General features: G+C 51.0%; 23 protein-coding genes across 29 annotated transcripts; 14 read left to right on the top strand and 9 right to left on the bottom strand.

Annotated features, from left to right (window-relative positions):
- Positions 1 to 49,972: 49,972 nt before the first annotated feature.
- Positions 49,973 to 60,703, bottom strand: MFNG (MFNG O-fucosylpeptide 3-beta-N-acetylglucosaminyltransferase). Its single transcript, XM_065741306.1, has 8 exons — positions 60,135 to 60,703; positions 55,877 to 55,925; positions 54,325 to 54,427; positions 54,078 to 54,231; positions 53,372 to 53,457; positions 52,054 to 52,219; positions 51,320 to 51,405; positions 49,973 to 50,470 (listed from the first exon to the last, which is right to left on the bottom strand). The coding sequence occupies exons 1-8, from the start codon at positions 60,480 to 60,482 to the stop codon at positions 50,404 to 50,406; spliced, it is 1,059 nt and encodes a 352-aa protein (XP_065597378.1). The 5' UTR covers positions 60,483 to 60,703; the 3' UTR covers positions 49,973 to 50,403.
- Positions 60,704 to 63,816: 3,113 nt separating this feature from the next.
- On the bottom strand, positions 63,817 to 90,916 carry CARD10 (caspase recruitment domain family member 10). Its single transcript, XM_065740891.1, is given in 23 exon segments — positions 63,817 to 64,791; positions 65,356 to 65,471; positions 66,073 to 66,194; positions 67,837 to 67,989; positions 68,477 to 68,576; positions 68,668 to 68,737; positions 69,023 to 69,263; positions 69,597 to 69,720; positions 70,522 to 70,702; positions 70,946 to 71,066; positions 71,183 to 71,223; positions 71,430 to 71,545; positions 71,894 to 72,040; positions 72,128 to 72,322; positions 72,458 to 72,583; positions 72,673 to 72,828; positions 73,059 to 73,241; positions 74,434 to 74,759; positions 75,082 to 75,219; positions 75,353 to 75,571; positions 77,721 to 77,787; positions 77,790 to 78,005; positions 90,881 to 90,916. Coding segments are annotated over 23 exon segments (3,402 nt in total). The 3' UTR covers positions 63,817 to 64,583.
- Positions 90,917 to 91,486: 570 nt separating this feature from the next.
- On the top strand, positions 91,487 to 95,425 carry CDC42EP1 (CDC42 effector protein 1). The gene is made up of 2 exons (XM_065743008.1): positions 91,487 to 92,629; positions 93,296 to 95,425. Exons 1-2 carry the CDS (start codon positions 92,194 to 92,196, stop codon positions 94,093 to 94,095), a joined length of 1,236 nt encoding a protein of 411 aa, XP_065599080.1. The 5' UTR covers positions 91,487 to 92,193; the 3' UTR covers positions 94,096 to 95,425.
- A 1,453-nt stretch (positions 95,426 to 96,878) lies between these two features.
- On the bottom strand, positions 96,879 to 99,044 carry LGALS2 (galectin 2). The gene is made up of 4 exons (XM_065743007.1): positions 98,938 to 99,044; positions 98,419 to 98,501; positions 98,082 to 98,241; positions 96,879 to 97,096 (listed from the first exon to the last, which is right to left on the bottom strand). Exons 1-4 carry the CDS (start codon positions 98,941 to 98,943, stop codon positions 96,950 to 96,952), a joined length of 396 nt encoding a protein of 131 aa, XP_065599079.1. The 5' UTR covers positions 98,944 to 99,044; the 3' UTR covers positions 96,879 to 96,949.
- An 11,156-nt stretch (positions 99,045 to 110,200) lies between these two features.
- Positions 110,201 to 120,261, top strand: GGA1 (golgi associated, gamma adaptin ear containing, ARF binding protein 1). Its single transcript, XM_065743006.1, has 17 exons — positions 110,201 to 110,342; positions 110,411 to 110,495; positions 110,629 to 110,704; positions 111,353 to 111,451; positions 112,702 to 112,825; positions 113,319 to 113,419; positions 114,368 to 114,448; positions 114,820 to 114,957; positions 115,110 to 115,191; positions 115,574 to 115,681; positions 115,968 to 116,123; positions 116,901 to 116,965; positions 117,114 to 117,289; positions 117,413 to 117,696; positions 117,943 to 118,112; positions 118,327 to 118,437; positions 118,608 to 120,261. The coding sequence occupies exons 1-17, from the start codon at positions 110,312 to 110,314 to the stop codon at positions 118,716 to 118,718; spliced, it is 1,998 nt and encodes a 665-aa protein (XP_065599078.1). The 5' UTR covers positions 110,201 to 110,311; the 3' UTR covers positions 118,719 to 120,261.
- Positions 120,262 to 121,463: 1,202 nt separating this feature from the next.
- On the top strand, positions 121,464 to 129,691 carry SH3BP1 (SH3 domain binding protein 1). 2 transcript variants are annotated; one of them, XM_065743018.1, is made up of 18 exons: positions 121,464 to 121,827; positions 123,402 to 123,444; positions 123,688 to 123,792; positions 124,417 to 124,493; positions 124,745 to 124,856; positions 124,930 to 125,006; positions 125,443 to 125,578; positions 126,182 to 126,250; positions 126,578 to 126,668; positions 126,886 to 127,028; positions 127,103 to 127,214; positions 127,301 to 127,382; positions 127,565 to 127,645; positions 127,753 to 127,869; positions 128,023 to 128,120; positions 128,327 to 128,456; positions 128,593 to 128,705; positions 129,300 to 129,691. In XM_065743018.1, the coding sequence occupies exons 1-18, from the start codon at positions 121,766 to 121,768 to the stop codon at positions 129,578 to 129,580; spliced, it is 1,929 nt and encodes a 642-aa protein (XP_065599090.1). In that variant the 5' UTR covers positions 121,464 to 121,765; the 3' UTR covers positions 129,581 to 129,691. The 2 variants fall into 2 exon arrangements, with proteins under 2 accessions (XP_065599090.1, XP_065599091.1); XM_065743019.1 differs by lacking the exon at positions 123,402 to 123,444.
- A 530-nt stretch (positions 129,692 to 130,221) lies between these two features.
- On the top strand, positions 130,222 to 133,633 carry PDXP (pyridoxal phosphatase). Its single transcript, XM_065743022.1, has 2 exons — positions 130,222 to 130,798; positions 132,003 to 133,633. Exons 1-2 carry the CDS (start codon positions 130,222 to 130,224, stop codon positions 132,326 to 132,328), a joined length of 903 nt encoding a protein of 300 aa, XP_065599094.1. The 3' UTR covers positions 132,329 to 133,633.
- A 12,675-nt stretch (positions 133,634 to 146,308) lies between these two features.
- On the top strand, positions 146,309 to 149,491 carry LGALS1 (galectin 1). Its single transcript, XM_065743024.1, has 4 exons — positions 146,309 to 146,408; positions 147,579 to 147,661; positions 148,833 to 149,004; positions 149,323 to 149,491. The coding sequence occupies exons 1-4, from the start codon at positions 146,400 to 146,402 to the stop codon at positions 149,464 to 149,466; spliced, it is 408 nt and encodes a 135-aa protein (XP_065599096.1). The 5' UTR covers positions 146,309 to 146,399; the 3' UTR covers positions 149,467 to 149,491.
- Positions 149,492 to 151,056: 1,565 nt separating this feature from the next.
- LOC136051731 (urotensin-2 receptor-like) lies at positions 151,057 to 153,279 on the bottom strand. Its single transcript, XM_065741305.1, has one exon. It carries the CDS (start codon positions 152,141 to 152,143, stop codon positions 151,148 to 151,150), a length of 996 nt encoding a protein of 331 aa, XP_065597377.1. The 5' UTR covers positions 152,144 to 153,279; the 3' UTR covers positions 151,057 to 151,147.
- Positions 153,280 to 153,780: 501 nt separating this feature from the next.
- On the bottom strand, positions 153,781 to 160,156 carry LOC136052696 (arf-GAP with dual PH domain-containing protein 1-like). The gene is made up of 11 exons (XM_065743003.1): positions 159,586 to 160,156; positions 158,449 to 158,579; positions 158,005 to 158,096; positions 157,832 to 157,914; positions 157,474 to 157,586; positions 156,493 to 156,639; positions 156,003 to 156,086; positions 155,603 to 155,665; positions 155,243 to 155,314; positions 154,524 to 154,755; positions 153,781 to 154,436 (listed from the first exon to the last, which is right to left on the bottom strand). The coding sequence occupies exons 1-11, from the start codon at positions 159,671 to 159,673 to the stop codon at positions 154,408 to 154,410; spliced, it is 1,134 nt and encodes a 377-aa protein (XP_065599075.1). The 5' UTR covers positions 159,674 to 160,156; the 3' UTR covers positions 153,781 to 154,407.
- Positions 160,157 to 160,493: 337 nt separating this feature from the next.
- On the top strand, positions 160,494 to 164,744 carry NOL12 (nucleolar protein 12). The gene is made up of 6 exons (XM_065743002.1): positions 160,494 to 160,599; positions 160,685 to 160,790; positions 160,990 to 161,038; positions 162,056 to 162,198; positions 163,080 to 163,180; positions 163,609 to 164,744. Exons 1-6 carry the CDS (start codon positions 160,523 to 160,525, stop codon positions 163,778 to 163,780), a joined length of 648 nt encoding a protein of 215 aa, XP_065599074.1. The 5' UTR covers positions 160,494 to 160,522; the 3' UTR covers positions 163,781 to 164,744.
- A 2,358-nt stretch (positions 164,745 to 167,102) lies between these two features.
- Positions 167,103 to 172,411, top strand: LOC136051449 (TRIO and F-actin-binding protein-like). The gene is made up of 9 exons (XM_065740890.1): positions 167,103 to 167,424; positions 168,315 to 168,442; positions 168,677 to 168,773; positions 168,980 to 169,172; positions 169,388 to 169,763; positions 170,241 to 170,373; positions 170,585 to 171,571; positions 172,186 to 172,272; positions 172,367 to 172,411. Exons 1-9 carry the CDS (start codon positions 167,320 to 167,322, stop codon positions 172,409 to 172,411), a joined length of 2,151 nt encoding a protein of 716 aa, XP_065596962.1. The 5' UTR covers positions 167,103 to 167,319.
- On the top strand, positions 172,397 to 181,992 carry TRIOBP (TRIO and F-actin binding protein). 2 transcript variants are annotated; one of them, XM_065743001.1, is made up of 14 exons: positions 172,397 to 172,578; positions 174,922 to 174,978; positions 175,304 to 175,372; positions 175,736 to 175,825; positions 175,999 to 176,108; positions 176,726 to 177,278; positions 177,512 to 177,622; positions 178,891 to 179,038; positions 179,448 to 179,559; positions 179,666 to 179,825; positions 179,966 to 180,079; positions 180,325 to 180,411; positions 180,631 to 180,794; positions 181,234 to 181,992. In XM_065743001.1, exons 1-13 carry the CDS (start codon positions 172,573 to 172,575, stop codon positions 180,790 to 180,792), a joined length of 1,779 nt encoding a protein of 592 aa, XP_065599073.1. In that variant the 5' UTR covers positions 172,397 to 172,572; the 3' UTR covers positions 180,793 to 180,794; positions 181,234 to 181,992. The 2 variants fall into 2 exon arrangements, with proteins under 2 accessions (XP_065599073.1, XP_065599072.1); XM_065743000.1 differs by lacking the exon at positions 172,397 to 172,578 and adding an exon at positions 173,971 to 174,162.
- A 2,691-nt stretch (positions 181,993 to 184,683) lies between these two features.
- Positions 184,684 to 185,585, top strand: LOC136052693 (histone H5). The gene has a single exon (XM_065742998.1). The coding sequence runs from the start codon at positions 184,814 to 184,816 to the stop codon at positions 185,384 to 185,386; it is 573 nt and encodes a 190-aa protein (XP_065599070.1). The 5' UTR covers positions 184,684 to 184,813; the 3' UTR covers positions 185,387 to 185,585.
- Positions 185,586 to 186,746: 1,161 nt separating this feature from the next.
- GCAT (glycine C-acetyltransferase) lies at positions 186,747 to 190,803 on the top strand. Its single transcript, XM_065742997.1, has 9 exons — positions 186,747 to 186,950; positions 187,034 to 187,164; positions 187,349 to 187,450; positions 187,759 to 187,905; positions 188,492 to 188,646; positions 189,572 to 189,654; positions 189,947 to 190,118; positions 190,239 to 190,360; positions 190,483 to 190,803. The coding sequence occupies exons 1-9, from the start codon at positions 186,755 to 186,757 to the stop codon at positions 190,632 to 190,634; spliced, it is 1,260 nt and encodes a 419-aa protein (XP_065599069.1). The 5' UTR covers positions 186,747 to 186,754; the 3' UTR covers positions 190,635 to 190,803.
- Positions 190,804 to 192,480: 1,677 nt separating this feature from the next.
- LOC136051730 (noggin-like) lies at positions 192,481 to 193,206 on the bottom strand. Its single transcript, XM_065741304.1, has one exon. It carries the CDS (start codon positions 193,204 to 193,206, stop codon positions 192,481 to 192,483), a length of 726 nt encoding a protein of 241 aa, XP_065597376.1.
- A 2,541-nt stretch (positions 193,207 to 195,747) lies between these two features.
- GALR3 (galanin receptor 3) lies at positions 195,748 to 197,600 on the top strand. The gene is made up of 2 exons (XM_065741303.1): positions 195,748 to 196,130; positions 196,733 to 197,600. The coding sequence occupies exons 1-2, from the start codon at positions 195,751 to 195,753 to the stop codon at positions 197,598 to 197,600; spliced, it is 1,248 nt and encodes a 415-aa protein (XP_065597375.1). The 5' UTR covers positions 195,748 to 195,750.
- Positions 197,601 to 201,993: 4,393 nt separating this feature from the next.
- On the bottom strand, positions 201,994 to 207,848 carry ANKRD54 (ankyrin repeat domain 54). 4 transcript variants are annotated; one of them, XM_065742993.1, is made up of 8 exons: positions 207,623 to 207,848; positions 207,501 to 207,548; positions 206,396 to 206,494; positions 206,102 to 206,173; positions 205,678 to 205,725; positions 205,430 to 205,554; positions 204,086 to 204,193; positions 201,994 to 203,539 (listed from the first exon to the last, which is right to left on the bottom strand). In XM_065742993.1, exons 1-8 carry the CDS (start codon positions 207,825 to 207,827, stop codon positions 203,468 to 203,470), a joined length of 777 nt encoding a protein of 258 aa, XP_065599065.1. In that variant the 5' UTR covers positions 207,828 to 207,848; the 3' UTR covers positions 201,994 to 203,467. The 4 variants fall into 4 exon arrangements, with proteins under 4 accessions (XP_065599065.1, XP_065599068.1, XP_065599066.1 ...); XM_065742996.1 differs by having other exon boundaries at positions 206,396 to 206,489; positions 207,623 to 207,634; XM_065742994.1 differs by lacking the exon at positions 207,501 to 207,548.
- Positions 207,849 to 208,129: 281 nt separating this feature from the next.
- Positions 208,130 to 218,305, top strand: EIF3L (eukaryotic translation initiation factor 3 subunit L). The gene is made up of 13 exons (XM_065742992.1): positions 208,130 to 208,200; positions 208,289 to 208,337; positions 208,413 to 208,623; positions 209,710 to 209,789; positions 210,071 to 210,132; positions 211,635 to 211,704; positions 212,391 to 212,464; positions 213,255 to 213,426; positions 213,668 to 213,822; positions 214,568 to 214,738; positions 215,725 to 216,222; positions 217,243 to 217,323; positions 218,049 to 218,305. The coding sequence occupies exons 1-13, from the start codon at positions 208,168 to 208,170 to the stop codon at positions 218,085 to 218,087; spliced, it is 1,695 nt and encodes a 564-aa protein (XP_065599064.1). The 5' UTR covers positions 208,130 to 208,167; the 3' UTR covers positions 218,088 to 218,305.
- A 3,579-nt stretch (positions 218,306 to 221,884) lies between these two features.
- MICALL1 (MICAL like 1) lies at positions 221,885 to 238,822 on the top strand. 2 transcript variants are annotated; one of them, XM_065742990.1, is made up of 16 exons: positions 221,885 to 222,075; positions 227,177 to 227,225; positions 227,899 to 228,040; positions 229,177 to 229,280; positions 230,053 to 230,189; positions 232,013 to 232,581; positions 233,082 to 233,145; positions 234,222 to 234,604; positions 234,732 to 235,210; positions 235,711 to 235,845; positions 236,182 to 236,308; positions 236,488 to 236,578; positions 236,950 to 237,023; positions 237,394 to 237,508; positions 237,792 to 237,838; positions 238,106 to 238,822. In XM_065742990.1, exons 1-16 carry the CDS (start codon positions 221,930 to 221,932, stop codon positions 238,219 to 238,221), a joined length of 2,778 nt encoding a protein of 925 aa, XP_065599062.1. In that variant the 5' UTR covers positions 221,885 to 221,929; the 3' UTR covers positions 238,222 to 238,822. The 2 variants fall into 2 exon arrangements, with proteins under 2 accessions (XP_065599062.1, XP_065599061.1); XM_065742989.1 differs by having other exon boundaries at positions 229,120 to 229,280.
- Positions 238,823 to 240,465: 1,643 nt separating this feature from the next.
- Positions 240,466 to 244,014, bottom strand: CUNH22orf23 (chromosome unknown C22orf23 homolog). The gene is made up of 6 exons (XM_065741294.1): positions 243,936 to 244,014; positions 243,740 to 243,802; positions 242,663 to 242,848; positions 242,080 to 242,214; positions 241,148 to 241,248; positions 240,466 to 240,835 (listed from the first exon to the last, which is right to left on the bottom strand). Exons 1-6 carry the CDS (start codon positions 244,012 to 244,014, stop codon positions 240,731 to 240,733), a joined length of 669 nt encoding a protein of 222 aa, XP_065597366.1. The 3' UTR covers positions 240,466 to 240,730.
- Positions 244,015 to 244,109: 95 nt separating this feature from the next.
- On the top strand, positions 244,110 to 247,688 carry POLR2F (RNA polymerase II, I and III subunit F). The gene is made up of 5 exons (XM_065742988.1): positions 244,110 to 244,189; positions 244,310 to 244,379; positions 244,460 to 244,590; positions 246,164 to 246,235; positions 247,499 to 247,688. The coding sequence occupies exons 1-5, from the start codon at positions 244,170 to 244,172 to the stop codon at positions 247,587 to 247,589; spliced, it is 384 nt and encodes a 127-aa protein (XP_065599060.1). The 5' UTR covers positions 244,110 to 244,169; the 3' UTR covers positions 247,590 to 247,688.
- Positions 247,689 to 250,555: 2,867 nt separating this feature from the next.
- SOX10 (SRY-box transcription factor 10) lies at positions 250,556 to 259,704 on the bottom strand. The gene is made up of 4 exons (XM_065742987.1): positions 259,594 to 259,704; positions 258,096 to 258,524; positions 253,255 to 253,520; positions 250,556 to 253,049 (listed from the first exon to the last, which is right to left on the bottom strand). The coding sequence occupies exons 2-4, from the start codon at positions 258,503 to 258,505 to the stop codon at positions 252,340 to 252,342; spliced, it is 1,386 nt and encodes a 461-aa protein (XP_065599059.1). The 5' UTR covers positions 258,506 to 258,524; positions 259,594 to 259,704; the 3' UTR covers positions 250,556 to 252,339.
- Positions 259,705 to 273,129: the final 13,425 nt, after the last annotated feature.

The raw sequence follows: 273,129 nt of genomic DNA, 5'->3' as shown, positions 1-273,129 counted from the left end.
AAGCAAGGCAGGCCCTGGTGTTGTGTTCCCAGAGGGAATGGGGGACAGCACACTGAAAAAAAAATGCAAAGAAAGCCATAGGCAGAACAAGAAAAGGAGAAAAAAGGAGTTGGAAGGGAATAGAGTTGGTGTCATTGGTTGGCAATGGTAGCATCCATAAGAACAAGGGTTGTCTTTATTCTCCAGGGATGCTCAGGGAATAAAGACCAGGATCACCACAGAACACACCATAGCTGAGTCGTGTCAGCCATATCCCTTGGGGTTATTTCTCATCACAATCAGGATGGAGCAAAATTTTTAAATAGGACAATGGGAAGGGAAGAAAATGGGCCTTCAGTGTGTCAGTCTGGGCACAAGTCTCTGGGCTTCGTTGGGCACCAAAGACAAACCAGCATTACACCAAAAGAGCTTTAGCTCACTTTCAGAAGCTTCATTGTCCTCTGTCCTACAACCTCGAGGTGCTGTAGACTCATTTATAGCTGCTATGTTGCTATGATGGAAAGTGGGAGCCAAACCGTGGACTGAGTGGCATGACTCAGCCATGCCCATCACCAAGAAGTCTTGGCCCAGCTCTCCACTCCCTACCTGGAACCTTAACCACAAGCCTGCCCACCCTCCCTCCATGAGAGTAAGCATGAAACAGCAGCTCTGTTGGAAAAGAGGCCTGTGCTAAGATTGATTAAACGGGGACAGAGTGTGGGAGGAAAGAGAAGAATAAATTGGCAGAGAGAGCAACAGAGTGCTGGTGAGAGACGGGAAGAAAGAATGAGTGAGAAAGAGAAAAGAGAATGGAGGGTTATGTATGGATTATATTCACTGAGCCGTGCATCAAGCACAGAATGGAAGGGAAAGAAAAGAGAGGTGATATGAGCGCACGAGAAAGAGTAAGAACTGAGAAGAGGCATACAGAGAATGGCAGAAGCACAGAGCTTGAGGGAGGAGCAGCATTTCATTGGTCTTGCACAGCACCGTGTTTTGACCATCACTCATCCCCTTAGAGAGCTGCACAAGTACTGCCATGACTCCACTGGGAGCTGCCTCCTCTATGCTGAATTGTCTCAGCACGTGAGGGGCTCACCTAGACAGCTGTTTGGGACTCAAGACCAGCCTTGCCCCAGTGAGTCATGGGTTCGTGGTGTTTAGCTGCGATGAAGCAAAAGGCTAATCCTTCAGTGCTCCTCCACAATTGTCCAGAACTGTAGTTTTTCTGACCTTTCTACCTTCTCCTGTTCACTACCCTCCCATACACCAACCGACACTTAAGTGCTTATTCCAAATGACCTGCTTCATGTCTCCAGTGTTCAGTGTCACCCAGACAAAAGTACAGCTGCCAGCAGCCCAGAGCAGAGAACAGCAGAGCTGTGCCAGCCCCTGGAGACAAGAAGGGAGGAGGCTTCAGAGAAGCACCTGTGTTGTGGCTGGCAGAGATGTGACTCTGGCCATCGAATGCCCATGGCAAGGACAGCAGTGTGGGATGGTTCTGAATACCAGCTCTTGTGCGGAAGACTTCACGTAAATATCCAGCAATTCCCTCTACTTGCCTCGTGTGGTCCAGCTATGAGTCTTACTGCCCTCCCCAAGAGACTTCTGAGAAAAGATTCTCATATTTCTAAGCATATAAATTCAAAAGGGTTTGGATGCAGAAAAAGATGCAGTGCTTGAATTGGCTCAAGAACAGGTCTTGCAGCTGCCTGGGTTGGAGAACATCCTGGGGTCTGCTACAATCTGCTAAAGGATCAGCCTTCTTGAGTGCAGACATGGTCTCAGGTGAAATTACCAGATACAGCTTTTGCAGGACTGAACCCCGTCGCTGTCTTGTCTCTTGTGGATAGGCCAGAAAGGTCCTGGGGATTCATGTGCCTGGCCTCCTTCCGTCCCACAGACCACTGAATGCTTCCCATCAGATGCCAATAGGTACTGAACCTTTAGTAAGAAAGCCACAAAAAGTACAGATCAAGTGGGAACAGGGCTGATCGCCATCCTCTTTTAAACATGGGTTGAAATAATAGCAAGAATTTTCAGGTTCACAAAAAGATAGCAGCCTTAGTTTCCATGGAGAGAGGAAACAAGGACACCCTCCAGGCTCCCCTTTCCTCTCCCATTTCTTCCTTCTCCCCCACTCTTCCTCCCCTGTACAATCCAAATTGGATGCCACACTGAGGAAAGATAAACAGGCAACTAGTGAATCACTCTTATTAAGTTTGAACTGATTATTATAAAAAAAAATCGAAAGGGAGGGAGAGAGAATCAAAGCTGGGATTACAGGCTTAGCAAGCATGAGTGCATATTCAGCCTACACTGTTCTCTTTGTGGCTCTGTCACACCGGTAGACTGCTAAGAAAGTTATACCATTACTAACATGACAGCATTGTCCTACCCAGCCTGGATTAGAAATCCCAGTGGCTGCATGGAGGAGAAGAGTCCCTTGGCAGTGGCAGCCACTTGGCCTCATGATGCCTTCCACTCATAGTACGCTGGCAGGGCAAGAGAGGTATTCAATTATCAGCCATGCTCTGCCTTTTCTTAGGCTAGCTTTCTCCTTTTGTCTGATGGCTTTCTCCCTGGCCAGTGATGCTTGATAAGTCTGTCACGCAAGACGAACTCAAGATGGTCTGGGCAATTCCTGAATCAGGCAGGCTTCTCGTGGCTGCCCCCCTCCTCCTTCTCCTCAGCAGCACATGATCTTTTCCAAGTACCGACAGGATGTTCAGTCAGCAGGTGGTGAATATCTCCTGCATGAACACAGGATCTCTAGCAACTGCCTGGAAAACAGGATATCCTCCTTCCCTGCTGGGCTGGGAGCATTGGCCAGTTGTGATTCTTAAGTGCTTCTCTGGTTTGAAATCATCATCACATGATCAAGAGTGATTAACTTCACTTCTTAGGCAGGACTTCATCAATGTTTTTTAACACATTTAAGGTGTATGTTACTCTAATGCAGTTCCCAAATATCTCCACTGTTTCTGGTAGCCCCGCTATAAGACCACCAATACCGTCAAATCACCAGCCATGCTTTCATCCACTGATCATACTCCAAACAATGTCTCTGTGAACCATCACGGGGACAGTGCCATTATGGTATGTCTCTGAGCTGGCTCAGGCTGACAACAAAAGGCAGGTCATAGCAATGAAAGATGCAGAAAGAGGAAACATGACTGGGGAACATGTTCTCTCATTGCCCTGGCATCATCTCCACTGATGTGGCCACTGAGCACTTGGGAGACCAGCTTGGTAGCACTGAGAAAAAATGAAATGGATGCTACACACATTGGCTGTGTCAGCCCCTGGATCTCCAGAGGAAGGAGCAGGACTTGGAGTGGGAAAGGCAGTGAGCTGAGAGAGCTGGGTATGCAGTGCCTGGAGGGTGAGGGTCAGGACCAAGTGCAGCAGAAGGAGCTGCCTAGGACAGCTGCTCACCCAGATGGTCTCCAGTCTGCAGCCTTCAGATCTTGCCTCAGCTCCAACCCTGTGGCTGGTGCTCATGGTCTCATCTCCACACAGTCCTGTTATGAAGCCAGTAAAGGCATTGGTAGGGCTGACTCTGTACCACTGTGGGAACTGGGGCAGGCACTGTTCCCATTCACTGTACCCCAGCGTTACTTCTACCCCAATCCAGAGATCCACGGGAGTAAGCACATTTCTCATTCCCTATGCTGCCCCAGGGCTAGGCTACAACACTTTATGGCCCAATTCTTAGCCTATTTGCATTTTATATTTTATTTCTACTGCTGTTTGTTTCCAGGCATTTGGGATGCCTAATGATTTTCAAAGCACTGTTTATTTTAATCCCTCTAATTTATTAATACATTGGTTGGCCTCGAAGTGCTTGGGAAAGAAGACTAAGGAAGTTGTACCCAGTGCTTTAAATAAAGCATCTAACTGTCATATGATCACTTCAAAGCAACAACAAGCAGCTCACTTTGTTGGCTACATCATGATACAGCCTCATGGGTCCTCCAGCTCAGTGGCTGTTTTCCTTATGCATGTCACCCTGCAACACAACAAGGCTCAACAACTCCAAAGACAAAGCAAAAATAGTAGTGTTCGAAGGCAACTCCCCATGAAAAATCTGCCCCTGCTCATCCTCTCATGTGCTGTTTGAATATAAAATGTCACCATGGTGCAGGTTATACAAATCGTGCTGTCATTCACATGGATTTGCAGGCAACGTCATAGTCATAGAATCATATAATTATCTGAATTGGAAGGGACCCTAAAAGGTCATGTAGCCCAACTCCCCTACAACGAACAGGGACACCTACAGCTCGATCAGGTGCTCAGTGCCCCTACAGTCTGACCTTGGATTTCTCCAATGATGGGGCCTCACCTCCCCTACTGTAAAAAATTTCTTCCTTATAACCAGTTCTAATCTCCTATCTTTTCATTAAAAGTGCGCTTGGCCTCCACTCTCCAGTCAGCTCTCTTCAACTGAAGATACAGTTCCATGCACAGGACAAACCCTGGAAGAATTGTGACTGTGAACACTACTAATCACGTGAGTGAGAGGACTTTGAATCTCTGCTAGCCAATCTCAGTAGGAAAATGGGAACCCTAGGTGAGGGCTACTCAGCTGAAAGCCCTCAGATAACTTTTCTTATCTCCACAAAAGAGGTGAGTGCACACCACCACGAACCTGCCCTCGTCTCGATCAAGATCTGAAGGCCACGGTAACTTCTGCAGCTGCCATCTTCATAGTGTTCTTACAGCTGACGAGACCAAGTGTTCCCAAAGGTCCCACAGAGCTGAAGAATTCCTTTCTTCTCCCTTCTCACACCTCATAACAGAACTCATCACAGCACAAATTGCTTTACACATCGCTATGTCTACAACTGATAGCTGCTTGTCAGCAGTAAGTGTGTTAGCCACGGACCAACATTTGCCAGGGGACACACCACTTGCAGAAAAGTGGAAGCCCCTCTGTTCTGTGGTGGCAGGGCTTACTGCACTTGTACATCCTGTGCTGAAGGGCTAGGGTGATTCTACAAACAGCTCTGTGAATGCAGCCTGAAGCTGCTGGTTGTCATGATGAGTTAGTTGTGCTAGATGTCCTCCAGAAGCAGTGTTCTGCCTGGGAATATACAGTGCCTGCTGTTTATGGAGCTGGGGAGGGGGGGGGGGGGGTGTGAGGACACAACCTGCCTGTCTGTTAAAACAGCCAGCAGTGCAGGCACCTGCACTCACATTCTCGTTGTGCTGGTGGACAGACAGACAGAAAGTGAGGTTCCTCAAGGACAGTGATGGCATGAAAACATTCTTACCCCAGGTGCAGGAAAGACAAAAAGGGTTTTGTTGTGCTGTTTGCAGAGCCATTTCTAGAGCAGCTCCTTTTTCTGAGACACATAGCTTCTGTCACTGCCAACACATGCTGCAAAGAAGTGTGCCCCAAGCTGGCTGTGTACCCATCCAAAGGCAGGAACCTGCATGTCCAGCAGCTCAGATGCAGTGTGTCTGCAGGACAAATATACCGTTGCAGGGCAGGGTCAGATACCTTACTGGGACAGCCTTTACTTGCTTTCTCACTACAGAATAGGCCTGGAACTTCATGGATAGCTCTAGTTCTTTCCCTGACATCACTGTTGACCTCTCACTGCTCTTTGCTATGTCCCCAATAACTATATTAACATTTTTGCTTCTAAACCATAGAATCATAGAATCATTAAGTTTGGAAAAGGCCTCTAAAGTCATCTAGTTCAACTGTTCACCTAACACCAATATTACCCACTAAACCATGTCCCTAAGTACCACATCTACATGTTTCTTGGACACAAATCCTGTGCTATATTTCAAAGAACCCTTATTCTTTCCTTGCTTCATCTCCCAGATGACAAATGGGAGCTCCCGTGCCCAGTAAAAGGGCTGTCTGCCACAATGCCCACTCTCTTGCTGCTGCCTCACAGAGTGCCAGCCTGTCAGCAGAGCATCCCCCTCCCTGCCTTCCCTCTCTGACTCCTGTGTTCACACCACATTCTGCCAGAGCAGCAGGGACCACTGGGGTGGCACCAGGACTGCTCACCCTTCTTCTCCCCCTCCTTCCTTTCTTCTGCCTCCCCCTCCTCTGAGGACTCCCTGAAGGCATCTACCCACACACTGGGAGGGACACTAATGACATCCAGCCTGCCCTGTCACTGGCACACAATGCATGGCACCAGTGTTTTGAGGGCACTGTCAACCACTCCAACAGTCCTTCCTTCCCTCCCCAGAGCCCTGAAGACATCCAGCAACCACTCGTGCTGTGTAGGAAGAGGAAAGATGGCATGAACCCCAGCTCTGTGCTGTGTGCTGTGGACAGTTTGTCATCTTCACCTTGCTAAGCCAGGGTAACTCTGCCCTCGGCATGCTAGGAGAGGTGGTGCTTGCAAGCACTTAGGTGATGAAGTCCAACTAAGAGAGAGGACATCCTGCTGCCTGCAATGTCAAGAGACATCTCACTGTCAGGCTCATGTCCTTCCTTTCCATCCTTGCCTGTCCCTGCTCAGCTCCCTACTCTGGTGAGGCACCTGCTCTTTCTTCTGCCCATCTCCAGAGGGACAAAGAGCTTTCTGCTTTAGCAAATCCTCAACTCCCAGCTCTCCTGAGCTTGGAGGAGATAAAGATCCTTGAATCGGGATTTGAACTGACTCCTCAGCTTGAAGATGTCTCACTTAAGGAGAAAGTCAGAGTGAACTAACCCTGATCTCTGCTCTCAACAAAATACATCAGGTGATGAGGACTTTAGAGAGAAATAACAAGAGGGGCAGCAGACAAATCAGCTCTCATAGCTGCCATGAGAAGAGCACAACAGGCTCATGTTCTTAAGGCCAAAACCCTTCTCGCCCTCTCTGTTTGATCCCTTTGCGTCTTTTCTTCTATTGCCTCTACAATCCCTCAGCAAAAAGCACAGCCGTGGCCAACTAGCCCCAGAGAGAAGTCCAAGAAAGGCCAGACCCTTTGAGGATCCCACCTTACTTACCTAAGAGCACAGACAAGAGCCAACTAGCCCCAGGAGTCTCTCTCCACGAATGACCTACATTGAGGCCTTGGAAAAAAGAGCAGAACCTGAAAAACATATGGTGAAGCCTTCCCATGTTACTCTCCCAGCCTGTGACAAGTTGAAGCCTGAGGATTTCCTGAGCTGGATGCGGTCCCTCTGAATTTACTAAGCCTCCAAAAACATATTTTTTTTTTCTGTATTCTTCTTTAGCTTCTACTCTAACTGCACTGTAGTTGTGTATTACAGATTCATACTCAGGTGCATTTCTGATGGAAAGAAATTAGGTAGTGAAAGATCCCAGTCCTTCACATGTGGGCCTGTGTATGCGGGGGGCGGGGGGGAGGCTGCGTGCCTCCACACTCCTCTGCACAAATGAAAGTGATGGGAAAGTCAGTAGCACTTGAGTTAGACACATGGGTCCAACCAAAATGGGGAGTCCATCACTGCATTCGTTTACATTCAATGTGTCTGTACAAGACAGCTGGCGCAAACATCCCACTGTGAGAGTTTATGTGAGAAGTGACTCATAGGACACGTCCCAGGCTGTGAGCATGTGACCAGACCCCACAGGTTGTACACTGTGTGCTGTGTGGTGGCCAGCAGGACTGTCCACTGGGGAAACTTACATCTAAACCAGATGATAGCTGCTCTCCTGAGTTTCCTGGACACCAATAATGTTTTCCCTTTTCTAATCTCCCTGATGTAAATCCATTCACAATGAGTGCCTAGAGACTTTTAATTCCATCGGCATTAAACTCACTAAAACCTCTATTACCAAAAGCTTTTAGGATTTTCCCCAGAATCTACAAGTCAGGTTTGTAACATGACAGAACTCCACCTCTCTAGGGCGTCTGAGAAATTAATTTGCTCTTTCTAAATGCCAGGATCGCTGACCAGACATTCAGCGCGTTCCCATTCCTGTTGGTAAGCTCCAGTTGCTGATCTGACATGGACATTCCCAGGTGCTCAGCTGTCTTCTGAAACATCGGTTACACTGTGATATGAGCTCCCGCCTTGTAAGAGTAAAGAGGAGATGATCTGCCATAGCAAAGCAGCACCAGAGTTTCACTGATGTGAACCCATTAAGAGCAGAGATGTCTCCTGCAGTGGTCCCTCGCTGCACCCGCAGAGCAAAAGGATAGCAAATGCGTCACGGCACTGATGTTCACCAGTGCTGTAACAAGTGAGGAGGTAATGGGGTTTCATCTCTTCACAGAGCTGCACACAGCTCAGTGCTGTAAAAGCGCAAGGACTATCCAGCTACACCTCAGCAGAGAATGTGGCTGGGTGCCAGGACAAGTGGAAGGTGGTGGAGTGGGGCAGACAGCTGTGAGTCAGTGAGTGAGGTTTCTAAGTGCTATAATACTCCAGAGATAGTGAGTTTATCGCTTGGCCCTGGGGGTTCATCGGTTGGAGTAACGGAGCAGAGAGATGCAATCATCTCCTGATCCCAGAGGTCTTTTTAGGTGCTGTAATAGGGTCGTGGTGATCAAGCCATCTCTCAAGTCTTGGGGTTGCTGGCATGCAGCAGAGGTGACATCAGCATCTCTCAGCCCCCGCAGCCCTGAGCTCCTGGATTCCAGAAGTGCTGGAGATGTTGCTTCAACTCCAGAGGTTCACAGGGGCTGGGATGATGTTAGCATTTCAATACTGCCAAAGTTCCCTCTGGCAGTGCAGAAGACTTTATCCCCATGGAAAGGTGTGACAGTGACCCCAGATTTCTCATTGCTGGGATGTGTGCCTGGCTGCCCTCACTCTATCCGTATCAGCTGCAGTGGGTGTAGCTCTGAGCTATCCACCAAAAAAAATTCACAGTTCTAAGAATACAAGAGTGCTCAGGGATCCAGCCAAGAGCGGCATGCAAAGATGATCCTCAGTGTTTGTTTTCCTGGCTTTAAAACATTTCCCTGTGCAAGGAGTCACTCCACTAACACCTCGTGGGCTGCCCAGGAAGGAAACATACTAATGAGGAGCCTGCTACACATTTAGAGCTAGAAATCAAACTGTATAGGCTGAAGCCAGCCAGTGAGTGGCTTCAGCATCTTGTATCATGTGTTCATTAAAAAAATACCTCAAGAAATGAGACCATGCTCCTGGCTAGGAAACACTATAGAGCAGGAAAGAGGAAATTACTCAGCTCTTTGCACTGAAGAGTAGAGCAGATAATCATGTAAGGTTTCAAAGTTTCTATAGGCTCAGGGATTTCTCTTCTCCCTCACCCCCTAAAGAATTTGGCTGCTGGGCTTCAGCTTGGCCTAGTTCATGGAAAGGATGCAATACCTATTTATCCTGGCACTGCACTTAGAATCATAGAATTTTTAAGGTTGGAAAAAGTCTCTAAGATCTTCTAGTCCAACCATCAACCCACCTCCACCATGCCCACTGTGTCCCCACGTGCCACATCCATACAGTTCTGGAACACCTCCAGGGACCACGACTCCACCGCCTCCCTGGGCAGCCTGTCCTCTTTTGGAGAATAAATTTTCCCTAATATCTAACCTGAACATCCCCTGGTGCTTGGCTCAGGCGGGATATGAAAGCACAGGCAGTCCCCCAGTAACGTCTGGGAACTTTCCAGCTGAGATCTATGACCTCAGGCAATTTCAAGGATTGATGCAGTCGCTGAATTCTGTGCGTGCATGTTGTTTGGTTTTCAACTGAGTTTAAGTCCACAGGATGAAAACTCTGCTTTACTATTGACTTTGACAGAGGAGATAATGTGACTCCATTCTTCTCTGGCCTTTTGAATGCTCCCAAACACAAGTGATGCTTGGAAGAGTCAGGACATCAGAAGGCCCCTGCTCTTGTCCAGCAGATATTATTAAGGTAAAGTGTACACTGAGGAGTGACAATACCAGAACAGAGGTATCTTTACTGAGTCTCATGGATGTCAGCACTAGTTTTTTGGTGGAAAAAGTGGAAAAACTCAAAGCAGACAACTGAAAGACAATGGGCTCCTATCTTCATTTTCCCATTGGCCGCTAGGAATTACAGGATAATATAGGTTCTGAGGACTAAACCTGAAGGTTCAGGCTCCAAAATTGGGTTTGTCCTTTACTAAAGCCCATTCTTGTACTCTTGCTCTCTTCAAAAATATACAAAAAAGAACACTATGAACCTTGCTAAACTCCTGTTTCTGACGTTATCTCATGACATAGCTTTCCAAAGATGAACTATATGAATCACAAATCTCATGCATTTTGATTTCACTGTGCGTTCCCTCACTCTTGTGTGATCAGGGTACCCACAAGTCTCAGTGTTATTTTGTCCAACTTCTACTCCACTGCCTAAATCTTTGCCTTCTCCATCTCTTCTCTTAGGGGTGTCCACAGGCTTTCCATCAGAAATCCTGAAGCATTTGAACTCTTCAGCATCTCCTTGGAAGCAGGCTGACCCCAGTTCAGTACACCACAGATGTACTGAGAGTATCATAGCTCTTCGAGAGCACTCTCTACCCACCATCTCCATAGCCAAAGGCTATCTTGCCTGTTCAAGGATAAGAGAACACAGAGTAGAGTTCTGCAATGAGCTCCCTGGCATCCACCCATACTGGTACACTTCATTCAGGACTTTTCAGTTTGTCTCAAGGAGAGCAAGGCTGCCCTGCAATGACCATCGCTTTGAACGTGTCAGCACTGTGCTTTGATCACCAGGGAGCAGCTCATTCATTTTAATAGAGCTCTCTTTCCCCAGTGTTCCCCACAACCCTTTCTGGCCTCATCTAACTTAATGATTTTGTCTCATGTGCAAATTTTCTTACAGCGTCTTCCCACTTTTCCACATCATGAAGCAATACATTAAATCACATGGGATTTAGAAGAGAACCTGGAGGCCACATTAACCTCTTGCCATGGTGAAACTTGTCTGTTTAATCCCCTCATTCTTCCAGTCTCTTACTCACTTTTTTGATCTATGTCAATATTTTGTCTCTCACCGACTACTTAGCATCTTTAGTAGCTCTTGTACAGGATCTTTCAAAAGCCTTTTGGAAGTCTAAATACATTATATCAGTTGGTTCTCCTTTATCCACTGCTTTATTGACACATTCAAAGAGTTGTAGGAGATTAGCAAGATGCAGTTTTCCTCTGCTGAACCCGCGCTGGTTAGGCTCTATCAGACCGCAATCTTCCAGATGTCTTCAGTGTTGCTTTTTAATTATAATTCCCACCAGTTTCCCAGATACAGATGCAAAGCTTACTGATCCTTAATTCCCCAGATCATCACTGGAGCCTTTTTTTAAATATAGGTACAACATTTGGTCTTCTGCAATTCCCCGAATCAGTAGCTTTTTTTTTTTCCACAAGAGATTGCATATTTTTGTTAGCAGCTCAATCACTTAAGCTCCTTCCAAACTCTCAGATTTAACCATCTGGACTTGATAACTTATTGTTCAGGGAAGGGGGAGGGAGGTTTCGTGGGAGGTTTTTTTGTTGTTATTTTTTCAGGATTGGCTTTGTCCCAGCACCCATTATTCTGCCAGCATAGTTTCCAACAGTTCCTTATCTAAGCAGATACGGAAGGATCTCACAAACACCGTTGGTAGGGACGACCGATATAAGAGAAATCATAAGAGAATTCAGCTCCCCAGCAACATCCTAAAAATGGAGATACTGAGTCACTTTAAACACAGGAGGTGACTGGAACTGATCAGTGTGAGTTTTCTTGGATAACTTCCACCCTGTTCTGACCGACCAGACCAGTTTTGCTCATTTGTTTGGATCTCTCGCTAAATAGTGATTTCCACCTTGACCCCAGAAGATTCAGGGCAGAAGCAGAGCTAGCTTTATTATGCACAGCCCGTGGTGCAACAAAAAGAAAGCGACCTCAGTGCTGGGGGATGCATGAACCTGGGAGGAGATGAAACCCAGTGAGGATGAAAAGAAGTAAATCAGAAGGTGAGCAGAACGATGCAGAGCTGTTAGCTCCATTGATTGCCTTTCAACTGTGATTCAGCCCCAAGACATGAAATGCATTGGGAAATGCTGGGGAACTCAAATAAGTAGCTCCATTATATGTGTGTTTCTCTCTTTGTGCCAGGATGGTTCTCGATAACTGTCTCCATGCTAGCTAGCTGTAGAATGAGAGAGTTCAGCTCAGGGCACAGCCCGATGGCCCTGATGCACCACTGACTTCAAGCCATGTGACCCATTGGTCCCACAACACACAAATAGAGAGGAAGCTCACAATAAGCAAAAAGCAGCTACATGGTTGTATCCCAGATACATCACAGTGAGCATGTGCCCAGATGCAGGCACATGTTCACACATTCACCTGCAATGCCATCTGTAAAAAAAACAGCAGCAGTGAAGCTTCTGAAAGTTTTCTGTAGACTGCTCTCACCAGAAATCACTGAGAATAGCAGTAGGAAACCAGTCTACACCCTCTGTCAATCCTGGTATATCCCCCAATTAACTGATGGACCCATAGAATCATAGAATGGGTTGAGGTGAGAGGGACCTCAAAGATCATTGAGCCCTGTGATGAGCAGGGCTTCCACTCACCAGCTGAGGCTGCCCAGGGCCCCATCCAAACTGATCTTGAACGCTTCCAGGAATGGGGCATACTCAGATGCCTCACTGCATTCCCTCCTACTACTCAAAATATTGCAAAAGAGGAAGAGAAGCTCCCATAAAACCTTTCTCCTTTGTTTGCCGCTGTTCAGTTCTCAAGAAAGATATTAATGGGGCAATTGCAGAGCAAACTCAGCCTCTTGCAGCTGGCTGAATTCACTCCTTGCAGCCGCTGCCTATGTGAGGTAATGTGGCCATAAATATTTCTTAGAAGCAGCCCAAAGGCAAATCGCATGCTCACATGTATCCTAGGGAGTCTGTGGACCCCTTTGAAGCTCCACTAACTCCAACTCAAAGCAGGAGCATTCGCATCCATGCCCCTCATAGACGGGGAAGGGGAAGAAGAGGCCACCTCCCACTATCCCACACAGGCCTATGCCTGCATCCTGCCCCACACACCAAGCCTTCCCACAAGTGGAGGCAAGCAGGCAGCGTGTATCCCAATCAGCAGCTCCACCTCGCAAGGCTGGGCTCCTCTGTCACATGTGTGCACCATGGGGCTGTCCCCGTCCACCCAGCCATGTCCGAGCAGTGGGGCGATGGAGCGGGGGTGCCTGGGCTGGCCCCCCGCCTGTCATAGCCTGTACCAGGGTTCCCTTGGCTCCTGTGACACTCAAGCCATAGCAGCTCAGAGAGGCCAAGCCAAGAGGCCCACCCTCCGCCAATGAATCCCCACTCTGTTTCCACAGTGACAAGCCACAAGCTCCCTTTCTCCTCCCAAACAAACGGATGCTTGAGTGCATCACCACCTCGGCCCTGGCACACAGCACCTGGTCATTACAGATTCTCCTCCAGCTTCCAGCCCCACACGATGGTCAGCACGCAGCCAGACCAGCAAGGAGCCCACAGGCTGCATATCTCTGTCCCCACAGCATCCCTCTCTGCAGTCCTAAAAGCAGCCCGCCCCACTTAATGGTAGAGGAAACCAAGACATAGCACGGTTACCTCAGTGGGCAGCAAGGCACTGCTCAACAGCCCTTCAGGAGAGCCAGGCCACCAGGCAGAGGACACGCTTGTTGCTCTAGGGTCTCCCTGAATGTAGTGTGGGGCTAGGAGAGGTGGAGTTAGAGAGCTGGTGTTCAGCCCCACTGCTCAGCTCTCCTCGAGGCACCAAGGAGGTGAGAGCTGTTGACACTCCTGAAAGGAGAGGAGAGGTTCCTGAGGTGAGATGAAGCTTGCTCCCTGCTTAAACTGCAGTTCAAATCCCTTTCAAATCAGCTCGCCGGACAGGACAGACTGAACCAGGCTGGCTGCAACATGTAATTAATTGCATCTGTCAAGTTTGTCAGCGCACACATGGTCTAGAACACGTGCAAGATGTGGAAGGACAAACAACTCTGGAGCCAGCATCAAGCTAAAGCGGTGCAGACAGATAACACCCACTGCAACATAAACCTTGCCAGCAGAGAGTTAAGCCAACATTGTTTTCTAAACAAATCTGAACCGGTGGAGTGAGTTCATATTGGATCAGCATTTTCCACCATGTAGCCGCAGCAGTTTTGACCCGACACCAAGCTCCCTAGAGCTGGATTTATTGTCTGTCCACCCTGAGTCCCTGCCAAAGTCATGCCCTGAGAGGGCTGAGGAATTTAACCAATGCCAGAAAGGCTCCATCCAGGAGGAGCTTGCGTTCTGTAAACTCCCCAATAACAACACCAAACGTGACCGTGCGGTCACACTCCCTGCCATTCCCCAGCCATGAGTGACACATCAGTAGCACCATGGTCCCTCCATCACCTGCAACACATGGGCACTCATGCACGCTCAGGCTGGCGGGTGTGAATCACAGGGGAAAAGATCGCTTGGCGGTGTTGTCAGCTGGCAGCAACATCCAGGAGCACCAGCCCTGCAGAGCTCCTGTGTGGTGTGCTCCAAGGGAGGGAAGCATGCTGCTGAAGAAAGGACAGGCAGCACAGAGGTATCCCAAAATAGGAACAGCCAGAGAGGAGTGGTTGGGGAGGTGATGGGGTGGTCAAAAAGAAGGTGCCAGTAATGGGCATCTGTGGGAAACAGTGCAGCCCCAATATCTGACTCAAAAAAAATGAGGAGCATCTGTGCCAAACCTGAAATCACAGCCTGCTAGGTATGAACCCCCAAACCTCCCCTCCCAAAGCTGCTCACAGGGCCTGCCCGAACATGGGGAAAAACAGCTGCTCCTCACTCCATTCCCTTCCTCACGCTACAGCACAAAAATAGAGCATGGAAGTAGCACAGCTGATCATCCTGTCTTCCCCAGTGGGAAAGGGCACTTGAAGGCGCTGCAGGCAGTAGGGGCCTGGGTTTTGCACCCCAAATTGTGTCACATTTGGCATAGGGCCCCTCTGTTATCTGTGCGTGGCAAGTGCTATTCCTGGCTTATGAAACACATGGGCTCAAGTAGGAAAACCTCCCTTGCTGCCGGACAGGAGCTCCAGGGATTAGCAGATAAGTAGGGACAAAAACCATTCAAAAACAGTACCAAGCTGAGCCAGGTACTAGAGGAGGGATTGGGTAGGCAACTGGAGGCTAGCACTCTCCTCAATTAATGGGTTTGCCCAAAATACCAGCGAGATGAAGCAGGAGGGTTAAACCTTGCCTGCCCCACAGCCAGCGGTCTGATGCCCACTCCTGCTTTGCCGCAGGATGCAGCCCTGAGGGGACCCAGGCTGTGCTAGGTCAGAGCAGCTGCCTCTCCTCCACCTCTCTGCAGCGTCATTCCAGCTGCCCCTTCTCCCCACAAACCAGGAACGGGGAGGAAAACTGACACAGGGAGGGTAGCGGGCAGGTGTGTGCAAAGGCAGAATGGCAAAGGAGGGGACCGCGCAGAGTGACCCCACTGCATTCCCTCCTACCACGCCGCAAGCCTGCCCACCCCATAGAAAGGGGCTGGAGGGGAGAAGCCCCACACTGCTGGGGTTTTGGGATGGATGGAGAAGCCCCCACCTTTCCCCTCCCTCGCACCTCTGGGGAAGAAGAAGGAGGGAGATGTGGGCGGCCGTGCCAGGGCTCGCTTACCTCGCGGTGTCGGGGAGATACGGTTGCATGGGGGGGTAAATCCACAGCTCGGCTCTCTCAGCTTTGGCAAGGGCCTCTTTGCAGTCACATCCAGGAGTGGCCTGTGGGTAGGTGCTCCAGCTCACCGCTCAATCGAAGCTGCCATGGATTCATTGTGAGAGACTTTGCTTTCTGTGAGGAGCGGAGAAAAGGGAGGAAAAAAAAAAAAAAAACACCAGCTTAAGACTTGGAGGCTAGATTCACTTCTTTCTTAGGTTTCCAATGGCAACTGAATATACCACAGATGAAGATCCAGTGTGTGTGTGTGTGTGTGTGTGCGCGCGTGAATGTGCGTGTGTGGGAGGGACGGAGTGATGCACAGCTGCTGAGTCCACAGGCAGCGTGGGGTGCGAGCGAGCCGGGGCGGATCAGCATCGCTGGAACAGGCAGCTGGACACGGGCAGCCGAGCAGACAGACGGACAGATGGAAAGGGATTTGAAAGATGGAGAGAGGGCAGCCTGCATCCTCAAGAGCCAAGCTGTCCCATGGGTACAAATAGGAGACAACATCTGGGTGCAAGGCAAAGCACCTGGGTGATGATCAGACACACAGCCTCTCTCCCCTGTGTGCTCCACCATGGTCAGCCTGCTGCACACACACTTGTGTCACACTTCTCACACACTATCTCGTCACCTTGCACAGACCCCCAACAACTCAGTCCCTTTGGAGGGAGAGGTGCTGGCTTCCCCTCCCGTGTGTCCTGCACTGGGGTTGCACAGCCACGTTGCATGCCTATGTGATATTTCAGACAACCACATCAGCTGCACCCAGCCTGTACCACTGCTCAGGAGCACGCAGCAAAGGCGTTTCTGTACGGCCCAGTGAACACTGACCCTTGCACAAACGCATGCTGAATACCTGCACATATCTACCCTACACAAACACCTGACTGCTTACTCATGATTTTCAGTGCACATGAATACATCACTGATAGACCCACCTCTTTATCTACCAGCAGAAACAGCGCCAAACGCACACACACACGTATTTATATCAGTGCGAGCAGTACACCAGTATATCAGCATGCATACATCAATAAGAAAACAATAGAACATAAAACACCCCGACACATTTAGGAATATAAGTCAAGCAAGCACCACTGGCTGCACCTCGCACACAAATATACTGTGCTTACAAATTGCCTGCAGCACACAAACCGATAGCATCAGACACTGTTACCTACCTAACTCAGCCCACACAGTGGCATACCATCCTTCTGGATCCTAACCGCTAGCCCCAGCATCATCAAACACCAGCCATATTCTGTCACATGGAAAGCACAAATACTCGTCAACATCCAGCACAGGCAGGCAAACACAAACTACACATGAAACGCAGACAGCCAGCATTACTCACCTTCCCCCCCCCAAAAAAAAAAAAAAAATACGACATCCTTGAAAGTTAGGAAGCTAGAAATCACTGTGGAGAGCACTTAAGCATTCTGTGTATCTGCACATGTGCACACCAATGGCACATTGACTCTGTCCTTATCTCCCAGCTCTTCATTATTTGCACTTTCTTCAGTTCTACCCATTTGTTCCATCATCTCTCACCAAAGCCCACATAGCTGTGTGCTGGCATGGGCTGCAGCTCCTGGGGACAAAGCCACTGGAGCAGAAGCCGTGCAACAGCATCCATGCCCATCCTTCCTCTCTTTCTCCGTGCTACTGATGTGCATAGAATGCATGCAGAAGACTGCAAGATCCCGCCAGCCCAGAGTGCTCTGAAATTGGGTGATAGTGCCATTAGGGGACAGAAGTGCAAAACCTCAGCATGGTGAAAGAGTATGTGAACCCCTATGGGATGGAAAGACCTGGTCTGCTCCCTCAGGACCTCCTGCAACCAGAAGCAGGTCATTCTAGGGTGCTATCTACTCACACACATGCTCTCCAGCTTCCACAACCTTTCACAAAGCATCTCCCAGCCTACTTGCCACCACATATAAATGCACCTTCTCCACCATTACTCATTACTCTCCACTGCACGAATCCACACACCTCATACCTCCCTCCAGAGCCTTCCCACCTTCCCGTCCACACACCACACACGCCTTCATGCAGCAGCATTTAAAAATGACAGGGAAATCCCTAGCACCACCTCAACCCATCCAACTGCTCCCTCTTGCCCTCTCAGGTTGGATGTTAGGAGGAAGAATTTCTTCTTCTAAAGAGCAGTGCTGCAGTGGCACAGGCTGCCCAGGGAGGTGCTGGGGTCACCGTCCCTGGAGGTGTACCAGAACCGTGTGGATGAGGCACTGAGAACATGGTCAGTGGGCATGGTGTGGTTGGGCTAACAGTTGGATTGGGTGATTTTAGAAGTCTTTTCCAACCTTAATGTTTCTGTAATTCCATGATTCTACCACCACTACTATTCACTTTTCAAAAGTGCTTGCAAAGGAGTACAAATTTTCTGTCCGTCATCTCAACTTGGTCCATGCTCCCGGGCAATTCAGCCTGCCAGCAATGAAGTTTCCTCTCCGTTGTGCTCAGCTATACCTGCACGCCTCTGCCCACAAACATCAATTGTGCATTACAGGAAATGAATAATGCAGGCTGAAAGGGGACAAGCGAGAGCTTGTTGGGCCTCAGCAAGGCACATGTACAGAGAGGAGCAGAAAGGAGGTTGCTTCATTTTATCAAAGCTAACAGATGCTGCTGAACCTGGAAAAGCCACAACAGCCTTAAGTGCTACTTGGGTTAAAGCGCTGTCATGAGGGCAATTTAAAGAGGGCTCTGGACTCTGGGTTTCTAATATGAGCTGAGAGGTGACACAAAGGCATCATGTGTTGGTAGGCAAGGAGGATCTTCATTGCTAAGATACTTAGCACCGAGCTAAGCAGCCAAAGAGAGCTGTCAGTTGAAAGGGAAACAAGCATCCTAAACTGACCTCCAAACCATCTGCTCCTGTGCTTTGGGGGCATGGAAGAAGCATCACAACTGGCTAAACAAACAGCAGAGAGAGAGAGCAAGGCGAACAGGAGCAAGAAGTATGTGTATGTGTGTTTGCATATGTATGGCATTCATCTCGTTCATTTCCGAGGATGTGTTTTGCTACGGTCTGATTTTGGGTGGTTCTGTGTGGAGCCAAGAGTTGGGCTCAATAATCCTTATGGGTTCCTTCCAACTTGGGAGGTACCATGATTCTGTGATCTGCACATGCAGCAAGCACAAAGCACAAAGACCGGAAAGCTGCAGAAATGTGCATCTGTCAGTGTGACCATGAGTGAGCCTATACACATGGGACAATGTTGGAAGAGGACAACAGGTACACCCTGGTGCCATGTGTACACATGGGTATGCATGATTCATGGGGGACAACGTGTACTCTGAGCGTTTATGCCCGTGTGTGTGGGATTGTTTCCTATGGGCAGCATCTATGTGCTCACCAATGTGTTCCTGCACATCCACAGCCTGAACATCCCTGTGGATGCAATGCTATGAGTACACTCAAAGTGCATGTGCTGCGTTCCCTCCAGGTACATTCACGTTCCTGGGGAAGGCATGCCTCTCCGGGTGGAAGAGCCCATCTATCTCCTGCACTGCCTCTCCTCGGGGGCTCTGCTTCTCCTCTCTTGCTTTCCCTCTGTTCCCCTCCCTCAGTGGCAGCAGTCTGCCCTGGGAACTGACTCCATCACAGCAACATGCAGCAAGGGAATCCCCTTCCTTGGAGTTCCCTAGTATCTTCCCATATCAAGTGCCAGAAGAAGAAAACCTCGCTCAGCAATCTGAGCTGAACCTATTCCTTTCATTGTCCTTGTGACCCCTTGCTGGCCCTCAAGATCTCCATCACAAACCTCCACCCAAACTCTGAACTTCCACTGCAAACCAGACTTGAGGTTCACATTCAATCCTAGGCCATGCAGAGCTGATATAGCCCAAGTAGGACAGCTCAAGGTAACAGAGTTAGGAGACAGCAGAACAGTATCAGAGAGTATAAACAGACTCCTGACTGACTTTCAGTTCCCCAGCCAGCATCACCCACAACTGGGTTTGATGGATACCGAGTAACCTGGCTGGGATCTAAAGCAAGGAAACTGCCCACTGAAGAACCTCCTGGATCACTGGTCCTTTAATAAGAAGCCCGAAAGCCATTTCTTTATTCCCTTAACCAGTTCTTCAGATCACTATCTTCCTCCCAAGTACCCTACCCTGAGCTCTGTATATTTCTCCCAGAGCTGTTCTAAATTACTCCCCAAATTGAACTGCAAGCAGGCAGCCTCCATTTCTGGCTTTAACTTTGCCTTGTGTCCCAGTCTGCTCCTGTTCCCTCTGGAGAAATAAACTATCACACAGGAACCAGATGTGATAAACCAACCACCTTCCCCAGCAGTTTCATGGGCCCACAGCAAACTGCGATTCCATCCAGACCCAGGATCTCACATTAGTCCCAAAAAAGAAATCTAACACTTAAGCTCCATCTCTTTTGCCTTCACTGAAATCCACAATCTATTATAATCCAAACTTTACCCAACCCTATATGCTGAAATCCTCTACACTCAATGTTGCCTCCTTTAATTTATTCCAAGGTTTCCCTGAAGAGGGACCCAGCTTTTCACTTGGTCGTTCACCAGCAAGGCACCAAACTTCTCTGTGGCAAACCCTTTCCCCAACATTTACCCGACACCATACAGGCTGGGAGAGTCCATCTATTGGATCCTCCAGATTTAGAGGGCAGTTCTTAGGGAATCAGGCCAGGATCTTCTAATTATTTGGGGTTTTGCTATTTTTTTTCCCAAGAGAGGATCCCTATGTTCAGCTAAGGCAGTTCGGGTGACCTTTTCACTGCTGGAAATCACTACTAGGATTAAAAAAAAAACACTTTGTCTTAATATTCAAGTGACCATCAAAAGCAGTCCCTGCAGCCAGCCGGGGCTCCCCATGTGCAGAAACATCAGCATCTCTGCTCCTGTCTCAGACTGAAGCTCTTCCCTCACCTCAAGGTCGCTATCCCCAGCCCTGCCCCTTTCTCTTTCCTCCTCATCTTCTCTTGCTTTCCCCATGAGCAGCTCCTGCCCTGCAGCATCCCCGCCTGAAGGTCCCTGCTGAGCACGCAGAGCAAGCCCCTGATTACCATTCAAGATGGATACTCATTAGGCAGAAATGCCCCTCCAGGAGATCCATTAACAGTCCGTAAGGTTAACTTAATCCAGCCAGTCTTGTGTGGTCTCTGCCCAAATTCCCAATTGCATTAACAATCCTGAGTCTTAATTAGCATGTGAGGCAGAGGTGGCATTATTAATGGAGATAATACTGAGCGTTAAGAATAAACAGGACAGACTGGCTCTCCCCCACCATGCATGCAAATCCTCTTCTGTGCAGGAACTGCATGAGTATCCCCCACGGGCAGCACACATGGGCTGGGGTGTTTTCAACCAACAAAGAGCCCAAGGACACACAGCCAGGATGGCAGAGGACAGCGGAGAGAAAATGGGGTCTTCTCTCCCAGAGGGACCCATCAGCTGCTGGAGAGAATAATGGCAAGGGGAGTGCTTGATTCACATCGTTGTGTGTATGCACATAGGATAATGTGAGGGGCATTGCCCTTGAATGGAATGTGCAAGGAGAGTGTCTTCCTAGTAGTGAAGTTACTAGAGTGCAGCTGATGGGACTGCAGTACCTGGCTGTAAATGGGGAAAGTGTTCCTCACAAGACTTCATTTTGGGCAGCGTGGTACAGGTGGCAAAGTCCATACACTCTTTCACCCTAAGCAGAGCCATTTGTTTCCTAAAGAGGAGATGCCTCACCTAAGAGGAAGGCATGTCAGGGGCCACAAACATTTTGGGGCTGCATGTTGCAGTGTGGAGCTTTGCAAGGAGAGGTTATGCATAGTGTGTCTGCCCTTCTACAAACGCACCAGCATGATGCTCTCTTCTAGAGCTGGCTGCCACAAAAACATAAAACAAAAGGGAGAAAAAGCCAAGCAAAAGAAGAGCATCCATTTTGGCCATAGCTTGCAGGAATTGAATGCCCGCAGGGCAACCATACATTGAGCATGATGCAGTGTCTGCATGCTGTGACCCTACAGCACCCACCAAGCAGCAAAGAACAGTGCTGCAGTCTCAGGCTGCTCAGGTCCAAGAACAGCATCCATCCAGCTGCCTCCACCCACCCAGAGGCACAGTGGGTGGCAGGCAACAACTGAGACCCCGAGCAGAGCCTAGCTCACCCAGTTCCCAGCACAGCAAGCTCTGGCTCCCTCAGGCCCACCAGCCAGCCCCTGCCAAATCCATTTGTCCAATCTTGTGCTTTCTACTAATCCTGTTGAGCCATCCTTTAAGTTGCTCTCAGGCAAAGATAAAAAATGCAGTTCATGCCTTAAGATGCTTCCCCCGACCTTGCTCAATTCAAGATAAAGGGCTTTGATTTAAAAAATTACGGTGGGAGTCTGTCATTTATCCATCCCATGGATTAAAGGAAGGCAAACCAGAGGCATGAGGTGCAGCTGGTGTTAAGTGAGGAGACACAGAAGGAAAGAAAGTTTACATCAGCATGGAGGAACAGGCAAAAGAATGGGAAGAACGGAAAATTAAAAGAGTAGACAGAAAAATACCTCCTCCCTCATCATCTCTACGGTTGATTACTAACGTAAGAGCCTTACATACACCTGGTCTGTTGCAACATGTCTCTCCACTTTCTTTCATCTACTCAGAAAAGTACTTTTCTTCTATAGCAGATGTCCAAATGGCTATGGAAATGTACCTTCTTCCTCTTCGCCCTGCAAAGTCATTAGGTTATTTCACTCTCTCACAGACTCTATAGGGACCTTTTTTTTCCTATAATGAGCCCATTTCCTCCCTCAGAACTTATTTTGTTTGAAGAATGCTCACAAAATGACTGGTGTTCCATTTGCATGCATCTTTTCCCCATTAGCTGGCTGAGGGTCTTGTCTAACCAGTAAATACAAGAAAATATCAGCAAGGGTTTTGTCACTAAATTTCTCAGTCTGCCTTAGAAAACTCTAGTCCTCATCTGGGATTTCACCCTTGGGCATCTCTTTCAAATGGATGAAGTTCTTCCTGTGCTGTGCTTGGGTCTAAGATCCTTCTCATACCTAGACCATGCTTTTTTATTCTCCTCCCACTCTGCTCCACTGCTCATCACACCACTATGTCCAACCCATATTTTCCCAAGAAACTCGTATCTACAAACTAAGCCACCATAAATCATTCCTTTGCTCCCTGCTGACTGGGACAAAGTCCCAACCAGATCTCCATCACCTCTGGTCTCTCAGTTCCCTCACCTGCTCCACTTTGATTAATCCCAACTCCTGCTTGTACTGAACACTACTGCATATTCCCAGAGAAGCTATTCCTACATCCCAAGGTCCACTTTAACTTTCCCTTTCCATTTTTTTCTTTATTGTTTTCAAGCCTCCATAGTGCCCTGCCCTGTCTTGTCTCAATGGTCTAGGGAACCTTCAGATGATTCAAATTCCTTTTCCAGCTTCTTATCCTCTTCTTACACCTTGTCCTTCAGCTGACCCAGAAGCCTTCACTTGTGTGGGACCTGCGATGCCTTATCCCCATGACATCATAACAAAACTCTGCTAGCAATGCCCCACGGCTTTCTGCCACTACAGAGTTGCTCTGCTGTGGCCAAGGGATAAGCAGAAAGAAGAAAGGTGAAGGAGTACTGGAAAAGAGATGATAGAGATTGCAGTATGAGAGAAGTGTATAAAACCCACATGGGAAGGGTAAAGGGACAGTCGAATATCTCTTCCCATCTAAGAAACAAGGGTCATGAAATTAAGTCAGAAATTAACAGATTCAAGACAAACAAAAGGAGTTGATTCATAGCATGCTGCATTTTTTAAACTTCCAAACTTCCCGCTGTAAGTTTTTGTGGACATTAAAACTCTGTTTCAAAAAATAGTTGGAAAACTCCATAGAGTAATAATATCTATACAGATATAAGAGGTGTACAGCCTTCTAAGGCAAGATCCCTGAGCCTGCATCATTGGGTCCTGAAAGGGAGTTCAGAGAAAGTGTTCCTATGCAGTTGTCCTGTCCTTAGGGTTTTGCTTCTGGGAATCCTTTCTTAGCCGGTCCAATATCCCCAACAGAAATATTGGACTGGAAGGATCTCTGGCCTGACTCAGCAAGGTCCTTCCCACATCTCTGTGGCTTTCGGATGTCTTGAGCAAATAGGAGCTGTGAGTATCATTTTGGGACATTCTTATTGGAAATGGATGCACAAGAGAGCAAACAACAGACATCATTCCAATAAGAGATTTTTCCCCTTTCCCCTAGAAGCTGGAAGCAGATCTGAAGTCGTAATCTCAACCAGTAGGGATTATTGCAGGGGTTAACATTTGTTCTTGGGTGCTAGTCCCCTCAGTGAATTGTTTCAAACTGTGCAAGACCAAATTTCCTTTCCCTGTTGATAAACACTGAGTCCTTTCAGCAGACCATCTGTAACAGGGCCAACAACCCCTTGAATTCCCTTCCATTTTCCTGACCTGTCTATCACACAATTCACAGCAGCCTCTCCACACTAATCCTTTTATTATGATCTGACTCAATTTTCCTGGCCTGTGACTGCAATGGGGAAAAAAAAGGAGGGGTGTTAATCCTTCTGACCTTGTTGTCCCAATTTTGGGCCATCTGTGGCTAGGGAGTCAGAAGAGAGAAGAATGATCCTCCCCACCCCACTGTCCCCATGCCAAATCATCTTTGTCCAGAAAGAGGGATTCACTCACTGTGAAAAGTTTAGCTTGTGTTCTCCTAGAGGCTGTTGTGAAAAATACCCTTTTCACCCCAGACACTTCCTACAAGATTGCTTCCTAGGCAATCTCTCCATCCAGAATGGATGGGAAGAAGAAGCCAATAGTGTTCTCCTCCTTCATCAGATTCTGTTCACACTCTCCAACCATACCACCTCTCTGCTCCCTCAACAACAGCATCTGCGGGTTCTCCACAACAGTGAGACAGGGAACCAATAAAAGGGGAATGGCAATCAAATCTCTCTCAATTTTTCCTGGCAATCCTACGTATGAAAAAGTGGCCTTTCAGGTCATTCCTCCTTCATCAGTGGCTGAGTCTGTCTTGCTCCCCTCTATCCCTTTTCACCACCATATAATTCCTTGATGTAAGCAGTTGTAATCCCTAAACCTGCCAGATTATTTCATAGTTGATTGGAGCACTCACACCAGGAAGCTTGAACCTGTCCTCCAGGCATTTGCCCCTTTGCTCAGACTTTACCTCTGCCCATCCTTTGCCACCTCTAATAATCTTTTCCTTTTCTTGATGTTTAGAGTCCTCAAATACTTGTAAACTGATATCATGAAATCATTTAGCCAAGCTCTACCTCTAGCTCTACCTATTTAGTTCTTTCAATATCTCTTTATAAGACTCTCCCATCCTTTTATCATTTTGTTGGTTTCTACTGAATTCACTCCAACTGATCACCCTCCTTCAGCTATAGTCTGAATGCCAGGTTTTCCAGACTGGTCTGAATAAAGCCTTGGAAATAATATGAATTAGACCTGCCTTGTGCTTCGAGGCTCAATGTTTCTGAATGTACTTGAGAACACAGGTGTCTGTGTACACAAGAGGATAGGACTGACAAAGCCTAGCAGAGAGAAATGCTTTTCTCCATGTTTACAAACACGCATGTTCTTAAGCATACACCAATGTTCCCAGAGGAAGGAGCTCATGGAGTCCTCATAGGAACCTAAAAATTCACAGGGAGCTCTGACCCATCTGATTTACAGACTGAGATCATGAGTCACAGCAAGAGTGAAGACAAACATATACCACATGCCTTAAGGCAACTGGTAGCCTGTACATCATCCCAGGACACAGTCTACATGTCTGTCATGCCTCCAAAGGTGAATAGCATGTAACTAAAACCACTCAGAACCAATGTGGGTGTTGGGAAACTAAGAAGAGAAGGGATTTCCCCACAAGCCTGTTGTAGCAGATCTACAATACCATGACCCTCTCCCCACGTCATTCTAAAGATTACCCTTCCTCACATAAGTATCAGCTCCATCTCTCTGCTATCAGAATAACTGACATCCACAGGAGTCAAGACCAGCCATAGCTTCTTGCAAATAGTACTTCCCCTACAGCTTACCAAGACCAGATAGGTATTAACTTCGTGTGTGGATGTCTCTGCACAGAGACAAACATGGATTCCTGACCACAGACACTTCATCTCACCTCTGAGAACTTCACATGGGACCATCAGCCCCACAAAGCATAGCCTGAACCTAAACTCTTAGGCAAAATGCTGAAAGACTGGAAATAACACTCCTGGGCTGAGGGCAGATGGGAAGTGAAGGCCCCAGAACACTCTTAGGTCCATGCAGAACAATGGATGATGGGCCTCACCTTCCATGGTAGATCAGATTATGCTCCAGGGTTTTGATCCTATGCCTGTCCCTGTGAAATGTGGTGTCATGCTATAAAGCACTATGTTACCTCTCTGTTTACCCAAACCAGGTCTGCCTGGGAACTTCAAAGTCTCCTTGCAATCAGCAACAACTTTCTCACAAATCCTTAGGATCATTCACCTCCACTTGGCTCCTAATGACTTGGTCCCAACCCTTTTGTAAAGAACATTCTCTACACTGCTGCTGGAAAGGAAGGTCCCAGTTGGAGTTTGTGGCAAAGAGCTTCTGGAGAGACCACTGTTAATGCCACTGAAAGCGACAACTGCCCTCCTCTCCTTCTGGACCTCAGCTGGTCAGCTGGAACTGGGTTTCCTCTTGGCTTGGAAGTATTGAGTAAATGAGGTCATTTCTCCTCAGCAACACAAAATCATTTGGTCAGTCCTATTCACAAGCAAGCAGTTCATCTCAGGCAATGGTCAAGTACCTCCATGCTCCCAGGGGACACAAAGCCTCCTGTCATCACTATTTTCTAAAAGAGGAGCTAATGGGACAGCAGTGAGGCACAAAGCTGCCCCACTGGATGGAGAGCACAGGAAAGCCAGGACACAGACACAGCTCCAATAACACAAGGCAGTAACTGCTGCCAGACAATAGAATTATTCAAATCATTAATGCTGGAAAAGACCACTAAGCTCATCCAGTCCAGTTGTCAGCCCATCACCATCTTGTGACTTAAACAACAACAGCAGACCCACAACGGCAGTCCTATAGCACTGCCACCTCCCAGCAGCCAATCTGGACAATCCTATGGGCATAACCCATAGTGATACGCAGCTCCTCCCATACCCACCCACAGCTCTCACTGCTCGGGACAGCTCTGCTCCTCTCTGAAGGAAAAAATAGAAGCACTTCTGCTCCCAGACAATTTTTCTGCACTGAGCTGCTCCTGTTCTGCCCTGGTCCCCAGGTATGACTGGGTACACTTCCTCTGCCTTCATGAGCATGAGGACAGAGATGTTCCCATATCTCCTGTACTAATATAAGGAACAGCTTTGTCAGAGGCCACGCTTACTGAGGACGGAAGGAAAAAAAAAATACCACACAATATTTGGGCTAAGGGAGAGAGCAACCAGGTCTCTCTTTCCCAGCAGTTGTGCTGATATTTTGTGACACGGCTGCTGACAGCATCAGGAGGCTGCAGCGGGCCCTGATGTGACCACAAGCTTTTTTCCCAGGTGGGCAGCGCGCTCCGCCACTTGCAAGCAGGGTCAGACGAGGCAGCTGCACCCTGCCTGGAGCATCATCTGCCTTCTGACATGACCCAGGTAGGAATAACCAGCACAGCCACATCGCCCTCCCTCCTTCCTGCCTGCGGTTCTACCTTTCTGATTTTAACCGCAGGCTTCCCCATGGCCTAAAAAGCCCCACCTAACACCCCTGTGCTGTATGCTCCCTCCCATCCCTCCAAGCAGCTCCCACTGCACGATGTTGCTTTGCACCAGCTCACACAACACAATCCCAAATGCCCATATCTCCTGGAGCTGGACGAAGAGAGGGAAAGGCCATGCATCCGCAGCTGCTGTCTTGGTTTCGGATGGGGAGAGATGGAGGAATCTCCCTGCGTCCCATTTTGGGTTTTATGCCCTGAAAGGCAACCTCCATTGCAGGGGGAAATAACAAGACAAGGAGGCTGGTGGGTGGGGAAAGGGCTGGGGAAATCAGTGGGGTCATAGCAACTGCTTCTCACCCCCGGCACCGCAGCAGAAGCCCTCCAGTCCCTGCAGTTCCCTCACCACTGCTGGTACAGAGGGGGGATGTGGGAGGGGGGGCTGAATTTAAATATATTAATAATGCATGCTCTATGCAAATGATGGTTGCTTGGAATATTATTGCATTAGCAATGGAGCTGGGCTGCATTTCCCCAGACCAAGCAGTGATGGGGTGCGTGGAGACAGGGCAGAGGCAGGAGGATGGGGGTCACCCCAATATCCTCACAGTACCTCTTCACCCCCTCCACCCGGCACCCCTACATCACATACTCCCACATCCTCCCACCTCCTGATGCATGACAAATACCTTGGCTCACAGCAGGCAATGCAGCCTTCCCTCTCCCCAGGCCCCCTCCAGGGCCACGGACCCCCGATACATACACATTCACTCATCTTCATTACACCCATCCTCCAATCTCAGCAGCCCTCTCCCAGCTCCCCAGCTTCACCTTAGAGCTCCCTACCTCCAGGGTGGGCAGAACAGTTGTGTTTTCCAGCCTTTAGGGTTAAAAGGAGGATAGGGGGGCAACCCCAGAGCCTGGCCCACACACATGCACCCACTCTAAGTGCACACACCGGTCCCCAGCATCAGCAGGCACCTGCATGAGGGTGCAAACAGACCACAGCTGCAAGATGCATGCACAATCAGCACCCGAGTGAAGCTCTTTGCTCCCCACCACTACAGGCACCTCCTTCTTTGGCCACTCGCACGGATGTTTGCAAGCACAGTGCTTGTTCACAGCCCATTCCCCACCACCTCTGACCTCATGCACACATGCACACATGTGTGCTGGCATGCATGCACACAGGGCCAGAGGGGAGCCACCCTGGCACACGTACAGGAGGGCATTACGCAGAGCAGCTCCCGAGTACACTGCCTGCTGCAGCATTAGCAGATTTATGCAGCCTTTCCCCAACCAGATCCAAGCTACGGAATGAGAACGGCAGTAGCTGTGTACTCCTGCCCATCCTGGGATGAGGATAGGATGCGTCTGTTCATCTTTCTCCCCCACTCCCATCCCTCCTCCTTCCCCGTCCTCTTGCTCCCATTCATTCATTCAGCATCTCCTCCCCCCATCCCATGCCCCAAAGCAGGAGGATATGGATGCATAAAAATGTGGGCATGCTTTCCCTGCTGGAATAAATGGGCATGCAGACACCCTACAAGCAATGCCTGTGTACATCCGCATGCATCCCATTTCCTGTCCTGGGCCCCTACCTAAATAGCCAGATCCTACCACCACCACAAGCACACACACACACACACACACACACACACTTGCCAGACACCACGCAATGACTTTCGTGCAGCTAGCAGCCTCCCAGCAGAGCAGTGTCAGAGCAGAGCCCAGATTTACTCACTCCCGTGCATTCAAACTAGGCAAACACACACAGACATGGACACAGCCCGGGCTGCAAAGGCTCCCTGGCAAAGTTTGGGATGGGTCTGCCTTCTTCTCCTCACTGTAATGTTAGCAATGTACATATGTGTCTGTGTATCTACAGCAATACGGATACCAAGGGGGTATACACATAAAACTATAGATATATTTACACATATGTTCATATGGAGGGGTATATACCTATAGATATGGGCGTATATGCCTATAAGATATATAGGTATACCTACAGATATATGTGTATATATCTATTAGATGTATACCTTAATACAGAGAGATGAAGACACGGACACACACACATACATACATACAAATTATGCATGGATCCTCTCCTCTTGTGGGTTCTGAACCAAAGCAGAGCATACAACCCAGCTTGCGGGCAGAGCCCTGGATCTACTCGGCATCCCGATCCCCGGCACATACACACCCATACACACAGATGGTGATGGGGAGCACCTCTCTCCCTACCGCCACTGATGGGTGATGCTGTGATGGGGAGCACCTCTCCTCCAGCTTCGCTCCCTCCCATCTCCCCGTATGGGCATTTTTTTCCCCACTCCCTCCCTATCTCCCTCACACTCACCCCGGCTCAGAGGCACCCACCCGCGGGTGAAGAGCGGGAAAAGGGCGATCCCTCCATCCTGCCCCTCTCTGCTCCCCCTCCGAGCTCAGCCGCGTCTCCGAGCGGGCGACATCGAGCCGTACGCACCGAGTGTGTCACACGCACACGCACACACACATACCTGCTCCTGGAGGGCCGATCCCACGCGTGACATGCCCCGTGGAGGGGCGACCCGCAGCCTCTCCGCTCTGTCCCCCGCCCCGTGTCACCCCTCCCGGCTGCTCTGTCCCCTAAGCAGCGCTCCCCGCCGCGCACAGGAGCAGCCCGGGCAGGGAGCGCACAGCCGGGGGGGGGTTTGCTGCCTTCTCCGCATCCGCATCACCGGTGGAAGAAGGCATTTAAACGGCGAGAGATGGCTGCGCCGCTGGCCGGGTTGCTGGGGCACTGCTCGCGCCGGCTGCCAGCGGCGGAGCTGCCTCTGCCATGGATGGAGCCGGCACCGAGCTCTGCTCGCCCGGTGCGGGAGGAGCGGGGGGGGGCCCGGAGGGATGGGGCAGGCACGGCGCCGGCCCACGCGTGACAGCGGCAGAGGCTGGAGGGAATGCACACGAGCGCACACAAGAGCAGCAGCAGCACGGCTGCTCGGGATCTTGTCACCGACGTGAAAACACAATGGTTTCTAAGAAGGACACACACGTTCAGAAGCAACAGCTACATGCAACAGCCCTGCAGATGGATGCACGCTACATGTATGGGTGCCCTGCAGATATGTGGCATGGGCAGATGGGAAAGCTGTGGGAAGCTTCACCTCAGTGTGTGCCCCTGCGGTATTTTGTGCATCAGCACATACAGATGCAACAGGAGTTGGGGGAAAGCCCTCACCCCAACACGTACACAAACACAGGGAGATCTCCCCACACCTGCTCAGATCAGCATCTCCTCGGACATACCCCATTCATGCTCCAGCTTCCTGGAAGACCCACGTGCACATCTGCCACCGTGGATGGAGATCTTGCCTACAGACAGAAAGAAGCACATGTGTGCATCAGGTGCTGGGGAGCTGGCCACAGCTCATCCCCCAAACACACAGGGTGATATCTCTTTGAAACCACCGAAGAAATCACCTGTCCCATTCATAGAAAGCATACGTGACAGCTGGACATCAGATACATAGACCATGCTCCACATCTCATGCTCAGCTGTGGAGGGATGCTCTGTCTTGCCCAGGCATATATAGCCATGTAACAGCTGCGAAGAAACTTAGGAACACAGGCTGTGGGATGAGAACTGCTTCCCTGGGCTGTGTAATCCAGTTTCCAGATACTCCAGGCAGCCACATATCACAGCCTTGCTGAGAAATGTCTCAAGGTCCATCCTGGTGCTGGGAAGTACTTTGCCCCCTGCTCAGAGGCAGCTCTGATGTCAGGATCCTGCTCCAACACTTGCGTTCCCCATGGCCAGCTCACACCCACATGTTCCTATGCCAGCTGAGTATGTCCCTCATGCTGGAGATTGAAACAACAAATGCAAATGCTCTGAAAACTTCACAAATGCTGCTGAGCAGACACTGTTTGCACCCCTTCTTCACAACCACACTCACAACAGCTGGATTAAGACATTCTCCTCAGCACCAAAACAAATGTGCTTGCAACATCTTCCGTAAGAACAGGCACCCAGTTCTGCCTGATTCTTTCACTGCAAGATCTACGGAGAAATTATTCCATCATGCACACCCCATTGCAAGCTCTACTAATATTAAATATGTGATATTGTGATTTTCAGCTGCATCCAAAGAGTCATAGCTGTGGACCTACTCCTTGTTCAAATACACACACAATCTATCTCACATCTGTAAACCTTTATGTGAGGTGAGCTCCTCTGACATCCCATACATTTTTCTCACTGCTGGAAGATAAATAACCCGTCACACATCTAATCCCAGCAAGAATGGAACTGTCCCAAATCTCCTCAGTGCATTCAGTACCCTCAGGGACAGGACAATAAACACACAAAATCAGCCCCAGCCTCACACCTAAGATGGCACCAAGAAACACTTTGGTCCATTAGATGCACACATATAAGGGCACCATCCATGTGGAAAATGATGCTTTTGGTATTCTCTTTTCCCCAAAATCCATAAGCCCAAATCAGAAAACACACACAAGCTTCTCAGAGAAAAGAAGAGGTTTGGAATTAGATGGTCTTTAGGAGTCCTTTCCAAACATTTTGGGTTGTCCTTTGTGAAGCCAGGAGATGGAGTCAGTGGTCCTTATGGGTCCCTTCCAGCATGGGATATTCTATGGTTCTATGAACCCAAGCCATTCAAGGAGACACAAGAGGTGAGCAACTTTGAGAACACTTATGGGCACTCCCTAAACCATCAGATGTCTGTTCCCACTGGATTAAATACCAAAGCTACTCATTCCACTGGGAATGAGAAAGGCTATAAACTCCAGTTTTCATCCCTTGGTCATCTGGGGGAGTTATGATTGTAGATTATTTTCCTCCAAGCTCATTTAAAGCTAAAAACTGGAGGAATTTAGTCTTGCTTCCATTATTTTTACCCCCTCTAAGAAACACAATCTAATCTTGAAGGTCACTGAAGTGGAAGAAATGGTTTCCAACACCAGGTTTTTCTTCTGGTGGAATTACTCCACAACTATCAGGTTGTTTGGGATGGGTCCCCCTAGGCTTTGCTGATGGGACAAGATCCTTATGTTTCTGGAGCCCTAGGAGACATCAGACTGTCCTAACTTACACTGACACAGACTCAGGAGCAGTTCTTCAATCAGACAAATTGAACAGAGCCAAGAGACACACAGAAGTAAGCAGCACATCCTCGGTTATGTGGGGCACTTGGGTACTCTATAAGATGCCAAACCATGCCCTCAGTGTTCATTTGCCCCATGACAGATGATCAGGTATAGGGTAGAGAAACTCATCCCCCATGTTTATTTTGCAGAGGCTCCGTCCTTGTCAGAAGCCCCGAAAAGACTCTGTTGTTTATTACTTCACAAGAAAGAAAAAAAAAGAACCATACCACGAAAAAAAAAAGAAAAAAAAAAACAACCAGAAGTACGTCACAGATACTGTAGTGGAAGTCAGCTGCAAATGTGTTCTGCTCTGTGCCCAGCTCTACAGAAGAATAATCACCTTCTCATTCTTTCATGCTGATGTCGCTGAGACCACCACCCTCCATCCTCTCTGCCTCCCTAACAGGGATGGAAACAGTCCTGCAAATTGCCCTTTACACATTTAACTGAAGTTTTAACCTTCTGCTGCAGGCTGGGTTTAGCAGAGCTCACACTCAGCATCCCCCACCACCGGGTCCTTGAGCCAGGCAGCATGGGTGCATGCCAAGCACCATCAGTGAAGGATCATGGAGCCCATCTCCCTCTTTGCCTCCTCCCCATCCGTCCATCTGTGCCCCCTGTGGGATCCCACCGCTGGGAAAGAGGTCCCCAGGAGGAGGCTGAGCTCAGCCCTCGCTGCAGTCCCAATCTCTGCCCTGATCTATACTGCGGTGAGCAGTGACAGATTGATTTTACAGCTCTGCTTGGAGCCGGCCGCTGGCCCTGGGCTGTGGATGAATCAGCTTTCTCTGGGCCTTGGCTTTTATTTCATTATTTCCCTGCAACTTCTCTCACAGGCAGGAAAAAGAGAGAGCAAGAGAGAGAAGCACCGTGCTGGCAGATTTCCTTCCCTGCTCATGGGACCGCGGGAGCAGGGAGAGAAGGGATTTTTTCCCAGAGACTGACAGCTGTCAGCAGCGAAGACGGAAGGCTCTTTCTGCACGGGTGGCTGCACACAGCATTCGTGGGAGATGGCGAGCACAGAGAGAGCACTGCATCACACAGACAATTCCTGCACTGCTGCACTGGAGCCTTCTCCTTTGCCATATGGAGCACGGAGCATTTTTCATTATGTTTGGAAATAATATCCCATGAGAGCTTTGGGCATTACCACGCTCAGAGAATCTAAGGTGGGAGTGCTGCCAGGTTCTGCCCTAGGCTGCACACCACTGTCTCCATCATGCTGAGAGGTCTCCAAGCGTGCCACAGTTAGCAGACTCTGCCAGGATGAGACACAGAATTGGCTGCCTTCTCTGCCCTAGCTGTGGAAGCACCACAATTGCCCAGGTGGAGCCAGGTTCTGTCCCAGCTCCATTGGTTGCTGTGACATGAAGAAGGGCAAAGATGAACTCAATCAAGGTGGGATCAGTGAATCCCGCTGTTAAACTATTAGAAACATTTCTTCTCAGAAAGAGAAGAAGGCTGCCCAGGGAGGTGGCAGAGTCACCATCCCTGGAGGTGTTCCAGAACCATGTGGATGTGGCAATGAGGGACATGGTCAGTGGGCATGGTGGTCATGGGCTGGCAGTTGGACCAGGTGATCTTAGCAGTCTTTTCCATCCTTTACGATTCTATGATTCTATGAAATCAAAGGGAAGAAAGGTATTTGGTTTTCCAGCCCTGGTCTGGAACCACAATGGGGCAGTTTAAAAGCCCTTAAGAACTCCTTCAGCAGACACCAGTTTGGAGAAACTGTTCTCCACAAGGAAAAGGAAGGACCTACCCAAAGTGCAATGAACGTGTTCCATTCCACATGCTCCAAAACATTAAGAATGAATGGGAGCAAATCTGTGCTTTATCAGACTTGCTGTTGAAAAATCCCTTTGTCAGAGACGAAGGGGAAGTCTTGCAGTCTTCTGTCTGTGCTGGCACCTGCCCTGCAAAAGGTGGAATAGACAAGGGAATCCACCACCAGTTTTTTCTGCTCCAGCCTACTTCCACACCTCCCAAGAGGGGCTTCATGTACCGTGGGTGGTACATGCATCGCAATGACTCCCAGACTCATTGGAGGGGTTTTTGCTGCCTTATCATAGAGATTTCCTGATGGATGAATGGCCTGGGGAAGGAGGGTGTCTCAGAGGAGGAACGCTACAGTCATTGAAGATGGACAGCTAAGATGTTATGTCAATGGCTTCTGCAGCCTCAGCTGCATCCTTCTTCTCTCCACTTGACCCTGAGTGAGGATCAAAGAGTAGCCCTGTAGATGTTCAGACTGGCTCAAACTGACAGAAGGAAAAGGCCTTTCCATCTCTAAGGATCAAGAGGTGGGAGGGGAAGGGGAGGGGACAGAAGATGGGAAAAGCAAGAGATGGGTTTCCCAGAGGTCTGTCCCAGCAAGAGGGAGGGAGGCAATAAAGTCTATCTCATCTACTCTGAGTAAGCCTTTAATCTCTTGGGTTTTAATCTCTTACATCAAGAAGGAGACACAACATTAAGACAAGAAGAAATTGCAATTGGAAGGGAGATCGGGATGGTTAAGGAGACATAAAGGTCTTTTGTTTCTAGGTCTTGTTACTTTCCTCTATGCCTCTCCCTCTTTTCCTTTTTTCTCTCTGCTTACAGTGATAATATAAATAGTGACCTGACAGACACAGGAAGACGCTGGGGGCTCATTAAGAAAGGGAAGTTAGTGGTACAGGGGTGACCCATGGCAACTATCTTTGGGCATAGAGGCACAAAGCCCTGTACCATACATGTGACTCTTTCAGAGTCTAACAGCAAACATTGCCCCTAAAGTCTGTCCTTGTCCCAGCCACGCTATCCCAAAGAATCTGTCCCACCCCCCACCTGCAGAGGAGAGGTGGATTATAGGAGGACCAGGGTGGAATTGGTGGCACCAACTGCCTCATCCTTGTCTCAGCTTCCCCATCTGTCCAATCCCGTGGATAATAATCCTCACCTCAGAGGGTGATTGTGAGAGGTTAATGAATTAATGTTTGCAAAAGCTTCAGATAAAAGGCTAAGGATTATTACTGTCATTCTGCATGGAAACTGCTCCCAATGAGCATTTCCCACCTCCTCCCCCTGCGAGCCCGGGGGATAGTCTGACACAGATCCAGCCACACAGGATCTCCCCCAGAGATGGGATTACAGGGAAAGCAACAGAGAGGTCTGCAGGAGAGACAGCATTAAGGGAAAGAAAAATTGGGGACACTCCATCAGCCAGCAGCCCACGCCTGGCTATGGGCTGAGAGCCTCTCCACTCATCCTCTGATCATTGGTGACAGATCTATCCCACTCCCACCAAAATTCCCACATCTGACCACAGCAAGCCCTTCTTCATGCCCTCATAGGTATTGACTGATGTGAGTCTATTGCACAAGGTACTTTTGCTTGAAGTGAAGCTTAATTCTGAAAAGAAACTTCTGTGCCGCTGGCTTGGGGCAAGAGAAGAAACAAACCCAGACAATCACTACATTCACATGCATAGGCAAAGGCTATCTGGGAGCAGATTTCAATGCCTTAAATCTTGTGCACAGTATTTTCCAGGCTGGAGTCAGGAAATAATTCAAAGCTGGAGTCTTAACATTATTATATGTCTCTCGCTCATACACAAGCATAACCTCAAGAGAGAAGAGCCCTCCCTAACTTGCCTACTATAAATACACTGAACCACTTAAAATGGCTACATTAAAAGAGAGCTGGTAATTTGATAGTGGTCTCCATTTAATTAGATTAGGCTCTTATTGAACTCAAGGACTACAAGCAGCTGATCCTGCTTTCTCTTTCAGCACTACCCTCTCAGCTTCCACACTGACATGACCACCATCAACCCTCTCTCCATGCTTGGTCTTCAAGGGATGCTGAAAGGGGAAATCGTGGGGACCAAGAGCTGTGGTAAGGCAGAGCATTTAAATTCATGCCCCTATCCCTTCACTGAGGCACCTGCAAAGCTTTGGGGCCTACCTTGGCATTGGAATTGGGTTTAGGTTGCAGGACAACCCTTCGTCTGAGCCAGCAGCTCCTATTCACATGTCAAGCAATGTTCTTCTTGGTTTTCTTAGCCATGTTCCTTTACAGCTCTCCATAAACAGTGTGTTTATGTCTGGAGAAAATGTGAATGTGAACATAGCAATGACTATGAAGGTCACAAGGAGAAAGAGTCACCAGTTTTTGTCTGAATACCTTTACACAACTGCATGTGAATGTACATTTCATGATGAGGAGGAGGGGATGATTGAGGTAAGGACAAATCATGCGGTCACTGACAGCTTGAGATGAAATCCCATTGCCGTCCCATTCCTGGGTGTTCAGATCACCAACCCTAGCATGGATCATGTCTGTGTCACACAGTGGAGAACTCCAAATTCTCAGGTAGAGCTGCTCTATCCATACACTGCCCTGCCTGGGTCACAAAGCTGTTCTGTCAAAGCAGGGGTAAAATGCAGCCTCCACACAACAATGTGTGGGCACTTGCACTTGCACTTGAGTTAGGCAAACAGCTTACAGCACAGTTAGTCTCCCCTGCAAGCAAGAACGAGGGACCAGAGGACAGCACTACCTTGGTATTGTCCTCAGGAGACTAAAGCAGTAAACAAAACACAAACATAGCCGGAAGCTTTCTAAAATTACCTTGTTTTCCCGATTGCTCACTTGGAGAGAAATAAGTGACCCGTCTGTAGGTTACTGGGGCTAGCTGGCAGAGTTTATAGCATTGCTGATAGGAAAACAGAAGGACACCTGGAAGGGAGAGGTGTTCCGGTCTTGAAGACAGACTTGGAATGGATGGACTTGAGATGGACAAGGGACCATGCCATGCCCCCACCCCCAGCTACCCAACCCCCCCCCGCAATGCAGTGAGACAGCCAGTGTGTTATGCAGGAGTCCCAGTCTGCTTTCCCTGCGGTCTGATCCAGTTCTCACTCGAATCCAGGCTAATTGTGGCACCACTGTTAAGCTGAAAAGTTAAGCTGACACCTCTCCCACCCAGATCCTTCAATCCCTGCTCAGTGACCTTCATTCTGTCCCTATTTCTGCAAAAGTTGCCCCCTTCACAAAGCACCGTCCAACCCCCTGACCTGTTCCTCTCCATCAACAATGGAGGAAGTTGGCTTTAATGACAGACAATTTTCTATTCAATATGTTCTTAATTAATATTAAAATCTATGTCAGGTTGGGGTTTTTGTTGTTGTTGGTTTTTTTAAATCCTCTCTCTCTTTGTTATTTATTCGTTTCGATTTTTTATTTTACCTCATTAATGTAGCAGTGATTTAGATGCAGTTTCCTCTCTCTGCTGCACTTAATGAGTCGTCAGCTTTATTCACTCTCACCCGCGTCCTCATGGGAGCACGCTTTGATTTTCTAGTGGGTGCATGAAAACACAGATTAAAGCAATTAGACAGAAATAATCTTAGGGAAAGGGGAGAGAGATCCAGAGCGCCTAATTATACCATTTTAATCAAGACACAATTATGCAGAGACTTTTATAGATTATAAATTAACCAAACTCCAAAGGCAGAAAAAAATATCATTTTAAATATGGTTCATTATGCTTGTTGTTTCTGCCTTATGATCTCCCCCAAACTGGACTTCAAGTTTCATTTAGAAGAAGTTCTGGATAGGGTTTGGCAGAAATGGAAGAGAGAGAGACTTGGGAGAGCTGGTTCTGCTAGGACCTGGGAATCACAGCCATACTTCTCACTCATCTCACCAGACTTTGACCACTGAGCCAAGGAGGTGCATCTTCCAGGTGTGACAGAAGACCTCCAGCTGCCTGCATGGTCAGAGAAGGAGTCTCTATCCAGAGATGCAGGTTTTGTTTGCACTGACAGGCTACGCCAAGTTGCCAGTGAAGGACTGTGGGTACTGTAGTCTAAGAAGCAATTTTTCAAGCTACAAACATCCCAATTAAAAACACAGTGAGTGGGCAAACAGAAAACATCAGATTGGATGTTTGTTTTTTTTTCTTATGAACCCTGGAGGAACTTAAGCCAGCTGCTCCAGATTTATTGCAGCAAAACCGCCAGGTGCTCAGGCTCTCTGAGCACGGAGGAAGGTGCTCAGCTCTGTCACCTCTGCAGAGGAGACAGGAGAGCCCCCAGCCCCAAGATCTCCAGGGAATACTGGTTTCTCATGTAGCTGTCACAATGCTTTATGATGAGGAAGATGTCTAGACCTTGCATGGAAATGAGCAGGACAGTCCCACTGATGGACACCACTAAGATATCTAGGGAAGGGGACAGCACTAGCAGTAGACCTAAGGGATTGATGGGCACACAACTGTCCAGCTGTTAAGCCTCAGGCTGAGCACCCCTTTCAAGTAGTAAAAGGATGCTGCCTTCCCTCTGCTGCCCTGTACCTGAGTCACTTTGCACCCAAGGTCTCAAAGAGAAAAATCCGAGGCTATACAAATACCTGCATCCATGTGGTGGGACTGCAGAGAACCGATGGAACAGATGTGGAAGTTCCTGGGACACCTCCCCTTTGCAGCCTCCTCACCCATTTCCTCCTTCCCTTTCCTGCAGTGAGGACAGCAGGGCCGCAGCACACCGTCCCTTCCTCTCTCCCCCCATCCTCCTCTTGATTCCCTTTTCATCCTACACCCAGGGCACAGCCCGACGGGTCTCTGAGGTGACCCCATTCCTGGACCAAAGGCTGGGTCTGGTGGGCGAGCAGCAGTACCGGAGTGCCCTCTGCTGGTCCCATTTCTGGACTGGTTGGACTGTCCAAGCCTTGCGCACCCCCAGCCTCGCAAACAGACACCTTTGGGTTTCATCTTGCTCCCACCAAGCCATCTCATGTTGGGCACTGCTCCAGCAGCACTACAAGCTCAGAAATGAGCAGTGTGCCATCCAGTGAGGGGTGTCTGCATGGCCCCAGAGGAGCCAGCGTGGCGAGAAAGAAGGGATAGAAGGATGAGAAACCAGCGCTTGGCTCAGCACATGTGGGTGGGTGGGCGTGAGGTGCATGCGTTGCTCTCGCCGAGCGTTGCTGCGGAGATGCGTCAGGGACTCCCAGGGGCTTTCTGGCTGCATTCCCAATTCTGTGGGAGGTAAAGTGCTTTTCTCGCTCCTTTGCTCCCAGAGGCAAGACAGTCAGAGGCGTAGTGTGTGGGGCTCAGGAGGAGCACACTCTTTCCCTGGAGGCTTGGTGCCATTCGGATGGCTGAGCCTGTGATGGGAGAAGGGTTTCTGGCCATTTCACATGAATCTCCACAGGGCTGTGGCAAAGCATCCTGGCTGCTGACCTGCTCCATTGTGCATGCCTTCATTCTTCATCCTTAATTTTCTTCCCGAGCTCACACAGAGATCTTCCCATGCTTTGACAACCCCGATCTGCCACCACGAAGCCAGCAGGGAAGGCTAGGATACTTTTGCCCAGAGCCAGGACAGTCAAATTCAGACCTGCCAGCAGACTCCCTGGTTTTGCTAAAAACTCTTAAGACTGTGCACACAGAGTGGAGGTCAAAGTGCCCCTAGATCTACGCTGATTTATACCAGCTGAAAATCTGGTGCACTATCTCTCAGCTCCAGAGCTACAGAGGTGACCTTCTATTGCTCTCAGTAAAGAAGGAGAGAGATTATAGTCCAAGGAGTTCAGGTCTCTCTGTGAAGCCGGTCACTTTGTACTGTGGTGTTTAAGTCATTCAAGCAGGATAACACTGACCTGACAGAAAAACCGTGAGCTAATTAGCAGCGCTCTCTTCAAATTCCTTCCAAGTTCAAATGCTGCAGAAATGCTGAATACCAGATCTGGTTACTGATAAATTGTTAGTTGAAAAGGGGTAATGGAAACTGGATTACCCAGAGAGCTGATTTGGGTTAGAGACTGTGCTGAGAATCTGAGGGACAAAACAGGGAGAGATGCAGCGTAATGCTGGACATGCAAAAAATTCTGCATGAGACTAACACACAGTGTTGCCACCATTTCCAGGACTGTTTGTGGTCTTGAAATGTCATGCATGGCAGCTGTCTGCTAGGGAAAGAACTGGGATATATCATATACAACCAAGTCTTCCTTGGCATAAGCTAAACTAAAGCAGAAACTAAACTGATGACATCAAAAGTGAAGTAAAAACTGGGCTGTCCTTTCCCTCAGCTTATCAATGAACACTGCTGAGAGCACTATCCTCTAACTCCCTCCCATAGTTATCTAAATGTTGAGCTCCAGACAATGTGGAGCCATCCTCTGCTGCTATTAGCCTAAAGTGATGGAAGAGTCACAGGCCAGAAAAAGCTTTGTCTGGTCTAAATGTAAATGTCACTTTACAGAGGACAACTCCAGCCTAACAGAAAACCCATCACCTCTTCCAAATAGTTTGTGAGCTCTCCTGAATGTCATGGTATAGTTTAGAGATCAAGGTGGAACACAACTGCTATTCTTCCAGACGTGCCTACTCAGTCTCCAGCTGCTGTGGTCCACTTAGCTGTGGATAGATCTGTCACTGCCACATGAGCTCCAGTTTTAGAAGGCTACAAAACAAGTGCAAGACAGTCAGTAACTCCTTTTCTCTTCATTACTCAAATCCAGATACCTGAGGTGCTGGCATGGATCCCATCCCCCATGCTACCCTGGCTAAATCCCAACCACAGTGGTGTCAGGCTGGGAGTTCCCTAAGCTCCTGTAAATTAAAATGGCTTTCTGCAACTGAAACTGATATCCCACCTTCCCAAACTGGATCACTTCCAAGTAGCGCAGAAGATTTCAGAAGGTTTATTACTCATTAGGTATGAGATCCTACCAAATAAGCTGGTGTACACTACTGGCATCCTGCAGCAGAGCACTGAGAACCTGCATCAGGGAGATCTCAGAGAAATGACAGTTTGCAAAGCTTCCAAGTAGAAGCCTCTTTGGACTCTAAGGACAAGAGCAGAGAGATGAAAATCTGCACTGGATTACTGAAACAAGCCCTGACTACAGCTCTCTGTAAGCTTCCTCTTTCCCTTCAGGTCTCTGTGTACATCTGTCCCGTCTTCATGCTGGTAGGAACAGACTGAGGTGGAAACAAAACCCGAAGTTCTTCTGAGAGATGAGAACTAAAAGTTGACTATACAAAAGAAAAGGGAAGGAAGGAATACAGAGGGAAGGGAAAAGCACAGATGCCAGGAAAGAGAACACAGGGCAGGAAGAGAAGGGGGAAGTCTGAGTGGGAGAAGGGGAGGGATCTGGAGGGATTGCCTGATGTCAAATCTGATAGAAAAGAGGATTTGTCTGCAAAAAATAACCCAGATCTAAGCCACAGTTTCAGAGCAGCTGTGTACAGAGCTGTAGCATTCTGTATTTGTTCCTAAATGAGCAAAAAAAAGGGTTGATGTAGGTTGCAAGGCAAGGCAGGCCTGTGACACACCAGGAGGCTGCCTATCAGCCTGCACCAAAATGAAGAAAAGGCAAAAAAGGAGGGAAGGCAAGACAAATCAAGGTAGATGTAGGCAAGGTAAGGTAGGGGAAGGCAAGAAAATGTAGGGAAAGGCAGTGAAAGGCAAGGCAAGTAGGCGAAGGCAGGAGCATGTCGGACCCGTCCCTCTCCAGGGTGCTGACCACAGCTTCCGCCTCCCAACCCCTCTTCTCTTCCTGCTCTCCCTCCCCGCACAGAGGGCAAGGGCCATTCCAGGGATTTCAAGCAGTTACCAAGGCACTGTGGTCCTAGAGTGAACCGAACAGAGGGGAAAATAACGCACTATCAAAGGGATGCAAAAGATAGCTTTCCTATTCCTTGCTCTGGCCAATAATTTCAAGGCAATACTGTCGTAAGGCAAGACTAGTTGACTATTAGTGAAATGCAAAAATCAGCCGTCCTCTGAGCCTCTCTGCAGGGTGGACTTCACTCTTCCTCAGGCTAGAGGTTAAGTTCTCAGTACCTCTATCCTCTGTTGTCCTGGATGTCTGAGTGCACACTGAAACCACTGTTGCTGGGTTTCAGACTCTCCACATCCATACTGTAAGAGCAGAGAATGAAATGGGAGGATGGACTTGGCTGTCTCTCCTGCATGTGACCTATCCAGACTGTATGACCAGGAACTTTTGTCACACAACTGCAGTGTATTGGGACACATTTGTCACCAGGCAGCTTGCAGTGAGAAGGCTTCTTTCAATGTCTGTATGGGTTACAATCTGAAAAGTGGCCTTAAAACCAGTCCACCTGCAGGATGGACAGATGCTCTGCACCCACAGTGGATGAAGTCCCTTCTATGAACCACCAGGTCGTTCTGCAAGATGGAAAGCCTAGAAAGGATCTGGTCTTCTCTGCCCTCAATCCTGCACTTACCTCTGCCTCCTTCCAAGCATGGCCTGGCCTCACCAGGTTTATTTTGTGACAGAAAATTGCAAATCGACTACCCCACAGAGGAGAAAGCAGTGCCTTAAAGCCTGACAGTGTTGCTTCATCTGGAAATCAATATTGGCACAAAAGAAATCTGTTTCCAAGATCAACCTGTTACCTCTGCTTAGTTATCAGCAGTTTTCCAATCAGATACTAATAGTCTGTTCCAGAAGAGCATGATTTACTAGTTGGTTGGAAAAAAAAAAAAAAAAAAAAAAGAAACATTTGTCAGAAGGGTTGTAAGGTAGCTGGCCCTGCTGCAGGAACAGATAACCTCCCGAGAGCTTGATAACACCACCTCCTTAAACCTCTGAGATTCTAAAATGTGACTAAATCAGAGAGCAAGCTTTCCAGCCACACAGACCATTGTGTTACCAAATTAATGGCTACATAAATACTTCTTGCCAACACTACATTTCTGGCAAAATGCCCTTTGGGGATGCAGATGCAAGGCATCAGCTGGGCCCAATTTCTCCTGTCCTCAGAGCAGATCAGGGAGCTTCCATCCATCTTGGTCCACATCTCATGGGGATGTGCTACACACCAGCAACCCAGCTCCATTTAGGGAGACAATTAAAGCAAGGAAAATACACCAGGAAGAGTCAGATGAGAGTGATACAGTCCCAGGTCAGCAAGGATGAACTACTTGACTTGTGGCATCTCCCCCAGTTTAGGCCTCATTGGCTGTGCTGTGCCCAACAGCTGGCTGAGTAGTCATCCTTCTTTTGTAGACCAGCAGCACATACCTATGCTGGAACATTATTTTCCATTTCTAGGAAATTGGATTAAGGGTCAGAGAATACCAATTGTTATTTACCTTTGATTGAAACCACCCCTCCTCCCTTCTGAGCTGGAGAGGCCAGTGTTGCTGTTATTTACTCTGCTGCCAAAACTGGAGTTCAATGCCTGCCCTGAAGCACTCAATAAAAGCCAATGCAGGGAGAGAGGGGCTACGGCAAGCAAGTGGTGGGGTCTGTGTGGGTGAAAGGGGTGTGATTATCCAGGTCACTAAGTTCAGTTCGCTTATTTTGCAGTCAGGTCTTAGCTCAGCATGAACCAGGGCCAGGGGTGCTGCAGGTGCCTACCTTGCTGGCTCATGGTGTCATCGGGGATCTAAGCAGGGTGATGGGAAGCAAGCTCTGTTGTCTCCATGCCTGTCCTTTCCCCTCACCACACCTACTGTCAATCAGCTTCCCTTTTGCTTTACCTCCTTCTCTACCTCTCTCTAGCCTTCACCTTCACTCTCCACTCCCATGAGATCTTCCTCACCTCTCCGCTGCCTTTTCCTCCCCTCCTTCCCACTCTCTCCCCCCACCCTTATTTCTCATTCGCTTCCTTCCCCCTTCTTCCCTCTCCCCCCACCCTTCAAGCCACCGTTCCAGGACAATAGAGCAGATGGCAGGCTGTTTGTTTTATGTGTCCCATTGGAAAACCAGCTCAGCTGTTGAATCTGTCACTTTTTCTAAATACAGACACCATCCAAAACTAGCTCGATGCTGGGGAAAAGGAGGGGGTTATGGAGGAGTCCTGTTCCCCTGACCATCTACAATGAGACCTTGTTGGTCTGCACCCTATATCAGGACTTCAGGAAACTGGCTTCTTCAAGAGCTCAGAGTGGAGATTTCTGCCCCATACTTGAAGAAATATCATCACAAGCAAAGAGAGCTTGGCCAGTCTCTGCAGTCAGCCTCGCTCCAGCAAAAGCTGATGGTAATGTGGGAATGTTGGGACAGAGAGGAAGGGCCAGTCTTTCCAGTGCATCTATCCTGCTCACTGTGCCATTCTGCTGTTTCTCTGAGTACCCATGAGAGCTGAGTTGCACTGGGATCTCCTCAGGCAGAAGACATGCAGCACAAACTAGATTTTGACTCTCTTTTCCAAGTTCTACATCTCTTCATATGCCACTGAGAAGCCGTAGGTGAGCATGTGGATTGGGAGAGATGTAGTTCTTGCCTATTTCTTTCCAGGTTTCCCTCTTTTTGTTGAACATCTAACCCTCAAAGGATCAATCCTCAGGCCAGCATTCATCAGTTGCCAACGCAGCCATGAAGAGAACACAGATTTTGTTCTTTTTCTTTCTCTTATCCACAGTACTTTTTTAACCCCTCACTTCTCCATCCTCGTCCCAGCTCCTTCATGGTATTTGTGGGTGGGGAGGTATATTTTTCCCTGATTCCTGCTACACCCTGTCCCAAACATAATCTTTTTTCCCCTACTGTGGTATGGCAGCACTGTCTCACTGGTTTTGTAAGCCTTCTCCACCATGCCTCTATTTGTAAGGCCTTGGAGTAGGTGACCATTTTTCTCTCAGTCCATCACTGCTTGGCCTTGACTCATGTCTGGGGCTGTAAGATGTTCTGCCAGTGCAAACGCCAGATGTTTCATGGCACATCATTCTCCACCTGATGCACTGTAGCCAAAGGCACCAGCTACAGTTTCTCTCTTTGTCTCATTTTCTGCCTCATTTATAAGTATGGAAGGAGGAAAGCTGAGATTCAGCATAGCAGCATTTCTCCCCATTCAATTGCCCTGTTTAGTTCCACTTCTTTTTCTCACATTGCTAAAATCAGCTGTCTTCTTCTCAAGCAGTGGCTGGAGGGTCGGGGCCATCAAATCCATGCACAAAGTGCTCTGTTTAATTTGTTCTTAAAGTTTTCTATGAATCAGATGCAGCTCCCAGTGAAACCAAAGGAGGTTTAACCAAGGAGCAGTCAGATACAACATCTGAAAAGGCTCCTTAGCCTTGCAAAATCCTGCAAGGCAATTTGAACATGAGAGATAGGCAAGCAGCCCATTCTAGAGGTCTGTAATTAATCACACACATTTCAAATAGGGAGACAGATGAGCTCCCAGCCTTCTTGGAGTCCAAGATGGATAAAGCAGGAGAGACAAAAAACTCATGCTACCAAGGAATAGCCTTAAAGGGGTAATGCCAGTTGAGTGACAGCAGCTCAGCCCTCCATTCCTTTAACATCCCAGGTAATTGGGTAGAAAATCTATAGGAAAACTCCTGCAGTAGTTGGTGAAAACAGAAATGGGTATTTGTATTTGTCACAGCTCTTGGCTTTGCTTACATCTATGGCAACATTCATATCCTCTTCAGCAAAGCCATAAGCCCAGATTGAGACACTTAGTGTGAGATCCTGTCTCTGGAACCTACTGAGAGCAGGGGCCAAAACTGCACACACTGTGTGGTTTGTTGCCTCTAATTTAAAGCTGTGACAGACACACTGTCCTTCAGCTTTGAATTCTATGATTTAATTGCACATGGAGCCCGCTGTTTACCAGGGACAATTAGAAGAAGAATGTGTGGTAGATGACAGACATGAAAGTGTGTCACTATGGATACAGAAACAGGCAATCAAGCATTTTTTTTGTTTGTTTTTGTGTGAAAATCTAGACCCAGCTACCTCACCCAAACAAGAGCATAGGGCATAGGAGTCAAAAAAAAAAAAAAAAAAAGCATGAGGAGCCCTGGTGGCTGGTGGTGCAAAAGGGCAAGCCTGTTGTTTTGTGGCATTATTCAGGGACTGGAGACAAAAGAAAGAAGTGAAAAGTGCCACTGAAATCACTGCTGGACTGGCTGAAGAGCCTGCATGTAAGCATGGGCAGACAAAGACTCAAAAGTAAGAGGATACATCTTCTGAAAGGAATTTAGTATAAATGGAACAACAGCTTCTCATAAGCAAGCAGATAAACAAACAAGCTAAATAAACAAGAAGAAGAAAATGAAGAGGGTTGGGGCCAGCCGATCTCACCTCTTCCAAGTCCTACTGCTTGATGGTTCTTCTCCTTCCAATCTCTTCTTCCCATTTCTCACCCTCTGGTTTCTGTTTAATACACCGTTTAGTCTTTGGAAGGCTGCATCTTTAGCAAGAGGCTTGGGGAAGGAGCTGTGGCTGCAGCCTTGGTAAGCTCAGTAGATCCCACTGGTCCATTGAAACCTGTTTTCTTTCAGCAGCAGAGCTGTTAAGAGGAATTGGCACCAGAAAAGCATTATCTAGCATTACTATTCTTCTCTCTCTCCTTCAAGCCTTTAGCAACAATTGCAGTTTCCCACCTATTTCAACTAACTCCTCTTTTCTCCCTGAAGAAAGGATAGTCATTAGCATTTTTTTTGCCCTGTCAAATTGGGGTTTTCTTGTAAAAATTCTTTGCAGCTCAGGGAAAAGCATAAAAAAAGTTATTGTTAACATGAAAGCTCCACTTAATACTTTACATTTCAAATACTGTAACTGGCTTTTTCCCCTCCTTCCCCTTTCTCTGAATCTTCAGTACACAGCTTAAACATCATTAATAGTATTCGTTGCTATGGTGCTGGGCAGCTGAGGCCTCTGTACTTGAAATCCAGAGCTACACTTAATGTTGTACAACAGCAGGGTCATGCCAACACCTTTAGCTTTGACCTCATTTTTCCCAGTAAAAGAAAAAGGCCATGTCTTCATCCCTTTTAGTTCTTGGGATAGATTTTTTTTTCCAACTGCAATGAGGAATAGGAACATGAGAGAGGGGAAAGAAAAACACAACATTTTAATAGACCCAGTGGAACCCTGTAAAAAAACTTTGACTGTTACAATCTGCTACATCAGAGGAGAGAAGGCAAACATTAAAAAAAAAAAAAGAAAAGATCAGCCCATGAAAAGTTTCACATGAGATTGTTTCTCATTTTCTCAAGCAGCTAAACATTTTAATAAACTAGGAAAATGAGACTGTAAAACCACAACATCTGACAGCAAGCCCCAGGGGCAGGAACCATTCCTGAAACTAATTTTAACTCAGGTTTTAACACTGATCAGATTTCAAGAGGAGAATGTCCCCTTAAGCTGTTTCTCTGTTCTTGGAGAAGCCTGGTTTCTTATGTTGACTCTGAAAAGCAATTTTCTTCCCAGTGCATTGCTGTCACGGGCACATCAAGACCTTTCTGTCATACATTTCTCTACAACCCAAGAGATGCCCTGCCCAGACATCTCATTTCTTCTCTGTTTCCTTATGTGAGAAGATGTTTTCTACAGAAGTGGCACTGCTCTAGTATCAAAGCCTCATCTTAAATGGTCCCCACTCAGCCATGCAAGGACCCAAACCATTGAACAGCTATACTGAAAGCACTGGGCCAATTCAGACCAGCTGAGGCCAGGATCCAACAAGTGCTTCCAGTTTCTTTGCAGGGAAGTGAGTCTGATGTACCAGCCTCATCATCTCAGGCACACAAATCACATTGTGTTTTGGCTGACACTGGGACATCTACAGATAGGACTGGCACTTTCACTGCAAGACTCAATTAACAATGTAGCTGGGAGGTGAATGAGAATTAGAAAAAAATATACCCCAGTAGTGTAGATTCATAGAATCACAGAATGGTTGGGTTGGAAGGGACCTCAGATCCCACCCAGTCCCACCCCGTGCCGTGGGCAGGGCTGACACCCAGCAGCTCAGCCTGCCCAGGGCCCCATCCAACCTGGCCTTGAACCTTCAGGGATGCAGCACCACAGCTCTCTGGGAACCCCATGCCAGTGCCTTGCTACTCTGAGTAACAAATTTCCACCTAACATCTAACCTAAATATTCCCTCTCTTAGCTTAAAGCCGTTCCCCCTTGTCTTACCACTCTTAGATCATGAAAAAAGTTGGTCTCTCTCCTATATATCAGCTCCCTTTATTTCTTCTCGTGGAAGCATTTTTCATCTTCTGGTTAAGTTCAAACAAAGCCACTTGCCCTTTGGGCAGGAGTTTTTTATGCTGCACCAATTGTCTGATAACCTGGGTTGTCTCTATTTCGAGCTACATGTCTCACATGGCTTCATGAGATGAGCGCTTTGCACTTCTCCCGGAATGGTCATCGGCATTACGCAGTTCCTGCCACTGCTCAGCATGAATTTCCAGTTCAAAGATATGTTGTGCGAGAGAAGAAAGCGGGGTTCTTGGCTGCTTCACAAGCTGCCTAAAGCTCACAAGAACGACCAGGCTGGAAAGCAGCTCCACAGGCCCCCTCTTTCTTCTTCATTGGTAATTAAAGTGCTCGTTCATTTCTAGATCCCTCTTTGATGAGGTAGAAGGTCTTTCTGATGCCTTTTCTTTAAGCCTTGTGTATGCTGTGCGGGAGATGCTAGTTTCTGGGGGTGATGAGGGATGGAGAAATGGGGTGACCGATTTCCAGCATGGTAGAGGCATGGCAATAGTCTGCCTTGGCTCTGCCAGCCCACCAGCAGCAGGCTTAGTCAGATCAGCAGCATCAAAGCCAAGAAGCTCTTTGGAGAAAGGGCACGTGTCCTTTCAACCAGAGATTACAAGAATCTCTCTCAGATTTCAGCAGTCTGTTTTGAAACACTCTTTAAAGAGAAATACCTGACTGTGGTGCTGCCTGCCATGTAAAACAGCCCCTCTATCTTCCAGCTTTCCCTGCATCACTCTCCCCCAGCCACTTATTCATGTGTACAAGGACAAAATGGTGACAAAGTTCATTCCCCGTTGAGTGAAACTGTCCAGCTTTCATGGCAAGATCTGCTCTGAGAAAAGGGCTCTCCGTAAGCATGCCAGAAAGCCTGTAACCTATTTGGGCTGACTGCTACTCCCTGTTGTATTTAGCAGGGACAGAGGGAAGGCAGAAAGCTGCTCTTAGCATCTGGAAGAAAGAAATGCAGAGATAGAAAGCTCTTTGCCCTGCTGTTTCCATTTCTTCATGACTTAATTTTTTTGGTCAGGGCACAGAGAAGATTATAAAGCTGTAACCTCTAATCCGCTCCTGAGCGCTCCTTCTCCATCTCTTCCTTTCTCCACTCTTTCAGCCAGTTCTAATCCTTTATGTCTCCCCTCTCACAGGTAGGAGCTGGAGTCTAATCTCAGACGACAGGTTGATAATTAGAGCAAAAGATTATCCTGACCCCGTATCAAGAAGGTAAAAAGAGAGGAATAATGCAGAGCCACACAAGTTCAAGCCTTCAGTGTTCAGGGCAAGAAACAACCTCATCTCCCTCTCTCCTCCTGTCTTCCCCATTTCATACTCTCTCCCTTATCCCAGCCAAGGAGTGATTCTTGATTTCTTACATTTCCTGCCCACCTCCCCTCTGATGGCCAAGAGCTATGTTTTTTCAGCATTCATTCAGCACAGAAATTATCATATTTTCCATTTCTGAAGGGAGAGCAGAATCAGAGTTTAACAAAGCAAAGACTCAGCCAATGGGCTCCAGCTGGGAACAGTGGGAAATGGAGAAAGCCCAGGCACACACACACAGAAAGAAGCCTCAGAGAGGCTGAAGCCAAGGCACACTTCCAGTGATCCTCAGTCTGGCACTGGGTACCCTGATCCAGTGCCCTTCTAATTCAATACAGTAAAACCACAGCAAGGAGCAGCGGGTCCCACCTCCACTCACATGCCCAGCAGTCACCACCCAGTCCTTAATTTGTTCCGGAAAGCATGCTGCTCCCATCTCTTGTAAGCATCCCAGCACAGATGGGAAGCCCATCCATGTGTCCAGCTCACATTATCCATCTTAGGTACAGATCTCTCTTGTCCTGTACCACTGGTTGTCAACAAGGACCAAAAAGCCCCAAGACCACCACAGCTAAGGGGAAGCTGAGAGCACCAAGCTTCTTCAGTGCCCCATCCCATACATGCAGAAGGTGAAGCGATGTCACCAGGACCCACTGTAGCTTGGCCATCACCAGCCAACAGCCTGCAGGCACCAGGGGGTGTCAGGATAGAGGTGGCAGTGGAGAGATCGAAACCTGTTGAGGAAAGAGTGAAGAAAGGTCATGTGGAAGTTTTTACTGCAGAACAAAGTGGGGAATGGAAGGCTTCTCCCTCGTGTCACATCCCACATCAGATATTCACCCGGCATTACAGTGCTCTGGGACTGGCTGCTCGTCTTACAAGGTCTTGATTCAGTAAAGTTGAGCAGCCAAGCCTTCCTCCAACACCTGAATCCTGCTCTGGACCATGGAGCCCAACTCATGGCTCACCCTGATCACATTCAGTGAGATGGGCACTGCATCAGACCCTGCTACTCTGCTCTGTAAATGCCCTTTTAATTGCATGGCTGCTTCCCACCCCTGCTATCTCCAACCAGAAGCTTCCTACCCATGTTCTGCAAATAACAACTTTAGGTTTGTTCACTCAAAGCAGAGCAAGTAAATCAAAGAGCACTTTTGTTTGCAGTCATCCTGAAGCAAACCTTAATCTTTTCTCCCTTCAATTTTCTCAGCAAAATAAAGAAAGTAAAATAAAGCAGAATTTCCTCTCCTGAGTTTAGAAGAACATTTCAGTTCCTGTCCCAGAGGTAAAAGGTTAGCTTGATCCTTTTCAGTGTGAAATGAATGGCAAAACTTTTGTCTCAGTAACCGTTCAAATAAAATGTTATAATACTTCTTTTCTTTCCTTTCACCCAAAATGGTTTTCAAAATGTGTGTTTGCAAACATCTTCATGTTGGTGTGTCCCTCAACCAATAAGCCCTGTGACTGCATGGCTTTTGTCCCTCATTCTAGACCTCCTGCCCCCCATTTGACTGCCTGCCCTTGCCACCCTGCTGTCCTACAGCTCAAACCTCAGCAGTGCACTGAGCACCCATGCCCCATACCTTGAGGGATCTTCCTGGGGTGAGAAGGGACCATTGAGTTTGATAATGTTAAGCTTGTTCTCAAAGACACCATAGCTGAGTGTGACCTGCAAAGACAGGCAGGGAGAAAGGAGCAAGGAGGGTAAAGTGATGTGTTCAGGAACCTGCTTTGAGTGACACAAGCTCCCATTCTTGCTCCATCTCTGGTGGCTTGGCCTCTGCCTTCCAATTCTCCTTTCCTCCTTCCCATTAGGGAATACTGTAAATGCCTCCTCCCTGGAAGCATCCAAGACCAGGCTGCATGGGGCTTTAAGCAACCTGATCTATAGGAAAGTGTTGAACTGGATGATCTTAAAGGTCCCTTCCAACCCAAACCATTCTATGATTCTATGGTCTTCCACGTGAGTCACCTACACCACTTGTTATCTCCCCATGCAAGGGGGGCATGGAGCAAAACCCTTTCACAACCAGTCAGCATTTCTCCTCATCCTAATACCATGAACCCCTAAGGTCTGCCCCCTTCCTCCCCTCACTCCCTCTAAAAATGCTACCCACCACCAATCCACTGCAATTGGCAGTTAAGCTGCAGGCAACATCTGCTCCTTATTGTAAGGAAGCATTTGTTGGCAAAATCTTTTCAAAAGTGCAGAGAACTGTTTAAATTCACATCACTGTCACCAACTGGGCAATGTACCCCCCCTTTTCCACCTCCCCTTCCTCTGAAACATGTTTCCTTTTTTGTCTCCCCTGCTCACCTGCTGCCTCAGATGAGAGGTGGGAATGAGCTGCAGATTCTCCAGGTGAGAGTGGAAGAGCATGTTGGGCAGCAGCTGCACACCAACTTTGCACTCAATGATGTAACCTATGGTGCAGTCATCTGGCAGACGGATGAGCTCAGAGGTGCTCAAGAAGTTCTTGCCACTAGAAGAGAGCAGGGATGCATGAGTTATGTAAAGGGGCAGAGGGAATATAAGAAACCACTCAAAAACAGAGTAAACCTTGGAACAAGACAAGAAATCCCCGAGTCCTACTGCAAAGATGTGGGAGTGTTTGCTCATCAACCATTTCCAACCACACTGTCCCACCAATTACTCAATGCTATCCCTGATATACACAATCACAGAATAATTTAATAATTATGGTCTTTTCCATAATGTTAGAAAAAAAAAAAAAAGACCATTAAGATCATCCAGTCCAGCCATCAGCCCATCACCACCATGCCCACTAAACTGTGTCCCATGTCATCATCACAACCATAGACATAGGTTGATGGTTGGATTGGATGATCTTATTGGTCTTTCCAACCTTAACAATTCTATGATTCTGTAATTCTATCTGCGTCACTTGAATTTTACCCTGGGTAACAGATCATTATCCTTTCTGGATCTTGCACAGAGAATGTATCAGGGTCTTCATTTAAATCAGTAAAAATAGGACCATGACCCACATGGGGTGGACCAGCTCTGTCTTTCTGGGTATGCGAAGATTTGGTTAAGGGTGGCACAGATGGTTCCTGTTGATGTTTGCACATACCGACAAGATAACCTACGGCATCCTGGAAAACATTATCATGTAGACTGGGCCAACACATGCCCCTGGGATCTACTGCTGTTCCCTATGCATCAAGCTGAGGAGATGACCCTGGACACTGTAAGCAGCTGAAGAGAGTTTAAGGTGGGAATGGGAAATTAGATCGGAAGGCAGAGCAGGTTGGAAAGAGGCAGAGCTCGATCTGAGCGCTTACAGAAAGAGCCAGGAGAAACTGAAAGAAAAGGGAAGGAGGGTGGGGGATAACCAAAAGCTAGAAGGAGTTGGGGAGGAATGTGTCATTGTGCGATAATGTTTGCTGATGCGCCTGCTCCTGTCTCTCTTTAATCAGGTGGGAGATCCACCCACTGCATCCTCCCTCCAGTCCCACATGCTTGCAGAATTGAAGTGTGTGGCTCTCTGCACCCTTCCAAACATCCCTGCAAACATCACATGCACAAATCCAGATTTGACACTGGCAGAAGTTATTGTGTGTCCGTGTTCCTAATCCCAAAGACTCACATACCCTGTGGCTGCAAAGCTTACCTGGCCCAAGGCATCATCTTCCTTGCCAGATTGCGACTGATGCAGAACCCAGCTCCTCCTGTGGCAAACCAGAAGCGCACAGATTTCTGGAGAGAAACAGCAGAGCAAATCAATGGCAGAGGCTCAGATGACACCACACTCCCTGAGCTGGGAATGCTACAAACATAGCTTTGACAGAGAGATAAACAGCCCTATTGTCATTCCCCAGCTGCTGCCCAGAGCAAGCACCTGTTGGCAACACAGTCCCAATTTTGATCTCCTCATATGACTGGGAAGTCAGGATGAGCAAAGGCTGCTAACATAGCACTCTCAACCAAAGGGAAAATGAGTCAGGAGGGGTGAGGAAACCACAGGCCAAATCGCAGCATGTGTGCTAAGGAAGGTTAACTGGAAACCAAGGCTGAGCTGTGCCAGCTGGCTCGTTTGAAGCAGCCAAGCTCCTGCAGTGGAAAGCAGGCTGCACAAGGCAGGCTGATCTCCCTGCAGACGGGTACCCAAAGGCACAGCAGAACCGCTGGACATCACCTTCCTTCCTCAAGTGAAATTGGATTGAGTCAACACATACTGCCACATTCAGACAAGACCACTGAGATTTCAGCTGGTGTCTCTTGCTCTTGGAACTTTTCTCTCATCAAAGTAGAGCTACAGTCAATGGGTCAGAGCATCAAAACCAATCCCTAGCTGTCCCATCCTGCCATGGCTGTACCGTACGATTGCTAGACAGAGTTTCAGAGGCCCGAATGGGTCGGTTCAGGCTGGGTTTCCCTAGGTAGACATCCTTCATTGCAGAGCAGGAAGACAGGAGCTTCAGGAGGGCCTCAGGGTTCAGATAGTTGTCATCATCCAAGTGGCAGAACCAGCTGGAGGGAGATGGGAGGAAAAATATAAGAGGTTTGCAGTAAGGAGGTGCCAGCAGCTCCGAGAAGTTTGCTTTCACAGCAGCTCCAACTCACCTCTGGCCACTGGCCAGGAACGCATCAAACTCTGCAGCCATCTTGCAGGAGAGGGCTGAGTGGCTGTGCTCGGTAGAGCAGTTGGTGAACACCACATGGTCACCTGTAGGCAGAGAAAAGTCTGGGGCTTAGGGCTGGCCCACATAGACATGGGGAAGATTTCTGGGCAGAAGGGAAGGAATTTGCTCACAGCCAGTGTCCCCGAGTCCAAGCCTACAGTGATATGGGTTTCATCTCCTGCTCACTCAACAGTTCCCCTCATCAACCTCAAGACATTCACTCCCCACAACCCTTCTCAGAAAACTGTTCCTTGATTTTATTTTTGCTTCTCTTCTTTGCACATATAGATATCTGTTAATATGTATCCTGATATACATGAGCTCATATATATAATCAATATATAAAGGGGCTTATAAGAAAGACAAAGACTCACTAGAACTCGTAATCATAGAATTACAGAATCATTTGCGTTGGAAGGGGCTCTTAAAGGCCATCTGGTCCAACTCCTCTGCAATGAACAGAGATGCCTACAGCTCAATTAGGTTGCTCAGAGCCCCTCCAGTATGACCTTGAATGTCTGGAGGGATGGAGCATCCATCACTTCTCTGGGCAACCTGTTCCAGTGCCTCATTGCCCTTATTGTAAAAAAACTCCTTTCTTATATCCAATCTGAATATCCCCTCTTATTTTGAAGCCATTTCTCTTTGTTCTATCCTAACAGACCTTGCCAAAGACTGTATCCCATTCTTTCTTACTGCCCCCCTTTAGACACTGAAAGGCTGCTATCAGGTATCTAAAAGAAGAGATGTTTGGTCTCTAAATGATGAGATGAGGAACAATGGCTTTAAACTTAAAGAGGGCAAATTAAACTGTATGTAAGAAACAAATTTTTCACAGTGAAAGTGATGATATGCTGGAACAAGAGAACTTGTGGATATCAGAAGTGCTCAAAGTTGGGTCAGATGGGACTTGGAACAACCTGATCTAGTGAAAGATGCCCCTGCCCATGGCAGAGGGATTAGACTAGATTATCTTAAGGTTCCCTTACAGCCTGAACGACTATATGATTCTTATATCTAGACTTCACCCCACTAGGTTCGCCCCCATCTGAGCACCCTGATCCATAGATGTCCCTGTTCATTGCAGTGGAGTTGGACTAGATGACCTTTTAGGGTCACTTCCAACTCAAATGATTCTACAATTCTATGATTCTGAGCAAATGGTGAAGTGGCGACAAGAGTTTAGTCATCAGCTCAGCACTCTGCTTTCCCAAAATTACCATACTGCACCTTGCAGATACCAGAATTCCTACTACCACATCTCTACAGCCCCCACTAAGAGACAAAGCCCACAGAAAACAAAGCATCCTGCCCAAGGCTAGATCTCCCATCAACTACAACCAGAAAGGGTATAGGATACAGGGAAGAGTTTTCTCTCAGGATGCCTGCACAGCATGGCTACTGCCTGGAGCCAGCCATCATGCCTGCCCCCCTCCAAAAACCATGTTAGTTCAGAGTGAAGGCAGAGGTGGTGATATAGGGGAGGTGGTTACCCATTCTCCTCTTCAGGGCATCATCTTCTTCATCTGTGAAGACATACGTCTGGGGAGATAAGAAAAGGATGTTACCGTCAGGCGTGGTGCTGGCGCTCCTATTGCATTCCAGGCACTAGGCAGCAGAGGGGAGGAGGGACAGTGGCTACTCCAGTCCTCTCCTTTCCCACTAAAGCCTCTCCAAATCCTCACAGACAGTGCATGGAGACTCCATGACACTCCACCACCACCATTGCCCCCCATGCCCTCTCATTGCTTCATGGTGCTTCCTTCCCGTGGCCTGGATAGGCTTGGGGAGCTCACTTTGATCTTGGACTGTCTCAGGGGCTGATCACTGAGCCAGGGGCTGCCATGAGCAGAATCAGATTTCCTTTGTCATCCATCACTCACAGCCAGCACCATCCCTGCTTGCACTGCTTTGTTTTCTCCTGAAGTTTCAGAAAGAGGAACAAGAGGGCCTGCAAAACTGAGAGAGAGGGTGAAGGAGGTCTGGTTTAGGTGACAGCTGGAGAAAAATGGAAGCACGGTGGCCAAGCAGTGCTCAGGCTGAAAGGAGAACATCTGTTTGTGTGTTAAGTGTGCTCAGCCCCCTGCCACTTCCCTGCCTCCTCCTTCTCTTCCTCCACCCCCAGGCTCTCTAATCCCCCTCTGTGCCATTATGTAGCACATCTCCCCCTCTCTGGGTCTGGGCAGGGATCACAGCTCGGGAAGAAAAGCTTTCCTCAAGCAGAAAATAAGCTTTCATGAAATCAAAAAGGAGGTGCAAGCCTTAAACAGTCTCTCCACCAGCTGCCTACAGGCTGGTTAAACATTGCACCTGGGCAGGGACAAAAGGGGCAAGGCAGATGGACAGCAGCTCCTATGAGCTGTCACTGCTCTGATGAGATGTCCTTGTTTCTACACCACCCCCCATTCACTGAGTGTTCGGATTGAGGGATGTGCCCTGCATCAGCAGTGTGTGGAAAGAGAAATCATCTGAGCACACAAGGGAGGTGAAGAAGGGCCCTTGGTGAATGCCCAGTTGAGCAGAGATGGCAGGATGGACAATCTCAAACATGCAAGCTGTGGTGACTCGGCGAATTCCTCTCATGTTTCACAGCTGATTGCAAAAACTGACTGTGCATACAGTCCTACCGTGCCCCAGTAAGATAAACCCTCTTAATTTAAACCACTTTCAAGGTGGTCATGGGACTGGAAGCAATTAGCAAAGTCTCAGGTGAAGGAGTTCTGAGTCAGGTGACCGTATCTTAATGTTCAGACACAGCAGGAATTCCCAGAGGCATGGGACTTCCCTTGCCAGTGCATTCAAAGGCAGAAATTTCCACTACAACAAACGTTTCATCTTAAGAAAACAATTCTGAAAGCAATGAAACTTTGTCATGTTCAAAAAAACCCAGAAATGTTTCTAGAAATTACTTACTTACAGTTACAAAACCAACCAGAAATCATGTGCCTAATGAAATTCATATCTCATCACCTTAAAATGGAAATCTGTCTTCTTTCTATTAATGGAAATATCCTGAAGCACCCACTTTCCCGTAGATGCAAAGGGGAATGTTTACTTGCGGGCACCTGGCATACTCCTGAAGGAACCCAAGGTGTATGGCCACCTTCTCTGGCTGATGGACTAGTGGGCTCATGGAGCTGAAGTTCCACCACAGCTTCCCATTAGCCTTCTGCAACTAATATCCTCCAACAGCATTTCTCTTGCCAGGGGTAGAAGGAAATCACACCAGGAGCAGGCAGGAAGATATCCTTCAGTTCTGGAGCAGAGAAGTGGGAAAAGATGTTTGATGGGAGCCAGTAGTGCTAAGGAACCACTTGTGTCAATGGGTTGACCTGGAAGCTCTCCATGAACTTAAGTGCCTATGTGATGGATTAACATTGTATTTTGAGGCTTCTTTAGCTCATATTGGGAAAGTAGCCCAAGCAAGAAAAATGAGAAAAAAGGAATAAATATGTGGAACCTGACAGTCCAGGACCACATTAAGCTCCCAAGCTCCCAGAGTATTCCTTTCCAAGGAAAAAAAACAGCCTCCAAAATGCAAACACGCCAATAAGGTTAATGGTGCAGCTGGGCAGGAAACTGTTCCCCTGCCCAGGAAAGAGATTCAGGGTCTACAGTGTGTTCACAACACTGAAAGCATGAAAAACATTTCAGGGTGGGTCATTCCAAGTTTTCCATCAGTTGGAAGCTTGGGTTGCTGAAAGGAGGGAAGGGTGCTGGAATTTGTTTGTATTACTGAATAAAATGCTGTTTCAAACCAGAAAAAGGTTTTGTTTTTTTCTATTCAAAGACTTTTCCTTGATACAATCTCCACCTCAGGTTCAAGAGGAAAGATTGCTGTGGGTTACTTCTCAAGAGAAAGAGCATGGTCCAGCTAATAGCAGAGCATCCAACCTGTACTTCCCTCTCCCCATCTCCCAACAACTGAACATCTGTTTAGACAGTGCAGTTTCAGGGGAAATCTCTCCCTCTCTCTCTGTGTCCTTCAATAGAATCTAACAAAGAGAACTTTTAATTTGGCTCCTGAACAATCTCTCTTAATTTTAGAAGATCACAGCTGGCCCTGTCTCCTGTTGAAGTCATCTAAGCCTGGCCTTTGTGGTCCAGGTTACCTCTTCAGGGAGGGTACCATGAAGGGAACAAGCTCTGAAGCCAGACTTGGCATCAGGAGCATGGCCAGCTGACAAAATTTCCACATTGGCTATATTTTTTGTGTTGACTTTCATGTATTTCTCTTTGCCTCCTCATCCCTCCCCTGCCCTCAAGGCCATTTAGTATAAAAAGCAGAAGAAAAACATGGAAAAATGAGCAGGGATGGGGGAAGGAAAGTGCTGAGCTTGTAACAAAATTTGATAACAATGAAAAAAACACTTTTAAAATGACTGACCCTCCCATTTGACCCCTTCTTCCTATTCTACAAATGAAGTTTTCCTATGGGTGGGCAGCAGGGGCCTCTTCCCATATTGGAACATCTCTTGTCTGCCAAAAAGAGATGGTCTAGTGAATGTGGGGAGATGCTGTCTGAATCCTGTTCTAGAATCATTAAGGTTGGAAAAGACCCCTAAAATAACCTAGTCCAGCCATCAGCCCATCCCTACCATGCCCACTGACCATGTCCTCAGAGTCATATCCACACAGTTGTAGAATACCTCCAGAGATGGTGATCCCGCCACCTCCCTGGGCAGCCTGTGCCACTGCAGCACTGCTCTTTTGGAGAAGTTTTTCCTGATGTTCATTCTGAACCTCTCCCTCCCCCTCCCTCCCCAAGTGCAATATAAGGCCATCACCTCTCATCCTATCATCTGCAGGACAGTCAGACATCTATTAATTACACAAGCATGGAAAGTTGAGCTGCTCTGTGCAAACTCACTCCAAAAATTCAGTTGGAAGTGTTTAATGGGCCCATGGAGCTGTTTGATTTCTCCAAAGATCTGTTGGGCTGAGAGGAGAAGTGCATGTAGAGGAGGAAACAGGGTCTCTCAGATGCTTAGGACAGTCACAGAGACAGGAGAGGAAGTGTGCCCAAAATAGGACATGATTTTCTGTAACTACCACAGCAGCACCAGAGAGTGGAAAACCGCTCTTACCCAGAAAACCCTGCACTGCTTCAAGCGCTCTCCTACCCAAAAACTCCACCCCCGCCTCCCCTCCCTACATAGGCCTGAAGTTATCTTGCTGCATGCAACTCATAGTAGGAGGAGGTATGAAAGCACCATTTCAGACAGGTTGTGGAAGGTCTGTTCTGCCCATCTGGGGTGTCCAGAGCAGTCTGTGGTATTAGCAGTTAGATATAACAAAAGAAAATCCTCTCCATCTCAAGCCAAAGGAGTTGGGGTTAGGTTAGGCAATGGTGAGACTTGAAAAGAGCACCCATAAAATCATGGAATACCTCAAGGTGAACTGGACCCATCAGGATTGAGTCCAGCTCCTCACTCCACAGAGCACCTCCCAGAAGTCAGATCCTATGTCCCAGCCTGCATGGGAAGAGCCCACTTCAGCCACTCTGACCATTATAATTAAGCATCAGTGGAAGCTCTTCGGCCTCTCTGACCACCCTCCACATGAATCAGCTATCAGTGCAACATTTCACAGGGTAGTGTCCACCTTTTAGTGTGATCAGAGATAAGAATTAGAGAAAACGAGGCATAGAGAAGAAACACAGTGCCCAGTGTCCCCTTATGACGGCTTTGTCCCTCCCCACAGACTCCCTTTGCCATGTACACTCTCGGTAACCCAAATCCACATGCTTACCTGTTCTCTTGTCCGGGATATCCATGTGTCCAGGAGCAGCTCCATCCTGCTCTGGTGAAATCTCTTGGTGGTCTTCACAGCTATGAAAACATCCCTAAGGGTCAGGCTCCCTTCAGTCTTGTATTCATCCAGAGAATGGACTTGCTGGTCCCTCTGTCCAGTGCCACCACCTCCGTTGCCATCCTCTGGGCTCTCATGAGTTTGTTGCTCTAAGTTCTCCAGCATCTGCACTCTAAGCTCCGCGATCACTGTGGTTTCCTGAGCCCCACGGTGCCGTACAGAGAGGAGAGCCACACCAACCAGGAAGACTGCAGCTCCTGAGAGACCCCGTATGAGCCGACGGCCCATGGCTCCCAGATAGCCCTGGCAAGGACAGCTTCAGCCAGTCCTTGTCTTCATGTGAATCCCTCTGCTCCTCTTGTAGCCTTTAGTAGGGTGAGATGAGCTGAGAGCAAGGTATGAGTAGGACGTGGCCAAGGACTTGCATAGATGAAGACTAGCAAGATAAAGCAACAGATGAAGCTACGGGAATTTCCACAAACCAGGGGTGCTGATCATCCAGCAAGACAGGGACACACGTGACCGGTGGGTGGCTGGCACAGGCTGTCAAAGGGACAGCGAGCATTCCTGCTCCTGGTCGTGAGGATGAGAGTCCTGGGATGGAGGCAGAAGGGTCAGGAGAGGAGATCAGAGCCATCGGTGGGGGTATCCGGACAAAGACATCAGTTCTGCAGAAGACAGCAGCCAGCGTATTCAAGCCATAGGCTCCGGGGCGGACACATGGGGCTGGAAAAAGGGCTGTGAGAAGGGTCTTTCTGCCCGTCCACCTGCTCTCTCTGTGCGGCTGGGTCCCTGCCAGCCCCCGGTCCCGCCTCCGGGCATGGGGCGGAGCGCCAGCCCCAGGGTGAGGAAGAGGATGGAGGGGGGAGGATGAGAGGGGGCAGCCCCCAGGCTGAAAGCGGATTGGCTTCATCTGCTGCGCCGGGTCCCCTGGCTGGGAGCACTCCTAGGTGACAAGCAGCTGATGGGGGAGGACAAACCTGTTGCTTGAGTGGTTGTCTCCTTCCCCCGTGAAAGCCCAGCCCCTGCTGTATGGGAGGGCATAAACCCTGCACAGCATTTCGCCTTTACAAGGGCAGAGGGAACGGATGCCGATTCAGGTCAACAGGATTTCACTAGTATTTGACCCCCACGTCTGACATCCATCTCCCCAAACCACAATGCCAGCCTACCCACTCTTGAAAGCCCCTTTCCCACTGCCACCCCAGCATATTTGGGGTCAGCAGCATGGACTGCCCCGTACCACTTCTGGGTCAGCCATATGTAGGCCACTCAAGCAAGCATCTGAGGGGTACAGAGAGGTGACCAGCACAGGATGGGGCTGGAGCCCACCCCCACCCCAGGCTCGGTGGAGGAGCAAGCATGGGGACATCAGGATGACAGCGCTCCACATAAAATTCAGAGCACGTCCCTAGGGAGCTGCAAGCTGTGGGCATCAAGTCTGAACACAGCAACAAAAGTTATAATAAAAGGGAATAAAAGTGGGGAGCAGGGTGAGGAATGGCTCCCCGGATGTGCCATGTGAAAAAGACTCTCTCCCTTGCACATCTGATTCTGGGTGGTTATAATAAAAGGAGGTTAGGTCAGGGTCCCTCTGTTGCACACTCCAGCGTGTGGCTGGAGCATGGGGAAGACCTCAATGCAGAACTAAATCCCTTTTTTTTTTAACTCCCTGATTTGAGGTGGGGGGTGAGTTCCCTTTCATGCCTTACTTTCCTGCAGGGACGTAAAGTTGGCAATACTAATCCACTGCCACCAGACTAATGGGATTGCCCCCATGGCTCCAAGCATCCTGCAGCACTTCCCATCCCTAGACCAGGAGAGAAAGGGAGACATAGGTGGAGGTTCCACAAAAGAGCCCAGTGGGGGCTGCCAGGATGACCAAAACCCATCTTGTGTAAAGGATGGTGCTGAGCAGAGGAGCAGGTTCTAGCCAACCAAGTGCAAACTCAAACATGCCCGAAGCTAGAGGTGACCCCAGGCTGCCTCAGCTCTGCTTGAGATAGCATGGGGAAGGGCTAGTGGCCTCCTGCAGTTACACACATGCCACTTGGCCCCTGTCCTCCCTGGAGGGAATAAATTTGCTCTCGTTTGACTTTACAAGGGTTTCATGCAAGGCTGGCACAGCTGGTAATTGATGCCCAGGGCTGCTAATTGCATTCTGCCCATTACCTAACCCGTGACTCATTCCTCTGAGCACACAGCTGCACCCCCAGGGACACAAATGAGGTGGGTTGGGGTGTGCAGAGCAGGGGAATATTATGTTTGTCTCAGAGCCCTCTGCCCCTTTTCTCAACCATGTCCAGGACTAGTTGTATCTGGATTCTGAAAGCCTCGGGGGAGACAAGATGGATAAAAGGAGGGTCTGGAGAAGGCTGGGAGCAGCAACCTGCCTGCCACACAACTTTGCTTTGCCTCAGTTTCCCTCCCAGTGAAAACATAGATGGCCCAGGGAGGTGTGTAGAGAAATCTGTTTTGCTGGGCGGGTACCAGATCTTCAAAGCTGGGGGTATTGCTCTTAATCACCCCAGTCATGAGGCTGATGATAGCTTCAATGCCAGAGGGCAGGAGATGTCAAGTTTTGAATCAGTGCCTCACAAGCAGAATTTTCCCTGGGTACTCAACCTTTATTTTTATCCCTGCAAAGCTGCAGGCTCCAACCTCCTTCTCCTGCAAATTCAGCGTGCTTTGGGACTGTCTTCTCATCTGTTCAACAAGAGCCCCGCTTTGTTCACCTGCAGGGCATCCGCCTTCCCAGGGCTAACTGTGCTGGGATGCCTGGGCAGGTCCCCTGGAGGGGACAGCACAGAGGAGCTCTCGTCTGGAACCCCATTACACCAATCCCTTCCCTAGCTGCACTGCTCTAGGGCAGATCTGGGACTTTGCTCTACATTTAAGTGACTGCAGGTTAAAGTCTTTTTCTTTCCTCCCCCCCTTCACTCTTGTCCTCATAAAAGACACAGGCAACTGTTTTAGAGCCTGAAATAACACCTCACAGGGGACCCATGAAGATCAGCAAGTTAATCTTTACTTGGAGTTTCAGAAGTGCATAGCAGTATCAGTTCACTAATCATAGGGGCGAGGAGGACATGGAGAACTAGAATCTCTAGTGCTGGGGTCTCAGTGGTTCCCTCACTGACCCCAGCTCAGTGCCCGGTCTTCTGCTCCTTGGAGATTCCCACAGCCACAGCCCCCATTTTCCTTTTGTGTGTCTCAGGAAAGACCATCTATCCATCAAACACCTGTCCTTGTACACCAGGAAGACGAGGTGATTGGCTTTTCATGTCATGATAACCAGGATATGGAGAAATGTGAAGCTCTAGGAACCTCAGCCAGAAACCAAGTAACCTTCTCAACAAGTAAGCTGGGTATTAGGAAAGATTTCTTTTCCTTAAGAAGGGTTGGGCACTGGATCAGTCTGTACAGGGAAGTGGTGGAATCACCATTTCTGGAGGTGTTCAAGTAACGTAGTCTTGATACTTAGGGACATGGTTTAGTGGGGAATATTGGTGGTAGGTGGATGGATGGACTAGATGATCTTTTCCAACCTTGGTGATTCTAAGATTCTCCTTGGCTGAACTAGAGCACCTTCAGCACTGGGGAGAGGGAAGCAGCTGAAAAATGGGGGACAAGAAGAAACATGAGAAAGCCTGGTCTTTGGCATGTTAAACCTATCTCCACTCCCTGTCTGTCCCTCTTGCTACCCTACAACAGCAATGCTTTCTTCTACCCCTACAGGGCTGGGAAGATGCGTATCAAAAGAGCACTCCCCACACAACACCCAACCCTTCCCATTAACACACAAGTCTGCAGCCAGCCTCCCATTCCCATTATGAATGGTATTTAATTCTCCTTTACACACGGGTTGCTAATAAAAGGGCCAATTAATAATTTACAAGCAATAAAGAGTACAGCTCCCATAAAACGAGGGTTGGTTGCAAACTTAGTGTCAGTCTGGCTGCAGCAGGGTGTTTGCAGACAAACTGTGTTTCCTGCTCCATGGGGCAGGAGCTGAGGTAGAGAAGGGGAAATAGAGGTGATGAGAGAAAGGTTTTAATGCACTAAATGTGTGCATGTGTGAGATATGCTCCTGCTCAACCTTGTCTCACATGTTTTCATTGTGTTCCTGATCTCACCATGCACCAAAGCACGAGGCTCAAAGTGATGGGGAACAGTCCATGAGATGTCCAGAAAGAAGGTGGAAGACTTCTCTCCAATCAAACATGGAACGCTCAGCCTGGTGGGTCAGCATGTGTTACATCCCCAACTCTTCATGGTCTCAAGTGGACCTTAAACACTACCTGGTCCCATTGCTGCCAGCATCCGCTTGGAGAGAGAGGACATGCTACCTGAAGGACAGCTCCTGGAGAAGGCTCTGTACCTCCTGGTTCAGTCATCACCATCCTCAACCCACAGCGGGCGGTTTTGCTCCTGGAAGATGCAGCCCCGCACCACCTTGGGCAGTTCCTCTGCGTGGCTCCAGGCATGGGGCTCCACACGGGCCCAGGAGCAGGGCAGGGCATGGAGAGCCCGCTCAGCACCACGGCATGCCTTCAGCACCTCTGCATCCCGCTGGCCTGGCTGCCCCAGCAAGCTCCTGGCAAACACAGGAGCAAGTGTCATCTTCACACAGATAGATGGAGTTGCAAAACACCAACATTGCCCCAAGAAAGAACCTTCTCATGTGCACACAGTGATTATTTTTTGCCCTTCTTTTCCCTCGTAACAACCAAAATCAACATGCATGCATCTATTGCTGCCACCCTCTCTGCTTCTGAACATAGGTAAGGGGGTCTATAAGAAAGAACTGGACAGATTCTTTAGCAAGGTTTGTTGTGATAGGACAAGGAGAGACGGTTTCAAACTAAAAGGGACATTCAGACTGAATGTAAAGTTTTTATGGTAAAGGTAGTGAAGCACAGGAAGAAGTTGCCCGGAGGTGTGGATGCCCCATCCCTGGAGACAGCCAAGGTCAGGCTGGAGGGGCTGTCAGCACCTAGATATCAAGACACTGATATCTAGCAGTAGGTGTCCTTGCTCATTGCACAGGAGTTGGATAGAAGATATTTAAGGGTCCCTTCCAATTCAAACAATGCTATGATTCTACGGTTCTCCACCCTCCTGCAATGCTCTCCATCCATTCCACACAATCTTATTTTACCTGAGTCCCCTGACGTTCTTCTCAGTGACCTCAACGTGGATAACAATGGGGTATATCTCATGTCTAATTAGATCCCTCACACTCTGAACTCCCAGCTCCAGCAGGCAGTGTTTATTCTGGAAGGAAATTGAATAGATTTACTGATTTAAGTGGAGAAGAAATAGCTCCAGCCCCTGACAGATGCATTAAATCAAACCCCATACTGTGAAATATCATTGCTTTTCCAATAGTAATTCCATTAAACGTGGGATTTACAGACAAGGCCAAGATGGAGGGAGAGAATTACAGAGCAGGGTCACCCACTCCATCACAGCCAGCCCAGCCCAAGAATACACCAGATGTCTCACTCAGCCTCAGTCTGCCTTCACATCCCTTTCCTTCTCATTGTCACCAACATCCCCACATTTCTTCATTTGACCTCAACAGAGCTGTTGTTGCTTTCTTTAAAATGAGGAACTTGAAAGCAGGGAGTTTGCTTCTGCATATGGCATTTCCCGCTCTCTTCCCTACCAGTTCCCATTTCTCTCACAAGGGCTTGAAAGGGACTCAAGGAAAAGCCCACAAAAGCCCACAGTCACTGCTTCCCAGACCCACAACACCTCAACCCTCCAAATCACACAGCCCTAAAGCAGACATCTGCCTTCCCTTGTCCCACCCTTTCTTTCCACCTCAACAGGACACCCCATTCCAGCCTTCTCTCCCCAAACCACTCAGCACCTTCTCCATTGCCTCCCGGATCATGCAGACTCGACTGTTCTCCCTTTGCTCCTGGGGGGCACTTCTGGACACAGAGGTCTCCTGCACGTGGGCACCACTGGGATTCCCTTCTGTCAACTTCTCTGCAAAGGAGGAGGGAAAGGAAAGATGAAGAGGGAAACAACATCCCCATCTCCCTCTTATACATTCTACCTCAGATCCTGCATGCTGGCTGTGGTGCTGATGCTCATTGAGTTCAGTGTTTATGGATTCTGGTGAGCAAGTCTAATTACACAGCATTATACATTGGCATGGATCTCCTGCTGCTTTCTGCTTACAGAACAAGCAAGATATCACAGCTGAAGACCTTGCAAGGCAAGAGCAACTCTTGTGTTGTGGTACAGCAGCAACCAAAGCCATCTCCCACACCCAATCTCCCCTTCCACACTGCTCCAGCCCCCTTCTTGATGAAATGTAGCAGAAAATGAATGATTTTATTTTGCCAGGTAATATTTCTGCAAGGCTGGCAAGCTGCATGGCTCACAGGTGACTGGAGAAGCAGGGAGAGCACACATCTTGCTGCAGAGATTGAGAGGAAGATGGGGAGCAAGCTGAACCTCCTGTTGGTAGCAACTCAAACCTCCTCCCCCTGCTCAGAGGTGAAAAGACAGCACCCCATCCAATGCCATGCGGCAGAGCAGCAGAAAGGTGATGCTGAGACAGGGAACTGGGGGCAGAGCTGGTGGGGCAGCAGGGTCTGACATGGTCACTGCACACCAGATGCCCTCAGTAATTCCAGCAGAATACAAGACAACTCACACAGAGATCACAAGTGGGAGTAGGAAGCTCAGAATCCAAGCAAGGCTGAAGCAGGCACCCCAGCCGCAGTAAACAGCTTTGAAGCACATCCCCATGCAATGTGAGGGGGACCCTGCAGAGGGCTCAGTAGGACAGGATATATGGTCAAGTCATTCATCTAAGAAGCCCAGTGGCCAAATTTTTGCAGAGCCGTCTTTTTCACCACCCCCTAAAAGTATACCAACTCGTTTTTCAGTCCTGCAGCTGACAAAGCATGAACTCTAAACACGGGAAAGGCGATGGGAAGAGGAGAATGAAGGAGGGAGGAAGAAGGATTTGTCTGCTGTGAAAACACTGTATGGGAGCCCTTTCCCTACAGCCCATACAGTGATGTGGCAATCTCAGGTTTCTGGTGGAAGGATGTCATTCCCAGGGAGGAAGGGAAGGAGTGAAGTCAACCTACAGATCCCATCTCAGGAAAGGGTGTCAGCCCTGGAAAAAGCCACCAGGGCAGCAAGGCAATGCCACCATCACCCACTCAAGGAAACAAGAGGATCTCCATGTCTCAGAAGACCAGAATGGAGGGTTGGCCTCCCTGAAGGTCAAAGGGATAGGATCCAGTTAAGAACAGGAGCCTGCCTTGCACTCAGCCCAAAAAATGGGTCAGTGTGTGTCATCTGGGAAGGCTGAAATACCCCCCCACAATTAGCTGCTGAAGAAACACCTCATGTTCTCTCCATGAATCCCATGAGTACACATCTCCTACTTCAGGACTTATTCCTTGAATTGGGCTCTCCAAGGTCTCCACAGAAATGACCTCCTTGAGCACCACCTTGGCTTCCTACCTCATGGTTAGAAAGTGACAGGAGGTAAAAAAGCGAAAACAACCCCTTTTACTTAGAAGCAGGCAACTTCCATACTGTGCGTCACTTAGCCATGGGATCCTAAAACAACTTTTGGATGTGCCTGCCACTCTTTGCTGCTGACCTGCTGGGCACATGTGGAAGTCCAGGCGAGAGGTGGGCAAGTCCAGCAGGTTCCTGATGAGCCGCGGTGCGATGCAGCTGGGTGACAGCACCACAGGACGGGGTGTCTTGACCACCACAGGGTGCACCAGGCTGTAAGGCTTCAGGCTCCTGTCTGGGTCGGAAGGACAGGAAGAAAGAAGAGAAAGCCAAAGGTGAAAATTTGGAAGAGCAAGCTGCCACCATCCCACAGACTATTCAGTTCTCCCTGCACTATCCTCTTATCCTCACTGATGGAGGCACGTACCAACCGTCCTACATCCCATGAAAGACCCTCCCCTGGACATATCACTGCTTTGGATGTGGCAACCCCCTTTCCATTTCCTGGGCTTCACTGCAATTGCACACCAGTAGTGGCCTAGTGACCACAGTGACCTCGTCTCTCTCCATAAAACCTTAGATGACCCCAAGAACTACAGAAACATTGGAAAGCCCCAGAAAGCCCAGGAGCAGGAGCTTTAAAATGGCTTCCCAAGCTCTCATTAGAAGGGCGGTAAGAGGGACCCTGGTCAGGGAGACTGAAGCATCTCATTTGCTGATGTCCTTTCACAGGGGCTGGCTGGATCCCTGGGGGTGATGGGGCAGCACAGCTAACAGCACACCTGAGCAGGGGTCCAGCCACAGCTGCTGACAAGGATGTTCTGGGCTCTTCTGCTGTTTGGGTTTCACCAGGCGCAGTTGGTCCAAGGCCCGTTTCTTTAGCTGAGGAGAAAGGGAGGGCAATAAGGTTGAGAGCACTGACCGTTACAGAAGCATGTTACAAAAGCTCTCCTTGCTTGCTTCTCTGGTTTACATTATTTCTGTGTCCTCTCTGCTGCCCAGGTCCGTGGACCTTCTCCTGGATCTTCAAAAGCTGGTGCGCCCTGAAAAGACAGTAGTGTTGAACTTGAGCAATTCTAGAGACCTCAGGGGCCACAGTTGGCTGCTCTTTCCCAAACCCCACAGGCATATCAACACACTCACTCACTCAACCCCCCTGTCTGTCAAGGGCACCCAAGCACTGGTCCCCAGCCCAAGGCTTAAGGCTTAGAAATCCCCCACTATCAAGAGGCCAGCACACATGCTTCTGAATTCCTCATGAATGCTCACCACAAAGAAATGGAGCAAGCACTCCACATACATCCCTGCTTTCCTCCTTCCTCTGTTACCTGCTGTAGTTGGGCACTGTCCCTTTGTCCAAGTCCCGCATGGTCAAGGGATCGACGCGGGAACAGTACCACTCCAGCCGCCCCCTGTACATGGTGTCTGTGACGTGCAGGATCTCCCGACATTTGACACAGAGTGCATAAGGGTCTGATGGCTCCAGGAGGGAAAGGTTGGTACGGATGTAGAATGAGTCTCCAGAAAACTTCTTCCCTTCTTCCAGGGCTTCCCGCAGAGGCTGGTACCCTGGAGCAAGGGATACAGATCACTACAGGTGGGGACACAGTAGACAACCATCACCAACTAGACAGCCAAGTCTCCACAACAGCTCCGATGTGTGGGGATGCAGAGGCAAATAGACAAAAAGTCTGTACCCCCATCCTGTAACTCAGAGTATGCACGTCACACCAGACAGGCAAATAACCAGAGCTATGGCCAAACCCAGTATCACACCTGGTGGCCTAGGACCAAAGAAGAGAAGAGAGAATAGCTGAGACTTACCTCTAGGGCTGGGCAAAAGGTCTGCAAAGGGAAGCAAAGATCTCAGGCTGGAAGGAAATCCAGCTGACAGGCCCTTACCTTGCAGGTCCATCTGGAAGACAAGGCTGGAGGGCTCATCCCAGTGCAGCAGGCTCAGGTAGGCAACCTCACGTGTGCAGTTCTCCAGGGAAAGCACCTCTTCCTTCAGTGATGGGACCCGCAGCTAGCACAGAACAGATGCTATTAGATCTAAGATCTAGAAGTGCAGGCTCCCTCTCAGCTCCTCACCCATCAGGGTTAACCAAGAGATGGCATAGGGCCAGGGCAAGCTCTGCCTGAGGACAAGCATCCTCATCTGCCTCTGATTCTCTCCTCAGCCTCTGAAAATGCTGCTGTCAGCCACCCTCCGGTTTTGAATGCTGGGTTGCTATGAAAGCAAACACATGTGCACAAACACGTGTGGGAGCAGAGGCGGGGAAGCTGGGCTATTTTCAGCTACAGGTGGGATATCAATTCAAGCACTGTGGTTGTATTTAAAGTGGTGTCGCTCTTGCCAAAACAAATGCCCTTCGCTTTTTCCAGGAGCTCTCTTCAGAGCAGTTATTCTCTGAGAGGGTCATGAAAGCCTGTGAAATCTCTCTCCAGAATTGATTGTTTTGCAACAGACATGTGCAGGATGCAAACTGCTCTGCAATACTCCAAGGTGACAGGCAGCTCCAGGGACACACAGCCATATCGCTGCCATAATCCACGTGGCTCCTTTTTGTTTTTTCCCCTCCTGCAGCTGAAGGAAGCTTTTCAGCAAGTCTCAGCATCATCACATACACTGGTATGTTTGGGTGCAGAGGCCCCTATGTCTGTTCAAGCTGCATAAAGCTCTAGGCAAAGAGCAGAACTGGAAAACAAGAGAGATGGAGGAGAGCTTCAAGCTATCCAGAAGCCATTTTGCACTGGGGCTCATCCCATGCTCCCTTCATTCCAGGCTCTCTGTACATTTCCAGCATGATCCCATTCCCAGACACACCTCAATGAGCCGGCATCCTTCCCTGAGTCCTGTGCTCTCAACCTGTGAGCCCGGCTTGACCCACTGGACATAAATCCCCGTCCTGTTCCCTCCAAGGATGGAGATGTCCTCACCCAGCCTCTTCTCATGGGGTGACAAGCTGCTGGGGTGACCCACGCTCGTGAGCTGCACCACCAGTGACCTGGCAAGGAGAAACACCAGCAACTGAAGTTTGCTGCCTTTTCTAAGGACTAGATTCCCATGCCTCATGATCTGTCACCAGGGCAGGTGCAGAGAGTTTGTGAATCCCCACACAGTCCTCTATTGCACCAGACCCAATACATTTCTCTCTTGCTATCAGGGAAGGACTTGCGGGACAAACAGCCTCCCAGGCACGGTTCCTCAGCACCATGATACATCCCCTCAAGCAGCAGGTCATGGTTACCTCCTGGAGATCTCCTGGTGGCTGGTAAGCATGGACAAGCAGGTCTCTGACTTAACCCTGGTGTAGGTGCTGCTGGAAGAGGAAGAGAAGGCCCCAGGTGGGATGCTAACAAATCCACTGCCTAGGAAAGAGAGCAAGAGGGAGAGAGGACACATCACCTATTGGAATACTGTTTTGTCCCTAACCCCACCACTTCTCCCTCACTATACCCTTTGGGGAAGGCCCCCACCCTGGTACCTGTTGTATCTTCCATGCTACTAAAGGAGCCGCAGGACAAGCTGTAAAGAAAACACAATGGTGAGAAGAGAGGTAGCAGCTATTCTAAAACCTGTTTGCATCCCATTCTCAACCCCATCCCCACAGCTTTCCACCAACTCTAACACAGAAGTTCTCACCCTCAGCTCCCACTCCAGGTTCCCCATAGCCAACCTGCTCACTTCAGCCCTCACAAACCCCTAGATGAGACCCCAACCCAAGCAGTCACCTTTTGTAGGGCTTGCACCTATCTTCCCGCTGCCGCCGGAGGATGGAGCCAATGCAAGGAGGGAAGGGGAAGGTAGAGAGGCGGTTGATGTCCTTCTCGCTGTCAGGAGTCCCCTCCTTGGGCAGAGTAAGAAAGAGATGCTGCTTACACCAGCACCTCTCCTTCCTTTGGGCTAGGTTGCTCTTGGGGTACCTTTTCTTCAGAGATCACCCTCCCAACACCCAGGGGCATCCTGCATTCCCAAGGGGACAGCAGAGATGGAGACACATGGCACTGTGTCCCCATCTTTTTGCAACGTACACCTCCCAGGGTGTGATTACAGAGCTTTCTGAGGAAAATAACAATCCTACATGGGGATGTTGATTTCTGGGTTGCCAGACATGGCACTGAAGGACATGGTTAGTGGGCATGGTGGTGATGGGTTGATGGTTGGAGGTGCCAGATCCTCATGGTGCGGTACTTACCATGCTCTGAATGGCAGAGTGCCCCGGGAAGACTATGGCAGAAACACCCAGTGGGTCTGTGAGGCTGCTAGAAAGGTCAGAAGGCTTGTCCACGAGGCTCCATGTGCTGCTGAGGTTCGAGCAGAGGGAGTAGGAAGAGCTGCACATCTGGGAAAAAAGGGACCCGTTGTTTCACTGCATTCCCCCTAAGATTAACTGTGTCCTCAGCTTGCCTTTCTCTCCAGCCCTGCTCACCTTGCCCAGGCTGCGGTTGCCCCGGCACCGCTGCAGCTGTGCCTCCAGCGTGCTGTTCAGTCCTTCCACCCTGCTCAGCTTGCTCAGGAGCTCATCCCTCTCCTCCTCCAGGGCCCGCACACGCTTGCGGTACTGATCCTTTTCAATCAGGCTCTGAGAGTATTGCAGCTGCACCCCATCTCGGCTCTGAATAGCCTGCAAGGAGCCAGGCTGAGGGTGAGAAGGACTGGGCTACAAAACCCACTTCCCGCTTAGACTCACTGGGGAAGGAGAGGCACCCAGAGCAAAGCCAAAAGGTCTGATCCTGCTGGCAGACAGAGAGTAATTCACCTGGTCCCGCTCCTTCTCAATCTCCTCCAGCTGCAGCAGCACCGTGTTCATGCGGTGCTTGTAGAGATCGCAGTCCTTCTGCAGCGTTCGGTATTTCAGCTGCAGGTCTTCCACCTCCCGTAGGTACTGGTAACAGTAAGCAGTGAACATTAGCCACTGTCAGAAGTGACTGCTGTGGCTGCACACGAGGAAGAGGGTGGTGATGGATGCTTTACCTTATCCCTCAGCTCCTCAGCCCACTGCAGCTCACTCTGCAGGGAGTTGAGTTTCTGGCAGAGGTCCTGCCTGTCATCTTGGGCTTCCTTCCAGTCATGCTCCAGGATGTCCAGCAGGATCTGCTCAGAGCCTGGCACGGGGACATCACCTGGAGTCTAAGTGAGAGAAAAGTGCCTTCACCACACTGCCAGCACCTCCAGACCAGTTCAGCCAAGCAGATGAGCAACAGGCAGACTTGAACAACTGCCATCATTATCACTGGAGCTTGGATGCCATCAAAACCCACCCAGACATGGCCCTGGGCACCCCACTGTGGGTGTCCCTGCTTGGACCAGATGGATGCAAAGCCCTCTGCCAATCCAAAAAATTCTGTCCCATGGGGTACCTGCAGCATGCCCTGCAACTCCTGCAGCGATGCCGTCAGCCGCTGATTCTCAGCCCACAGTTCAGACACAGCATCAGGGTGTCCCCGCTCCTCTGCCTCCCTCTGGGGCACAACAGATGCTTGCTTCTTCAGCAGGCTGCACTCTTCCTCCAGGCTGGTGACTTTGCACTTCAACTGGTCGACCTGTGAGCCAGAGAGAACAAGTAGCTTGACACACGTGCCTTGGAACTTATGCCACAGTGGGAGAATGGAAGCTGGGCAGAAAAAGGGCCTGGAGGCAAGGAAAGCAAGATGGGCGACCACATGAGGGAGAATTCTTCAGCTAGGGTAAGATTAGCACACGGTACACAAAAGCTTTTCCCTGCGGAAGAGGAGAGGAAGGTGCACATGCATCAAATTTTTGCATAAGCACTTTCGATCTCTGGGTCCTGTCTTTGTGCAACAATTTTCTTGATACCTTGGGGCATCCACTGTGCAACTGGCCTTGACACTGCATGAACCAGAGCCCTCAGGTGTGCTGTCAGGGCTGGTAGCTGGGAGTCTCCTCGAGGGCTTCCCAGCACCTGGAGCAGCTGAGATATGCATTCACTGCAGAGCATCCTAGTTTCCATGGGGTTTCTCCACCCCATTGTTAGGATCGTAGAATCATTAAAGCTGGAAAAGACCACTGAGTCCAACCATCACCCTATCTCCACCATGCTCACTTAACCATGTCCCTCAGTGCCATACCCACACGGTCCTGAAACACCTCCAGGGATGGTGACTCCACCACCTGCCTGGGCAGCCTGTTCCAATACCTCATCCACAAGCAATTCATTTGTCTGCTCAGAGGAGGCCTGGGAGAACCAGCATAGGCAGGAACAACAGATAAAAGGTAGGTGAGGATTCTGGCGGAGCAGAATGAGACTGGGAATGAGAACAACATGGCTGCACAAAAAACCAAAGCAGCAGGGGAATGCCAGAAGGCACCTCCTGGCACTGGGTTATTAAGAGGTTCCAGGTATTTTGGTTCTTGCCCAGACAGGAAAAGGGTGCATGTTTGCTGGAGTTGAGAGCTTGGCAGCTGGAGTGCAATGTCATGAATTCTTTCAGGTATGCAGCATGAGTCTCCAAAACGTCAGCAGAAGACGAGGAGGCGGTGGGGAGTGCCAGGGAAGGGGATGACTCTTGGCCAAAGTACTGCTACAGGCAGCAAGTCCAACTCCCCTGCTATGAATAGGGACACCTACAGTGAGATCAGGTTGCCCAAAGTCCCTCCAGCCTGACCATGAATGCCTCCAAAGACATGGGCAAGCTAAATGCCCCCCTGAGCCATACCACCCCACTGCTCGGGGACCCCCCTGCCACTCTGACAAGCCATCTCCCAACACCCTACCATCAGTTGCAGGTCACGGCTCCGCAGCACGGCCATGTTCTTTTCCTCACAAAGCTGTGCATAGCGCATGGCCATCATGTAGTTCTCATCCTTCAGCCTCAGCAGTTCCACACTGTTGGAGTCCCACTCCTCCCGCAGCCGCTGGCAACGCTCCTGTACCTTCAGGAGCTCCTGCAGCCGCTGCTCTAACCGAGCTTGCTCCTGCTCCAGGGTCTGGTTCTTTGCCTGGAGCTGGTGTTCCTTCAGCAGATGCTCTTTCCGCTGAGACCTCATCTTCTTCACCTCCACCAGCAAGAACTGCATTAGCCCCTCAGGGCCTTCTTCATCTAGAGGAGACGAAAAAGAATAAGGTACTGGCTGCTGAAATGGGTAACACCCAAAAAGTACCCATCACAGGGTGTCACAGCCTCCTGAAGGTGTGCAGCCTGGGTTAGTGGCACCACGGACCATTACACACTCGCATTTGGTCCCCTCGGTCCATTACACGCATGCATTCAGTCCCCACCCTACCAGATCCAGAGCACACAACTGTCAAGGTTCCTTGCACACAGGTAGCATGAACCATGGATTTATGCATTCATGCACTCATGCACGTATTTCTGGCCCTTCCCATGCAGCAGTTGAAGGGAAGATGAGCACTGCCCCTACCCAGGATCATGGAGCAGCGCTGGGCCGGTTCTCTCCCTGTCAGTCGTGTGTAGTGCTCTGGGTAGTAAAACTCCAAGGACTCCAGGAAGGCTTCATAGCCTCGCTTCCCACGGCGCCGAAGGATGTCCATCAGGTAACCTGAAAGAACAGATAAGGAGTTAGGGAGATACCAAAAAGCATCTCCACCAATTCTACTTCCCTCTGTGAAACAGTTGGGTTGGAGAAGGGAATGGAGTGGGAGCACTGCCTGCGAGTCTGTGCTTTCTCCCACCTGTCTGGTTGCTTTTGCAAGGGAATCGGCATGAATTCAGCACCTCCTCCTCATCCTGCTCGTCTATCACACGACACTGGCGCAGGTATGGGGTGAGCTTTGCAGGGTTCAAGGAACGGGTCAGCTGGTGCCGTGCACTCTCTATCTTCTCCCAAAGGGCATCTTCTTCCTCTTCCTGCTCCGAGAGGCTGCAGGCTTGGAGAGAGACATTCTCCAGGGCTGGAAAGATAAAAAGACTGAGGAGAAATAGGTAATCAAAGAACAAAATACACGGGAGGACAAATCAAGGTGCAATTCTGCAAATAGTTTGATCATTAACCAGGACTCAGATACTTCAGGAATTATTTTACAAAAACTATGTCCAGTGGGATCATAGTGGGCTCAACTACTGCATGTCTTAGACATGCAGGAGGCAGTGGAGCATAAGAAATTCAGGAACATAAACTATAAGACTGGGGAAGGTATCATCTTCACCCTATAGTGTTCTTAAATCATAGCATCATAAAGGTTCAAAAAGACCTCTAAGATCACCATTAGCCCATCCTCACTATCCATGTCCCTCAGTGCCATGTGCACATGGTTTTCGAGTACCTGCAGGGACAGTGACTCACCACCTCCCTGGGCAGCCTGTGCCACTGCAGCACTGCTCTTTCTGAGAATGAATTGTTCCTAATATCCAATCTCAATCCCCCAGACCACCACACGTCTTCCCCATTCCCTTATTCCTGAGAACGGAATACTCCAGAGTTGGAGTATTAAGGCTTGAGATATGTTTCTCATACTGGGTTGAGAGGGGTGAGTTTTTCTGGGGATCCATTTGCCTTGTGCATGTCCCCAAGTGACAGCAACCAAATTGAAGTTCTCAAGAGCAGCGTTCAATGGAGCAGCTTGGTTGCAGGTAGTGAAGCCAGAGAGGAACGTCAAAAGTGTATCTTCCACACATCTTCTGCACATGGGTGTGCAGTGTTTAATACTTAGCAACAAGACAAAGCAACAAGGCAATCATTCAAGCCAACCAAAGCAAGAAGGACCTCCTGAAGTCAATGGGCCAAAGCCTCTTACAGCAGTGGTGAATGCACTCCAGAGATGGAGCAATGGAGCAGGTGTCCATAGGGAGCTCTCCTCTCACTTGGGTATCAACCCCACCAGTGCATCTATTTTCAGCTGAGAAACAAAGCCCACAACACCAGCTGACACCAATCCTTTTATAGCTGGCAAGGTACAGTCAACTCTTCCCCAGAGAGTGCCATCACCTCCTGCTCTGATGCTGGCACCGAGGGCAGCTTTCCTACCCCAGCCCACCAGCATCCCCAGCAGCAGTCATGGAATCATAGAATATCCCCAGTGGTAAAGGACTTATAAGGATCATCAAGCCCAACTCATGCAGTGCAGAGGTTCATGTTGCATGAAGGAAGAGGTAAGAAATCCTCCCACCCTTTTTTTCTTTTTTTTTTTTCTCTAGTGTTGGGAATGGTATCGCACTATTTCAGATGGCCAACCAGCACAGCAAGGAGGGCAGCTGAGAGAGGTGTGCTGAAGTTAATCCTCCAAGCAGAACTACAGAAGGCTCAGGGTCTACTGGATGGAGGATAACAGGATGAGGGGACTGTCAAACCCACAAAAGACACTGAAGTGTCTGATTCCCAGCACCAAAAGGCTTAGGAGCGTAACTGCTGCTACAGATCTGGATCATCCTGCTGTCAAGGAGGTTGAACAAAGAAATTAATCTGCATTTCTTGCAGGAACAGGCTCCATCCCACAGGGAGATGAGTATGTGAGAGGATGCAACATAAGCCGTGCTTGTTCTGAGCCTTACTCCTCGGGCTCCAAATCAAAGTTTACGTCTTCAAGTCCAAGTTTCACTCCGCTAAACCCAAGGCTGCTGTGCGAGAAGCTTCTCGGCAGGCAGGGCCGGGCGGAGGGCTCCTCCTGGGATCGGGGTGGGGAGCCTAAGGCAGTCGGAAACCCATAGAGGGGAAGAGGAACAAACCCAGCACCACCGCCGCCCAGGCATAAATCTGCGCTCGGGGCCAAAATCCACTCTCGGAAGCAAAATCCAATGTTGGGGCCAAAATCCACGCTCGGGACCAAAATCCACGCTCGGGGCTAAAATCCACGCTGGGGTACAAAGGCAGTAAGTCGAGGGGACGCGCTCCGAGGGCTGTGGGGGGACCACCCTTACCTGCCATCCCGCTCCGATCTCCGCGCCCGGCTCCGCCGCGCCCGCCCCGGCAGGTGTGTCTGCAGCTCTCTCCCCACCCCGCTGCACCTTTCCCCCCTCCCTTCCTCCCTCCTTCCCTTCCTCCCTCCTCCGCACCCCCCGGCAATGCGAAGCCCAGCCCCGTGCCCTCCCCTCCCCAGCACTCACCGGCGGGGCGGGGGCAGCCTCCCCTCGGCCGCTGCTCACCTGGAGGAGCCGGGGAAGGGCTTTGCTCTCTGACCGTGGACCGTCTCTGTCTTCCAGCTGCAGCCCCGGACTTGAGCTGGTCTCCGGAAGGATGTGGTTCACCAGCAGCTTCTCTTCTGCAATACGGCTGCTTTCAGATCCCCGCAGACTGGGGTTGACTGGGGTACCCGGTGTGGCCTCCTTTGGTATGAAGGGGGCTCTTCTGTTGGACGAGCTCCAGAAATTGTAGCCTGAACTGCCCAGATTCTATATGAAAGGGGGATTCAAGCAAAGTGAGAAAATGGGAGTGGCTGGGAAAAGCCCGATAGAGGTCAAGACTTGGTCCCCAGTCCTAAGCGATGTGTGCAGGTGGAGCTGGATGCAGAGGCACCCCTGGGCAGTATGACAGAGCTCTGACCCACCGCAGAGTTCCTCAGCTGGGAAGCTTTTCTCCAGGCCAGCCCCAGCAGGCACAGCCACCCCAGGAATGGGGCTGGAGCACCCCACTGGGCACACAGTGGGCAGCTCTCACCACTGCTGTTTGCCTTTGCTCAAACCTGCCCCATGCCACCAGGACAAGGAGGAGTATAGGAGAGGTGGAAAGCAATGAAGCCAGAGTGTAGAACAAGCCCTATGGATGAACCTAGCCTCCTGCCCTAAAGGAGCTGTAGATTTCCCCCTGGACCAAAATCATAGAACTATAGAATTGTTTGGGTTGGTAGGGACCCTTAAAGGCCATCTGGTCCAACTCCCCCCTCAATGAACAGGAACACTCACAGCTCAATCAGGTGCTCAGAGCCCCCTCCAGCCTGACCTTGAATGTCTACAGGGACAGGGCATCTACCACTTGCACGACCCAAACCTCTCTGTTTCTCCTACAGGGGCTGGTGGAGGCGTCTCCGCTGGTTCCCACTGTGTTATTTTCAGAGTTGAGCACAACGCCGTCTGAGACAAGCTTTGAGACTTGCTCCCAACATTTTCCTCTGCACATCACACGGGCTTCACCGCCTTCGGTGTTACACACCCATTGAGCAAACACCAGGCACATGCAGGGCTTTTGGCAAACACCGCCTCCTCTTGCATGGCATCCATCCCACCTGCTGACACCCCAGGTGTATGAATTCGCTGCTGACTCATCCATTCTCCCTGTGAAGGGTCCCCCTCCTTTGCACTGCCCCCTCCCTATGGATGCGAGACCACCAGCCAGGTCTCCAGGCAGGATATGGCCCCAACTCCAGACCTTACCTCCAGCCAGAGGCGTCCAGTTGCAAATGAGTGATCAAAAACAAGTAGGAGCAAGGCTGCCTGCAGGGAAGGGTTCTGACTCAAGCCCTGTCAATTTGTGCCTGCTAGTTATTCTCTTGCAAACACCCCAGGTCTCTCTCCCTCTCTAGAGAAAAGATTTCCTGAGCAGGATATTATGTGGTGATAGAAGATAAGATCTTCACCATTACAATAAAAGCCCCGAACAGCTTTGGTTTTTCTCATTCACCCAGAAAGAAGCAAACTTAAGGAAGGCTCTCCTCCACCCACCCTGACCCCATAGGCAATGCTTTGTGACTCAGAGCACACGGAAATCAGACAGAGCACTTCCCACAAACATTATCTGTCACGTTGAGTCTCAGAGCTGGGCAGGAACCCTGGGAGCCGCAGACCACCACAAAGGCCAACAGAGAGCTCCTGAGAGGAAGGAGATGTCCTATCCCATGCTTTGGCCATGGAATGGAGTCACAGTGGTGAGGATCTTGCCCTTTGGAGGAAAGCTGTGCCAGGCACCCCCGTTTCAATCATGGAATCAGAATATCGCAAATTGGAAGGAACCCATAGGGACCATCAGGTCCAACAGAACAACCCAAAAATCAGGCCAGTTTGTCCCAGTGTCGCCACACCACGCACACTCACAGCTAGGTGTCATGTTTCCATGCTGGCTCTATCAGTAGTGCCAACTTCTGTGCTGATACAGTTGACTTCACGCCAAGAATGCCATTGTGCGCTCTGTTGGGTTGGAGGTTTCGTGTTTTATTTTGTTTTGTTGTGTTTCAAATCCTGACCAAAATAGTTGCATGGTAAGACTTTCCAAACACCGCTGGCTCACACAGGAAACCTATGACAGGCCAGCAAACAGTGAGGCATGCAGTGTTTCCACCGAGAGAGGAAGGGCTTAGCACACATGGCCCAAAAAACTATGGGTCTTCTGTGAGGTCTTGTGGTGCAGATCTGACCACTGGGGCACACTCAGAGGCAAACAACCCAGGCGTGCATGAACAAACGATGCAGTATTTGCCCCCTCCTGGAAACAGCTTTAAAGAAGCCTGAGGTGGGGAAGGAATTAATTATATTTCCAACTGTGTGGCTACAACGCTGCTAACGTAAAGCTCAGCAGACAGTAAGCTTGGACGCTTGGTGAAAGCCTGCCTATGTTCAAGAAACCACAGTAATCTACTAACGTGTCCTGAAACTTCCTACATAACATGAGCTAATCACAACTTCTTCAAGAAAATACTTGTTTCCATAGAATCATAGAATGGCTTAGGTTGGGGGGAACCTTAAAGATCACCCAGTTCCAGCCCCCTGCTATGGACAGAGTTTCCAGCCACTAGACCAGGCCCATCAAACCATGTCATTTTTCTTACAGCCCAGTGATTTGTGAAGATTAACACCTTCCAATGAATTTTCAGGAGGGAAGTTTGCTGAGGTTCCAGCTAGTCTCCACGGTCAAGTTCAGAGAGCTTGAAACCACCCCCCTGAACCTTCCCTTCCCATACTGGCAGCACAACACCACTCTGTGTCACAAAACCTCTCAACAGTTTTGTTCCTTTGTGGAACAAATGCTCAGAGGATGTTGTGAAACAGAATTCTCAACTCCAGCGTGGTCTGATCACTGTCTCACACCAGGTTAACCAACAGACACCAAAAATAGAAGACACTTTTCTTTTTCCTACTATCACTCATGGAGCTCAGTGCTTATACTAACAGCCTGTGCAAAGGCTCTGACTGCTCGTCTCCCCAGTGATTCTCAGGGTAACAACAGGACAGCAGTGTTTTCCTCTCTTCATGGTGGTGCAGATGTTTGCAGAAAAGGGGAACAAGGCCTTCATGGCAGGAAGGAAACACACACATGTGTGTGGAGATAGGAAAACAAGAGAATGTTTCCTTCAGAATTCCTCCCACTCACGCATACACCCATTGCCTGGAGCTAAAAGAGGCAGAAGCATGTGGGAGCTCCTTAGTTAGCTGCTGGAAACACACCGCCATCTTCATCAGGGCATCCAGGTGTGTGGGGTGGCAAGTGAGAGCTGAATTAGAGCAGGCTCATGAGATCCAGTCACTAAAGTGGACTTCCTCGCTCCAAAGCTGCCCAGCTGCCCCATGGCCAAGGGCCTCCAGGACAGCAGGCTGGGACTCCTCACACTCTCCTCACACTCCTCTCCAACCTCAGCCCTACTTCCAGTTGCTTTATTCTGGCTATGAGAGAAAGAACTCCAACCCAACTGCATTTTAACTTTAGCACACTGCAGCTCACCAAATCTATCCAGTTTCCCTCGGTGCTTTCCTTGCACACTGTGGTTGCAGCCACCAGAGGTCAATGTGACCACATCAACCTCAGCCAGCTGGTGGGTACTGCATGAAGCCCTTTGAACTCTAGGATAACAAACAAGTATTGTTTTCCACCTGTGGGGGAATAGCTGGGGTAAATTTTTACATTAGCAAACATGCACAGCCCCAGCACTATCCTGAAAAATGGGGCTAGAGAATGACATCACTCCCAGCTAGCATCCTGAAAACACTGTGCATTGAGACCCTGACACTTCTCCGTGGTCCTCAGAACCCCGCAGATGCTTCAGCCACTCCAGGCACATCTCCTACTGCTGGCTTTGGTGGCACTCAGGTGATTTATACCAACCTCAACCTTGCCCTGTTAGCAGTAGATGGAAATGGGCTGTCTGTCCTTCCTGACCGTCACTGCTCCTCCCTGGGGCACAAGGTCTGTCACAGGGAATGAGGTCTGCCACAAATACTGGCTGGCTGAATTAAATGAGTAGCTGATCTGCAGCCAGAGGGCAGATGGGCCAAAAGGGCAGGGTCATCAATCTCTATTAGGAGTCAGACAGGGAAGATGGCACTGTGCAGAACAGAGATCAATATGTCTAGATAGCTCCGTAGTATTCATCTGCACTCCTGCACATACCAGTTATCTTCCCTCCACACCACCTATGTCCTCCCCTAGACCTCAGTCAGTGCTGGAGAGGCTCTTTCCATCTCTGTATTTCAACCCATTTCCCAAAAGATGAGCCAGCTGCCCAGACTGACCATGCTTCCACCATCTCACATGAGCTCAAGCTTAGGATGGGAATGAAGACAAACCAGAATACAAATCATGTCTTTTCTTGGCAGGGCAGCTGAAGTCAATGGCACCAAGCTGGTGCTTTGAATGCATGGGTTGCCAATGTATATGAGAAAGCATGTTGGATTTTCTCCCTGCAGTTCCTTAAAGCTTCAGCAGAAACTGACAGAGGAGAGATCCCTTTGTTTGGGTAACAAACCCCAGCATGGTGGTTTCCAGCCCCAGGAATACCTGACTGCCCTAGGCAGAATAAAGTGCAAGAGACAGGCATGCAGAGATGTAAGAATTACAGAATCATAGGATGACTTAGGTTGGAAGAGACCTTAAATTTCATCTAGTTCCAACCAGACAACCACCTAGTTGCTGGGATTTCTGTATGGTAGGACCGGGACAGAACTTTTCCCTCATGGCTGAAGGGCAATCTTGTCCAGGATGCAGGGTGAAAAAGTACTGAGCTCCAGCTAAAGGGAGCCAAGTCACTCTAGAGATGGAAAAGAGCAGCAGTGCCACCCATATCTGTAACACTGCTGCAGAGCCATAGGGTGGCACCACCCCACCACCGTCCTAGCCCTGGGAAAGTATGTGGCTGGGGAAGTGCCAGGGACAAGCCCAAAAGCTTTGGGTCAGCATGACCTCGTTTTGGAACCCTTACAAAGGCCATGGGGAGCTGTGCCCAATTCCTGCCACGCAGATCAGATCTTCTGGGGCTCCTTGCTCCTTTCTGCTGAGGCCCTTCCCAAGTCTCTCCACCCTGGAAATTCTGGACCCACACCTACTCCTGTCCTTTAAAGGTGCCATAACTCCTCTCTGCTCCCATTGGTGTTACCTGTTGGGATGTGCTCTGCAGTGGTGGAGAGCTGAGGTGTATCTGCACAGCCCACCCCTCAACCCACATTTGGTACTGCTAATGGCTCCCAAGGGGAGCCAAAGCTGGCAAAACTGGAGCAGACCTGACCAAAGCCAGAGTGGCTGAGTGCTGGAGGTAAAGGAGCGAGCACACCTGGGACACATACCACTGGGGCCACCACATACAACCTGCAGGATGTGCCCCTAGGTGACATGGGAGGTTCTGCAGTCTGAGTGCTGGAGCCATCCCAGTTAAATGCGGTGTTATATGAACACTTTCCCTACTCATTCCTCCACACCTGGCGCTCCCAAAGCCAACATATATACATGGGATGCAGTTAAGAGCCATGCCTCACTTCCTAGGGAGCCAGCTCCAGCTTACCCCCTTGATCCAACCTCAGCAACTCCAGCCTCTGTGGAGCAGGAGCAGATGCCCACACACCCTGGGGTAGGGTTAGGGTTAGCCAAGACTTCCTGCAGGGATGAAATCCCCAGCGCTCGCTGGAGCCTGCCCAAAAGCAAGGCAATTTTCAAGCCCTTTCCCTTTCTTGGGGGTCTGAGAGTCACATAAACAGGAAAAGCCTGGCTCTCTCCCTCCTCCTCTCCAGCATGATGCAAGCACTGGGTGGCTGGCCCCCATGGGAGGAGCTGCCACCGGCCCCTGACCTCCAGGCTCTGCATTTCCTGCAGCAGCTAAGAAGGGAGGCAAGGCCCCTTCTTCGAGATGAGGGGGTTGCTGCAGGCCAGCCTAGGGAAGTAGAGGTCATGGTGGTCCTCCTCCAGCAGCCTGAGGGATGCAGAGATGCCAGATGCCCTAACAGAGGTCGGAGCATCCCTGAGACCCATCAGAGGAGAGCATGGCTGAAATGACAGGGTGAGCATAGCTCTCCGGCCCCAGCCTTGCAAACCCTTCTTTATCTCCTGGCACTTATTTCTGAAAGCTCTGTGGTATTCCCTCCTAAAACCAAAGGCATCCACGCCAGGCTGGGAGGGTGTGCGCACAAGAGCAGAGCACAGCAGAGCCCAGAGCAATTAACCCTCGGCAGATGCAGCTCTCTGGATGGCAGCAATAACCCAGCATTGCTGAACAAGAGACAGATCCCCCATCCCCAGACCCCTATCCATGCTCTCCCACCAGGCTCCATGCCAGCCCTGGCAGAGGTGATGTGTGGTGCCCACTCCTTACTGCCCGGACAGGGGCACAGAATGGCATCCCCAGCTCGAGTCTTTGTGCATGCCTCAGAGCTGATTTCCACTCTGCCCTGGAATGCGCCCGGCAGCAGCATGTGGGAAAGTGGAGTCAGCAGAGACCTTGGATGTGTCAGCTCCCATCTGAGTAAACAAGAGGAGCCCTGGCAAGCATTCAGCCCCAAGCATCCAAGACCTTGGGAAGGGGTATGGAGATATAGAGGTGCTTCTTTCGCCTTCTTACTCAACTCCTGTAAACCTCTCCTAACTCCTGTAAACACCTCCTAACCCAGCTCAAGTGCTCGCCCTGCCTCCTCTTACCCTGCATATGGAAAAGTGTTGGCCAGGGAGAGGCAGCTTCAGCACAGGGTGATCAGGTCAAACACTGACAAGGAGGACAAAGAGGGTCTGGTATGGAAGGGTTGGTTATCCAACCTGCAACATATACTCATCCATGTCCCTTGGCCACCAACACGCTGGGATGCCAAATTTGTCCTGCACCATCCCCACAGGTTTCATAGGGCCAAGTACAAGGGAAGTGTTGCCCCACTGCCAGCTCCCACCTCTAGTCGAGTGGCCACCATCACATCCATCACCTACTCCCTAAGGTGTACCTACACGAGACCATTCCTGGTATAGGGCATGAGGTGCAGCAGGGCAAATGGACAGGCTGGAGAAGGCAGCCCACATCCAGCCAGCTCTCCTGGCATTGTCCCCAACTCTCTCCTTGGGGCGGCCAAGGCTGGGCCTCCTCCTGGCCGGGAGCCCACGTCCCCTATCGCTGCTGGCCAGGCGCTGACGCCAAGAGAATGAGCCATTGTTTCCCAGCCCCGCAGCCTCTTCCTGTCCCCATAGGGCCCAGAGACAAACAAAAGCAGAGACAGACTCTTTGGGGAGGAGGCCGGGCCTGTTCCCCTCCTCCAGATCCCGCAGCAGCCCCGCAGGCAGCAGACAGACAGACGGATGCCCGCCTTGGGGGAATGGGCAGGGACACCCCTATTTTTAGCTGCCTCTGCACCCCACCCCCTTCCTTCCGTGGCCAAAAATATGCAAGCTGGATGGACAGGCAAAATCATTAGGATTAAAGAGTTGTCCAGGCCCCATTTCCACCCACTCCCCTATCTTCCCTTGGAGCGGGGCAGGTTCTTCTTCTATGGTAATCCTCTCAACCCATGGATGACTTCTCTCTCCATCCCCATCCTTCCTTCCCTACATCCCCACTAAGCTGCCTTCTTTCCATACATCATGCCCTTCCTCATCCCCAGGCCTTGCACCCAATCATCTCCATGGACATGCCAACCCTGGGGACTTGTTCCCTTCTCTTGTGACCCCCAGCTCCCCTTCTCCTTCATTCCTTTGAAATCCCACTGACGTGCTCCCCCTCCTCATCCAGCCAAAGGACAACACTAGGGAAGGGCACACAGGCCCACAAAAGCCCCTCTATGCAGAGAGCTGCTTCTTTCTGCAGGGAGAAAAGATAATGTCTGAGCCCACCCCCAAGTCCCTCCTACACCTCCATAGGTTTTGTGAAAAGGAACTGGAGAATCAGGTGGTGGGAGATGTAATATCCATATTTATACAGATATTTGCATTGCCTTTCCCAGTGCACGGAATCACAGAGGTGTTTCCAGGCTACAGGCAGCTGTTTTAGGATTGCTTTTGCTTTATGCAACACCCCCAATCCCTCTTTCTGCCATGTCCCAAAGCACCCCTTCCTCTCCGACTGTGCCAGAGTTTGTATCTCCATCTTCCACCTGCAACACCCCCACATGTACGAGCATGAGAGGAGAAGACTGTGGGCAAACAGAGGGAGGAGGATAATGTTTGGGACTGGAGGAGATAGGCAGAGGGCAGGGAGGCAGCAAGCCTAAGAATTTGTCCCTTCTCCTGGGCTTTGGTAAACCCCAAGACTTAACATTCCAGGATCAGCTCCCCGGTAAAAACCCTCTGCAAACCCAACAACAGTATGCAGTCGACCCTATTCCATCGGTTTCCCCCTTCACGAATGAATTGGACAGTGTTCAATCAGCCCTTTTCCTGTCAGCACCATTCTGGTGTCTGCTTTCCAACCCTGGTACAGCACAAGGATCCTTCTCCCAGGCACCATCACCAGGTTGAGGGACCACCGTCCCAATAGGAAAACCATGGGGTAATGGCAACGTGATGCCCACAGAGCTGGTGTCAGAGCAGGGACGCAACAGGTAGATGCTAATGGGATTAGTATCTAGAATCCACACTGGATTCGTCCATCACCCACCCTGGGATGTGCTACCATCCCAGCCTGCACATCGCAACACTGGGGTGAGGGAACCTGGACCCATAGCGGGATGCACATCCTCCTGGCCTCCCATTGCTTCAGGGGCTGCCAGCAGCACCTCCCAGACCGTGCAGTATGCACCCTTGTGGTTGCTGTGAAAAGAATGGAAACATCTGGAAGTCGCCCACAAACGAGCAGCACTCCCAGTTAATGAGGAAATATGAGCCTGGGAGCCTGGGCAGCAACAGGATATGGGCTGCTGGTGTGTAGAGCAGGAGCCCCTTCTCGCCTGCTCTCCCCTCCACAGTCCTGGAGGGATCACAATCCTGGGGCTCAGGATGAGGGAATAGGCAACTAGAGCTCAGTGCCTCACCCCCAGGCTGGAGTGTTCATACTACCTTCCCCCAAAGCAAAATGGAAGGAACATCTTAAGGTCCTGAGAAAGGTCCTCCACTGCCTCCTCCACAACACCAGGACACCTCATGTCCCCCCATCCCGCACTCCCTGCCTGTCACACCAGCAACACTTCAGCCCCGAGAGAAGAGCACCAAGAGGAGGGGGTCAATTTGCACAGCCTCAACTTTGATGTTGCAGAAATCAAAGCAAACATCACCAGCACCCAGGGAAGCTGCAGGGCCACCTGTCTGCTCAGTGATAAGCCCGATAGCTGGTCTCTCTCCACCATGGCTAGACTGGTAGCACTGCCTGGGGTGTTGCAGAGGGATGAAAGGTGGAGGTGACTCAGGGTAAATGAGGCAGCTGGGTGTCTGAGGCAATGGGGCTGGGAGGGGTCCAGCCATTAGCTATTGCCCAGGGCACCCATGGATTCTGCAGTGGCTCTGCAAGACCTTCCAGACCCACCACATCTCTTGCAGGGATGGTTAGGGGCAGATGTACAGCAGGAGAGGCTGGGAAGCAGGTTTATACAGATTTATTTTCCAGGCAGCTCAATAGACAAGGAGATTAGGGAGAAAACATCCCAAGCCAGGGTATAGTGGAGCTATTCACATCACATTGTGCCCAACGGCTGGGATGAGGGCTGAATCCTGGAGTCAGCACAAACCCTAAAGGTCTCCAACATACTTCAATTCATCCCCAAAGGGACAGCTGGGCTGGCATAGACACAAGACATAGACACAAAACCACAAGGTTCATGGAGCAGGAGAGGGGATTTCCAGCTGCTTTCATGGAAACAGAGCATGGCCCGGTGCACAGAGATGCTCTGAGCACAGGCAAGGAAGAGAAGGAGAAGGAAGAGGAGGAGGGGGCAACCCACAAAGAGCTGAGCATGGCCCCTGCCCCATCTGGAAGAGATTTGTTCTGCATTCCCCAGCGGAGTCAGCCTCTGCTCCCTGACGCAGCCCCCACTGCAGGGCACTGGGACAGGGCTGGGAGCAGAGATGCCCTGGGATATTACAGAGGGAGAAGAGCTGAAGAAAGTGCCTTTCCCTGCTTCTCCCACCTTCCTCTGGGTGGGACATTTGGGAAGAGGTGCCCACTACAGCTCAGGCAAATAGGGAGGAAGTAGGTCATGGGTTCTCCTTTCCCCGCAGTTGGCATAGCTCAGTCCCCGTCATACCTGAGCTCCCATCACCCGCTAAGCCGTGGGCCCTCTAGAAATACACCAAAAATTGGCATTCTGGGGGTATGTCAAGCCTTGTACTCATAATCAACATCACACGGCCCTCATGGTAAGCAGAAATTACAACCATTCCACTTCATAGGGGCGAAGCCTGAGGCTGAGAGGCTGATGCTGTGTCAAAACCCTACAGCTGCCTCTAAGCAATGAGCTGCTCTGTGTGCAGCCCCTGGGAAGTGGCATGGAGCCTATCTCCAGCAAAGAGTTTCCTCTTATTATCTCAAGCAGCACACACACTGCAGACAAACTTTGGGTTATTCACTGGGAAGGATAATCCTCAAGAAGCAAGAGTGTCAGCAGAGGTCCAAGCCAAAGAAGTCTTTCCACCATTAGGAGACCATATGTCTCCTCCCTCCAGAAGCAGAGCTGGAGCTGAGCTGTGTGGCCAAGAGCACAGTGTCCATCTTTCCCAGGGCCACTTGAGCCAAGCAAGAGGCCAGGCTCCACTTCAACATCTCTGCAGACATTTTGTCGTTCCTTAAGCTTCACCCCAACAAGTCCCAACTTGCTTTTGCCAGTGGAGCCACCTCCCTTCTCCACGGGCTGGGAGCAGTGCTGCTGTCTGGCCACACATCTCATGAGAGCCACTGAGCCTCATCTCTAGGCCATGCAGTCACCAAGGACATGAGCAACACTATGTCCACCAGCGTTGAACCCCTTGGTGGCACTGTGGTAGGGTCTTCTGCCCCATGACCATCACGGGACAAAGCAATGAAGTGTGATGCCAGAGGGATGCAGTGTCTCATAGGTGGGCAGAAACTCATGCCACCTCCTCAAATATACCTTGTGCCACTTCCTCACATGGTGGCACCAACATAACATTTGTCCTGACCCAGTAATACTTGTCCTGACCTTGTAATGCTTGTCCTGAGCCCATGACACCAATCTGACCCCCAGGGTCAGCTTACACGGAGGCTCTTACCATGCCAGTGCTCACTCCAACACTGGAGGTCCCAGTGTGACTGGATACATGCAGACTTGGGGTCTCTCTTCCCATTCAGCAGCTCTGTATCATGGGCACTGGGGAATTCCCATCCAACACGGCCTGGAATGACCCCCTGTTATCACAAGAGCTTTCACACACCTCAAGCAAACTCCTTTTCTTTGCCAACCCTCTCCAAGCAGCTCAGCAGAGGCCTGGGCTTTCCCCTTCCCCCAGATTCATCAGAGCAAGCAGGAGGCAGCCAATGCGAAAGGAAAGGAAATGGCACTGGGGAAGCAGGGCGGGGGGGGGGGTTGGGGGGAGTGGAGGGAAGGCAGAGAAGTTCCTGAAGTTTTCTGTCCTGGATAGTTGGAATAAATCTCATTTTCTCCGGTCTCTGTGCTGGGACGAGGATTGGTTCAGTGGTGCCGCAGCCCGCCCCCTCCTTCCCGCGTCCCCTCCCCGCCAGCTTCGCTCCCTCGCTCCCGTGGCACCGGGGCGTCAGGCACCCAAAGAGCAGTCTGGGGAGCCAAGCTTGGGGGTACAGGCGTGGGAAAAGGGGGGCACACTTCCCCTTCTCCTTCCCCACTGGAACGCAGCGCTGGTTGCCCTCACAATCAACTTGGAGGGACGCACGGAGAGCGTCTCCCAACTTTTTCGGCCGGAGGACGGAGACAAAAAAAGAGTGGCCAAAAAAAGAGGTATTAGTATACTAATTTTGGTATGGATGCAAGGAGAGCTGGGGGGTGTTTCGGAGGAAAAGGGAAGGGGGTTGTAAGAGGGGGAGTGAGGAGGTGGGAGAAGCAGGAGGGGTAGCAAAGCAATGGGGACAGGGAGGATATATGGAAAAAGAAAGGGAGAAGGCAGGAATGCAACGGGAAATGGGGAGGAGAGGAAGGAAGGGAAAGGGGGAGCAAAGAAAGGGGAGCGGGGAAATGAAGGGGACCCAAGGATGGGGGAAAGCAGCAGAGCCCCTCCTGTTGCTATCACTCTCACGCTGTGAAGCTTCAATTTAGGAGTTTGAGAGCACAAGAGGGAGTGGGGAGGGGATGGCTGGAAACGTCCCGGAGCACCAGCTTGAAAAAACACCCTTGTTATAGGCAGAGATATAAATATATACACAGCAGCAGGCAGCACAGGAGCTGGAATCAAGATCATTCACCCACTGCCAGGCACCGCTCCAGGACTGTGGGAGAGCCCCAGCCCATTGCCTCCCTGCCTGCATGGATCCCAAAACCCCATTTCTTCCAGTTTTCCCCGTCCCAGAACAAAGTGAGCGGCTGGCGGAGCCTCTACCTCTCCTTCTCCTCCTCCTTTGAGGAGAGGGAGTTTTCGGCACTCAGGAAGGCTGGGAAAGGCTTCCCGGCCGCCCACAGCCATTTCCACCCTCATCCCCCTTGTTGAGACCACCCCAAACTTCTTCTCTCTCTCTTTGGAGCTTGTCCCCTTGGGGTGTGTGCAAAGGGAGGAGGAGGGGGGGAGGGGAGAAGAGGGCTGCTTTCAGCAGCTCTAGCCAACGAGACATCTGGATTATTTTCCCCCCCTTGCTGGTTTCCGCTCTTCCCAGCGAGCGGAGCAGCTCTGGCCATCCGTGGCGGGTGGAAAACCAGTGGAAACCAGCCGAGCTCAGAGGGGACACAGGGAGGGAGGAGGAGGAGGAGGCTCCCAGCCATCGAGGCAAGGGGGCTTCCCGCAGTAGGGAGCCAGGGAGAGGGAGGTGGACACACAGGCAGTCAGACAGCCAGACAGGGTTCCCATTGCCCAGTGGAAGAAAGGAGAGCACAGGTCAGCCTTTGCCCTGAGAATCATGAGTTCTGCTTGGACAGAGGGCAGAGACGTAGCGGAGAGCTGAGTGTCTCCACAGGGGGGTCTGCAGACCTGGGAGACGTGTTCTTCCCCTGCTCTTGGCTCTTGTGCCTTGTGCCAGAGGAACATGTCCCCTTACCGTCTTCCCACTCTGAGCTTGCCATGTGTCTCCCATTCTCGCACAGCCACAAGAGCCATGGGGCTAAGGGTAGGCAGGAAGCAATGCTGTCTGGTGTCCCCATGGGTGCCATCAACGGAGGTAGCCAATGGTGGCAGCCTCCACGGGGGGGAGGTGTGTTTTCCCTTCCCAGGTATTAACCCCTGTCAGATAAGAGGGGCCCTGGGTGAGCAAACAAGGCCAAGGCAAGGCAAAAACACGTGTTGTGCCAGGAGAGCAGCCCAGTGCACAGGGCTCACTGGCACTTGCTCCAAGGTGACTTGGGGACACAGCCCAGAGGCAGAGGGTATTGCAGGGGGAGATTGATGGAAACATGCAACAATGGGGTTTGGGCAAGCGGAGGTGTGTGGGGCTTGTGCATTTCCCCTCAGCAGCCTGACCACCACACACTGCTGAGGCCACACAGATCCCAGCATCCTCCTTGATGTCCTGTTCCCCCAGAGGCCACGCAACCTCGTGGTCATTGCCCCAGCACTGCAGCCTGCAGCACCGCCTGCCTCCCCCTGTGATCAGCTGCTCCACTCTGCATTCATGCCCCAGCAAAGCACCTGGGGATCCAGCCAGGGGAGGACAAACAAACCAATACACAAATATTGCATTTTTTCCTCTCCGTTCCTCCTCCTCCCTGAGAACTGTGCCGTACCTCAGACCTCACCCTCTCCTGAAGGGTTTGTCTGAGTAGCGAGAAGCAGGGAGAGGTTTCTCACCCCATGGGGCAGGGCATGAGGAAGAAATCCTCAGCCAGGATTGCAGCGGGCAGAGGGAAGGGCCACATTCTTGGGGATGCTTCCCCAGGGACATTCTGCCCCACTGCTCCCAGGGGAAAAGCCAGTGAGACTGGGGAAATCCTCTCCAAGAGTTTCACCTTCCCTCTTGTCTTCTTTAGGGAACCAAGACACTCTCCTTGCTGCCCTGCAGCTCCTGGCACCCACCTGTGTACCAGCAGAAGACACCAGATCAGCTTCCAGCAGCATCTGGGGTGACTACAGACCCCCCCTGGAAACACCAGTGTGCCACCACTGCCATCACCACCAGGCTAAAAAGTTCCTTGAAAGTACTCATCCTGCCAAGGCCACCGACTGCTGGGACATCCCCACGCTAGATGACTCCATGAGCATAACATAGGGCAGGGACAGGCGCAGGCAGCATTGCCACCAGATCAAAGCCAAGGCAAGGCGAGTCGCTCCCCCTGGTGATGGGGATGTGACAGGCCATCCCGGCACTGGAAACTGGTTTTCGGCTCTTTGAAAGGTGTTGGAACAAGGAGGTGCAAGATGAGCCTGGGGAAGCTGCCAGTGCTCAGCTGGGTGTCAGGCTCCCATGGCAAGCGGCGGCTGAAGTCGGAGCTGACACCGGACATGATCAGCCCACCGCTGGGAGACTTTCGGCACACCATGCACGTGGGGCGCGGCGGGGACGTCTTTGGGGACACCTCTTTCCTCAGCAACCATGGTGGGGCTGAGCCAGCCAAAGCCAACAACTTCTTTGCCCGCACGCTGCGGCACGTCCGACGGGCACCGCAGAGGAGACGTGGCAGCGGGAGCCAGGCAGGGGCATCGCCTGAACCTCCGGCCATCTCACCCATCATCAAGAATGCTGTGTCTCTGCCCCAGCTCAATGAGGCAGTGTATGACAGCGATGGTGGTTTGACCAGCAAGTACTCCTTCAAGAGTGCCTCCAACAGACTCTCCAAAGCACACCAGACCTACGGTAAGTGCAGCGTGGGGGTGGTGGATGGTGCACAGACACCCTTATGTCCCAGTGTGGTAATGCCCATGCCACAGTATGGCCATCTCTACCTCTGTACTGAAGCCCCCAGCAGCTCTCAGCTGCACCAATCCCTCCATCCCCATGTGTCCCTCAAGAGTCTTCATCCCTCCCTTCCCTGCTGTTCCCTCATCCCATCCCGCTGGCCAGCATTCAGGAAGGCCCCATTTGTGTGGGCTGTGGGATGGGTGGATGGGGCAGCTGGTGGGCTCTTCTCTGGTCTCACAGCACTGGGCTGTGACTCAGCTTTTCTCCAGGGGCTGAGGCAGAAAGTTTCAGGAGGGTCTGCGGGCCTGTGGCAACCGGGGGACATGGCTGGGCTCAGAAGGAAAAGCAAGCTGAGGCAATGCTGCCATCTCCTGGTCCCACCCGCCCAGCTCCATTCCCATCGGCCTTTTACCATGCCTGGTGCCCTCCAGGAGACCACAGCCCTGAGCTACAATAGTGCGATGCCACTGGGCCCAGTAAGGGATGTAACCTGGCCTGTCCTTCAGGAGCCAGTGCCACTGACCTGTGCTGGCATCAGCATCCTTTGTCCCATGGCCATGTAGACTTTGTCCCACTATGGCACCCTGTCTGTGCTCACCAGCCATCGCTTCCGCTTTGCAGGGCTGGAATCAGGATTTTGCACCATCCCTCGTGTCCCTCGTCTGGAAAAGGCCCAGGAGAGCACCTGCCCTGGGGAAGATGAGCTGGCACGCTCAGACTCCCTGCTCTCCTTTCGCCTGGACCTGGGGCCCTCTCTCATGAGCGAGCTCCTCCAGGTGATGAGCTTCTCTGAAACCAACGGGAACGAGGCAGCAGAGGATGGCCAAGACCCACTTGGCAGTTGTGTGCTCCCACACAGTGAGGGGACCAAGGATGGAGTCCCTCCAGGACCAGACACATCCCACAGAGAGCTGAAGGCAAAACCCAGCTTCTGGGACCACTCTGGGCAGGCTGGCTCACTGCTGGGACTGTCCATCCGTGCCAATGGAGAGGCACATGCCATTGAGCAGCCCAGAGAGAACCCAGCATGGGCTTCAGGGCCGGGGGCAGTGACCGGAGGGACATTATGGCAGGGGCACTGGAACGACTGCTCCATTGAGGCAGGAGAGTTTGAGCGGGCAGCCCAAGTCCTAGCTCGCCATTATGGGGGGACAAGTACCCCACGCAGCTCAGAGAAAGGCGAGGGTGCCAAGCAAGGCTGGACACGGGCAGCCTGGGAGAGCCCCAGCAGCGACTCATGGCGGCCGCAAGTGACAGCAGCCAAACGGTCCCCAGAGGACACCTGGGACCAAGGAGAGGAGGAGGACGAGGAGGATGAGCTTCCCAGCCTGCAGGAGGGGTACACTGGCACCCGGGGGGGTCGCAGCAATTCCTTTGAGTATGCCGATGAGGAGGAGGAAGACGATGAAGTCAAGGTGTGAAAGGCCATCCCACCATCACAGCCCCACTTCCAAAGAAATCAGTGCTGTGGTCATCACCCTCCTCATTATCCCCCACCTCTGGTGGCAGACCCGGCAGGCAACTTCCTGGCCTTCACCTTAGGGCAGCAGAGTAAAAGGTGGGCAGGAGGGGGCCTCATCTCCCGCAGGGCCCCCAGGTCTGGCAGGATGCTGCAGGGATGGGTGAGGGCTGTGCATTTCACTGTGCCATGCTACAGCCCTTCTCCTTTCCTATTAGATGCCAAACGGACATTCCCGTGTGCCAAAGAAACCCCCAAACCCCTTCCCACCCCAACCCTCATCCCAACACAAGCAAACAATTTGCTCAGGAAAGGAAGCAATGGTTGACAGACAGGGATCAGAGAGGGTCCATAGACACTGATCTTGATTCCTGATGCAAAGCCCTGCCCTGAGAAGGCAGTGGTGGCCATGGAGGTGGCAGTGCCTGCACCAGGCACCCAGCCAACATTCCTCTTGGAGGACCTTCCCCTTGCCTCCCACTGCTGGACATCACTGAGGAAGTTTCCTTGTAGCAGGGAGGGGAGAAACTTTGTGGTTTCCTGGAGGTGAGACAGTCTTGGTACCAAATACCACCCTAAAAACTCTCTTTCCCTTCAACCCATCTCAGAACAAGGAGACTCCCTCTCTGCAGCCTTTATTCCTCACCCTCTACCCGTCCCCTACACACACACCCCTCTTTGCAGAGTGCCTTGTCCCAGAGATAGGCATGGAGGATGTTCAATGCCCTTTGCTGAGCATCCCTGGGTGATGCAGCCACGCTGGGACGAACAGCCTCCACGCTGCCCAGCACAGAAGCGCCTTTGTGCCGTGGCATGGAGCCGAGATGTTCGGGGACTGAGGTCACCAGAGGGACCCTCACAGCACCCTCCTTGTTCTCTGGGACAGACGGGGGTGTGCAGCAGGGGGAGATGCCATTGGGCTGTGCTCCTACGTGGCTCACCCGCCGCCCAGTCCTTTCGCAGAATAAAGAGGCTCCAGCGTGCGCGTGCTGTACGTGGGAGCCAGGCAATCATTGCAGGCAGGTTAAGGGCAAGCCCTCCTCCCTCAGCCCCCCCAAGAAGCAGCAACATGATCCCAGCTCCAACCAGCAGCACTTAGCAGAGCCACGCAGGGTCAGCACCCACCCCGTGCCAGGGAGATGGCTCTCAGAACGAGATTCCCCTGCTCTCTGCTTTTCAGACTACGGCACAAGCTCCAGACCAAAGACCTACATCTGTGGAACAGCCTTTCTGCCTCCACTCTGTACCCCGTGCACTTATTATTGTCCTTATTAAAGCAGTTTTGATACTAACTTCTCTGGTGCATCCCTCCCTCAGTTGCAGAAACCTTATCATCTTCCATCACCACTTTGGTCCCAGCTGCTCTGATCCCTGTGGGATTTCCCAGCACCTCTCCTATGAGCTGGGCTCGTTCAGCCTGGAGAAGAGAAGGCCACAGGGAAACCTCACAGAAGCCTTCCAGTACTCGAAGGGAGCTTATAAGCAGGAGGGGGACTGACTTTGTTCACAGCGTGATAGTGATAGGACAAGGGGGAATGCTTTTAAAGTAAAATAGGGAGGATTTAGATTAGATGTTAGGAGGAAAATTTGTTACTCGGAGGGTGGTGAGGCAGCAGCACAGCTGCCCAGAGAAGCTGTGTATGCCCCATCTCTGGAGGTTCAAGGCCAGGGTGGATGGGACCCTGGGCAGCCTGAGCTGCTGGGTGGCAGCCCTGCCCGTGGCAGTGAGGAGGAACTGGATGATCTTTAAGGCCCCTTCCAACTCAAGCCATTCTGTGATTCTATGATTCATCTCATCTGAATTTTTCTGTTGTACATAAACATCACTTACACGTTGACCAGTGAGGGCATTTCCTCACATTCAGCCTTCCCCTGCCCTTCCTCCCAGCACTGTTGGAGGCACTGCAATCTCTCTGCTTCCTCATTTTCTGCATATTTCATTCTCCTTCCCCAGGGATTCTGGGAACAGGATTGACCCAGCACACTCCAGGCCTGCCTTCCTGCCTTCCCTCCTTGCAACTGGCAAGATACTTTTTAATTAGATCAGTGGCATCAGATAATCAAGCACTAATGGCCTGCAGTCCCACGTGAGAGACACAGGGTGGGAGCTGCTCTCCCCTGCCTCACTTTCCCTCCAAGCAAGGTCCAGCAATGGCAATGTCTGAGTAATGGGTAACCCACCTGGAATGCACCAGCAGATAAGTGAGGTGAGATAAGAGGGAAAGCCACAGACAACCCCTTATCACTGCAGGAATGCCAGTATGGTTACACACCTGTGTTCCCATCCCCACTTCACCTGGCACTATACCAACAGGAGGACACACAGCTCTTCCTTCCACCTACCAAAGCAAGTAGCCAAGAGGAAACAGCAAACCCATGCCCTGAGGTTCCCAAACCTGATGTTTAATTATGTGCTTTTGTGGCACCAAATGCCACATTTCTGGCGTCAGTTCTTTTGTTCCACTCCCTCCCTCCCGAAAATGTGGGCGCAAGAAGAAATGGTGCATTGTGGAGAGGCTAAACAAGCATTCCCTGAGCAATCAAATCCTATCTTCCTCTTCCTTCTCCTCCTCCTCCCAAACCCCACCTCCAGTGTTCTTTGCCCTATACACTATCTGCTCAACCACACATCCTGGTCTGAACCAGAAAAGCACCTGGCCTTATCTAGGAGCTATTTCCTTTCCTGTTAGTGGACAAAGCTTGGTGTCTGCCAGCATCTCACATATAGCCACAGAGCCAGGGACCTCACAGAAGCCAGAGCAGCTGGAGCAAGCAGTCCCAGCTGGGTTTTTATTGAGGCTAGGAAGCGGAACTCATCACTCCATCTTGAAGGAGGTGACCTTGAATCCCCCACGAATGTTCAAGTAGCTGATCTTGTCATAGCCATGCCGGTTGGGGAACTCCACTTCATGTCCATCTGGTAGTTTCACCAGGAATTTGTCTCCCAGGAATTCAACAACGAGCTGTGAGAAGAAAGGGGAGGGAAGGCAAGAACTGGAGAGAAGAAGGACAGAAGAGCATCCACCCCAAATGCACGATGCTACACACAAGGGTCAGACCTGGCCTAGAGGCTGTGCTGGGGGAGCTGCAGGAAATGAGCAGTTGGTAGTGAGGGTCTGAGCTGGTGATCAGACTCTGACCTGGGGACAGGATCTCTCCCGGGGCTGTTTCAGCTATTCAGGTTGTAAACTTGGAGCAGATAAACCTAAGTGCTGCCCCTGCTGAATATACCATATGGCTTAGAATGAACTTGATGCTTTATTGCCCTCATTGCATCCTGGAAAAAGGAGTGTTAGCCATAAACATGCTCAAACAGACAGACAGGAACTCATCACTGATCATCACAAATGAAAGGGATTTCTCCCCAAAGCTGTCACCTCTCCACTGCTTCCCCAACATCCAGCCATGACTGAGGAAAGAAAACAGCTCTCCACAGCCATAGGAAGGGGTCTACTCCTAAATACAGCCCTAGTAACATCTTGGGACGTTGGACAGTGAGACAGCATCCCCAGCAGGAGGAGAGGAAGGACAATTTGTGGATCCAAAAAGTAGTGAGGACAGAAAAGCATTTTGGGACCAGAGAAGATAGGGCACCACATTGCTCCCAGTCCAGATTTGGCTTAAAACCTGTGTTTGCATAGGAGGCGATTAGAAAGAGATATAAGGTACAGAGCAGCAAGATCCTGCTTCCTGGAGACTTCCTTTACTTTCACACACGTCCCTGGGCTGAAAGCAGTTGTAAAGCCTGAAAGGGAAGGCTCACACGAAGTCTTGCTGCTGATTTGAAGGAGTGGAAATAGCAATCAGGACCAAAAAGCCAGAGGATGAGGGAACAGCAAAGCAAGAGAGAGGCACCGGGCAGGCAAGTGGGGGATGTGAGGTACAGCAACCTCCTAACCACGGCTTCTCCCACCACCCCACAACCCCATGCCAGCACAGATCCCTCACCTTGACAGTGGAGCCCTTGTGGAAAATGAAATGCTTGTCGCGATGCTCCTGCTGCCAGTTGTCAGAGCACAAGGAGTTGCAGACGATGACGGACTCATTGAAGCGAGGGTTGAAGTGAAATGCCAGATCCGAGGACTTGCAGCCAAGATTGATGGCAAAGCTGGGGATGAGCAGGAGGAAGGTCAGCTGCACGAGCAGGACAAGGGTCTTGGAAGAGCTAAGATCCAACGCACAGCCCTGGCTCCAAAGCCTCCATCAGCAGTGAAGATGTTTGACACCTCCTGCTCATGAACTCACCTTCAGTCCCGGTGAGTTGAGGTGGTTTCTTTGCACTTACCCTTCAGCGTCCTCAGATATATGGCCTTTGATCTTCATGACACCCCCAGCCTTCAAATCCAGGTTGAACATTTCAAACATTCCCTGAGGTAGAGACAAAAAAAAAAAAAAAAAAAAAAAAAAAGGGCCTGTGGATTTCCATGTGCCATTCCTTCCCTGCAGCCACACTGCTTGGAGAAGGTGTCCCAGCCAGTAGAATATCTAGTGCTCTCAGGAGAGGTTCCTCTCATGGCCTATATCTATGGGCTTCTCAGAAAGGGGAGGAGTGGGCTAAGCAGAGGCAGCGTGAGACAAAGAGTGAGAATGACAGAAGATGAGAACAAAGGTACGAAGAGGATTCAGGCAGAGTAGTCCAGTGTCTCCCACTCCCCATTTGGTGGACAGCACCACTCACAGCCCAAGAAATGCAAGGAGTGAGAGCAGAGGTGGATGTGCCTTTCCCCACTCCTCATTCAGCCTCGCTGAATGCATGCCAGCATGACCACCCTGGTCAACAGCAGGCAGGAGCAGCAGCCCTTACAGCCATCTTCCTTGGAGGGCAGTCAGCAGGCAGGGAGCCACCAGCAGCTCAGCTCAGAAATGCTTCATATAGATGACCTCATGTCCCTTCACTTCCCTGTGGATTATATATTAACCTATTAAGAAGACTTTGAGTCATGCACATACTTTTTCTCTATGGACCAGCCTCCTTGTTGAATTCCCTACGGAGGCACCAGAGCACTTGGCCCTTAGTGGTGCTACTCCAGACACCACGTAGGACAAGCAGCAGCTCCCTAGCTTGCCATGGAGGTGTGACCACTGCATTCATTCCTATTCTTAGTGTAACAGCTCAGCCAAAAAAAAAATGGCTTCCCAGCTCCGTTCTTTCTTGTGGCTCTAGACTGAGCTCCAGTTCATGGATTGCACCAGCAATACATGGAAGCTCTCAGCAGTCTCTCATTTGAGTTTCACTGAATCCTAAACCTTTGAGATTCAGGAGCCAAGCACGGCAGGTTTGATAGCCCCATGCTTTACAACCCTGAGAAACAGAAATGGGAGCATCACTCCCCTGGTTATCTATGCCAGAGGTGAGCTACAAGTCAGTAGACAGTGCCTCAGATTTGGTAGAAGTAGCTGGTGCTGTACTCCCAGAACCCAGAACTTGGTGGGAAAGCAAGAGGGAAGCTCAGGAAAGCAGCAGTCCCTCAATCCCCCTGGAGAGCCCCATCCCTGCAGGGAGCAGCTGGGAGGCAGTTCGTGCCCTTCCCCAAAGGCTCCTGACGTGAGAAGAGATAGAGGCTGATAAGCACTCCTTCCCTGGAGGTACTTCCTATTTATCTGTGACCAGTGGGTCATAAAGCCCAGCAGGCTCTGGCAATTTATTTACTGTTGAGGTCACTGAAGTTGCTGGTGAAACTCCCCAGGGCTGAACTTTGGTCTGGCAGGAGCAGGTACTGTGGGTGGTTGTGTGCAGACAGTAGTTTCCAGCATTAGGGCTGTTTGCCATCACGCTGCTGTGCTTCCCACATACACACGTGATTCACATTGCCTTCATTGTGCCCACTGATCCCCCTGGCAGAGGGTGAGGCTGCCCACAGGGGACAGCAGCACGTGTCCCAGGGACAGGGAAAACCACTTGTGCACAGAGTTGTGTGCGGAGCTGCGGATGTGAGAATCTATACAAGCAGGAAAGAGGAGAGGGGCTGTGAGATTTCCTCGAGATAACATTAACCCCCCTCCTGCAAGCACTCGGCAGGGGCGTTCACCCCTTTTCCACTTGCCACTGGGAACAATAGTGGGAAACCCGGCAGCAATTCTGCCAGCGCTGGCGACTTCCTTCATCTGCAAGCTCTGCGTGGTCAGGAGCCAGCTCTCTGCAGATGGTCTGGATCATGCAGGGGGGTGTGCTCCCCACGTAGGAAGGGTCAGGCACCTACAGAACCCAAGAAAGGCTGAAATCCTCCGGTGCAAACAGGAGGTAATGACTGGGATGACTGGAGGGAGAAAGAGGCAGGTTGGTTATTTCCCTCAAAGACACCACAAAGCTGAAAGCCTAGGGGAAATAGGGGTGTAAATGGGAATGTAAATCCCCAAAAGAGAGGAAATCTGGCTATGGGGCATCTGCAAAGGAGGCAGAGGTGCTGTGCAGTGAGCAAAACATAAAGACTGGGTGTGGAAGCTAGCGGTCACCAGTGCAAGGGACCAAGGGGCCCTCCACCTCTAAAGAGATTGTCCTGCAATAGGGTTACAACCTGGCGGTCCATCCCATGTCTCACCCTGGCGGGAGGGCAGCTCGCAAACACTGGTGTGGGATGGCAGTGTAAACACTACTGGAACTGGAGAAGGCCTTGGCATGTTCCTGAAGAGCAACACGTTCCTAAAAGGTAAGGTTTGGGGTTACACTCCTCCTGGCCTTCTCTCTAGTCCTGGGGAGACCTCAAGCCAAAAGGAGCACCCATGGGTGCTCAAAGCCCTTCAGGTGACCTCTGACACTAACACCTATTGCCACCACCACTACCACACAGCAGCCACACTGTATGCCAGAATCAGCTCTTCCCTCCCCAGTGAGCTGCCAGGATCTGCACCCAAGGCACCAAGGAGTCTGTGCTGCAAACCAGGATCGGTGCCCATTCAAAGCAGAGGAGCTGGAGAGAGCACGCATTCCTTCCCGGAGCAGCAGCTGCTCACTCTGCTATTATTTCCTACTGCTTCATATAATTTGTACTCCACAGCAAGCTATTGTCCCTTTCCACTGGCTATTTATTTCCTCGAATAGCCTCTGGGGAAGGATTTCAGGGAGAGAGTAAGGAAAAAAGAAAAACCCTACACAATAAATATCAAGCAGTGACCTGATTTAAACCATGTTCTCTGACCTCATTCAGGCTGCAGGAACATTTCCTCTCTCTAGTCCTCACTGAGGCTCATTTCTGCCTCAGTTTCCCCCTTTAATGAAGCCTCCTGCCTTAGAGAGCTGTGGGGTGGATTTCAAGAAGCTAAACCCTGGATGTTTGCCTCTACCTCCCCAAGTCACATACACATACGCACACACACACAAAAACAGATAATTTTGAAAGGGCCATCCTATAACGGGGGTTTTGCTTTGCCTCTCATCAGATAATGCCACAACCCTCACCCAACCTATCCCTAAGCTCTGTCAGCCAGCCAGCCTCCTAACGGAGGAGGACGGTGAGAACAAAACATACTTACCTCACCAAGCACTGAGGTAAGCAGAAGACTGGATAAGCAGGTCTGTGGATCTGGAGGGTGTGTACAGGAGATGCAGAAGGCAAGACAATGATGAGTACAAGGAAACTGGTGCCTATGAGCACTAACCTGCTTCCTAACTGGATGGGTCCCCTACAGAAGGACTCAAATTCTCAACATTTAGATCCACTAAAATAAGAAGGAACAGAGGACTGGAAGACAAGGCGAAAAAGCCCTGTCACCCTACATACCCCAGCTCCCTGTGTGTGCAACTTCTTGAGCTCCTCTGGCTCCCCATAGATGTGCACCTGGAAATTTGAGATTAGAGAACACCAACATCTGGTAGGAGCTTTACCAGCATCACCTCCCTTCAGCTGTAGGATGCAATTTCTCTTCCTAAGTTTGTGGGAAATGCAGAGTTGGAAGGACATAGGTAGCTAAAGAGCTAAAATTTGGCAAAAAAAAAAAACACAAAAACACCAAAACACTCAGAGCTAGAGCTACAGAATAACACAATCATAGAATCATTAACAGTTGGAAAGGCTACTGAGATCATCTAGTCCAACCATCAGCCCATCCCCACCATGCCAACTGACAATGTCCCTCAGTGCCACATACACAGTGCTCCGGAACATCTCCAGGTGACCCCACCACCTCCCTGTGCAGCCTGTGCCACTGCAGCATCACTATGTCTGAGAAGAAATCTTTCCTAATATCCAACCTGAACCTCCCCTGGTGCAACTTGAGGCCATCACCTCTCATTCTATTACTGTTAAGTGGGAAAAGAGACTGACCTCTCCCTTGCCACAACCTCCTTTCAGGTGGTTGTAGAGAGTGATAAAATCTCCCCTGACCCTCCTCCTCTCTGGATTAAACAATTCTAATATAGGAGGGAAAAGGGAAACCAGCACCAGAACAGTGGAGCAGATCAAGAGCAGAAGGAAGGGCTGTAGCTTCAGACTCCATCTCCTTCTCTATCATGTTCAGAAAGGTGTCACAGTGACTGACATCTCTCACCTCCATGGGTAGTTCAAATGCTCTCTGATGGATGGTTTCTACCCCCAGGGCCAAGTTACATCCTTCTGCCTTTCAAGGGGACATCTCCCTTGGGAAGAAATGAAGTCTGAGGCAACATTTTTGTGCAGTATGAATGTGGAAGGGGAGAGGAGGAAGGAGGTTCATGGAAGCTGGCTCATAACACCAGACACCAACCCAAGCAACCAGATGAGTCATGTCCTATGGGTCCTCAGCTTGCCCAAGGGGCAGGAGAGCTGGCAGACTGTAAGGGAAGGAGGTCATAGGATTGATTACATGCCACCCAGTTCCGTTTCCAGCCTTCATTTCTCTAATTCTTTCCTTCATGGGGCACGTCAGGAATGCTGGTTGTGGGAAAGGCTTTCAAAAACACGCCTGGAGATAAAAATGCATTTATGTAAAAAAACTTTCCATCATAATGGCAAAGGAGATGTGTAGAAAGCTCATGGTTTTCTCCCCTCTCACATTTTTTGGGATCTCCCTGCTTTGCTGGGTGAGCTATTAGCTAAACAGGTGAAGTCCCTTCCACAGAGCTCTCTACAGAGAATCAGCTTCGTGAGGTCTTGTGCTCCATGAGCATCTGTGCCAAAAGATTATGATCCCAAAGGGCTTTCATTGAGTGAGGAAAATGGAAGGCTCCTCATCTTGCATGTGGGAAAACTGAGGCATGGACACACAAGATTACACCCTGAAACAGCTCTTCTTATTTGGATTCTCACTCCCATGAACAGATTTTCTGAAATTAAAAATCAGTTTTGCCAACTTGTCCTAGAAGTGGAAGAGAAGCCAGGCTCACCTGGCTAATGTAACTCATGTATTGGGAGATGCTGATGTCTCATTGCACCATCTACTATCAGTAAAGTTGAGTGCCTCTGACAAAACTTAGCCCTTGGGTGGTTCCAATTAAATCCAAAAACCAGAGGTATTCAAAATGAATGGTTTCCTTCCAACAATGGGAACAAGGGGACTTCCAAGACGCCCCGAGCCCAGCTTCCCTGAATTCAAGGGGATCATTTCCAACAGCAGAGACAGCATGAGGCCAGCTGGCTGGAACCTGAATAAGCAGAAGAGAAAAGCAGAATTGCGCCATACACAAAACGTTCATGGGAACCTCCTTCCATCAAGCTCAGAACCACCAGGATCCAGCACCACACCACAGCCAGGGCGTGCAGTGGGAGTGCAGGCAGGGTCTCCATGCCCAGTGCCATAAAACAAGGCTGCTGGTGCTGCACAGCTCGCTCCCAGCACCTTTCTCACGGGTTCCAGCACTGCGCCGAGGCGGGTTGGACAACTCTGAGGATTTGCAGGAATCCTTCAGACAAGCAGAATCTGTCTGAGTCACACGCACAGGGAGTGATGCCAAGGGTGGCTGGAAAAAAAAAAAAGAGAGGGGGGGGGAGGAAGAGAGAGAAAGAAATGCTAAGGGAGCAATAGCAAGTTATGAAAAGCCACAAGAATTAACAGCTCATGGGCTGGAAAGAAGGAAAGAAAAACATCTCTCTCTCATGCTCACATTGCTAAACCCTCACACCTCTCATACGTGCCAGGATGCAGCAAGCCACCTAACCCTGTCAGCTTCAGGAGGGTCTGGAGGGGCTCTGGATCCAAGGCTGTGGCTGAGGTCTGCAGAGGAAGGAGCTGTCAAGTCAAAACTATCTGCTGCCGCTGCTCTGAAATTAGCCTGAATGCATTCCCTTTGATGGTCCTGCAAAATGAAGCAGTAAAAACCAAACCAGATGGAAATGGAAACGAAAATCTCTAAAAAAAGGGAAGCAAAATCCCAAAATGAGTGACTCAGTGCGGGAAATGGGCTTCTAAAGAGAGAACTGTAAGCATCTAAAGGAGACCTAAGAAAAACCCAGGCCCACAGAACTGGCGCTCCCCATTCCTGTCCTCCCTGCTATCAGAGCAAAGGACACCAGAACTGCACAAATAGATGGACCTCCAGAGTAAGCCACAGGGAAAAAAGCTGAGACAGACCTGCAAGCACTGCAGAAACTCCACGGAGCAGTGCAGAGGTTCCACTCACACAGGCACAAGGAGAAAAACTACAGCCACAGCCTTGCTTAGAGCTCCCAAAGCTCTCAAAACCAGCAGCCGACCTGCAGGATCAGGGAGTGCTTATGCAGTACCACAGGGAGGGGATCAGCAGCAGCTGGGACACCCCATCTCCCCTTCCAAGGCTATACTGGGCACTGAGGGACATGTTCAGCTGATCAGTCCCATACAGGATGCCGTCCCTTCTCTTGATGCTCCCATGAGCCTTTATTCCCACTTCTGACCCCTCTCATGCAGCTGCCAAGACAGTCAGTAGTTTATAAAAGCCCTCACTTGGCCACAGAGGATGTTTATTTTGTGTTCTCAGTGGTCATGCTGTGCTGTTTGCTCTCCGGCTCCCTTCCCCCCAACCCGTGTCTCCTTCTACCACTTATTTTCCCCATCACTGCCAGCAGAGCCAGGCCAGGCACTGGTTGCATATCTCTGGGATGCTCTGTGCTGCTCCCCTCCACAGACCCCCTGACTTGAAGCAGACACTGCCCTAATTGCAGCCCAATTCCTGGACAGAGATTGCTTGTTCCCAAGACAGGGGAAGGAGGATCACAAGCAAAACTTTTAAGACCCAACTTACACCACACAAACTTTATCATATGGAGAATCAAACACACTGCCACTCAGCATGCAACAAACACAACTGTCAAGCCAGGGAATTTGATTAGAACAATGAGAGGAATGGTGGCTGCAGCTGCGACACAAGCTCCCACCACCACTCAAATAGCTTATCTCTGCTGTCAAGATGGGACATGCACCAGTGTCTGCTGCACAACAGCAGGGAGAAGCTAGTGGAGACCTGCTCTCTGGTCCTGACCATGCATGTAGCACCGCTTACAACACCATCCCTGAGGAGCATCTCTATTACTCACTCCGTCTCATTAGGAAAGGGGTGTGAATCTTTCCTCAATGACTCTAATGGAAACACAGCTCCCCAAGGAGCCAGCTCAGGGTGAACTGGAGAGAGCCCAGTGCCCACCAGCAAATGGGGACGGGTGGGATCACCAGAGTTAAGAGGCGTTTGAGCCCAAAGATGAGTCCAAAGACAAGGGATGGACCAAACACAGGCTGCTGTGAACTGGTTACTTACTGGATTCACTCCTGTTTTCCAGGGGTTTGGGGTTCAATATCAGGAAAAGATTCCTCATTGTGGGGTTGGAACAAGCTCTGCAGGGCAGTGGTCATGGCCTCAAGCTTGCCAGAGCTAAAGAAGAGCCTGGTCAATGCTCTCAAATATAGAGTCTGATTTTTGAGTGGACCTGTGTGGCTCCAGGAGTTGGACTTGATGATCCTTATGGGTCCCTTCCAACTCAGGGTATTCCATCATTCTATGGTCTTTGCATCCTCAGCACTGTGCTGCCTCCGCACCTCTCCCACCCCACAAGCCAGAAGGTCAAGCATGGCCAGCAGCCCACAGCATGGGGTTTGGGACACTGAGTCATGCTGCGTGCTCAGCCCTACCCAGCTGACAGAACCTTTCCCAGTTTCAGCCTAACACACGCTCACACCCTACCCACTCACCTTCAACCTGTTTTGTGACATTTTCCCTCTTCAGAGAGGAAAAGTGGAAATGGGAGAAGGATGAGCGGGTAAACAAAGGCTCCAGCTGCCTCCAGCAGCTGCTGCAGGGGACTGCACTTCAAAAGTGAGATCCAGGTTTACAGGACTGAGCTGTTTCACCCCTGGCACCGAGAGTGAGGAGCAGGGCACAGCTCTCAACCACAGAGTTAAATGCTTGGTGACACAGTGAGTCTACTGGGAACAGTCTCCAGCCCACACTGTCTCTATGTTGTGCCTGGGGACAAAATGTGCCACACCGTGCCAGAGCACACAAAAGGCCAGGATGACCCTTGAAAAATACACACACAACTCTATACTTCCACCTAGGTTTCAGTTCCCTTTTTATTCCCAGCCCCACACTTGCTGTTCCATGGCACTGGATCCACAGCAAGCAGGGAAGGATGAGAGGCCAGGTTGGAGGCAAAGCCACTGCTCCTGCCATTTCGCAGTCCAGATTTGAGCCAGCACTGAAGTCTCCTAGGGAACCTGAGGCAGTTGCAGCCAAACCAAGATCGCTGGCAACATGGGATTTCCAATCCCAGGCCAAAAAGTGTCTATTCAGCTCACTCAGCTGCCAAGCACGAGCTGAAAACACGTGCACAAGACACCAGAGCAACCTGCAGCGGGAATGCCTCCTCCCCATGCTGCATCGGGAGGAGAGACTGCGGAAGGCTGCATCTCTGAGCTCCCCAGGCTGCTGCAGAACTACACATCCCCAGCAAACACTTTGTTAAGTCACGCACTTCATCATCACCGCAATGCAGGGATGTGTTTGTCAGCTGGGTTCAGGGATTTGCTGCATTTGGGCTCCCCAATCCGCTCCTGGATTCCTCACATCATGTCACTGGTGTCTGCTCAAACCATGCTTGGCTGCCTGATCAAAATACCTTAGCAATAGGATTTTTCTTCTTCTCCCTCCTGCTGTTCTTTAAAGTCAAACTGCACCTCTGCAAAATCCAGGCTCTGAAGGCATTTTTTCCCAATACTTGTGTTTTGTAACTACATCTCTTCAATCCACTACAGATAAGACAGCAAGTCGGGGCTGGAGTGAGAACAGGTGAATCTGCTCACCTCCTTGAGTGCCTCTCTCAACACCTGAATCCCAAGTGCACTTAATCAGTAGAGCATCTTTTCCAGTTAGGAACTGTTCAGAGAATGACTTCATCAAAGCTCCCCCTGGTGGTCCTTAGGCCCTTCCAGGCTCTTCTCGCTCTGTCTTGGCACATCCTTCTCTCCCCGTGTTGGTTTTGGCTCACCCAGGTGCATAATACATCAGCCCCCAGGCCACAGCCAGGATTTGAGCTTCTATCCCTACTCCTAACAACAGCAGGAGTTTACCTACTGCTACCCCCCACACTAACAACAGGGGAATCAGAGGCATTGAACACGGATGTGCATTTCCTTGAGTCTGACTCCAAGCAGAGATCTTCCAAGTAGGTTTTCAATTTCATTCTCCAGCATTCTGTTTCCTCATTCTCCTGCAGTTGTCTTTGATCAACGGAGACAGGCCTTCCTGCAGCAAAAAGGGAAACGCTGAAAGAAATGAAAGGGAATGGTCCGGGCGATGACTGCATACCACATTCCCTTGCATATGCAAGGGAAGAAGAGACTTCCTATTAGACGAAAAGAGCACAAACCTGCTCTCCCTCTGGAGAAGTACGCAACTCTTTACTTGGCTCTCTAATTGCAACACTCCACTGGGAAAGGTGCTTGGAAGTATTGCAAAAGGAAGATGAGCAAAGGTCATGTGTAGCAGGGCTGCACATCCAGAGGATTGTGTAAGAGGTGCATGGTTCGAGGCGATGTCAGGAGAGGAGCTGCCAGCCTTGTTTCAAGGGCAAGTAGCCAAAAGCACAGGAACTGCCCACTGCAGTCAGCTGGAGTGAGGAAATCAGAAAAGGGAACAAAAGACCACAATATTGTCAGGAAAGTGAAAGGTCTCTGGCAGAAAGCCTTGCCTCGGAAAGAGGAATGTGGCAGGGGAAGGGGAACACCACTGGCCAGAGCCAACAGGAAGCACACCATGCCTCTAACTCCTGCACACGAGCACATCTGCAAACACTGCACGGTTCACCAAGATGCATTGGAGAGAGACCAAACAAATACGGGAGCAGAGTGAGGGTGACGGAGCGGTACTGTCTGGATGCAGCCAGCCAGCTGGGGAGGCCTACCTGCCTGGAAAAACCCTCACCCAGCACACCCAGACATTCCTGCAGCCCTCCCCGGCGTTGTTTGTGCCATGATTCACCACGAACGCAGCTTCAAGCCATGGCTGAGCAGCAGCAGAAGCCAATCTCCTGCCTGCTGCTGCCCTCTGTGGGACAGCACAGCTCCCAGCCCACGCTGCTGACTCTGGCACGCAAACTACCCGGGCCTCCGGCTCATGCGTAATCACTTTCCTCTGCAACTGGCTACAAGCTAATTATAGTTCCAGTATTTTCCTTCTGGATCAGAATTAATTACAATACGGAGCGTCTCGCTCCATTAAGCTTTAAATCTTGTTTGGGATTCCAGCTGTCAGTAAAAATAAGTTGAGGAAGGTTTTCCTCAGAAGGCACTAAGCTTGCTTATGGGGAATTCTGAAATTCTTTTTCACAGAATGGTTGGGTTGGAAGGGATCTCAATGATCACCCAGTCCCACCCCGTGCCATGAGCAGGGCTGTCACCCAGCAGCTCAGCTGCCCAGGGCCCCATGCAACCCGGCCTTGAACCTCTAGGGATAGGGCACCCACAGCTCTCTGGGCAGCTGTGCCACTGCTCCACCACCCTCTCAGTAAAAAACATCCCCCTGACATCTCACATAAGTTGCACACAGAGCAGATGTAACCAAAGGGGAAGGAGCCCGACATGTTTCTAAGAAATAAAGGCCTGAAATGCTGCAGCTAACATCAGTGCCACGGATGAGTTCGTTTGCCATTGTTTGCAGCCATTCAAAAAGAGGTGCAGCTGCTTTATGCTCGCTAAAAACTGGGTGATGCCAAACCGAGAAAAATAAACATTTCAAGACTTAAACTTGAGCAAAAAGACTGAAACGCCAGACTGAAAAAAATACTGCTCCAGTCGCTTTCTGGGTCAGGGAGCAGAGACACGCACCTTCGGCATAGATCACACGTGACCTAGAATAGCAGTGCTGAGGTCCTGGGCTCCTGCAAACGACTCCAAGATTCTCAGAAAAACTGAAGAGGCAGCAGTAACAGGCGGGAGTGACTCATAGGACTGAAATAACTCACATAAAATCGTGCCTGAACACAGCAAAGGATGTGGCAATTTGCTATGAAAGGCCCTGAAAATAAATAAATAAATAAAGATAAAAACATTACGTTGAGGCAGCAGGAGGTAGTTTTTAATGGCCAGAAAGTTTCCCCCTAACACAATGGCCGCCCATATGGAAAAGCCATCAGGGTGACAGCGGGCAGCTCCAAGTGGGATTTGCTCTGTGATGCACGGTGCTCCCTCTGAGACCGCAGCAGGGCACAGCCTTTATGAAAGGCGCATCGTTTGCAGTAAGAGCCACAAAGAGAAAGGACAGAGGTGTTTGCTGTTCCCGGAGGCGTTGACTTCACCCTCCAGCTTCAATCCACCAAGAAGGAAAAGGACAGAAGATTAACAGCTATTTTAACGCGACTGCGCCAAAGACGCAAGAACAGGTTTGCAATCGTTCCAACGCCGTTCAAACACCGAGCTCCACGTAGCAGCTGCCGCCGCCATTTTAAAGACATAGTCACCTCTCCCCTCGGCGCAGGTGGGCACGCACTGCGCATGCGCTGGAGCTGGCAGGCTCGTGTCCTTTTAAAGGACACGCAGCTCTCCCACGAGGCGGAAGTCGTCTGCGCTCCTACCGGAAGTGGCTTCGCTTGACAGCAAAAGGGCTACTTCCGGTACGATGGTTGGCTTCCGGCTTCATTCATTTTGCTCTCTATGCCCTCTTCCTGGAGCGGGGTGGCGCTCTGCACTTCCGACTTCCGGCGCTCTATGGTGCAGCCGGCGGTGCGGCGGCGCTCTAGAGGCTTCTGAGCGCTCTCGATGGGCCGGTGGCGGCCCCGCTGAGGAGCGGCGGGGGCCCCGCCATGGAGGCTGAGACGCTGGAAGCGCGCATCAGTGAGTGCTGGTGGGGGCGGGGGTTGGGGGGGGCCGCCTCGCTCATAGTGCCCTTCTGTCGCCCGCAGACAAGGCCACCAACCCGCTGAACAAGGAGCTGGACTGGGATGGTATCAATGCGTTCTGCGAGCAGCTCAATAAGGAGCTGGAGGGGTGAGTGGGCCTCAGGCCTCCAGATCTGATGCTTTGTCGGTGACTTCAGCTTGTGACGTGCTCTCCTGCGCCATATAGCAGCGCTGGTGCGGGGCCTTTCAGCAATCACCATGCAGCTTTCCTCTCCCTCCAGCCCTCCACTCGCCACAAGGCTCCTTGCCCACAAGATCCAGTCCCCGCAGGAATGGGAGGCCATCCAGGCCCTCACGGTAAGGCAGCACGTGTTGGAGGGCTGTAGGAGTGTCCCACTAAGAGCTCATGGTGCTCTGGGAAAGCCCTGACACGCAGGGTGGGAGAGAGGTGGCTGTGGCAGCACCCCATGAAGGGTGGCAAGTGGGGAAGACCCCCCTCCTTAGGGAGGAGCATGGGAATCGTTGGGAAGTTTTTTGTTTCTCTTACCATGTTGTGGATCTGTGAACTGTGGGGTTTGTGAGCTCTCTGCCACAGGATGGCTCTACTGTGCTAAGGGTGTCTCCTTCCATGGTGCTCAGAGGGCTGGAGACAGGCTGAGGGAGCTGGGTTTCTTCAACCTGGAGAAGAGAATGCTCCAGGGAGACCTCATTGTGGCCTTCCAATACTTGGTGGGAGCTCGTAAGCAAGAGGGGGACTGACTTTTTTCATGATCTAATCGTGATAGAACAATGATGAATGACTTTAAACTAAAAAAAAAAATGGGAAGTTTAGTTTAGATAATAAGTGGAAAATCTTCATTTGGAGGGTGGTGAGGCAGTGGGACAGGTTGTCCAAGGTACCTGTGGATGCATCATACCTGTGGTGCTGTAAGGAGAGCCCCAGGCTCTGTGCCTGGTGAGGGGAAGCCAAATGTTGACCCAGCTCACAGGCTCATCCTCTCTCAGGTGTTGGAGTCCTGCATGAAGAGCTGCGGCAAGCGCTTCCACGATGAGGTGGGCAAGTTCCGTTTCCTCAACGAGCTCATCAAGGTGGTGTCACCAAAGGTGGGTCCCAGGGGATCCTCTTGGAGGTGATCATGGTGGAAGGAGGGATTTGGGATAAAGTGGCGGTGGATCAGAGCGGCCAGAGATCTTCTGGGATGTGGAGAAAACAGGACAATGCTGAGAAGAAATTTAATCCATGTTCCTGTTGAGTTTTCCAGTGGGAAGCTTTCACCCTCTGCTCCAGGCTGACTCTTTTTGCAGGAAGCTGAGAGCCAGCTAGACCTGGTGCAACCAGCACTTGTGAGGCTTCTGAGCCTATCTGTGTGCCTGGAGTCACCTTCACTGCATTTCTTCGGGCCTTTTCTGTGCTCAGGAGCCTCGCTCAGCTTTGAAACTGTGATTCTGCCTCTCTAGGGTATCTCAGCCTGTTTGAGACACTGAGGGCAAGCTCAGGCCTGGGCAGCACTCTGGCAAGTCCATCTGAAGGACCAGGTCCTTACCTGCTCCTCTGCTGATGCTGCTGTTTCTGCAGCAACACACATGGGGCATGCTGCTCCATTCAGCCAGGGCAGTCAGCTCACGATGCCAGCAAGGATGGAGTTAAGGGAACACAGACTAAATATAACTAAGGAGAACCGGAGGCTGTCAGTCACTGCTTGTGATCTGTGCTGATGAATATCTGAATATCCAGGGACTGTAACAGTAGCATTCTGCAGTCGTCTTGCTGGGGTGATCTGGAGGATGTCATCTGCTTTAGGCCACTGGCGGTACATTCACTGGTTTTACTACCAGCACCCAGCAGACCCATGTCATAAGGGTGAAGGGTGAATGCACAGTCCTGGGAAAGCTGCATCCAGCAGTGAGGTGTTTATGGCTTGCCAGCTTACTGTAAAGAGTGTCAGGCACTCTGTGATGCAGAGTGCAGTTGAGGGAGCGCTGTGCCCTGCCCTAGGAACTGTCACCCACAGCATTTCACTTCCCAGTCCTGCTGTTTGAAGGGCTGCCTTTCCCAGCAGCTTCTGATAGCAGTATGCTTTCCTTCGCAAAGTGATGAAGACTCTCCTGAGCAGTTCCACCAATCCCTGGATGTTGCCAAGGGGCTGTTGGCTCAGCATTTCTCCCACCTCCTGTAGTGGAAACCAAGCACAGGACATGTTGCAAGGGCCTCGTGAGCTTTCCTGCTTGCTTCCTCTTTCCTCCTCTTTGTGCCGTTGGGAACTGTCTCACTTCTAGGGGAGGAGAGGAGGGAAACAGGCCAGGCTTGCAACAGCTCAGGTCAGCTTCAAGTCACTTCTTCTCTCTGTCTGTAGTATCTTGGCAGCCGGACATCAGAAAAAGTGAAGTCAAAGATCCTGGAGCTGATGTACAGCTGGACATTGGGGCTGCCTCATGAGGTGAAGATCTTGGAGGCCTATCAGATGTTGAAGAAACAAGGTGAGAGGCAGTAGACTGAAAGGGGGAGGTGGATAGAAGGTTTAATTTTATTCTTTACTCATCCAGGCAATATCTAAAACAGGCTTTGCCTGCCCTGTGCTCAGACCCAGGCATCCATAGATCTGCCAGGCTCCATAGAAAGGGCTGGTGATGGGTGCTTTGGGGATCCGAGGTGGGCAGAGGTAGTTGCTGGAGGTGTGAAGTGCTTGATGGGTTGGAGAATATTGCTTGTTCCCTACAGGAGGTGGTGCACTGGAATGGATTGGTGCTGAAAGGATACAAGTGCTTTGGTAGTACGGAGACAGGACAGTGTCAAAGGGGGGCAGTGCTTGCATAACAACACAGTTTAAGAGATGGCAGGGATGGCAGGAGCAGACCCTAATCCCCTTCATTCCAGCTAGGCTTGATGAGCTCTTATAGAATTGAGCTAGATGGTAATGTGAGTCCCCTAGGGTGCAAGGCCTTCTGACATCTCTGTTGGTCTCAACTGCAGGTATTGTGAAATGTGACCCAAAACTGCCCGATGATGCTCCTTTTCCACCACCTCCTCCTCGGCCCAAAAACATCATTTTTGATGATGAAGAGAAATCAAAGGTAAGAGGTCTATGCAAGTAAAGAGCAGAGGGCGACATCTTCTCTGCTCTGAGGTCTCTGTACTCCAGAGTTGAAGATCCAGAAAGAATCAAGGCGCCTGCTCTGCACACTGCAGAAAATGCATCAAAGGAATGGGCCTACTGCAAAATCATGACATAGGAAACAGCTTAAGGTGGAGCATGTGGGTCTGTTTGACCTTTGGAGCTTTTAACTGTGGGATGGTGCAATGGGTGACGTGCTGACATTAGCCCAGCAGGTTCTGAGAGGTTTGCTTTGCTCTTTCCAGGCTCCAGAGTAATCTGGCAGTAAGGTTTAAGTAAATCCCAGCCTCAGATGCTGTTGTTAACTTTTCCCCACTCGCACCACTGCAGTCTGCTTATTGCCCAGCTACTTGTATCTTTCTGAATTCATCCTGTATTGCCTTTCCATCAGTCACAACACCGTTCAAACAAACCTCTGACATGTTTAAGCAAGTATTAGGCTTCTCTGTGTCTTTCATCAGTAGAGATGTGATGTCAGTTTGCTGCAGGTTACGTATTCTGTTTCTGTGGGTCACAAATGGGGAATTGTAGATGTCTTGAAGGATTGTTCACTGCCTATGGAGTGGGAGAGAATATGGTTGGTCTCCTTTGCCAATTACTCTTGCAAAAGGAGTGTGTGAGGAGATAGGAGACCATCACAATCCTGTGGCATCTATCTGTCGCAGTGTTCATGTAGCTGTGCTCTCCATTGTGCATAACAGGCAGTCAGGGTCAGGCTTTGAATGCAGGGGACTTCTGCAGAAAGACCTCTCTTACACAACCAGACCCACAGTGGGGAAACAAAGACAAGTTGTACTTCTCTCCCTGGTCTCTGATGGGCAGGGCATCTCCACCAGCTCTAGTACTGCAAGAGCAGTGCCAGCTGCCACCCCTCAGCTTGGGCTCAGCTGTTCCTTGTCTCTTGCAGATACTGGCTCGTCTCCTGAAAAGTTCCCATCCTGAGGACCTTCGGGCTGCCAACAAGCTCATCAAGGAGATGGTTCAGGAGGTATGCCAAGGATAAAAGGGGCAGGGAGCCATGGCCTAGGTGGCAGTGCTTGGTACCAAGGGGGCAGTGGGTCACTTATTCAGCAGCAGCACCAAAGAGTCCTTTGTATGACTTGTGCCATCCTTTGGTTACTTTGGAGAAATGACTTTGGGTGGAGCTACTGTAGCACAAGATCTGTGGTGGTTCTGGCTCTGTCTGGCAAGTGCTGGTGCAGAAATAACCTGGGGTTTTCCCACTGGAGTGGAATCTCTTCTTGGGGGCAGAATTGCTGTGACTAAGTGAGGGAGTTAGTGTGTTGGCTGGCCCAGCCTTCCTTCCTCCTCAGATTGCTGACAAGCAAAGACATCTTTCCCCGTGCTTTTCCCCTCCAGGACCAGAAACGCATGGAAAAGATCTCCAAGAGAGTGAATGCCATTGAGGAAGTGAACAACAATGTGAAGCTGCTGACAGAAATGGTGACAAACTACAGCAAGGGGGAAACAACAGAGAGCAATGAGGACCTGATGAAGGTGAGGAGAAACTATCCCAGTGTCCTCCCTGGGTTTAGCAGAGACAAATGACTGTTGTTTTTTTTTTTTCTTTTTCTCCTGTGTTCCTCCTGTCTATTTGTACATTATCTGAACATCCTGCTGCTCATCTCAGTGCCCCTTTTCTCCCCCAGGAGCTGTATCAGCGCTGTGAGCGCATGAGACCCATGCTTTTCCGGCTTGCCAGTGACACAGAAGACAACGATGAAGCTTTGGGTAAGCAGACCTGGCCTTTCTCCTTCTGTCTGCTTCTCACTCCATCCTTTTAGGCAGCCCAAGCACCATCTGTTAGAAGCCTGCCGTGCTTGGAGTGGCTGCTCTCTGTGGGATGGTTATTCTAAAGGTCGGCACTAGATGGGGGCAGATGACTGCAGTCAGCAGCGTTCATTCACTTTGCTGTAGAAAGAAAGTTTATGTTTGTCTTACTGGAGCTGTCGATGTATTTTGATGCAGTTTGCAGCAACAGAGGCAGAAGTGCTGCCTGTAGTGGGCTACCATCAGCCCCTTGGGCCTTGCTTTGAAGGAATAGACTGAGATGGGTATAAAAGTCACTTTCTTTCTTTACTGTTTTAAATCTTACCAACCTCTTCCATTTCAGCGGAGATCCTGCAAGCCAATGACAACCTGACACAGGTGATCAATCTCTACAAGCAGCTTGTATGGGGAGAAGAGGTCAACGGGGAGATGGTGGCTGGTCCCCTTCGAGGTGAGGAGATTTGGAGAGATCAAGCACAGAGGCCCTACTGCTGATTTCTTCTGGTGTAAGAAAAGATTGAGACAAGTGGAACCAGGGATACCTGCAGGATGTCAGAGATGGGCTGATGAGATAAGGGAATGGCTTGTGGAAATGTCTGTTGCATGAAAGGAGGGAAGTGGAATAGAGAACAAATGAGGATTTCATTCACCCTGGTGTGAGGAAGGATGAGAACTGCATCTCAGCACTGAGACAGAAACTGTATCCCAATCCTTCTTACTTCATGTTTACTTTGCAGGCAGCACCTCCGCGCTTCTGGATCTGTCAGGACTGGAGCTCCCAGCAGCAGGGCCTTCCTACCCAGCCTTGCCCACTCTTTCAGGTGGCTCAGCAGCCCCTGTGCCTGACCAAGCTGGCTCTGTTTCCCTGCTGGATGATGAACTCATGTCCTTAGGTGAGAAGACCAGAGCAAAAGCTTCCCATTACATCCTTCATCATGAAGAGCGTGAGTGGTGGTTCTTGTGGCAGGAGCATGAATGAGGGAGAGCTCTGGGAGCGGTGAATCATGAAAAACCAAGACATCACCCTCAACTTTAGAGCAAGGGAAAAGGCAGGAAAAGCCCTGGCTTGATTCTGAACTTTAATCCCATAGTGTTTTTCTGACAAGCCAGAGAACCTACAGGGGATGTACCTTCTGATTTGCTCTGGATAAACTGACCTGTCAGGTAAATCAAGACTGACAGGACATCCATCAGCAGGTGGCATCACAAGGGCAGATCACCTCCAGCTCTTCATGTGACATCAACTGCAAAGTGTAAACACATTAACAATATACACACAGGGATTTCTAGAGCTGTTCAAATGCAAGTTGCAAGTCTTGTGAGGTGCCAGTCCTAGAAAGCTTTAGAGTTCTATTTTTCCCAGCAAAGTGTCCTCTCCTAGGATAGGTGCTTTGAGTACAAGTGTGAAGTAGATGAAGCAGGTGAAAATGAGATCTGTTGCAATGGAAACAAAACTCAGAGTGAGGAACTCTGAGCAGAAAAAAAACATCCTCCCTGCTCCTTCCTGTGTAAGGATGGAGGCCTGAGATGGGGGATCATGTTGGTAACTCTGCCCTACTGTTTGTGTCCTTCCTGACCAGAGGCATCTGTTACACATGCTTCATTCAGGCCCTTTAAGTGTCCTTACCCGCTTGGCAGGTTGGCTCCATTTTTGCTTTTACTCCTGGCAGGCCTGAACGATCCAGCACCACATCCTGCCCAGGCTGGTGACAGCAGTGGCTGGAACAGCTTCCAGGTAATATGCTGAGAGCCAGATAAGCTGGTGGGGTGGGTGGTGGAAGGAACAAAAGGAGTGGGTGTAAGGAAGTGTCTCAGCTCTGATTGTTGGTGTTGATAAGGAACCCTGCTGGGTTGGGGGCTTCTCCTGTGCACTCTTTCTGCAGTCATCAGATAGCAATGAGCTCAACATCGCCCCTGTTGTGGCAGCAGCACCAGTCAAAGCAGATGCAGGCACATCCTCCCCCAAACCTACTTTCACAAGTGGCCTGGATGACTTGGACCTCCTGGGCAAGACTCTGCTGCAACAGTCTCTGCCTCCAGAGTCCCAACAAGTGCGATGGTAAGTAGGATCAGAGCAGTCTTACATCTCTGCCCATCCTTTCCATTTCTGAAGTGCTGGACATAGACATTTCAGAGTCTTGTGACGCTCCTTGCTCTCTTCTTTCCCTCTCTAAATCTACAGGGAGAAGCAGCAGCCACCTCCCCGGCTGACTCTGAGGGATCTTCAGAACCGGAGCAGCTCTGGCACCACAGCTCAAAACTCCAGTATTCTGCCTGTGCTCCAGAGCGTTTCCCCTAACCCCCCACTGCCCCTGAACTCAGAGCTGCCTGCCCCTGCTGCACTTCCAAAAGTTGCCACCACGCCACCAGGAAGCACTTCAGTCCCACCACAGCCTCCTGCCTCCACGCTGCCCCCAGAGATCTCACTGGCCAACATCACTGTGCCTCTGGAGTCAATCAAACCCAGTGAGCTGGGATGAAAGCATGGGAAGGGGGAAATGAGCTGATTGGAATCTCACCACACAAACTTGGGGGGGGGGGGTGGAAATACCGGACAGGGTACAAAGAGAGTGCACAAATTGAAGAATGTGAGAGAGCTTGCCTGTTGGATTTCAGGGAGGTTGTATCTCTTGCTTGTGTGGAGTGTGGCTGATAGGAAGGATTGCCAGTTCCTTTCTGGCTGACTACCGCCTGTCCCTGCCTTTCCCACAGGCAGCATCCTTCCTGTGACGGTGTATGATCAGCATGGCTTTCGCATCCTCTTCCACTTTGCTAAGGATGCCCTTCCTGAGAGGCCTGATGTGCTGGTGGTGGTGATTTCTATGCTTAGCACGGCCCCGCAGCCCATCCGTAACATTCTTTTTCAGTCTGCTGTCCCCAAGGTAAGGCAGCTACCAGGGCTTGGTTCTGCAGACAGTTCCTGTGACATTCTCCCTTTGCAGGAGAAGTAGGGTGGGTGGGGGGGAAGAGCTCTGTGGGGCAGGACCCAACACAGTATTGCTTTTTGATGGGAAAGTGGAAGCTGCCCATATATCTGACATTGAGGGACACTGCAGCTACAGGCAGTGATGTGGGATGCTCTTTTTTTCTCCCTAGGTGATGAAGGTGAAATTACAGCCGCCCTCAGGCACAGAGCTGCCTGCGTTCAACCCTATTGTCCATCCCAGTGCCATCACACAAGTCCTGCTGCTTGCTAACCCACAGAAGGTAACAGCACCATCCCTTGGTGCCTAAGTGAAACCCTGATCCCCTCTGCCTGAAACAGACTGAACTTTCCATATTGCCTGTGCTCTGTGCAGCTTTCTAGAGGCCTGAATGCTTTGTCCTTTGTGTTTTCCTTCCCTCCTGACTGCTTCTCTTTTCTCCCCTACCTCTAGGAAAAAGTGAGGCTACAATACAAGCTGACCTTCACCATGGGAGAGCAAACTTACAATGAAATGGGGGATGTGGACCAGTTTCCCCCACCGGAGTCCTGGGGCAACCTCTAGGGCCGCACGTTGTAGGCACTACACTTGGAAGCCAGCCCTGTGGGGCTGGGGCAGCCTGAGGAGATGGGGAGGGTGGGTGGGGGGCTGCTGCTCATGCTCAATTCTCCAATCGGCCGGGCGAGTGCCAGAGGGAGCGTGCCTCCAGGATGAGAGCAGACACCAGGAGATGTTCATCCCACAAGAGTAGGAGTGCAGCCAGGCTTCTTGGGGGTGAACAGTTGCCTTCCCTGCTCTTCCAAAGGCACCCCTCCCTCTCTAGTTTGTTCAGCATCTCTTCTAACACTGCTTTCCCCCTCTAGCTGCAGTGGGAAGCAAGGATGGGGAGCTTTTAACAGCCTCAGCCTGAGGCAAAGCCTAGCAAAGGAAGATCTCTTCCCTTATCTGTCCCCTCTTCCCCAACCCTTCAGCTGCTTCGTGCTCTGCATTGTTCTCTCATGTTAGCAGCTGCTGAGCTGTGGGGGCATCCTTCCTTACCCCAATCTTGGAGCTGGGCCGTAATGGTTCCCTGTGTGATGGGATGACCCTAGAACTGAAGCAGGACTTAGGTGTCTCCCCAGCACCAGAGAGCAGGCAGCAATTTTTGCTTTGGGGAGCCGGGGAGATCTTCCCGTACCCCCCTCTTTCCAACTGCAGGCAGAGCTGTTGCTGAGAGGTGGGCTCTGGGAAGGGCTCGCTCTGTGCTTCCCCATCTGCTTTAGTTCTGTCTCCTTGGCTTCTGAGCACTGAACTCCTATAAGGAGGAAGCGCACATCTTCCCACAATGCTTTACTGCAGCAAGCATTTGGGACTGCGGCTGGAACATCACCTGTTTGTCCTTGCCCCTCGCAGGGCTGATACAATTCAAAAGGGGCCTTCAAGGGGCTGAATCCTTTCTCCTTGCGGCTGGGGAGGTGAGAGGTTGGGAGTTGGGCTCAGAGCATCGCCAGGGGGCACCACGAAGCTCTGCACTGCGGGGACGGGGGTACAGCCGTGCCTTGCTCCCCTTTGCCCAGAGGGGGCTGGATTCAGCCCCCTGATCACTGTGACATTAGAGTGAGGATCTGCAAGTGTGGAGGAGACCAGGGGGTGGTATGTCTTAGGCAGTCCATGTTGTGATGGGACTTGTGACCATAGGAGCTGCTTCCTGTCGCTAAGCTAGTTTGAGCTGGGTCTTAGGGGCAAACTCTGCGTTAGCTTTCCAGAGGTAGAAGGCAACCTGCACGTGATGGACATGAGTGAGGTGCTTTGTGTTTTCTGCTTAGGGGCAGTGAAGGTGGGAACTGTGTGCAGAAGTGTGGCAGAGGAGAGGGGGAAGCAAGGTCTTTATGCTGAGGTTCTGCTGTGTCTTACTTCCCTTTCTGGTCTCTTTTCAGGGTTTTGTATAGGTTGGGGTTTTTGTTTTGTTGTTTTTTTTTTTCTTTGCAGATCTTGTTTGGTTCTTGAACAGACTTGTATATATTTTCAGTGCAAATTCTGTAAATGGAAGAAAACAAACAAAAAAAATTACAAACGCCCGGCGCGACAAATCTGCTGTATTTATGGGAAATAAAGAACTCTTTCCTGATGCTGTGCCTTCTGAGTGCATTTTCCCCTGACTGCACTGAGAAGTTGTTGGCCCTGACTGGGGCAGTTGTCAGCTGCCATCCTGCCATAGCTCCTGTTGGGCCTCGCTCCTCTGATCTCATTGATAAATGAGCACGGGGAGTGAATGGTGGGAGTCCCCCAGCTGCTCTCAATTCCTGTTTGAGAGCAGGCCCCATCAACGCTGCGAGCTGTGCTCTGCTTCCTTCTCTCTGGGGCAAGCAGTGGGCAGGGCCCCGTGCCCCCCCAGCTCACGGGGAGCTGCTCCCAAGCTGCAGGGCTGCTTGCAGGCTGGTGGCTTTGCAGCAACGCTTCCTCTTCCCTGAGGCTGCTGATCGGAAGCAGCTCTATTAGGGCGGTTTTGGTGCAGAGCTGGGGGTTGGTTGCTGGGAGTCAGGCGTGGGTAGCCACTCGGTTGAAGGTTTAGAACAAAATGATGCTCAGGCAATGCTTCCTTGCTTGGTTGTCATCCCCCTCTTAGAATCACAGAATCATTAAAGTTGGAAAAAATCTCTTAGATCATCTAGTCCAACCGTCCACCTACCACTACTGCCCACTAAGCCAAGTGCCTTGGGAACAGAGGATCCAGCATCGCTTCTCCTGCACCCTCCAGCAAGGAAGATCAGAGCCCAGCAGCCCCAGTCTTTGGGGCACAGCTACAGTGACCACTTCCCATCTCTGCTCAGATGCCGGTTCCACGTAGCTCAGCCTCTGCTTTTAGTGCCAGAAGAGGAAAGTCCCAGCTGCAGGTAGCTAGAGATAAGGCAAGCTCTGCATCATGCAGAGTGGGAGCAAAGTCGGTGGGGGAATACTTTTAGCAAAAAAATGGTCGCACTGTTGTGGCTTAAGCTGAGTGCAGCTCTGCAGATTGAGTGACACTAAGGATGGAAACGTGAAGCTTGTGGTCACCATGCAAGGGCAGCAGGGGAAGGGGGAAGGGATGACATCTGCAGAGAGGTGCCAAAGAGGTGCTAGGATGACCAGGGTGTGTATGACCCCAAAGTGCCCCCCCACACACACCACAGCTGGTGGTAAATACAGCAAGGTGGGTGAGAAACAGAACACGGACCTCCCACTCGGGCTCGGCAGCAGTGTGTGCCTGTCCTGCCTTGTTATGTGTTTGCTGCAATAATATTTCCCCTTTAAGGCTGGGCTTAAGTTATTTATACTTCGTGGGGTGGTGACAGGAACACAGTGAAGAGCAGAGCCCTGAACCGCACTTACCTGATCCGCAGCCAGGAAGAAAGCTCAGAAAAAGAGAGGGACCGTGAGAGAGAGCCCAAGGGAGGGGAAGAGAAAGCAGGCAGGGCATCCCCGGGGAGGGACAGGGGAGGGAACAGACCTGCAAACAGAGAAAGAGGGAACCAGGGAAGAAGGAAGGAGCAAAGAGGGAGAGGTGCTCGGGGAACGGCAGCTCTGCAGAGCAGAAGGGCCGTGGGCATCCCATGTGAAGAGTCACCGAGGGGTGCTGAGCTTCATCTCTCAAGATGATGAAGAGGCAGTTCAATCGGATGCGGCAGCAATTGTCCCATCCCAACGCCACGAGCCGGTAAGGACCTCCCTAATTCCAGGGTCGGTGAGCTGGGAGGGAGCAGGACATGGGGCCTGGGGCTTGAGCACCAGGCTGGATTGGACAGCCTGGTGGCCAGGGAAGAGGGAAAATGTGGGAGATGGACTTAAAGCATCTTCAGCTTAAGCTGAGAGGCTGGGGGTACCAGTTCCCCAGTGGTGCAGGGTAGTGGGACAGCACCTTGGTGCTACTCACCAGGGATGTGCTCTCCAGCCTGGCTGCCTGTGGAGGCTGGCTTCCCCAGGACATGAGGGCAGTGTGCCGGGTCTCCCCAGCCACACGCACTGGGCTGTGCAGTGCCCAAGAGGAGCTGGGACTCGCTCTCTCCATTGAGATGGGTGCCTGGTGGCCAGCAGTGTGGACACCCTCTGGGAGAACCAGTGGAGGACTTCCAGCTTCAAATGTATTTCTACAGCCCAGTCTCACTTCCACCCAGGTCTGGGCCCTCCCTTCCCAGCCCCCTCACTCTGTTTCCTGCAGCCACCTCTGCACAGAACACACAGCCCTGGGAGGCTGATGGAGACCAGGTCCATCAGGGACCTTCAGCCACAACAGCAGAGCTGCAACCTGTTGCCCTTCTTGTATTTGCCAGTCCAAACTAAATTTACTCTCCCACCTCTCTACCCTGGAGGAGAGCTTTTCCATCTCCGTGCTGAATGTGCCTCCATTTCGCTCAAGGCTGGGTGTGCAGGAGGTCCTAAACAGCTCAAACAGCTCGTGCAGCCCCAGAGAGCAATTCACACACCGCAGAGCCTCTCCTCCACGGGGCCACGATCTCATGTGACTTTGGCTGCCTTCAAGACAACCGCCCCCGTTTCCTGCAGCTCGTCCCATGTCAGTTCTTGCAGGAGCTGAAAACAGAAACATGAAGTGGCTGGGCAGGGGGATAAAGCAGCGGCAGAGGAGGTTCCAGGGAGTAGCAAAGACATGGGTCCACTAAGCAAAGTTTCCCCTTTGAGAGGAGTCACAGAGTTTTGGTGGCCCTGGGCGTTGGGTTTTAAACTGGGTTTTGCTCAGTATTTGCTGCAAACCAGAAGCTTCCTTTGCAAGATTTGCTCAGACTACTTGCTTGCAAAACCAACCAGAAAGCTGCCTTTATTTACACCCTGCTGGGGGCTGGTGTCGGGCCTGACCACAGAGTTATCATTGCTCCAGCCCTGATAGCACCTCAACTTCCAGCCATCTGCCCAGCAAATGCAGATGCCCACAGGGCTCCAGCAAGAGCTGCTTTGGATTGACCCTCAGGGAAGAGGCAGTCAGGGGAGAAAGCTTTGCCCCCAAACTTGTCACCAGAGCAGTGGCCCTGTCCCATTGGGATATTCTGAACTGGGTGCTTTGAGCTGGAAGCCTAGTCTGATGAGGGGACACCTGACAGGGAGACACCCAAAGCTCAGTCTGCTGGTGCTCTCCTGGTCTTGCTCTACCTGCAGCCCCAGGTAGGGACGGTCCAGGCCATAACCAGCATCTCCTACTGGGATCTCAAAGAGAGGAGGGTGAGAAGCAGGAAGAAGACCACCCGTTTCTTCTCATGGCTTGTTCTTCTCCCTCCTCAGAGCCCAAGAAGCAACTGAGTTCCTGACAGAAGATCTGCTGCAGGTGAGGCGAGTGCCAGCTTGCACCCGCACAACATGCCCCATCCCTACCTGCAATCCTCCCCACTGGCACCTCCTTGTCACGGGGCTGGGACACTCCCACTTTCTGGAAGGCAGCTCCAGGGCCAATGCAGCGGCTTCGGCACAGCACTGGCAGATCCTGCACGTCTGTGTCAGCAAGCACTGCTCCAACATGCCCCCCCTGCCACAAAGAAGGGCTCACCAGTGCCACCTTTCCACCCCCCAGATTGAGCAGAGGATCGAGCCAGCCAAGCGAGCGGCTCACAGCGTGTCCAAGCGGCTCCAGGCCTGTCTGCAGGGGCACTACGGCACTGAAATGGACAAGAGAGTGGTGAGTGTCCCCTGGACACCTTCTCAGCCATCACAAACCTGGGGCCAAAGTGCTTCTTGAGTCCTAGACAACATCTTTGCAAAGCCCTAACCCTTTCCTGAACTCCTGTGGCGAGGAGCAGCACAGTGCAGCTGGGCACGGGTACACCACTGGTTCCTCTTCCTTGGTTTGAATCTGCCATCTCCTTCCCAGGTGGTGCTCACCAGTTCCTGTCTGGAAAGCAAGTCCTGTGCATTCCCCAGCCCTCCCCATGATATTGCAGACCCTTTCTTCTCCTAGCTTGGCTTAATTATTCTTGAAGTTAGATTCCACCATACACTTGAAGCCATGGCAGGGCTGAGCTTAGTAGCATCCTCCATCAGTCCCACAGTCCTCCGCTGATTTGGAGAAGGCTGGAGAACTTTTAACCAGTTATTTTAGCCAACTGCATCCTGGCTTTGGCCAAAGGGACATCCAGAGAATTGTTCCTCTGGCCTCAGGGCCAATAGGGAGCTGGACCAGAAGGAGATATGGGGAACCAGTGCAGGTTTAGGAGGCCGGCTGTCCCTTGTCCATGGTGGTATGTCTCAGCGAGGGAGCACATCAGCTCATCATCTCTTTTCCCAAACCTATGGCTCTGTGCAGAAGAAGCTACCCTTGATGTCTCTGTCTGCAACGATGGCTGAGAGCTTCAAGGAACTGGACACAGAGTCCAGCCTTGGGTAAGTGCCAGTGGGAGAAAGTCAACAAAAACCTGGCTGAGCTGCTGCCTGGGCTCTGAGGCTTCCACTTCCAAGCCAAGCTGTCAAACCCTGTCCTGAGAGTGGGGATGAGGGGACAGCCTCCAAGCACAGAAGCGGGACAGGGGCTAGCTCTGGGTCCCCACGAGTACCAGGTATGGTAAGGGATGTTGGGTTGGAAGCTGCTGGCGTGGCTCCAGCCTGTGGTCGTTTCACCCCTCTCCCCTTTTCAGGAGAGCCCTGGAGATGGGCTGCTGCATACAGAGTTTGCTGGCCAAGATCCTGGCTGAGTTTGAGATCGCTGTAGAGCGTGACATCCTGCAGCCACTCAACAAGCTCAGCGAGGTAGCCATGGCCAACCCTCAGCTCCAGTTCAATCTCCAAACCTTTGCCACTCACCCTGGCCCCTCTCTTCCAGGAGGAGCTTCCCATCATCCTGAAGCGCAAGAAAACCCTCCAGAAGCTGATTTCTGACTGGAATGCTATCAAGAGCCGGTATGGAGCACAGTGCGGCCACGAGAGGCCAAGTGGTTTGGGGAAGAGGGACAGACAACTGCCCTCTGCTAATATGAGGAGTGAAGCTTCCAGGGACAGGAGTGAAGCCAGAGAGGCAGTAATTTGTCTCCAACACCCTTCTCCACATTCATAGCATCACAGAATCATAGAGCCATTAAGGTTGGAAAAGATCACTAGGATCATCTAGTCCAACCACGAAGCCATCCCCACCATACCCACTGATTGTGTCCACATCCACAAGGTTCTTGAACACCTCCAGGGAAAGTGACTCCACCACTTCCCTGGGCAGCCTGTGCCACTGCAGCACCACTCTGAGGAATTATCTTTTGCTAATTTCACTGTTTTTTCTTAATATTCCACCCTGTGTGCCCACTGATGAGGCTGTGGGCATTGTTTCTTCCCTTCCACCTCAAAGGCTGAACCAAGCTGCCAAGAGTTCCAGTAACAGCGCTGGAGCTGGAGCTGGCCCAGGAGCATCTTCTGCTGCCAACAAACTGGAGATCCTGAAGGAAGAGGAGGAGGAGGTGAAGAGGAAGGTGGAACAATGCAAGGTGAGAACATCATTCACTCTCCTGCTTGGGGCAGCTCCAGGGCTGGAGACCTGCTCTTCTCCATCAGCTCCACCCAAGGTGACACCCACACCGAGAGCAAGTCAGCTAGCACAGCCTACAAACAGCATACAGCTCCCTTGCAGTGAGGAAATTGGGAAATGCCCCAAGCCTGACGATGAACAACAGTAAAGGATTTGAAGCATAAGCTGTTGCAGAGAGGAGGCTCTAGAGGTGCAGCAGGGAGATCATGGGGTGGTCCCAGGCTGAGACCCAGCTGAACCAGGGTCTGCGCTGGCTGACAGGGGACTGACTCCCATCATCTTTCTAGACCTCCATGTTGTTTGTCTTTGAGAGCCCTGTGCCTTGTTTGTCAGAGCCTACAATAGCTGGGAGGCCCTCTTCTGAAGTTCTAGGGCCTGGTGGTAGGGCACATCACTGCTATGGCCTAAACACAAGAGACAGGGGTGAGGAAGGGTCCCCACTAGGCCCCAGGCTGCCCTCCCATTCCCTTCCATGAATAAGGGGCTTTTTGAATGGATCCACTCTCCCTCGGGTGCCAGGAAGGAGGGAGAAGGATGCTCTTCTTGGTGTCTTCTTTCCCAGGATGAGTACATGGCTGACCTCTACCACTTCTCCACCAAAGAGGACAGCTATGCCAGCTACTTCATCAGAGTAAGTTCTCTTCTTAGCATGTGAATTGTCTCCTGGGGTACGTCCAGCTTTGTCTCCATTTGCAACAAGCCAGAGCAGAGAGCCCCATGCACTAGGAGATGCCTCCAAATAGAGCAGTTGTCTCAGTTCACCCCCTCTCTAATTTGTCTTCCATGTACCACTATAGACACGGTCCCACAGATCCAGGGGACTTCCCTTGCAGTTCCTCCTGCAGCATCTTTGCTTTCCTTGGTGCTCTCTTCTTATGAGTGCAGTGTCCTGGGGATGGGTCTCTGGAGAGGACACAGTGCCAAGCTGAGCGCTGGCTGTTTGTCCCCTGTCTGGCAGCTGCTGGAAATCCAAGCCCAATACCACCGGCAGTCCCTGGAATCTCTGGACTCGGCTCTGGCAGAGCTGAAGGAGAGCCACAGCCAGAAAGGTACCCAACCACTTGCAAGACAGCATAGGGATGGCTGTATGCACAGCCAGCAAGGCTTTGAAAGGCAGCTTCTTTTCCCCGTACCTGCTGCTGCCTCTCAACATGGGCTGGTGGGCACTGCCTCCACCAAGCTAACCCCAGCTTTGGAGTGAGATGCCACCACAGTTGAATGCCACTGGGACCCCAGTCCCTAAAAACATTTTCCTGTCTCTCCCAGAGCCCTCCTTCACCACAGAAACGCCAGTGCTAGGGTACTACGGTGTGCCCCTGCAGACACATCTCAAGAGCTTGGGCCGAGAGATTGCTGTGCCTATCGAGGCCTGTGTCATGATGCTGCTGGCCTCAGGCATGAAGGAGGAGGTAGGCAGCCCTCACCATCCTACACCCCCTAAAAACATTCCACAGCACCCTGCATCCCTTCACTCCATCCCCAGGGACTCTTCCGGCTGGCAGCAGGAGCCTCAGTGCTGAGGAAGCTGAAGAGCAGCTTGGCCAGCGGCTCTAATGCGCTGGAAGAGTTTTACTCAGACCCCCATGCTGTGGCCGGTGGGTGCTGCTGACATGGGGCAGGGATATAGGGGCAGGTCTGCTCTGCTGTCCCCCCGCCTCCATCACCTCCCACTCCCCATCAGGTGCATTGAAATCCTACCTGCGGGAGCTGCCTGAGCCTCTGATGACCTTCAAGCTCTACAATGAATGGATCAAAGTGGCCAGGTGGGTCAGGGCTTGCAAGCCCAACAGCCCCACAGCTGTTTGGCCTCTCGCTTCGGGGCTGTGAGTAGTGGAGAAGATCCAGCAGTGCCCATCATGAGCATCATCAGCCCTTCTACCTCATAGACCAAGTCCATCTTTGTCCTGCAAAGTGGTCTGAGCTCTCTTTCTTCTCTCTCCTGCAGCTTAAAGGATGCTGACGACCGTGTACAGAGCCTGACAGACACCTGCAGCCGCCTGCCCCAATACAGCTACAACAATTTGAGGTGTTTCTGTGGGGTGGGGCTCCTTGGATCCCATACATTTACCAGGGGCAGCCATTCCCTTACTGAAGGTGCACTCATTGCCTCCTTGTCCTCCTTTTACCCTGCAGGTATCTGATCAAGTTTTTAGCCAAGCTGGCAGAACACCAACACGTGAATAAAATGACTCCAAGCAACATTGCTATCGTGCTGGGCCCCAACCTGCTGTGGCCAGAGCAGAGCACAGGGTGAGGTCTGACTGGGTTGCAGGTTTTCTGGAGAGACTGAGGTCTTTGGTTGGACAGTCCCTCTTTTGGGGGCTTTACCCCTCAAGAATTAACATAAAATTAGTTAATTCCCACAAGTCCTTCCCTGATGGCTCCCTCACCTCTGCCTCTCAGAGATCCTGTGCAACTGGACTTGGCCTCAGTCTCCTCCATCCAGGTGGTGGGCGTTGTGGAAGCCCTCATCCAGAATGCAGACATACTCTTCCCTGGAGGTAGGCCTTCGCTCTGTCTTTCCATCTCTGGGGACCATAGCTGAGGGTGAAGGAAACACAGGAAAAGCACCACAAATAGCAGCAGAATGGATGAAGAGAATCCCAGGCTGCCACAGTTCCCTGCTGTGGAGTCTCCTGGGGCACAGGAGATGCTCTTTGTCTAGCATGCATGCAGCAAACCCTTCTTGGCCTTTCTCCACACACAGAGATAGATTTCAACGTCTCAGGGATGTTCACGCTGCCTGCGGACGTCATACTCAATGAGGCCGCCCCAGTAAATGAGCTGCCCCCCAAATCCCCCCCAGCCTGCTCCCCATCTCCCCTGGATGAAGAGGCGTAAGTCTGGCAGGAGCACAGGGCTCCTGACCTCCATCCCACCCCACCCCACAGGCTGCAAGGCCAGGATCACTGTGCCCTGTGGTGCTGGCTCTAACCATCATCTGAACAACTCAATTGTCCCCTTCTCTTCCAGCTCAAATGACTCCGAGTTGAGCCCCCAGCCGCTTACCCCAGTGATGACCAAGCCACCCCCTGAAGCTGCAGTGCTGCCAGCTCCAACACCAGCCAGTGACACCACCCGCAAAGGTTAGGACATGGAGGCACAATGCCTGGGAGGTGCCTACAGGGCAGACACCTCCACCTTCTCCAGTTTATCCTTAAAAGTTCTGCATGAATGTGCAGAAGTATTTTCTTTACGGTGAGGGTGATGGAGCACTGGCACAGGCTGCACAGGGGGGTTGTACAGTCTCCTTCTCTGGAGATATTCAAGACCCACCTGGATGCCTACCTGTGTGACCTGGTGTAGGGAGCCTGCTTTGGCAGGGGAGTTGGACTCAATGATTTCTAGAGGTCCCTTCCAATCCCTATGATTCTACGATTCTGTGATTCTTATCTCACTGTGTCCCACAAGATGGAGTAAGAGGGCCACCACATGGGAGAAGAAGGGTGTCAATCCATCCCCTTGTTTTTTGTTCTCCATCCCCAGCCAAGGCGGGACTCTGGGTTGGGAAGCACTCTGTTCAAAGCACATGTCTCACTGCTAATTGAAAAGGGTGGGAAAAGACCCAAAAAAAGTGTGATATGTTGTCAGACCTCCACAGGGCTCCACTGTTAGGTAGGCAAGGTGTGCCTTGTCCCACACCTGAGACCCACACCATGACCCCTCTGCTCTCTCTCCAGCCAAGCGCCCGGCTCCGTCCCGACCCGCAGGGCCACCACCCGTAGCCCAAGCCCGGAGCACAGTTCCCGAGCACACAGCCAGCCCCAAGGCCCGGCCACGACGGCTGGGCGCTCCCTCCATCCCTCCACCGCTGCCCCCACAGCCTGCTCCACGTCACAGCCGTGAATCCCTCACATCCCCGGGGCCAAACACTGCCAACGCTCCGGACTGCACCGCACGTGAGGGTCCGGCAGAAGCACAGACCCCCATGGCTGCATCAACAGCAGTGGAGAACGACTGAGCCAAGCGCGAGGCTGCCCTCAGCTCCCGCTCCTTCTCCATCCGCCGCCATCAGCCTTCCTCCAGGGCCCCCATCCCTGCCGGTCCCCCCTCGCCCCCCAGGCTTTCATCCTCCGCATGGGAGGGAAGGGAAGGACGCTGTGGTATTTCGGCTGCGGGTGAGAAATGCTTCAGCGGGCCGAGCCGTGTCCTGGCGCGGCACAGCAGGGCTGCAGGTGGGCGCGCAGCCGCCATTTTGCCCTAACGTCGCCCGGGAACGTGTGCGGCCGGTTCCCTTGGGAAAGGATTTTGTTTTCTAAAATATACGCATGCCCGCGCACGCACGTGGACACGTCCGTAGCTGTACGTCAAACTACGCCGGCCGCGAGACGCGAGCAGCCGGGCTGCGGCGGCTGCTCCAGAGCGGCGCCCTTGGCCAATCAGCCAGCGCGCCCAGCTCCGTCCCGCCTCCTCGCCTCCATTCTAGGCAGCCGATAGGACGGCGTGGCTGTCGCTTCTCCCGCCGCTCCACCGCGCAGGCGATAGGTCAGCGCCGCCGTCACTCTTCCCCCTCCCCGCCTCCCATTGGCGGAACAGCGCCGGGGGGCGGCACCGACCGGCGTCGGGGCGGGGCGCGGCGCGGCGGCGGCCGTTGTCGGCGGCATGGCGAGCTGCCGGCGGCTGAGCGGCGCGGCGCTGCGGGAGGTGCTGGGCTCGGCGCAGGGGCTGCTCTTCGACTGCGACGGTGTGCTGTGGGCGGGGGAGTCCGCCGTGCCCGGCGCCCCGGAGCTGCTGGAGCGGCTGCAGCGCAGCGGCAAGGCCGCGCTCTTCGTCAGCAACAACAGCCGGCGCTCGGTGGCCGAGCTGGAGCTGCGCTTCAGCCGCTTGGGCTTCCGCGGCGTCCGCGCCGAGCACGTCTTCAGCTCCGCTCTCTGCTCCGCTCTGTTCCTCCGCCAGCGCCTGCTCAGCGGAGGGGCGGGAGGCGGCGGCGCGATGGGCCGCGTCTTCGTGCTGGGCGGAGAGGGGCTGCGGGGCGAGGTGCGGGACGCCGGGCTGCGGCTGGTGGGAGAGGGCGAGCAGGGAGACGTGCAGGTGCACGCCGTGCTGGTGGGCTACGACGACCAGTTCACCTTCGCCAAGCTGGCCCAGGCTTGCGCCTACCTGCGCGACCCACGCTGCTTGCTGGTCGCCACCGACCCCGATCCGTGGCACCCGCTGAGCGACGGGCAGCGCACCCCTGGTGAGCCCCTGCACCGTCCCGTGGTGGCGAGGGGCTTCTGAGGGGCTGGGGTTGTGTCCTCTGCAGGAGAGGAGCTCGGGGTGGACGTCGTGCGGTGACCTGAAAGGTGGTTGAGGTGAGGTGAGGTGGGGGGGTCGGCTTTATCTGCCAGGGAATGGCCTCAGGTTGCACCGGGGGAGGTTGAGGTTGGCTATGAGGGGAGATTTATTTGCTGAAAGAGTGATGCTGCAGTGGCACAGGCTGCCCAGAGAGGTGGTGGGGTCACCGTCCCTGGAGGTGCTCCAGAACCACGTGGATGTGGCACTGAAGGACGTGGTCAGTGGGCATGGGCTGATGGTTGGACCAGGTGATCCTAGTGGTCCTTTCCAACCCTAATAATTCTGTGACTGGTGCTGAGCTACCCAGCTCATGGCTGTGGTGTGGTGGGATTGGCTATTGGCTTGGCTATCAGAAAGTTGGACAAGATTCCCTTAGCAACAGGGCTGGTGGAATTGCTGTCATGCTTTTCTGGGCTTATTAGTTGACAGCTGACTAAATATAAGGCAGCAGCGTGCCCAGGTGGACAAGAAGACCAATATCATCCAGATTTATACCAGTAATAGTGCAGCCGGCAGGAGCAAGGAGGTGACCATCCCTCTGTGCCCAGTGCTATGCTCAGTTCTGGGCCCCTCACTACAGAAAAGACATGGAGGCCCTGGAGCGTGTCCAGAGAAGGGCAGCGGAGCTGTGAGGGGTCTGCAGCACAAATCTGATGGGGAGCAGCTGAGGGAACTGGTGTTCTTTGGTATGGAAAAGAAGAGGTTCACAGGAGACCTCATAGTTCTCTACAAAGACCAGAAAGGAGGTTGTGGTGAGGTGAGAGTCGGCCTCTTCTCCCAGGTAATAGTGATAGGACAAGAGGGAATGCCCTCAAGAAGCACCAGGGGAGGTTCAGGTTGGATATGAGGAAAATTTCTTCTCATAAAGAGCAGTGCTGCAGTGGCACAGGCTGCACAGGGAGGTGATGGAGTCACTGCCCCTGGAGGTGCTCAAGAACCCCAGGTGGTTGCCACACTGAGGAATGTGGTCACGGGACATGGTGGGGATGGCCTGGTGGCTGGACTAGGTGATCTTAGAGGTCTTTGCAGCCTTAATGATTCTATGACAGGACTCTCACTTGAGCTGCCTGCAGCTACACCTTTTTCTTCTTCTTCCCCCCTCACAGGGACTGGCAGTCTCACAGCTGCAGTGGAAACAGCTTCGGGTCGCAAGGCATTGGTGGTGGGGAAGCCCAACACCTACATGTTTGATTGCATCGTGGAGCGTTTCGGTGTCGACCCGTCCCGTACCCTCATGGTGGGAGACCGTCTGGAGACAGATATCCTCTTTGGCAAGAACTGCGGCCTCTCCACCATCCTCACGCTGACGGGTGTGTCCCGCCTGGAAGAGGCACTGGCCTACATGGCCAGTGACAGTGCTGCTGCCAAGGATATGGTGCCCAATTACTACGTGGACAGCATTGCAGACTTGATACCAGGCTTGGATGAGTAGTGGTCTTTATGTGCAAGGGTGGAGGGGTCAGGTTCCTCATCCCAGATCAGTGTCCATTTTCTCTCTCACCACCCTTTTCCCTCACTTCCTGGTTTCACATTCCAGTACACTTCTCTGGGGACAGGAGGAGAGGGGGGCAGGGTTCAAGTTGTTTCCTTTCTGCTCAGAGCCACCCATGACAAACGGAGTCCTTTTCTCCCTCATGTGCCAGTACCAGCATCTCTGGGAGAGAGCTGGGGGCCTCGAGGGTGACATGGAGGTCAGAGCAGTGTTTCGGTGTGTGGCCTCTCCTGCTGCAGGGGTTAGGGAACAGTTGTCTTACTGTTTTTCTCTTAGACAACCAGTGGCGGCCTTTTACTGCTGTCCCTTTGCTCTGTAACTCTTGATGTCTGAGCTGCATCCCTGCAGTCCTTATGGTAATCCCCTCCTCACGAGGGGAGTGGCTGGGGTTATCACCCACCCGTTCTCCATCAGTGCCAGGATGTGTGGAAGAAGCATTCTGAAGTGGTGAATGAAAGCATCTCTGCCTCCCATGAGCGAATGAGAGCATCACCTCATCTCTTGTCTTCTCTCTGCTGTTCCTTAGAAGTGTTTCCCTACCACCCCCTGCCCTAACTTGCTCAAAAGCTATGCCAGTGTTTGTTGGAAAAGACTGCAGAAAGGTAAGAGAGGCTGTCCTTGTCCCTTTTTTTGTGCCAAACAACTCAAACAAGCTGTGACTGCACGTGGTCTGTGGTTGTACCTTGTTTCCAAGTACCTTTTCTGAAGGGGCTTGTGAGAGAGGGCTCCTAAACCACAGAAGCACAGCAGGAGTGAACTTTATGACTCCCCTGCTTCCCCTCTTCAGTGGATTTTGCCATGGTGTGGTGAGAGAAAAGGGCTGATGGGGGTCCCTGCTCCAGCTGCTGAGGTGTGGGGGTACAGTGTTGCTCTTGTTACTGCTGTGAATGTTGCAGCCCTCAAAACCATTCCTTGCTGCTTGGTCTTTCTATGTTTTGTTGGTTTTTTTTTTAATTTATTTATTATACTAACTTATTTATTGTTAAAATATTGTATTATTTGTATAAATTATGCTTACTGTTTGCGCCGAGGGGACGGGACAGTTTCTTTGGGCCTCCCTTACTGTCCATGTCCTATGTTGATGTTCTTACACTCACCGTGTTTCTGGATATAATAAAGCGTGAGCATAGGCTGGAAATGGCCTCCTTTCTTCTTCTGCATTCCTACCAAGATGAGAATGGCTTGGCTGTCTCTGAGCCCTTGAAGATCTCATCTGATGAGGGCATGGAAGACCTCACTCATAAGTAAGTTTGTTTAACCTCACTCATAAGGTGAAGTTTGTTTTGACCTCACTCATAAGTAAGTTACTGCTGATGCAGCAAAACTGGATGCAACTTAGTGGGATAATTCCTTGTCCTCAGTGTCTTTTTTCCTCCCCCCACAAATCTTAGGGAACAATCCTCCAAAAATAAAAGAACATCCAAAGAGTTCTCTGAAGCCTCCCTGTCATCTTAGTTGGACCCCTTTGTATGTGTTTGTCTCTCCCTTTTGTGTCTCCCGTCTCCAATTAGATGTCCAGAGGAATGGTACTTAACAAGCTCCTGATCAGTGCTTATATCCCCAACCAAAGCAAGACCCCATGTGCTTGCCAGCTCTGCTTGCTTAGACAGCCACCCAAGACAAGGGCTGCCTTTAGCCACTAGGCTGTTCTTGCCTGAATGGGGCTGAGGGCTGCAATATAGGGATCCATCAGACCTGCCAGACTGGTTTTCTTTGGCTTCCTTCTGCTACTATCACTCCTGTGCATAATGAAAGTGAGCATGAGTGGATCCTATTAGAAAGCAGATGCCCTCCCAGATCCTAGCAGATGTCCTAGAGGGATGGTGAGCTCTCCATCCAAGCCCTTCATATGTCCATTCACCTTGAGCTAAAACCTCTGATGCTAAGGGATCTTTAGGTGTGCTATTGAAACTGATATAAACGATGACTTTTTGCTTGGGTAGATTCATCTCTTGGTGTCTAATGAAACTGCACAGTTGCCACAGATAACATGTCTATGAAGCTGTGGAAACGTGTTGGAGGATGGGGTGGATGGAAGCTTGTTTTGGTGTTCTATAGAAAACATTTAATTCCTCTCCTTCAGAAAACTGCACCATCCTTTCCTGCTGTGTAGTGAGGACAAGAGCGCAGTGAGGCATGTGGCAGCTGTTTGTTACCCGTGGAGCCCCAAATTCCTTGTGTAATTGTGGTAACTGTGACAACTGCAGGCTGGTGATGCTGGCAGCAAGCTGCAAAGCATTGCCTGCTCTGGGTAAGTCCAAAGGAGAGGCCTGCATCCGTTTGTCTGAGCATAATGATTTGAAGGCAGGCCTCCAAGGAGGAGAATCCACAGCCTCTGGGCAGCGTGTGCTGCTGCTCCACCACCCTCACAGTGAATAACGTTTCCTGATGTTGAGAGGGAGCCTTCCGTGTTCCAATTTGTGCCCGTTGCCTCTTGTCCTGGCACTGGGCATCACTGGAAACTATTACCCTTTCTTGCTCCAAGGGCACATTGCTGACTCATTTTTAGCTTGGTGTCTGCCAGGACCCTCCGCTCCTTTTCTGCCAAGCTGCTTTCCATGCTTGCCCATGAGCAGGACTTCTCATTTCCACTTGTTAATGATGCTTGTCATCCCATTTCCCCAGCCTCTGTAGGTCCCTCTGGATGGCAGCACAACCCTCCTGTGTGTGAGCTGCTCCTCCCTGTTCTGTGTCAGCTGCAAATTTGTTGAGCATGTGCTCTGCCCCATCATCTTGATCATTCATGTTGTTATAAACTGGACTGGGCCCAGTACTGATCCCTGGGGCGCAGCACTGGTTACTTCTAGTAACTAGTGGACTTCTTGCCACTGATCACCACTCTCTAGACTCATCCATTCAACTAGTTTTTGACCCACCTCACTATCTCCTCATCCAACCTGTACACTTCAACTCCTCCTCCATGAGGATCTTACAGGAGACAATGTCAACGGCCACACTGATGTTTAGAAAGACAATATCCATGCTCTCCCACCACCTACCAAGCCGCTTATTTTATCATACAAGTATATCCACAGTAGAAAGACAACAAATCAGTCTAAAGATACTAATCAGTGACAGATGCCTTTAATATGAGGAACTAATAATCACAGGCTGGGATGTTGTTAGTGTTCAGCCACATGAGATGGTAAGAGAAAGAGAAGGATCTGGAAGGTGTTGGGACTGGCAGGATAGAGAAGATTTGTTGCATGGGAAAGTTCCTTTGGAGCCAAGACAGGCTCATGATCCCAGGAGCTCGCTCGATACTTGCCCAACCTGCAGTGAGAGTGCCCCTTTGCCAAGGCAGGCACCTCGGCACCACCCTGTACCACAGCAGCCGTCACGGGGAGGAGGAGGAGGTGGTGGCAAGAGGCAGCAGCCTGTTTCTGCCTGCCCTGGGGAGGCAGCCAGAATCTGCTCTTCCTCCAGCACTGCGGTGGGGTGCCTCCTCTGCTGTGTGCTTTGCCACTCCTTACACAAGGTGTGGTCCCCTCCTCTCCATCCTTCTCAGGTACCCCCTTACCATCTGCATGCCATCTGTTCCTTCCCTAGTGGTTCTGACCAAAGCAAGCTTGCCAAGCAGCCCAAGACTTGCATGGCTGTTGTTAGGCTTTGCCTTGGAACTGTGAACAAATAAATGTGTGCTCATGGTAGACAGGCTATTTTGGTTCTCCAGACAATCCCTGCAAGACGCTGAGCAGCTGAACCAGTTGAGAGCAATTAAAAGCCACTAATAACCCTGCCAGCTCAGAGAGTTCTATCAGACTTAGTTTCAGCGAACCACTGCAGCCAAGCACTGGCAGCTCTGCAAGGCTTGAGGATGGAGACAAGGGAGGTGATGCAGAACATAGACCCAGATCACTTGCTGATCCTGCCTTAACATCCTTTGGCCTAATGCATTGAGGCTGCTGATTCAGCTGACTGTGAGCGGAGCCCAGGATTAGTATGAAGCAATGCCAGGCCTTGGTGGTACACAGTTTCAGAGGTGGATGTATGAGGCACTGTGCTCCCATCTGTAACCAGGGAATGATGTGTCTGCACAGCCTGGGTCACCTGGACACTGTCATGTCTCATGGGATAGGTTGGCCGTACACCTCCAGCAGAGAACTCAGGCTGTGTTTTGGCTCACTGCCTTGTAATCCACCACAGGAAATCTCATGAGCTGCATTCCCTCAGCAGTTTCAGGGGTGAGAGGCCTTGCATCATGGAGCACTGCCACACTGACTCCCATTTGGCCACAGGTTAGCCCTCAAGCCAGCATTGCTGGAAACCTTGCTGCTGGTGCAAGGTTTTGAGCTGCCTTCTACTCTACTGTTACTTCTACCTGTATGGACAGCCTGATGTTACTTGGAAGATGGTCAGGAGAACTCTCCAAAAGTAGTCTTTCACACTCCCAAAGCCACTTGCTGCTCTCTGGTGTCAAAGGATCATAGAATGGCTTAGATTGAAGGGGAACTTAAAGCCCACCCAGTCCCACCTTGCGCCGTGGGCAAGGCTGCCAACCCACCAGCTCAGGCTGCCCAACCTGGCCTTGAACCTCCAGGGATGGGGTACCCACAACTTCTCTGGGCAGGCTGTCCCAGTTCCTCACAGCCTTCTGAGTGAAAGATTTCCTCCTAATGCCTAACCTAAATCTCCACTCTTATAGTTGTCTTTCTCCTTTCTATTGCAGCTATTGGCAACAGCTGCCTGTTGGTTCCTTGTACAAACGGGGTCTGATCCGTGAACCCCTGCCACTATCCACTCCACCAGGTACCAGTTCATATCTTTTAAGATACCCAGAGGCCTCAGTTTTGGGAATGCATTTAGATAGAAAGGAGCTGTGCCCCTTGAAACTGTTTCTCATCATGTTCTTCCTGCTTTCCCCCCCCAGCCCCATTCGGCAGCAGCTCACTCACCCACATTTCCAGCTTGGGGCTGCTGGCAGCCAAGAAGCACAGGGCCGCATCCCAGGGAGCAAACAGTGTGCGATGCAGCTGCCAGCCCTGCGGTACGGCTCCAAGTCACGGCTGTGCTTTGTGTGCACTTAATCAGCTTCATCTGGGTCGGCCTGCAGCAGTTGGCATCATCTGTCATGCCTCTCCTCACTCTGTGCAGGACCATGCCGCCCCTCTGTGCAAGCTGAAGTCACCACTTGCCCACCCATCGTCCTTTCTTCCAGGTAACGTGATAAAATGAGAGGGAATGGCCTCATGTTGCACCAGGAGGTTCAGGTTAGGTATTAGGGAAAATTTGTTCTCTGAAAGAGTGGTGCTGTGCTGGCACAGGCTGCACAGGGAGGTGGGGGAGTCCCTGGAGGTGTTCCAGAACCATGTGGATGTGGCACTGAGGACATGGTCAGTGGGTTGGTTGGCTGCTGGACTAGGTGATTTTAGAGGTCTTTTCCAACTTTAATGATTCTATGATCTTGGTTTCACTCTGAGGGATATTCTCCAGTCCAGGGCTCTTTACATTCTCCCACCGCACTGTATATGTGGCCAGAGCTCTGGTTTCCCAGAGTGGAAACTATGACTCGGTGAGGAGCTGATCAACATCCAGGACAAGTCCTCGAGAGCATTCCATCTGGCAGCTTCAGTTTAAAGAAGGCATTTTGAGGCTGGCCTGACCCCAGCCACTGCAGCCCTGGGTCTCCCCTTGCTCAGTTTACCAGGGGCTTATTAAGCTGGAGGAAGCCCTAAACCGGGGAACAAGGTTTCAGCACTGATCTTCTCCAGGGGTGAATGACACTGCATTCATCCTTTGTTTCTGTGTCCTGAGGCATGGATCTTGCTGTCTTCTCAGTGTTACCCCTCCCTCTTTGAGCAGATAAAAACCTTTCTGCATTGCTAGCAGCCTTATTAGCAGGGTACCCCACCTTCTGTCCTTTATCCCAAATCTTTCTTACGCCCAAGAGAATGAGAAGCACTGGGAGCAGACCACCAGAGGCTGTGGTTCCTCCAGCATCCCACTGCCCCAGGGGTTTGATAGCTCCAAAGCCCCCCAACCCAGCCCCACTGCTAGTTGAGCAAACCCACGGTAGTACAGATCTTGACCTTGCTCTGACCACAACACACACAAGGAGCAAGCAACTGATTCTCCCCAAAAGGCAATGTTTCCCCAGATCAAGAAAGCCCGGTGCCAAGCCTTTTCCTCTTGTCCCCTTGCTCCTTTGCTGCTCCCTTATGTAATCCTGGAGCTGTAGTTAATGCTACAACCTCTCCCATGCCCCCAAGAGAGGGGGTTGGGACCCCAAGGGTGACCAAATAAAGCACTGCATGGGGAGGAGGCCCATTTCTGCTCTCTACTGGTTTCCCTACCCTTTACCCCAAAAGAACAGGCAAAGGGAAACAACTGCCTTTGTTTCTGTGCTGAGAATGGCATTTCTCCCTGCATCTTGTCAGGGGCACGCAAAGTCTCCAAGGGCCTCGGGAGCCGCGGCACAAAGCACACGTCCGTGCTGACATTGCTATTGTTGAGAAGAGTTTGCTGGCAGCACTGGGGCTATTTCTCCCCACATATTTCTCTCCAGGAAAGTCACGGCCAGTGCTGGCTTGCTCACAGACCTCCCTTCCCATTGCTCTTGTTCTGAACACACACCAACCCGGCTCTTGCCAAGAGGTGTGTTGAAGTTTGGCACTTTCTGGACTACTCCAAATGCCTCTAGGAGACAGAGAACAGCAGCTTTCCACCAAAGTCAAGCTCAGAAGACATGGCCTTCTCATGGGGCTGGAAGCAGGAGCCCAGTGGAGAGTTTGCACCACTCCAGCTCCACTCTTGCACCCACAATGCTCCTTGCAGGGCAGGAAGAGCATTATAGTACGGCTTAAACCCAGCACATTGCATGGTTGCTGAGGCCAGGAGGAGAACCTCCCTGCTTTACACAGCTTGGTTTGGTGGGAATGGAAATATCACATCCTGGTTGTCACCTGCTCTGGAGTAAGTGCCCAAGCCTGGAGGCTTTACCTCTCAGATGTCAGGGTGTTTTGAAGATAATCTACCCTACACAAGAAAATTCCTAGACTGTAGGATTTGAGACTCGCATGCACATGCAAATCTTGATGGCCACAGGGAAGCGAGCATGTAGCTCCATATTTCATAGGCATCAAAATGGATTATTACAAGAGGGTGTGGAGTAAGTGCTTCTGTGAAGGTGATCCTTCTCCCACAACTGGCCAAGCTCTCCAACCTGCATTGGCACAGATAAAAGTGCATGCCCCGTGGCCTCATTGTCTATGGGCCATATAGGGCTCATCCAAAACCACTGATGTGCTCAAAGAATCGTTAGGTTTGAAAAATACCACTAAGATCACCTAGTCCGATCGTCAGCCAATCCCCACCATCCCCACCATGCACACTATGTCCCCCAGAGCCACATCCACACAGTTCTTAAAAGGAGGGAGAAGTCAGCACAGCCCCACCACTGCAGTGCCATGTGTCCCTGGAGAGCACCACCAGCTCCACGGGGAGCCATGGTCCCCTTTGCGGGGTGGGAGCATCACAGGATAATGCACCCCAGCATTTCCCACTGCCTCCAATCCATGATAACATCGGAGCACAGCACTTTCCCTCCCCAAGCAGCACATCTCTTCTGCCTGCCAAGCCTTGGGGAAGGGAGGCTGCCCAGCTCTTTTGAAACATTCTCCCATTTCAGCAGCTCATCCCGATGGAGAACAGGCAGCTTAGGAATAGGAGGGCAATTGTTCCAACCGCCTGTAGGGTAGCAGGCAGCTGCTGTTCAACAGGACTCAGGACAGCCCTACAGAATGAGGCACAAAATGAGGGATGACAGCTGGGACTTCTGAGGGAGTGTCAGTGGGTCAAGAGGCATGCCCGCTTCGGTGTGCTTTGGGGTTTCATCATCCCATAGGCAAAGCCAATTCAAGGGAACCCCTTACTTCGGGATCACTGCTTTGTACACATGTCATGGCTGAGTTTCGGTCCCATGGGTGTTGCAGGAGGAATGTGCCTGTATTCCACAAGCACGCTGCTCCCCAGTCCTGGCTCCTGGAAGAGCTGAAACCAGTGCCTGGGCTGCCTCGACATGTTCCAGCACAGCACCTATTTGCAATCTGCATATTAAACACAGCAAACAAACCTCTGCCCAGCGTGTCTCAAAAGTCACTCCTGACAGACAGCAACACCAGACAGGTAATGTGCCTCAGCAGGTAGTTTAGGCTTGAAATAGAGTCAATAAATTGCAGATTTCTTAGCTACAGTGAGGATGCTGATTGTGGGTATTGCAGCAGTGTTACTGCATCCAGTTATTAGCCTGCAGCTCTCCAACACATCTGCACCTGTACACCTGTGCAGTTGCATTTTCTTTCTCTTGCACTCCCAGTACTAACAATTAGTCCAGGAATATTCCCCACTTAAAGCGCAGGGTCTTATTCTCTTTCTCTCCAGCACTGGGCTGATGCTTCAGGCCTAATGGAAATCATTAGCCAAGGTCCAGCCAAGTAGTGGCAATGCTTTTCCTCTCGTCAGCATCTGCTGAACTTGGAGCTCTGCTTTCAAAACATGCCAGTTCTGAAAGGTCAGCATGGAAACCTCTTCTGCAGCGTCTGCACAGCAGAGTGAAGCTGCACCCCAACACTACTACTTTCTTCTTTCTTTCTGTTTATTCAGAAGTATTTACTTAAGGAAAAGTGGAAATTGATCACGCCATTCAGAATTTTATTTCTTGGTTTGTTTGTTTGTTTGTTTGTTTTTCCAAAAGAAGAAATATTATCAGCTTCAAACTTCATGTCAGAGTTGGACACTGCGAGTTGTGCCACTGTGAGCAACATAGAATCACAGAATCACAAAATGATTGGGGTTGGAAGGGACCTCAAAGCCCACCTAGTCTCACCCCATGCCATGGGCAGAGCTGCTATCCACCAGCCCAGGCTGCCCAGGGCCTCATCCAACCTGGCCTTGAGCGTCTCCAAGGATAAGGCACCCACAGCTTCTCTGGGCTGCCTGTGCCAGTGTATATCTCTCTGTCAAAACTAACAACATCCCTTTCTAAGGCGTCAGGTCTCCATTCCTTGGGTTGATTTGCCTTTGCTTGCTACCCTGTGCCAGGTGCCCCTAAACCAAAATGCAATGGCCTGAAATCTCTCGAATAAATCATCTGCCATGGTGTTCACGTCTGAGTTAATCAAAGGCTTGGATTTTTTTTATTCTTTATTTTTACTGTACCATCAATATTTCTATCATCATTGGTGGCTTATCACTGTCATTGCATGCTAGGCAACGACAAAAAAAAGGCACTCAAATGGCATGAGCCAGCCATCTCCATGGACTGGCACAGCTGCTGCCCATACATGGCCCAGCACCTGACTGCAATGTTGTGCCCATCCTGCAGCTCCACAGATGTCACCAGGAAACCAGGTGCAACAAACAGGCAGTGTCTGGATGGGGTTTATACCCTGGAGGTGAGATGAAGCTTGATGTGAGCAGCCAAAGTGGAGGTGGAGGTGGGGAGCCCCAATCTGGGGAACACCCCAGCAGCACTTTGAGGTGTGTCCAACACATCCCAGTGTCATTAGCATGAGCAGGAGTCATCCACGCTTCCCCAAGCTGTAATTTTAGGCTCTCCCAGATAAGTTACAGTGCCTAGATATTCTTTGATAACATTTGCAGGGTTATCTTCACCACTGGGGAACATATTTCCATACTGAGACCAAGCAGAGATCCTGGAGTCAGCAGGAGCAGGAGCTTAAGAAGCAGCTCTTAATCCAGGAAATTGGATGTGGTTGGAAACATTCCATCAGGAAAGCTTGGGAGATCCTGCTGCGGCTCATTCCTGATTTGAGGCTCAGAGACTGCAAGATAATAAATCCAAGTTTAGTGCACCTAATCCTGAATTAAAGAAAAACCACAGCCCACGTAACACAAAGTGGCTAAACAGGTACAAAGATGCTCTCCCAGTCGAAAGATGTGGAAATCACAGAGGGAGTAATTGCTGCCTAAACAGGCCCTTGCCAGCTGAGGAGTGAGGTGGACTTTGTTCACGTAGCACATGGGCTTTTCAGCCAAGCCCTTCTTCAGTCTTTCAAGGTCAAGGCTCAAGATGCCCTCAGACAAGTGCCTGACCAAGACTTTTCTTTGGTAGCTGCTAAAAGACTTTGTTTAAAGCCATCCAATAGCTTAACAACTTTCTATTTCTTCAAGAAAAGGGTAGATGTTACACTGAGTGACATAGTCTACAGCAATCACAGGCATAGGCTGATGGTTAGACTAGATGGATATTTATTGTTTTTTTCAACCATAAAGACTCTATGGTTTTACAATTCAACACAATGCCCAACAGGTCAACCCTTGACTTGGAGCAGCTGGACTCCAGCCCTCAGCACTCAGGATCCATCCAGTTATGCTGATCCATAGCAATGCCTATCAGCAAGACCAGAAGGCAGTACCTAAATTAAAGCTAGTTGCAGTGATGAAATTCACCTTTTGCAATCATGTTTCCATCTTCACCCCAAGCTGAATTGCAGCATCCATGTTGGAAAGGGTGGGGATGTCCATGAGAGGAGCTGGGAGCTCAAGAAATTGTATGGACAGATCAGCATGGGTGCTTTTGGCATTAGAGGAGTGCAGGCTGAAAGCTGAGGCTCTGGAGAGAGAGCTAAAATGAAAACTATGGGCAGACCTAGCAACAGATGGGGGGTCTGATTCCTCCTACAGGAATGATGGGTCACAGCCAGAATCATGGGTTGATCTCAAGCCCCAGAGGCAGTAGCAATTGTTTGAGGGTTGTCTGGGATTTCTCACCAAACAAGGTCAATTTGCAGTTTCCAAAGAGGTGGGGACTAGTGAGAGGGTAGCGAGCCTTCTCAGGAGCCAAGCTGTCTCTGAATCATGAAACCACAGATGCCTTAGGCCAGGACCTGAGTGGGATGCCTAATCCCTAGCATAGGACACGCTTGGCAGGGTCTCTCTTTGTTGTGATTTCTGGCCTCATGCTCATTTGTAAAAGCAAATTTGGTCTGCCCTTGCCACAGTAGCCCACCTCCCCTTCTCCTTGCCCCATCCTGCTTAGGGCACAAGATCACAGTTTCGTGAAAGCAGGTACAGTTGCAGATGCCACCTACCTCACCCTCATAGCCAAGGCTCAGGTGCTACTGAATTAACATCCCACAGGATGTGGAGGGTCACAAAGATGGTGAAGGGCCTGGAGGATCTCCCCTATGAAGAAAGGCTAAGTGAACTGGGTCTCTTTAGCCTTGAGAAAAGAAGACTGAGAGGGGACCTGATCCAGGTTTATAAATATCTGAGGTGTGGGGAACAAAGTGATGAGGCCAGACTCTTTTCAGCAGTGTGTGGAGACAGGACAAGGGGAAACAGACAGAAGCTGCAGCACAGGAGGTTCCACACGAATGTGCGCAAGAACTTCTTTACAGTGAGGGTGACGGAGCACTGGCACAGGCTGCACAGGGGGGTTGTGGAGTCTTCTTCTCTGGAGATATTCAAGACCCGCCTGGACGCCTACCTGTGCAACCTGGTGTAGGGAACCTGCTCTGGCAGGGGGGTTGGACTCAATGATCTCTTGAGGTCCCTTCCAACCCCTATGATTCTATGATTCTATGAGACACTGCTCCTTTCTCCTTACCTGCAGCTCTCTGGCTAAATAGCTTGTCATGGCCAAGGGCACTGTTTGCAGCAACAGCATAAGGTCATCTCTCTCCCTTTGGCTTGAATAAAGAACACCTTTCCTGGCTAGAAGGTTGAAGGAGAAGAGATTTATCCCATTGATGAGTTCTCACACAGCAGGATGAGCCTGTGACATCAAGATCCACTGTGACTTATTCTTGTCTTCCTCATCTCCATTGAATGTGCTGATAATCAGCCAGGACATCTCTTTGTTGGCTGACCAGCCAAACACTGATAAGAAATGAGGTGATGGGAGGTGAGGATTATCAAATCTAACTGTCCTGGCTCTGTCCTTCTCAACCCTCAGTGGCCCTTCCCATGCCAATCCTGTCCTGAAAATAACAGGCCAATACCTCTGCATCATCAGTGCGGTGAAGTGGGCAGGAGTGCTGCCAGGAATATGTGAACAGGGATCTTCTTTCCTCGAATTCACCCTTGCTTCATAAAGACTCTGATCCTCAACATCTAGGTTTTGGCATCTCTCCATAGAGGCTTCAACCCAGTGGCAGGAAGGGATACACAGCATTGTACCAATGCTGGTAGCTCATGGCTCACAGGTAATGGGACATCTCACTATTCCCTTGCCTCCAAGAGTGGATACCCTGTTGTGCCAATGTGTGAGGCATTTTTATTCTAGACTCCTGGAGAGCAAGTGGAGAGCCCTGGACATCCACTAGACAAGCATGGGCCACCAAAGGGAGACTCAGTTCTAAAGGTTGAATTTCCTTGATGTGAATGCCCTTCCAACATCTCCCCTGGGCTCTGGGATGGTATTTCCTCTCTTGTTGCCAGCTATTTTCTATGAGCTAGTCTCTAATCTTCCCAGCAGCTTTTGGAGGAACATCCTTGGGCATGCATGACTCCTGGAGCTAGTGGCCACCAAGGCTGGGTTACAGTGCACGGCTTCCAGAATTACTGCAGGAGACACAGAACCTCCCCTTCACTTTTTAAACATCCTCCCACATTAGCAAATATCTAGAAATTCCCCTTCACGGTCCACCATTTCATGCAAAGGAACAATCCCTCCTCTTCCAGCCACTTGTGTCACAGGGTGCTCAGCAACCTGCCCAAAGGCTGGAACAATTCCAGGCCCTCTCCTGAGCTCCAGAAGGTGACTCTCAGAAGGTGATAGTAGGCTCTCCCTACTATCTTTGCTGGCATTGATGGGACCAACTAGAAGTGCCCAACAAGCCTCTGGAGTTCTCCATGACTGGAATAAGAGAGGTGGAGTCTGTCACATCCTCAGCCCCAAAGAGATGGAGAACCAGAGGGCCACATAGAAAGGGAAGAGGAAAGCATTTCAGCGTGTTTCTGTTTTTGCCTCTGTTTCTTCCTCTTGAGGAAATCAAAGAGCATCTTGTGATTTAGAGACAAATATGCAAGACAAGGAAAGACTGAAGCCACAGGCTTGGCCTGCTGCCTGAATTTTTTCCCTCTTCTTTCAGCATAATTACAGTTGAGCCATGTAGTAATTGGGTAACTTTTTCCAAAAGGATCCTTTCACCCAGAGTGAATCACGCTTGCCACAAAGGGAACACAAAGTGGAGGCAGCTTAAAGACCTATAGATCCCATAGTTTATTATGACACAGCATTTTACTCCCATCTCCTTGTTCCTCGGCCCCTCAGATGTGCCTGGAGTAGGTGCAAGAGCCTGACACTGAGCTTTCTAGAATGACTCCTCCCCATTTTTTTCAAGAGGACTCCTCCAGGCTTACTGTCCCCTAAAGTCAAGAGGAACAGCATGGTTTTGAGGGATTCTACGAGTTCTGTAGAAGAGCAGCTGCTTTCCCTTCTTTGGCTCCTGTACCTACAAGAGCTGGTGGCAAGGTCTTGGTCAGAAGCTGGACAGCTCTAGAGGACCACAAGGCTTGTCAGTATGGCTAAGTCTCCCCCAAATCCAACATTAGTCTTCTACAGCTGGACTACAGAGAGTTCCTCAGGCACTGTATACCCTCATCGATATTCTGGTTCCTAGTTCAGCAGAGCTGAAGAGCCCAGCCCTCAGACACTTTCTGCCAAGCCTTCATCCATCCGACCATTTTCCATGTGGGATGAAAGGTTTGGATAGTAAAATGCTCATTGTGAAACTATTTTCCATTGACTTCGTGGCCACACACAGCTGGATCTCCTCCCGGAGTGGCCGGCAGCCTGCTTGGAAGGGCTGGGATTAGCATCCTAGAGAGGGGCCTGGATGAGGGAGGGAGGGAGGAGGCACATCCTCCCTTCCCCCAGACCAGCTCCTCCCACCTTATTCTCGATCTTATTGGCGGCTGGGGCTGGGGAAGGGCTGGCACTACTCAGCTCTCCATTTATTTAAAGGCAAGGGTGGGGTCCTGTAGTTACTTGCCTGGGACTTTTGCACCTTGGAAGAGAGGAGCACCAGCCTGCACAGCCAGCATCATGTCTTGTGTAAGTAGAGAAAAGGATGGGGAAGACAGAGCCCAGGAGAAGGGCTATGGGGAAGATGTTGGCTTGGTTGTAGGGTGCTTGCCCTACTCTCTACCTGCTCATCAGTCCCTGCATTGGAGGCTCTGCTAGAGCTGGATGCCTGCTGCTGGGAAAGGCAGGATCTCTGCTGCACCTATTACAGAGGGATGGATGCTGTTGCTTGTTCTGGCAGAAGGTTTTTTCCCTGCAGAATCCCTCTGGGGATATATGTGGGGGGTCCTTGCTAAATTGGTTCCTGAGCTGGGGTAACCTGTTTTGCAGAGGTTCTGCTCCAGGGAGGCAACTGTAGTGGTACTTATTGCTTTTTGAGAGTCTCTTTTTCTGGTCTGCCCTATTGCTTGCTTCCTGGCTGCAGTTTTCATGAGTCACTCAATCGTTATTTCTTGTATGAAAATGCACTCCTCTTAAGCGCCCTTCTGTAAGTACTAAGGACTGTTGGAGGGATGCTTGTACCAGGGAAGTGTTTGCATTTTGATTTCTTGCATTAGTCTGAGAGGGAATAATAAGGGAGTGCCCCAAGTGCAAATGAAACTTAAGCAGAAGAAAAAATTCTCAGTGTTCTTGTGGTCTGGCCCCTGGCATGACTGGGAAATGAGAACACATGGATATGAGTAGCAGGATACTTTTTTCTGTTTAATAAAATGTAGAAAGATGCATGCAAAATTCTTGAGCGTTAAGTCTTCAGAAAACAAGCCCTTGGACACTAGGGACTAGAATATCTGTTCCTGGACCCAAGCAAGGCTTGAGGTCCAAATCCAAACTGGGAGAACAGAGTAGAGGTTCCATCCCTGCACAGTCAGGTTTCCTGGGATGAAATGAGACCCATATAGTACCTGGGTGTGTTTAGGACAGAATGGGTGTGATGGGAGCCTGCAGGTACTCCCATTGTGCTGCCATGAAATATAGATGTGTTGATGAAAACAGCAAAGAGGAAGGTTGGGAAATCAGGCACGTGGTTGGTCTGATTGGAGTGACTTCTCTGGGGTGCCCCATCTGCCTCGCCCTGGGGAAAGGGAGTGTCCCTGTTTCTCCAGTGATCCAAGGCAAAGCACTATACTGAGGCAGTAAGGATAACTGCCAAAGCAAGTGAGCCAGCAGGTACTGAGCTAACATCTCTGCCTTTATGATCAGCAGGGACCAGTGTGCACCAACTTGGGTCTCAAGCCTGGCCAGCGCCTCACTGTCAAGGGAGTGATTGCACCAAATGCCAAGAGGTAAGCTGTGCTGTGCCTCCCAGCTGTGGCCAAAGCACCATGCTGGGTTGGCTTCTGCTAGTGGGGACAGGAGGAGTCCCCTCCCTTGGGTGGGAGACGAGCAGCTATGGAAAGGGTTAACAACACCAACAGTATTTCTTGGTGAGTCATTGCCTAATGCACATTGCAGACATGCTCTACTGCCAAGGGGCTAAGCCAGAGCAGATGTGAAGCTCCGGCTGCACGCACTGGCAGCAACCACATCCTCCTTAGAATAGAGTAAAGGAAATGGAAGCTCAATCTATACTGAGATGTGGCTTGAGATCATCCCAAAAGCCACATCCTCTCCTCTGCATGAAGGTTGTCCAGGAGCACCATTTCTGTACCTTGCTGTCTTGGGCAGAAGACTACAGCTCAAATGGCAGAGGACACCTTGGGTGTTCTGGTGTCATGGATGCACTGAGCCACAGACCCATGATGAAGCCAACTGGAAAAACTGCAGGTGCCACTGGTGGTGATAAAGTGTTCAACCAGTAGAGATTCCTCTCATATGTTGGTGGGGAAGGGACAAAGTGGTGAGTGGACAGGTGCACCAAAAGTGCTCCTAGCTCTGCAGGGATCAGTGGCTGGGGCCCTCAGGGAAGTTTCTGCAGTAGTCCCCAATCCTCATGCAGCTCTGCTATTGGCAGGACCCCTTGTTGGGTAAGGTGGAGCCTGGAGCTGCTGTACCAGCACTAGTGGTGTTCCAGGAAACATGTCCCAGCTCTTCCCAGTGCCTTTGAAGTTTGATACTGTTGGCATGAAGCCTGCTGGGCTTTCTCTTGCTGAATAATATTTCTCCTCACTTCTCATCTCAATAAGAGGCCTGGAGGCAAGGTGGACAGCAAGCTGGGAAGTTGTTTCCTCCCACTGCCATTGCAAGATGCTTTGGGATAGCTAATGAGATGGTAATTACTGCAGCTGCATGCAGGGTGGGGAGAACCAGTGGCTGTTAGGCAGGGTGCAGCATCAGCTAACTGTTTAGGGCTGGAAGGAATGCTTTGACAAGCAACTCCTAGGGAGCTCGCTTGGGTGCAGAGTAACTCCATGTTCAGGACTGCACACTGAACCTTGGCACCTTCAGCTGGGCTTGATGGAACAGACCTAGATAAACTGCAGCACACAACATGGTGGTTGTCTCTCTTCTTTACAGCTTTGTGATGAATCTGGGCAAGGACTCCACCCACCTGGGTCTTCACTTTAACCCCCGCTTTGATGCTCATGGTGATGTGAACCTCATTGTGTGCAACTCAAAGAAACTGGAAGAGTGGGGTGCAGAGCAAAGGGAGACTGTCTTCCCTTTCCAGAAGGGAGCCCCAATAGAGGTAAGGCCTGGGATATATTCTCTATGTACTGTACTCCGGGCTGTCTGTACAGGAGTTGTCTGGCTCCTCCTGCTTGGCCAGTGCTGCCATCCAGATCTCTGAGCAGTGGTGAAGGGTGGGAATCAAATGTGCAAGCTCTGCCTAGCTCTGAGGGATCTTACAATTGAACTGAGCAAGGAGTAGGCATCACTTGGGAGACCAGAAGGACACTCCTGCTGCTGAAGAGCAAGTTATGTTGCTGAGTGTGTTCACTCTGCAGAATGGGGCTTGAGGGTATGTTGGCAGAAGTTTTCTCTGACTTGTCCATTTGTTTTGCAGATCACTTTCAGCATCAACCCAAGCGATGTGACTGTCCACCTGCCAGGTCACCAGTTCTCATTCCCCAACCGGCTTGGTCTTTCTGTCTTTGACTACTTTGATACACATGGAGACTTCACGCTCCGGTCCATCAGCTGGGAGTAACTCCTCACATCTGTTTCAATTAAAATCAATAAATGTGTCTTCGTCTACTTGGTCTCAAGAATTAACCTTTCTTGTGTCTAACCCTGTAGGTTTGTGGTAGCTGGGGAAATTGGGGTTGTAATAACTTACTTTGCTGGAGTGTGAGATGTGAGTGAGAGTGACTAAAGACAGCATTGGTCTTCAAAGTTGTGCTAGGAAAGGGGGAACTATGTGGTAGTAAGAGCCTGGGAAGGCAGAAGGTAAAAAAGCCCAGGAGGAGTTGGAACAGGAAACAGGGTTATGGCCAGATACCATTGTAGGGGTGAGAAGTGGAAAGGTACACCTGGCAAAGCTGTTGGCTCTTCCAATCTAGTGCTACCTTAGCAGCAATGACTAACACTGCAGGGCAGGCTGTGCCTTGAAAGATGAGCACCATCTCTGGGAGCTCGCTTTCATGCTGGACCACAAGCAATGTGAAGGACCAACATTTTGATGTCCTGCAAGGGCACCCTGTAGGCCTGGCCAGACTGATTTCTTCCGTCAGGCAGAACAGCTGGTGCATGGGAGCTTGTTCCTAAGGCAGCAGCAGCATCTCCTTTTTCCATAATTCATGAAGATCTGCCAGTGCTGTTGTCTCAGGGATCTGTGCAGAGTGAGGCTCAGCTGCTAGGAACTGTGGGCTGGAGAAGAGAAAAGAGACAAGTTGGAGACGAGGGCACAAGATCAGCTTTTGGGATGGGTGGCAGGAACAGGTTGAGGCTCATAAGCTAGGTCTTTTGAATTCTTCTGTTTGAAGCCAGTCTGCTCTGTATAATCACATTGTATTCTTCAGGGCCACATCTGTAACAGTAAAAGCAGCATCTAATATTGCCACCCTGTGCACAGTCGCTGCATGGACACTTTTTTCCATGAAGTGATATGGATGAGGTCGTCTTGTCTGGGAATAAGAAAGTTTAGCCGTATGGAAGCTGTGCTGGGATAGATGGACTCGAGGCGTGAGACCTGGCTCAGTTTATGTAAGTGATGTTGTCATAACCTGGGGTGCATTCAGTAGGACAGAGGGCTGGGGATTTCCTTGACCACAGGAGGGACACAGTGCTGCTGATAGGCCCTTTCATGAGCTTATATGAAGGGCAACAATGCCTTCAAAATGCACTTGGGAGTCATTTTTTCAGAAAGATTCTGATTTTGGTGAGAGTGAGGGGAGGAAAATTGAATGAAATCATCACCACAAGCCAGGGGATGAATCTTATTCAGGTCTCCCACTAGCGTGGCTGTTTCTTCAAGTGACTCACTGCTCCCGTGATATTTGTGAGTCACTGTTGTCTGGGCTTTGTTACAGCTCTGTCCGTTGCCAGAGAGGAGGTGAGGATGGTTGGGCTCCTTGGAGACATAATTAAGGCATACAGAAGCCGACTGCACCCTTTCACCTTGTCTCTGGCCTTGCATAAGGTGAGGGCTGGAGGACTCCTTGCACCTGCCAGAATTAGGATCCCTGAGACAAGCATCCTTGAGCCGTCTCACAAAAGGCAAGGCTGATGACAAGGACGGAACACACTACAAGACAGCACAGAAGACAACACGCTTTTATTTCATGACTCAACCCTCACAAAAGTCTGGGAGATATCCCCCACTCACGACCCAGGGCTCTCCTTGTTATCCCCCTTGGGCCCCAACATTTTCCCCCAAAGCCAGGAAGGTGCTATGGCCTCCCGCTGCGTTTGGGATGCCGGCGGTAGCTACTGGCCAGCAGGGTGTAGAGAAAGGGATTGACACAGCTGTTGCCATAGGCCAGGCAAGTGACACCAAAGTTGAGGTAGGCCTGGGCGGTGGGACCCATACCAATGCCATCACGCTGGTACAGCCCGGCCAGCTGCCAGCACCAGAAGGGGAGGAAGCAGGCCCAGTAAGCCACCACAATGGCGGAGATCCTGGAGGAGAGACGCTGGGAGGGAGCCCGGCCGGCCACTGGCAGCTCCGGTTGCCAGGTGGAAGAGTGGTACACCCGGGCCAGGAGGGTGTAGACAATGATCAGCACCACACCGGGCACCAGGATACTGGTGGCAAAGAGCACCGTCAAGTAGAGCCGGAAGGCTGCTGGCGTCCACGTGGGGATGCAGATGCGCTTGTTGGGACCGTCTCCCTCCCGCAATTGGGTCATTGCCATCATGGGGGCTGTAAGCAGGAAGGCAAGGAGCCACAGGATGGCACTGGCTGGCTTGTGGTAAGCGCTGCCAGCCCGCCTGGCCTGCAGTGGCCTGGTCACTGCCCAGTACCTCTCCAGGCTCATGGCAGTCAGGAGGAAAATGCTGGCATGCATGGTGAGGAGGTCCAAGCTGAATAGAAGCCTGCAGCCCACGTCTCCGAAGAACCAGTCATGGGTGAAGTAGGTGCAGACCACAAAGGGGATGGTGGAGAGGTACAGGAGGTCAGCCAGAGCGAGGTTGATCACGTACACCCCCAAGGAGCCTGCCGAGCGGCCTGCCACCTTGCCAGAGGCCACCACCACCGTGTAGATGTTCCCAGCCATCCCAATGAGGCACATGAGGAGCAGCACTGTGCCCAGTGGCCCTGTCACTGGGCTGTCCCCTCCTAGAACACTGCTGATGTCGTCCTCACCGCTGCTTTCCTCTGAAAAGCTGCCACCCTCACGGTCCTCTCCAGGCGTTACACTGACGAGCGAAGAGTTGCAAGGCATCTTTGGGGATGGGGTGGAAGAGAAGCCAGGCCACTACAGACCCACTTCTTCCTCCTGCCTTCCCTGCTTGCTGTAGGGAACACAGCTAGTACAAATACAAGAACAGCCAAGGAAGGGATTAATGTCAAGGACTCAGCAAACGTAAGTCTCCAGAGAAGTCTGTTCCTCACCTCCAGCCATCCAGTCTATTTTGCCGATCTTGATCATCACAAGTGCCTTTCCTCAGGCTGAAAAAGGGACACCTCTTCCCCTTCAAGACTGGTAGCTGCAAAGAAACCTCTGCCAGACAAGTGGAAATGTCTGTGTTCTTCACCAGCTCCTCACTTGCTGCTTCTCCTGTGTTTGCTGGCCAGAAAACCAGCAGACCCTGTGGACAAGTAGATTTCTCCTTCTCTCTAGTCTCTGTGCTCTCTCCGCTTCGCTGCTGGGTAAGTGTCCCCCCAGCCCACCCCTGGAGAGCTGCCTTGCCCACTGCATAGGAATGCATCTGACTCACAGCTTCACACACAGGTGTGAATAGTCCCAATTTGTATTCAGCTCCTCCTAGCTGAGGAGCCAAGGGGGGGCTCCTATTTTAGAAGACTCATTCCTTCTTCTCCATTGCCTTCCTCCTCCTCGCTCCTCCTTTTTCTTTACTCTCTTTCTTTTCCCCATCCCCCCTTGCTCTGTTTTCCTCCTTTGAGAGAAGATATAATGAAAGATAAGACTCTCCGGTCTGGCAGGAGGGAAAAAACAATTGTGGCTTTAGGAGGGAAACAAGGGTCAGCCCTAAAAACTGGAAAAAAAAACCGATGCTGGCCCTTAACTAAGCTCAGGCAAGAGGGCCTGCCCCACACTCATGTCTAAAGACCTCTTGAGGTGCAGTCAATGTGTTTAGTCCCCAGTCTTGCAATCAAAGACCCCCACAGACTACCAAAGATCTCCCATTCCTATGGCCTGGCACTCTCCCACCCTTGTCATTAATCACCATCAAGCTCCTAAAGATCAAAGAGCTACATATTTCAGACCCACTCCTTCCTTCCTCTCCCCAAAGACCACCCTCCTCCTCCTTCAAAATTTCCTTCGCCCGCCACGCAACAGAGCAGGAAGCAGAAGCGTGCTGGGCAGCACTGCCTTCTACTGGAGTATCACAGTATGACACCTGTGCTACAAAGCTCTGCGCCAAGCACTGCCCAAATCTGAACCTCATGTCTCAGAGAGCAGATATAAGATTTCCCTTCTACTCTACTGCATAAAAGTACATGCATATTACACATACATATGTAATGTACATGCAAGTGCCAGGACTTTGACATACAGAGAATAGGGGAGTATCTACTCATGTATTCCTAACTTCAGACATCAACCCCTAGACACTATTAGGCCCAACAGAGAGCCTGAAGTCTGCAGAAGACATGCTATCGACTGCTCTCTGCAGGAACCAGCCTCTCTGCATTGGTTTGACTACAGAGACTGAAATCTGACAGCTGAACTTCAGTAACACAAATGTCCCACAGTTATCTTCTCCAGGGCAGTATTCCATCTCTCACCACGTTTTTGTTATGGGCACACACACGCTGTCCATTTACATATATGTACATAACTGCTTCTGAACCCTGTCTCTGAACCAACATCTGTTTGTTCCAGATGATCTCCATACAAACAAGGTCTGAAGCTTTCAAGCCCATATACATGGAAAGAAACACATCTGACACATGACTGTTAGATTAAATCTTTTAAGTGACCTTTTTCAACTGTAGCTCCAGCTGATCAAATAACCAGATGTCTCAAATCTCTGTCACCAGCAGAGAAGCCACTTCTTGTAATGAAACAGTCTCTTCTAGACCAGCAGCCTCTACAGTCGACTGGGCTTTAGCTCCAGCAAGGCAGCTGTTTTCTTGTGTCAGGTTAAGCCTTGTGCATTCTTGCATAAGGCTGCCTGCAGTTTCCTGCAAATGTGATGCTAAGTCCCACGTCCATCACAGCAAGTGCTAAGTTTTTGAGGCCCTATCAACAGGCAAGGCCTGTCAACATCCAGCCAGATCACAGCAATTTACCACTGACAGTTTGCACTGAGGATTCAGTCTCACAAAGTCTTGGACTTGAAGCAGCTTAAATGAGCCCCAGCACAAGGGAGATTGTCCTTGAAGGGAGGAAAAAAAGTGCTTCCAAGAGTAGACTGCAAGAGCACTGTGTTTCTCTGACATCAATCTTCTCTCCTCTCCTGACAGCCCATCCAACAGGACCAGGTAGAGTCGAGTTACAGGAGGCTCCTGCCCAGCTTCTTATGATTTAAACTTGAAGTAGGCTTCAACTGTAGTGAAGAAAAAAGGCAGAGCATTAGGGCAATACTCTGCAGCAGAGCAGCAGGAGGAGAAGGAAACATCATCCAGCCACTTACTCGCATATTCCTGTGGTGTCATGGCCTGGTTGATGACACCTGTGAAAGCTGTGATCCAGTCCAGCTGGTCAGCCTCTGTCTCACAGGTGAAGAGGTATTCTCGGTCAGGTGTGACAATGGTGATGCCATAGGGCCAAGAGAAGTTACCTTGTGTCCCTGAAGGCAATCCCTTGTGGACGCTATAGCCATTCTCTCTGCTGCCCACAAATACCTCACCCTTAGCAAATGCATCCTGCACATCAGAGGGAAGGAGAGAGATTATCTGTACCCAGGAAGAAGCGGCTACTAATAGCAGTGCTCCTACTGGCAGCAGGAGAAAGGGTGAGGAGCAGAGATGTAGCAGCAAAAAGGCCTGAAGGTGGTCAGAGGATTCAGAACCAGGAGGCTATGCTCAAAGACAGTGACTGAAAGGAAGACTTAAGAGTGCAGACCTTGAGAGGTATGAGAGAGGAAAAGCTGCATCTGCCACTCCACTGACACCCACCTTCCACGGCATCCCCCTCACCACCACGACCTTTACACCTCAGCCCTCCCTGTTCCCATTGTTTGCAGGCAGGAAGCAAACAAAGAAAGTACAGGATGAACAAAGTGGGATGGAAAGGGGAAGACCCAGAGTCTCCCTTTCAACAAAGCAAAGCAAAGAAGCAAGACTGTTTGCACTCTGACCCTGCCCTCAGCACTGTTGCCTATAGCTGCCAGAGGTCAGACCTCCTCCTCACCAAAGGGTCCTTGAAGTACATGAGCCTGCGGTGATCCAGTGTGAACCAACGCTTCTTAAAAGCCTCCCTCTGCTGTGAAGGGAAAAGGCGACATACGTAAGGTGACAGTGCCCTCTGCCGTGAGCAGTGCGAACGGATGCCCACAGTTCATCCAACTGCGTGAATCAAGCCCCTGCCTTAGCAGCCTCCTCTTCCCCTCTAAGCTGCAAGTGGGGATCAGAAAGAGATTCGTCAGACCCGGTGTAGTGCCAAAAGAATAGGGGGGGATCGGGAAGCTTGGAGACAAAAACAATGGAGTAGGGAAAATCAATGTCTCTATGGCAGACCCCTGCTAGTTTTTTTCACCCACGAGCAGCTCACCTTGGGACCTGTCTTCTCCATGTACCCTTCCTTCAGGAAGTTTCTTGTCAGCCGGCTTTTAATCTGACAAAAAGGTAAGAGTAATATTCACTAAGCCATGTTTCTTTGCTGTTCACTTTCAAACCCATGACCTTCCTTCTGTTTGACCAAATTCAGCTCCCTTTTAAATCCATGTTTGTAGAACTGCCTTAGCCAGGAGTCACTTCGGTCTCGAGCATGCCCAGCAATAGAAGAGATAAGCTGTTCTTGGGCTCCTGTATGCACACTTTCTCATTTCTCTATCTAAACACTGCAATTTCCACTTCTGTGCCTGGGGATCTAATAATAACTAACGGGCTCTTTTATCAGAGTAACTGAGCATCAGCAGGAGACTCAGTACGGCACTCCAGTGCTGCCTTACCTCATTATCGCTGGCTATGGGAAATGCTACCTTCAGATAATGGAACTGCACAGACCGAATGGCGTTGAACCAGTCCACTACCTCCTGAAAATAAAACAGGACAGAAGAAAGCTTAGGGAGAATGACAGCGAGCCACTCAAATTCATCCAGCTGCACTCAACGCTATGTCAGCTGCAAAAACAGCCAGCTTTCCCTTCTCCAGACCCTACAGCATCACCCCCTCCCAACACACACGGTGCAGGCAGTACATCTGCACACCTTCTGCGGGAGCTTTTCCCACATAAATTACCTCAGCCAGTGCTCCTGCTCTGCTCCCTGCAGCAAAGCTCTCTCACAGATATACAGAGAATTAGAATTCTCAACCTGTTTACCTACAGCAGTTCCCATACACGCACACACCATCCAACTGAACTCATTCCTCAGACTTCTCAGTACCAGTAAATTCTCCAAGCAGTGCAATCACTTTGCAGTATGATGCTAAACAAGATACCTTTCCACTTTTATGGTAGACAAATATATTCCGAGTCTTGTTGTCTTTGAGATAGGTGATCTGCAAGCCATTGGGGTTCCCAATCTTCTCTGGCTGGAATGCAGCATTGATGACATCTATTTTGACATTGATTTTGGGTTCTTTGGCCTGAGAATAGAATGGCATTGGTCATGCATGAGCTATCCTACTGGGAAAATGATCTCAGCTACTAACTTAGTAGATTAAAGCACGGTCAGAAGGTCTTAAAAAGGTATTAATGGCCCCTTCCCATCAAAACTATTGTAGTACACACTCCCTTCACTATGTGGCATGCTCATGCCCAAACAAAGGCTCAGCCCCTCCAATCTGAATTTGAGCTGTGCCTACTCTGCAACAACCAGTGAGATGCTGAAAGTGCATCTGACTTTACCGCTGACCTGGTCTAAAGGCTAACTGGCCCCAAAAGAAAAGACTTTACACCTACCCCTCCCTACCCTAAACCATTCCCTCACTTGTGGCAGTATCCTAGCATTTTTCCCATTCATTTCAGGGAAACAAACTAGCAGAAAAGCCCTACTTAAAAGAAAGCAATGGGTTTTTGGCATCTTAGTTCATAATAAGGTGATGTTGATTCCAAGGACAGCACAGGATTGCATAGCCAGCCAAATGGTCTGGAATGAAGTGAAAGAACAACCCTTCAATCAGCAGTGAGATTGTAGGACCGTATCTCAGTCCTGCACTCTGAGGTTCACCAGTGAGACAAGAAAGGAGTCTCATGGAAGTGCCATTGCTTCCCTGCCATCAGCAAGGAAACTGCTGGAGAGGGAAGAACGTGGAGAAGAACGAAGGGAAGATATGGGGAAAATGCCAGTAGTTGGAACTGAATCTCTCTTCTATGATGTGTTTCTCTGTTACCATCTCTGGCCTGGGTAAGTAAGGAAATCTCACAGAAATACAAGAGTCTCCATGACCCCACAGCCCTGAGTTGACCACCATACTCACATCCTGCTTGGTGAAATACTTCAGACATCCCTCTCTCTCAGACAACAGGAACTTGCGGGGTTGGAACTGCCCACTGTCTCGACCACGCTTCCAGAGGATGCCTTCCTTCACCCCTAGGAGCAGAAAGGTCAGTTTGAAGAACATCCCCCCAGGAGGCATCCACCAGCAACTCACAGCAGTGCCAAACTACATTTCCCACCGTTTTAAACACCTCCAATACCATGCTCTGTACTTAATCAGGCAAGTACTCGGGTGTAGTCTTGGGATTTGCAGCACTGATCAGCTTTCTCCTCACGGTGCTTAAAAGCTTCCAGTAAAGGCAACAGGCAGCAATTCTGAAGTTGTGCCCTGCTCTTACCATCTGTATATGGCAGCTGTTTTCCCGGCTCAGTGAACTCTTTCCGTTCGTATTTGGCCCGAATCCACTGTTCTCTCAGCACTCTGCAAGAAGAGGTGACAGGTAGCTTAGAAACAAATTACAGCAATCCAGAACTGCCCTCCCCCACTTTTCATTTGTATGCAGCAACTTACTGGCAGTCATTGTAGGTTGGCTGGTAATAGTAAATAGGGATGTGAGCTTCATACATGGCTTTAGTCACAGCATTCCCATGCTTGGCCAGAAACTGCAGTTAGAAAGAGAGTTAGTGCTATCTCTTTGATGTAGACTCACGTTGTGTCTGGATGGAGCTGGCAAGTGAGAAATTAGTAACCATGAGCAATAAAGACCCTGAACCTTGGCAAGATATGATGCAAGAGATCTGTGCCAGTCATAAAGTAATAAGACACAAAGAAGCACACAAGGCAGGCACATCCTCCCATTCCCAGCAATTTAAGAGGAACTATCCCCACTTGTGCACATGTAGCAAAGTGACTCTAAACAGAGGACACTGAACTCCAACTTCACGAGGCCAAAAGAAGAGTTGGTGTACAACTGAGACCCAATCCCCCGACATTCTGGTGGGACAAAGTTCTCACCTGCACCTGAGCATCATCCCAGTGGTCCATCTTCAGGGATTTGACTTTGCTGATGCTAGGGATGTTGCGGTGAATTCCTGAGCAGCTAAGGCATATAAAGACACCCAAGGTAGAGGATGCCCAGTCAGGATCTGAGGGCATAAAAAAGGGGTATGACTAGAAGTGGTAAATTCCTCAGGGAGATATGCCTCAACCGAGAATACATTACTGAGAAATGGAGATCTTGGTAGCCATGGTTTCACCTGAGCTGACTAATTAACCAAGCGTACAGAAGGCAGCCTGGAAAAGCATAACTAACACTGCCGCATTCCTCCTGCTTCAACTGCTTTATCTGAATCTCTATTAACTTGAGCCTTAGAAAACTCCAAAGTGCTCTGCAAAATCCCTTTGGGTAAAGAATCATCAGAGACTCCAGGAGCTGTTTCATGCAACACAGAAAGCCACAGAGCTTTTTAGCTCAGGAAGTGAAAAGCAACTCTAAAATCAGAATTCTCAGGGGAAATTTGAAGAAGGCAAAGTGCTATTAATTAGACAAATTAATTTGTCTTGGGTGGTACGACCCACACATTCCTTTTGGAAGGAATGCAACGGGCATTTTTAGCAGTGCTGGCAGTACTCAAACTGTTACCCTTTGGAGAGGATAAGCTCTTCGGTATAAGAAACCTCCCAGGTGCCCATGGCAGGCTGTCATTTCAGAGCTGAGTCACAGACAAGACAATGCCCCTCTGAATCATGCCTTCTTTCTGGAGCAGCTAGGCTTCCACTGGGAACTTTCCCCGTTGGGTCCTGACTGGGCATGACCTTGATTTGCATCTGTGATCCAGCGCTACTGCAACCCACAGCACTGGAGCTTTGGCGCTGCCATGTCCCTATCCTTTTTTCACCAACACTGTGGCAGCATCTCATTCCTCTTCCCTCACTATCTCAACTCTGGGGACCATCTGCAGCCTGGACAGATTAAACCATCTAACCCAACAGCTGCTTGGCTTTGCACAGGTTACAACAACCATCCCCCAGCCTTGCTCCTTCCCTTGCTTGCATGCCTGAAGGCACTAAGCTGGCCACAATGGCACTAGAGACCAAACCCAGTCCTTTCTTCTGAGCCATCCTCAGAAGATCCAGCCCTCAGGGACTCACCCGGCTTCCCGCAGTCTGCACACACTGAGTTTTCTGCTCTTCTCCATACCTCTCTCAGGGCCTTCATGCTCTTATCACCTCCAGCCATGGTGTCAAATTGCAACCCCTTTGAGCAAGGCAGGTGCCCACGTCTTCTGCACCTGCAGTGCACTCTAAGGGAGAAGGAGCCACCAGAAGGCCTCGCGGGAACGAGATGGAAAGGCAGGAGAAGCCCTGAGATTAATGGAATGAATATGCAGGCCTAATGGTGCACCTGAACCAGCAGGGAACAGGCTGGGGCAAAGAGGCCGGAGGCCGAAGTGCACCCAGGCTGGGAGAGGAGAGGAGGAGGAGGCAGCCGAACCCATGGGCGTGGAGGGAAGTGCAGCAATTAACCACAGAACTGGTTTTTCCGCATTTCTGCTAGGGAGAGGACTGGCCAGGAAAAGAAAACCAGTAGCCGGAGAGCTGATAAAGGCAAAGTGGCCTGGGATGAGGCGGCAGCACCTGTCACACTCTGCAGGCTGGCTCTGCAGACGCTGCCCTTCGCAATACTTGTGGAGCTTCCACTGAAGTTACGTTTGCTGCCACGCAAGCGTTAAAGCGAGGACGGCAGGTCAGGAGTTCAAGAGTTCAGCCAAAACCAATCCGCTCAGACTGCAGCGGGATCGCTCCCCACCGCAGCTCCTCCCGCATCCTGGATCCAGCCTCAGAGCCGAGACCTCTCTTAACGCATACAACCCCCCCCCCGGGATAAGAAGTACAACACGAAACAAAGACGCACGAACTAGAAATAACGTTTTTAATAGCGACGCGCTGAAGCACAAAATGGCGGCCCAGGGGACGTCCCTCACAGCGCCACACACACCGCGCAGGCGCCGGAAGGGGCGGGGCCTTCTGGGACCGGAAGGGGTGGGGATTAGCCGGAAGTTGGAGAAGGTGGCGGCGTGGGGTAGCTATGGGCCGCAAGAAGAAGAAGGGATCGGGGGGTGCGGCATCGCGGTTGGTGGTGACTTTCGATGAGGAGAGGCGAAGGTGAGGCCGGTGCTAGGGTGGCATAAGTGAATGGGGGGGATGGGGTCGCTGGAAGCTGAGGGTTTGCTGTGTTCCCGGTGCGCAGGGAGTACCTGACTGGTTTCCATAAGCGGAAGGTGGAGCGGAGGAAGGTGGCCCTGGAGGAGATCAAGAGGAAGCTGAAAGAGGAGCAGAGGAAGATGAAAGAGGAGGTATAGCTCCTCCTGAGGATGAGAGGCCCCCTTGCCATGTCGAGGCTGTGGGGTAGGCATGTAGCAGCTGCTTGCTTGGGCCCTCATGCTTCCTTTCATTTGCTTAGGGTTGAAACGGGACCTCGTGGGTGGAGGGGTTGGGCTGGGATAGGCACTTGGAACAGCAGGCGTGCTGTAGTGATCTGTTTCTCTTCTCCAGAGGCACAAGGAGTACCTGAAGATGCTGCGTGAGAGGGAGGAAGCTCTTGGTGAGTGCTCTGTGCCCATAGGACTTGGGCACCCTTGCAGCAGGATGGTGTCAGAGGAGTTAACTGCCTTTGAGAGGCACCAAACTGAACAGACCCTGTGACTGGGGAGACATAGCTGTAGTAGTGGTCCTTTCCCAAAGGAATGTTTCCTCACTCCTCTTGTGTCCCCCTAAGAAGTTGGGCAACAGCTTGTGTCCCTAGTGGGGAAGCAAACTGGGTAGATTGGAGTGGACAGGAGGGAGCGTGCAGGAAGGTATCTCCAAGGTACTGACGAATTGGCTGGTAGAGGGAGCATACACTTCACGCCTTAACTCTGCACGCAAAGAACATGATGTTGTAGGAAACATAGAATCATCAATGATTTTTGCTTTCCTTATATACCTCCAGGGACGGTGAGTCTACCACCTCCCTGGGCAGCCTGTTCTAATGCATCAACACACTACCGGCAAAGAAATTTTACATAATATCTAACTGGAGCTGGTGCAACTTGAGGCCACTGCCTATCATTGCCTATCACTGTTATCTGGTGAAGAGGCTGTTCCCCACTTTGCCACACACTCTTTTCAGGCAGTTGTAGAAAGCAGTAAGGTCTCCCCTGAGCCTTCTATTCTCCTGACTGAACAATCTTAGCTCCCTCTGCTGCTCCCTGTAAGACTTGTGTTCCAGGCCCCCTCACAGCTATGTTGTTTTCTGGACGTGCTCCTGAGCAGCAATGTCTTTCTAGTAGTGAGGAGCACTGAACTGAACACAGCACTTGAGGTGTGACCTCACCAGAACTGAATGCAGACAGTCAGTAACCTCCCTGCTCCTGCTGACTGCACTATTTCTGATACAAGCCAAGATGTCATTGATCTTGGCCAGCTGAGCACACTGCTGTCTCGTTTTCAGTTGGGCACTGACCAGCCCTTCCAGATCCTTTTCTTCTATGCAGTTTTCCAGCCACTCTGTGGGCACCTAGTGTTGCATGGTGGTGTTGTGAGCCTTCTTTGTGAAAAGCTGGTGTTTTTGTCTTTCCAGATGAGTTTGATGAACTGGAACACCTGGTGACATCGCGGACAGAGTCAGTGAACATTGACCACCCAAACCATATTGTAACAGTCACAACCATCAGTGACCTGGACCTCTCGGGTGCACGCCAGCTGGGATTGACCACCTCTGAGGTGCAGCCTCTTTTAATGTTCTCAGGGCTAGTTAGATTGGCACTCCCTGAATATGTGCAGCTGGCTAGCAGCAAGGATAAAGGGGAAAACTCTGAATTTTCACATTTCTCCACAAGTTGTGTTGTGCTACTAAAGAGGAAGGAATGTTATCCTTGAACACGTTTCTTCCAAGCTGCCTGGGAATTGTTTGCTAACTGACCTTGTGTTAGTGGAAGGTGCCTTGGAGCTGAATACAGAGAACTTAGTATTGTAAAACCTGTTACAACACAGGTGATGAGAATTTAAGCTTTACTGTGTGGGTGGTCTCCTGTGTTTTTCTGTGACATGTCCACGAACAGTTACTGCTAGGCTGAGGAGGGATTCTGCTCTCTGTGAATCTGTGCTTGGGCCACAAATACAGAAATCTTGTTGCGCTTGTGGTTGCTTCTCTTAAGACAGATTTCCACTGAGATCTCATTTCATAAAGGCTTTATGGCACTGACTGATGTGATCCTTTTGATCTTTGTGAGTTGTGGGTGGATTTGAACTCCTTGGGGAAGTGCTGCATTAAGCAGTTACCTTTTTACAGTTTTAAGGACATCTTCTAATTGAAAATCGGGTTAAGAAGATTTTAATAGTAATTTAAGGGAAAAGCTAAAGCTTCTAATTCAGAACAATCTTACTGGTCACAGCTAGGAAGTTGTTGGATCTTGGGATTGATGTAGCACTTCTGCTGTTGTCCCTTTCTGAATAGCTGCAATTACAAAACCTTGAGATTTGAACAAGGCTTGATCTGTGAGTGAGTTTCACAAATGGTGATGAAACTGAGAAGGTAGCAAAAACACTGGAATCGTGAGACTGCTTGTTTTAATGTGTTTATAAAGATGTTTTTTTTTTTTAAGGGAAAAAGTGGTAGTTCAGAAGAAGAGAAGGGGCAAGAGGTGGTGAACAAGCCTGCAAGAACAATGCCTAAGAAGTCTAGAAACCCCTTTCTATCTGAAAAGTACGTATAAATTATTTTAACAACTTGCTGCTGGGCAGTGTGAGCTCATCAGGAGGATCTTTCATTCCCAGAGCAGTGGTATGATTGCAGGGAAGGGATGCTGTGCTGCTTTGGTGCTGGTGGATAGGAACCAGCAGAGGGCACTGGCAGATTGGAAGCCTGCCTGGGTCTGTGTCTTTCGCACTGATCTCGAAATGGCAGTACGAGGTGGGTGTGGTGCAGGTCAGGCTTTGCCCTGAACTGTTTGCTTAGTCCTTCTCCTTCTGCCCTGTCAGGATGGTGCCCAGCACAGTGGAGTTTCCCTGGGACATGCAGTTACTCTGTCCATTCCTGTTGGGCTGCACAGGGCTGTACTCCTGCTTTAGTGGTGTGACCTTGCTCCAGTACGCTTTGGTCCCCAAACATTTCTCTCTTCTTTTCCTGCCCAGGATTTCTTCTCTTACTGCTACGCTGCACATGCACAGCCGGAAAAAGAAGAAAGGAAAGCGACCCCAACGTGGGCAAGGTTCAAGTAAGAAAATCCAGAAACCCAGCATGAGGCGAACCACTAAGACTCAGCGACGGAGACTGACGGGCAAAATGGGCCGTGACCAAGACTGAAGGAGATCCTGGTGCTCAGAGCAGCTGCTGCTCGTGGTGTCCCCTTCACAATGAGCAAGGACCTTGTTTACTTGTCTCTCTGAGCCCAGTTCAGCTTCACTCATCTCCTGTGTGTTGGCCACGAGCACTTGACACGGCATTTTTTTTACAGTGACCTCCAACTAAGTACCTCGGTGCCATAAACTCACTAAAAATCTTCTGTTGGAGGTCAGATTCTCTGTATGACATAGTCTTTACTTGGCTTTGTCAAAGGAGGGAATCTAAAGCTGAGTGCAATGGAGACACTGACAGAGTAACTTATGAGACTGGGAAGAGCTCTGCTTCCACTTGTGAACCAATGCCTTGCTGTTTCTATTATGCACTAAATTCTTTTTCCAGAAAGATATGATGTCATCTTGTCCTATGTTTCTTCAGTGCCACAGCTGAATGCAGAGGATACTTTTTTTTTTTTTTGGTATCCCAGATGAAATTTAGTAAGTTTCTTCTATGAAGTCTTTTAGTTAAGAGAAATACATGTGACTTATCTGAAGTATAAGAGCAACTATGTTAATACTAGTACCAGCTGGAAAGAGGCTTAATGGTTCCTGTTGCTGGAAAAAAAAAAAATCTTTAAAATCTACTGTTGCTCAGGAAAGGGAATAGCTAGGAGTCATTTTTGTGGTAATGCAGAACCCGCCAGAGCAGGAATGGCTCATTCCATTGTCTGCTGAATGCGCCGATGTTAATTCTGATAGCTCAGAGGAGTATGAAATCCTTTAATGCCCTTGCTGCTTGTGTGTGGCCTTCTCTGGGATGGGAGTGGCAGAGGCTGTGCATTACCTGAGGGTGACTGTCTTCTGCTTGGAAACCTTAGTATGTGTATTTTACCATGGATGTCTTCAAGAGAAGGGAAAAAAAAATCACCATGCATCTGCATGGCTGGGGATAAAGAGTGCTTCTGGCAAAGCAAAGTGAATCTTTAGAGGAGGGGTAGCACACTGACTTCTGTCATGGAGCATCTGTAGGAGGCTGTGGCCATCCTGCCTCTGCCAGGTTCTCACCAGCACCTGGACGGGGGATCTTCCCTTGTGTGTGTGCTGGCAAAGAAATGACAAAGGGGAAAAAGCCTTAGTGGCCAAAACCCACAGTATAAAATTGGAAGTGTGGCACTGGGTGAGTAAGCAAATTGCCTGTTCTAGAAATAGGAGGGGAAAAGAGTAACCACTGTCAGTATTTGTAGAGGAAAATCCCCAATGATAATGGGCAGCAGCACCCTCACCTTGGCATGTTAGGTGTTTCAGAGATACATAAACAGAACTTGCAGGCAAAGCTGACAGTCTGATGGCACGCCTGGATCCTAACTGTCAGGGTTGTACAGCAGCTTTTCCCCTTGGTTCACTGTGCCTTGCAGGGTGACTAGAGGCAGAATGAGACTTGCACTTTGCCCCCCAGGAGTTTGCCCTGAAGCTGGAATGGCCGCCGTTTGCAGTCCATGTTTGTTGCACTGAAAAATGCTGAAACTGAGTGTGAGCTTTGGGTTGGGTTTATAGGTAGCCTGGAATGGCAGTGGGACAGTGTTGAAATACCTCATTATAATCCTGATGGGATGTTAAGAGTGGCCTCAGCAACACTGAAGTGTTTGTTGTTTTGCTGCCAGGCGATTTAGAAGAATTACTAACCCCTAATAACTTCTGAGCTGTTCTTAAGCTGCAGCTGAAATCTTAAAAAGCCTTCCTTCCATGCTCAGGGGATGAAAAAAAAAAAAAGTGGAAAAAAACAGAACCATTAAATCCTATATGGAGTTAACCACAAGTATTGTTTGCTGTGCTATTGATTTTTCTGTCTGATTGATTCAAGCTTGGTTTTGTAATGTGAGTTAGTGACTGATCCCTTGCCTGCTGCCTTTGTTATGCACAGGGCTGGAACTGGGCTACTCCAGGATATTCTGGGTGAAGGATACCAGCTTGCGCACACAAGTTAGTGTGTGAAGCAGCTGCCAGGCACATCCAACATGTGGTTTAAAGTCTCGCTGTGCAAGTCATTGTGTCGTTTGCTGCTTCCCCCTCCTTTTCAAGACAGTTTTCAGTGTTATTGCTGCTTTTTTCCCTCTGGCTGCTCACAAATGAGATCCAGCTGTTGGTGAGGAAGCTGCTTCTGAATACATTCTACCTGCAAAAAAGAAAAGTGTGGCTGCTGCACTGAAAAGTGATCACCATGACCATGATGTGTCCCAGGGTCACCTAGCTGTGCCCAGTGCCCGCTGTCAGCTACAGCCTTGTCCCTACAGATCGGGCACCTGAGTGGTGTTGGTGCTTCTAGCTGACACAGAAGGGACGTGAAGCTCCAATATGATGCGACTGTGCATGATGATTTTCACTGGCTAGACTGTGATTCTGTACACATGCATGCACGAAAATGCAATTGGGATTACACAGGATCAAAACCAGACAGGGAGGTTGGATGGTTAGTCATGGAGAAGCTGGAGCTCAAAAGATGAAGCTGCAGTGTGTCCGAGGCGTGCTGTGTGTTGCTCCTATGGAGTGCACCAAGCTCAAGGCTGCGTGCAGTGTGGTCTTACTGCTGGTCCAAGAAAGGAACCGGGGGGAAACGACGCTGGATGAGGGACAAGAGGTTCTGAGAACTAAAGGAGCTAACAAGCAGGGAACCCTAGTGTTTGCAGATCCGTCCTGCCGATGTTAACCAATTTCTGGGGCAGAAGGCCCAGGCTCGTTAGCTGTCAAGGGATGGAGATGAGGGGAAAAAGCAGCGGCCCCGCTCGGGTCGATCGCCCGACCGTTGCCACCGCCACGTGTGTGCCCGCGCACGTGCCCGCGGGCGCGCCTCCAGACAGCCACTCACAGGGCAGTATTCAAATCTGTGCCCGGTCGAGGCCAATCAGGAGGCAGTGGGCGGGGCTTCACTGCCCGCAATTCCCACGGGGAGCTCCATTCAAAGGGGAACTCGGCGGGGAGAGCGGTGCTGGGAGTCGTAGGGAAGTGGAGGTACTGGGTTTACTGGGATGCACTGGGAGCGGTAGCTATGGCTGCATGTGCGGTGGAGGCTGTGGAGAACTCTGCGGGCCTCGAGAGTACTCCGGGATGCTGGGAGAAACAGTTTGCGCATCGGGCAGTTGGATGCTCTGGGTTCCTACCACGTGTGGCTATCAGTGGGCAGGGCTGGGCAGCGAGGTTGGGCTCTTTCTCTCTGCATAGCTTGCAGGTGAGTGCCTGGGCCCAGATCTGAAGTGAGTCAAGAAAACGCGTCCTCCCCAAGTTGCTCGCATCAGAAGCTACGGGAGGGTGCAGAGCTGTTCCCCCATTCTTAAAAAAAAAGGCTTCTGCTGGGGCATACCCTTTTATTCTGTGTAACTATGTGGGTCATACTGATGGCCTTGTATCTGGATGCCCTTCGATTCCAGCAAGTTTTAGTTCGAGAGTAACAGTTGTGCTTCCACAGGAGCCTGGGGATGGGGAGTTGAAAATTCAGCCTTTTGCTGCTGTTCCTTTCTCCTGGCTGCTCCCTGTAGTCCAGCAACCAGAACATCTCCACCCCTATGGAGGATGCCAGGTTCGGTGCCCTGTGCCAAATTTGAAGCCAACATATTTGCGAGCAGTCTGTGCCAACACTGCTTCCATGCTGCAGGGGTTCACCCGCATGCTGCCCAGGTGAGCTCCTCCATCCCACCTGCAGGCAGTGAATGCTGAATTAAGTGCGGCTTTGTTCACCCCTGAGACTTTGTAGAGATGGAAATCCCTAGCACAAAGGCTCAGGAGGGGGGGGGGGGGGTGAGGGTCTGTCATTTAACTGTGCTTGGAGCAGAGATGGAGTCACCTTGTCAGGAAAGGGCTGGACATAGGATGGGCTCTGTAGATGCTGGGAGGGGAAGCAGAGATGGAGTAATGCAGATACACATAAGTAAATAGCAACGGGGAGGGAAGGGGGAATGGCAGAGTAGGGACCCATCCTGGATTTCACCTCTGTTTGAGGCCTGTTGGTCCCTTCCAACTCAAACAATTCTATGATTCTTACCTAAAAACTGGTCCTGGCAGAACTCCCTGGGGCTGCAGTGAGCTGTTCTTGGAGGGAAAGGTGGAAGGACGTACATCTCGTGCGATGCAGGGCTCAGTCTGACCCCACCTCCAGTATGAGCCTCTTGGCTGCAGAGCGCTGCATCCCTCCAGGCATCAGCCGGTTTCATGTTCACAGAGGGTTTCGTGTCATTCGCTGTCCTCTTGGAGCTGGAGGCAGGGGATCATGAAATAGTAATGAGCCTCCCGCCCTCCTCCTTACCCTCTCCCCCTGGCCCCGGGCCCTCTAAGATTACTGCAGCTCTTTGCGATCTGCTTAGAGCTGTCTCTGGGTGGATCTAGCCGTGGGTGAGATGCCAGAGGGAGGGCAGGCAAGCCCCCTACCACTGATCCTAAACCCTGCAGGTAACGGGCCTGGGGGAGATGCTGGAGGGCGGCTGCAAGCAGAGATTCCCCAAGCCCTCATCCTCATGCACTTTCATATCCGGCATGGTGATGGCACGGCTGCATCCCCCCCTTCCTCGCAGGAGCATGACGCAGAGGTGGCGGGGCACAGCACCAACGGAGACCCAGGTGGGCCCTGGGACGCCGTCCGCATCGTAGCACCACAGTGTGAGGTGTACGTCTGCGTGGGCCGGGCAGACGGTGCAGACTGGTGAGTGGTAGTGACTGATGGAGGGGGAAGATGGGAAAATTGGGTGCGATATCACCGATGCACTGAGGGGCACAGTGGGCATGGTGGTGATGAGTTAATGGTTGGACTGGGTGACCTTAGTGGTCTTTTCCAACCTTGATGATTCTGTATTCAGCCTGGGTTTCTCGTGACTGCTCCCTGTCCCCAGGCTCTGCAGCCATGCTGACCGCTGTCTGTCCTCTCCTTGCTCCACAGCTGGCATCAGAGCCGGGCACAGCCCCCCCTCAGCCCCAGCACTGTGGGCCAGCATGGAGAAACCAGCACCGAGCCTCACAGCCACACTGAAGGCAGGGTGAGATGGGCACTTCTCTTGTTTTGGACGGTTTCAGTCCCTTTGTTCCCTCAGAGCTACTTCTGCTGGGCATACTCAGAAGCTCCCAAGATGCTGGGAGGGGGGCATCAGCTGGGACCCTTTACTCTTCACACATGCTCTTTGCCTTACTTCCAGTTCAGTAGCTCACAGCCCCATTGCAAAGCCCTGCCCTATTTGTCTCTCAGGGCTGGGAGATGACCAGGCAGTTGGATACCACTTTGGGATCGGGCAAGCAGGACACAATGACCTACAGGGGCCACAAGAATGATGCACAGCTGCAGGTGGACAGAGCCAGGTGGGGTCAGCCCCTTCCCTCTGGATCCTGGGTGAGGACAGAGGCTCCAAGCTTTAGGAAAGAAGTCTGTGTGCCAAAAGCAGGTACATGTGGTTTGCTCCCACGTGGGATCCTCTTGATGTGCTGACCATAAAACATGGGGCTGCTGTCTCCCCGCATGCTTCAGCTGTGCTCCCACCCCACCTTAGAATCTGGGTTTTCCCTCTGCCCTCCTGGACTATTTCTAACCCTGAAACCCTGCTTTGCCATGGGCAGAGCAGCACTGCACACCGCTTACTTAACAACCTTCCCATTGCAGAGCGTGCTCCTGCCAGCCAGAAGCCCAAGGAAGGCTGGGCAAAGCACCGCATGGAGAGCGGCTATTTCTCCTTGGAGCTCCGAAAACCTGATCCTCCCTGGGCTCCCTCCGCACAGCGTCCTGGCCGCAGCTCCTCTCCAGGTCCAGGCAGCAACAGGCACTTGGCATCTTCCTCCCGGGCTGGGGAGCCCCGTGGGCACCCCAGTGGTGGGGGCACGGAGGTGAAGCGTGTGCTGGAGAGGCAGGAGTACACAGTGCTGGCAGACCTGCCCAAAGCCAAGCGCCTCGGCCGTGGGGATGCTGCTGACCGCTGTGGTTCCCGCACACTCAGCCCCGGCCGAGTGGAGGTGGAGAGGATATTTGGCTGTGAGCGCAGGTGAGGAGCGAAAGAGCTCTGCAGTGGGTTGTCCCCGTGAATCACTTCATGGTTTGGGGAGATAAGGGCTGGGGGTTACAGCTCTGCTTCGGAGCTCCCACCCTATTTCTCCCAGCCATGTCCTGGGTGCTGCAGGACACTCTGTAAAGCTGGAAAACGGGGAAAGGAGAGAGAATCCTAGCAGGATTAGGGATGCTGAGAAGTCCTCAGTACTAAGTGAGTCTTTGGCTGGAGAAGCACAAGTGACTCTGATGTTGGCAGCTTACTGGTGTCACAGGGCAAGTGAGAGTGTATCGGGACCAGGCAGTGGATCAGATGGGGAGGAGCAAATGGAGAGGACCCAAAGAAATGGTGTAAAGAAGATGTGGATGAGGAAGTCACAGCAACAGGGTGAAGACTTCAACATCTGGGGCTGGCAGAGATGTAGGGCTGGAGTGGGGCTCGGGCAGCAGCCAGACAGGCTGTGTGTGCCTGCAGGAAATCGGAGACGTTGGAAGCTTTCCAGGCACTGGAAGAGGGCCGTGTGGAGCGTCTGGATGGCAAGACCCCAGTGCCACCCAGCAAAGGCAGAGTCATTCGGAGGCAGTCCAGTCCCAGCCTGCCCAGGGAGGTGAGTCCTGGTTGCTTCCTCTTGCCACATTTTCCTCTATTCTTGGGTCCTAGGGGCTTCTCCTGAGTAGAAGCTGGTCCTATGCGTAGGGGTGCAGGTTCTGCAACACCTTTTGTAACCCAACCAACCTGTCTCCCAGTTCTCATCCCACCTTACCTCCCTCCTTGCTATCACTTGTGTTCCCTTTGCTCTCTGCCCTGTGTGTCCCCAGGGCCAGCGGCTTTCCTGGCACCCTGAGCCACGCAGCAGAGACTCTAAAGAGCCTCGGCGCTCCCCCAGCCCAGCTCGGCACCCGGAGAGGACTGCGATCCCCCTGCGCCCCACGTGCCCTTCTCCACGGGCAGAGAGAGACTGGAGAAAGCCCAGGGAGACCACAAGCCCCACTCAGAGGCTGGAGAGGGGAGGCAGCAGGCCGCGATCCCCCAGCCCACGCTCCCCCAGCCCTGCTTCTAGGGTAGAATGGAGGGCAGGGGGAGCTCAGAGCCCTCCCCAGCACACAGAGAAGGACTGGAGGAACAGAGCAGAGAGGAGCCAAGTTGTCAGGCACGCTGCAAACGTGGGAAAAGCCATGGAGAGAAAAAGCTGGGGGAACACCCTGCACCCCCCAAGCCTCGGGAAGAGGTTGGATGGAGGCAAGCTAGGGGGAGCCAGGCCACCACGCCCCATGAGTCCTACAGGACGGACAGATGGCACATGGAAAAGCCAGAAGGAGACCTCCCAGCCTGGCCTTGCAAGGGGGGCAGAGAGACAATTGGGGGACCTGTCTGGGAAGCAGCTGGAATGCAGCTGGAGGACTCTCCGGGACAAACTGCAGCCTCCCCATGCTGGGAAGAGTACAGACAATGAGTGGAAAGGCCGAGGGAAGCCCTTGCGTCCCATGAGCCCAACACGGCCACCAGAGCAAGACTGGAAGGGCCGAGGGGATGTCTGCCAGGCTCAGAAGGCAGAAAAGGACTGGAGGGTGCAGGATAAGCCACCGTGCCATGTGGACTTGATGCAGCAGCTGGAAAGGGACTACAGGAGCCCCGCTAGATATGCAGATGCCTGGCCACGGCCAGATGACAGCTGGAGGAGGCCTGAGAGCCCAGCACAGCAATTGGAGGATGACTGGAAGGGTGCTGTGCACAGCCACGACTCAAACAATCCAGAGAAGCCATTGGAAAGTGATTGGGGGAACAAGAAATTCCTCATTTATCATGTGAGTATAGAATCACACCGTCATTAAGATTGGAAAAGACCTCTAATATCACCTAGTCCAGCTGCCTCCCTACTATAACTACTTATAACTATAACCATGTCCTTCAGTGCCACATCCATGTGGTTCTTCAACACCTCCAGGGATGGTGACTCCACCACCTCCCTGGGCAGCCTGTGCCACTGCAGCACTGCACTTTTGGAGAAGGTATTTTTCCTTATATCTAATCTGAACCTCCCCTGGTGCAAGTTGAGGCCGTTCCCTCTCATCTTATTGCTATTATCTGGGAGAAGAGGCTCTCTCCCACCTCGCCGCAACAGCCCTTCTGGTCTTTGTAAGGAATGATGAGGTCTGCTGTGAGCCTCCTCTTCTCCAGCCTGAACAACCCCATCTGCTCCCCATCAGACTTGTGCTGCAGACCCCTCACGGCTCTGCTGCCCTTCTCTGGACACACTGCAGTACCTCGGTGTCTTTCTAGTAGCAAGGAGAGTAGGTCTGGGGGAGGAGAAAAGGAAACAGGAGTTGGAGATTGGGAGACATGAGGAGGAGATGGACGTTGGTGGCTGGGCAGGTGAGGAGAGGGGCTCAGGCCGAGCTCACCCCTTCTCTCCCCACAGTCGCAGCTGGCTGGGAGCTCCATCACACCGCAGAGCCCCTCGGGAAGCCGGTCCCCGCACGGGAGCACCGGCGAGAAACGCGCTAAGGTAAGAGCCGCCCCGCCGGCTCCATTGGCTGCGGGAAAGGGGCGGCCGGGCCGGCGGCCACCCGCTGCCATTGGGCCGGGCCGGGCCCTCCCAGGAAGTTTGGGGTGGGAAGAGAAGGAAAAAAAGAAAAAAAGTTTGAAGGAAATTGGAAAAAAAAAAAAAAAAAAAAGCTGGGAAAAAAGCTCGGGGCGGGCGGCGGAGCGAGCGGGCATGGGCATGGTGGGGCAGCGAGAACCGCCCGGCCGCTGAAGCCGCCCCGCCGCCCTGGCTGCCCGCAGCCGGCCCCGCCGCGCCCCCGCCATGACGGTGAGTGCGGAGCGGGGCCCCGCGGCGCCCCGCTTTCCTCCCCGGGCTGCCGGCCGCTCCTCCCGGCCCCGCCTTGGCTCTCCGAGCGGGGGTCCCCCGTTGGGGTGTGGGCGGCACTGGGGTGGTGCGGGGCCGGCGTGGCGCTGCCTGTCCTCGTGGGGTGGGGTGGAGGTGGCGGGCTCGCGGCCTTCCCCGTGCAGTGGGGCGCTGGGTGGGGGGGGGGGGGGTTGGAGTTGTGCTGTGGCTTTGAGGTGCTTTCCTAGCCAAGCCAGGCTGCTTCTGGGGAAGAAATGGGCTTTTAGGGCGGCCGGGAATCTCTTTGTGGTGGGGGGGAGGCGGCCCTGGGTGAGGTCACCCTGCAGCAGGTGACCTCCAGAGTTCCCTGCTACCACTGCTGTCTGGTGGTGTGAAGTGTCGCTCTGTGGCCCGAGGAGCTCTGTGAACCGTAGCCTGGAGGGATCCCTGCTGTCCTCTCTGCCTGGAGCTCTTGCTCTGTTGCCTTCTGTCCTCCATTTCTTCACCCCGCGCTCTCTCTGTACCACCCAGGAGTCATTCTTCCACTCCCACCCCATCCCTTCTCCTTCTTTGGTGTTTACATTCTTTAGATACTTGTAGGCTGTTATCTCAGCCCTTGTATCCCTGTGGCAGCCCAAGCAGGCAAGCCAGCTCCCTACACCAGGCATCATCCTTGCGTGGTGCTGGACTCCCCCGGGGCCTCGTGCTGCATCCTCACATCTCCGCTGTTTGGAGCCTGCCCCGGATCTCCGGACTGCTCTGCTTTCCTGCCCGCTTCCTCCTCCTCCTGCCCTGACCTTTTCCTCTGACGGGGGATTCAGCTCAAAACCTCGCTCTGTTCTCTGCCCATATCCCAAGCTCTTCTCTCCAGAGTACAAAGCTGAAATTAGCGGTAGAGAGGCGGAGGAAAAAGCAGCTTTAAGCACTTTGTGTGGCAACTGGTGTCTTGTCCAGCAGAAACACTGTGGTCAGTGGCAGAGCTGTGCCTATGAGGAAGAAGGCAGGGGAGAAAAGGTATTCATGTGGTATTCATGTGCCTTAGAGGGGGGCTTTAATGGACCTGGTGCTGTGCCCATGACAGTAATAGCGCAGTGTCCCTGCCCCTCCTGCCCCACACACGTGTATGCTGGGAGAGAAGGTCACGCCAAGTGTTTCGCCTCCTTTCCTTCCCTCCTGCCGCTCCCAGCCTGGAGCCAGTGCTGAAGTCACTGGATTGGAAAGGATAACGGCACAAAGGGTGGAGCTGTTGCCACGGGGAAGAAATTAATTTTCAAAGAACTTTTGCAGGGCGATGGGGGTGTCCAGGTCTGGGGGAGTGGACGAGGGGATGCACGTGGTCCCCAGCCACTCACCACCTCTGCTCCCCATGCCTAATTTACAAAGCTGAGTGGTGGGCTGAGTTGTTTGCCAGCTCGGGAGGAGCTAGAGCAGCAGAACTGGGAGGAGGAGCAGCTCCAGCCTGCTTGGCTGAGGGCAAAGTTGGGGAGAGCAGTTGCTCTGAGTCAGCTCTTCGGCACAGCACTTCTGGAAGGAGCTGAACTGGTTGGGATGCCGGACAAGTGGCGTGAGGTTAGGAGCAGGCAAAGTGGGAGGGGAGGGACCTCTTTTTAGAAGGGAGTGAGCTGGAGGAAACCCTGCTTGTCCCCTATAACCATGGCCCGAGGATGGGCTCTGTATAAGGTGCAAAGCCCCCAGCATTATGGAGAGTATTTGTTCTCCAGCTCTGGTTGTAATTCCATTTTGATCTCCAGCCTCGGGCAAAGCATTGACATGCTGTGTGTTTTCACAGCTGTTAAATTGCCTCCTGCGCCTTTGTGGTGTAGGGCTGGTTCATAGGGAGCTGCTCGTGGCTTTAATGGGTGAGTGGCAGGGAAGGTGCTGTGGGAGGTACCCCTGGGGCACAGATGCTTGGGCTGGGACAACGTGTGCCTGGTTCCCTGTGCCCTTCTCCAAAGCATGGTCTGGCCTGTGGCAGAGCTGTGTTCCCTTCCACACAGTCTCCTCACCCCTCTCTCTCTCTCCTATCTCTGAATAAATATCTCTAAGGCACCTTGTAGAAACCTCCCTGCTGCATATTTTCGTTTTTTTTTTCTTTACTCTTTCCTTATCTCCTGTTTTCTCTTACAGGAATGATTTCTAAATGTGGTTCTCCTCCGCCACTGGGTCCTAAACTAAACCCCCATGTATTTCCTCAAAGCAATGCGGGGCTGTTCTTGTTTCTTATTCCCCCCATGGGATCCCTGTTTCCAACCCCCCCTGCAACGTGCAGAGAGACCTTTTGTGGGTTCCAGCACACACTAACCCTCTGCTTTGTTCTTTCCTCTCCAGCCAGATCTCCTCAATTTCAAGAAGGGATGGATGTCCATCCTGGACAAACCAGGAGAGGTAAGCCCTGCCCAGAGCCTACCTCTTGCCCCAGTACTGTTGGTCGAGTTCCTTGTGTGAGCAGTGATTTTTCCCTTCCCCTCTTGTTGTGCTTGCTCCTGCTGCAGGGAACTTGTGCTCAAGGGACCCATTGTTATAATGGGTGCACTCTGAGCTCATACTTATTACGGGGACTTGGAAGGGACCTGGAAAAGGGGGCAGAGCCTGGAAATCAAGAGGTCACAGGGCAGCACATTCCACCTTGTTCCTGTGCTTCCCTCAGTAACTGTCTATCCATTTCCCTCCTGTCTTTTCCCCTCCCTCCCCATAACCCATCTGCTGGCAGTGGAAGAAACATTGGTTCGTGCTGACCGACTCGAGCCTGAGATATTACCGGGACTCGAACGCTGAGGAGGTAAGCACGGGCAGCATCTCCTCACCCCTCTGTTCTTTCCTGCCCTTGTCCTTGTAGTGACAGGGAGAGGAACATGACCATTGGCACGGGTACCTCATGTCTACATAAGGGAATGTGTCCCATTCCGGTGAAGGTCTTGCGTCTCCTCAAGACCTTGTTCTGACTCATTGTTCTCTATCTGAAGAGCCCCTGGAGGCTGTCATGGTTTGAAGTGAAGAGAAAGGCTGACGTGGGGGCAGCTGGGCTGCCCTGTTGCTCTGCCACTCTTCTTCCTCCCGTGCTTTGGTTAGGGTGCAGACAGGTGGCAGGGGCTTTTTATGAGCTGGGCTTTGCTTACACCCTAGAGGGTGGCTGTGCTTTCAGGCCGATGACCTCGATGGTGAAATCGATCTCCGCTCCTGCACAGATGTGACAGAATTTGCAGTGCAGCGCAACTATGGCTTCCAGATACACGTGAGTGACTGGAGGGCAGTGCTGAGGGATGCTGGGTGGATGGCTGCTCTCTCCTCACCCGCGTCCCTGACAAAGGATGGCATGGTGTCATGCCCAGCACCCGAAGGCTCAGAGTGCAGCCGGCTGCCCCTCTGCTGAGTGGTAATAGAGCTCGCGTCCCGTTTCCATTGCAGACAAAGGATGCCATCTTCACACTGTCAGCCATGACGTCAGGCATCCGGCGCAACTGGATTGAGGCTTTGAGGAAGAATGTGCGCCCTGTTAGTGCTCCAGATGTCACCAAGTAAGAGCTGTCTGCTGCTGGGTCTCCTTGCTGTCCCCTTCTTTAGGGGAACAGGCTGAGAAGGTCCTGGGGAGGGGGGGGAGCGTGGCTGTGATGTTGAGAGTGATGGGCATGCAGGAGGTCGTGTTCTCCGGGTTCACAGCATCCTGGCAGGCTCCTGTCTGCCAGCAAGATATTTAATTGAATGGAATCATAGAACCTGTCAAATTTGGAAAAGGCCACTGAGATCACCTAGTCCAACAATTGACTCATCACCAGCATGCCCAGTACACAATTTCCCTCAGTGCCACATCTACCGTTTTCTAGAAAACCAGTAGTTCCCTGCCTGAAGAAGCCTGCCCTGAAACCCATTTTTTCTAGCTTTGTTTTGCTGCTGGAGCCTGATGTGGCTGAGACTCAGAGTGAATCCTCCCCACCCCCTGGGGAAAGCCTGTTTACCCATGCACGCAGACAGAGCTGCCAAATGATGTGATGCAACTGCTCTGCTCTGACACAAGGTTTTTCACAAGGCTGAGTTGAGCAAAAGCTGAGCCGTGCGTTTAACCAGCAATGCAAGGTTGCTGTTTGTCTGTCCTTTTGCAGTGCCTGTCCTTCATGTGTCATTGCTCTGGTTTCAGGCTGTCTGACTGCAACAAGGAAAACAAGATCCGCAACTGCGTCCCACCAAAGAGCTCACTGCGGGTGGACGAGCAGCAGCAGCCAAGTTCTGAGGGAAGCACCAAAGGCAGCACCTGGAAAGCAGATGGGCCACGCCATGCCTTTGACTACGTAGAACTGTCCCCCTTGCAGCAGGATCCCCAAAATCAGGGGTCCCCACCGAGGACAAGAGGGAGCTTGAGGGTGTCAGAGCGAGTGCCCAAGCATGAGGATCTGGAGCGGGATTTGGCAGTGCGTTCGGAGGAGAGGCGCAAGTGGTTCGAGAGCCCCGATGGCAGGGTCTCTAACAGTGATGGCCCAGGGGGGAACTTGTCCCGCAAGGTGGGGGAGCCAGACTTGCCCTCTGCCCCACTTTCGGAGGAGCAGCGGGTTCGGCTGAATGAGGAGATAGAGAAGAAGTGGCTGGAGCTGGAGCGCTTGCCCTTGAAGGACTCGCGGCGAGTGCCCTTGACAACACTGCTGAACCAGGGCAAGGGGAACCACGGAGATACCAATGAGGCACTGAAAAAGGAGGTGAGAGCATCTTGGAAAGTGGCTTTCTGGTGGCCTCTTAGCGTGATCACTGCAGCTTTTGTGCCTTCCTGGTGGTTTGGCAGAAGAGTAAGGCCACCAGTGTTGGTGGCATCACTTGCGTGGAGCTGAGTTTCCTGGCTGCCTCCTGCCTTGAGCTGTTCCCAAGTTAACATACTCATCACCTCCCAGCCCTGGGAAAGAGGCTGAGCATCTCTCTTCTCTCCCTGGCCCAGGTCCAGTCGCTGCGGGCGCAGTTGGAGTCCTGCCGGGCCCGAAATGAGAGCCTTCGGGAAGCTGCCAAGTCCCAGGGAGACAGCCACGTGCCCCGGGGGTACATTTCTCAGGTGAGCAGGATGGGTGAGCCCCGGGCTGGGAAATGCCAGAGTCTGGACTCATTGCCAAGTAGGTATCGCTAATCGTTGGGTTGCCATGGTGGCTTTAAATAGGCTTGGTTGTGATCAATGTTAATTACATAAAGGCTAGTGTGTGTATTAATAAGGCTGGTGTTGGCAGGAGGCAGTGGTGCGAGCATGCTGTCAGGCATTCATGATCTGTCATAGCTGAGGGAAGGGAATTTGGATTCCTGGTGAGCTTCTGTTGCAATGGGCTTGCTGCACCCAGCCCAAATACAGAAAACCACAAGTCACGTGGAGCCAGTTCACCGGTACTCTACAGTGTCAGTTGTCACTTTGAGCTCGCAGGCTTCCGTGTGGTCAAAAGGAAACAAAAAGGAGTGGGGAGAAATGGCATCTTGTCTTCCTGAGGCTGAACTTCACCTTTCCCAAAAGGTCTCATTCTCTCTCCATTTGCCTTAGTAGCAGGGGAAGGAAGTGGAGAAAAAGTTGAGGGGACTCAGTGGCTTAAGAATAATGTTTTGGTGTTATATGATGGCAGGCAAATCTTCCCTAAGGACCTTGGAGCATAAGTCCAGGATGGAAATATCTTGCTTTGCTGTAACACAGCTTATCTGCAGCACTGGGCATTGAAAGAGCCAGCCACCAGGAAAAAAAAAAATAAAGCATGAGCTGTGTGAGAAGATTGCTTGCAGTCAGGCTTTGAGGAGGGAGGTGTCCGTAACAGCACCCAGCCAAGGGGATGGTGTCACTTTTCTGAAGAGAAGGCTCGGTTTCCACCGATTCTGAGGATGCTTCTTTATTTAAAAGGCAAATAGCAGGATGTGGTTCCAGCAGTACAGCCTGGTGAAAGGGTCTGGATCAGCTGCCCTATGGCATCTCTTGATGGCTGAGTTGTAATAGAAGTAAGAGGAGTTTTTTTCCTTGCCAAAACACTGAAGATTCACAAGATTTGTGAGCCAAACACTTGTGTTTCCTGATAAAAGTACCAGGAGAAAAAAAAATCTCACTTGTCTCTGAATGGCTATGGACTAGTGAGGGGTTTGCAAAGTCAGGCATCGTCCTAACAAGGTGCCTGTTCTGTGACTGCTGCCCTGTCCCAGTGCCCAACCAACTTCAATGAAGAGCCTTTTCCTAACCCCAACCTGAACCTTTCCCTGATATCCCACCTGGCTGTCCCCTGACACAGCTCCGTGTTGTAATGCGTCTGCCACTTTCACATCCCTCACCCTTCCCTCCTGCTGTCCTTTCCCCGACAGGAGGCCTGTGAGCGCAGCCTGGCTGAGATGGAGTCATCACACCAGCAGGTGATGGAGGAGCTGCAGAGACACCACCAGCGGGAGATGGAGCGGCTGCGGCAGGAGAAGGAGCGGCTCCTTGCAGAGGAGGCTGCAGCAACAGCAGCAGGTAGGAGCAGAAGGCAAGATGTGTCAACGCTCCCTTCCACCTTTCCCAAATGTCTCTGACTTCTGCCAGAAACCTGTCACCTTCCTGTCCCAGAGGTCGTGTAACTTGAGTCCCACTGCTGAGCCTGCTGTTTGGTCTTGGAGGAAGCTTGGCTCTCCTCCAACCTGTTCTGCAAGGTCTGGTCAGGCTGGGATGGCATTTAGTAATCTCCTTGGCAGCACTCGGTGCTTTGGGATAATCCTGGAAGGTGGGAGTCCTCCAAAGGGCAAAATGGAAGGAGGAGGAAGTGCATAGAGGGATCTTTGAGCCTGAGGCACCAAAAGCTCAGTCAGCTGCCTGACTGGGTTTCTCCAGATGTACCTAAGCTGGCACAGCTTGATCCCATGTCTCCCATTGTGTCTTTGTGCAGCCATTGAAGCACTGAAGAAGGCCCACCGGGAGGAGATGAACAAGGAGCTGGGCAGGACACGAAGCTTTCAGCAGTGTGGCTCTGTCTCAGATGCCCTCCAGAAGCAGCACCAGTAAGAAGTCTCCTGCTTCCCTTGCTCAGTGCTTTGGGCAGAGCCTATCGGTGGCACAGGACAGCGATGCTGGCAGGGCAGCAACAACCTTGTGCCTCTCTGGCAGGTTGGATGTAGACTCGCTGAAGCGGGAGTTGCAGGTGCTGTCAGAGCAGTACTCCCAGAAGTGTCTGGAAATCGGGCAGCTCACAGAGAAGGCAGAGGAGCGGGAACAGACACTGCAGCGCTGCCAGCAAGAGGGGAAGCAGCTCCTCCGGAAGAACCAGGCAAGAGAGGGGCTTTCCTGCCCATAGGGACCGTGGAGCATCCTCATTCCATTGTGGCATGGCCTCCATCTAATATGTTACTGGGGCCAGGACAGCAAGAGAGCCTCTTGCCCATGCCGTATCTGTCTTTTTGCCTGCAGGAGCTGCAGATCCGCCTGTCAGATGAGATTGGGAAGCTGCGAAACTTCATCACCTCACGGTGCTCTGGGGACCGGTCTCCGCAAAACAATGAGCGCAGCTCCTGCGAGCTGGAGGTACGGGGTGCATGGGCTATCCCCAGCAGTTTGGGCTCAGTGGAGGGGATGAGGAGCCACACAAGGCAGCAGGGCTGTGCAGGAAGGAGGTGCGCAAGCTTCCCCTGCGGAGGCACCATGCATCACTTCCTGCTTCCTTCCTCCTCTACCACTGCTCTTGCGCCAGGAGGGCAGCTGCAACCCAGGCTGTGGCTCTCTGCTTCCCCCTGCCTTCAGTCACCACCTGCTGTTCTCCCCTGAGCCAGGTGCTGCTGCGTGTGAAGGAGAATGAGCTTCAGTACCTGAAGAAGGAGGTACAGTGCCTCCGGGAGGAGCTGCAGATGATGCAAAAGGTCTGTGTTTTCCTGGGTCAGCAGGCTAGGGCTGGGCACTCAATCTCTCTCGCAGTAGTATAGAGGGCCCTTGTATGCTCCTGTGAAACTGTTGCCCAGTTTGGGCTTGAGATTCAGGCTTTGGGATGTGTCCTCACCCACAGGCCTTTCTCCCACTGGCCTCACCTTGACACCTGAATACAAGCATGAGGGTGGCTAACTCTTCTCTCTCCCTGGCAGGACAAGAGATTTGCCTCAGGGAAATACCAGGATGTCTATGCAGAGCTGAATCACATTAAGGTGCGCTCAGAGCGAGAGATTGAGCAGCTGAAGGAGCATCTGCGCCTGGCCATGGCAGCCCTGCAGGAGAAGGAATCACTGTGCAACAGCATCAGTAATTAATGGTGAGCACTAAGGGGCTGTAGTGTTCCCTTCAGGCTCGAGTGGCTGAGATCCACTGACATTTGACAGAGGAATGGAGGCAAGGCAGCTTCTTCCAGATCCTTTAAGTGATCAGTGTGGCTATGGCTTGACCCAGCCATCTTCCCACGGGCACTTGCAGAGGCAAGCATGGGGATGAAGCAGTGTGGAGCCAGCATGCATGTTCTGGTGTCCAGAGCAAGCCTTCTTGCTTGAACACTGTGCCCATCAGGTTTGGGTTCACACTGCTCTACCAGTACTCCCTGGTGGGCAGTGACCGGTCTCGGGATGCCTGGTGGGCAGTGACCGGTCTCAGAGCAGGCATGCCAAGCATGCCACTATCTCCTAGAGTGGCAGAAGGGACAGTATTTCTGTGCTGGGTGCAATCTTTCCAAACCTGTTGTTTTTTTTCTCTCTTTGTAGGTCTACTCTTCATTTGTTTATCTGTTCTTGTTTTTTATTTGCTCTGTTCCTCACTTGTGGGGAGGGGGACGTTGGATGCCATTTGTTGTCGCCTTGGCAAGACATCTCCTTCCCCAGCCAGCTCCTCACTCCCCTCCCAAAGCTTTTGGTGAAGCCTTTCCAAAACCTTTTGGCCTTTGTATCTGAGCACGTTATTTGGAATGGCTCCTTACATGCACCTTCTTCAGGATTTTATATGTGAAAATTATATTTTATAGAAGAATTTTTGTTTTTCCTTGAGAAGAAGAGGAAAAGAACGGGGGGGAATCTTCTACGTCACCAGCATTTTCTAACCAGAGAAAGAGAATATACTGCCCACTTCCTCAGTCCCACCGCTCCTAACCATGTATCCGCTTTTGACACTCCCGTTCCCTCTCTTCCAACTGTCTCTGGGGCCCCATGGGGACATACAGGGACATGCAATATCACCACTGCCCCAGGGCCCTGTGGAGGAGACACCCAAGCCATAGGAGGGAGCCGGCTGCTGCAGCTGCACTCGTCTGCAACTTTGAAAGAGGAGACCTTGGCATGAGGCTGTGTGATGGAGCTCTCAGTGACTGTCCTCTGGGTCTGCCTTGGCAGAGTCTCAGCTCCTGGAGCTTCCCTGCCTGCCCTCCCTTGGGCCAGGGAGAGCCCAGCATTTTAGTGGCAGAGGAGCTGCTGCTCTGCCACACCCTTCAACTCTTAACTTAATAAAATCTTCCCCTTTTGCTGAGAAAATTGTGTTTGCTGAGGGCAAGGCTCAGTACAGGGCTGAGCGCAATTTCTGCAGCTTCCTGCCTTGTTTTGGAGCTGCCAGCTCTTTTGTGACCATCAGAAGCAAGGGGGAGGATCAGAGCGATGTCAAATGCTTTTCCCCAGTTCTGTTTTGGGGTAAAAAACACACTTTGCTCTTTCTAAGGGGTGCCTATAAGGGGAAACACTCAGACACAGCTCCTGGCTGCTTTCTCCAGGCGAAGCCAGCACAAAATCCTGTAAATCCAATTGCAGGCTTGCATCATACCTGAACTGACACGTTGAAGATGGGATGAGTCTTGGACATTCCCTCAGATGGAATGGCAAAGCTTCCCCCTTCCAGGGGGTGGCAGCCTTGAAGGTGGGAAGGTGTAGGGACTATGTTAGGGAAGAAGTGAGGTTTAGGGCATGGTGTTCCATGCATGTTTTTTAAGGGGGAAATAAAACATACTTTTGTGTCAACAGTGACTTTTATTAAAGTTATGGGCTTGCAACCTCTGGGAGTGGCCAGCCAGCCCCTTCCCCAAGCACTCTCTATATTTGTTTGGGTTTGATGGTGGTGGTTTTTTTGTTGGTTTTTTTTTTTCCTTCCTGACCAGGGACTGCTGCCCCTTGATAAAGGGTTTGCACTGATGTGTGGCTGCTGTCAATCAGCCCCTTCCCCTGTGCCACTTGCAGTGGGGTGATAGCAGCCCCACGGCTGCCCCGTAGCGATATCGCGTGGCCCCAGGGCCACAGGCGGGAGAGAAGGCAGCCAAAATGTCTGCCTGTTTTGAGCCTCTTTGGGAAGTAAAAGCGGGTTAATGGATGGATTTGCTGGCTTTCTGTGATGGACTGCAGCACGTCCACGGCGTGTGCTTTGACCATTTAAGATGAAGCCCTGAGGTGGACGTGCAGGAATCTCGAAGGGTTTTGTGGGATGGTGCGTGGGGAGAGAGGAGGAGGATGAAGTCATTGGGATTAGTGGGAGATTGCTCTGCCAGGCTCCTTCCTGCGAGGTTTGTTGCAGGGAGATGTTTCCCAATCTTTAAAGTCGATTTAATGCCAGAAACGTGCAGTGTCGGTGTCTGCAGCCTCTCCATCACACCTCCAGCCCCAGAGCCCCTCTTGCGCATAAGTGACACACCAGTGCAAGTTGGCAGGGATGCTCTGCACCACCGAGGGTGACGCAGGGATGCTGGTGAGGTTTCGCCCATGGGAGACCGTATTTTAACTCACTGAAAATTAGACACCAAGTGTGGATGAAGGGGTCCCCCACGTACAGGGGATCAGCAGCATCCCACCAGCTGCAGGAGATGCCCAGGTGAAGGGCTCCGATAAGACGCCCAATTTTCAGCTGCCTTTAGCAAGGTGAAGCCTGGTCACTGCTCTGCCCTGATAAACATTGCTGCTATTTTTCGGAGGCTGCAGTGAGCTGGTGGGGAAGGAGCAGAGCTCGGAGATGCTCTTTGCACCCGCCCCTCCCCTTCTGTTTTCCCTCTTTGGCAGTTAAAAGCTTGGACGCAAGTAAAACCAGATGGAATCTTATCTGCCTGCGCCCGGGTGCCTACGTGCTTGCAGCCAGCAACGGCGCTGCAATTCCCGCGCAGCAAATTCAGGATGCTTCACCCAGTTAAGGTGTCACACAGAGGCCATGGTTCCCTACAGCATCCCCTTTCCCTTTCCCCGTGTCCCTGGCTAGCAGCACAAAAGCATTCGGTGACGCCAGTGTTGCAGAAGGGTGCTCAGCATGCGTTGGATGTGCTGAGATGTTTGAAGCTGCCGTGTTTTACTCCCAGTGCTGCACGTCCATGGGGGCACACAAATGTTTTTTTTTAAAGGCAGAAGGAGCAAAATGTGATGTAAATGCTCCAGGAAGACAATGGTCACAGCCACATTTAATCTCCTGCTGGCAGCTGTGGGCTTACACAGCTGGGAGGCATGTCCCAAAGCCTTCGGTGGGGAGCAAAAGGGACAGAGTATTTGGACCATGAGGTACAGCTGCCAAATCTATTTTTGAGCCTTTTTGCAGGAAAACAGTGCACCACCAGCCCCTCATAGATCACCACCCTGGTAGCTGGGAACCACCACAAGCCCCAGGCTGATACCATAGCTGCTCAGGGCAGAGGGAAGGGAGAAAGCCCCGGTGTGTCTCCAATGTCCCCTCTCCTTATCCCCAGTGTTCCTCCCCATGTCCCTCCTTGTCTCCACCCAGTGTCCCCTAACACTCTTCTGAGTGTCCTTGCCATGTCCCCCTGCTACTTCCCTGTCTCTAGCATGAGCTCGTCCTTGCCTTGCACATCACCTCGTTGTCTCCTGATATCCATCCCAGCACCTATCCTTGTCCTATCCAGTGTTAGTCCAAAACACTCCTTCTCATCCCCATCACCTGTTGTCTCTCCCTGTCCCCTGCTGTCTAACCCAATGTCCATCCCTGTCCCCACCATGTCCCTCCTTGTTCCCTGCTGTCTAAACCTCAGTGTCCATTGCATTCCCATGCTGTCTCAACCTATCCCCACCACATCCCTTCCTGTCCCTTAGCGCCCAACCTCAGTGTCCACCTCTTTCCCCATCACATCCTTTCTTGTCCCAACCTCGTCCCTCCCCGCCTGCCAGGAGCATGTCACCGCGGGGCGGGGCGGAGGTGACACGGGGACAGGCAGTCCTCCCCATGGTCCGTGCCACACCCTTAAATGTGTGGTGGTGGCACTCGCGGCCGCAGACGCAGCGGCGGTGGCAGCAGGAGCAGCCCCACATCTGCCGTAGCTGGTGGCTCCTTTTTTAGCTCCCTAAGCCCAGTGCCCCACCACGGGGTGAAGCGCTGGCCATGACGGAGAGCCTGGTCCTATCCCCAGCCCCAGCCAAGCCCAAGCGGGCGAAGGCATCGCGGCGCTCAGCATCGCACCCCACCTACTCGGAGATGATCACAGCAGCCATCCGTGCGGAAAAGAGCAGAGGCGGCTCCTCACGGCAGTCCATCCAAAAGTACGTGAAGAGCCACTACAAGGTGGGCCAGAACGCTGACCTGCAGATCAAGCTCTCCATCCGGCGGCTCCTGGCTGCCGGCGTCCTCAAACAGACCAAAGGGGTCGGGGCATCCGGATCCTTCCGTCTGGCCAAGGGCGACAAGGCCAAGAGGTCCCCAAAGAAGAAGAAGAGGGCTGCCAAGAGGTCCACATCGCCCAAGAAGGCAGCGAGGACCAGGAAGGCCAGGTCACCGGCCAAAAAGCCCAAAGCTGCCACCAGGAAGGCCAGGAAGAAGTCACCGACCAGCCCCAAGAAGGCCAAGAAGCCAAAGACTTTTAAGACCAAGTCACGGAAGACCTCCAAGACCATGAAGGTGAAGCGGTCAAAACCCAGAGCCAAGCCCGGCGCCCGGAAATCGCCCAAGAAGAAGTGAGCAGCCTGGGGGCTTTGCCCACGCTCTCCCCGTTGGTTTCTGTAAATAGCTTTTGCCTTTATTTTTGTCTCTGTCTCTTGCAAATTTTATAAGGATCTATTCCTAACAGCTAAAACGAGGCAATGAATGAAAGAAAAAAAAAAAAAAGAAAAAAATAGGAACTTCTTCCATATGGAAGTGTTCCCATTTATAAAAGCTACTTCTCTGAGTGTTTATTTCATCTTGCCGCAGGTCTGGAGGGTCGCAGTGGGTGGGTGGAAGACTTTGGGGGGAGGCAGGAGGGCTGTGTGAGCCAGGAGGAGGAGGGAGGACTCCTCCTTGTCCGGGACCGAGGCACAGCCTGCCAGCCCATTGCGTGAGGGTTGGAGATAACAGTGCGGCCGGGCGGTGGGGCGGACCATTGGGGTGGGGATGAACATTGCTGCCACCAAGAGCTTGGCACAGTTCCAGGGCCACACAGGCCCCACAGCATCCCAACCCACAGGTCTGGCTGAGAGCCCATGGGATGGGATGGCCCTACTGCTCTGCCCCCCATTCTTGGACATCACCCTTAGGTATGCTATGCCTAAATTCCCTAGGCCCAGGGTCTTCACCTTCCAGGCTCTTCCTTCCATTCCATTGGTCTGATGATCCTAAATGACGCATGTAGTTGCTGCCTAAACCCCTGAGGCACAGGGAATCCCAGTACAGTACCCTGTAGTTCAGAGTACTGAAATCCTTGGCCTGGAGGGATGTAATCCCTTTGGGCTCTTGTTCCTAAGCTCTTTAGACCAGAGGCTCCCAGAGATAGGCATGTCACCTGGGATGAGGACCTCAGTTCCCTCGGTTGGGAATGCTCTTTTTCTTCTTGAGCCCATTATGTCCCTTGGTTCCAAAATCCCTTAGGCTCTATCACATAGCCCCCTGGGCTGCTTGTTCCTAAATCCCTTTGTTTCCTAAAGCATACTGACAGTCTTCAACTGAATTTGGACTTGATGAATCCCAGCTCAACCTGCTTTGGAGTGCTAAAACCCCTTTGGGCAGAGCCTCTTTCCTTTTCAAAGACCTCAACACCTCCCAAAGGAGGTCCCCCGCCCCTTTCAGCCGCAGGTATCCAACCTTTCCTCGCCTCTAGGACCCAAACGCCAAGGCCAAGAAGCAACACCTCCCAAAGGAGACAGGTATCCCCCGCATGCTTCAGCTCAGCGCCGCCCTTGCTGGGTCCTAGCGCCGCCAAGTCGACTCTTACCGCAGCACCGCCGGCTCCTAGGGCCCACCGCAGAAGCATTGCCCCTTTAAGGGAGGCGCTGCGAAGATGGGCGTGGCCGCTGCGCGCCCCCTCATTGGCCAGCGGGGCACCGCCCCCTGGCGCGGCGTGGCGGTGCGGCGATGTGGTGCGGGGTGGCGGTACGCGCGGTGCGCGGTGTTGGGGGTTCCCGGGCCGCGTCGGGGGCTGCGGCAGCGCAGCTCCGGCGGTGGCTGGAGGGAGAGCTAGAGGGGATCCGCGGTGCCGGCACCTGGAAGAGCGAGAGGGTCATCGCCTCCCGCCAGGGCCCGCACCTCCGGCTGGCGGGCGGAGGAGCTGGTGCGTGCGGGGCGGTGGGGGGAGGCCCTTGGGTGTACGCCTTTGTTCGACGCTTGTCCGTCGGTGTCTGTGTTTGCCCGCAGGGATCCTCAACTTCTGCGCCAACAACTACTTGGGACTCTCTAGCCACCCGCAGGTGATCCGCGCCGCCGTGCAGGCCCTGGAGGAGTTCGGTGCTGGACTTAGCTCTGTTCGTTTCATCTGTGGCACGCAGGTATTGGACACCTCTTGGCTTTAAAGCCGTTTGCCGTGCTTTTACAGACGTGTTTCTGAGCACAGTTAGCTTCTCCCACACACACCTTTCCTGGATAATAGGTGGCTATTTTCTGCTGTCAGCAGCAGGCAAGCAGAAACTTGCTGAGCTCAAGCAGTGACGCTCGTTTCTGTCCTCTCTTTAGAGCATACACAAGGACCTGGAGGAGAAGATCGCACGCTTCCACCAGCGGGAGGATGCCATTCTCTATGCCAGCTGCTTCGATGCCAATGCTGGCATCTTCGAGGTTTGAAGCACTTTGGTTGTGCTGCACGAGAAGGAGGGGAGTGTTTTTGCTGATGAAACTGCCCTCAGTAAACCACAGGGGGACATAGGGAGGGAAGTGGAATATTTTGCAGCAGCAGCTGCAGTCAAAGGCAGCTTTGTCCTCTGCACCAGCGGTGCAGGGCTGCTACCCACCAGCTCAGTCTGCCCAGAACTCCATCCAACCTGGCCTTGAATGCCTAATTGGATTGGGCACCCACAGCTTTTCTGGGCAACTGTGCCAGTGTCTCTTCACCCTCAAAGCTGATCTGATCTGTTTGGCCTGAGCAGGCTCTGCTGACCCCAGAGGATGCAGTGCTGTCAGATGAGCTGAACCACGCCTCCATCATCGATGGGATCCGTCTCTGTAAGGCCAACAAATACCGCTACAAGCATATGGACATGCGTGACTTGGAGGCCAAGCTGCAGGACGCACAGGTACCAGCACTGTGCTCCACCCCATGGTGCAGCTGGGTGGTAACCAGCTCTGAAGGATGCACTCAGCCCTTTCCCATCAGCAAGGTTGGAAAAGACCTCTAAAATCACCCAGTCTAACCACCAGCCCATCCCTACCATTGACCGTGTCCTCAGTGCCACATCCACACGGTTCTGGAGTGCTTCCAGGGATGGTGACTCCACCACCTCCCTGGGCAGCCTGTGCCACTGCAGCATCATCCTTTCTGAGAAGAAATTTTTCCTCATATCCAACCTGAACCTCCACTGGTGCAACTTGAAGCTGTTATCTCTCATCCTATCACTGTTACCTGGGAGAAGAGGCTGACCCCCACTTCTCTACAACCTCCTTTCAGGTCGTTGTAAAGAGCAAGAGAGTCATAGATTTGTGGAGGTGTCCTTTTTTTGGTGGTCGGCAGTCTGGGAAAGAGCTGGCCTCTACAACTAACATCTTGCTTGTATCTCTGTCTTAGTTTGTTATACCCATACTGTACAGCAGGTGGGGCAAGGGCTGTATCTCAACCACCGGACCCAAGATGATGTCCTTGTAGCACGTGGTTCTCTCCCACAGAAACACCGCCTACGGCTGGTGGCCACCGATGGTGCCTTCTCCATGGATGGTGACATTGCACCCCTGCAAGAAATCTGCCAGCTGGCCCAGAAGTATGATGCCTTAGTCTTCATCGACGAGTGCCATGCCACAGGCTTCCTCGGTCCCAATGGCCGGTAAGGAGCTGCTTCACCCTTCACCACTGTCAGAGACTCACTTGGGGCTTTTCTGGTGTCACCTTGCACAGCTGTGAGTGTGCAATATCTAGAGGAATAGAGAAGGGCTATCAAGTGCTTCATGAGTTATGACCTCATGTCCTTGATGCTGTTGTCAAGAGAACCAGTAGGGAAGCAGAATGCCATACCCTGATTTGTCATTTTGGGGTAGAGGATGCAAAGCAGGAGGGCGTATTATACAGACCCTGTTGGTTCCACCAGTGTAGACCTTGATGTGGGCATTGTGGAGCTGTGTGTGAGTGTAGCACAATGCATTGGCAACGTGGGCAGCCAAGCTCAAAGAATGTTGGCTACACCAACTTTGTAACTGTTACTCCTGGTATATTCAAGATGTGGCACTTGTGAGGCACATGCAAGTCCTGCAGTCAAGAATCACGGTAGAGCTAGTGCTCTATTGAGAGTATTCATAGAATCATTAAGGTTGGAAAGATCACTAGGATCATCAACCACCAACCCAGCCCCACCATGCCCAGTGGCACACAGTTCTGGAACACTTCCAGGGACAGTGACCCCACCACCTCCCTGGGCAGCCTGTGCCACTGCAGCACCGCTCTTTCAGAGGATAATTTTTTTCCTAAATTTCAACCTGGACCTCCACTAGTGCAACTTGAGGCCATTACCTCTCATCCTAAATCATTTGTGGGAACTTTGAGCCCTCTTCCATCTGGAAAAGATGATGAAAAATCCAACCTTAGACTCTCTGCAGGAGAAAGGAAAGGCAGCACTTGGGCTGAAAGAGCACAGTGAGGTATTTCTCCTTTAGCAGAAGGGGGGATACCAGATACCTGTCTTCCCTTTGAGGAAGAGAGCAGCATCACAGATACATGCTGGCATGACTGATGATGTGACGTTCCCTTTTCTGCAGAGGTACTGATGAACTTCTGGGAGTGATGGACAAGGTTACCATCATCAACTCTACCCTGGGAAAAGCTCTTGGAGGAGCTGCAGGTGAAGGCATTTCCTTGTCTGAGGCCTTTCATAAAAAAAACTCCAGTGCATCCTCTTCTTTTCCTACTTGTGGCGTGAGGCCACAGGGCCAAGGGAGGTCCTGCTGAGTTCTTGACTTCATGATGGAGTTGCCCTTGAGGTCAAGGCAGACGGTCTTGGTAGAAGACATCAGTGGTGATTTTTATTTTTTGGCCTGATCTGTGATAAAATCTCTTCTGTCGGGAACAAGTTGCCCACTCTGAACAGGTCACCTTGGGTGTGCCTTGCCCATTTCCCTTTCCTCTCCCTGCAGGCGGGTACACGACGGGCCCCAAGCCCCTCATCGATCTGCTCCGCCAGCGCTCCCGCCCCTACCTCTTCTCCAACAGCCTGCCCCCCGCCGTGGTGGGCTGTGCCTCCAAGGCTCTGGACCTGCTCATGGAGAGTAACGCCATTGCACGATCCATGGCTGCCAAGACCCAGCGGTGAGGGGCCATGCTTCCACTCACCTCCTCCTCACGTGCCCATGCGCGTGTCGGAGGGGAGATTTAGAATCACACCTTGTGTGGCCTGGGTTTTACCCATCCCTTTGTTCTCCTCACCAGGTTCAGGAGCAAGATGACTGCAGCTGGCTTCACTATCTCAGGGAAGGACCACCCCATCTGCCCCGTCATGCTGGGGGATGCTCGACTGGCTGCAGTGATGGCTGAGGACATGCTGAGCAGAGGTGAGTGGGGCAGGTGCCCTGCATGGCAATGGAAGCAGGGAGCCAGAAGCCTTTCTGTCACCTATTATTGCCTCAGCCTTTCCTCCTGGCTAGCTCCAGCTCTCCACACTTTTTCTCTCCAGGCATTTATGTCATTGGCTTCAGCTACCCTGTGGTCCCCAAGGGCAAAGCCCGCATCCGGGTCCAAATCTCAGCCGTGCATAGTGATGAGGACATCGACCGCTGTGTGGAAGCCTTCATCGAGGTGGGACGGAAACATGGAGCACTGCCTTGAGGGGCTGCCAGACTCATCCCCTAATGCCCTTCTGCCCACCACCAAGACAAGTGCCTGTGCCTGGGAGATCAACACAGGACCCTGAGGCATCACAGCCTGTGGGAAGCTCTGACTGTTGCACTGTGCTGGCAGCATCACCTGTAGCATTAAAGATCTTCCTGCAGTGCAATGGGTAGTTGTATGGCTCTTGCATTCTCATCCATGAGTTGCTGCCACTTTCTGTCCTCTTGTGCCGTTAGATGTCTTCTCTGTAGGCTCCTCAGGGCACTGAAGTGCTCCTCTCCCCTTATGCAGGTGGAAATGTGATGCTGCTGGTCTGCCTGAGGTCATCTGGTTCCTCAGTGGCTGTCCTGCAGATCCCCAAATGTGACTCCATGGTAATTCCCCACCAGGGCAGGTGTATTTCTCAGGTTATGCATCAGCCCTTTGCTACTGATGCCACCAGCAGCCAACTTGGGAGAGGGCAGAAGCTTTGTTGCATGGTGCTGAGGGCCAGCTCTAATGATCTGCCCATTGCCCTCACCATAGAACCCTTTGAATTGGAAGGGATCCTTAAAGACCATTTGGTTCAACTCCCTACAACAAACAGGGACACCTACAGCTCAGTCAGGTGCTCAGAGCTCAGGGCTCCCACCCTGAGAGCTGCCTCTGACCCTCAAGGGTTTACATCTGAGGCCAGAAGCAGAGCAGGTGACAGAAACCTGTAATTCCTTTCCATCCTGCGCAGTTTTCATGCAGCTGACTGACAGCTCTGGATTTGTTCTTCCGAGCTGTGATGGAGTGCTGGTGATTTAGCACTCAGTGTAGGCACATGTGCCTCCTGAGTGTCTCAGGATGGTTTTATTTGAATCAAGATGTGTGTCCTTTTGTCCCCATGCTGACCTGAGCATGATGCTGGATGTAACCGTGTCTGACCCAAACCAGAGCAATGGTTGCACGGCTGAAAGAGGCTGGAATGGAGACCAGGGTCTAGCTGCAGAACAAGCTGCAGCGAGCTAGGCACTGTGCCCATGCAGAAGTGGGAGATGAGCTCCTGTTTTTAAACGTGACAGCACTGGGAGCTCAAGGCAATGTTTGCCTGGCCTCTCACTGCCTCAAGGCCAGGCTCTGCGGCAGGCTGCGGGCTGCACGGCTCCAGGAAGCGCAGCGTAAGGAAGGCACATGGGTCAGGCTGGAAATGAATAGCACCGCTGCCACCGACCCCAGGGGGCGCGGTAGTGCTTTGTTCACAGGCAAACCCTCCAGCTTGTATTTCTTCAAGGCGTGGGACTAGTTTGTGGCTCTTAGAGCAGAAAGCGGAGGACTTTTTTTCTCAGTGGGATGCAGAGGCAAGTGCTGCCTTTCCAGGCTGTGTTTCCTAGGATGACCCATCCCACACAGATCCAACCCTGTCTTGGGCTGCCACCCTGTGCGCTATCAATACGGGGTAGGTGTGGGACCCCCATCGCTCCTGTTGTGCCTTAAGACACCTGACCACCCCCTCCCGTTCTCAGATGCACTTGGGCGCTTCCAGCCCAGCTCACGTCTCCACCCACCCGCAATGTGCCACCACAGCCCAGTCCCAAGCCTGCCCCTCTTCCAGCCCACCACAATGGCCACCTTGAGGTTCAACCCACCTTTTCCACGGCTTTGCTGCACCTCAGCTCTGCTCCCACCGCCCTCAGAGTGGTCACAGGCATGGGCCGATGGCTGGACTCGATGGTCTTAGTGGTCTTTTCAACCTGAACGATTCTGTGATTCTCAGATCTGCATCGCCCCATCTTGGACCAAACCCAGCTGGGATTCGCTTCCCCACAAACACCCATAAGAGACCCGCTTGGCTTCCAGCCTTTTATTTCCCACCCCATCAGTGGCAGGAGCACTTGCAGGCCACTACCACGGGGTAGGGGATCTGCCGCCAGGCGCAGTGCGGGGAGCCAGGGGTCTGGGCGGCCCAGCAGTGCCAAGCCAGCAGCTTGAGGTGGGCGAGCTGGGCTGGGCGGCAGGCCATGCCAGGGGGCCACGAGCAGGTGGGACGACCGGTCCCGCAGGTGGTGTGCCGCACCCAGCGGGGCCAGAAGACGGGCCCAAGGTCCACCCAGGTGGAGGTGAGGCGACACGATGCCCGCTCCACCAGCCACCGCCGCAGGGGCCGTGCCATGTCGGTGGGCAGCTCCGGGGGCAGCTCCATCCCCTCAGCCTCCTTCCACAGCTTGCGGCGGTACCGCCCGCTGCCCTCTGCCAGCTCCCGGCTCATGCTCTCCAGATCCTCCTTGGCGCTGTGGTTGCGGCCTAGCGGCTCCTCGGGTGACATCCAGAAGGGGTCGAAGGCTGGGCCCAGCAACCGGCGCAGCCGGCCAGGCCGCAGGTGGCGGGGTTTGGGAGCGTAGCGGTAGTCCTCGGGGGAGATTGAGAGGCTGTAGAGCCGCACCGGGGCCGAGGGACGGCTGCGCAGCAAGTGGGCAGTAGGATCAGAGGTGCCCGACGGCGGTGGCAGTGGGTCCCGGTGGTCTTCCATTGATGGCGGCAGGCCAGCGGCACGCAGTGGCAGCAGGCAGAGGAATAGCAGGAGGCGGCAGCGGGGCCCCTGCATGGCGAGCGGTGCTGTGGGATGTGGCAGACAGCCACGTCCTCCGGGTTATCACTGCTACCCAGCATGGCCTTCCCCTTTTCCTTGGTTGTCGTCTGCCCGCCCGCCCGCCCGCCTACGTGGGGATGCTATAATCCCTGCTGACACGCATGGCCTCCCACCAGGCTGAGGTGTGAGATGGGGCAACAAGACCCCACTTCTGCCTCTTTTTTCCCCCCACATACCTCCACCTGTGAGAAAACAGCCTGCCATGTAGAGGAAGAATCCAACGCCTCCTTCTCCTCCTCCCCATCCTTCACCATGGCTGTGCTTGAAGAGGCACTCAGGACCTCCACAGCGAAGGGAAGCTGGCGGCTTTTGGGTCTTGCTGAGAAAGGACCACCAAACCACACTCATTCCAAGCACAGGGACATGTCCTATCCCAGCAGGGCAGCTGGGAAGGGGTGGGAGGGCTGTGTGGGCTACAGTTGTTTTTTGTGGGCTGCGTGGCTGTTTCTTGTCTCATCAGCCAGAGCACACGCTGTCCCAGGTGGTGATAACAAAGCTGGACGTCTGGAGGTGCCCTCGATGGACAGCCTGTCCTTCCTCTCCAGGGAGGGAAATGCTGGTGGGAGGTCAGACCTGTGCTAGACAAAGAACAAAACCTTCTTCACCCTCCATCCCTAGGTCTGAGATTTGACCTGCTCTGTGCTACAGCACTTTTTGCCATGCTGCTAGCAATTAATAACAACTAAAAATAGCAACAATTTGCTCATTCCCCACTGGGTTTAGACAGACATCCCAAGGATGAGGGTAGGGGTCTGGCAAGCTGGGACATCCACGTTCCCGGGAAATGTTGGGAAACGCATCCCAGACACATAGAGGTGGCAGATCTGTGGGATCCTGCCCACTTTCATCCTCCCATTCTCACTGTCCCCTCCTTGGTGGAAGCAGCTGAACCCACAGGAAGGCTGGGAAGAGAGGAGTTAATTCCAAACCCAACCTCAGGGAGAGGGGAAAAAAAATACAGAGAGAGATCAATGGATCAGCAACTAAAGCAGAGGGAGGGAAAAGGAGCAGAGAGTGAGAGAGAATGTGCGAGGAGCTCCAGAGGGAGACAGCTGAGTGCGGGAGTGAGAAGAGGGAGAAGGGGGACAGGGGATGCAGCACAACGTCAGACATAGCTGACAGTGTTGCTCGAAGAAACTGTCAGTGTCCCACATCCTGCTGATGAAGGTCTGCCTCCTCCTCACTGCTGCTGCCCAGGCTTTTCTGGAGGTCTCCCCGTTGCAAGCGGAGAAGCTACAGGCCTTTCCTCACAAAGGTGAGTGCCAGCTTCCCAAGCCTCGAGATGAGCCCAGAGCTGCCCCACAGCCTACGTGCAAGGGGTGTGCCCAGAGGGAGACTGCAGACTTCTGCTTGTGCAAGAAGGTCCCACAGAGCTAGGACAGTGGAGCTGGGTGCTCACCAGTGAGGCAGAGGGGGGGACAGAGGCAGGGTTGAGCTTTCAGTGCTGTATAGAATGTGCTGGGAAGAAGTGGCATAAGCAGAGACGGAGGAGTGTGGGGTGCAAGAGACTGTGTGACTTAAAAAGAGTTAATTGCATGTCAACTGTTGCTAGATAACAGTGTCTTTCTGTCTTGACTTCTGCACAGCGAAGGACAATTTGTTCTAATGATAGAACAATAAGGCGAAAGCTCGTTAGGAGATAGGGTGTTTGTGCTCCTTGTCTGCGTGTGGTGGTACTCAGTGCTGGAGGAAGTTTGGCAGCAAATCACAGCACCTTGCTCCTTGAGTTTTTTTGGGATAAATCACTCCTTTGTGCTGACTATTATGCTGTGTTTTGGGCAGCTCTGAGGTCTGCCCCCCCCACCCTCTCCCACATCACAGGGAGAGATGCAGAGCTGTGCAAAGAGCAGAGATCAATTAGAGAATGTGAGTGAGTACTGATAGCAGCCAGGGACAAGATAGGACCCAGCAGCCAAATTCCCCTTGCCTGCACCATCCATAGGGTCAACAAAGCCCCAAATCCACAGACCAAACACATGCCACCTGCTTTTCTCAGGGACCCTTTGAACTCTGAATCGAAAATACATTAAATATGATACAGGACATTGCAGATTGTTTTCTCTGCTGCCCACACAGCCAATTTAGCCACCACCATCCAGCCCATTACCTCCTATCAGCATCAGGATAACTGTTCTTAGTCAGAAGTCCTCTGTGTAGAACAGCTGCTGCAAGAGGTGCCAGGAGCAGTCACCTGTGGGGTAGAGATGGCATGCTTGTGAACATGGCATGGTGCTTCTGCTGTAAAGTTCCTGCTGCTGGAGATGTCTCATCCCCGTGTTCAGGGTGTCCATCCCTCTCAAACCCCCTTTTCCTGTGATCTTGCAGCCCTGGCTAAGCCCAGTAGAGCATCTGCTGGGATGAAGACTTGAAATCCTGAGGTTTTGCAGCATATTGCATGTAGGAGGAATGTAGAGGAGGCCAAGTGGTGGAGCAGGGGATTTTCCAGTGGGCTGGCTGGTCAGCAGACACTGGTGGGACATGAATCCAGGCTCTCTCTACATGCAGGGTCCCACTATTGAATGGGGAGAGATGCCAGGGAGCTGGAATACCTCCTCTGACAGCCTGGAGCTGCGAGCTGCAGGGATCATCGTGCCTGTCATCTTCTCCCTCATCTTTCTTCTGGGCACTGTGGGAAATGGACTGGTGCTGGCTGTGCTGCTGCGGAACGGACAAGTGAAGTACAACACCACCAACCTCTTCATCCTCAACCTGGCCATGGCTGACCTGTGTTTCATCATCTGCTGTGTCCCCTTCCAAGCCACTATTTACACCTTGGATGGGTGGCTCTTTGGGGCCTTTGCTTGCAAAGCTGTGCATTTCCTGATCTACCTCACCATGTATGCCAGCAGCTTCACCCTGGCTACAGTCTCCATTGACAGGCAAGTGTCCCCTCTATGTTGAGTCCCTCAGCTCAGGGACAAAGTATTTGCCACCCTTGTGCTAAGAGGTAAGAGAAAGTTGTCTCTACCCTACTGGGTGTCCTGTAAAGAGCAGGTAGGATCACCCCAGTGGCAGGACCAGCAGATCCATCTTCCTACTGTTACTCCACACCTCCCATACCTTCTCCCAACTCCCAGCCAAGGTCTTGGCCTAGTTACCCTGTGCTTTCTCTTCCTTACTTGGGCCTAAGGATTGCAGGCACGCATTCAGCCTTGTGTCCAGCCAAGAATGCCAAAGCCCCAGGGAGGCAATGCACCAGAGGAGAAACAGGTAGCTCTCTGTGTCCTATTCTGACCCTCTTCCCTAACTCAATAGGCACACTGCTTGCCCTTCCTGAGCTAGAAGAGCAATGCAGACAGTGGAGATCCCAGATCTCATGTTGAGGTGACCCCATTCTCACTGTAGTCCTCCTTCCCAAGTGGTGAGGAAGGGGAAGGATAGGTGGCTGCATGGGAACAGTTATACAGATGGCAGCTTCGTGGGGCAGGAGGGCAATGAGACATCTCACCCCCACTGTGTTTGCTCTCCCCCTCCCCACCAGGTACCTGGCCATTCGCTATCCACTGAAGTCCCGGGATCTCCGCACTACTCAGAATGCAGGAGTGGCCATCGTCGTGATCTGGTTGTTGTCACTACTCTTTGCAGGACCTTACCTCAGTTACTACCAGATTGTCCATTACCATGAGGTGCCCATCTGCGTCCCCGTCTGGGAGGATCAACGAAGAAAGATTCTGGACATCCTCACATTTGTAGTTGGATACCTCTTACCCGTGACTGTAGTGAGCCTGGCATACGCCAGGACCATCAAGTTCCTGTGGACCTCTGTAGACCCCATAGAGAGGATCTCAGAGTCCCGGAAGGCCAAGCGTAAGGTCACCAAGATGATTGTGGCTGTGGCCATCCTGTTCTGCCTCTGCTGGCTTCCGCACCATCTGGTCATCCTATGTTTCTGGTTTGGCCACTTCCCCTTCAACCAAGCCACTTATGCCTGCCGCCTGGCTTCCCACTGCCTTTCGTATGCCAACTCCTGCCTCAACCCTATCGTTTATGCTCTTGTCTCCAAGCATTTCCGAAAGCGTTTCAAGCAGGTCTTCACCTGCCTCTTCTTCCAGAGCAAGAACAGGAAGAGGAGAATTGGAAATAAAGTCCATATGGTCACTGTGGGCAAAGGTTTCACTAACAGCACTGGAGGCATCTATGGAGGCAGCACTGAGCTGACTCAGGTCCCAAAGGAGAATGCTAGGAAGAGGGACCCTGAAGTTGCCAGCCATGACAGGGCATGGACTCACGAGCTACAAGAAGTTCAGAAGGAGCTACTGGAGGAGGAAAGCTTGGTAACAGCTGGCCATCCCCTAGCCAAGACCCCTCCAAGAAGTCCTCGAGAGTGTCTGGCTGTTGATTTCAAATGAACAAATGCATACAGTCCACCATACTAATGCAGAGCAGAGGGATGTGTTAACGTCATGCCATTTCTCATGGTCTGGGGGCAGTCCAAGTCCACCTCCCCTTCTCTGGCTCCTGCATCCAGATCAGAGAGGGGCATTGCACTTTACCACACTGAACCTGTGCAGCAGCTTGGTTGTGCAACCTCTGCAGCACCCACTGGTCGTACATCAATGATACCACCGTGCCACGGCAGGTGAAGAACTGAACGGCCTGTGTGCTGACATGTCTGTGTTGCCCTCCCTGTGCACCCATGGCTTCTCTGTACCCAATGGGGAAAGGACTATCAATCCAGTCTCTTCCCTCGGCCCTGCCCTTCCAGAAGTACTCCTCCTAAAGCTCTGCCCTACTTGCAAGCAGATCCTGCAAGACAACTGTCCACTTCCTTGTGACCCTTGTAGTTCTGAAATATTTCCTCGTGGTTATTCTCAGTTCTTCCTAAGCAACTAATCTTTCTCCCACTGCTTTGTTCCATCTGATTAATCTCTGCTTAATTTCCATTTGCCTTTTACAAATTCCTGAAGGACCACTGCCTCCTCTTGGTTCTTTGTGCAGAGTTTCATCCCTTTCTCCAGGGGCTGTTGCTCTCTGAGCGGTGTTGTAACTCAGCAGTATTAGTCCTGTCTGTGTGTTTTACTGACTTGGCAAGATATTCTTTCCCATGAAATGAAAACTGTAGTTGCACCCGTGTGTGCTTGGCTCAGTCTTAAATCTTCAGTGTTCCTTTCTATGTGGTGAAGTAATATTCCAGGAGGGTGCAAAACTACCACCACTCAGCAGGTTGGAACACCTTCCACTGCATTCAGCACTGCAGGACTGCTGTGTGGGACTGATGTATGGTATGGCAGTGTGTCTTCCCAGTCCTGACCCTGGGAAGAATGGGAATTGCTTTGGGGATGGGAGGTCAAGAGATCATGTTCACTGGAGAGTACTGGAATTTCTCCATTTCTTGACCTGAATAAATCCCAGCAATTTCCTTGCCTGATTAGTTTGATGTGCGCTGAATGCAAACTGCCAGTGCAGTGTGGACTGCTGGAGGCTGTACGAGCTGGTGGGAGTCCTTCGTGGAGACAGAAAGCAGTGGTGAGATGGGAGGGCAGAGGGGCAAGGAGCAAAAGGGAGGACTAGCGGGCACGCAGCAAGTGTGTGCATGGAGATAACCCTCTCAGCAAAGCCCTAAGGGAGGGGATGTGAGGACCAAATGCTGTGGCAGACTGTAGGCTGTGGGAAATCTGCAGTGAGCGCACTGCTCACTTCATAGCTAATTCATACAGAGGGAGTAATGCTGGGAGCCCCAGCTGGCAGAGAGGAGCCATTTACTGCCAGCTGCCTGAGCCAAATGCTACATCACTGAAGGCAGCACAGTCCAGTCAGCACTGCCCTGAGCTGCAGACACACTGTCCTTCCTTGCCCTCGTGCACACGGGGTCCTTTGATAAGCAGCTGGAAGCTGCAGTGTTAGGTGAAGAGCTGCAAGTCCCACACTTGTCCTTAGACACTCGCAGAGCTGTGGGTGCAATATGGTAGGGATGGAGGGATGTGCAACAAGGGGAATGCAGCTTTGCAGAGCCCTGCTGTGCACAAGCCACGCAGCAGAACTACAAGTCTTCCTTATCCCCCTCCTTTTGCCATTCCCTACTTCAGCTTGCACGAATCTCCCCTTATTGCTTGCCCTGCATCCTTACCCTCGTCATATTCCCAGGTGACGTGGCACTTCAGTGTTTGCTGACGTTGTTGTACAGCTCAGCAGCAAGGACACCCCTCTCCCCATGCTGGAGCCAACTCGATTGCTGCACTAGGGATTGTTTTTCCTTTCATACTCAAGCACTTGATGTTGTTTTCTGCACCTTGAACCTCCCACGCCTCTCATTGTGCTGGAATATCTGCATTGTTTCTAGAACTGTGGCTGCATTACACAGCCCAAAGCATTGGAGAGAGAAGGGGACAGAGGTCAGGAGCACTGATATGCTGACCCTGCTCCCTTCTAATTAAGGGTGAAGCCTAAATAACATGGGATGAAGAGGACGGGGGAAACCTGGGGAGAAGGTGCGTTTAGCACAGCAAACCTCTGCAAGCTCTGGCTCCCATTCATTTGTTCTGTCTGGGCCCAAGAGCCTGCATTTTTGGGGAGCCTGCGAGCAGGAGGCCTGATAGCCAAGAAGGAATTCCAGTCTGCCCAGTAACAACACACAAAGCTCCAACTGGTCCAACAGCTTAAAGGCAGAGGCAAAGAAAAGGTGTTATGTCCTTGATATAAAGCTGTCACTAATTAAGGGCAAAGGAGCTCAAATGCTGTTCTCAGCACAGCCTCCCCTCCAGACTGATTAGCAATCAGCACTTTCTGCTCCCAGCTTTTCAACTTAATTAATGATTACTTGTTGTTGCTCAGACTGATGAACTTGGCTTTAAATTTGTGGGGGCTGCCACACCTGGGATGTGCTGAGTGTAGGGCAGCAGCAGGGACAGGAGCAGGGAGGGCAGATCCAATGGAAGAAAGGAAAGGATGGTTGAAGAGCCCCTGGGTGAGGTGCTATGTCACATATCTCCTTTATCAACTTCCTTATCAAAACTGCTGACTCTCCCACCTTGTCATCTAGTGACACTGAGCTGCCTGGGGCTACTCTCCCACGCTGCCCCAGTACAGTGTACAAAGAAGGCATCTTACTGCCAGTACCTTTCTGTGATGGAGGAGATGAAATCCATCTCATCGAATGAGCGGAGGAAGCAGATGAAAGGCTGGAAGGTTTGCAGGGATGCTTCATGGGGCTTCCTCAACAGTGCAGAGGATAATTACTGTGATGGATTTGGAGTCTGCTAGAAAGGCAAAACTGATGGAAGTAATGGAGTTCAGATGCTGGCTCAATACCCTGGAGCCTAATTATCTCAACTGCTGAAGACTGAAAGGCAACAGATTCTTGGTGCTTGTGTATGCCGCAGTACACTTTGCATTCGCCAGCATGGGTGAGCAGCTGCTGCAGAGAAAGGCCTTTTGCTTAACAACATCCATGATGTTGTTGTACCAGGAGGTTTATACACAGCTATTGCTTCTGATGTGAGCCCTCATGTGCTTGGAAGAGCCAGATCCTTCTCCTGGCTGGTTTTGTCAGTGTCTTACAGCACGAGCACTCTGTGCAAGGCTGCAGGGCTGGCAAGGTCACTGCTGGGCTCAGTGGCTGCGGGTTCAGCGTGTCACTGCAGAGCTATGCTGTGAATGAAGAGGGAAATGGAATGTGTGTGGAGGACAGGCAGTGGGGAGCAAGACCTTGGGTCAAGTCCTGTCTGCCAGAGAATGCTGGCACCGTGGCCCAGAGAAGGACCTAAAATCCAGTGTAAGGCAATGGAAAGGGGGAGGCTGGACCAAGTGCAGTGCCAATGTAAATAGCAGAGGGAAGACAGTGGTGGTGTCTGCATTGTTACTGCAACAGATGCCTCTGGAATACACTGAAAGCAAGGGAAATACTGCTGCCTGCAGCACCCCCATCTTTCTACTCCAGGCATGCAGTCAAGAGCAGTCATGAAAAACTCTGGCACCAGGCAAAACAAAGAGTTGAGGACAACAATGCCCTGAGCACTCAAGCTAAAAGCTTAGCTCTGAATCTCAGCTAAGAGTGTCCCTGGTTGCAAGGAAAGCTTCCAAGCTGCACCTAGTTTGCAGACATCATCAGCAGCCAAGGCAACTGCAATGATAAGAGCACCCCAGCCGCCTGCTCCTTGGCACCTTAATGGTCTCCTCAGCAACAAGGCTGTTGACTGGAAAAACGTTGTCTGCCAAGTGTTATGTGGACACCAAGCTGAGGCTGACGCAGTGAATGACAGAACAGGACAGGCTAGACACAGAGGTCACCTGCTCCTCACCCAGGGGCTGCATTAGAAAGCCCCCTGTCCAGTTGTCAAGGGGCTGAGGTGCTGGGAAGTAACAGCTCTTCACAGTGCAGCCACTTTTCTGGGCACAGGGCAAGGCATGGGAGCAACCACCTTCTCCCCACCAGCTCCATACATACACAGGAGCACAGACCAGGCAAGGCTGCCTTCCCTCTTTGCAGAGCACGCCACCTCCCAGCTAGATGTAATCTCCTGAGATCCTCTTTCCCTCTGTTTGTACAGTATCACAGCAACTAACTAGAATTTAAGTTTGGATTTCCTGGCTGTGGGAGCCCAGATCAGAAGGTTAGTCAGCAGCTGTGTACCTTGGTCTGCAAACAGACTGATGTTTGAATTCAAACAGTTTTGTGTTGTTGCTTCCAATTTCAGTACTGCAATGGGGAGTAGCAGCTACTGAACCCGATGCTGTGCCCAGGGCCTGGAACCTCGTTGGTAATGAGGAATGAGCTGCTCTGAAAAGACAGAGCTGGACAGGGAGTTCAAAAAAGGCTGACAGGATTTTATTCAAGTTTGAAATACAAAAAAGGTCAGATTGTCTCCCACCCCCTCACTATCCTTCCCATCCAGTACATCATCACAAAGTACCAGCATTCACAGTGACAGCCCCAGCAGGCAGCTTCCAGCTCCCCCAGAACAACATGCATTCTGATATCTCAGCTTTGAATAAGGAGGCCCAGCTAGCCTCCTCCTGGGTAAGAGGCCAGATATCAGAGAACACATCTCTGAAGGATGATCCAAGCAGTGGCTGTTAATACAGTTAAGCTGAATCCTGAAGAACTGACACTCCAAAGCAGCGATTCCTAAGCTGTGGGGTGCGTATCACTTCCAGTACATCGTATCATTTAGGTGGGAACTGCAGCACGTTTTCTTGTCGCCATGCTTCAAAACAAAACTACTACGTCTTTGTTACTAAACACAGCAGGGCAAAGAGAGCAGCAGCAAGGGCGATTCCCGGCATCCTTCATAGCTGCATCGCCCCGGACTCCCAGCAGAGGTCGTTACTCATTCCTCAGGCTGAACTACAGATAAAGGAGCAGCGCTTCTCCACCAGCAAGAAACACAGGATGGGCAGCAGTCAGTCCTGCGTTTGGTGCTGCTAAGGCAGCCACAAATCCACTTCTACCCCAGCCCAACGATGTGTGGGCACCTCCTATTGCTACCGGACCTCTGGCCTGAAACAGCCAGTGGGAAGAAACAGAAACGCCACTTAGGATGACCTTGGTGGTGGTGGTTTTTTTTCCAAATAAAATGTAGATGTGTCCCTAAAACTGCACTAGGATTAAGTCATTCCCTAACCCTTAGGGTTGCATCAGGGTAGCTCTGACCAGATGCCTACCTGGGTCTTCTTCACAAGTGTTTCACTCTATGATTTAAGCACTGACTTTCAGCTGTGTTTCAAAAACCAGGCCCAGAGGAACCTGTTAGTCTGATCAAAAGCATTGTATCCCATACCTAACTGGCCAGATACTCCGGGGAAGTTTAGGATTAAGTCTCAGTGCATGCTTCTTAAAGCAGTATGTTTGCTCAGCTGCTACCACACAGAATTAAGTATGTATTATTCCTATAGCACAAAGCCTTCTGTTGTCCAAGACACCCACTTCCCACCCCCCATGCAGTTTAGTACTGCAGTGGTGGCAAAAGATGCGTTCCAAGCAGATAGATCTGCAATGCTGGCAATCATCCGTGGCATTAGCCACCACCTACACTGAACTGGAGTGCTAAGGAGAAGGCAGAATACCTCTGCTCTGGAAGGGGTACCCTATTCAGTGCCAGCCTATTTTATGTTTTTTTTTCCCCAAAAAGTCTCAGCTGCAGCACTCTCTTGTCCAAATCCTACCGCCTCCTTGTGGCGGCACCGCTCAGGGCCTGCAATGTTTGTTCAGTGATCTGGGATGTAGGCCTTCTTCTCTAAGGCTTCTCCTTCTGGATCAGAGAGATGACTTGGAAGCCTGTTACCTCTTCTCCATCTGCATCTGCAGGCTGAGCGATGTGAAGCTGGCCAGGAGGTCTGTAACCTCGTCCACCTGTCAGAAGAATGCAGTTGGCCATCAGGCACAGGAATGCAGCTGTCCAGCACCACAGAAGAAACTCCCCGTGCAGCAAAGACCACTCTTCTACCAGGACCACACAAGCTCAGTGTTACGCTACAACTCCTCCTGGTTCCACCATCATGCTCAAAAAAGTCCTAATCTAAGGCAAAATGAGCTTTTCCCCCTTCCTCAGGAGGCTGAAGCTCAAACTCTACCTCAGGCAATACAGCCAGCCCTTAACAGAAGTGTGTTGACGCATTATCCAGAACAATGCCTACTTCTGCTGCCTTCTGACCTTATAATGATTGTGCCCTCTGTCGATTCAATCTTCAACTTTCTCTGCTGAGCTGCTAGGCATAGTAACACTTTCTGCATTTCTAATCGCAAACAAAGCAGTCATTATCCACCCTGGCTACTTCACCCAGCAACAACACATCCATAAGCACGTCTTCAGTGTCACCCTTTTTATGTAGCTGAATTCTCCTGAACACAGAAGTCACATCAGAAACAGGTAACTCACGGTAGCTCAGCACTACCTACCTGCTCCTTCGTGCTGGTCCTCTGTAGTTTAGAGCAGAGGTCATCCAGCTGTTCCTTTTGCTCATGCCTTCCCAGACGGTCCAGGTATTCCCGCAACATCTGGATAATCTGAAGCCAACAGGCGTAAGAGGAAACATCAGACAGCAGCATCAGCCTGGGATGCTTTTAGGGAGAATAGCTAAACTGACAAGCACTGCCTTGATGCAGAAGCACGTGGCAGAGTACGTGATCCATAGAAAAGAGCACATGTAAAGCAACTGGAGAACACTAAAGCATTTATCAGAGGCTAGGGAGTCACCAGAGGTGACAGCCAGAGGCAGACCAATTAGGATCCCTTTGAATGGATTTAGAACTGAAAAGAGACAAGCGCAGCTAAAAAAGTACGAAGTTTAGGCTTGCCAAGAAAGCACCAAGCTTTTCTTCATGTCCAGCTGTCTTCTCTCACTGTGAAAAGCAGTGACTTCCCCCTCCTGCAGGATCTGCTTGTGCACAAAGAATGAAAGTCCTTCTGGCTGTTCTACGGCTCCTGAAGCAAAACCCACACCTCATGTACCTGAGACAGCACTGTGACTACTTTCCTCTCCTCTGCTTGGGAACTGTTGAATCACAGCCTGAACCACTGATTGATCACCTGGGGCGAGCACTGAGTCAGCTGCAGGAGCACAGGTGAAGGCAATGCACTGTGTGACCAGAAGGGGTGGAGTCTGGCTCCACCTCTCCCAGACCCCATTTAAGGGCTGACTGCCGTTAGGGAGGATCTCTTGTTGGAGATCCCTCCTGTGTGGAGCTCTAGGTGAGCCTCAACCTTTGGTGACAGGTGAGTCCTTCCTAATTTTTTATACGCCTTTATACCATCTGGATAATCCATCCAAAAATATACTGTCCATCTTCATAATATTGTTTGGGTACTATTCATTCAGGGTATTCACCCTACAACCCCACATAGGAGAGCAGTGCAGACTGCACTAAGAATGTACCCCACAAAATAGAGCCCCTGCTGAAATACACATACCACAGCTACAACTCCATGTTGTGGTCCCTCTCCTGCCACAAGGCATCTGTTTTATATAGCTGCTGAAGAAATAGAGTGTGCCACGCAGATGGAGAAGTAAAACATCAAACGCTTGGCCTACCACAGCCAAGAGAGGACATACAAAAAATTCAGAGCATAGTTGGAGAAATGAATGTTTCTGAAAACAGAAGGAAAAAGACAAACTTTCCCTGGATAAGCTAAAAGCCTCAACATGTATTTAAAACAACTGCTAAATGATCCTTGACTGAAAGGGTACAGGAGACTGTCAGCAGCTGTAGAGTCTTACCAGAACGTGGGTCTGCTTCTTTTACCTGTTTCACTTCAAGGCGTACGGCCTCCAGGCTGTGGGAGATTCCTTCCTGTAAGATGTTTAGCTTTGACTTAGCGAGGTGCAGTGGCGTTCTGCCAGCTCGATCCAAGGCATCGACTCTGGCCCCTGCAAATGCATGAGGAAGGGCAGAAAAGGGAGGTTTGTCTTAAAGACTTAGTGTTCCCAGGGAATACGGGCAGGGGCAGGGCAGGAAAGGGACATACAGTAATTGTTATATGGAAATGTTACCTCCGCGCAGCAGCATGGTGATGACAGGAACGTGGTTCGTGCAGGCAGCTGGGGAGGGAAAACACAGGACACACAACTCAGAGGTACTAGTGAACAACTAAGGAGCTTCTGCTCGAGTATGGAGCTTGCCACCTCCCAAAATACTTTTTTTTTGCCATAGGAAAGGGGAACAGCCCCATTCTTAAGCATAATAACACGCTCAAGCCTGGGTACTTTTGCTAGAACACATTTCACACTCCTCAGGGCTGGCAAGGAAATGGGTTTTCTCTAACTCTGACCCTTAAGTCTTCCTGAGAGATGAGTGAATAAAATCCTAAGTCCTTTATGCTGGGGATGCACAGGGAAAAGGAAGATGCACAGGAAATACAGAATGCAGCAGTCACTCCATTTCTCTGCATGCAAAGCCCATCTGACTGACACTTACCCAAGTGTAAGGGAGTGTTTCCCAGCCCATCTCTCTGATTTGGGTCAGCCCCGTGATCCAGAAGCAGTTGCACTGGAAGCAATAACACAGAGCCATGTTAACCCCTTCCCTCTGCACCACTGACAGCACCTTACTGGTGTAAGAAGCTGCGTTTGGCAGCACATCTCTGTGCCACAGGTCCATGTGACAGCCAGTACACACAGCTCACACAGTGAGGAAATGAAAAGTAAAGAACATCTTCTGAAATCTCTGCTATGGACAAACTGGATGACCGAAGCTCCCCTTCCCACTCACCAATGTGATCATTGCCATTGCAGGAGGCAAAGTGCAGGGCTGTCCGGCCTTTGTCATCCGCAGCACAGGGGTCAGCTCCATCCTCCAGCAGTTGCTGCACTGACAGTGCCAAGGAGGAAAAGGATGTAGGTAAGTTGAAAGGACACCTGATCAGAAAGGGGTGATGTTACTGGCTCTTCTGCAGGTAAATGTGGACTCTGCCCATGGTCAGAGCTCACCAATGACTGCATCTGTCAGTTCACAAAACAAGGTGCACTATGGAGCTGGAGGGTACAGCATGACAAACAACCCCCCTCCACCCCACCCTGACAGGTCAGGGTTTTCACAAGTCAGATCAGTTTCCAATTGTTCAAAGCATGGCCTGGTGAACAGTTAGGCTAGCAAAAGTGAGGGAACAGAAGAGACAAAGGAGGAGCAATGATGGGGGGCAAACAATGTATGCCAGTATTGCTGCTGAATGCTGAGTACCAAAACACAAATAATCTACAGTACAGAGAAGTAAAGAGAGTCACAGAGAGGCCATGAATCGCTGTGAAAGGCAGACATGAGGCTGGCACGGGCTCTGATCTATGTCACACCATGTCATTCGTCACACCATGTCATTCATCACACAGGGTATGGCTTAGAATCGTAGAATTGCAGAATATCCTGACTTGGAAGGGATCCAGAAGGATCACAGAGTTCAATTCCTGGCTCCACTCAAGACCAACCAAAAATCAGACTATATGTCTGAGATTAGACAGGCTTGGAGCATCACAGATTTCCCATCTTGCCACAGGACTACTTTCCTGCTGCTGATGAGTGGGGAAAAGTCACATACCAAAAAGCTAGAATAATAGCAGATCATTAATTTACCCTGAGGCAGTTGGATGACCAGCACTATGAACCCGATGCAGAGAAAAAAAAACAATATTACAATCAGCCTCGTTCTGCTCAGAGAACAGAACAAAAGGCTTGAGAAATTTAACTTGCAGATCTGCAGCATCTAAAGCACTATTTCTGCAAACTGCCTGCACCTTCCTCCTCTTTGATCTCTGCCGAAGTAAAGGGCTTTGACAAAGTGCCCTTCCAGGGCAGCCCCGTGTCAGGTTGCCAGAAGCCTCACCTGTGTCCAGGTCATTGCCATTGGCAGCCTCGCGTAGCCTCTTTAGAGCTGTGAAGGAAAGAAAGCCGTTACTGGGACGCACGGGGGAGGAAGGGGAGGAAGGGAAGGCCGTTCCCACTCACTGTGGCTCTCCTTGCCCGTAGGCCCCAGTCGGCGGTGGAGGCGGGCAGCCCTGCGCAGGCGGCGGGCCGGGATCTTGCCGGCGGGCTCCTCCCGCTGCCACAGGACGTGCAGGTAACCGAGGGGCCCTCCCGCCGCTCCTCCCAACCCCGGCTCCGACTCCGTTCCCGCAGCGGCCTCAGCCGCGGCCCCACCACTGCCCTCCATTCCCCCACGGGCCGGAGCGGGCCTCGCAGGGTGCGAGGAGAGGGGCGGGAAGGGTCGTCGCCCTAGCGATGGTTCGCTCGACCAATCAGAGCCGCCTCAGCTCAGCAGATGCAACCAATGGGATGGAAAGGAGGCGAAAAAAGAGGAAGTGCAGAAGGGTGAGATGACGGGCAGGCAGTCTCTCCAATCAGAGAGAGGAGCCCCGAAGACAGGCAGTTATTTCAACCAATAGAAAGGCTTAACGGCGCTAATTCCGATGTAGCCTTTTCCGGCCGGCCGCCCGGAGCATGCTGCTTGGTCCCGCCCTCTCTTCTTGTCTGCGCAGGGGCCGCTTCGCGCCATGGCCTACCCGGGGGAGGACTACGACAACGATGTGCGGGCGGGTGTGGGGTGCTGGGGTGGGGTCTGCGGGTCGAGTTCGGGCTCGTCGCGGTTAACTTCGCCGCCTCGTCTCTCCGCAGGCCGCCTACGACCCGTACGCTTACTCCAACGACTATGACATGCATACGGGTGAGTGCACGCCTGGGCCTCCTGCGGGGTGGGGTCTGAAGGCCTCGCGCCTACACTGTGCCTCTCTCCCCTCAGGAGACCCGAAGCAGGACCTGGCCTACGAGCGGCAGTACGAGCAGCAGACCTACCAGGTGATCCCCGAGGTGATCAAGAACTTCATTCAGTATTTCCACAAGACCGTGTCCGACCTCATTGACCAGAAGGTGTACGAGCTCCAGGCCAGCCGTGTCTCCAGCGATGTCATTGACCAGAAGGTGTATGAGATCCAGGACATCTATGAGAACAGGTGCAGGGCTGCTCTCACAGGGAGGGGGATCGCTGCTTAGAATCTGATGAAAATACTCCTGGACCATAAAAGGCAGCACTGGTATTCTTGTTCCAAACCACAAACTTCTTTAAAATAGTCTGAGGCATCAATTGATCACTGAGAAAAAGAAAAAAAAGCTATATTTCTGGGCTACTAGTCTAACATAAATCAGTGTGGATTGTGACCTACTTGAAAGAAAATACTGGACTTGTATATTGGCAGCAAAAAGTGACCTCCACAGTGGCAGTTTGAATATATCTTATTTAGATGCTATAGTGATGGGCACGCTTTAGTGTGAAATATTGATGGTAGATGGACAGTCTGTTGAACTGCATGATCTTAGAGGTCTTTTCCAACATTAGTGATTCTGTGATCTCTGCAAAGAGTCCTGCTCTTGTAGTTACCTTATTGTTAAGAGAATGTGAGTGTTAACATATGCAACCATTCCGTGCTTAAAGGCCTGTAGCCCCCAATACGAGAGAAATGTGGAGTTGTTGGAGAGGGTCTCCTCTGAAGAAAGGATGTGGAAGCTGGGCTTGTTCAGCTTGGAGAAGAGAAGGCTGTGGGGGAACCTCATTACAGCCTTCTAGTACTTGAGAGGAGCTTGTAAACAGGTGGAAAATCAACTTTTAACATGGATAGATAGTGGTAGGATAAGGAGGAACAGTTTTAAACCAAAAGTGGGAAGATTTAGATTAGCTGTTGGGAATTTTTCACTGAGAGGTTAGTAAGGCACTGAAACAGGCAGCCCATAGAGGTTCTGGATGCCCCCCAGTCCCTAGGAGTGTTTGAGGTCAGGCCAGATAGGGCCCAGGGGAACTTGGTCCACTAACTGATTTAGTGTCTGCCAACCCTGCTGCAGACTAGATTTAAGGTTCCTTCCAACCCAAGCCATTCTGTGATCAATTTTTGAACTCCTTTGTTTGCTTTTCTCATCCTTTGCTTCAACATCATTGCTAGTAAAAGGAGACAGTGTTCTATCAAGTCCAGTTCCTCTATTGATGTCTAACTTCAGTTCTCTGATACTAAGAAACACTTTTTCATACCACACATCTTTTCTTTCAGCTGGACAAAGCTGACAGAAAGGTTTTTCAAGAACACCCCATGGCCAGAGGCAGAGGCCATTGCCCCACAGGTTGGAAATGGTAAGCATTTTTTTCCCCTCTTGTTTCCTGATGAGAGAATGAAGGAATGCAATCATTTTTGATATATTAGTGAGCTGGTGAATGGTTTTTATGATTATTAGTCACTCATCGTTGTTTATGTGGCAGCTCCTTCTGTAGATGCCTGTCAGAAAGTCATATGAGTGAAGCATCCTCTTGTACTTGTCTGTGTAGCCATGGTGATAGGAGCACCACCATTGCCTCAGAGATCTATTGCCTGAGCCTTGTGGTTTGCTGATGTCCAGTTCTCTAATCTTTTCCAGATGCGGTTTTCCTCATCCTATACAAGGAGCTGTATTATAGGCATATCTATGCCAAAGTCAGTGTGAGTATTTGCACTGTTTCTTTTGGTTGTTTTGGTTATGCTCGGTTTCTCTGACAAGCTGCCACTGCAGTGTCAGTGGTTCTGTAATTTTTGCAAGACAGTATTGAATAGGCATACAAGGTACCAGTCAAGTTACTATTAGGGACGTTTAAAATTCTTGCCTTTTGTCAGCTTAGTAAAGATTTGCTGATTTCTGAAAAGCAAGACTTGTCAGTCTTCCTGAGTTGTCTCCCCTGCTTTGTTTATGGGTGGTGAGTAATTACATTGTGATTACATATATATATATATATATGTAAAAAAAAAAAAAAAAAAAAAAAAAGTAGAACAGGAAAATGCAACAAAAGCTGTTTTAGTAATTTTTTTTTCTTAACCCACAAGTTCTGTTTTGTTTCCAGTTCTCCAGTTATTTTTTCTTGGCTGTTTATTTGTTCTTCAGATTATTAGGTGTGTGAGGGGGTGTCACAAGAGGAGTCTGCATTGTTTGCATTTGAAAGACCATGAGGGGTCAGAATGCTTTATGGAGAGGGAAGCACAAGCACCACAAAGGATACAGGAGAAGAAAACAGAAGGAACAATGGTCTATAAAAAAAAAAATCCCACAGTTCTTTCCCTTAAAAAGGCTAATTTGAAGTCAGTAGGAAAATCAAAGTCCTTGTTGACTGTAAAAATGAACCAGGACAGGTGTGTGACTTACAGGATGAATGAGTAATAATTGCACTTCTGGCTTGGACCAGAGGGTGGAGAAATGTGTTAATGCAGAAGTCTTTTTGAAGTTCCCAAATCAAAGGCTTACTACAACAGGTGAGACTGGTTGCTTGAATTGTTTTGCAGGAGGTTCCCAAGCTGCCCATGGGGTGTCTACAGTCGAAACAAGATAATTCTAGGAAGATTGACTCCCTCCTGTGGTTACTGGTCTTCCAAAGCATTTAAAGCTAATTCTTTATGCAGAATGTGATGAAGCACTGGCATAGGCTGCCTACAGAAGCTGTGGTGCCCCATTCTTGGAGATGCTCAAGGCCAGGTCGGATGGAGCCCTGAGCAGCCTGGGCTGGTGACTGGCAGTCCTGCCCACAGCAAGGTTCTTTAAGGCCCCTTTCAAGCTATTCTGTGATTCTATTATATGATTGTCTAGAGGCAGCACCGTTGTCAGGCCTTTTGTGAGGGGAGGAGGACAAGAAGCTGCGGAAGTTAATAGGCAGTTCTTAAGTCTGGACAGCAGAGAGAGTAGGAAAAGGAAACTTAAAGCATTCTATTCACATGAGACTTCATCGCTCAGTTGTACTAGAAGCTGGCTGAACTTGAGAAAGCAGCCTTCTACTGGACAATAGTGAGACAATTTCATGCTTTCTGGGTGGTGTTAGTGGTTAGTGAATGACTGAATATCGGCTCTGACATCACCCAAACAGACCTATTGCTGTGACTATTGACTGTCCTTCATATGCCTATAAACTTGGTCTTGCTGTGCTTCAGACTAAATGGGCTGTACTGTCTTCTCATTGCAGGGGGGCCCCACTCTGGAGCAGAGATTTGAATCCTACTACAACTACTGCAATCTTTTCAACTACATCCTTAGTGAGTTGCTGCAATTGATTTTTGGTTTGTGAATTTTGGAAAAGAGTGAATGCAGAGGATAAAGACTGAGGAAGGGAGAGAAACTGAAATGTATTTATTTATAGATCACATGCAGATAAGTGGTTTTTAAGTTTTCCATATGTTTAAGTTTATAGAATGAAGAGCACTTCGCATCCACGCATTTGAAAACCACAAAAAGCTCAAATAGTTCACAGTACTTTCTGAAAAGCTCTAAAAAACCCTTACCTTTCTATCTTGCTGAGAATTTTCACTTATAGCTTCATTTTGCTTTCTGATAGAAGTTAGGAACTTAAAAGCAGCTGTGAAACACTGTCATTACTGTTCTTGACTCCACCTGGGACAAATTAAAATGTTTGTGACTCTCTGTCAATCTTGCAGAGAGAAGAGTGGTTGGAATAGACCCCTACAATTTTTGTGCAGCTTCCAAGAATCACTGCTGTTGAGTAGTCATGTTTTAGAGATCATCTCAGTGCACACTCATATTGTTTAAAAATAAAGATACCTGAGGTAGATAGAGCTATGTATTGACTTCTTGCTGGAAGCTTCATTCATCTGCTGCTGCATTTTCCAATTTGCAAAGATTCTGGTTTTCTTGACTTTTTGTTCCTCCAATTCTGCCTCTGAAGGAATTAAGCCTCTCATCTGTTACTCATGCTCTCCTACAGATGCTGATGGCCCTGCTCCTTTGGAACTGCCCAACCAGTGGCTCTGGGACATCATTGATGAATTTATATACCAGGTATGTGACTCTTAAGACTCGGGTATTTTTGGGTAGCCTTGTTTGCTATTGAATGTTCAGTCTTCATGAGGCTCATACATTTGCAAATCAGAAAACTTAGGTGAGTGCTGTTATTTGTGGGTCACGAAGTAGTTGTATATGTATATTTTAAGTTACTGAAGGTTGTGTGGAGTTGAGGAGTCTTGGACTGATCCTGATAAAACTTAGGTGAGTGCTGTTATTTTGTGGGTCACAAAGTAGTTGTATATGTATATTTTAAGTTACTGAAGGTTGTGTGGAATTGAGGAGTCTTGGACTGATCCTGATATTTCTGTTTCAGTTGTTGCTTAGCATTGTTTTGGTTTGGTTTGTTTTTTAAACTCAGCTTCATTTCTACCTGGTTTGTACAAGGCAGCTGACTGAAATGTGTTATAATTGCAAATACTATATTATACAAGCTTTCTTGTCTTCAGTGGTTTGACTTTAGTTTTGTATTTCTTAGTAAATGACTTGGTTGTTCTCCTTGTTACTTCTTTAGACATCAAATGAGTATTTAGTTGCCTGCCCTAATTGGTTCACTTGGTTCTGTCTTCTGGCCTTTTCTCTCAGATTGCCTCTACCAAATATTCTCTAGGTACTTTAATAGTGGGACAGTTTACCATTTTAATTGCCAGGTGATCTCAAATTAACCTCTTTTTTCCATGTGACTTGGAGCTTGTTGTACTGCATTTGTGTGATCAACAAGTCTAATGCACTTAGAAGAGCATCTCCAGACTGTCCCCTCACCATCAAATCTGCTCTTTCCCCACAGTTCCAGTCTTTCAGCCAGTACCGTTGCAAGACAGCCAAGAAATCTGAAGAGGAAATTGATTTTCTTCGTTCCAACCCCAAGATCTGGAACGTGCACAGTGTCCTTAATGTGTTGCATTCTCTGGTGGACAAATCCAACATCAACCGACAGCTAGAGGTCTATACAAGTGGAGGTGAGGTAGCTGGGTCAGGTTGGTTTCTGTGCTGCCTTGCTTTGATTTGACCAAACTCGTAGTTTTGTTTGGGAGCTGAATTAAACCCTTGGTGATTGGGTGGGTTAACTGGGAAGAGGTTCTGTAAACCTTATGTGGAAGATGCTGATGGATGTTGGAGGTCTTGCTCCTTTTGCCTATAAAGAAGGAAGAGCTTGCTGCTTTGGAGGACAGCGTCATGGCTTGCTGTTTTTCTTCGTAGGTGATCCTGAAAGCGTGGCTGGTGAGTATGGTCGCCACTCCCTCTACAAGATGCTGGGCTATTTCAGTCTGGTTGGGCTGCTGCGCCTGCACTCTCTGCTGGGGGATTACTACCAAGCTATCAAGGTTCTGGAGAACATTGAGCTCAACAAGAAGGTAATAAGATACATTGTAAACATCCCACTGTCATTTTGGAAATGCTTTTGTGCAGATAAGCTCCTGAAAGATTGCCTTAATGAATAGAACAGCTGAGGAGCTGATTGTAGCTGTTGCAGTTGTCAGGATTTTGTTTATAGAATCAGCTGGAAGAAGTGTCTGGTTCCACTGTTGTGTATGCTGAACGCAGCTGGAGCTTTGGCACTAAGTCAAGCCATATGATAATGACTGTTACTGTTGCTGTTGCAGCACATATGCCCAGTTCTATAGGAGGTTTGTTTACTGTGTTATGCAAGGCACAAGGGGAATATTATTTGGACTGTAAATGAAAGCACAGTATTAACAAGATCCATAACTCCCACCTTGTCCTGTGGCTCATCTTTGACTGTTCTCACTGAACACTCCTACCTTGCATGTGTTTGCCCTAGATGCAGATGTGAAAACAGTAGTTAAAAAAAAGTCCAGCTGCAACATGGTCTTGGCCCAAGGCTTGGAGTGAAGTGGTGAGAATGGGAGATGAACAAAGCAATGTTATGCACAGTGCAAGAGTCCTCTTGCAGAAGGCTGAAACTGGGAAACATAGGAGGCAGAATGATCTGCTTATTAGAGCAGTGAGGAAGCTACTGCAGAGATGGGTGTGAAGGAATGTATCCTGTGATATGTGAGAATGGACTAAAGGCCGAGTTGTCCAGGCCAAAGGTGATTGCCTCCCCTCTAAAACTATCTGTTGCTCCATCCTTCTCAGAGCATGTACTCTCGGGTGCCTGAGTGCCAGGTGACCACTTACTACTACGTGGGCTTTGCATACCTCATGATGCGGCGTTACCAGGATGCAATCCGAGTCTTTGCCAACATCCTCCTCTACATCCAGAGGACTAAGAGCATGTTTCAGAGGACAACCTACAAGTATGAGATGGTGAGAAATAGAATAGGTATAGGCTTCCCAAAAGAAAAGGCTGCTGCCCCTTTCCTGTCCATTCTCTGTCACCTAATAACCTGTGTCTAATAGTCTGACCTTACATTCCTGGACTTGTGCTAAGTAAGGGATCCTTTGGCCTCCTTTAATATTTTCTCTTGTCTGTGTTACTGATTCCTTTAGTTGCTCACCATGCAGTTGCCCCTGCTCCACTTACATTTTCCCCTTGGGCATTGTTGCTAACGGGTATCAGCTGCTAATGATGCTCTTGCCAAAGGTTCTTACATCTCAGTCCCAGTCCTATCTCTGTGTACTTCCATTATCAGATACATTTCCATTATCATACAGTCATTCACAGATTATTTAAACTCATTATGGGTAAAACAAAACTGCTGTCTTTTTCCACCTAAGCTGCCTCTGATGCTTGCTTTGTTTTTTATCTGTCGCTGCTACTGTCTCATCATCTTTGTGATTCATTTTGAATTCACTTACATAACCAAATCGTGCAGTTCTTAATTCCATGACACTTGAAAAATTTAGTGTTAAGTTTTAGCTATGCAGCTGTTTAAGACCAAACTCAGGAGAATCTTCCTTCTCAGTTTTTTCTGCATTGGCCTCCATGATAAGTCTTCTGCCAGTCTGTCTTCCTTCCCTATGCCCATTCCTCTGTGTTTTTTTGGACTGAAACAATCCAAATCAATCCAATCAAACCCATTTCTGGCTATCCAGGTTCTGTATGGCTCTGGATACATTCAGTCCTCTATGCTTCCTTCTATCGTTTCCTCTTTTGTCATTGATGGTAGCCCTGATAGCATCCATCTGTTTTGCCCTGAAGTGCTTTTGCTTTTCACTGTCCCCCTTGAGCATTAGGACCTTCAGTTCTCAGGGTGAAGGGCCCATCTCTGAAAAATGCAGCTCTCAGCTCTTTCCTGCACCATAAGACCTGAGCACATGGACAAGCTAACAGGCTCTCGTTTCTGTCCCAGATTAACAAGCAGAACGAGCAGATGCACGCACTCCTTGCCATCGCCCTCACCATGTACCCCATGCGCATCGATGAGAGCATCCACCTGCAGCTGCGAGAGAAATACGGGGATAAGATGCTGCGCATGCAGAAGGGTGATGCTCAGGTCTATGAGGAGCTCTTCAGTTATGCTTGCCCCAAGTTCCTCTCCCCTGTAGTGCCCAACTATGATAACGTGCACCCCAACTATCACAAGGAGCCTTTCCTGCAACAACTCAAAGTCTTTGCTGATGAGGTTCAGCAGCAGGCTCAGCTGTCCACTATCCGTAGCTTCCTGAAGCTCTATACTACCATGCCTGTGGCCAAGCTTGCCGGCTTCTTGGACCTCACAGAACAGGAGTTTCGCATCCAGCTGCTGGTCTTCAAGCACAAGATGAAGAACCTGGTATGGACCAGTGGCATATCTGCCCTGGATGGGGAGTTCCAGTCTGCCTCTGAAGTTGACTTCTATATTGACAAGGTTGGTGTCCATTCCTTGCTAACTAGAAAACTCCTTCACCACAGAAATTCTGGAAGAGGCAGCACCGGGTTTCACTCCAGTCTGTGGGAAATATTCCTGTGCCATGTGAAGGATTTCTCTGCTTACAGTGAAGCTGTAGCCTTGCTTAATAGAAGTGCCAGTGGATGAACAGTGATAGGATACCGCAGGCAGCTTTGGCAGTCATTTCAGCTGAGGAAAAAAAGTCCCTAGATGTTGTCCCCAGGACAAAGGGTATAGTTTGTCAGTGTCCTTGGGAAATGGTAGCTGAGTGACACAGTGCTGTCGGTGTTAGGTGGGATTGTCAGTTTTGTAGGTATCCCCTACATCTCTCCTTTATTTGACAGGGGAGGAATGTTGGTCTGTCACGTTACAGCTGTGTTCTTGACAGCACTACTTAGCCCTGTCTGCTGTAGATGATATCTAAATGCAAGACATGGTCCTGTCACCAACCTGCCCTTGGAGCTCAACAGAGTGGGAAGTATTTAAGACTTCATTTGTCAAAGAAGTCTGCAGTAGCTGTTAGGTTTCTTGCTGCCTGACAAATAAGGGGAGCAGATTGCTCCTTGCTCCTGCCCTCAGTGCAGAACTGTACCTGCAAGGTCTTATTTGTGCTTTGTCTTCTTTGTGAACCTGAACCAAACTGACTTGCACTGCAGCCTAGCTCTCCTAGTAGATCGCACCACTCTTAGCTGCTGGCAGAGGGAAGCAGAGCATAAATTAGTGTTGGCACTATCAAACTGCTGCAAAGAAAGCTGAAAATAGGCATAAGGCAAGAATGTGGGAAATGAATATGGTGTGAGTTTGGGACCTGTCACAGGTAAACGGAGGCAGCCCACAGAAAACTGAGTACTCGCTGTGGGTCTAGTACAGGTCAGGTATGTGTGCAGTGATGAACTAGGGCTGGAGTTAAGCCACTTCCATTGCTCCTACTGTTGGGCAGTGTTTGCTGTCCCCTGGTAGCATAGTCATTTTCCTGACCTTGTGCTCTTCCTTCCCCAGGACATGATCCACATTGCAGACACAAAGGTTGCTCGACGCTACGGGGACTTCTTTATCCGCCAGATCCACAAGTTTGAAGAGGTGAGGCATGGGCAGGATGACTGTGTAGTTCTGTAGGAAAAGTGGCTGGGAGAAAGCATACTTGTGTGTGACAGGTGGACCGTGCCTTGCTGGGGCAGTCCTCAGCTTTGCACGGCACTGGGCAAGGGCAGGTGGTCTGAGCAGCAGCTGCTCACTTATAAGGGATGTTTTTTTGTGTGTGTGAGAAGTGTTCATCCAGTTGAAACTCACTGTAGAACAAGAGGAGGGTTTTAATTTCTAAAGTTGCTGATTCCCTTGTCCTTAGATAACTGGCAATTCTCAGTAATGCAACAAAATCACATCTGTACGCCCATAACCAAGGGTCTAGGAAGCAACCTCAGATTTCTGGAGCATGGATCAGTATTGTGCTCAGACAGGAGGTGACATGCTGCCACTGCTCTCCCAGCAGATGCTGCTGTGGGCTGGAAGCTTTGGCAGCAAAGTCCTGAAACAAGGGGATGGCTGAAGGTTTCCCTGTTAGTGTACCATTGCTAGAACTTAGCAACTTCTCCCTAGATCTTCCACTGTCCTTCTGTAGAGGAGGAGGGAGTTTGACCAATTCCTGTTCTACTTGACACTCTGTCTGCACCTGCAGACAGTGACAGCATTTTTGTCAGTGGGTTGCAGAGAAGGGAGCAGAGATACTGGATTAAGACTGCTGAAGGGAACAGTAGTGTATGCCTATCAGCATGTTTCCTGACTTTTTTGCTTTCTTCTAATTCCAGCTGAACCGAACCTTGAAGAAGATGGGCCAGAGACCCTAAAAATTCTGTGGTGCAGCAATCAGCCTGAGCACAGGAGTGGGTGGGAGAGATTATTCTCCTTGCTGTGAGGGAGGGAAGCTCAGGGTTCTGGCATTTCTGGAATCTCCTGTGGCTCAAAAGGTTTTTGTACTTTAAATAAGCAGACTCATTTGGCTCAAACCATTCTGTGAAGAACAAGACATCTAATAAAGGAGTGGAATTTTCCTGGTGAGCATTCAGATACTGATATGCTTTTTTTTCCCCTTCTTTGTATAAGAACATAACTGCATCACAAGATAAAGGCAGCTGCTGTTGGCTTGTGCTGTTACTGGCTAATGCTGTTGTAGGTAGCTGGGGAGTAGTCCTACATACTGTGTAAGGCACGGCGTGCAGCAAACAGGGAAGGCTGTGGAAATGGTTAACAGAGAAAATGAGCTGTTCCACAGCATTTCCACAGGATATGGAAAGAGTTGCAAGCTAATATTACTCCTTTCAGCTGTTGCTCCACACTGAGTAAACCTGAGTGGTAGTTGCTTTTCTAGAAGGTTGTGTTTTTGCCTTCTCATCTCTCTCTTTCCTTTCTTTTTAGCTGTTAAGAAATAGAAATGTTCCCAAATGAATCCAGGTGTTTTTAAAGGAAGGGGGAGGTTATTTTTAAGCATTCAACTAACATTAACTTCAGTCATATGATAAGATGCCCTTGCTGGGGGCTGTTTTATTTCAGCCCAAGTTATGCCCAATAATGTAATGGAGTTGTTTCTCTGGAAAATCCCTGAGGGCATTTGATTTTTTTTTTTAAAACCTTTTAAATGCTTTGAACCTCAGCACTAGTTTTTACAGCTCTCCAGCCACCTTGGATTCTTCCAGGCAAAGCTGCAGGGCCTTGGAAGAGAAAGAGCAGTTGAAAACTTGTCCTATAAATGAGAATCAAAGACCTACAAATTTTGGGGAGGAGAAAAGGTTGCTAAGAATGAATTCTATCTCCTCAGCTCTCCACACCCTCTCCTCTCTCATTTTGCAGACTGTCTTTAAATAGTTTGGGTTTGAGTGGAAGCAGCAGGTGCAAGAGGAAAAAACTGGGTGTGTAACAGCAAAGCTACACAATGTGTGCTTCATCTGCTTTTTTTGTACCCCTTCCTTTCATTCATTTCCACTGAGAGAAAGGTCTTGGCGGTCCAGCTTGGTTTCATATGTGATTCTGTTTAGAAGTCAGGAGTAATTATCCTTTGTTGGATTATATGCTGTGTGTGCATGAGGGTCAAGTTTTTGCTGTCCTTTATACTACTGAAAAGTAAGTTGCATTTCCCATCAAAACTTGATAAGCAGGCAGGCTACAGGCAACATGGAGTTTAAGTAAGTGACTCCAGTTGGTCTCTATCTGCTGCTGCTAGTATTTGCAGACCTACTGCCCACAGTTTTCAAGGCTTTGAGGCAACCAAATCTGTAAAGAAATGGAAGAACTGAGATGCTGCTGCATTGCAGCAAACCACGGAGCTGAGTGTTATTCAAGAGAATCTGGTCCCTTATTTTTAGGGCTGGCACTTCTGTCTCGGTATATTTACCAACAGCAGCACAGTGACTAAAGCTGTCAACAGCAACTCCTCTTTTGCTTTCATATTATCCAACACCTCAGTCTTTGTATGTGTGCTAAGATAGATGTGCTATACAGCAGAGCAACCTCTGACAAGGCAGTATCTGTGATCAAAGTCTTGTTCATAGCATAGCAAGTGAATCCAGTGTGTTCCTGGGATTTGGTCCATTTTTAACCCGTGATTGATGTTTTTGGATGACAGGCATTCACCGACATGTGTACCAACTTAAACCTTCCAGTGTTTACAGGCTGTTTTCAGATACGTGGACATGCTGCTGCGTTTATGTCTGTCAGAGTGGCTTCCTGAGGATGTACAGAGACCATCCGCTGCCTGGTGCAGCTGGGCTGAGTGGAGCGCGCCTTGTGAGGGACTGCTGAAACTTAACTGACCGGGACTGGCTCTTGTGGAACGAAGCCAGGAAGAGCTGCAGCTCTCTCACAGAGTGGAAAGACGGGCTCAGTGAGATGTGGTGCCTGGCACCACTTGAAACTAGAGGAACGCGGGGCGTTGAGCAGCATCCACAAAGCTTTGCTGCTGGAGATGCACTGTGCTCAGTGGCTTTGTGACACCTCAAGTCTTGCCTGCTGCAGCGTGATGCTGATAACAAATATTGCTCTTGTGAGGTAGTTTGGGTCAAAATGATTTTAAGAGAGAAACAAAGCACAGGGCTGTCTGTCTCAGGGGAGATTCAGTTTGGATATTGGGAAAAACTCTGAAAGAGTGTGATGTGTTGCAACAGGCTGCCCAGGGAAGTGGTGGAGCCTCCATCCCTGGAGATGTTCAGGAACCATGTGGATGTGGCACTGAAGGACATGGTCAGTGGGCAATACTGGTTGTAGTTGGATGGCTGGACTAGATGCTTTTAGAGGTCTTTTCCAACCTTAATGATTCTATGATTCTGCTTTGTGTCTCTGAACTGCAATTGTGAAGGGAGTGAGCGTGATTCTGTAATTAAGTAAACATCTCTGAGTCGGTGCTCCCTTAGGATACAGCAGGAAGATGCTGTCAGGCAGGGCTGGAGGAGGCTCAGCAGACAGCTCTGTTGTTAAAAAAAAAAAAAAAAACTATGGCAATACTTCCTTTCTTTTTTCTCTACAAGGTATAGTAGTTATTCATGTTACAGCTATTCTCGGACACACAGGCTGTACCCTAGAGAATATACTTTTTGCCTTTTACAGCTCCAGGGCCATGGGGTGACAGAAAGAAATGGAACGAGGAAGGAAGAGAGCATGGAGGGTGCCAAGCCTGAGAGCTGGCAGGAGAATGGGATCACAGAATCGTAGAATGCCTAGAGTTGGAGGGGACTTAAAAGATCATCTAGTTCCAATCTCATGCCAGGGCTGCCACCCAGTAGCTCAGGCTGCCCAGGGCCCCACCCAGCCTGGCCTTGAACACCTCCAGGTATGGGGCACCTCAGATTCTCTGGGCAGCCTGTGCCAATGCGTCACTGCCCTCTGAGTAAAAAAGTTCTTCCTAACAATTAACCTTGATCTCCCCTCTTTTAGTTTTAAAGCCATTCCCCTTTGTCCTATCACTACCTGACCACATACAAGTAGGAGGGGGACCAACTTTTTAAGCTCCCTTTGAGTACTGGAAGGTGATAATGAGATCTCCCTGAAGCCTTCTCTTCAAGCAGAACAAGCCCAGCTCTCTCAGCCTGTTTGCATAGGAGAGCCCAGCCCTCTGATCTTCGTAGCCCTCCTCTGGACTCGCTCCACCAGCTCACCATCTTTCCTGTGCTGGGGTCCCAGGCCTGGATGCAGTACTCCAGTTGGAATATTATGCCCATTTAAAAATGTGCAAAGGAAGGGACTCCTGAGCAATAAGCTCAATATGTGAGCACATGTGAGATGGATCAGGCTTGCTCAGAGGCAGCTAAAGGCTTCCTTGGCCTAAGTGGAAATGAAAAAACCTTCAGCAAAACAAATAAGGGGGAAGAAAGCACGCTCTTTGTGAGATCCTCTGACAATCCATCTCCCTGTCAAGGGTTCCTGAGATCATATCGCACTCTTCCTCCCCTCCTTCCAGCGCTTCCTGCGAAGTATCCAAAACCCTTGTCTTCAAAGCTCTCCTCTGGCCCCGTGCCTACCCCTGGGACACCTATGTCCCACGTCTCCTCCGCGGCGAGGCCCGCTCGCTCTCAGGCCCGGCTCCCCCCACGTCGCAGGCGGGGCCGTGCCGCCTCTTTCCCTCCCTCCCTCCCTCCGCTGCCGCCCCGCCGTGGGCCCGCAGCGGCAGGGCAGCCGGGCGGCAGGCGGAGCGGCCGCCCCCATGTCGGGCCCGCGGGGCGCCCTGCAAGCCTGGTGCCGGCAGCAGTGCGAGGGCTATCGCGGCGTGGAGATCCGCGACCTCAGCTCCTCCTTCCGCGACGGCCTGGCCTTCTGCGCCATCCTCCACCGGCACCGGCCCGACCTGCTGTGAGTACGGCGGCGGGGCAGGCCGCGAAGCACCGGCCTCGCGTGGAAGCCGGAGCCGGGAGGCGGCGGGGCTGGAGGGCGAGGGGCGGTCGGGCCCTTTGTGGCCCCCTCGGTCCGCTCCGAGCTGACCCTGCAGGGCGGTCCCCTCTCCGTGGGGTTGCTCAGCCGGTGACAGCTGTCGTGGAGGCTCTGTAGCCCGGCGGGCCGGCTGTGTGCTGGGCTGCATCAGCATAGCGGTGACCAGCAGGGTTGTCCGGCTCTGCTCTGCCCCACCTGGAGTGTTGTGCCCAGTCCTGAGCCCTCCGGTGCAGGAAGGATAGGGAGGTGTTGAGGCGGGTCAAGAGGAGGCCACGAGGATGCTTAGAGGGCTGGAGCTCCTCTTCCGTGAAGGCAGGCTGGGGGAGCTGGGCTTGTTCAGCTTGGATTGTGGCCTTCCGATGTTTAAAGGGAGAATGGAAACAGGAGGAAGACCGACTTTCTACACAGGTAGAGAGTGATAGGATGAGGAGAAATGGTTTTAAACTACAGGAGAGATTCAGATGACATATCAGGGAGAAGTTTTTCACTGAGGATGGTGAGGTGCTGGCACAGGCTGACCAGGGAAACTGTGGGTTGCCCTATCCCTGGAGGCACTCAAGGCCAGTTAGCGTGGGGTCCTGTACAACCTCATCTAGTGCTTGATCTAGCAGTTGGCAGTTCTGCCTATGCCATGATATTTGAAGCTAGGTAATCTTTAAGATCCCTTCCAGCCTTAAGCCATTCTATGAGATTGGCATCCCTATCCAAGTGACCAGCCTGCTTCTCTCTGTGCCGAAGGCAGCTAGCCTGAAACACACTGAGTCCCTGGCCATGCAGTTTCATGAGGTTGCTTCCAGCCTCTTTTCTGTCTGAGCCACAATAAAAGCTGGAGGTGGTGAATGCAAGCAGGGTTGTGGAGCCCTGCTGGGCTCCCCCAGCAAACAACTTGTAGTTTGGTTACTTCTGTCCATTCACCTCCCTTTTCCGAGTGGCTGTGAGAGGAGAGGGAACAGGAATTTAACCAGGCAGTTTGGTGGTTGCTCCAGGGCACAGTGTCATGCTGGAGAAATGGCTGAGCTGCTGGAAGGAATCTGCCCTGACCTGCCACACCGTAGCCCTGCATGCCCCAGCACTGCTGGGGATCCACCTCAAATCCTTGGTTACCCTTGCAGCACAGTTTGGCTTCACCCCACCTTTCCATGTCCCTGTCTTGCATGTGTGCACGTACACCTCACCTGTCAGCAAAGCTTTCCTGGGTGCTGCGTCCCGGGTCACGTTCTGCTCCTAGGCTCTTTGAGGCTGCCCGAATTGGCCAAATACTTTGTTCTGAGCTGGTCCTGAGGAGACGTTTTTGTCACAACAGCAATGACAGTGACAAAGTCAGTCTCTAGCAGGCAGTGATGCCCCTGTGGAGCTGCAGTGCCCATGTTCTTTGAAGCAGAAGCTGCACCAGGTAGGCTAGAAACTAGACTTGCCATCTGACGTGTTTCAGGTGGCCACCACAAATATTTCAGTGTGGTATTCGGGCACCACCAAGAGCCGAGCAGTCCGGTGGTTTTGCATCATTCTGGGTATTTAGGAAGCTGTGTCCCTCTCTGACTTGGCTGCTATAGAGGAGGAGGCAAATTAAGGGCCACGATGACAACGGTTCCTGTGTTTATTTTTTAGTGAGTGGCACAGCAGCTAAGAACTGAAAAGCAGAGGCTCAGCAAAAACTCGCAGTGGAGGACACTAAAACCACCTGATTGTTTCCTGTTAACCATATTTACCATCCCATTAAGCAGCAGCCGCTGCTCTTGTCAGTGGGCTTAAATTGGCTCCTGGCAGATGTCCTAACTAAATACTTCACAGTTCTTCTGCACGAGCCATGTTGTAAAGGCAAAGCCCAGGGCCTTACAAGGACATGGCATGTTGTGGAAGGATTTTCAGTGTGGTCATGGGCGGCATCATTTTATCCAATTCCAGTTCCTTCAGCCTGCCCTGATTTGGAAGTGGGAGGATGGGATCAGAGTCAGAAAATCTCCTGATGGTGGAGTAGACCTAACAGCCCTCCTTTCCTTCTGAAGTGCTTTCAGACAACTGAGTGGGACCTGCTAACACATTTCTGACCTCGCACAATTCTCCTTTGAGAGGGGGCTCTCCTGGCCCTTGCAAGACCACGTTATTCCTGTGAGCCCAAAGCTAAGGCCTGTCAGCATTCAGCTGTCCCCTCCTTTCCTGATGACTTCCCACTCAGCCCCAGATCGGAAGCATGAGCACATCCTCTGCTGTACCTGTGTGATGCTGCTGCTCTGGCAGCAGGTCCCTTAGGGCTTGCTTTTGGTGCCTGTCTGTCTGTTCTGGTTGCCTCCTGATGGACAGAGGATCTCTGAGCATTGGAAGCGATGCTGTGAGGAAGAGAAAGGAGAGGTGATACAAATGAGTGAGGCTTGATTCTACTGCCTCTCTCTCCCTGTCTGTGAAATGGGAGCAGCAGAGGCACTCCTTTGGCAAACCTGCTCCCTTAGACATGACCCAGGAAACCTAGGTTCAGTCTGTGCTGACCGCAGTCTTGGGGCGAGACACTTAATCTCTTCTTTTCCCTTGTCAGCTAAGCTGGAAGTGTCCAGTCCAACCTGAGAGTGAACTGCAGGGATTAGCGAGTTTGTTTACTTAGCACTCCAGAAATCTAAAGCATGAAATTAATCTTTGCAAGGCATTTGCTGTGGCAGAGTGAAGCAAAAAGCATCGTTTAGCGTGAGCTGTGCAGCCTTCCTGGAGCTCACGAAAGCCAGACGAACGAGAGAGCTTGTGAGTACTTGAGGGAGAGATGGAGGCTTGGAGCAAATAGGAGAGCCATGTGCTGAGAACATGGCTGTGTACCCCAGCGCCTGCGGGTTTGGTTATGGGCAGCATCACAAATCCCATTTGTTCCCTCCCGTGTACCTCCTGCTTTTCCCTGACAAGATCCGGAAAGCTGAAGGCCTCATTATGTGGTGTGGCCATTTGAGAACTTGTGATTTGTTTTTAAGGAATCCAGGAATTGGCTTTGGTTTTAGCAGAGCGGTGCACCCTTCCCCCTTCTGTGGGTCTGCTGTGCTGCCTGGCAGCTGCCCTAAACCCCAGTGTGCTTAATGGCTCTGCGTGTATCTAATTAGGTAAAAGCTCGGGATGTTATTTGCATGGAAATATTCCTCCAGGAGATGCTGTGACGTTTGCTGATGGTTGTCAGCTGGGGTAGCCAGAGTCCCTCCTGCTCTTCCATCTGGTGCCTCAGACTGGGTTTGGTGGGAGAGGAGCTGGTGTAGGGCTCTGATCAGGGCAAAGAAATAACGTGAGCTAGAAGAGGTGGTGGAGAGGAACTGAGTGAGTTGTGATCCCCAAGACCTCCCACTGGGGGATTCAGTAAAAGTTGAGAGTCTTCACTCCTGCATTAGTGCGAAAAGCACGTTGTATTCCCTCACTGCTCAGCCCCTGCCCCATTGCCTCTGGAGCTTCATGTCCTTTCCATTGCCATCCATGTTCCCAGGTGGATTTGGTTTTCTAAAGTGGCTTTGGTTTGCTGGGCTGACAGTGAAAATCACCAGCCCAGCCCAGGCCACCAAGAAGCCTTTGAGCTGTACCACTCCTATATCCTGAAAGCAGCAGCATTTGACACGAGGGTCAGTAATGTTCTGAGGGCCACTGATATATGACTTTGCTGTCGTCACTTCTCCTGCATTTCCAAGCTGGTATTTTCGTTTATAAAAAAAATAATAATAAATATAGCATGGTTAAAGGAGTTCTCTAGGCAGAAAAGACTTGGAAAAACCATCTCCCAATGGAAGCTGGCTATAAATACAAAAAAGGCACTACTGTTCACATGAGAGTGAGGACTGCTGCTGAAAGCTTCCCTCACTAGCATGTAGAGGGGAAAGCTGTGGTGATTTGAATAGAGTGACTATATTTGCATGTGCTTTCGGGAAAGTGCTTTGGTGCTTGACACAGAGCTGGAGATCCAGCCTACCTTTGTGTTCATATCTCACTCACTCATGGTGCAGTTTCATGTATCTCTGAGGAAGTGGTACCAGCAGCCTCTTGCTTTTGAACGGAGGAAGTGTAATTTTATGGTGTTGCAGGCAGCTGGGAAAATCTTTTTGAGCACATCAGAGACTTCCTCAGCAGCCCTGGGAAGAGCACAGCTCTGAGAAGGGGCCGGCTACTGGGCATCAGAGGAAAAGGCAGTGAAATCCCAGCAGGGATGGAGGCCTGAGCTCTTGAGTGGCTCTCAGCAGGCACACAGCTGAGGATTCACTGTCTCACCCAGTTTCTTTTTGGGCAGTGGGATGGGAGCTCTCACCCCTCTGAGCTGAGCTGTACAATCCCTCAAGAAGCACTGTGCCTTCCTATGTCTGTCTCAGGCTTTGGCACCTTTCTTAGGGCCTTTGGCTTGGTTTCACGTGACCCTGATCCATTCTGGGCCGTCTCCTCCATGTGAATCTCATGCTGCATTGCTGCGTAAGGTTTTCTTGCAGCAAAGCTGAGCTCTGTGACAGGAAGGGGCTATATTCAGTGTAGCATGATGCTTTTTTCACGCGATACCCACACAAATGTGCAGAAGGCATAAATAACTCCTTCCTGTATTTCTTCCCCTCTACAGAAAGCCTGCAGACCATTTTATTCCCCCCTCCTCTGATACAGCCTGGCCCTTCTGGCAAGGGCAGCTGCTTTATCCCTGGGGTCAGGCTGATTTGATGTCCAGAATGGGATCCATGGGGACAGGTGAAGGGCCACAATGGGAACTGTTCAGGTTCCTCTCCGTGCCCTGATATTTCTGCTGCCTGCAACCATGAGGGCAGTACTGAGAGTTGGAACGGCGTTTCAGTTTCCTGGCCACCACCCATCTGGGACTTGCTTTCTTTTTTTAATTGCAGTTTCCCTTTGGTTTCTTTTTCCCTCTGAAATCCAAAGTCTTCTTTACTGAGGCTTTGTTTCTCTGGGCTCTTATGTGTTGAGTTGTTCTAATGCCTGAGAAAGGTTTTCTGTCCCAAGAATGTTTCTGCAGTGGTGTTGGGGCACTATTCCTCGATGACTCTTGTCACTTATTTGTGCTTTCTCATTTCAGAGACTTTGATTCTCTCTCCAAGGATAATGTCTACGAAAATAACCGCTTGGTAAGTCCCTGTTACGCCACACACGTACCATGTGAGGTCATGTACCATGGGAGAACTAAGGGACAGTGGTAAGAGGATGAGAAAAATGCATTTGAAAGCCACAGGCAGGAGCTTCTTTGGAGATGTCTGAAACATCAGCATATAGCCTGTACAGAAGAGAAGGTGAAACGGTTACCCAGTAGTAACCAAGATGACATAGCAAGGGAAGATTAATATGATGCAACTCTTTTCTTCCTTTGCTCCTTCCTTTCAAATGGTCATGTATGTAATTGCAGAAGTTATGTGCTTCTTGTCACAGGGTCACTGCCCTTGGCCCTTCCCAGCACTGGCCAGCACCAGGCTCTTCCTTGAGGGCACTGGTGAAAAACAACTTCTTTCCAGAGCTTTGTGCCCCTCCCTGTCTCAGAGCAGTAGCTGAATGACAGGACCACTTGGGTGGGAGCTGCAGGGGCACAGGCAGCTTAAATGACTTCAAGGAATGGGCAGCTGCAGCAGTTTCTTTGCTTCTTGTGCCTTCTTTCCAGTCAAGCAGCATGCCTGGGGACCTGTGTCTGGGATGCCATGGCTTTCTGCTGCATCTTGCCCAAGGCCCTCTGAACTTGATTTATAGGTTATTTAGCAGAGAGCGTATTTTTTTTCCTCTCCTTAGCATCTCTTTCTCTTGTTTCTGCAGGCCTTTGAATTGGCAGAGCGAGAGCTGGGCATTCCAGCTCTGCTGGATCCCAATGATATGGTCTCCATGAAAGTCCCAGATTGCCTCAGCATCATGACTTACGTGTCTCAGTATTACAACCATTTCAACAACCCCAACCAAGGTGAGCACCTTTCCCTTGTCACGAGCTTCCAGTTTGACCCTGCTCGGCTAGAGGAAAACCAGAGGCACCATGTGCTGACAAAAGCCTTATGCAATCCCTCCATTCAGTAAATATGTCAGATCTTCCTGTTCTTATCCCTAAGCTTGCTTTCCTGTTCATGGGGTGCATCTGTAAATTGGCTTTTATGGGAAGAAGGGCTGAAACCTGGGAAGGAATCCTGCATCGGGGTTTTGGAATTCAGCGTTTGTGGGATCTTGCAGCCACATTGAGAGGAGGATGTTTAAAGGCTTGTGGGCGTGGAGGTAGTGAACCTGCGTCCCCTCCTTCCTGTGGGAAATAGGAATTGTGTGTGTTGTGTGGGGAAGGGGAGAGGGGCAGATAGTACCTGCCTCTTCTGGATCTCGCTGGTGAGGAGAGCCTGGCTCAGGGAGTGGGGTAGGGCTAAGTTTCACAAGAGGTAGGCAATGATTTAACAGCTCACGCTGCAGGAAAAGGAATGCCGTTTCTTCTCCCTCCATGCTGCATTCCTGCCACTTGGGCTGGGTTGCTCCTGGAGGGCATCAGACCCTTTCACGATCTGCTTTAACTCACTAAAATGGGAGACAGACAAGCTGCCTATCACAACTGCTTTTAATCACGTTGGTAAGCGTAAAGGGAGTGAAGCACAGGGGGAGGGGAACCAGGGTGGGGTGTCTTAAATCAGCTCATCTGTCTTTGCAACTGCAACCTCAGCTGAGTGCTGCACTGAGACAGCTTTTTCAGGGCATCCTTCCAGGGTGGAGACCAGGTCTTCTCTGCTCTCTAGCTACAGTGCTGTCAGCCACGGCATCAGATAGATCTCTTCCACATGCATGGATGTGAACGCTTCTCAAGGGATGCTGGCCTCCCAGACAGGGACTGCCTTTAGGAACTGTTATAAGTGCCAGCGCTGGCAGGCAAGGGATCTTTCACAGGCTTTGTGGCTGACTCATTGTTAGATTGTGTTTGTCTCTATCCCTTGAAATAGGCACTGAAGTGACAGGAGTGGCAAGTCCTGTGTCACAAGGCTGATTTTTTTTTTCCTCCCTTCCCCCACGGACCGTGGCATGAGTCACCACCCTCAGCAGTGCCTGATCCTCCTTGCCTTCTGTCCCCAGCCCGAGTCCCTCCGCCTATGAAGCGCCCAGCTGCTGCTGCCTCACCACCTCTGCTGGCCCACAAGAAGCCTGTGGCTGCGGTTGAGAGTTCCCCAGCACCACAGGTACCTGATTTCTTGCTTCAAAGTTAGCCTGAGGCAGTGGTCCTCCCTGCACAGCAAGTGGGGAGAAGGGAGAGAGCCTATTATGGTGTGATGGATTGGGGGTCTAGCTGTGTGTTTTAGGGTAGGAGGGATGTTTGGGATGGATACATGCAGAGGTTAGCTGTGTGTTTTGGGATGTTTAGGGATTTGGCGCCTTGGGGGACTCTGCTGAGGGAGTGCTTTCTCTTTAGAGATCTGTGGACTGGAATTTGTCTGTGGCTGCAAGAGGTTGGCGGGGAATGAGGAACTGGGTTTGAACACCTAGTGCACAGACACCTTCCTTCCTATGGAATGGTAAAGCTGTAGATGAGGAAGGAGCAAGAATGTGGGATTAGGTGAGCAGAAAATATGTTTTCTGCTTTCTTGGCTCTTTATTTCATGGTTTGGCAGGTATTTGGAGTGGTGTAGTTTTACCAAAGCATGAGGTGATCCTCCTTGCACGTCTCTGCTGCCTGGGATTTAGACAAGTCCCTTGCACTGCCCTTCAACTCTTCCCCTAGATGGGGGCAAAGCACGTCTTGGAGAGTATTGGGGTGCTTCCTTCTAATCTGGGAAGAGGCAGCCTGCCTGTACCTGGACTTGGGTTGTGTCTATTGCTGGCCCCTGCAGTCAGCTCTGGGCCACGCCATGCCCAGCAGTGGGCGTTGCAGGGGCAGCAGCTGCTGTGGAGGAGTCATGGACTGGAGAGCAGCTCATGGCCCCCACGTTGAGCTCTCCATGTGTCCCATCTCAGGACAATGCCCCCTTGGAGGCGTCGGAGCCATCTCAGCGCACCACGCTCAGCAGTACCTGTGCAGCCTGCCAGCAGCACGTCCACCTGGTGCAGCGCTACCTGGCCGAGGGCAGGCTCTACCACCGCCAGTGCTTCAGGTACGTGGAGGCCAATCTCGGTGGGATGGCTCTCCTTGGCAAGCTGGAGGTCTTTTGCACACTGGACTCCATCTTCGTGCGTCCTTGGGCGATGGGGAGCCTCAAGGCAGGGCTTGTTGAGTGATGGTACCCAGAGTAGTGCTAAAGAGGGTGCATTTGCCTGGCAGCCCTCCCAAATCTCTGGTTTAACCCCTTGTTTACACACTTGTGCTCCCTGCCTCCCCTTCTCCCTGCCTCCCCCACTCTTTCTATCTAGGCTGTCCTGGAAATCCCGGCCCTTTGTGCTTCTCCCACCCCACTAAATCAGGATGTTCTGCCTCTTTACTACCTTCCTACCGAGTAACACCCCCACGATAATGAGGTCCAAGACAGGACATCAGCCCTGCAAATCTCCTTGCTCCTACACTCCACAGCCTCAACTGGATATACAGGCTCCTCCAGTGCTTGGGGTGGTGCTGAGCTCTCAAGGGAGCGTGTGGATAGCTGCAGACTGTTGCCAAATGATGGATCAGACGTCAGCAGCTCTGTGGTTACTCCCTGGGTGCAGGTCCTTACCTGCAGCACCTGTGAAGTCATTTCACTTCGCTTTCCCTGCTCTGTTGGTGGAGGGGATCTTGGATGGAGCTATCTCCTGTGGGCCCCAGGACAAGAGCCTGTAAGTGGGCTTGCATCTGAGGACAGAAAAGCTGAGACACTTGAAAGGTTCAGTGTCTGTCTTGGTGCAGCTCATGGCCCTTCAGTTCGAACAGTGAGGTCCTTGAAATTTTACCCTATGCACTTTTTCTCCCTGTACTTTCCTTGCCTTTTTTGTCTTTCTCAGCTGATTTATGGGCACTGTTTACTCAGGAATTTTCTGTGGCAACACATTCTGTGGGTGGACAGAGATAAAATCAAAACAAACCCCTTTCTCCCCTTGTCTGAACTTGTTACCTCTTCACTTCATCATACCCCTTCTCCCTGCTCCCATGTCCTTGTGTTTCTTCAAAGGAAGTAGCATTCAAGTGGTCACCCAGAGCAGAATTCCTCACCCAAATTATGATTGCAGTGTAGGGCAGGCAGGTGCTGTGAGTGCCTAGCATTCAGACAAGAAGAAACAGGCTTGGTTTTCGTGGAAGTGCTTGATCAGCCCCTTGCCTTTGGCTCTTTTTATGTGTATGTGATCCTCCTTCCTTCCCAGGTGGGAAAGAGCTGAGCTGTTTGCCAGTGCCATGTATTATGACTGCACCTGTAGGGCTTCATTAGGGAGGATTCAAAGGCTCAGTGGGGGAAGAGTGGGTGATCCAAGATGTGGCAGGCAGCGAAGGATGGGGAAGCTGTTAGCCCAGTTTCAACAGGCAAGGCAGAGTGAGTGTAAGAACAGCCGCTCTGCATCATTCCCTGGTCCTTCAGCCAAATACCTTCACCCTTACAAGGGTGAGCATCAGACTGTTTTTGGGATGTTTGTTGCTTCTCCTCACTACTCTTCTAGCCTCCAGCTAAGAAATTTCCTGAGTCAAAAATGATACAATTTTATTTAGTACTCATTTGTTTTCTGATATTGTTTTTCCTCACAAACAGTTGGCAGCTCTCTGTGCTGAAGGAGGAACCCAAATGTGTGCAGTATTTGAACTGTGAGCTCAATGTGGGTTCATACACTGACGATTTTTTCTGTTCCTCTCCTTTCCTGCCTGGCTTCCTCAAGATTATACAGAGACGGAAACTAACCTCACAGCCCTGCAAGGATCTCTTAAGTGCCAGTCCAGCCTTTCTTCTTGGCCCCATTTTCTTCCTGGAGGTCAGAATGACGTCCCTTATCTCACAGGGCTCTTTCTTCTTGTTGGCAGGTGCAAGGAGTGCTCCAGCACCCTGCTCCCAGGGTCGTACAAACCTGGCTCTGAGGCAGGGACTTTTGTCTGCACGCAGCATCGTGGTAAATTTTCTATGAGTGGAAAGATGGACAGGAGGCCCAGCCTGGACCGACAGTCACCAGAGCTAAGAACTGACGGTGGGGCCAGTAGTGTCAGTGACGAAGCACTCCCCGCAGGAGCAGAGGTGGGGAAGGACAACAGCAGCATTGTGGAGAACATGGCAGAGGCCCAGATGCCTGCAGAGGTGCCAACCAGCCCAGAGGAGAAGGACAGCACACCAAGTAGAGCAGAGACAGCCATACCCCACGTGGGAAGCGGAGCACCTATCTCCCAAATTCCCGCCAGGCCTCCTCTTCCCAGCAAACCCTCAGTGCCCAGCCAGGACAAAGCCAGCTCACTGGATGGACAGCACAGACACACTCGGCCCACCCCAGCCCCAAGGAGGTCCACGGATACCCTCTCCCCTCCAGCCTCACACCCCGTGCCCCGACCCAGGTCGACCATCCAGGGCGAGGCCAGTGATGGTGGGCCTGGTATGGTGAACGGTGAGAGAACTTGCTGGTTACTGTCCACGTCCACAGCAGTCAGCAGCAGGTTGGATGAGTTTTGTTCCTTCTCTGCAGCCTGATGCCCTTCTACTCCAATTAAATCTTGGGCTCAGACACCAAGCCTTCATCTGGCTCTGTCTCCATAGCAGAGAGAGCAGCACTAAGATTCATGCCACCCTGCCCTATTGTAGTTCTCTGAAGCTTTCCAGAGGGCACGGTCAACTTGGAGTGAAGGTGGCAGTGTTGGGGCAGTGTGCAGGATTGGAGACAGAGGGACTCATGAGTTCTCCAGCTGCAGCTCGAGGATGGGGTGGGAAGAAAAAGGCAAGGGTGGTAATTGGGAGAGGCTGGTGGCAATGACTATGGGAGAAAGGCCACGGGGTTTTCAGAGAGTGGGAACACACATTCTCCCACAGATAAGAGGTGCTTTGTATTGATTTAACCTCTTTCTATATCTCCTTTTGGTGTTGTGACAGTCTGACCCTGTGTCTTTCTAGGTAGGGTACCTGAACCCAGTCCCCCTGTCCCAAAACCCCGAGGGAGACCCTGCTCCTCTGATCGGTACGTCCTTCTGTTCACAGATCACCTGGAAAGCCCATAGCAAGGTGGGGCTGTGGGGGGGCTCAGCTGTGGTCTCCTCTCCCACTTCCATCACCATCTGCTCATGGGAGAGTGTAGATTATGCTCAGATCTCCTCCCTGGCTGCTGCCAGCCCAGCTCAGTCAGGCTGACAGTGCTCTTATCTCCAAGGTCCCTGTCCTTTAGAGTTTGTAAAGAGCATGGGGGCTTCAGGAAGGCAGAAGGGTATTTCTGTGCTTCCTTCTGCACTGGGCCTGCTTGTGCATATTGAGAAGGGGACACTTGTCTGCCTCCTGAAGGGTTTGTCCAGGAAAAGATCCAATGCAAGGACACTGAGGATGCTTAGCTGCCTTTAGTAGCTTTTGCACCTACGGTGCTCTTATCCAGGAGCCTGCAGGTACTGATGTTCGTTCATTCGTGTCTGCATAACTCTGGACAAAGATTTCACAAGTGTGCTGCATTCACAGTGACTAAAGAGCAGCTGTGTGTGGCAAATGATGGTCACTTTCCCAGTGAGCAGTGATTTGCTGAGCTGTGGGATATGGCACCCAAAGGAGCAGCAACGCTTCCAGCTGCAGCGGTTGGCAGAGAGGGGTCTGTCCCTTGGACACATGGGCTACAAGGTGACCAGGGGCGTTCTGAAGCATGGAAAATTGACCTGCAGAAGGCAGATGTCTGATCTCAGCTCCTGCTTCCTCCACAGTACGGAGAGAGGAGTTGGGTGAAGGAACTGTGTTGCCTTACTGCGTAAACTTAGCCTTTATCTTACTGCTGCTTAGCAGATGGAGAATGTGATACTCAGAAACCGAGGTGCTCCACCCCGTGGATGAGTCAAGCAGGCTGTGTCCCTCAGGACCTTAGGTTTTGCCCTCAGCTCACTGCAGAAAAGGAGCCACTTTGTGACTAGAGCTGCTCCAGATGAGAAAGCTGCTTTAGTATGGGAGACATCTGCTCCCCCTGTCTGTTCCCCTGTGGCTGTGTCCCTCTGGTGTGCCTCACCCTCCTTGTCTATCTCACCTCCCTGCCCCCTCTTGCTATCTTTTTATCTGTTCTTCCAGTGCTGGAGCTGCTTCAAGAGCCAAGGACCCACCGTGGATGGCCTTAGTGCAAGCAGAGCCCAAGAAGAAGCCTGCTCCTCCTCCCCCAGGGAGTGGCCATGAGACCCCAAGCAGGACTTCAGGGGAGGAGGATGGGGAGGAGGTGGGGAAACCCGGGAATGAGGAAAGCAGGTCTGATGCTACAGAGCCCAAATCATACAATCCCTTTGAAGAGGAGGATGATGAGGAAAAGGAGAGCACTGCTGCCCAGAAGAGCACACCTGAGCAGGAGCAGAGTGAGAGTGCTGCCAAGCCTCTGCACCCCTGGTATGGCATCACTCCCACTAGTAGTCCCAAGGTGAAGAAGCGGCCAGCTCCACGAGCCCCCAATGCTTCCCCACTAGGTGAGCTCCCCCCTACCCTTTATTCTTCTTTCTCACTGGTTCCCTTTGCATACACCCTGCTGCTAGTATATGGACCCATTCTCTTCTGGTTGCCCCTCTTTCCCTGAGCTCTCTCTTTGCTTTGCAGCCCACCACCCAGTCTCCAGGCTGTCGCACTCCGAGCCATCATCTTCCACCCCATCTCCAGCTCTCAGCCTTGAGAGCATCAACTCTGAGAGTTCGGCCAAGGTGCTGGGTGACACCGACGAGGCCTCTGTGCCCAAAAGCTCCTCTGAGCCCACCGTCCACACGCCGACAGCCACCAAGACCTCTCACACTGACACTCCGCTCACCAGCGTCTCTTCCAGCGAAAGCCCTGCTGCCCCAGCCAGCCTCTCCACCAACTCCTCCTCCTCCTCCTCCAGCGAATTGGCCAGCTTCAGTGGGGAGGTGCAGAACAGCACCCCACATGCCAGCAGGAGTGTCTCTACTGGAAGCTTAAAGACCAGCCCCAGCCGGCTGCCCCCCAAGCCTCCTGCTGGGGCTAGCCCTACACCCATTCTCTTGGCTTCAGAAGGGGGTACTGGGGGCCCTAAGCCCTGCTCCTCACCCAAGCCACAGCTGAAGGTGAGGTGATGATCTTTTTCTCATCAAGATTGGGGGCCTTTTCTTTCCTATCTGTCATTCAGTCAGAATGGGGGTTTAATCCAGGCTTTCCCCTTACACAGGTTTGGTATGCGGCCTCCTGAAAGCAAAGCTCGTGCACATGTTAAGTGGTTGTGCTCATACTCTGCCTGCCCTGCCTGCTAGAGAGGAGGCAGGATGTCATGTGGTCAGAGCAGATGGGAAGGGAATAGTCAAAGTAGATACTGGTTAATATCTTACTAACTAGCTTTTTAGTGAGTAATGCTTGTTACTGGGAAACTGGGGACCTGATGCCAAATGTCAGGACAGCCATTTATCAACCCTTGGCTAGAGTGCAAGTGGAGATCAGTGCCGTGTTCCTCCTCTGGGAAGGTGTGGTGTAGGACAGACTCTAGGGCTGCCTGTCCTCTTGGTCTCAGCTGTTGGGATCATTACCCTTTCCTGGCTCCTCATCTGTATCTTGCTTTCTCTTCCTGCTCCAGTCCTCCTGCAAAGAGAACCCCTTCAACAGAAAGCCATCACCTGTTGCCTCTCCCTCCGCAAAGAAACCTCCCAAAGGTTCCAAACCAGTGCGTCCTCCTGCGCCAGGGCACGGCTTCCCGCTGATCAAGCGCAAGGTAAAAGAGCCCTTGGAAGCAAAGAGGGGCAAAAGCCAGCTCTGTATTGTGCCCCCGGGACTGTATGTGTGTTTGCTAAGCCCTGTCTTCTCCTCTCAGTGTGCAGTCATCATGCTGATCTGTGTGTGGCTAGGGAGGATGATGTCTAGGCCAGATCCCACTGTTGATAGCACCCCAGTCTCCCTTTGTTTCCAAGATGGGGTGGAGATTTCAGATCCTCTGTTAGGTGGAGCGTCCTCTTGTTCCCTCACATCCATTAATGAAGACCAACCTTAGGGTTACCATTGGAAACTGAAGGTTGATGGTAATGGAAGTCTCTGCTGTGTGGATTGGCAGGTGCAGACAGATCAGTACATCCCCGAGGAAGACATCTATGGAGAGATGGACGCCATAGAGCACCAACTGGACCAGCTAGAACACCGTGGGGTGATCTTGGAGGAGAAGCTTCGCAGCTCTGAGAATGGTGTGTGGGCTGTGCTGTCTGTGGGTGTGGGGCAGCATGGACCCTAGGGGGTCCTAGGGGCTCTATGCCCCTGCTGATGTTGGAGATGGAAGAGCACGAGGGGCAGGCTGGCTCTGGCTGAGTGGTGACAGCTTTCTGCAGGGCTGGGGACGGCTCTGAATTGTCCTTTTGCTTGGCAGACAGCCCTGAGGACGGCCTGCTGGTGGACTGGTTCAAACTCATCCATGAGAAGCACATGCTGGTGCGCCACGAGTCAGAGCTCATCTACATGTAAGTGTGTGTGTGTGGCAGGGAGCACTGATGCTGCTCTGGGGAACCTTGTCTCAGTGCTACTAAAACTGTGCTTCCAGTGGAAGGCCTGACATGGCCTCCTTGCCTGGAGAAGTGAAGGAAAGGGGGCAAGCAGACAAACATGTCCAAATATGTTAGTATTGACCCGCTTCAAGTCAACAGAGCATCTTCTCCAAAAAGTTATCAAGCAGCCAGGGTTTGTCCCAGATGGTGGCCCCATGCCCTTTTGGCTCTACAATGCAAGGCTAGCATTTTGGCCAGGTCTTTCCCAGGTCACCCTGTATCTTGGGATGATTTTTGCCTCTCTGGAGCCTCACCATGGTTCCCAGCAGTGCCTCCTTCCATTGCAGCTTCAAACAGCAGAATCTGGAGCAGCGGCAGTCAGATGTGGAATATGAGTTGCGTTGCCTCCTCAACAAGCCAGGTAAAGCATCACTCCAGCTATAGCTATGTATGTTTTTCCCTTGAGCTTCACCTCCCTTCTTTCTCAGTGGGTCTCAGAAGAAGAGAGGCAGATCTTAGGAGATAAGTGCACATTCCACTCGCTCTGAAACTGTTGACCTGTTTCATCACTTGCCTTACCCTTGTGCAGATATATGCTCCTCTTATCCCCACGGAGGAGCCCAAGGTGCCACGTACTGAGCTCTTCCTCTACAGCACCACTGCTCCAGCCTGCTCTACAGCAAGCTGGGGTAGAAGGAGGTCGTGGCAGGAGATCTCTACCCCAAGCTCTGAATTTCAGAGCTCCTTCAGCCATTTAATTGCCTGTTCTTCTTTGGAATTTGGTTGAGTAGAGAAGGACTGGACTGAGGAGGACCGAGTGAGAGAGAAGGTGCTGATGCAGGAGCTGGTGACCATCATTGAGCAGAGGAATGCCATCGTGAACTGCTTGGATGAGGACCGGCAGAGGTGAGGAGTGAGGTGTGTGGGGGTGAGGAGTGGGGTCTGCCTGACTCGGTGCCACATGGATGGCTCATGGGAGCGTCCCAAGGTTTCCCTGTTTCTGAAGTTGTTGCCAGGCTTCCTCTTTCTTGTCTCCTTGAATGGCTTGCGTGGGAATGACAGGGCAGTAATGCTCTAGAGATGGATCTACACTTCCATGGCTTATAAGCAGGAGGTTCTCTAGCCTTAAACAATATGGCAGCTGTTTTCAGAGCTGGATTGTTGACCTGCTTCCCTCTGTTTCTTTTAGGGAAGAGGAGGAAGATAAAATGTTGGAAGCCATGATTAAAAGGAAAGGTAAGAAACAGAATTTTGAAGCTTTAGTTTCGCTGTTGACCTCTGCAAGGGGCAGCATATGCCATTGTGAAGCTGTGTGCAGAAGGGGAGAGTGATGTTATTCTGTGTATGCTCTGGAGCCTTTGCTGTAGGAGCATTAAAGTTTGGGGTACGGCTGTGCTGTGTGCCCGTTATCACAGAAGGAAGTGTGCATGTGGAGGGCCTTGATACATTGATACATCTGTGTACAAAGCATCATACAGTAACAACCTTCCTTTGCAACTCCAGAATTCCACAAGGAGGCTGAGACTGAAAGCAAGAAGAAAGGCAAATTCAAGCCCATGAAGGTGCTTAAGCTGCTTAAGCATGACTCCAAGAGCAAGTCGCCCAAGGAGAAAAGCTAGAGCAGAATGCCAGCAATGGGAGGGATGTGCTGCCTGACCGCCCTGGCCTCCCACAGCCAGCTGCCTGCCAGGAGGGGCCTGGCTCCCTCCGTTCCCTTTGCCTTTCCCCTTCACTCATGCCAGGCACCGGCATGGCAGCCCTGGGAAGGCACTGGCCTTCTCTGCCTGCAGTGGCAAGTCTGACCACAGTGATCCCTTCCCGAGGCTGCAGAGGCGGCTGAGTTTCCCCTCTAAAGCCTCACTAACAAGGCAGGGAGAAAATGGGTTCGCTTTTCAGAAGTGTTACCCTGTCTTGTGTCCTTGTTACTGACTGAGAAGCAAGCTGAGGAGTTTGGTGTTCGTGGAAATACTTGCACTAACTGTCCCCCCCACCCCTTCTCTCACTCTTACTGTGATAGCTCCATGTGCCTCCAACCTCTTGGGCCTGGCTATCCCTCCCTGCCTGCCTGCTCTTGACCCCTTCCTGTCCCATTTTTAACTTCAGGAGAAAAGTTTGGTATTAGAATCAGGATTCTTTAGGTTTAAAAATAAATACAGTCTAGCATCACAAAGCTCTAAAGCCATAGCCAAAACAGTAACTGGTGCCCTATTTTGAGCTGTCCCATCCCACTTGAAGGCTTTCCCCCTTGAGCATTACAGCTCTGAGAGGACCCAAGGGGGCAATGTACATCTGCTCAGATGTAGCCCGTGTGCCCTACTCAGGATACCTTACCCCCACTGCTGCTAAGCACCACTGCCTGCTGCCTTCAGGGGAAAGGAGGAACATTCCTTTTCCAGGCAAGGGCAGAGAAGCACAAGACTGACTAGTGCCTGTGCCCCTGCTCACCAGTGCCACCCTTGAGTGGCTGGGGGGAGAGGCATGGTCACAACTGACCTTCCCCCAGCTGTATGTACTTTAAAAGTGTGTGAAGAGGGTTTGGCTGGTTATTTTTTATGCCTCCTTTCCTACATGAATTCAGACTTGCCCTAAAACTTTTAAAACCCTTATTTTATTTGTTGTGTGTGTGTGTGTGTATGTTGGAGGAAGGAATGGGGAGGATGATATTCCTTCAACTTTTCCTTCTTCCTTCCATTTTTGTTTCCTGCCTTCTCCTCCAAGCTGAGGAGCTATTTATTGAGTTGTTTTGTCAGTCTGAATTAGACATTGACTTTCATGGGTGTTTGGTTGGTCAGCTGTTTGTCATGCCTTCCCACTAGCAAATTAGTCATGCCAGCCCCGAACAAACTGCTGTCCTCCCTTCCAAAAATACAGCAGGCTTTAGCCGAAACACTTGTAGAGCAGTGCCTTGCAACATGGCTGGTGTAGCATTCTGGAAAGAGATCTGCTTCCCAAACCCTGAGCGACCGTGGGTGGGGGGCAGCACGCCGTGCCACTTGCCATAATACCCCAGCAGGCTGACCAGGAGCAGCGGTTGGGGAGGGGAGATCCTAAAGCACAGCTCTTCTCCAAGGAGAAACAAATCTGTTCTAGAGCCTGCTGTTGTGTCACTGTTGCCAAAGGCCATCGGGATTGCAGCACCCCTTGACCCCGTGCCTGGTCAGAACCTTGATTTGGAAATTATGCTGTACTAACTCTATGACTTCCATTCATCTGATCAGAAATAAATACTGGATTTGAAAAACAATCCCAGCTTAGGTTTCTTGTTCTTGGGGACAGGACGTGCTGCCTGCTTATGGAGTGCCTGACGAGTATTGCTAAGAAGCAGATGATGGGATCTCCATTTCTACATCTCATTTTGCTGGGTTTTATGTGGGAATAGAGGGGCATCATGCTTCAGCCTGGTGAGTCAGCAGTCATTTCCAGGCGCTGTGGGAAGCTGATGGCTGCTCAGCATAGCATGCTTTCAGGAACCAAAAAACCACAGCAAGCCTGCTGCAAAGATCAGCATGCTCTGGGATGAAATCCCCTCTCCCCCACCCCCCACACTGCAGCTGTGTTCCTGAGCGCCTGCCCAGTTTAGCTGCTATTGAGAAGTCTGCTGATGCTTGCAGTCACACTGACCTGCAATAATGTTGGAGGCTTGTGTTTGAACAAGGCCAGGCAGCTTCATCCTCACGTGTGCCAACAAAACCATTCCCAGGCTCACTTGGACTGGAGTGGGTTGTAGATGTGGGTAGTGATGTGTACTGCCACTGGAAACCTCCTCCTCTGGGTAGATGGAGGAGTAGGAGTGATGTTTTCAGCTGCACTGTGTGCTATACTCTGAGGCACTGCAGAGTCAGGAGGCTCTTCTTTGTCATGGTTACCTAGCTGTTGCTGTGTTTTCATCTATTTAATGCTGTAGAGCGTGAAGGGATCCAGTGCATGGGGAGGATTTTACAACAGCTTGCTTGTTAGCAGCTGTGCATAAACTGTTCCTGCCTTTTGGCTTTAGACAACAGGTCGTACTGCCCCTTCTTCAGGGGACCACTGGGAAATGGGCAAGGCACAGGCCAGCCCTTGAGACACCAATACCCAGGACTTGGGAGAATGGTTGGGAACAAACTGCACTTGTGTTTTTCCCTTGACCTAGTTGAGAAGACCAGATTTGTTCCCACTAGGAAAGTCTTTTGTCATGATCTGTTTCACTTCCTCACTTCTCTTCTTGTCAATGATTTCCATCTCCCGCATTTTCTGCAAAGCACAAAGGGGAAGGGCTGAATGAGGAGAATGCCAGGAGGTTTTGTTTTCCCCTCCTTTTTTCTTTTGTCAACTCCAAGAACAAAGGTTCTCCTTCCCTGATTAAGTTGCATGCAGATGTGAAAAGAAAGGCTGAAAATGACATGATCCAGTTCCTCAAATTCATGCCCTTCTTTTGCTGCACAAGCAAACCCTCCCCTCCTCTTTCCTGGTCGGCTGTCAGAAGGAGACTGTTTTAAAGATTCTGACATGGGTGATGCCCTCAAGGCACTGTGTGGCACCAGTGATGCCAAGAATCGTACGTACCTGTGAGATTTCAGAGAAGATAATTCTCTGATACTTCTTGCCCTGTCCTAGGGCTTCCATCTCTGCCAGGAACTCCCTCCTCTCCTGAACTTCGTTCACCACTGACAGACAAAAGAAAACACTGTGGAAACAGGATCCAGGCAAGAAAACGCATTTCCATCTGGCTGTGAGCCCTCAAGCCCCAGTTCTGCTGTGACAGTGGCTCCACAAGGGAGGAATGGTATCCACTCTAACACTCACACATCTTGTCCACGCCACCAAAACACTTTGGCAGTCCTAAGGGACACTTAGTGGGAAGCCACTGTCCCCTGCACAGCTCCTTTCTGCATCCAGCAGGAATGGCAACTTTCTGCTTTTCTTTGTACCGGACAGTTCACTCTTTGTACAGGAATTTTTTATTATTTGCCAGCTGTCAGTCTGTGCTGCCCTGGTTAAGGAAGGGCTGGCTGAAGTGCTCGTATACACAGAAGATTTAAATACAGAGAAGTAGGTATAGGGCAATGTTGTGCCATCCCTGTGCAAGCCAAAGTATACCGCTGCTAAAATTCTGCTTGGAGTCAAAGTAAATACAGGCTAAACCACAGTCAGAGTGGTTCCACTGAGTTATGCTGGCTGGAGAAAGGATCCACAGTACGTGGGCTTTCTGCCCAGGCTACCCTTGCAAATCACTAGGTGTTCCTCCGCCAGCACTTTGTCTTGTGTGGGCAATCTACACAGCTTGTGTCTGCCAGCAAACTGCTGCAGTACAACTTCTGCAAGGAAGTGCAGATCACAGCAGCACAGCGCTCTGGCCTTCCTCCTGGAGCCTGGCATCTGTAGCTTTTCACCAGGGGCTTCAGATCTGTGGCTGCACAGCCTGTCACCCCAACCCTTGGAGGGAGCAGCTGCCCAGGCCACCCCTGTGCCTTGCTCTAGATCACACAAAGACATACGTTCTTCAAAGCGGTCAAGCTCAGGCGTCTCCTCTTCCTTTGTCCGAACCAGCATCTGTTTCACTCGGTGCTGCACCACATCTTTCCCAGTTGCTAAGATATTTTGGAGCCTCTCCTTTTCCCTTTCCAAATCTCCTGTGAATGCCGTGGATAAAAGTGAATTGTTAGCAGCATGTCTTCTCAGCAAGGAGCTGCCTGCTCTGCTTTGCTGCTAGTGATGGCAGAGGAAGCATCATGTCAGTGCATCCCCAGACTGAACTGTGCTACACGTGGTGAAGGGCAAACCAACCTGACCTCAAAGGTTTCACCCATGTTTACAAGCTAGGAAATTACATAGCGCTCTCTTCCTACGCAGGATTGTGTGAGTTCTTGTCACCTATTGTCCCCATAGTCAGCAGGAAGAACTGTGAGCATTTGCAGCAGGCACTCCCTCAGAGATCTCTATTTAAGTATCTTTGAAGACAGAAGGTGTGAAGAGAAGAATAATTAAGAATACCCCCTAAGGGTGCTGAGGAGCTAGACATAAGGGAAAAAGAGGGACTGAGCAGCACAATTCATTTATCTGTGATGTTTGCTGACTTACTCCTTGCCTGTGGCCTGAATTTCTCTCGGGTATAGGCATCTCCTGCCCGGCAGACCTCAGCAGGCCGAAGGTGAGGTTTAGCTGACAGCTTGCTTGGCTGACAACATGGAGGGGAGGAAGCAGGCGGCCTGGGCACTGGTTCTTGGCTGGAGGTGGGGTGGCACTGGAGGGGCAGAGGATCTCCCCCTGGAGAACAAACCCAACACGCTGATGTCAGACACAGAAAAGTCCGGGCAGGTGGCCGCAACCTACCACTGGCAGAAGATCATAAAATCAAAGAATGGCTTAACTTGGAAGGAGCCTCAAAGCCCACGCAGTTCCAGCCCCCTGTCATTAGTAGGGCTGCCACCCACCAGCTCAGCTGCCCAGGGCCCCATCCAACCTGGCCTTGAGCGCCTCCAAGGATGGGGCACCTCAGCTTCTCTGGGCAGTCTGTGCCAGTGCTTCACCGCCTGCTGAATGAAGAATTCCTTCCCAATATCTAACCTAAATTTCCCTTCTTTTAGTTTAAAGCCACTCCCCCTTGTCCTATCACCATTTGACAGTGTAAAAAGTCTGTCTCCGTCCTGCTTGGAAGTTTCTCTCAAGTACAGGAAGTCCACAGTGAGGTCTCCCCAAAACCTTCTCTTCTGCATGCTAAACAAGCTCAGTTCCCCAAGCTTGCCTTCCCAGCAGAGGTGCTCCAGCCCTCTGATCATCCCTGTGGCCCTTCTCTGGACCCATTCCAACTGCTCTGCATCCTTCTTGTGTCAGGGGCCCCAGGCCTGGACATGGTACTCCAGATGGGACTTCATAAGGGCAGAGTGGAAGGTGACAGCCACCTCCCTTCACCCTGCTGCCACCTTTCTCTTGATGCAGCCCAGGATGCAGGTGACCTTCCAGGCTGTAGATCCTGGTTCCACCGAAGCCTCACACCATCTCACCATGTCCCTTGGGCAGATCCCTAGGGACATCTCAGTGAGCACCCACGCAAAACGCAGAGAGAACAGAACATGTGTCCCCAGTCAGACAGAAGGAGAGTGCCATCCCTCAGTGCGAGCAGTAGAAGGGGAGGAGAGCGATGTAAGCACCACTCACGCCTCAAGCAGTCCATCAGGCATCGCCTCTGGAAGTTCGTCAGCTTCGACTCTTCCATCAGGGCTGAAAAACAGCAGCTACGTGTCACCACACGACGGGGCAAGCTGGGGGGAAGTGTAGTTATCCGACTGCTCCGCAGCGCCCACGGCAGCACTCGCCGCATCCCCGGGGCCTTCCCTCTGGCAAAACCCGTTACCTCTCAGCACCTCCCGGGTCTCGAGGCTGTACCGGGCTCTGCCTCTTCCCGCTGGCCTCCTTCCCACAGACGAGGCCATGGCCGGTGGCGACCGTGGAGGAGGAAGATAGGAGAGGGCGGCGGCAGAGCGGCGTCCCGTCTCCGTGGCAACGGCGCCGCCGGGTCACTTCCGGAAAACGGCACGGCGGGAGACCGGAAGTAGGTCGTACTTCCGCCGGAGAGAGGGGGAGCAAGATGTCGGACAACGAGGACAAGTGAGAGCGGGGCTGGGGGCGGTGGATCGGTTCGGGGTCGGGGTCTGAGCCTGGATCAGCTCTGAGAACGGCTCCAGGCCCTGTCCCCCAGCGCGCCGTGCGCTTGTCTCTCTCCCGCAGCTTTGATGGGGATGACTTCGATGATGTGGAGGAGGACGAGGGGCTGGATGACCTGGAGAACGTGGAGGAGGTGCGTGCTGTGCAAGGCTCGGCCGGCTGGCCCGCTGCTGGGATTGCGGGCGAACTGTAATGGTGCTGTGCTTTTCCCAGGAGGGACAAGAGAACGTGGAGATCCTCCCCTCCGGAGAGCGCCAGGCAGCGAACCAGAAGCGCATCACCACCCCCTACATGACCAAGTACGAGCGGGCCAGAGTTCTGGGCACGCGTGCGCTCCAAATAGCGTGAGTATCCTTACCTGTATCCCTACAGCAGGACTGTGTTCTTCTGACGTCTCACCCTGTTCAAGTTGTTTCCTTTCTCCCTAAAACCTCATGTGATCTTTTGCCTGACAGTTGAGGTTGGGAATCACCATCTCTGCCAACACTGAAAAGCAGTGCTGTGAGCCATCAGACACGTGAATTCTGAATTTCACCCTAGCTGACTTTACGGGTTTTGTGCCTAGAAAGGGAGATGCTCAGACACACCAGATTCATAGATACATTAGGTTGGAAAGGATCTACAAGATCATCTAGTCCAACCATCCTTCTACCACCATCCCTACCCACTAAGCTACTAATGAGCCTCTGAGGTCACAGGAAAAAGAGGTGGGGAATGTGGCATTCTGGTTCTGGTTTCTGCTTTTCTTAAGGCAGCCAGCACAAGCTGGGAAGCTCAGAACTACTTTTACAAAGTTACACTTTGAGGAAAGGGTACTGTTACATCATTAGTTGTTATCACAAGGCTGTAGTAACTTTAGGAATGGCATAGCTGTCCTGAAATCTTAAGCACACAGTTATATTGTGGCAAACTACATTTGCTAAGTATCTGGAATAGTGGAGCATCACTTCCAATAGGTAATAACATTTAAATCCCATTTTAAGTACTGTTGAGGCTAGCTCCTCTCAAATTTTTCCTCTTACCTGTCCAGATCTGTTTTAATAATACATGCCAAAAAGTTTTGTGGTTTTTGAAAAATTGCTTTGTAAGTGACATTTTTAGGCTGTGTTAAAATTGATCTGAAAGGAATTTTCTGAGTTCCATCTTAGCTCCATCCATCTTTAAGATTATGCTGATCTGATTATCACCTGTGAGGTCCTAAATGATCTTTGCTTAACTGTTGTTTGCCCACTTATCACTTCAGGAAGGAATTCTGTGTGTGGTCTTTCAACTGGTGGCAGGCTAGAACAATGGGAGGGATGGGATGGGCCAGTGCCAGGCCTTTAATCCAAAACATTATGCCTGGTGGTTCTGTTTCACCTCCATATTCTGCTTTTGGTGCTGACTCTAGGCCAGCAGCAGTCCCCCAGTGGCCTTACCCACACATAGTGTGAACTTCTCTTGTTTCTGCTGCCACCTGAGACAGATGGTTGTCAGCTGTGCCTGCTCTACTGTTACAGCCCTCACCAAAATACTTTTTTTTTCCTCTAGAGTAAAATCATAATCCATCATAAATCCAGCCCTTTGTTTTCCTCTGAAGGAAGCCTTGAAGACGCAAGCAAGTCAGAACACAAAGGATGCCCATTTTATAGCATTTCAACTCCTTATTGTTTTTAATTTTAGATCTACTCTCATTCTTCATGTTTAAGTACAGCACAGTGAGACTAGACAGGTGTGGATCTGACCAGCACTCAAGACCCAGCTGACTAGTAGAGGGATTGTTAAGAGCATTCAAGTGAAAACTCAATCTGTAGCTGCTTGGGGAAAACCTTCTTCCCAGAATGGATAAGAGTGCAATATGCGGTCTTGTGCTTTGCTGTCCCTTCTTTCTGCGCATTTCTCTGTGTTCTCTCAAGTGGCTGTTGATGTTTGTCCCAGGATGTGTGCCCCTGTGATGGTGGAGTTGGAAGGAGAGACAGACCCCTTGCTGATTGCCATGAAAGAACTCAAGTAAGTCCCAGCTTTTGGCAGTGTTTGTATTGCTTTCCATAAAGCAAGCAGTCCTGTGTTTATCTCAGCACTTAGCAACGTATTCCACGCAGTATATTCCAAGACAAGCTTCTTTTTCATCAACAACCACTTTTCTACCTTGGACCTTTTCCACAGCCACTCACTCCCATCCTAGGAGTTCTTGCAAACAGTAATGAGCAGTGCTGTGACCTCTTTTATATATGAATTATTTCTGTGATGAGAACCCAAGGTCCCCGTAAGGAATCAGTTTAATTCCCTGAAAAGAATCAGTTTGAAACAGCCTTCTGAGCAGACTTGTGTTCAAATGAGTTGCTGGCTTAAAAAAATAAAATTAGGTGCAGAGTAGTGACATGGAGACTCTGGTAAGAGCGTTGTTTCACTGCACCCTTTGATGCTTGGCTTATGATGCTAGCAGGAGGCACATTTCCTGCTTACAGAGAAATTCATTTGGATCCTTTGTGGTGGTTTCAGGATCACTTGTTAGAGGCCCACAGCAGAGAGCTGTGGTGGCTCACAGTTTGCCAGCATGGTCAGCAGATTACTGTCATAGGCAGGTATCCTTCAAGCAGAGTAACTGGATTCCTTCGCTTAAGTCCCTGTTCTTGAATTGATTTGTCCCTCTGCTCAGTGCATTGCAGTTGCTCTTGCAGATTTTATATTTATTACAGCTCCTTTATCACTGCCAAAACCTCCACGGCTGTGCTTCTGTGAGATCTCCAAATTCAGCCTGAGTTGATTCAGGTCATCTGAGCGTGTGCTCTAGAAAGCAGTCAGGGTGAAACACAAATTATAATGGCATCCTCTGCTGTGCCAAAATTAAATTGTAGTTCTTGGCACGAGGAATTTGCTTGTGGAAAAACAGCAGCCCTGGATGTGATCGTTACAGGTGATGTATTACTTTTCATCTCTGATATAGTTGTAAACTCAATGCCTGGGTTAGACTCTAGACCATCTAATTACATTTTGCACTTAAATCTGCTTCCATTAAGTCAAATTGTGTTCAGTGCTTCCTTGCTTTCTGATTGGAAGTGCTGTTAGGAGATGCTGTGTTCCTGTAGGTCTTTGATTGCTTTGAGACTTAGGCTGCTCAGTGCTTTGCACCTATGAGGGAGAATGTTGTTGGGGATTTCCAAATCATCCGTACTGCAGAGTTCTCTCATGAGCTTACTGAAGTCAGCCATGCTATTGCCTGTTGAAATGGCATAGCAAAGGCTCTGGCATTTCTCTCTCTCCTCCCTCCAGAGCACGCAAGATTCCCATCATCATCCGTCGTTACCTGCCTGATGGGAGCTACGAGGACTGGGGTGTGGATGAGCTAATTATCACAGACTGATCAGCCTCTGGCTCTTGCTTTTGACTCTTTCCTTCTCCAGCAGATGTTTCTATTTTTGTTTATATTTGTATAAATAAATTATAACTTCTTTCTTCCCTACACCACCTTGGTTGTTGCTGTTTCATTCTGTGTCAGTCTGCACAGGCGCTGTTTATTAATATTAGGGAGTCAAGTGCCATGCTTGTGAGCACTTTTTTTCCAACTGAGATGTTCCAGTTATGTTTTATCTAGGGTAAAGAGTGTGGTAGCTGCCTGCACTACAGCTCCTCCCTGTTTATAGAACCAACAGCCAATTAAAAGGCTGTTGTACAGAAGTGATCTTGCAGGTACATTGGCTTCAGAAAGACTCCAGCCCTTCTTAAAACAGGAGTGCTGAGACACCTCCATTGCTTCTCCCTACACAGTTGGGCCTTTGTGCCCTCAGCAGGTTGCTGTGGAAACCCCCAATTTCCTCTCTGGCCAGAGCTGACTGTGGGTCTTCTCAGGAGTATCGTAGAGCAGCTCTCATCAAATCACCTATTGTTCCCCTGCTCCTGCTGCTTATCAGTGCTGGGGATCCCCTTTCAGTGGCACTGCCCCAGCCGGAAGCACAGTCGCCAGTCACAGTCCCGCTAGCTCCACAGTTGGAGGTTAAATTGATCCTCTCTTTTCACTCAAAGTGCTTTTCCCTCACATGCAGTGGAGCTGATGGTCCTTGCTGCGTGAGTCCTCTCGACTTGTATGAACACCAGCAGCTCTTACAGTGGCACAGGAACAGTTAAACTCTAGAGTCCCCTTCTGTAATCTGTAGTGTGATGACAGATGGGTGATTTGTCCCATTAAGGTACCTGCATTCTCGCTTCTGATGTGCAAGAAGAAAAAAATGCAGCCCCTTGCTGAAATAAAAAGGTTAGGTGGATGCATTAAAATCTGGGAGGGCTTTCAGCCAGATACTGCTTGATTTTCACGTCTTAATCATCTCTGCTCCCAGGTTCTCACTCTGAGCTCTGGGGCAGAACGTGCTCTCCCTGTAGCAGGTGATCTTATTAAAAAGTGCACCTGTTGTTTCTGCTTTACATTGTTTTTACAGAGCCACAGGAAGGATTTTTCCACCTAGTTTATGCTCATGTTTGAAGCGTGTGTTCTTTGTGCTGTATATGTGATCAGTGCTTTCAGACAAGCACCAATATCCCAATGGGAGTTTATATACACCTGCCTGGGAACTCAGCTCATATAACCAGCTGCATATGTCCTCCTCTTAGTGCTCCCCATAAGAGCACACCCCCATCCACCCTTCCTTTGATGGTCTGTGCAGCGATGCATTGTGCACAGGTGGGGGAAGCAAGAATGCAAGAGCTAAATGGGTCCCTGGACAAAAAAGTTCTGAGGGAATATGGAGATGCATGCAGGTGTGGGAAGGGGGTTGACCCCAAGGAACACGAGTGCTTCCTGATCCAGGCCATCCTTACCAAGAAAAGGTTAATTTGCAGCACTGTGGCCTTCAGCCTTCTCCCCTCACCCTCCGTGGAATCCTTTAATCACGTTGGTGTGGTGAAATTTCAGCCCTGAAATGGTGCCTTTGTGCAATCGTTCTGGCGTCCGCCATGGAGCGCGGGGGTCGTTTTCTTGTCCTTTTTTTTTTCTTTTTTTTTTAAATAGCTTCTTTGTTCCCTGCCCGCCTCCCCTCCCCAGCCTTGCATCTGTATCAGATACGATTAAAGGGATAGGGAAGGATGCTGGGCCAGCTCCTGCTAGGCTGAGGGAGGAGTGGTTAACCCCTCTGTTACCAGCGGTGCTCTACTTGTGGGGGCACTCTTGGTTGAGAGGAGTTGTCCACTTCCACTGGAGAACAGTTGATGTGGAGCCCACTCCCTTTATTTGTTTGAAAAAGTGTAGAAGGGTACATGTGTATGGTTAAGTACTCTTTTCCCAGTTCTCTATTCAACCACACTGTGGTCCTTTTCTCTTCCACCTCTGTGATCAGCTCTCCTACCCTAGCTCTGCCATGGCTTCCCTTAGGTCTCCACATGAAGCTGCTCAGCAGTGCAATAGTCCCGGACCTTTCCCACAGCCCATAGTTTGGGGTAGAGATTTCTCCTCTCCATTGAGTGATCACAGTCCTATTTTGCACAGAACTGTTTAGATTGGCATCACTGGTTTTAGATGTCATTGGCCCTGTAAGGACCTCATCCGAAGTGTGCTGAATGCTCTGCATTTCCTAGACCTCCAGCATATTCTACCCAACCATTAAGTGTTCAGTGATCACAAACTCATGGAAGAGATCATGCTTCTGCTTTGAAGCCTTGGAGCCTATTCTTTTTTTGTTCAGCATAATCCTACCTTGTTCCCATTGGCCTTGAGAGATGTTCTCAAGCAGGCCGATACCCACTGCACATTTTCTTTGCACAGCTCTTGAGATAGTCTCATAGGATCTGACTGACCAACATGCTTGCTTTCAACAACTAGCTTACATACCTCAGTTCTTGACTACAGTATGTGTGGAAAAACAAGAGGAGTTGAGTTTCTACGAAGATACTAATGGTTGCTTCCAAAAGGAAATGGTTGCTTTCTAAAATACATCATTTTCTAGATGTGGGGAAGGTTTTTATGACTACCTTACAGCAATGTGGAGATGAGGAACCGAAAGGAAAAACTCTGCTCTCCTATTCTGTAGATAATTAATAATGAAGCTAAGAAATTATTGAGCGAAGCAGTGCTCTTCTTCATGGCATGGGCTGAGTTTTAGCTTAGGAACAGCAACCCATGTAAGAAATGGCTGGAGCTGGTTTATGAACAGGAGATGAATTTCATCCCCATGAAGGAGCACAGTAAGCCAGTTGGAGTTGTGGTTGTGTTCTCTCAGTGCTGGGCCAAGGAGAGCCATGCATGGGATCTGTGCAGTGTTGTGGTGATGCGTGACGGAGTGATGGAGAGGAAAAATCAGAGACTTTCAGGAAAGTGGTGAAAAAAATCCGGAGACAAGGAAATGAAACTTTTAAGTTTATTATTCCATATGTTTAATGCAGAGTTAATGATGCTAGGACAGCATAGAGACTGGGGAAAGGGAGCAGGGGGAGGAAGGTGCTACTTGCATAAATAAGAGGACAGGGCTCAAACAGGTTACATGCGTACAGGGATCAGACATTCTACATGATCTCTTGAGACACCACGAGGAGAGGTCATCCATAGCTAAGGGAGGTGGGAAAGGCATCTGACATCATATCAACAGAGGGAAACAGTGGCACGGATTGCAGTCCACGTTCGGTCGAAGTGTTTTATCTTTCTAGACTGAATTACCCGTTAGAAGGTCCCACAACGCATCTCTGCGATCAGTTGTCAGGAGTCACTTTTTCCTGCAGCAGCTTCTTTGCCAGTTCTCTCCCTGGCAGAACACACCACCCAGTCCTGGAGGTGACAAAGGAGAATTAAGCAGGCTGTCCTCAGGAGATGGGCTGAACAAAAGGGGTTGATCTGATTGCAAAAGCTGCTTGTTTCCAGCTTGGAACCCAGAGGTGAAGATGAGTTCTTCTGCACATAAGTGGGGTTATTTTCTTTGTAGTCATCCAATATTGGGTGCATTTCTACCTTGTTTAAATCCACAGGGATATCTTTCCATCCTGAGTGAAAGGAGGAGGGAGGTGCTGACAGATTGTGGTAATGTGATGAACAAACGAGCAGCGCTGTACACCCCATCAGCCTGAGTTTGGAGGAGGGTTCAAAGTGAGTACTGGAATATTGGAACCACATCTGGGTGTTGGCAAGTGCATAGTAGCTTTCTTGGTGCCTTCGCATTTTCAGCAGACACAGTGAAATGCTGGAGGAGCAAGGACCTGTTCTGCTGAGAGTTTGTTAGGATACTGAAGAGATTGGGAAGGACTGAGATGCCAGAAATCTGAGACACAAGTGAACGATAGAAATGAAATTGTAAGAAAGGAGGATTCACCCACAGCACCTGAATGATCCACAGATCCTTCCACACCTCTCCTCAACTCCTTACACGAGCATGCATACACACATACAGGTTATGATATGAGAAAGGCTGAGACTGACAGTGCAGTTCCTGAGTCCTCCACGTTGTTCAGTCAAGCCTTAAAAAATCCACGCAGGAAGGAGTGTGGGATTAAACAGATGGGGCAGAGGGAAGAGGCGGGGAGAAAAGCTAGCGTGCAGCTGTGGAAATCAGCAGGGAAGCAAGCGTAAGTTGGTCTTCCAGCAGGGATCAAGATTCATGCATGTGTGAATCTTAGGCAGGACTGCTGCACAACACTGATGCAAGGAAGCCGGCCATACCATCCTCCCTACTCCTCCCATGACGTATTCACCAAGGCTGAGCAAGCACCCTTCACCCGCAGCAGCTGACAAAGAGTTGGCCATGGTGGCCTTTTAGAAACACTTGCTAATTCACTGGAGGAGGTTGGGGAGGGGAAGGAAAGGACAGTCTCTCTCTTCTTACAGTCCAGGGTGCGCACAACGTAGCCCACCACGGACCCGTCACTCCATGTCTTGAGTCTTCCTCATCTAGAAGGCCAATAAGGTGTTGCAAGCCAGTTGTGTGGCCTGCGTGAAATCGGTACAGGGCGAAAGGACGAAAAACCTTCCTGTAGGCGAGTGAGCCAGCGATAGCCGGGGTCAAGAAAGGCACTTCCAGATACTCAGTGGGTTCTGGTGGCTGGATGGTGGCACTGAGTGACCTCGGAGTTCGGAGGCTCTTCTGCCTGTGCTGATTCTTCGGAGCCTTTCCGTCGCTGCTTTGGTCACTGTTCCCCTTTCCCTATGGTCTGGAGAGAGTCGTATACACAGGCTGTTCCCAATGTGTGGGACTATGGGACTGTGGCACAGAGGGTGCAGGGTCAGAGATGGCAGTGTAAAGAGGACGCTGGGAAGGTCCCATATAGGAGAAGGCAGAGTAGAGGCCGGAGGCTTGGCTGGAGTGGCTGTAGTAGGGTCCTGAGGGCTGGTGATCAGGATAGTCAAACTGGGGCCTGGAGATGGAGGGGAAGGCCGAACCGTAGTGGGGCAGACTCAGGGATGTGTAAGCTATCTGGGAGGTGGAGGGCTGATCCGTGTAATGGCCTCCAGGGGCAGACCCCTCCGTTTTCACCTGGGCCTTGGAGTCCACCACTGGTGATGTGGTGGCAGACAAGGAGACTCCGTGCTGCTTGGAGATCCAGGCTGAGTGTCCGCTGGCCGCAGCCAGGGCGCTCCCAAGGCCATAGCCAGCGGCCGCCGCGTAGCCCCCAACATGGCCAGGGTGGCCGGCGTGTCCGTTGGGTGGCAGGTACTGGTCGAATTCGTTGACGTCAAAGGTCTCCATGTTGGACATCACTTCATGGCTGATCTCCCCGATGTCCACGTTGCCAAAGTCAATGTGTGGCTTTCCCCCTTCCCCTAGGGAACGCCCTTCTCTCTTGGAGTCGGCTTTGCCTGCCTGCAGCTCGGTCTTAGGGGTGGTGGGAGGAGTGGGAGGGCCGTGGCTCTGACCTGCAGCGTGAAAAACATTTTGAGGAGGAGAGAGAGACAAGAAGTGAGTTACTGCTTTACACCTGGGCAGCAGCACACATCATATCTGCTCCTCCCAGTAAGTCATGAGCAATGTGAGACATATCCCAAAGCTGATTGCTTGTTTCCCTGAGCTTCCCGGCTGTTTGTCACCTACCAGTTGGTTCACAGAGCTGTGGAAACTCACCTGAAGAGTGCTCCGGGTGCCCATCTGACATGGGCGACCCTTCCCCAGGATGCCTGTGGTCCAGGTGGGCGTTCTTGTAGTGAGCCTGGATAGCAGCGGCCCCGCCAGCCTCCCCCTCCACCTGGCCCTCGCCCTCGCCCTGCGTGGCCTTGCCATTTTTCCGCCTCCGTGGCTGGTACTTGTAGTCGGGGTGATCCTTCTTGTGCTGCATCCTCAGCCGCTCTGCCTCTTCGATAAAGGGACGCTTATCGCTTTCATTCAGCAGCCTTCAGGGTCAAGATGGTAAAAAAAGAGGGGGAAGGAGAGGGGCAGGTACATCAGAAAAAGAATCCTGATATGCAGCATTGTGGGACAATGCATATAAATCCGGCCATCGTGGTCAGTGCCAGTGCTGGGTCACCCTTTCCCATTATGCTCAACAGCCTCACTTATCTTTTGGTTTCAACCCCAAAGGAAACTTTAAGGCTCTACTGAGCAAAAATGGTAGTGACTGGTGTTGGCAGCCATAGGCTGAAGCACAAATATCTGGCTCTTCTTACTGTAAAAAATCAACTTCTATGTCACTGTGCCTTGTAGTAATAGATGAACCTTGGTCTCTGGATAAAAGACATACGAATGTGAGGTCCTTCTCTGTACTCCTGCCTGATCATGAGCTACTCTGAGTAAGATAGAATCTCCAAAGAAACCATGCAACACACAGGCATGACGGCTCAGAGAGCAACTTCATTGCTCAAGGCTCTAACAGATTCCCACTTGGAAACACTTCAGTTTAATTTTATCATTTTCCTCTCAAATATACTTGTGACTCAAAGTCATCCTGCTTCTGGTCAGAGAGCAGTGCCCTCAGAAGGGACCCATCTCAGCTACTGCTGGGCTCATAAACAGCAAAATATTTTCCATTTATGAGCTGCCCGCCTCTTTTTCCTCCCAACAAAAGAATTGCCTGGGGATGGGGATGAGCCAGCATCATGGTACCGCTGAAGCCTTTAGCTTTAAAAGTAACTTATTCTGCTCAACTGTAAGCACTGTTGTAGACAAAAAGGCCTGGACAGACCTGAAAAACTGAAGGTAAGAAAGGAGGAGTATGCAGGTGGAGTTGCAGAGGAGGATCAAAGGGTTCATCGGAGGCTGGTTTTTGAGCACCCTCTGCCCATCAGCTGGAAGATGTGTGGCGGTCTGCAGCCCATTATGGTGCTGACCTGGGTTCACTCCAGGCAGCCTGAGAAGGTCACGGCCGCACACTGCATTCCTCCACAGCCTTAATCCTGCAGCTTAAAGCAACTCAGCCACCGTGAATCCAGCACCAGCTTTTCTGTTCCCCTCCCACCACCCTTCACCATGCTCACGGCTCCAGGAGGGCTCTAATCCCTCTGCCAGTGCTGCTCCACTCTGCTCTCCATGGTGTCTAAAGGACAGCCTGTCCTAGGCATCAAGGACTGGGAGGCAATCTCACCTCATTCTTGAGAACAACCCTTCTCCACGGGAGATGAAGAAGGGACAGTCAGGCTGGTATCAGGAAAAGGCTGCTCACCAGAAGGTGGTCGGGCCCTGGAACAGGTTCCCCAGGTCAGTGCTCACAGCACCAATCTTACTGGAGTACAATGCTCTCAGACAGATGGTCTAATTTTTGGGTGGTTCTGTGTGGAGCCTGCAGTTGGACTCAATGGTCCCTTCCAACTCAGAGTATTTTATGATTCTATGAAAGGAGAGAATGGAGGCGAACCGGATTCTTAGAACACTTCACTACAAGGAAGCTTGGGCTCAAGCTTCTCTACACTCCCAACACAGTTAGTAGCAAAACTAATTAGATGGTTGGAAATGGAAGGTCTCATTTTACATAGGTACCCCTTGGAGGAGGAGGCTGGATGTTGGACAGAGGAGACAAGCAGTAGAGACCAGAGCTCAGCCTTCCATATCTGCCTCCTGGAAACAGAGTCACTCGGGTCTGCACTGGAGCCAGCTCCCTGCCCTCTGTTGCTGCCTGGTCCTCTCACCTCCTCTCTCCTGGCCAGCAGCCTGCTGGCAGTGCCACCAGCAGGACAGCGGGAAGTCCACTCCCTGTGCCTTTGTCTTCTCCTTCCCCAGCCTGCCTGCTCCCTCCTCCCTCTCACTAGGATCAGAGCTCAAATCGGCTTTAGCAAAGTGAAACTGGTGCGAGCAGGCAAAGGCCAGGAGATTTGGGGGATTTGGATTTCACTTGCTTCCTGCCCTCCCCCCCTGCCCCCCGCACTCTCCCATCGATAATGCAAAGGAATCTCGCATGGGCAGAGAACTTATGGATCACAGAGCAAAGCCCTCATGGGGCTTAACGCAGCCATCTCCACCCAGCCTGGGACCAAGAACCCCACTTTGGGAGGAGAAAGAGGAGTCAAAGTCTTCCCTCCTGCCTTTCTCCTCTTTCTCTTTCACCACCTGGCATTGTGCCGTGCTGCCACAGCCTGATCCTATCCCAGGGCTCAGCTGCCGATGAGTCAGGCCGGTGGGGATGGGATCTCCTGGTGCATGGCCAGGGATGGTTGGTCCTACACGTCCACAGCCCCAGAGCTCATGGGCATGACCCCATCCCTGGCGTTTTGCCTTGGTGAGGTGCAGGAAATGAGGGAGCTGCCACTCTCATACAAAGGTCTCTTCATCGGCTCTCCATGCCCCTCCCTACAGCCCCACTGTCCCCTTCTTCCCAACTCCTGCCCGGTTTTGGCCCCAGAGTTGTTGCTGGCTGGCACATTGGCTTAGAGTCACATCACACCAACATTTTCAGCAGCCAGCCTCCATTTGAGAGCTGCTCCCAACCTGCCTCAGGGAAGGAAGACAACCAAAGCGAGCTTTCATCAAGAATGGAAACCCTCTCTTCTCCTCCTCCCCCCCTTTCCCTCACCCTCCATTTTAGTACATTCACTTCTTCATCTGTATCTGTTGCATCTCAAGCGGGCAGACTGGGGGAAGTGGATGGGACCATAACCCCCACTCCAGCACTTGAATACCACAGCCACCGGGACAACTCTTGCAGCCTTTTGGGGCCCATGGAGAGCATGACAGTGGCACAGAGCTGGAGGGGCCACCAGCTGTCCCTGACATTCCCTTGTCCCTGCCAGCTCCCTTCTCACAAATCTGCTCATAAGTCAAATCAGTGCAGGGGGAAGGCAAGGAGAGAGGGTGGGGGACAATTGCCCTTCTTCCCCTAACTCCTTTCCCTTCAACCTCCCTGGGAGAGGTTTGTCCATGTGGCAGGGATGTGATAGGCATGGTACCAGAATACTGGACCAGCCTTTAAGAAGATTTTCCAGCCTCTGCCATCCCTACCAATCGCCAATCACTAGGCACTTGGTTTAAAGGTCTGCAGGCAGCCTCTGTGCTCACCAGCTCTCATTCTCTGCACTGCTAACACAGCCCCTACATTGTATAAGCTCACAGCAATATTTGTGGAAATAGAATTTGTCACGCACACCGATATATAGATGTTATACCTTCAGGGTACAGGAACACAATTGGAGGACAACCCGACTACACTACTGCTGGCAAGCAGAGACACTGGGGGCAAAGTGTGAAGAAGATGATAGATTCATAAATAAACAAATGGAAGAGGACACCAAGGTGTGGCTAGTAGGGGATGGCTGTGCCTGGTGGGGACAACAGATGCTGGGAGGGATAGAGTGAACTAGTGGGCTACCAGGCTTAAGGGGAAAGTGTGGTCCAGGCCTGAGAACGATGGGTCCAAGCCTAGCTTGAGGCTAGAGGCTGGTGGCAGAGCCCAAGGATGGAGCAGCAGATGGGGTAGAGGAAAGGAAAGAAAGCGGTGATCTAAGCAGGATGGAGTGAAAGGGCATCAGAGGAGACATCTGCCTCTGACCATCTAAAGAAATCCCTTTGCTCAGGTTATAGCACACATTGGTGGGTTGGAGCAAAGAAGTGAATGCAGCACACGGAGAAAACAATGCCTGAGGGCCCAGTTCTCCCTTGTGAACCATAAGGTTTGGAGTCAGGAAGAGACCTGCTGGTCAGGGCATGTTTTGCAAAAAATGTCTTGTGGCCCATCAGAGGCTGAGGGCTTCCTCTCATACAGTGCCACTAGGGCAGAGGAGGGAATGAGAGAGCCCCTTCACATGAGGCTGATGGCTGTGATGTATGTTGGTTGATGCAAGGCAAGGGGGTGACAGTGTGGGGGGCTAGCAGCGGGAAGTGTAACAGGGCAATGGTATTATTGTTATAGACAGCCCCATGAGGACAAAGTGGCTTGGCCAGCATGGCACCCATGAGCCACAACATAGCAGGATCTCTCTTTGTCCATTCCTCCCAACTGATGGCCTCACTGCACGTACACAGCCTGTCAATAGCAGGACCACCTCGGGAAGGATGGGAGGGGAATCAGCCCCTAGCTCCCTTTACCAGACCATCCTCCTTGGCACTGCTCAGAAAATAAACCCTGCTGGCTTGGGACCCAAGGTCAAACAGTCCTGGGGCAACCAAAAGTGAATTAAAGTTGAAAAGGCTCAGACCAGGTTCTGTCCATGCATAACTTTGCCCAGCAGAGGGTGAGCCAAGGAGACAAGATCTCATCAAGTAGGAGAGGATCAGGATAAGTGTCTTTGTTGGGAACAACAGGGAAAATCAGAGGGAAACAGGTGAAAAAGCAAAGTGTGGGCTCCACTTGGGATGGAGGTGAGTTCTGCCAATGAAGCTCTCACTACATATACAGGGTGTAGAACTCTTCCCCATTCTCCTAGATGCCTCCCGTCGGCATCTCCCAGCGAGGAAGCAGCTGGCATATGAGACACTCCTTCCATCCTATCCCATCTCCATACTTTCTCCTGACCACCAGGACACCTTCACGCGCCCACTCTTACCTCCAGAGCTTCCCCAAGGTCTTACTGAGCTCGGCGTTGTGGAGGTGCGGGTACTGGTCAGCCAATTTCCTCCGGGCAGCCTGCGCCCAGACCATGAAGGCATTCATGGGCCTCTTGACGTGGGGTTTGCTCTTGTTACTTCCATTGACCCGAACAGGCATGGGTACCAGGGTCCAGTCATAGCCACTCAGCACCTGGCTGACCGCTTCACGGATGCAGACAGGGAACTTGTCATCGTCCGCCTCCGAATCTTGCTGCTCCTTCTTGACCTTGCCCATCTCCCCATTCCCAGAGCCGGCGAGGTGCGGAGAGTTGTCTGACGCCATGGATGGTCCCGGTGAGAGGCAGTGGTGGTCTTCAGAACCCACTGGGCTCATCTCTACCTCTGACAGATCTTGGTCATCAGCCATGGTCACTTCCTTCTTCTCACTGGGGAGGGAAGGAAGGAAGAGAAAAACAAAGGAAAGAAAGGAGGAAAGAAGGAGGAAAAGAGAGAAAAGGAAAAGCAACTACCAAATCTGACTGGGACTCCACACTCTCCAAAGAGCAGACCACGAGACAGGGGCTGCTTGATAAAAGCGCAAGCAAAGCAATTGCCGTGCACACCGCAAAACCCGTGATCGATGGGGGTGGGGATGGGTCAGGGCCCTGACCCATCGTGAGCTCTTATCTCTCTGCAAATGTCCCAAACTGGCATGTGCAGAGGGGACTGTGGCAGCTGCCCAGCTGTGCCAAGGAATCATAGAATCATTCAGGTTGGAGTGACCACTAACTTTATGTAGTCCAACCATCAACCCATGCCTGCAACCGCTCTAGACCATGGCAGGATAAGGGGTTCTGGGGACACCACAGAAGGGAGCATAGAGCATTCTGTCTGCTTGGGGATAAACCAAAGGAACAGATCTCCCATCTCCTGGCTACCTCCAGAGCCCTAGGGGCAGTAGGAGAAAGTGCCTCTGTGACACCCCCACTGCCTGGCTGCTGCTTGCTGCGCCTAGAGCAAAGACCTAAATTGCATCTGCTTCGCATCCCCAAACTCATTCTTGTGTATGTACATATAAATGTGCGTATAAGTACACATACGCACCTACATATGCAGATGCAAACATACACACCAACTTGGAGAGAAGCCCAGGACCTGAGCTGCCTGCCCTGTGCACCCCTCCTCTCTCACTCTCTGCAGTCACCTCTGTAAGTCCCTGCCACAGCATCACTGTCCACTGATTGAAAAAGAAATGCTCTAAAAATTACGCGCCCCCCCCCCCCCCCCCCCCCCCCCCCATCTCCTGGGCAGAAGTTCAAAGGAGGAAAAAAAGAAAAAATAGGAGGCTACAGAAAAGCATGCCCCTCTTTTAGCTGCAAAAATCAATGCAGAGCAAAGGCTGCTGTCGCCCCGCTTTCAGGGGATGACATGCATCCTTGCCTGGGAAATTGAAAAAGTGGCAGAAAGTAGGAAAAATAAATGTGCGTGCCAGTGAGCTCAGGTAGGAAAACTTACATTGCTGGCTGGTGCGGGCAGCAAACCCTGTGAAGGCTGAGGATCCTGTCCCAGTGCCCCCTGTTCTCCCTCCGGCTGCGGGGCGTGCTGCCGGGGAGGTGCTCAGGCAAGTGCCATTCCTGGAGGGAGGCTTGGTTTTTACTAATGCCCCGGCTGGATGCCTCTCGCTGGCTTTGCTGCTTAGCACCGGGGGAGGGAAGGGTGGAAGGTGGAGCCAAGCATTGCTCAGAGCCAGGGCACAGTCAGAACGGGTGGGGAGGGGATGCTGCAGCCCCCCACCCCAAATTGGTGTTCCCCGCTTTTCCCCAGTGGGGATAGCAAGCTCAGCCCCAGGGGATTGGGGTTGCTGGGCACAGAGAGGGATATGAGGTGGTGCAACCCAGGGCTGAGTTCCCCTTCCTTCCCCCTGCCGCCACCGATGCTCTTATGGTCTCCATATCTCCAACATGTCCCTGATCCCCATAATGTTGTCTGGTGGGGACACCAGTGCACTGCAACAAGCTGGCCTAGGATCATGCAAAAAGAGAACATCCTGAGTGTGGAGAAGGGGATGCAAGAGGTCAGGAGCATCCTGAGGATGGAGGACATTAGATCCAGAAGAGCAGCACTCTGCAGGGTGGGTCATGCTAGCTTGAACCCACTTAGGACTCTTGTACCCTAAAAGTGGGGTCCTTGCAATATCTCCATCTCTGTGGGTTCTCACCAAGATAAAGAGGCTGCACTTCCTTGGATGTGTTGGATTGCTCCCGAAGGCAAATATGAGGTCTTCTGATGAGGACTGTCTCATAGTCATTCACTCCTTGCCGCTCATACACTGGAGCACATACAGGTTCTAATCACACAGCAGGTTAGAATGTTCCCACCAATTCTTCCAATTTCTAGCATGCACTTGTTGGCTTCTTCACTTTCCCTTCTCACTGGGGATGAGAAATTGCAACTCCGGTCCTGTAACCATGAGAGATCACCTATGAAATTCTGACCATGTTGCCAGATTCTCCTGAGCCAACAAGGAGACAGACCTAGCTGCTGCCCCAGCCCTTTGCTGGAGAGCCAACCTGAAGGTATGTAGCAAGAAAATGGAAGAAGGTGAATGACAGTAACCCAGTGAACAAAGTTCAAAGGATTTCAAAAACATTTTCAGCTTTTGTAGCAGATCTTCACTCTCCAGAATCTTTATGGTAGGAATAATGGTGCTGGCCAGGGAGGTACTGGGGTCACTGTCACTGGTGGTGTTCCAGAACCGTGTGGTTGTGGCACTGAGGATGTGGTCAGCGGGCATGGTGGGGGTGGGTTCATAGCTGGACCAGGTGATCTTAGAGGTTTCTATGATTCTATGATTCTGTGTAATACCCCAGAAGAACCCTGGCTGGCACCACTTGAAACAAGTCTTATGAGGAGTGGCTGAGGGAGCTGGGATTGTTCAGTCTGGAGAAGAGGAGGCTCAGAGGAGACCTTATTGCACTCTACCACTTCCTGAAGGGGGGTTGTGGTGAGGAGGGGGTGGGCCTCTTCTCCCTGATAAATAATGACAGGACGAGAGGGAATGGCCACAAGTTGTGCCGGGGAAGATTTAGATTAGACCTGAGGAAACATTTTTTCTCTGAAAGAGTGGTCAGGCACTGGAATGGCCTGCCTAGGGAGGTGGTTGAGGCACCATCCCTAGCGCTGTTCAAGAAGCGTTTAGATGAAGTGCCAAGGGATTTGATTTAGTAGTTCAGTGGGTAGGGATGGTGATAGGAGGATGGTTGGACTAGATGATCTTGTAGGTCCTTTCCAACCTTATGAACCTATGAACCTATGAACCTATAAACATACGGGAACCAGTCTCAAGGATGGTACTGAATATCTGAGCTAACGCACTCAGAATCCAGCATCAGTGCCGTGCTTCTTTGACCAAAGCAGCAGCTGGTGAGCCTCAATCCTTACAGAATGGGACAGTTCCTCCCACCAAGAGAGATCCCAGCTTCCAAGCCAGATGACCACGGCCCACTGGATGCAGAATCAAGGAAGCCACTGGGCCCATGGCATCTATGGAGAGAATGGGCCTGTGCTTAACTCCAGCAAGATAGTGAGTGGTAGAGCTCAGATCCATGTCCCCAGGGTCTAGGTGAGCAGAAGGATGTCTGATCCCCCACCTACCAACTGAAAAGAAAGAGAGCTATGAAAACAGAGAGATAGATGAGCAAGCTGTGGAAGAACATGCTTCTATGGCAATGGGGAGAGATGTGATGTTTCTGTTCAGCTGAGGCAAAAAGACACAAATAGGGAGGAGAGGGAGAGGGAGAGGGAGAGGGAGGGGAGGGGGAGGGGAGGGGAGGGGGAGGGGAGGGGGAGGGGAGGGGGAGGGGAGGGGGAGGGGAGGGGGAGGGGAGGGGGAGGGGGAGGGAGAGGGGAGGGGGAGGGGAGGGGAGGGGGAGGGGAGGGGGAGGGGAGGGGGAGGGGAGGGGGAGGGGAGGGGGAGGGGAGGGGGAGGGGGAGGGAGAGGGGAGGGGGAGGGGAGGGGAGGGGGAGGGGAGGGGGAGGGGGAGAATGGAGGGGGAGAATGGAGGGGGAGAATGGAGGGGGAGAGGGAGGGGGAGAGGGAGGGGGAGAGGAGAGGAGAGGAGAGGAGAGGAGAGGAGAGGAGAGGAGAGGAGAGGAGAGGAGAGGAGAGGAGAGGAGAGGAGAGGAGAGGAGAGGAGAGGAGAGGAGAGGAGAGGAGAGGAGAGGAGAGGAGAGGAGAGGAGAGGAGAGGAGAGGAGAGGAGAGGAGAGGAGAGGAGAGGAGAGGAGAGGAGAGGAGAGGAGAGGAGAGGAGAGGAGAGGAGAGGAGAGGAGAGGAGAGGAGAGGAGAGGAGAGGAGAGGAGAGGAGAGGAGAGGAGAGGAGAGGAGAGGAGAGGAGAGGAGAGGAGAAATTTCTTGTTTTAGGGATCACTGGGATGGCATGACTTCTTCAGTTCAAGGCTTCCTTATGACTGGATCTGGGAAATTCTCATATAGCAGATTTCAACCCCTTAATTTAAGCTTATATTACTGTGTGGATGAGGTGCTCCAAGTATTGGGTAGGCCCATAAAAAAAGAGGCAGTCTTTTGCAGATGAAGTATCATCACAGGAGCAGCACCCAGCTCAGCAGGGTCTCAATGTGAAGACCATGTTGGTGGGACATCAAGGACAACCTCCACTGAGTTTGCTGGGGAGGGATGTTGCTGGATGATTGCACCTGTTGGGAGGGAGGAGTAAGAGGTGAGAGTTCTGTCTAAAGGAAAGGAATGAGAAGAAACACAGATAATAGCTTGGAGGGGGAAAAAAAGGGCTAGAGGATGTCCACTGGGAAGTTTTGGTGCCTGTTCTTAGCCACTGGCGGGTGAAGGACCCCAAAAAGCCTGGCATGGTTGCACCCCAGCAAGCTTCCCATCTGAGAGACAGGGCCAGCTTTTGTCCTGTGCCCAGCCTGGGGGCACAGCACTGGTATTGTCCCAGGACTGCCTGGGAAAATGGGAGGGGTTCCCCATGAAACCTTTCCATAGAGCAAAACAGCGTCAGAGCTGGGAATGGGGGGGTCAGGGCAGACACCAGAAAAAACACACACACAACGGGCAAACAATACAGGCAGTGTGCTGAGGGAAAGGGAGACCCATGAATTGGGAGTTTGATAAGGATTTTCTCCCGCGCGCACCCGCTCTCTCAACAGCCCCTTCAGTTTTCCTGGCACCCCCCTCCTTCCCCTTGCCTGCTTGCTTGTTTGGGCCTCAAACAGTGCGCTGCCTTTGTTCGGGATACAGGTGAACAGCCATCATGTGATTCACGCACACGCGCGCGCGCGCACATAAAAAGGTTTTTCAGAGAGCCCAGCTCGCCTCAGACCCGAGGACGGGAGAGGAGACCCGGGCTGGGAGCAGCAGAGAGAGCACCCTGTCCCGTGGAGGTGGGCGCACGGGGTACGTGGGTCTCAGGGTGAGGGTGGGGGTCTGGGTGTCTTGTCCTTCCAGCCTTCTGTGGGCAAGGGTTGGCATCTGGTGTGGGGTAGAGAGGGGATGGTGAAACTGAGACCTCATCTCTCCCCTGCTCTTATGTGGGATAAGCGTCCTCACAGGCATCCTCGCTGAGAGGTAAGCTTGCTGGTCCCACTGTGGATGGAGCGGAGAGGCAGGTGGTGAGGAAGAGGAGGGTGGAGGGTAGAGAACAGAGGGTAGAAGACAGAGGATGGAGAGTGAAAGATGGAGATTGGGGAATGGAGGATGGAAGGTGGGTAGAGGGTGGAGGACAGAGAATGGAGGGTAGAGGGTGGAGGGTGGAGAATGGAAGAAGCCCTCCTGTTGGAAACGTGGGTCCTCAGCCTCTCAAAGCCATGCTATAGGGAGATCTAAATGGATTTACTCTATCCCCTCATTCAGGAGAGAGAAAGAAAGGAGAAGGACCAGAGAACCCAAAGATGGGAAGGATGAGGACCTGAGGGATGATTGGCACCTGCTGGAAATCCCCCTGCCCCAGAAGATATAGTGTGTCCAGTCTCCTCAGTGAGCACTGCACATCCCCTTTGATGTGGAAATGTCATGAGGCCCGCTCACACTTCATCACCATGACCATGAAATAGATGGGAAGCCACACTGCTCAGACCTGCAGCAAAGGTGGAGGCTGGGGAGGGCAAGGTTTTGCAGCATGGGACCATCTGAGCCATCAAGAGAGGAAGGCGTGAGGACAGGAAAAGAATGGCGAGGTTTCAACTGGTTACTCTTCTGATTCAAAGGTTGCCTGAGTGTGATGCTCTAAGAAAAAGCAGAGAGGAGCAAAGACAGAGGCCAACATTTCATGATGATGCTCAGAAAATATATGGGTCTGCGGCTGGCTTCACTCGTGAAACATCATGGGACTTGATTTATGGCAGCCTGGATGAGATCAGGACCTTACATTTGCTGGGGTTGCCAAGGCCAGCCTCATCTCCACCCTTCCTCACATCTCGCTCTCAAATGCCTCCCTGACCTAATGTCACCAAGCAATCAGTGTGAAGGTAGATTTGAAGGCCTTTCCATAATCAGGAGAAGCAGAGAGACTCCAAATCCCATGCTCTGTGATGCCGCAGTGGCTGTAATTTCCTGTTGCAGGGGACAAAGGAGCATGAAACCCACCCTAAATTAGATCAACATCAGTTCTTCAATTCACTTTTTGCCATAAGCATCCTTACAACAAGGAGTTGGGCGTGGGAACCACAGCTGGGCTCTGGTCTTCATCACACCTCATTGGTTTTGGTGGAAGCTCCCCGTACCGGACCTAGACCTTCCCAGCTGACTCTTGGCTCTTGCCACAGGAGGCTCAGTGAGGCAACCTGAAGAGGAAGGAAATGGCATGGGTCACTCAGTAAGATCAGAGAGCTGCCTGCAACCCATTCTGAGGTTGGCAGCACCACACCAGGAGGCACGTCCGTGTGGCTGCAGGACAGTTAGATGTGTTCCCTGCACTGGTGGGGAACCAAAGGAACACAGAGTTGATCATTGTGTGACAGGGTTGTTTTTTTGGTCCCAGTGTTCTGCATGGGGAAGCAGAAGAGACATGGTGGCTGCCTTCCTCCAAGGTTATTGACAAGGGGTGGGTGATGACAATGGCAAGTGGACCTGAGTTCTCATCATCCCAAGATGAGAGTTCTAGGGAAGCTTTCTCTAAATCTTGCATCTCTTGGAAAGCAGAGAGGACAAGTACCTCAGAGCATTGTAAGGATCCCAGGCAGCTCCTGGCCCAACATCTGATCTGATTCTTCATGGGCATGGGGAGAAGTAGTGAAGGTAATGCTATGTGAGTCCTCCCCATTGTCCCTGGGACAATTTCCTGCATTACCAGAGCTTGGGAAGATCAAAGAGTAGCAAGGCCTGGCAGGTCTGCCCACTACCTGCTTTGATGGGTGGCAGGCTGTTAACCCCCTCATCTCCTAATCAAGAGGCCAGGTGTAATTCCAAAAAGAAAAACCCCAAAAAGAAAGTGCTGAAGGAATGAGGAGATGGGGATAAAGTTTTATGTTTTCTTAGGTGGAGTCTTCCATGCCCAGCACGATACAATAGAAGGAGCTGGGTGCTCTTTTTCTGCACGACCAAGGAGGGATGCACGGGGTTGGGAGAAGAAAGGCACTGAGTACTCCTAAATACGCGTGGGCAGAACAACCAGGAAAGGAAACTCTCTCAAGGGGTCCTTTGGTTGTAACAGTGCTGGGTGACCCTGATAGACTCATTCACTGGAGGCCAAGGTGGCTCTGGGGAGACATTCAGCTCCAACAATCGAGTGGCAGCAGGGAAGCTCCTGGGGAACCGGGGGAAGGGTTAAATCAGGAAGGCTTCAGCCCGCTGCCTTGGCCCCTGTAATTCCTCCAGAGAGTAGGACTGGGAGAACAAGGAGCCCATTCTGTTCACAAGAATTAATAGCAAGGAGTCATCTGGGGTGTCATTCAAGCCCTGATCAGCTCCCGGAGGAATGTGAGGGAGAGCGAGCGATGGAGCACGGCCCCAGGCCGAGGCACCAAAGCCAGGGCAGGAGAACTTGGGCTGGTAACCAGAGCTACCAGGCGGCATTTGAGTGGCAGGACCCCAACCTCCACATCCCCTCTGCCCCGTGAGCCCGTACACAAAGGGCTCCCACCAGCTCCTAATTTGGGGACTGGTTTCTAGTTCTTTTGTCCCTTGTTCCCCATTCATTTCACAAGGGGGAAGATGTCTCAGCCCATCAGCACCATTTTATCCCCTGCACCAAGCCATGGGGCCATCAGAAGGGATGTGGATTGTCTTCCCAAGTAAGCTTGTCCAGGAAGAGTGTCTCCAAGGAGCCCATAAGCACATGTGGGGATGTGGGTAGCCCAGGGACTTCAGAGCTCAGTGCTTTGCCACCACATCAGTTCTCCCAGAGTGACAGTTCTCACTGCAACAAAAGACCAAGCCAGCAAATTAGCAGATCCAGGTTTCGTTGTTTCGCTCTGCAGTCACAAAGAGACTTGAAAGCACTGCAAGGTGACAACACACCATTGCCTGTAATGGCAACCTGCTTCTGTGAGGCAAGGAGAAATTTTGGCCACCTCTATCCTGGCCTAAGAATGGAATCTCAAGGAGGCCAACCTGCCACCTCTCGGCCTGGGTGCACTACACCTGGTGGCACAAGGTGTCCCAAAGCTCCAGTGACACACTCAAATGACTGATGGGGTCTTCAGGGCAATCCTCTCAGGCCAGACCTAGGTGTATGCATAGTCACAGGACGAACCATGAGTTCAACTCACCAGCACAGCATTGAGCACAGGTTGGGTAGAAGGTGGCCTGTGGGAAATGGGAACGGAGCTGCATTGGAGTGCACAAGGTGCTTTTATTGGCACACAGTTGGTGGCCAAAATGCATTCCACTAAAGCTTTCCTTCCTTCCCATGTGCCTCAGGTTGCTGTGAGAATGGATTTAAGCACTAGCTCAGCATCTCAGCATCCTACAAGAGATGTGTGGTGCCTCTGGGATGGACTCCTCCACCCCCTCTCCATCCCTGTGCCACCACCACCACAATAAGCACCCCTTGTCATAGAGGGGTTAATAAATGATGCAAGAAAGGAGCTCTTTAATGCACAGTGACCTCTGGCCTTTCATAAATCACAGTGTTGGGCTGCGAGTGCGCGAGGGGCACAAGGCAGTGAGGGGAGAGGATGGGAGGGGGTCCATGCAGCTGCGCCACGGAGTTGACATTGTTCCCACCATCACTAAAGTGCAACAAATCCCTCTATTGTGTTCCTGGTTTATCTGGTTCCTCTTGTTTATTAGCAGAGGTTGTTTGGCACTGGCTCCAGCCCTGGGCGGGTGGAAAGAGTGTTGGCACGCACCAGAGGAGGGGAGGGAGGGAGTGGGGGGGACCGGGACGGGAGGACGAGAGCAACTCATCAATGGCTGTATTGTCCCATCTTTTTTGTTGCTCCTGTAATGATATGTTTGAAAAAAAAAAAAAAGTGGGGGGATTAAATTAAAAAAAAGAGAGAGAGAGGGAGAGAGGGAGAGAGGGAGGAGGGGGGAGATAAGAGAGGGTGAAAAAGACTAACTGCACAGAAAGATGGGGTAGGAATGGCCGGTCTGGACTCGCAGCGGATGCTGCCGCAGCTGGGGAGGATGGGTCGGGATGGAGCCGTGACGGGGCCGCTCTGTGCCTTTATGCTGCTTATTCACGTCGGGAGCCTCAACTTCAGAGGCTGAGGCTGTGCCCACCCTTGCCAACTCTATTCATTCGGGTTGTGGGGGTGAGGGAAGCAGGAGGAGGGCTGTTCTCTGCATTCCTCGAGATTGAACCTGCTTTTGTCACCTTGACATAACAAGACAACAAAACCACTGCAGCCACCAAGGCTTTTCTCATCTTTGCCTTTCTTGATACTGCCTGTGGAGATGAGCTGATGCAAACATTGCTGAGAAGGGCACAGTGAAAACCCCACTGTAAATAGCTGTACTGCAGTGAGTGAAACTTGTTGAGATGAGTGAAATTTTTCTTGGGATGCTCGAAGATGACTTTAGTTCACTTCAGGTCACTACCTGGCTGGTTTTTTCCCAGCCACAGTGACACCGGATGAGTGAGATATCTCAACCACATTTCTGCTCCAACAATTCATAGAATCACAGAATCACTTTAGTTGGAAAAGACCTCTAAGATCATACAGTCCAACCAACAGCCCAAACAACACCCCCACCATGCCCACTGACCATGTCCCCAGTGCCACATCCACACGGTTCTGGAACACCTCCAGGAACAGTGACTCCACCACCTTCCTGAGCAGCCTGTGCCACTGCAGCACTGCTCTTTTGGAGAAGAAATTACCCCTAATATCCAGCCTGAACCTCCCCCAGTGCAATGTGAGGCTGCTGCCTCTTATCCTAACACTGTTATCTGGGAGAAGAGGTTACAATCTCCTTCCAGGTCATTGTAGAGCCTCCTCTTCTCGGACTGAACAACTCCAGTTCCCTCAGCCAATCCTCATCAGACTTGTGCTGCAGACCCCTTACAGCTCTGTTGCCCTTCTCCGGACATGCTCCCGGGCCTCTGAGTCAGAACTGAACACAACACTTGAGGTGCAGCCTCACAGTGCTGCGTACAGAGGGACAGTCACCTCCCTGCTCCTGCTGGCTGCACTATTGCTAATACCAGCCATGATGCCATTGGCCATCTTGGCCACCTGGGCACACTGCAGGCTCACGTTCAGCCGGCTGTCAAACAGCACCCCCAGAACTTTTTCATCCCCTCTGCTTTCCAACCAACTCTGCCCCAAGCAGATGCATGGAGTTATTGTGATCATAGTGCAGACCTTGCACTCAGTCTTGTTGAAGGTCACACAATTGGCCTCAGCCCATTAAGGGCTCAGCCTGCCCAGATCCTCCTGAAGTGCCCTTCTACCCTCAGACAGGGGAACATTTCTTCCCAACATGGTGTTGTCTGCAAACTTACTGAGGGGGCACTTAACCCCCTCATCCATATAATCAGTGTAGATATTGATGATCCACCATCCCAGAGGTGTCACCTATGGGAATGATGATCCAGACATGTGCAGGAGCTCAGCTGTGAGGGGCTCTCAGCATCTCAGAGAGGTGCAAGGGGATCCAGGTCACAATACTGTTCTGCCATGCTCAGGTTTGAGCACCAGTCAAGTGTCCTGTGATGATAAAATCCTGACTTCTTCCAACTCTGTCTTCCACAGTGCAATTACTAATTAGTGAAGACTTCTACTAGGAAAGCTGAGTGAATACTGGAAACTCTGGCTCAGAAGCTGAGATGAAAAAAATTCAGATGATATCACTGTGGTTGAACCAAGAGAGCCAAATATTTATTTATTTACTTGTTTACTTATTTATTTATAAGTAGTGTAAGTCAGAGATTGAAACATTCTTCTGAGCTTGAAATATCCTGCTTTATTTTGTGGAGATCTTATCACTCTCTGTAACAACTGAAAGGTGGTTGTAGTGAGGTGAAGGTTGGCCTCATCTCTCAGGTAACAGTGATAGGATGAGAAGGCACCAGGAGAGGTTCTTGTTGGATATTAGGAACAAATTCTTCTTAAAAAGAGCGGTGCTGCAGTGGCACAGGCTGCCCAGGGAGGTGGTGGAGTCACCGTCCTGGAGGTGTTCCAGAACTGCGTAGATGTGGCACTGGGGACATGGTCAGTGGGCACAGTGGGGGTGGGCTGTTAGTTGGACTGGGTGATTTTAGAAGTCCTTTACAACCTTGATGATTCTATGATTTTCCCTCCCCTCTTCTCCTATGTATACAGCAAGTGGGAGAGTGAGGCACCCCAATGGCCATGCAGAAATGATCCAGGCAATGACAAAAGGATTGTAGAGTCGTCATCAGTTTCTCTAGTACTCATTTCAAGAATGCTCCTCACCTTCTCTGCTCATTACACTCCTCTGTCCCTACAAGTTCAATCTGCTTCCCCATTACAGGAATCCTCCTCAGTCACAGTACTGTCCTTCCCCTAGTCAATTGCTGCACATACCCAGCAGGTACCTCCATGGGTTGGCACGATGTCATTCAAGCGACCTTCATCTACCCTCTTTCTTTGAATGAGTAATTCACACCAACAGTTGGTATCATTATATGTTCACATAGAACATCCAGGCCCACCTGATTCAGCCTTTCTCCACTCCAGTGGGAGAAGACCTATAGGACTTCTGGATTACAAATTTGAAGAGTAGGTTACACCACAGAATCACAGAACTGTAGGGGTTGAAAGGGACCTCTAGACATCATCAAGTCCAACCCCCCTGCCGAAGCAGCTCCCTAGCCCAGGTTGCACAGGTAGGCGTCCAGGTGGGTCTTGAACATCCCCAGAGAAGGAGACTCCACCACCTCTCTGGGCAGCCTGTGCCAGTGCTCCCAAGAGCATTCAATGGGTAGCAATGAAAAATAACCAGTGTGTGCTTGCAAAGCTCTGTAATTTACAACAGGGAGCACCTCTCCTTCCATATGCATAATAGACGAGCAAATAAATCCTCAACACACACATGAAGAGGAAATCTTGGCCCAGAAAGGGTGAGAGACCCTCCATGCACATCTAGATCTCAACTATGCTGGCACTGGGCCTGCCTCTGGCTTCATCTGCACCCCTTGGGTCAGGGACAGAACTGTCACAGTCTGAGCTCAGTCCAGTTTCTTTGTCTCTGTGGTGCTATTCCCACAGAGCATGCCCCACTTTTTCAAAGATTTGATCCCATTCACAAGTCTTCTGTTGCTCTCCAAAGAGAAAACAGACAGGAGGCTCCTTTGAGAGCTCAGAAATTCTCTAGGGAATCTGAGCACCCAAGTGAACATGTCCTAACCTTTGGAAGATGTGGTCATTGATAGATGCTGCCTGGAGAAATTCAGTTTGCTCTTGATTTTGAGTCCATAGAACTGGCAGAGCTTCTGCAGGTGTTGGGAAAATCACTGGTGAGTTTTGCTCTCCAAGCCAAGGGAAGTTCAGGGAATTCACTTGTCCACCAGCAATGGTATATGAATTTCTAACGGGGTACCAGCACTGGGGTGGAAATTCATAGTAAATCCAGACTTGGTCTGGGTTTATTTGGGACATTTTACAGCCAAGTGTCTGCCTAGAAGCACTCCAGAGAGGAATGTGAGCCCCACACCTCCATGGTGAGTTGCACCCCACATGTTTTTCCTAGAAGTGAAAGAGGATACTCATGCAACTGCCCCCAGGATGCACAACGTGGTGACAAGAGGAGCATGACACTGGCACGGAGCACCCCAGCCCAGATGGCACAGCTGAACCTGCGGGGGGTCAGGACACCCCGCCACTGCTGGCTGCTGTTGTCTTGTGTCCCCTTTCCTCTCTAGCCCCATGGGGACTCTCCCCTGGCCACCAATGTGGCCCTTCCTTTGGGATGCCCTCACTTGTTTGTGTCTCAGTTGAAGCATGAGAATTTCTCCCTTGTTTGCACAATCATCTTGCTTTCCCCCCTCCCCAGCCATCAGAATCCTCCTTCCCTGCCTCCCTCCTCCTCCTCCTTCCCGCCGCCTCCCCCTTCTCTCCCTGGAACTTCCCTGCAGCTGCAGAGCTGGCCAGACAATCGGGTGTTTTAGAGAAATACATTTTTGGGCTAATTTGCCATGCATAAGTGTTTCTCTTACCCTTTAAAGGCAGGGAACAAAGAGCACATTCTCCACAGGCTCTGCCCTGTTGTGAGCAGCCCTGCAGCTGTACAGCACTGTGCTACCCTCCGCTCTCCTGCTCCACTCTGCTCGCTCTGTGTGGGGCTCTGCTTCTCCCCAGGACCACACTGTGTCCTATCCATTGCTACACATTTATTCCTGTGTTCTTTTAAAAAGTAGAGCCCAAACAAGTGGGGAGGGGTGGGATTTGATAGCAGTCACCCCACATAGACTGATTTGTCAGAATATCCAGGTACCATATTTTATGCTGAGACATTTGCTGAGACTATTTGGAAATAGTCCGAATTTTGTTTTATTTGGGGCTCAATTCTATCTTCAAGTTAAATATTTACTTTATCCCTTGATAAAATGCATTGTGGGAGTGCACCTATGCTAGACTACACCGAATTTTGCACTTCCGAGGAATAATATCCATTAGAAAAGAAGCCACGTGCTGGGTTTTCACATCTTTACTCCAAACACTCGTGGTCATCTCTGGTTAAGGAATTTTCCTTTTTACAGCTAGAATGTTAAGCGATGAATGGATTTGACCTGCTGGAACACCTTGGGAAGGAGATAGAGATGTTCCGGTGTTAATTGGTCATTAGTGTGCAAGGCTGAGGGAGGAGGAGATGTCTGGGAGCAGCTGAACACAGATAAACTAAAGGGTTTTGTCAGCCTGACTGAGCACTTGTTGAATAATCTTCTTCCTATCCATGCAAGTGTGGTCCAGTAAATGGCTCCCCATTGAGGCAACTCTCCCCATTTCATCAGAACTGTACCCAGACAAACTCTCCCCATCAGCTCACTCCAATCCATCATAAAAATACATAATTCAGCCAAAGCCAGTCCTATTTTCAGCACCAAATTCAACACTGCCTCCAGCAGCTAACCCAGCCAAGTCTAGCCTACCCACACCATGCCTGTCACAAGATGCCATCTCAAGCCTACATCTGTCTTGTGCTCAGTCCACGTAAGCATAACTCAACTACATCAAACCCAGTAGTCCATCAGTCCAAGCCAGCCATACGCAGGCCATTATGGCCAAATTCAAGTCACACTCTGTTGAGGGTCTAACTTGTCCAATTGCATTTAAGGTCTAACCTAATAAAAAGTTGCATCAGAATGTATCTGCTGCAAAGAAACAAAAGTTCAGTTCTGAGACAGTTTTCGGCTGGAAATATCTAGATTTTATGTGGTCTACGGACATCATCATGACTTTAAGTGCTCCAGCTTGTGTCACTTCTACTCAAACAGGTTAATAGCACTGGTTTTACTGAAACTTCTTTCACATTACATTCTTTCACATTACAGTCTTACAGACCTACTTATTCTTAACTCCTCTCCCACATACGGGTATTTGTTGTTTTGCCTCCATCAGATCCTCTTGACTCAAATCTGGATGAGTACACAGAAAGATAGTATTT

This window comes from Cyrtonyx montezumae, unplaced genomic scaffold (genome assembly GCF_038088225.1).
Source record: "Cyrtonyx montezumae isolate F1298 unplaced genomic scaffold, pur_monq_1.0 scaffold_3, whole genome shotgun sequence".
NCBI classification, from domain to species: Eukaryota; Metazoa; Chordata; class Aves; order Galliformes; family Odontophoridae; genus Cyrtonyx; species Cyrtonyx montezumae.
This window is presented reverse-complemented; position numbering and strand designations above follow the sequence as displayed.

Excerpts from the sequence above, each read along its gene's own strand:
- MFNG (XM_065741306.1), bottom strand. The coding sequence starts at position 60,482 with ATGGGCCGTCGGCTCATACGGGGTCTCTCAGGAGCTGCAGTCTTCCTG. Across the intron at positions 54,232-54,324 it reads TTCCTGGCCAGTGGCCAGAG|CTGGTTCTGCCACTTGGATG; the intron begins GTGAGTTGGAGC and ends ATCTCCCTCCAG. Across the intron at positions 50,471-51,319 it reads CCCCAGGAAGATCCCTCAAG|GTTTCGATCTCTCCACTGCC; the intron begins GTATGGGGCATG and ends TTTCCTCAACAG.
- CDC42EP1 (XM_065743008.1), top strand. The coding sequence starts at position 92,194 with ATGAGCCTGGGGAAGCTGCCAGTGCTCAGCTGGGTGTCAGGCTCCCAT. Across the intron at positions 92,630-93,295 it reads CAAAGCACACCAGACCTACG|GGCTGGAATCAGGATTTTGC; the intron begins GTAAGTGCAGCG and ends TCCGCTTTGCAG.
- LGALS2 (XM_065743007.1), bottom strand. Across the intron at positions 98,242-98,418 it reads ATATCTGAGGACGCTGAAGG|CTTTGCCATCAATCTTGGCT; the intron begins GTAAGTGCAAAG and ends GCTCATCCCCAG. Across the intron at positions 97,097-98,081 it reads ACAAGGGCTCCACTGTCAAG|CTCGTTGTTGAATTCCTGGG; the intron begins GTGAGGGATCTG and ends TTCTTCTCACAG.
- GGA1 (XM_065743006.1), top strand. The coding sequence starts at position 110,312 with ATGGAGGCTGAGACGCTGGAAGCGCGCATCA. Across the intron at positions 112,826-113,318 it reads TCAGATGTTGAAGAAACAAG|GTATTGTGAAATGTGACCCA; the intron begins GTGAGAGGCAGT and ends TCTCAACTGCAG. Across the intron at positions 114,449-114,819 it reads TCAAGGAGATGGTTCAGGAG|GACCAGAAACGCATGGAAAA; the intron begins GTATGCCAAGGA and ends TTTCCCCTCCAG.
- SH3BP1 (XM_065743018.1), top strand. The coding sequence starts at position 121,766 with ATGATGAAGAGGCAGTTCAATCGGATGCGGCAGCAATTGTCCCATCCC. Across the intron at positions 123,793-124,416 it reads CTGAAATGGACAAGAGAGTG|AAGAAGCTACCCTTGATGTC; the intron begins GTGAGTGTCCCC and ends GGCTCTGTGCAG. Across the intron at positions 124,494-124,744 it reads GACACAGAGTCCAGCCTTGG|GAGAGCCCTGGAGATGGGCT; the intron begins GTAAGTGCCAGT and ends TCCCCTTTTCAG.
- PDXP (XM_065743022.1), top strand. The coding sequence starts at position 130,222 with ATGGCGAGCTGCCGGCGGCTGAGCGGCGCGGCGCTGCGGGAGGTGCTG. Across the intron at positions 130,799-132,002 it reads CGACGGGCAGCGCACCCCTG|GGACTGGCAGTCTCACAGCT; the intron begins GTGAGCCCCTGC and ends CCCCCCTCACAG.
- LGALS1 (XM_065743024.1), top strand. Across the intron at positions 147,662-148,832 it reads ATTGCACCAAATGCCAAGAG|CTTTGTGATGAATCTGGGCA; the intron begins GTAAGCTGTGCT and ends TCTTCTTTACAG. Across the intron at positions 149,005-149,322 it reads AGAAGGGAGCCCCAATAGAG|ATCACTTTCAGCATCAACCC; the intron begins GTAAGGCCTGGG and ends TTTGTTTTGCAG.
- LOC136051731 (XM_065741305.1), bottom strand. The coding sequence starts at position 152,143 with ATGCCTTGCAACTCTTCGCTCGTCAGTGTAACGCCTGGAGAGGACCGT.
- LOC136052696 (XM_065743003.1), bottom strand. The coding sequence starts at position 159,673 with ATGGCTGGAGGTGATAAGAGCATGAAGGCCCTGAGAGAGGTATGGAGA. Across the intron at positions 157,915-158,004 it reads CCAACCTACAATGACTGCCA|AGTGCTGAGAGAACAGTGGA; the intron begins GTAAGTTGCTGC and ends CTCTTCTTGCAG. Across the intron at positions 155,666-156,002 it reads CCATAGCCAGCGATAATGAG|ATTAAAAGCCGGCTGACAAG; the intron begins GTAAGGCAGCAC and ends CCTTTTTGTCAG.
- NOL12 (XM_065743002.1), top strand. The coding sequence starts at position 160,523 with ATGGGCCGCAAGAAGAAGAAGGGATCGGGGGGTGCGGCATCGCGGTTG. Across the intron at positions 160,791-160,989 it reads AGAGGAAGATGAAAGAGGAG|AGGCACAAGGAGTACCTGAA; the intron begins GTATAGCTCCTC and ends TCTCTTCTCCAG. Across the intron at positions 162,199-163,079 it reads TGGGATTGACCACCTCTGAG|GGAAAAAGTGGTAGTTCAGA; the intron begins GTGCAGCCTCTT and ends TTTTTTTTTAAG.
- LOC136051449 (XM_065740890.1), top strand. The coding sequence starts at position 167,320 with ATGCCAGGTTCGGTGCCCTGTGCCAAATTTGAAGCCAACATATTTGCG. Across the intron at positions 168,443-168,676 it reads CGGGCAGACGGTGCAGACTG|CTGGCATCAGAGCCGGGCAC; the intron begins GTGAGTGGTAGT and ends CTTGCTCCACAG. Across the intron at positions 169,173-169,387 it reads AGTCTGTGTGCCAAAAGCAG|AGCGTGCTCCTGCCAGCCAG; the intron begins GTACATGTGGTT and ends TTCCCATTGCAG.
- TRIOBP (XM_065743000.1), top strand. The coding sequence starts at position 174,142 with ATGCCGGACAAGTGGCGTGAG. Across the intron at positions 177,279-177,511 it reads ATGAGGCACTGAAAAAGGAG|GTCCAGTCGCTGCGGGCGCA; the intron begins GTGAGAGCATCT and ends TCCCTGGCCCAG. Across the intron at positions 180,080-180,324 it reads GCAGCTCCTGCGAGCTGGAG|GTGCTGCTGCGTGTGAAGGA; the intron begins GTACGGGGTGCA and ends CCCCTGAGCCAG.
- LOC136052693 (XM_065742998.1), top strand. The coding sequence starts at position 184,814 with ATGACGGAGAGCCTGGTCCTATCCCCAGCCCCAGCCAAGCCCAAGCGG.
- GCAT (XM_065742997.1), top strand. The coding sequence starts at position 186,755 with ATGTGGTGCGGGGTGGCGGTACGCGCGGTGCGCGGTGTTGGGGGTTCC. Across the intron at positions 187,451-187,758 it reads CCAATGCTGGCATCTTCGAG|GCTCTGCTGACCCCAGAGGA; the intron begins GTTTGAAGCACT and ends TGGCCTGAGCAG. Across the intron at positions 190,361-190,482 it reads TGAGGACATGCTGAGCAGAG|GCATTTATGTCATTGGCTTC; the intron begins GTGAGTGGGGCA and ends TTTTCTCTCCAG.
- LOC136051730 (XM_065741304.1), bottom strand. The coding sequence starts at position 193,206 with ATGCAGGGGCCCCGCTGCCGCCTCCTGCTATTCCTCTGCCTGCTGCCA.
- GALR3 (XM_065741303.1), top strand. The coding sequence starts at position 195,751 with ATGCAGGGTCCCACTATTGAATGGGGAGAGATGCCAGGGAGCTGGAAT. Across the intron at positions 196,131-196,732 it reads GCTACAGTCTCCATTGACAG|GTACCTGGCCATTCGCTATC; the intron begins GCAAGTGTCCCC and ends CCTCCCCACCAG.
- ANKRD54 (XM_065742993.1), bottom strand. The coding sequence starts at position 207,827 with ATGGAGGGCAGTGGTGGGGCCGCGGCTGAGGCCGCTGCGGGAACGGAG. Across the intron at positions 206,174-206,395 it reads CAATGGCAATGATCACATTG|TGCAACTGCTTCTGGATCAC; the intron begins GTGAGTGGGAAG and ends TATTGCTTCCAG. Across the intron at positions 203,540-204,085 it reads GGACCAGCACGAAGGAGCAG|GTGGACGAGGTTACAGACCT; the intron begins GTAGGTAGTGCT and ends TTCTTCTGACAG.
- EIF3L (XM_065742992.1), top strand. The coding sequence starts at position 208,168 with ATGGCCTACCCGGGGGAGGACTACGACAACGAT. Across the intron at positions 208,624-209,709 it reads CAGGACATCTATGAGAACAG|CTGGACAAAGCTGACAGAAA; the intron begins GTGCAGGGCTGC and ends CTTTTCTTTCAG. Across the intron at positions 214,739-215,724 it reads CAACCTACAAGTATGAGATG|ATTAACAAGCAGAACGAGCA; the intron begins GTGAGAAATAGA and ends TTTCTGTCCCAG.
- MICALL1 (XM_065742989.1), top strand. The coding sequence starts at position 221,930 with ATGTCGGGCCCGCGGGGCGCCCTGCAAGCCTGGTGCCGGCAGCAGTGC. Across the intron at positions 229,281-230,052 it reads AGAGTTCCCCAGCACCACAG|GACAATGCCCCCTTGGAGGC; the intron begins GTACCTGATTTC and ends GTCCCATCTCAG. Across the intron at positions 232,582-233,081 it reads TGGGCCTGGTATGGTGAACG|GTAGGGTACCTGAACCCAGT; the intron begins GTGAGAGAACTT and ends GTGTCTTTCTAG.
- CUNH22orf23 (XM_065741294.1), bottom strand. The coding sequence starts at position 244,014 with ATGGCCTCGTCTGTGGGAAGGAGGCCAGCGGGAAGAGGCAGAGCCCGG. Across the intron at positions 242,215-242,662 it reads ATTCAGGCCACAGGCAAGGA|GAGATTTGGAAAGGGAAAAG; the intron begins GTAAGTCAGCAA and ends CGGCATTCACAG. Across the intron at positions 240,836-241,147 it reads TCTTCTCTGAAATCTCACAG|AAAATGCGGGAGATGGAAAT; the intron begins GTACGTACGATT and ends TGTGCTTTGCAG.
- POLR2F (XM_065742988.1), top strand. The coding sequence starts at position 244,170 with ATGTCGGACAACGAGGACAA. Across the intron at positions 244,190-244,309 it reads ATGTCGGACAACGAGGACAA|CTTTGATGGGGATGACTTCG; the intron begins GTGAGAGCGGGG and ends TCTCTCCCGCAG. Across the intron at positions 244,380-244,459 it reads ACCTGGAGAACGTGGAGGAG|GAGGGACAAGAGAACGTGGA; the intron begins GTGCGTGCTGTG and ends TGCTTTTCCCAG.
- SOX10 (XM_065742987.1), bottom strand. The coding sequence starts at position 258,505 with ATGGCTGATGACCAAGATCTGTCAGAGGTAGAGATGAGCCCAGTGGGT. Across the intron at positions 253,521-258,095 it reads ACCTTGGGGAAGCTCTGGAG|GCTGCTGAATGAAAGCGATA; the intron begins GTAAGAGTGGGC and ends TTGACCCTGAAG. Across the intron at positions 253,050-253,254 it reads GCACCCGGAGCACTCTTCAG|GTCAGAGCCACGGCCCTCCC; the intron begins GTGAGTTTCCAC and ends TTCACGCTGCAG.